The sequence below is a fragment of the Miniopterus natalensis genome, chromosome 4 (assembly GCF_054644295.1).
Source record: "Miniopterus natalensis isolate mMinNat1 chromosome 4, mMinNat1.hap1, whole genome shotgun sequence".
NCBI lineage: Eukaryota > Metazoa > Chordata > Mammalia > Chiroptera > Miniopteridae > Miniopterus > Miniopterus natalensis.
This window is the reverse complement of record NC_142084.1, coordinates 57,261,815-57,504,964: the sequence shown is the minus strand read 5'-3', so window position 1 is coordinate 57,504,964 and position 243,150 is coordinate 57,261,815. Positions and strand designations below refer to the sequence as shown.

General features: G+C 36.2%; 2 protein-coding genes across 3 annotated transcripts; one reads left to right on the top strand and one right to left on the bottom strand.

The window, feature by feature from the left end:
- Window positions 1–46,257: 46,257 nt before the first annotated feature.
- On the bottom strand, window positions 46,258–48,768 carry ADAM29 (ADAM metallopeptidase domain 29). Its single transcript, XM_016200250.2, has one exon. It carries the CDS (start codon window positions 48,766–48,768, stop codon window positions 46,258–46,260), a length of 2,511 nt encoding a protein of 836 aa, XP_016055736.2.
- A 55,331-nt stretch (window positions 48,769–104,099) lies between these two features.
- On the top strand, window positions 104,100–211,253 carry GLRA3 (glycine receptor alpha 3). 2 transcript variants are annotated; one of them, XM_016200261.2, is made up of 10 exons: window positions 104,100–104,218; window positions 126,732–126,859; window positions 135,752–135,819; window positions 150,529–150,752; window positions 161,166–161,248; window positions 180,379–180,516; window positions 183,464–183,678; window positions 193,329–193,472; window positions 197,260–197,304; window positions 210,981–211,253. In XM_016200261.2, exons 1-10 carry the CDS (start codon window positions 104,148–104,150, stop codon window positions 211,251–211,253), a joined length of 1,389 nt encoding a protein of 462 aa, XP_016055747.1. In that variant the 5' UTR covers window positions 104,100–104,147. The 2 variants fall into 2 exon arrangements, with proteins under 2 accessions (XP_016055747.1, XP_016055749.1); XM_016200263.2 differs by lacking the exon at window positions 197,260–197,304 and having other exon boundaries at window positions 104,148–104,218.
- Window positions 211,254–243,150: the final 31,897 nt, after the last annotated feature.

The window sequence follows — 243,150 nt, the reverse complement described above, 5'->3', positions numbered from 1 at the left end:
TATGGATGTGAATTTTTCCTGTTAAATCTGAAGTCCATTAAATCAAGGTCCACGAAATCGACCGTTTACTGTACAAGAATGAACTCTGTTTCACACTCACATCTGTAAACCTACTTTTGCCCACAAAAAATAATAATATATGAAGCACTTTCAAATATTTTTCTTGAGAAATATGAGCAAATAATTTATTACTTAAAATGGGAAGAAGAGCCAACCCCACAGATGAGCACAGAAGCCAAGGATTCCCGTCAGGATGGCAGCACAGGTAAATGCAGCACAGGAAACCCTCCATTTTTTTCAGTTCATTGGCTTTCTCCTTCCTACGGTGAGTCAAATTGTCAACCTTGCCAACTAAATATTGTTTTCCTTGTAAAGCTAAAGAAAGTATTGACAACACTGTTACTTATCTCTGTATCACTTATCTGTGTCAAATTTATTCTCCAAAAATCATTCTTTTGTCCTTCCTTTAAATAACATTAGAGATACTCCCAGTCGCTCTGATTTTATATGTCAGAATATTGCATGGGTTGGGGGTGCATATTAGTTTGTATCTTTTTTGTATGTCTGCAGATTGAAGAATTCATATTACTATGTTTGAGAAGAATAGAAAAATACTTAATCTTGCATTATTGATCCAGAAGGAGTGACCAGTGAAGTAAGGAGGAAACAAAATCATCTTTGCATCCCTAGTTACATATACCAGGACTCTCACCCACCACGAGGCATTGCCAAAATCTGACAAGAGTAACTATGATATTTTGAACAAGAATCTTAATGAATCAGGCAATTAGATAGCTGGTATTAATTACACAAAAATAAATCAAAGATGCTTTTTATAAAATAATATTAAGAAGCAAAACTCACCAATACCACCCAAACCACAAAATGTTTCTGTTATAGAAAGAAGGAAGGAAGGAAGGAAGGAAGGAAGGAAGGAAGGAAGGAAGGAAGGAAGGAAGGAAGGAAGGAAGGAAGGAAGGAAGGAAGAAAGAGAGAGAGAGAGAGAGAGAATCTTACAATACAATTTAACCCACCTGAGATACAAATATCTATCTAAGCAGGAATAGACTATTTAAAAAGGATGCCTTGTAATTTTGTGAAATGGCAGAAGGGAAATCTCTTTACAGCTGATTCAAAGGACATTAGACATTTGAGCTCAACTTCAGTGGGGGCAAAAAATCAAATTGTATTTAGATTTTCTGAGATTTGGTTTTTGATGCATGTTCAGTTACTGCAATGATCTCCTTTAGAGAAATGATTTCCAAGGACTGCTGCAATTATAAACTTCCATCATAATTAAGATGTAGTATCCATAGTGGAAGAGGTGTGATCTACAAAACGATGAATAATTTAGAGTAAAGGCTCATAAATTCCATTCCAGAAGTCATCACCAAATGCTTTTTAAGTAAATTTATATAAAACAAAAACATATTGGATTTTAAATCATGCCAGTTGGAACTCATAATCTAGCTGTAATTGCATTTCCTGCAAGATCTGTAAGTACAGTACAAAATGATTGGAAAAATCCAAAAGTAATTTTTTAAAATTATGAATAAAGACATCTTTTGGACACCCAACCTAGTCCTGTACCTATTGGAAATAATGGGCTGCCTGACTCTTTAGTGTAGCCATTTTCTCCTCCCGTTGGGTAGAACAGAGAGAGAGAGACCCAGAGAAGTGTGTGTTCAGTTCTGCTTTGTATTTCAGTCCTAGTTGTACAGAAATTGGCTAAGTATTTAAGAAGTGGGTGTCCCTAAATGTTCAGCTTCATGATCTCTTAAAGCCAATATCTCAAAGCATAAGTAGGAATTACATTGGGCATCAAAATCTGTGGAGTGTTTTATCCAACTAGGTGCTACTTGGAGGTTGAATGGATAAAAATAAGGCTAATCATAACCCATGGACACAGACTATAGTGTGGTGGAGGCCTCAGGTGGGGAGTGGGTGCAGGCTGGAAGGGGTCAATGGGGGAAAAAGAGGACATCTGTAATATTTTGAACAATTAAAAAATGCAAAAAAAAAGAAAGGCTAAGATATTCAGATAAAAGTAATGGGACACTTTGAAATAAGTGACTGTCACTTGTACTAAAATATTGCTTAGAATTATGCTCATCACAAGGTGAATGCTCAAGAAATGTTTATTAGCAACGTATCTTTTTTAAAAAAATTAATTTTATTTTATTTTTGTTTAAAATATTACAAATGTCCTTTTTTCTCCCTAATGACCCATTCCACCCCGTCCCCTTCCCCTCCCCAGTCCCTCTCCCCACTATTGTCCGTGTCCTTGGGTTGTGCATATATGCATATAAATTCTTTGGTTACCCTCTCCTCCACCCACCCACCCTCCTCCAGCCCTCTGATATTCATCAGTCTGATCTATGCTTCCATGTCATTGAATCATTTCTGTTCATCAGTTTATTAAGTTCTTTAGATTCCACAAATAAGTGAGATCATGTGATGTTTGTCTTTCTCTGCCTGGCTTATTTTGCTTAGCATAATTTTCTCCAGGTCCATCCATGCTGTTCCAAAGGGTACAAGATCCTTCTTCTTTACAGCTGCGTAGTATCCCACAGCTTTTTTATCCACTCATCTACTGATGGGCACTTGGGCTGTTTCCAGATCTTAGCTATTGTAAATTGTGCTGCTAAACATAGGGGTGCATATGTTCTTTCTGATTAGTGTGTCAGGATTCTTAGGATATATAAGGATATTCACTACGCAAGTGAAACAAAATTATGAGGTAAGTTCTCTTTTGTTGCACTATTTATTTACAACATTTGCAAAAGGTGATTCTCCTTGTCATACAGTGCAATTAATTTTCCTACATGTGCTAAGTCTATTACCCTGGCATTTAAAAATTTTTTCAGTATCATTGATCTATAGAGAAAACAGCTTAAACATGTTTTATGTGTGTGGGGTGGGTGTGAAGGAAGGAAAAATAGCTTTACCCAACATGGAAAGATACAGTGGACTTTCATATTTGGCATGCTGATTTGTAAAGTATTATGTTACAGACATGGAAAAATGAATTTTAGAAAGTATATAATTTATTTGCTAAGCAATTTTCATATCAAGGTTACTGTGTAATTAATTTAATAAAATCTAGCTTTTCTGGAGAGCTGATAGTGTGATAAAAATGTAATATGGCCCCCGCCTGGTGTGGCTCAGTTGGTTGGAGGATTTTCCCATGCAAAGGAAGGTCACATGTTCCATTCCTGGTCAGGGCACATGACTAGATAGTGGGTTTCATCCTTTGTTGGGGCAACTATAGGGGGTAACCAATGGATGTGTCTCTCTTGAATCCATGTTTCTCCCTCTCTTTTTCTCTCTCCCCCTCTCTAATATAAAAAATAAAATAAAATCTCATTCCATATTTTCTGGGGTAATTACCTAAAATCTGTGTGCAGCAAAGTTTTCATCCAATTAACAAAGATCATGTAAGTAGTAAGAGTCATGCCTGGTACAGTGGTTAGAAAAAGTAAGTAAGTGTTAACTATTGTCATAGCTTCTGCTGCTACCACCAAGACCACTACAGTCATGTGTCACATAATATGTTTCAGACCATGAAAGACTGCATATGACTATGGTTCTACAAGATTATGATAGAGCTGAAAAATTCCTAGTGATGTTATAGCCACATAGCATTGTTGCACAACACATTACCCACATGTTTCTGGTGATGTGTTGTTAACAAACCTACTACACTTCCACTCCTATGAAAGTATAGCAAAACAATTTTGCACAGGACACAATACTTGATTAAAGCTACCAATTGAAGATATAAAGAAAGAAAATATTTTTGTACAGCTGTACAATGTTTGTATTTCACGCTAAGTGGTTTTACAAAAGAGTCAAAAACATTTTAAAAATTAAAAAGTTTACAAAGTAGGAATTTACACTAAGCTAAGGTTAATTTATTGCTGAAGAAAAAATATTTTTTATAAATGTAATGTAGCCTAAGGCTATAGTGTTTATAACGTCTACAGTAGGGTACAGTAATGTCCTTGGCCTCCACATCTACTCACTCACCCAGAGCAACTTGAAATCCAATCCACTCTATTCATGGTGAAGTATAATAAATGCTGGTTGACATGTACAATAAACTGACGATGACCGCAATGTTGATTTTCTCAAAGGGGAGTGTAAATCTTACTACAAGGACACATAGCACAAAATAAAATCAAGTTTCCACTTATACTGCAACTGTATACCAGAACATCCCCTTGTACTAAAGCAGTAAACAGAATCTAGTCTTTCTTTTGTACACACACTTTCATTTCTCACCTCCTAACAATATATAACACTAGTTATTCTAGTTTAGCTATTGAGGGGGTTTGTCCTACTTCCTGAGAAGGCAATTCATGGTTTGATAAATCACATGTTTGACACATGTAGTTAAAAGGAATACCATGTCCTGTCACTTCACACCCCCTTCCTGGATTTATGATGCACTAAATACAGCAATGATACACTTGATTAGGAAGATAATTGGTGTGTATTGTGTTAGAATTTCAGATATCATATCTGGAGAGGCATAGCCTCAAATATTTCATTACCATATATTTTATTAGCTTTCTTTTATTTTATTTTTTACTTTTAATATTTTTCAGTAGCTATTCTTTACCAATAAATTTTTAGAATGGTTTTAAGAGGTCTAATATAAATAATATAGAAGGCACATTGTACCTAGCTCAGTTTCACACACTGGCACTCCTCCCACTTTTTAAACATGGATTTGGAGAGATTTATCTATGGGCATACTTTTCTAGTCGTGACTCATATGCCACAATAAATAAAATATATCCTTAGTGCTTGGAAATAAATATTTATGAACATTATTAAACAAAACAAGTAAATATGCATTCATAAGATCAAATTGATTACTGAATGCAGTTTGTACAGATGTTGCTGAAGCAATAGTCAAGTAGCTGCAGAGAAGTGGGAAAGGTGTTGGCTTACTTTTGATTGAGAAGGAGGCTCTCTGAAGAATGAGCACTCATGGAATATCAATAGGGATTGGCTAGAAGAGAGCTTTTGGGTCAGAGGAATGACTATAAAGTACTAAGGGCATGCTGAGGAGAATGCTAAAGGCTATTGTAGAGATTATTAGCTGTACATTGGGAGGCTAGATTATGATGTGTTTTAAGATACGGCCTAAAGCATGTTTGTTTTGTCCTGACCAAAATAGGAAAAAAATATAATGCTTCTAAATAGGAAGTGTCATAAAGAAAATGTTTTTAAATGCAGCTCAGTTTGGCAAAAACATCCAGTTTTTATTGAAGAATGTTGAAAGTGAAAAGAAGTGCATCATAAAGTTGATGGTAGAACAATCAACATGTGACCCTAAGCTAGCTTCTTCGAGTGTTTTTTAAAGACATTGTGTATGGATAGGCTCCAAAGTAAGAACTAGTAAAGGCTTATGGTGAATAAATTTTTACCTTTAGGGCTTGAGTTTGTACACTTGACATGTGTATTAGATCTTTGCTCTCTTCATAAAATGTGTGGAAAATAAAATTGGTCTCAGATTTTTATAGGAATGCAATGATAAAACAGGACAATTTACATTTGATATCTACTGTTGAAGTCTTATGCAGCTGAAACATTTAGTATCAGTGTATTTCTACTTTTAGCTTTATTTTACTTCTGTTCATATATTTCTCTTAATAGTTTAAAAATACTTAAATAGCCTGGCCGGGCGTGGCTCAGAGGTTGAGCGTCGACCTAGGATCCAGGAGATCAGGGTTCGATTCCCGGTCAGGGCACATGCCTGGGTTGTGGGCTCGATCAATGACTCTCTCATTATTGATGTTTCTGTCTCTCTCTCTTCCTCTCTCTGAAATCAATAAAGATATAAAAAAAATTTTTAAAAATACTTAAATATATTTGTGCAAGTATAACAATTGCTTGTCCACATGTGCAAAAAGTGACAATGACCGCAATGTTGAATTTTCCAAAGGGGAGTGTAAATCTTTCTTCAAGAACACATAACACAAAATAAAATCAAGTTTCCATTTATACTGCAACTGTATACCAGAACATCCCCTTGTACTAAAGCAGTAAACAGAATCTAGTCTTTCTTTTGTACACACACTTTCATTTCTCACCTCCTAACAATATATAACACTAGTTATTCTAGTTTAGCTATTGAGGGGGTTTGTACTACTTCCTGAGAAGGCAATTCATGGTTTGATAAATCACATGTTTGACACATGTGGTTAAAAGGAATACCATGTCCTGTCACTTCACACTGCCTTCCTAGATTCATGATGCACTAAATACAGCAGTGATACACTTGATTAGGAAGATAATTGGTGTGTATCATGTTAGAATTTCAGATATATCTGGAGGGGCATAGCCTCAAATATTTCATTACCATATATTTTATTAGCTTTCTTTTATTTTACTTTTTAATCTTTTTCAGTAGCTAATCTTTATTAATAAATTTTTACAATGTTTTTAACAGAGATCTAATATAAATATCTACTGTCTTATATTGAATTATTATAAAATAGCATAAATTTTAAAATAAAATTGAATAGTTTAAATACGTATTAGAAATATAGCATTCTTTAATAAATAGACTGAAAAGAAAACAGTAACATTTATAGAACAGTCATATATTAAATGTGTAATCTACTAAAGGTGGATAAACATCTCAATATTTGGAGACAAACCACACACTTCTTTCTATATCACACCATGAATCAAAGAAGAATTAAGAAGGGGTATCAAAAGATTTTGATCTGGGAGAATTTAAAAATTGAAAACCAGCATACAAGTTTCATGAAATTCACCCAAAGCAGTGCTCAGTGGAAAATCGATTGTGCCAGTAATCTATATAGGGAAAAGCAAGCTAAGCGTAAGCAATTGAAGAAAGAATACAATAAAGATATAAGCACGAATCAGTGCAACAGAAGGCATAAACAATGAGCACAATCAACTGTGAAATGTAGATGTTGAAGAAACTGAAACCATCATACATTACTTGTGGGAATGCAATGTGTTACACTTTGGGAAATAGTGTGATAATTACTTTCAAAGTTACACATAAACTTGCCATATGACCTAAGAGAAATAAGAGCGTATGTTCGCACAAAGACATATACTTGAAAATGATGGAGAAATTACCCAGGCTAGCCCAAAGCTGAAAATAATGTATTGTTTATGAACCGGTGCATAGACATTGAACAAACAAAAAAAGAGTCCAGGGGTTTTGAGTAGAAATAAATGATAAAGATTTATTTAAGGGTCTAGGGATTTCCAAATAAAAAACTACAACACAGGCAATATCCAGAGTATTCCAAAGAAGAAGGAAAAAACTAAGAGTTCTTATAGTAAAAGTACATTCTTAAGAAGCATCAGTTCTGCATTCTGAGCCTTTAGATGAACAGCAGCCTGGTTAATGGATGTCAGGCTGTCTGGATAATGGAACATTGTTTCCTTAGTCCTTCAGCAGGTAATCAGAGGGTTAACTGGAGGTCTGATGTATATCCAGGTATTGAAAGAGGACTGGAAAGTTAAAAAGTTTAAGATCCCAGGCTAGTTAAAACAAGAATTGAATCCTTCCCTCATGCCTCAACCTACTTGACTTTAGTAATTTAGCAGCTTGACTGCAGTGACTCTACATCATTTCTTCACTCTATTAACCAAAATATGGTACAAACATACAATGGAATATGATACACCATAAAAAAGGAATTGATTACTAATACATAAGACAATATGAACCTCAAAAGACATTATTCTAAATGAAGAAACCAGAAACAAAGGTCTATGTAATGTGCTTCCATAATATGAAATGATAAGCAAAGGCGAATTATTAGCCAGTGGTTCCCTAGGGTTGAGGTCAGTGTACGATAAACTTAACATGGGCATGGGAGAACTTTTTCAGGTGATGGGACTGTTCTAAAACTCATTGTCATCATTTAACAACTCCATAAATTTACTACAAATAAAAATATATACTTACAATGAGGGAACTGTATGGTATGTAAATTGTATTCAAGAAAAAGTTAAATAAAAAAATACTTTAATAAAAGCGAGCATTCCAGCAGTTTCTAGAGTACTACAATGGGGTATCTAATGTAGAATTCAGGGTGATGGTTCTCAATTGTTTAGTTTTTAAAGTTCTGGTTCTCAGTCTTGTTTTTCAAGCACGTCCACTTGTTCACAATATTAATGCTAATGGAGGAAAGGTGGGATCCTTCATTTGCAAATGGCAAATGCCCTGCTGGTGTTTCTGTTAGTCCTTGGTGGATGCCTGTGGTAAATGGCAGGAATGCATCTATAGTTCCTTGTTAGAAGGTGCTTTCTCAAATTGATGGTGAGGTACAGAATATGCCATTTTTGTCTTACTATTATGCTGGTCATTGTTCCATATATCTGATTTAGGAGCTCAATTTTAAAATGTACACTTAATAAGTCATTTGATTTACATTGATGGGTGTCTGAATTTGTACTATGCTCCCTTGGACCACTTATGTAGGGAGAAACAGGTGGTCCATCAACTTATTCTTTCTTGAATGGTTTGAACATGTCAATTTTACATGCATTTTTCTCAGCATCAATTTTATTTAATTTCCTGTTGTTAATTTAAACGTGAAAGTGGAATACTTAGAAGAGGTTACAAAATAAGAGACTTTTAAAAGACCATATTTAAGTAATAATTAATTTTCCAGTTTTTGAAATTTCCAACTTAAATAGACCAAATTTTTAAGAATGAAGAAGACCTAAATTAGCTGCAATATAATTCATTAACTTACTGGGCCTTATTGGGAATATATATATTTCTGAATTATGTTTACAGTATATATATTTCCATATAATATAAACATATAATATATATATTTTTAGAAAGAATTAGGAAAAGCAATCTTCACTTTTCCTCCTTGGTTATGAGGGTTCTCTCCAGTTGTATTCAGTTGCAGTTGGTTATTCAGGATGGTTTTTCTATGTTTTAGTTGTAATTCCAGTTTGGTCCCCGGAGAGTGTCAGTCTAGCTTCCACTCAGTCCTCTGCCATCTTTAATTTCTGCTGTTCTCTTTCTAAATCTTTAAGTTGTAGTGGTAGTTTATTAGCAACTTTTCTTCTTTCTTGAGGTAGGTCTGTAGTGCTATGATCTTTCTTCTAAGGACTGCTTTTGCCTTGTCCCATAGATTTTGGGCTGTTGTGTGCTATGTTTGTTAGTTTCCAGGAAGTTTTTTATTCCTTTCTTGATTTCATTGGTAACTCATTCATTGTTTAATAACATGTTATTTAGCCTCCAAGTGTATGAATGTTTTTGAGTGTTTTATTGTTATTGATTTCTAGTTTCATTCCATTGTGATCCAAGAAGATGCTTGATATGATTTCAATCCTCTTGAACTTGTAGAGACTTATTCTGTGTTCTAACATGTACTGTCTTTGAGAATGTCCCTTGTGCACTTGAGAAGAATGTATATTCTGCACCTTTGGTGTGGAATGCTCTGTAAATGTCAATTAAATTCATCTGATCTAGTGTGTTGTTTTTGGTCTTGGTTTCCTTGTTAATTTTTTGTCTGGAAGATCCATCCAGTGATGTCAGTGGGGTGCTAAATTCCCCTACTATGACTGTATTGCTGTTGATCTCTCCCTTGATGTCCTCCAAGAACGTTTTTATACATTTAAGTGCTTCTATATGGGTGCATATATGTTTACCTGAGTTATATCCTCTTGCTGTATTGATCCCTTTAGTATATGTAGTAGCCTTGTCTCTTTTTTATGGCCTTTGTTTAGAAATCTACTCTGTCAAATATAAGTATTCCTACCCCTGCTTTTTTTTCGTTTCCATTTGCATGGAAAAATTTTTTCCATCCCTTTGCTTTCAGTCTTTGTGAATCTTTTGTTCTGAGGTGGGTCACTTGGAGATAGTGTATATATGGGTCATGTTTTCTTATCCATTCGGCTACTCTATGTCTTTTGATTTGAGCACTTGAATCCATTTACAGCTAAGGTTATTATTGATAGGTATTTATCTACTGCCATTTTCTTTATATCTATGTTCCCCCCCCCTCTCAATTTCTTCTTCTTCTTAGTCTTTTTTTTTTTTTTTTTTTTGGTCTGGGAAGCTCTATATTTCCTCTTCAAATTTAAATGATGGCCTTGCTGGATAGAATAGTCTTGGGTTCAGGTCCTTGTTTTTCATTACTTTGAATACCTCATGCCAACCCCTTCTGGCCTGAAGTGTTTCTGTTGAGGAATCAGCTGACATTCTAATGGTTAGTCCTTTGTAGGTCACTTTCTGTCTCTCTCTTGCTGCCTTTAAGATTCTTTCTTCATCTTTAATGTTTGTCATTTTGATTATGATGTGTCTTGGAGTGGGTCTCTTTTGGTTCATCTTGATTGGAACTCTCTGTGCTTCCTGAACTTGTGTTACTTTTTCCTTCACCAGGTTAGGGAAGCTGTCTGTCATTATTTCTTTAAACAGGTTCTCTATTCCATGCTCACTTTCTTCTCCTTCTTGAACCCCTATTATGCAGTTGTTATGTTTCATGTTGTCCCAAAGTTCCGGTAAACTACCCTCCTGCTCTTTTTTCTGCTCTAATTGGGTGTTTTTCCCTACCTCATTTCCAAGCCACTGATTCGATCTTCTCCCTCATTTAATCTACTTTTGTTGCCTTTCAGTGTGTTCTTGATGTCAGATATGTTATTCTTTATTTCCAATTGATTTTTATTTATGGTTTCTATTTCTTGGTTTATGCTGTTTTAGTTCCCACTAAGTTTCTTGAAATCCTCAGTAAGTCCTTTGAGCATCCTTATAACCATTACTTTGAACCCTATATCTGATAAATTGTTTGACTCCATTTTGTTTAGCTCTCTTTCTGGAGTGTCTTCCTTTTCTTTCATTTGGGGGTTGTTTCTCTGTCTCCCCATATTTGCTTTCCTTTTGTATTTGTTTCTATGTATTAGAGCAAATTTCTATGCCTTCCAGTCTTTGTGGAATGGCCTTAGGTAGTAAGTGTTTTGTGGGGCCCGGTGGTGCAGTCTCTTAGATCTGAGCTTGGTGCTCTAGGAATGTCCTTTGTGTGAGTTATTTGGGCTCTCCTGTTTTAATTGGGTCTTGAATGCTGTTGTCCTGTCATTGGAGGAATCTCCTCTCAGGCTGACTGTGAGTCTAACCCCCCAACCATGTTGTCCCAGTGGTGTGCAGGTCCTAACAGAACAAAACAAAACACAGATGCACACACAAAAAACACACACAGAAAAGAAAAAAAACATACACAAGACCCCTCCAACAACAACAAAAGCAGCCACAAAAGAAGAGTCAAATAGGGAGGAGACAAGAGAATAATAATAGAAGAAAAGAAAATATAAGGAGAAATAAAAGGGGAAGGAAAAGGAATATGAATGTGCAGAGATGAAAGAAAGAAAATAAGAATAAAGGATAGGAGAAGGGAAATGGTATAAAAGAAAAGAGGAAGAAAATAATTATGAAAAAGAAAATGGAGGAGAAACCAGATAGATAAAAAAAATAAGAAAAGGAAAAACAAAGAGAAAGAAGAAAAAAATCGGTAAGAAAACAGGAGGGAAAAATTAGATCTATGAAAGAAAAAGAGACTAAAATAATCACAAATCAAAAGCCTACCTTTGCTTGCCAGCCAGCTATCAATCATAATCACTCCAAAGTGTGTTTCTGAAAGGGCTTTGGGAGGAATCAGGAGTCTAGACCGCTGGGGTTCCCATTAGGGAGATGTGCCGTTTAGACTTCAGGGAAAATGTGTTTCCCTGTCACAGAGCTACTCCTCTGAGAGTGTCCCAGAATATTTCCCTACCCTCAGCTGTGCATAGCTCCTATGCAGTTCAGTGATACAGCTGGAAACCTGGAATTTTTATCAGCTCTCCCACGAGGGGCTAGCACCAGTCAGGTTCCCAGGATAGTGGGGTGGTTGGCCACACACCCAAGCCAGTGATTGATGCTTCCTGAGACTGTTCAAACCAGTAAGCTTGGCCTCTGCTGCTGTCTCCTCCGCAAAGGTCAAGATGCAGGGTGTAGCAGGCAAGGCTCCTGAGGGTGCCATTGGGGTATATAACCTAGGGTGGGTTTTTCCCTTTTCCTGAGACATGGCCTCTGGAAGCGGGTAGAGCCTCTCAGGAAAAATAGCCATTTCAGTTTGTTGGGCTGCGACCGAATGCAGGTCTCTCGGCCACCTCTTTTCCACATCTCCCTTCAATGCTTCCTACACCAGGCACCTTCAGTCCACAGCACCCTCCTTCCACTGAAGCCTTGGGTCAGTCACTGCAAAGGAGAATCCTGTGCTCTGGATTTTTTTTTTTTTTAAACAAGAAAAACACACCACTGCCACCACCATCACAACAAAAACTGCAGCTTTATCTCCAACAGACTCCCAACTCCCCAGTGTCCAGAAGCCCTGCCACCTTTCACAGCTGGATGTTACATGGGTCACTGGTCTCCGTTCTGCTGCTCCATTCTGCTGCTCCAGGCTGTGGAGCCCAGGCTGGGTTCTAGTCCTGGATCTTCTCAGGGAAATAACCCCCCAGTAGCAGAGAGATTCCTCTTCACTCTCGGTGTGCTGCCCCTGGAAGTTGAGTCAGCCCTTCTTTCAACCTCGCCCTTCCTACCTGTCTCCAGGTGTTTTCTGTCCTTCCTTGATATATGTCTCCTCCTCTGCTGGGCCTCAGTTGATAATCCTCGGTGAGTGTTTAGCTGGATTTCCAGTCTAGCCCTGGCAGGAAGTGCAAGAAAGTTCTGCCTATTTGGCCACCATCTTCTCCCTCTTGTTCGGAAAACCTACTTTATTATGTAATGGATTTTCCTTTTTAATGGACACCCCCTCACCCAAATTAGTCCATTGTATGGAGGTTTTACTGTATTATTAGTTATTATTGAATTATTATTATTATTAACATACTTTGCTCACCCCTGTATATATCCATGCAACAAACTATTACTTGTCCTAACTCTTTTCCTGTATTCCTTTTTACATCTAATTCTACCCAACCGCAAGGGTCAAAGTATCAATTGGGCTTCATATTGTTGACAGGTAGGTTTAGTACGATTAAGTACGAAAAAAGAGCTTTCCATGAAAAAGTGTGAACATAGAAAGCAAGACTTTATAAGTAACAGGAAAAATGATTCCAGAGAAGACGTCAAGGTACATGAAATCAAGATATATTTTTTTAAAAAATCAAGCAGAAATGAGTACATAATCCAGGAGATGAAAGTTTCTTAATTAGGTGTTTTTCATTTTTATATTATCTACTATGGGAAGTGTATTTGATCTCTCATAGATCTCTCATAGAAGACTTTGCTTTCCTGTTTTTTTCAATTTTTACAGGGGTTGTTGATGTTCTTTCTTTAAGCACTCTCAGTACTTACTCATCTGATGACGACTGTAGATATTCACACTATAAATAAAAGTTGGCATGTATATGTAAATTACTGAATGCAGTTTTACAAATTTCTAATATGTATCTTTGCCCCAACCACTCTGTTCAAGTTTGTGCTCAAGACCATTAATTTATTTAGGTCTGTATTATTCATTTATGTTTCCCAAGCGTGTAGCCCAGTGTTTACACATTATGTAGTTTTATTAATATTTTATTCAAGGAAGAAAGTAACAAATCTATTGTCACAAAGGCATTGTGCTTGTACCAGATTTCTCATTTTCACAACAATGTGTTAATATGTTTGTATTATCAAGGCAAATATTTTTGTATTTGTATTTTTCATACAAGATATGTATATATATTTTTGCTTATGACATAAATACATCTACCTGAAGACTGAAATCAAGAATTACCTTGCAATCCTAAAACTGTGAGAATTCAGATGTTTGTGCCCTATGAGAAAATATTATCTCCCCCAAAAGCTTTCTGCCATCTTTTTGGGATTATTGGGAGTATTGATTTCCTTCGCATTTCTAAAGATATTTTATTTTGTCTTCAGTACACTCCCATCTCCAACTGCTACCCTTCTAGTTTGATTTTATTCTATTTTACATGGTGCTAAAAAATGTTCTTCTTCTTAAGAATATAATAAAATATAAACATATTTAAGTAACATCCATGTAGCCAGGCCGGGCGTGGCTCAGCGGTTGAGCGTCGACCTAGGATTTAGGCGATCGGGGTTCAGTTCCCAGTCAGGGCACATGTCCCGGTTGCGGGCTCAGTCCCCAGTTGGGGGAATGCAGGAGGCGGCCGATCAGACTCTCTCTCATCATTGACATTTCTATCTTTCTATCCCTCTCCTTTCCTCTCTCTGAAATCAATAAAGATATATATTTAAAAAAAAAAAGTAACATCCATCTAACCCATGGTATTTCTCCCTTCTAGTACCACCATTGCCTATTGTTGACTGAACATTATGGTACATACTAATATATGTATAAGACAATTGATAAATTCTTTTTTATATCCCCACAGTTTTGTCAAATTGATCAATCTCTGTACCTTAATTACCACCTCCCTTCTCACTCTTATTTATAGCCTAAGTCACAGTTTTCCAACATATGAATAATAATGCATTAAAGCACAATTTTGTACCTCTCAACCAAGTAAAAGATACTAAAATAGGAAATAATAAATGTCATAGATCCCGCCCTCAGGATGTGAATACTTGGTAAAGACTCTGTGTGTGTGTGTGTGTGTGTGTGTGTGTGTTCATGCATACACAAATCCTGCTACTTCTTTCCTTTACATGAAATTTTTGAGTGACTTACCAGCAGGATTAATGGTTTCCCCCGTGGTCCTTTCTAGCTATAGTCATATTCATTGATGGTTTGTATTTTCATCTGAGATCTGAGATGATGCAGAGAAATATAAATACCACCCCTTTTTGTCTCTGAATTGATTACATTCTAGGTGCAGTTACCTAGTGGCAAGACTCCCAGTTCTACAGACCATGGCAACTGGTTAAAGTTCCTCCTCATTGTGACTTCATCATCTCCATCAAACTTTAATTCTAACTACTCTTCAATATGAATTCAACTTATTCCCACACTATGTGCTTCCTGTATACAGTATAAACACTTTAACTTCAGTAATCTTGATTAAACTGTTGCTTTGGTCCCAGATTATTTCTTCAATAATGAACCATATTGTGGAACACTTAAAGTATGTCAAGACCCAGAAAAAGGTTTAACCCAATTTAAAATATTTTATAAGGAATCCAGACATCAGTAATCATCAGTAACTTTCTTTATAAAGTCAATGAAATAACACGAGACATCTCATATCTGCACATAAATATATTTCCTTTGTCAAGAAAACCATTGTCAGTAAGAAAAGGAAAATGAAATTTAAAAGAAGGGAGAGATGAGTAAAAAATAGAGTGGGAATAAATTTAATTTGTAAATTGACTAGCTGGCAGTTTAAAATTGCCAATATGGGCACACCTGTATTTAGCAAGTTGGCTGAGATAAACCAAGGAAGCAAGTTATTTATTATCCTTGAGAGTTTACCTGTGGGACAGAAACGTTGGCAATGTCTTCCAGCTGGATACCTGCCTGTGTCTTTCTGTTTCCCCTACAGTTTAGTAAGTCCATTCCAGATCTGTGTTTTTTCCTCATTAGAATTTTTCTCTTTCTCTCTGGCTTTCATCATAACTAGTTTCTAAAGAACCTAATTAGAACAATGACTGTGTTAATCTCTCTATTAGTTCTTTAGGGCTACTATAATAAAGCACCACAAAATGAGTGATTTCACAGAGATTTATTATGTAACAATTCTAGAGGATAGAATTCCAAAATCAGTGTCCACAATGCCTTACTCTCTCTGAAGATACTAGGGAAGGATTTATTCTAGGCTTCTCTTCTGGCTTCAGGTAGTCCTTGCCCTGTGCATCGTGATTCAGTGTTCACATGATTCTCTGCCCCTACTCAAATTTGCCACTTTAAATAGGACACCAGTCATATTGAATTTGGGACCCACCCAATTCCAGTATCACCTAATCCTAACTAATTATGTCTGCAATGACCTTATTCCCAAATAAGAACATTTTCTGAGGTACTTGGAATTAGACTTCAACATACGAGTTTTAGGGGACATAGTTGAAACATGACAAATCTCTTTGACTTAATTTGATGGCTGGATAGCAACATTTAATTATCTTGTTATTAGACAGGGGAGGAGAGATAAATTTAAGAAAATATTGATATTTAATATAAAAGATTTCAGATCCTAGAAATTTTCTATATGCTCTAAACTGAAAAAGAATTTGTTTGGTTAACTTTTGTTAACTAAGTGGCTTTCTTTTTATCATCATAATTGATTATTTATTTCATCTTTTTTCATGTTTTATCCTGGCTTAAAAGATGGTATATATATATATATATATTAGATTTATGCATAATAATTTCATTTTTGAGGTGTTAATGTAAATGGTATTGTTTTTTAAATTTCAAATTCCAGTAGTTTAAAGCCACCTACTCTTTTATATTAACCTTGTAGCCTTCAACTGTGCATAATCGCTGATTTGTTTTAGGAGTTGCTTCTTTCAGATTTTCTACATAGAACATCAAGTCATCTGTAAGCAGAATCAGCCTTATTTCTTCATTTCTAATATGTATAACTTTTAATACCTTTTAAAGTTTGTATCATGTTAACAAACTCTTGAAACCTCTTACAACAACATGTTAAAAAGCAGTGGTAAAAGGAGACATTATTGCCTTGTTCCTGACCTCATAGTGAAAGCTTTGTTTCTCATCATTAAGTGTAATGTTAGTTATAGATTTTTGTAAAGATTCTTTATCAAGCTACAGAAATGCCTGTCTCTTCCTAGTTTACTAATAGATTTTGTTATGCATGTATGTTGGATTTTGTCAGAAGCATTTTCTGAACCTATTATTATGGTCATATAATTTTCCTCTTTAGGCTGTTGATATGAAGGATCACATTAATTAATTTTCAAATGTTGAACCAGTCTTGCATTCTTGGGATATATCACAAAACTTGGGCATGGTGTATAATTCTTTTATACACTGTTGGATTCAATTCCCTAATATTTTGTTGAAGATTTTTGCATCTAGGTTCATGAGAGATATTGGTCTATGGCTTTCGTTTCTGGTCATATCTATGTCTGGTTTTGAATTAGGTAATGCTTGTATTATATAATAAATTAGGAAGTAGTGTCTATGCTTCTTCCTTCTAAAAAGTTGATATAGCTCTGGCTGGTGTGACTCAGTTGGTTGGAGCATCATCCAGCACACCAAACTGTGGCGGGTTTGATTCCTGGTCAGGACGCGTGTGGGAGGCAACTGATCGATGTTTCTCTCTCTCCATCTTTCCCTTCCTCTCTCTAAAAATCAATAAAATAAAATTTTCAAAAAGTTGATATAATTTTTTGCCCCTCAAATATTAATAGAGTTCACCAGGGAGCCCATCTAAGCCCAGTGGTTCCTGTTTTCTAAGGTTATTAATTATTGAGTCAAAATTTCTTTACTAAATATAGACTTATTCATGTTGGCTATTTCTTCTTGTGTGAAATTTAGCAGATTCAAAGAATTGGTCCATTTCATTTAGCTTATCAAATTTTTTTTGGCATTGAGTTGTTCATTGTATCCCTTTATTATCCTTTTAATGTCCATAGGATCTACAGTGATGTCCTGTCTTTCATATCTGTTATTAATAATTTGTGTCCTCTCCTTTTTTTGTTGGTTATTCTGGTTAGAGACTTATTATTTTATCAATCTCTTAAAAGTACCAGCTTTTGGCTATGTTAAGGTTCTCTATTGAATTTTTGTTTTCGATTTTAATGATTTCTGCTCTATTTCTTATTTTTTTCTTTTGCTAATTTGGGTACAGTTTATTCTTCTTTTTCTAATTCCATAAGATGGAAGTTTAGGTATCTACATTACACACAAATGTAGTGTTTCTTGAAGGTGTGCTAAGATTATTTAACTATATACTGTAAAAACTAGTTTAACTACTAGAAATGTAAACAATAAAGTTTAACTGACTACACCAAATAAAATGCAACCATATAAAATGCTTGATTAAAACCAGATGAGGTTGAAAAATATGTGGAAAAAGTAATGAAGAGCAAATATAATGAAGATTGTTACACATGTGGTAACCCATAATCCAACTACATCAATAATCACTTAAATATGACCAGTCTAATGGTAGCAATAAGAAGGCAGATATTATCAGTCTGGATAAAAATACACACACCAAATATATCCTGTCTATAAGAAATCCACTTTAAATTACAAAGATTTTGATGAGTTAAAATGAAAGGCTTGAAGAAATAAACTATGGCAACACTGATAAAAAGCTGGAGTAGCCATATTTTAGATAAAGCAGAGTTTAGAACAAAGTCTGTATAAAGAGGGACACTACATAATGATACAGAGGTCAATTCTCCAAGAGAATGCAATCCTAAATAGTATGCACTTTACAAAAAATAATAAAATACTTGAGGCAAAAAATGATAGAACCAAAATTAGAAAGAAATAAATCCACTGTTAGAGTTGAAGAATTCAACACTCTCCTTTCATGTAATTGATAGATCAAGTAGGCATAAAATTAAGATTATTGTTGACCTGAAAAGAAGTAACAATCAACTTGATCTAACTGACATTTGTAGAGCACTCCATACATAAATAGCTGAACACATACTTGACTCACATGGAATACCATTAATATAGACCATATTCTGAACCATAAAATGCACCTTAGCAAGTTAAAAAGAATAAAAATCATACCAAACTTTTTCTTAGACTACAATAGGCTTAATCTAAAAATAGTAAGAACAAGACCTAGAAACCCCAAAGATTGGAAAACTAAGCAACTCACTTCCAAATAACACAGGGTCAAAGAAGAGGGTCCAAAAAGGATTTAAAAATATTGTGAATTACATGAAAATAAAAATAAACTTGAAAATTTTTTTGAATGCAGCAAGGAGCAGTACTTTGGGAGAAATTTTTATCATTAAGCACATATATTAGAAAAAAGTTAAAATTAATAACATAACTTTCCACCTTTGGAAACTAAATAAATAATAGTATATAAAACTTAAGCAGAATAAAGGAAATAGTACAAATAGAGCAGAACCAACCAGGAAATTATAGAGAAATTATTAAAACTAAAAACTAATCTTTAAAATTTTCATAAACCTCTAACCAAGCTCACCAGGGAAAAAGTAACATACAAATTAACAACATAAACAAAGAGGTTTTATCATTACAGATACCATCAACAGTAAAAGATTTTAAGTAAATACTGTGAACAACTGAATGCCCATAAACTTGATTACTTAGATGGTACTAATATCATGGAAGGTCCAAAACTCAAGAATATATAAATAACCTGAATAGTCTTGTATCTATTAAAGATGTTGAATTAGTAGTTAAAAACTTCCCAGGAAATAAAACACAATCAGATGGTTTTACTAGTGACTTCTACCAAACATTTAAAAAATGTAATACTGATTCTATACAACACTTTACAGAAAGTAAAAGAAGAGGGGTAAACAAGATTAATAAACCTTTAGCCAGACTCATCAAGAAACAAAGAGAGAGAACCCAAATAAACAAAATCAGAAACAAAAGAGGTGAAGTAACAACTGACCCAACAGAAACACAAAGGATTTTAAGAAAATACTATGAACAAATATATATCACCAAGCTGGACAACCTGGACAAAATGGACAAATTCTTAGAAAAATACAACCTCCAGCCAGCCAGTGTGGCTCAGCGTTTGAGCATTGACCTATGATCTAGGAGATCTCGGTTTGATTCCTGGTCAGGGCACATGCCCAGGTTTCCAGCTCAATCCCCAGCAGGGGGCATTCAGGAGGCAGGTGATCAATGATCCTCTCTCATAATTGATGTTTCTATCTCTTTCTCCCTCTCCCTTCCTCTTTTTGAAATCAATAAAAACATATTTTTTTAAAAAAGAGAAAAGAAAAAAAAAGAAAAATACAACCTCCCAAAACTCAATCTGGAAGAGTGAGAAAACCTGAATAGGCTGATAACTACTGATGAAGTTGAAGCAATAAACAGAAAACTCCCAGCATACAAAGGCTGGTCCGGATGGCTTCATAGGGGTTTTACCAAACAATCAAAGAAGAACTAACACCTATCCTCCTCAAACTATTCCAAAAAATCCAAGAGGAAGGAACACTTCCAGGCTCTTTTTATGAGGCCAGCATTAGCCTAATTCCAAAACCAGATAAAGACACTACAAAGAAAGAGAATTATAAGCCAATATCCCTGATAAACATAGATGCTAAAATCCTCAATAAAATATTAGCAAATAAGATCCAGCAATATATTCAAAAGATCATAAACCATGACCAAGTGGGATTTATTCCAGGGATATAAGGTTGGTACAATATTCACAAATCAATATGTGTGATATGTCACATAAACAAATTGAAAGACAGAACTCACAGGATCATATTGATAGACACAGAAAAAGCATTCCACAAAATCCAACACCCATTTTTCATAAAAACTCTCTGCAAAGTAGGACTTCCAAGTGAGAGATCATACCTCAACATAATAAAGGCCAAGTATGACAAACCTACAGCCAACATCATGGGCAAAAACTCAATGGGCAAAAACTAAAACCATTTCTCCTAAGAACAGGAACAAGATAGGGATGTCCACTCTTAATTCAATGTAGTACTGGAAGTCTAGCCACAGCGATCAGACAAGAAGAAACAATAAAAGACATTAAATTGGAAAAGAGGAAGTGACACTGTCATTATTCATAGATGACATGATGTTGTACATAGCAACTCTGAAGACTCCATAAAAAAATTACTACATTTAATAAATGAATTCGGCAAGGTAGTAGGATACAAAATTAACACCCAGAAATTGATGGTATTTTTATATATCAATAGTGAACTCATAGAAAGGGAAACTAACAAATCAATCCCATTTTCCATTGAACCAAAAAAATGAAGATACTTAGGAATAAACCTAACCAAGGAGGTAAAACACCTATATTCAGAAAACCACAGGATGTTGCAAAAAGAGATAGAGAAAGATATAAACAAATGGAAGAATATACTGTGTTCATGCATTGGTAGAATTAACATCATTAAAATGTCTATACTACCCAAATCAATCTATAAATTCAATGCTATCCCTATTAAAATACCAATGGCATATTTCACAGATCTAGGGAAAAAAACCACTCCAAAAATTTATATGGAACCAAAAAAGACCCAGAATAACCACAGCAATCTTGAGAAAAAATAAAGTTGGAGGGATCACAATACCAGATATCAAGTTATACTACAAAGCCACCGTAATCAAAACAGCTTGGTACTGACAAAATTACAGGCATATAGAGCAATGGAACAGAACAGAGAACCCAGAAATTCATCCACACCATTATGGTCAATTAATATTTGACAAAGGAGGCAAGAACATACAATGGAGTAAAGACAGTCTCTTCAATAAATGGTGTTGGGAAAATTGGACAGGTACATGCAAAAAAATGAAACTAATTCACCAACTTACTACACACACAAGAATAAATTCAAAATGGATAAAAGACTTATGGGTAAGTCATGAAACCATAAAAATTCTAGAAGAAAACATAGGCAGCAAAATCTCAGACATCTCTCGTAGCTATATGTTTGCCGATACATCCCCAGGGCAAGGGAAACAAGGGAGAAAATAAACAAATGGGACTACATCAAAATAAAAAGCTTCTGCACAGCAAAAGAAATCATCAACAAAATGAAAAAGGAGCCCACTGTATGCAAGAAGATATTTGCCAAAGACACATCTGATAAAGGGTTAATTTCCAAAACATATAAGGAACACACACAACTTAACAAAAAGTAGACAAACAACCCAATTAAAAAATAGGCAAAGGACCTAAATAGACACTTCTCCAAAGTGGACACACAAATGGCCAAAAGTCAGTAATGATCAGAGAGATGCAAATTAAAACGACAAAGAAATACCATCTCACACCTGTTAGAATGGCAAGTGCTGATGAGGATTGGAGAAAAGGGAACCCTAGTACACTGCTGGTGGGAATGCAAACTGGTGCAGCCACTATGGAAAAGAGCATGGAATTTCCTCAAAAAATTAAAAATGGAACTGCCATTTGACCCAGTGATCCCACTTCTAGGAATATATCCTAAGAAACCTGAAACACCATTGAGAAATAATTTACACACCCCTGTGTTCATAGCAGTGCAATTTACAATAGCTAAGATCCGGAAACAGCCCAAGAGCCCATGAGTAGATGAATGGATAAAAAAGCTGTGGACATTGACACCATGGAATACTATGCAGCTGTTAAAAAGAAGGATCTCGATGGAACTGGAGAGTATTATGCTAAGTGAAATAAGCTAGTCAGAGAAAGGCAAGTATCACATGATCTCACTCATATGTGTAATCTAATGAACAAAATAAACTAATGAACAAAATAGATACAGAAACATAGAAGCATGGAACAGACTGAGGAATCTCAGAGGGAAGGAGGGGTGAATGGAGGGGGAGAGAGATTAATCAAAGGATTTATATGTATATATGCATAATCCATGGACACAGACACTAGTGTAGAGAAGGCCTGAGGGGAGGGGGTGTAGGGGGTGGATGCTGGGTAGAGGGGATCAATGGGGGGAAAAAGGGAACATCTGTAATCCTTCGACAATAAAGATAAATTTAAAAACAATCAGATAGAACTGCAAAAAAAAGTGATTTTCAAATATCAAAAAAAAAGTGGAGGGAACACCTGAACAAATCTTATGAAGACACTATGACTCTCCATAAAACCAGATATAGCTGTTACATGAAAATTATAGAACATTCTATCTCAGATATAGACAAAAAAGATCTTAACAAAATATTAGTAGATTAAATCCATCATATGTATAAATGATAATAGAACATCACCAGATGGGATTCATTCCAGTATGCAAGACTGATTTAATATATATATAAATCACTGTGTTTTATCATATTAAAAACCATAATTATTTCAATAAATGTATAACATGCATTAAAATATATTCAACATCCCTTTGTGATAAAAAACACACACTAAAAATATGTCAGTAAAGGAAAATTCCTTAACCCAATAAAAGATGTATATGAAAAATTTGTAGCTACCTTCATACTTAATGGTTAAAGATAGAACACTTTCCCCTTAAAATCAAGAGCTAGACAAGATGTCCTCTCTCACCATGCCTCTTTAACATTACATTGAAAGTCTTGGCTTACACATTAAGACAGATCAGTTAAATATTATTAAACTAAATATGATTAAATTAAACTGAATATGACAGATGGGAATGAAATAAAACTCTGAATTTGCAGTTGACCTGATGTCTATATAGATAATGTCAAAGGGTATTTGAAAAAAGTTCCTGGAACTAATAAACAAACATATCCAGATCACAAGTAATAAGATCAATACACAAAAGTCAATTTTCTCCATATACCAGCAGTGTACAAATGGAGTTTTAAAATTATATTGTTTTCGATAGTACAGAAAAAATTGAAGTACTTGGGTATAAAGTTTATAAAATTTGTGCAGGATCTGTATGTGGGAATGTATAATACACTGATAAAAAAAAATCAAAGCTCTAAATAAATGAAGAGATAGTCTATGTGGATGGATCAGAAGACAAAATATTTTTAAGATGCCAGATTTTCTCAGCATGGTCTACACATTCAATGCAATCCCAGTCAAAACCCCAGTAAGATTTTTAGAGCTATCAACAAACTTGTTTGTAAGTGGGTACAGAAAGTAACAAACCTGAAATAGCCAACACAATTCTGAAAAGGAAGAGCAAAAATGGGAGATTCACATGACTCAATTTTAAGACTTACTATAAAGCTACCTCCATTAAAGACAGAGTAATTTGGTAAAGGAATACAAACCAATCAATGGAACAGAACAGAGACATCAGAAACAGAAGTAAACCCTCTGAAATATAATCAAATGATTCTGACAAAGTCACCATGACATTGAAAGTAGCAGTATATGTCACCCCAATTATAACACTTTGGCATATTGGTTATTTTTAATGAAAGGCACCTACAAGACAGCTGGTGCGAGGACACTCTGACCTTCCTTTGCCTTCCCGAAAGTAAGAGATAAACCTCTCATGTGAAAAGTATCCTCCTTGCCCCAAGAGGAGACATTCTTATCACCAGAGACAGGGAATTGGGGGGTGACCTGTTAACCTAACCCTTATCTATCTAGTTACTTCTTCACCATTTACTACTCCTAGCCCAAGTTCCTTTGTCTTGTCAATTCCTCACACATTTATTGTCTAAAAAGTAACTCTGATCACTACTTTGAGTCTTCATTCCCTTGTGAAAGTTTCCATATCCATGTAAAAAGTTAATAATTTGTATGCTTTTATACTGTTAATCTGCTTTTATCAGCTTAACTTTCAAACCCAGGCAGGGACCTAAGAGAGTTGAAGAAAACTTTTACTCTCTTACACCATTTGATGAAAAAAAGAATGAAAGAATGGTCAAAAATAATACAGGAGTGTTTGGAACATTTAGATGTCTTATATGCAATATATATTTACATATATGCAATATGTATATGTGCAATACGTATACATACATAGACAAAGACGTTTCATTATGCAAATATTATCTCCACATGAGGCATAAATATCAAGTAAATGAAAAATTATATAAAACATCTAGGTGAAAACAGGAAAACCAATTTGTGGGCATGGATTTAGTGATGATTAGCTACAACACCAAAATTACCATCTATAAATGAGGCATTAATAATTGAACTTTATTTGAATTGAAAACTTTGTTCTAAGAAATACATTAAAGGAATAAAAACATGAGTTTCAAACTTTCAAAGAAGACATAGATCTCATATTTGTTAAAAGACATATCAAGCATATACAAAGGACCCTGAAAACTCAACAATAAGGGAAAAAAACACCTTACTCAGTTAAAAAAGAAAGGTGTGAATAGATACCTTTCTAAAGAAGATATACAGATTGCAAACAAGCATGTGAAAAAAGTGCACATATCATTTGTTATTAACAAATGAAAGTTAAAAATGGTGATTTTGGAGAAACAAGATGGCAGCGTAAGTAACAGCTGCACCCGCCGCCTCCCGCAACCACATCAAAATTACAACTAAAATACAGAACCACCGTCACTCAGAGCCTCCTGAGATCTGGCTGCACAGAAGCCCCACAACCAGGGAGCTGAGGAAGCACCGAGACCGGGAGGAGGGGCGGAGATGCGGGCGGATCGGGGCTGAATCGTGGAGACGCGGCCGCGGGCCCACACCCGGGAGGGCATCTCGGCGGTGGGGTTTCCCGGAGGAGGGAGGGGTTCCAGCCCCACCGCAGGCCCCCAGCCAAGGCTCCAGGGCCAGGAAGAGACGTCCCCACAACTCCGGGCTGTGAAACCAGTGGGGAGAGTGGCTGAGGGTTTTGGAGGCAGCTGGAGCCCAGGCTTTCATCTTAAAGGGCCCAGGAATGGACTCACTCAGATGCGCTCCCTCTGAGCCCAGCACCGGGCGGCAGCCTGAAAGGACCCGGGACACTCGGGGAGGAACTAACCTGCCTGAGATCCGGGCGAGAGCTGGAGGGCGGCTTCCTCCCAGGCAGAAGGGCAGGCAGAGGCCATGGCTCCTTTGGCCAGTCCTCCCTGCACACAGCAGGCAGGCAGGCGCCATGTTTGAATCGCCAGCACCTGACTCACGCCTTTGGCCCCGCCCCGTGATTCCCGGAGGCCCCGCCCCTCCCCACCTGCAGCTCATCCAGGCCATTCCAGGGGCTTTTCTGTGCAAGTGGCCTCTCTAGCCCCATGCTTAGGACTTTCCTAAAATCTCTCAAACAAGCAGCAGCAGGCCCCATACGGCTTGATAAGTGGCCCCAGGCCTGGCACTAGCAGCAGCTGCATTGGCTCATAGCTTGGCCTCTCCTGGACACCTCCAAGCCCAGCACAAGTAGCAGCCAACTACGGTTTGCTGTGTGGCTCATGCTGGGTGGCCCTGGGCAAGGCACTGGCACAGGCCGACTTTGCACCTCCCGGGAGGCCCCAGAGACAGTGCACCTGGAGGTCAGACTTGGCCATGCTAGATTACCACATCCATGAGTGACACTCAAGGGGCACACTTGGTGAACACCAAAGCCCCACTGGAGTAAATCCTGCTCCATAGGGGTGTCTCCAGCACAGCAACTCTTTGGTTATAGTTGCAGCTGGTCCTCACATGTGATTGGCCTGGGGGGTCAATTCCTCCCAGTGATGCCAACAGCAACCAAGGCTCAACTACAACAGGACAGTGCACACAGCCCACACAGGGGAGCACCTAGAAGGCCCAGCTCAGGTGACTGGGGAGGCTGAGCCACTGGACCCTACAGGAAACCTACTACACAAAGCCACTCTACAAATTCCAGGAGACATAGCAGCTCTACCTAATTCATAGAAACAAACACCTGGAAGAAGCCAAAATGTGGAGGCAAAGAAACATGTTACAAAGGAAAGAACAGAAGGGATCTCTAGAAGAGGAACTAAATAAAATAGATCCAAGCAAGCTAATAGATACAGAGTTCAGAATTTTGTTTATAAGCATGTTTAAGCATATTATTATGGAAATAACAGAAAATCAATGACATAATAAAGTACCAATTTGAAATGAAGGCTACAGGAAGTGAAATGAAGAATAATTTACAGGGAATCAACAATAAAGTAGAGGACACTGAGAATCAAATCAGTCATTTGGAACATGAGGAAACAAAAAATACCCGACTAGAAGAGCAAAAAGAAAAAAAAGAATCCAGAAATATGAAGATAGTATAAGGAGCCTCTGGGACAACTTCAAGAGGCCCAACATTCGTATTATTGGGGTAACAGAAGGAGAGAAAAGAGAGCAAGAAATTGAAACGCTTTTGAAAAATAATTACAGAAAACTTCCCCTACCTGGGGAAAGAAATAGACTTACAAGTCCAGGAAGCACAGAGGGTTCCAAACAAGAGGATCCCAAAGAGGCCCACACCAAGACACATCATCATTAAAATGCCAAAGGTTAAAGACAAAGAGAGAATCTTAGAAGCAGTAAGAGAAAAGCAGTTAGTTACCTACAAGTGTGCACCCATATGACTGTCAGCTGATTTCTCAACAGGAAACTTGAAGGCCAGAAGGGAGTGGCAAGAAATATTCGAAGTGATGAAAAACATGGAACTACAACCAAGATTGTTCAACCCAGCAAAGCTATGTTTTAGAACTGAAAGTCAGACAAAGAGCTTTACTGGTAAGAAAAAGCTAAAGGAGTTCATCACCACCAAACCAGCACTTCAGGAAAAGTTGAAGGGTCTTTAAGAAGCAGCTAATGAACAAAAGAATCTGAGGAACTAAATAGATCCAGAGACATTGACACATGCAACGAACGATCATATTTCAGAGGAAAGAGGGAAGGGGGGTGGAGGGTGGGAAGAGATTAAGCAAAGAAGTTATATGCATATATGCATAACCCATGGACATAGTCAATAATGGGGTGAAGGCCTGGGGAGGGGGTGGGAGCGAGGTGTAGGGGGTCAATTGGGGGGGAAAATGGGACACCTGTAATACTCTCAACAATAAAGATAAATTTTTTAAAAATGGTGATTTTATTCGTTTTAGTGGCTCAATAATATTCTACTGTGTATATATACCACATTTTCTTTTAAAAGTTAAATCTTGCCATTTCAGACAACATAGGTGCACCTCAAGGATATTATGCTAAGTGAAACAATAGGTCATGTACCATTCACATGATCTTACTTAAAGATAAAATCTAAAGAAAAAAAAAACTTATATATAAAGAAAACAGATTGGTGGTCGCTAGAGTGGTGTTTGGGAGAAGTGGGTGAAAGGTACAAATATCCAGTTATAAAATAAATAAGTTACAGGGATCTAATGTACAGCATGGTGATTATAGTTAGTAATCCTGTACTGTATACTTGAAAGTTGCTAAAAGAGAAAATCTTAAAAGTTCTCATCACAAGGAAAAACATTTGTAGCCATGTATGGTAACAGATGATAACTAGACTTATTGTGATGATCACTCACAATGTTTATAAATATTGAATCACATCAAATAAAAAAGAATGACTACACATTGTTAAATAAAAATGTAAGCATCAGAGGAGCAAAGAAGAAGGAGAAAAAGAAGAAAGAGGAGGAGAAGGAGGAGGAGGAGCAGGAGGAGAAGGAGGAGGAGGAAGGAGGAGGAGGAGCCGGAGGAGGAGGAGGAAGGAGGAGGAAGGAGGAGGAGGGGGAGGAAGAGGAGGAGGAAGGAGGAGGAGGAGGAGGGGGAGGAGTCATCTGATAGTAATCATCTGGGTGTTTCCAGAGGAACTTTACATCCTCAGGGTGTAGCAAGGTAAATGGCACATAGCAGAACCTTCTAAACTATAAAATTCTGGGGAGGAAAATGACATGTATCATATTATCCTTAAGATACAGATAATGTCTGGTTCTCAATTAATATTCAATATATAAAAGCGAGAGTGGGAGAATGAAGTTTGGGGAGTCCCATTGCTAGAAGGGAAAAACAGAGCAGAGGCAGATTTTATTTGAAGTGGTGAAAGCAGCAGAAAAAGGTACAAATTCACGGGCCTGAGTCTACACTGATGTGAATAAATGGTTAGATGAACAAATAAATGAGGGAGGGCGATTAAAGATGGCAGCGGCTGAGTGGAAGCCACACTGACACTCTCCTGGGACCAAACTGGAATTACAACTAAAATATAGAAAAAACACCCTGAATAATCAACTGCAACTGAAGCTTAGCTGGAGAGCACCCCCTTAACCAAGGAGACCAAAATAGAGACTGGTAGTAAGTGGGGAGGCAGAAGACGGCTGGCTGGGCTCCCACAGGCAGCAGCTGAAGGTCCGGAAGGAGGTCTCAGCTGGGGGGGGGGTTCCCATTGAGGGCTCTCGGGCCTAAACCCAGCCTGGGCTCCCCAGCCCAGGGCACCATAACTGAGAAAGGTGCCCACATAACATCTGGCTGTGAAAAGCAGCTGGGTTTCTGTCTGCCAGGGAGAGCCGGCTAGAAATGCAGGCGCCCTCTTACGGAGCCAACGCACAAAGTTTCAGGTGCAGCCACTCACCTTGGGCTCCAGCAGAGGGAGAGCAGAGTGGCCTGGAGCTGTGTGAGGAGAATCTAGGGTTGTGGGCTCTGGAGACAGAGATCAGAAGGCACCCATCTGGATTCCTGTGCGGAGACATTCCCCATACTGCAGAAGACATCTCTCTCAGGCAGACATTTTGCTGCTTTTGCCTGGGGTGGTGGGGGGAAGCAACTGCCCCACCCTGCTGGAAAACTTGTCACCCTACCCAGAGTAGTTTCTACAGCCTGAGGCTCATTAAGAGACTGATATCAACTATCCCACCCTGCGGAGTTTCTATAGTCTGAGGCTCGTTAAGAGAATCAGATTAATAAGCCTACAGGCAGAGGCAGACCTCAGAGTGCTTTGAGTCTTTGACTCATCTGCTTCTGGACCCACATCTTGGAAAAGCAGACTTTGCTGTGCAACTTGGCCCTGTCCAACTACACCCAGGCCCAGCAAGGAGACTTCAAGCGGAGGGTTGTTGATAGCTCCAAACAGGGCACTCAAGGCCAGTCACAAACAGCGTCTGACATTGTCCTGAACCAGAGACCCTCCAAAAAGACTGAGAGTCCTAGCAGATCTTCCTAATACATAGAAACAAACACAAATAGGCAGTCAAAATGGGGAGACAGAGAACAAGCCCCAAATGAAAGAACAAAAGAAGTCTCCAGAAAAGGAGCTAAATGAAATGGAGATAAGCAATCTGTTAGATATAGAGTTCAGAATATTGATTGTAAGGATGCTCAACAGCATGAAAAAAGATATAGAAACTATGAAGGAGCCTGGCCGGGTGTGGCTCAGCGGTTGAGTATCTACCTAGGATCCAGGCAATCAGGGTTGAATTCCCGTCAGGGCACATGCCCAGGTTGCGGGTTCGATCCCCAGTTGGGGGCGTGCAGGAGGCAGCCGATCAATGACTCTCTCATCATTGATGTTTCTATCTCTCTCTCTCCCTCTCCTTTCCTCTCTCTGAAATCAATGATAAAAATAAAAAAAAGAAATAGAGAGAGAGAGAGAAATATAAGCATAAAGAATTAAAATGGCAATAAATAAGTATCGATAATAACCTTAAATATAAAACAAGTCTCTGCAAGTTCAAGAAGATTGAAATCATATCGAACATCTCAGCTCACAATGCCATGAAATTAGAAATCAACTGCAGTAAAAACACTCAAAAACATTCAAACACATGGAGGCTAAATAGCAGGTTATTAAACAATGAATAGATTACCAATAAGATCAAGAAAGAAATCAAAAACATCCTGAAAACAAATGAAAATGAACACACAACAGCCAAAAATCTATGGGACACAGCAAAAGCAGTCCTAAGAGGAAAGTTCACAGCACTACAGGACTACCTCAAAAAGCAAGAAAACTTTTTTGAGTAAACTATCTAACCCTACAACTTAAAGAATTAAAAAGCTCCCCTGTGAAGCCATTCTGACTAGGGCTTTTGTTTGCTGGGAGTTTTTTGATTGCTGCTTCGATTTCATCAGTTGTTACTAGCCTATTCACGTTTTCTGATTTTTCCTGATTGTTTTACATGATCTTACTCATATGTGGAATCTAATAAACAAAACAGACTGAGGAACAAAATAGATACAGAGACATGGAAGCATGGAACAGACTGACGAATCTTAGTGGGAAGGTCGGGGGTGGGAAAGTGCGTTGGGGGAGATTAATCAAAGAACTTATATGCATATATGCATAACCCATGGACACAGACAATAGTGTGGTGAAGGCCTGGGGGTTAGGGGGCAGATGCAGGGTGGAGGGGATCAATAGGAAAAAAAGAGGAGATATCTGTAATACTTTCAACAATAAAGATAAAAAATAGAAATGGGGGAGGGGAGAAATGTGGGAGAAGAGACAAATCTTTGCAGAAATATTTTTAAAACTATTTGTAAACGTTCCTCTTCCCTTGAGTGTAAAAAGAAATAATGAAATTACAAGATTAATGCTTGTGAAAACAATACAAAATTTATTAATGAAGTTACTAAATCATACACCAATATTACAGTATTAAAGGCAATGCACACACCCCTTTTACAGACACTGACAAAAAGAAAAATAAGAATTTACAACTTTTAAAATAATATTATTAGTATAATGAACCCTCACATGATCTCACTCATATGTGGAATCTAATGAACAAAATAAACTGATGAGCAAAATAGATCCAGAGACATAGAAGGATGGAACAGACTGAGGGATCTCAGAGGGAAGGCGGGGGTGAGTGGGCGGGGAGAGATTAACCAAAGAATTTACATGCATAAATTCATAACCCATGGACACCGACAAAAGTATGGAGAAGACCTGGGGGTGGGTCGGATGCAGGGTGGAGGGGATAAATGGGGGGGGGACATTTGTAATACTTTCAACAATAAAAATTTAAAAATAAGTTTAGATTAATATATTGGTTAGGCAGCTGTGATTTGAGGTAAGCATATTCATAAGTCAAATAATGAGAAGATTGTTGAATTCTTATTTCACATTTTGCTTAGTGGTCTCATGCTTGATTATAATCATTTCAAGTACTAAGCCTTCCACTTCCTTCTAATTTTCCTCATAAAATTCCCATTATATAACTACATTACTAAGTCATCTGAATGTTAATCACACTGATAATATTATTCACATTGTTAATATTATTGAATGTTAATCACACTGAATTTAGAGTGAATAGGGTTTGTTAATTGTTGGAGTATTATATAATGGTTAGTTTCCTCTATTTAAATAAAACAAAGGTGATCTTAAAGCCATTTGAAAAATTACATTTTATAAAGAACCATTTTCTCAGGTCAATCTTTATTGTATTTGAAAACATCAGTGCTATTAATTAGCTTTAAATCCTGCTAACCTCCAAAAGTTCTCTCCTCTGCACTCTCAACAGCAATTTCAAACTATATGTCTAAATTTAGATTCAATTTCACGCTATAAAAGGACTTTTCTTATTGACTTTACTATTTTTTCTTAGTTCTTCCATTTGTTTCTTAAAACCTTTTATTTTAATATTTAAAATAATGTATACACAATGGAATAAAACAAACAAAAGTTCCTGCCTACCCTAATGAAACATATTTTTGTATTAAAACTTTTGTATTAAGTTTTGTATTAAGTTTGTGTTTTATTTGTAACTAACCCAAACTAGGAAAAGAGGTTGGAGCAGTCAAGCTTGGCCATGAAACACACAGGGAAAAGGTTTCAGGAGATTTTGCAGAATATGACTAGTTAACCAATATTGAGATTAAGCAGGAACCCTTGTACACTGTTGTTAAGAATGTAAATTGGTGCAGACTCTATGGAAAGCAGAATGGAGGTTCCTCAAGAATTTAAGACTAGAACTACCATGTCCTGGACCCTTTATCTGTTTCTGCTTACTCTTTCTTCTACCTTCATTCAGCATTCCTTGACCTCTTCTCTCTCTGGAATCTTTTTTCTGTTACTTCCTTTCATGAAAAGCAACAATTGCCTTTCTATTTACCTTTCTTCATGGAGAGTTCCTTGTTCCTACTTATTTCTACTAAAACTTATATCTCAACAATGTGAAAGCCGGCAGAGGGGAAGATTTCCATTCTCAAAATCCCCATGAGCCATACAGACCAAATATCTGGTCCCAATTTGCCTTGATTACCAAGGCCACTTCTGAATCACTAAACTGGTGGCCATCTCATTAAACCACTATGTACCTTTCTTTCTTACTCGTAAACCAACTCCCAAAGCAATCCTGCACAAACCTCAAATTATTTGTAGTTTGATTTATAAATTTCTTCTCTACCATCTTATCCACACTCTGGCTGCATTTAGCAAGTATGTGAACCACCTATACAACATTTAGTTTTTTTGACCTTTACAACTTTGATAAGCCATCAAACTGTGGCTATGTCTTGTATTATATTATTACTCTCAACCATCCCAGCTCTTACATCTTATATAGTTTACCACAACTTTTATTCTTTATCTAAACTTATTCATCAAATTCATAGAGGACTCAAATACCTTCTTGCCGTTCATTCCACTTTTTTTTTAAGTAACACACTATTTTCCCCTTCCATTCTTATGTAACCTTCCTCTAGAGTCCATTAATTCAAGCACTATTTGCCCAACCCCTCAACCCAAACTGAACTGATCCTTTCACTGCTACAACAAACTGCCTGCATTACTGGGAAAACTATCAGACTATGTTTAGGAGGGTGCTTAAAAAGGAGAAATAATCAGAATTAGAATAAGACACTCTGGCATCCCAATCTGAAGGTTGAAGTTATGAACAGATATTTATTTCAAACACTGTTTGTCCACAAGTTTCTTAACTTTCTGAATTTTTAATTTCTTCATGAATGCACAGAGCACTAGGCTGAAATTCTCTGTTGTTTTTGTTTTCACAAGTTGTTATTGCTGACTTTAAATCATGATAGTTTAAATGATTAAAGCAAGAATCCCTCATTGGCCTTGTTTAATACAGAATTTTATATTTACATTAAGCTTTGCTATCAGGTTGCAGGTAGGCAAAAAGGACTTGTTTTGATCTAAACATTCTCCTCATCTTTAAGGTGACAAGAGCACCAGGTTTACTTGGGTACTTTCCGAGTCCTAAAGCGCAGGTACTGTATTTCACAAAATGCCAAGAACACAGATATAAATCATGATGACTAGATATCTTTGAGGACAAGCATCTCTAAATTGTGAGTAAAATCTTAATATTTTAATTTGGTCTTTATGTCTCTATTGGTATATATTTGCTCTTTACTTGCTATAAGGTGTTGAGTATTATTGTGATGGAAAGGGATTGTTAATGAATAATATTGCACTGTTGAGAATTAACCCATGTAAGTCTTTGACAGAATTTATTCCTTAGACTTCAGTTTGGGATCAGGTAATAAGAGGAAAATAGACACCAAAAAAAATTGAGCTGTCATATGTTTGTCCTCATTACATTATTGTGTTTGATAACCCCTGAAAGAATACAACATTCTTAATGTAATAATGCCAGTAATAGTAGAGTAACTTCAAATTACACTCAGACTGTCTACACATCTTGTATAAATACTTTCTTCTTCTAACAGCATCTTCAAATCCAGCAGTAGCTGTGTCCTAATTACCACCCCTCCCTCACTCTCATTCATGGCCTAAATCAGTGATTTCTCAACTGTAACAACCTATTAAAAACACATTTTAATGGATCTTAATGAAATAAAATAGAACAGGATAGGATAGGATATATTATAGGGAGTGGATCCTCAACAAGATACGAACTCTTAGCAAGAAAAAAATCCTGGTGTGTGTGTGTGCTCATGCACAAACACAAGGTGCTTCTCTGCTTTACAGCTAATCTTCTTGAATGACTTATTAGCAGAAAAATTAGTGGTTTTCACGATCTTTTCTGACTATGGACTGACCTATTTATAGTTTGTATCACCCATCTTCATGAACAAAGATTTTTGGGACCTCATATGGCAAAAGGAAATATAAATCCCTTCCCCTTTGTCTCTCATTTAATGAAGTTTTAGGTTTAGCTAGTTAGCAAAAAGACTTTCTCAGTTCTATACACCACGCAACTGGTTAAAGTTCCTCCCCACTGTGGCTTCGCCATCTCCATCCAAGCTTCTTCTTTTTTTTTTTTAATATATCTTTATTGATTTCAGAGAAAAGAAAGGAGAGGGAGAGAGAGAGATAGAAACATCAATGATGAGAGAGTCATTGATCAAGCCCGCAATCCAGGCATGTGCCCTGACCGGGAATTGAACCCCGATCGCCTGGACCCTAGGTCGATGCTCAACCGCTGAGCCACGCCCGGCTGGGCGACCCACGCTTATTTCTGACCTCTCTTCATTATAAGAATAAATCCAACTAGCTCCTTATCCCCATCCTGTGTACTCCCTACACACAGTTGAAACACTTGTTTCAGTACTTTCACTCATCCTCCTGCTTCCACATTATTTCTTTAACATCGAATCATATTACAGAACACTCGAAGATCCAGGAAAAAAATTGTCTCCCCTATAAAACCTTCTCAAAAGAAACCAGACATCAATAATCATCTGTAAATATCTTTTGAATAGGAAAGAATATCTCAGTCATTAAATATCTGCACACAAACCTGCTTCATATCTAAGGGAGAACAGTATTAAATTGTCAGCAAGAGAAGACAAATACAAAATTTAGAAGAAGAGAGAGGTTAACAAAACCAATAGTGTGGGAATAAATGTAATTGGTAAATTGACTAGCTAGCAGATAAAAATACTAATCAGGGCAGTCTACATTTAGCAGGTTGGCTGGGACAAACCATGGAAACGAGTTTAGTTATTTAGTATCCTTGAGAGTTTAGGTGTGGGGCAGAGAGGAGGTTTTCTCTGGTATTGTCTGCCAGTTTGATCTGCCAGTGTCTTTCCATTACCTTTCCTTTTTAGTAAGTACAGGCCTGTACTTTTTCACTCATTGGACTCATTGTTTTCCTCATTGGATTTGCTCATTTTTCCACAGCTTTGGTTACAACTAGATCCTAAAGAACAAAAATTTGACCATGAGGGTTTTAATCTCTTTGGTTTAATTTAATTTAGTAATATTCATTTACCTAGATATTAGATGGGTAGGAGGGGTAAATATATGAGACCATCATATGCATTTTTTAAACTAACTATATTTGTTCTCCTCATGTTTTAGGTTGGATAATTCTTATCAACGTATCTTCACATTCAGTAATACTTTATTTTCTAATGTTCATCCAATTTATTATGACACTCATCCAGTATATTTTGAAATCATATTGTATTTTTCAGTTTTAATATATCCATATTATAGAGTTTCTATTTTTCTCCTGAAATTCTCTTAACCTTTTCCTGTGTATTTTTAAAAATAAATTTATAATAGTTATTTTAAATCCTATCTAATGATTCTAATATTTGATTCAACTATGTGTCAGCTTCTATTGGCCTTTTTTCATTATGGGTTATATCTTCTGCATTCTGGCATGTTTCATAATTTTTAATTTTATTTTCTACATTGTGAAGAAAAGAAAAATGAAAAGTTGAATGAGGAACTGATCATTCATATTCTTTCATAAATTGAGTTGAGCTGGTGTTGGGCTGCAGCCTTTATTAGATTGAGTCCACCTGCAGTTAGCCCAACTGTCCTATGAAAGACTGAACTCTTTGATCTTGTCAACATGAGTTAGAGGAAGATGGGCTATTGTTTCAGAAAATTTTGGTTTGCCTTTGAATATAATAATGTAGGGCCCAGGAATCCAAGCACTATGACAATATGCAGGACTTAATAAATTCTCTCTACTTACTAAAAGTGTTTCCTCTGCTGCTGATTTCTTAACAATCTTGGGGGTGGAATGTAGGCCTAAGTCATTTATGTTTGTGATTTTGAGGTCCTTGCAGACCCAAGTCTACCCCAGTAACATATTGTTGGCAAAATCTCACCTGCTTTCTTTCTTTTTTTATTGAGATATAATTGACATATAACATTATATTAGTTTCAGGTATACATCATACTAATTTGATATATGTATGTATTGTGAAATGTTTTGTTTGATGCTATTATAAATAAAATTAATTTTTAACTTCCTGTCTACCTGCTTGTTGATGGTAGTTAAAAATTAGCATGAGAAACCTTGCTCCATTAACTTAATTCTAATAACTTGCATTTCCTAGGTATAATATGCCACCTGTGAACAAGTTTTATTACTTCCATTCTCATCCTTATACCATTTCATTTCTTTTCTTTTTCATATTATTCTGTCTACCACATCCAGTAACATGTTCAGAAGTGGTGAGGGAGTGCCATCTTTGTTTCTTTATTGATATCCTTAGAAAATGTCTTATAATTCACCATTATATATAATGTTTCCTGTAAGTATTTTGGGTTCATTTTTTTCTAGGTAGAATAAAAAGGCCCCTCAATTCTCTGTAGATTCAGAGATTTTATAAATGAGTGTTCACTTTGATAAAAAAATTTTTATGCATCTATTGAGATTTGGTTTTCTCAGTTAATCTTTTAATGTGAATTATAGAGATTGGTCTGTAGAACATTAGAAATACCACAACATAAACCATTTGATCATAATGAGGCGTTATTGTTTACAAAAAATGCTGAAATTTGATTTATAAACATTTTAAGAATAGTATATTTGCTCTCATAGAAATTTGCTTGAAAATTTTTTGATATGTAATGCCCTTGTCAGGTTTGAGAATTAAGATAACCCAAAATTCATAGAGTATTGAGATATTCCTTTTTTTTCCTCTATCAGTTAAAGTTCTTGCAAAAATTAATGGTATATATATTTTATATTTTTAGAAGATGTTACTGAAAAAGTAATCTGGGACTGGCCAATTCTTTGGAACACTGATTCAATCTCTTTAATATTTATTTCAAATGTTGTCTTGATAACTTTCATTGTTTAATAAATTTGTTATCCAAATTGTGAAATGCATTGGTAACAAAACTGTTCATATTTTTTTGTTATGCTTTTTTTGCAATATCCCCTTTGCATTTTTGCTCATGGTAACCTGTTTTTTTCTTTTATTTTCTTCATGAGTCATGCTAGGGTTTTATGATATTTTAAATCTTTTTTTAAAAATTTCTTGCCTGGGATATGTCCACTGACTTTTTTAGAGAAAGAAAGAGAAACATTGATGTGAGAGAGAAACATGGATCACTTGCCCCCCTATCTACCCCCCCCCACACACACACCCAGACCAGGGAATGAGTCCATAACCCAGGAACATGCCAACTGGGAATGGAACCCGAAACCCTCCAGTGCATGGGACCACACTCCAACCAACTGAGCCGCTTGGCCAGGGCTTAGGATATTTTAAAAGTTCATTCATTGAGCCCTGGCTGGTGTGACTTGGTTGGACATCATCCTGTGCACTGAAAGGTTGCTGGTTGGATTCCCAGTCAAGAGCACAAGCCTGGGTTTTGGGCTCGATCTCCAGGAGGGGGCATGCAGGAGGCAGCCAATCGATGTTATACTCTCACATGTTTTCTCTCTCTCTCTCTCTCTCTCTCTCTCTCTCTCTCTCTCTCTCTCTCTCTTCCTTCCTCCTTCTCTAAAAATCAATAAACTATTTTTTAAAAAATAAATAAAAGTTCATTCAATGAAATCTTTCAGTATAATTTCTCTGCTGATTTTCTTCATTGTGCATCTGTTTTCATTTCATTGACTCCTTTTCCTTGTTTTATTATGACTCTCTCTGACTTAGATCTAATGTGTTATTTTTCTAATTTCTTAACATGAAACGTTAAATCAATGTATTTTCAGTCTTTCCCTTTCTTAAAAATATAGGTACATATGACTATACATTTCCCTCCAAACACTGTTTAGTTGAATATTATATAATTTATATGTATTGTCATTATTTATATTTCAGTTCAAAAAAGTTTCTAATTTCCATCTTGATTGCTCCTTGACATATAGAATATTTATTTAGAAATATATTCTTTTATTTCCAATTTTAATGTTATGATATTATGATTTATAATAAGAAATATATATTTGGTTTTCATCCCAGTTTCTGGCACAGAGCTTCTAAAACCCTTAGAATTTTCTAACTGATGAGAACAATAAGGTTGTCTTTTGTTAATTTGGTGACTGGGAAACAACTTAAGGACGGGGACTGGCTGCCAGTGGAGCTAACCATGTGATTATAGGGTTGGAACTTTCAGTCTCACCCCTCCCCCACCTCCATGGAGGAGAAAGGGGCTGTAGATTGAGTGCAGTCACCAATGGCCAATGATTTAATGTCATTTCTAGGTAATTAAGTCTTCATAATACTCCAAAAGGATGGGTTTGGAGAGTTTCTGGGTTGATGAACATGTGGAGATGCAGGGAGAGTGATATGCCTGGAGAGAGCATGGAAGCTCTGTGCCCCTTCCCACAAACCTTGCCCTATGCATCTCTTCTGTCTGGCTGTTCCAGAGTTATATCTTTGTATTATAAACTGGTAATCTAGTAAGTAAAATATTTCTCTATATTCTGTGAGTTGCTTTAGCAAGTTAATCAAACCCAAGAAGACAGGGTCATTGGAACCTCTAATCTATAGCCAGTTGGTCAGAAGCACAGGTGACAGACTGGATTGGCATCTGAAATGGGGGGAGCAGTCTTGTAGGGCTGAGCCCTTAACCTGTGGGATCTGATGCTATCTCCAGATTGTGTTAGAATTGAGCTGAACTGTGGGACACCCATCTTGTGTAAAAGAATTGCTTGGTAGTATGGGGAAATCCCACCACCACCACCTCCACCACCCCACACACATTAGAATTGGGTGCAGAATCAGAAATGGTATCAGAGTCAGAATCATATCAGGCAGTTGGGAGTTTTTCTAGTTATCTTTAATGCTATTGACTTCTAGTTTAATTATATAGGATTTAGAGAATATACTCTTCTTGATTAAAATCATCTGAATTTTTCTGAGACTTTCTTTTGCCCTACTATAAGGGGGATTTTGGTAATAGTCCATAAGCAGAACCAAGTGAATTTCATCACTTTTGGGTTTAGTATTCCCTCTTGTTATATATCTATTAGATCAAGTTTCTTAATTATGTATTGAAAATCTCATGCTGTAGGATTTATTCTCTATTCTTTCTATTACTATTAAGAGAAGTGTGTTAAAATTCTCCCTTTTAGTGATTGTGGATTTGTCTATTTTCATATTTTTCTCTATATATTTGAAGTTACATTAGTGAATGCATACACATTTAGGATGGTCCTATCTTCCTGATATTTGCCTTTTATCATGACAAAACATTCCTCATTATTTCTAGTAAATGCTTCATGTCTTAAAGTTTATTATTAAAATAATTATTTTATTATTCCTTTATTAAAAGAATTATACTAACTTAATTTGGTTAATAAGTGCATGGAAAAATTGTTTTTCAAGTTTTTACATCTCTTTTAAGTGGCGTTTCCAAAAGAAAACAACAAAAACAAAAACAAAAAAATAAGTTGAGTCTCCAATAAATAGCATAATGCTAGGTTTTACAATTTATTCACTCTGAAATACATCAGTCTTTTACTAGGTTAATGTGATCCATTTCACATAGGCCTTATATCTACCATTGTCCTTTTTTTTTCATTAACAAAATTTTATTGAGTCCTACAGAGGTGAAGCATGCTGAAAATGATGGGTTCTGCAAACAGAAATGACATATTTAGGTTTATGTGCAAAGAAAAGCACATTATAAGGCCAGTTTATAAGACTTTACCTGATCTGATGTCTCCATCCACCTTTTACAAATACCTATTTTATGAGTTGGGTTGGAAAACTCTAGAAATTGGTCTCTGGTTCTACACACAAAGGACTTTCTCAGACAAGACTAACTTTATAACATGCCCTGATAACTTGAGGCTAAATAATATCTTTTGTCACAACTGGTTACTCAAAGAAATGACATCCTCATTCCACAGGCCTCCTGCTGACAGAAGAACTGAAGGAATATACAAACAATTAGGCTCTTTTGCTGCATGAATGGCATCTGTTCAGAGGTGCTGTCAAGCCTTCCACTCCTCTAACGAAATCATATTTACTTTCTTCATCTAAATAATTTGCCTTGTTTGCTTTCTGTATGGAATTGTCTTGCACTGTTTTTCGTTGACTGATTTTTATGATAGCATATCATTTTCTGTGCATCCATATGGCACACTGCTAAGAACAGAATGGCTTCTTATTAAGGGATTTTAATTATTATCTTTGTAGAGTTTTGGAGTCACTGGGTTTTTTCAAAATGTCCAGCTTTTTATCCACAGTTTCTTGACTGCCCAACCACACTCCCCAAAAAATTAAAAGGGAAAGAATGTTGAAAATAAGTATAAGCAATAATTAGAATTAATTTTTCAAAAAACGACATAATCTATATTCCATTCCCAACATGTGTCTCTCTGTTTGGGCAATTATAGAAAATGGAATCCATTGAAAAAGGCTATATGTATTTTTTCAGACTATTTTTTGAAGCGGTTTTAAGTTTACAACAAAATTGAGAGAAAGGCACAGAGATTTCTCATATACCCCTGCCCCCACACCTGCATATCCTCCCCCATTATCAACATTATTCACTAGAATGGTACATTTTTTACTAAGGATGAACACATCACAATCACCCCATATTTATAGTTTACCTTAGGGTTCACTCTTTGTGTTGTAAATCTTATGAGTATGGACAAAAATATAATGAAATATATCAACAATTATAATATTATACAAAGTATTTTACTGCTCCTCATTTTCACGTTTGCATTATATTTGTTTTCCACACTTGCCTATATTTATAATAATCAAATATCATTTATTATGCCTTTTCCCCCTTCAATTTTTTATATTTACAATAATCTTATTTTTTATTTATCTTTATAGTTGAAAGTATTACAGATGTTCCCTTTTCCCCCATTGACCCCTTCTACCCCACACTCGCCTCACACCCCAGGCCTTCACCACAATATTGCCTGTGTTTATGGGTTATGCATATATATATATATATATATATATATATACACACACACACACACATATATATATATATATATATATATATATATATATATATATATATATATATATATATATATAAATCTTTTGGTTAATCTCTCCCCACCCATCCCTGCCTTCCCCCTGAGATTCCTCAGTCTGTTCCATGCTTCTATGTCATTGAATCTATACCAACAGCATATTTCACAGAGCTAGAACAAATATTGAAAAAATTTATATGGAAACAAAAAGGACCCAAATAGCTGCAGCAATCTTGAGAAAGAAGAACAGATTTGGAAGGATAACTTTACTGGATATCAAACTATACTACAAAGCCATTGTAATCCAAACAGCCTGATATTGGTACAAGAGACATATAGGTCAAAGGAACAAACAGAAACCCCAGAAATCCACTCACGCTATTATGGTCAATTAATATTTAACAAAGGAGGCAAAAGCATACAATGGAGGAAAGACAGTCTCTTCAATAAATGGTGTTGGGAAAATTGGAAAGGTACATACAAAAAAATGAAACTAAATCACCAACTTATTCTGTACACAAGAATAAATTCAAAATGGATAAAAGACTTAAATTTAAGTCACAAAACCATAAAAATCTTGGAAGAAAACATAGGCAGTAAAGTCACAGACATCTCACATAGTGGAATTTTCACTGATACATCTCCTAGGGCAAGAGAAACAAAGGAAAAAAATAAACAAATGGGACTACATCAAACTAAAAAGCTTCTGCACATCAAAAGAAGTCATTCTCAAAATACAAAGGAACACCATGGTATGGGAGAACATATTTGCCAAGGATCAGATAAGGGGCTAATTTCCAAAGTGTACAAAGAACTCATACTACTCAGCAAGAGGAAGACAAACAATCCAATTAAAAAATGGGCAAAGGACCCAAATAGACACTTCTCCAAAGAGGACACACAGATGGCCAAGAGAAACATGATAAAATGCTCAACGTCACTACTCATCAGAGAGATGCAAATTAAAACCACAATGAGGTATTGCTTCTCGAATGTCAGAATGGCTACCATCAACAAATCAATAAACGACATGTGCCGGAGACGGTGTGGAGAAAAGCGAACCCTAGTACACTGCTGGTGGGAATGCAGACTGGTGCAGCCTCTATGGAAGACAGTTTGGAGGTTCCTCAAAGAATTAAAAATGGAGCTGCCGTTTGACCCCAGTGATCCCTCTTCTAGGAATATATCCTAAGAATCCTGAAACACTAACCAGAAAGAATATATGCACCCCTATGTTCATAGCAGCACAATTTACAATAGCTGAGATCTGGAAACAGCCCAAGTGCCCATCAGTAGATGAGGGGATAAAAAAGCTGTGGGACATTTACACCATGGAATACTACGCAGCTGTAAAGAAGAAGGATCTTGTACCCTTTGGGACAGTATGGATGGACCTGGAGAGTATTATGCTAAGCAAAACAAGCCAGGCAGAGAAAGACAAAAATCAATGATCTCACTTATACATGGAATCTAAAGAACATAATAAGCTGATGAACAAAATAATCTTATTATTTTAATAGCTACTCTAGAGATTGTAACATGCACCTTGGACATCATATATTATAATCCATGTCATTAATTTATTTCTCTTTCCAATGCTGTTAGGAGCTTAGTCATTTTTGTCTCTCTGATTTCCCAGAGAGTTTAGGGGAGAGAGAGAGAGAGAAACATCAATGATGAATCATTGATTGGCTGCCTCTTGCAAGTCCACCACTGGGGATTAAGCCTGCAACCCAGGCTTGTGCCCTGATCAGGAATCCATCCAGAATCTCCTGGATCATAGGTCGATGCTCAACCACTGACCCACACCAGCCAGGCAGAGCTTAGACATTTTAACTCTATTTACATTCTTCCCAGCTTTTGTAATAAATGTTTGCATTTTGTTCTGCATATATTTATAATCCATAATATACTATTAGTATTATTATGAAGAATTTCAGTTATCTTACCCATATATTTACTTTTTCTTGTGTACTTCACATCCACCAGCACATTCATTTCTCTTTTTGATAGCATGTTTCTTCTGATTGAAAGTGTTTTTTTGAGTGTTGACCTGCTGGCAATGAATTTTTTTTTTCTCCCTCAAGAAAGTTTTGTTCTCCGTCATTTTTGAAAGTAATTTTCACAAACTAAAGAATTCTAGGCTGGCAATTATATTTATCAAGTAAATATGTGATTCCATTGTCTTCTGTGTTCAATTATTTTATTGAGGTCAATCATCTATTTTATTTCATTCTTTTTAAGATATATTTTATCTCTGACTGCTCTTCAGACCTCAGTGTCTCTGGTTTTCAACAGTTTTATTATATATTATTAGGTGTGTGTCTGTGTGTTTCTCCTGCTAGAAATTCATTTCTTAAAGCAATAGGATAATGTTTATATACTTTTGGGAAATCTTAGCCATTATGTTTTTTATTACTTCTTTTTCTTTTTCTCCTCTTCTAATGGGATTTTATTTTAATGATTTTAGGTTTATCGATATGTTCCACATATAATATTCTTCTTTTAACATTTCTCTAATGTGTGTCAGTAACTGATTTTTGTCACTGACTCTTCTTCTAATTAACTAATCTAGGTAATTGCACAATGCAGTTTATAATTCAAAATGTTTACTGTTTTCCTGAATTTAACTATTTTATTTTTAAGCTGTAGGGTATGTATTTGATAACTTTGCATAAATGTTAAAAAGAATCTACCTTCTTTTATATAGCTTCATTTTTCTTTCAGTTTTTCTAAAAGAGTAATCATAGTGATTTTTGTCTTTTATCTTCTTTTACACTCTCTGGATCACCTTTTAGGTGGCTTCTAGCTTCTCTTTTACTATCTTTGTTGTTGCTGTTTTCTTATTACTGGCCATACATTTTTTCCTCTTGATATGTGTGATAAGTTTTTATTGTTCGATAGATGTTCTAAATAAAGAATCATAAGAATTCTTATGATTAAGGGTAGAATGACCTTTGACTTAAGAACTTTCTGTTTTTCTTCTGAAAAACTGAATGAAAACTTCAGTACAATTAGGAATTGAGTTTGGTCAGAAAATAGTGTACTTTTAGTAAAACACATATACCTAAATGGACTTTCTATTGAGAGCCCATGTACCTCTATTTTCTGAGCTCTGAAAGCAATGAATGATTACATACTGACACTCAAATTTTGAAAAATTCAATTCTCTAGCATATATTACAAGCTCCTTCAAAATCAGGCAAGTGTTTTAAATGGAAGACAATATATATATTTGAGGCAAGCCCCTTTCCACTAGGTCTTTGCTTCCTAAGTGCAACAGATTGTAGATATTTCTGCTTTTTAAGCTTTATACCTATCTTACCAGTCTCCCACAGAAGATCTAAACAAATGTGTAGGGAAAACTAATTTAGAATTTGATGCCCTTATGTGTCAATATAGTCTCTTCGACACACTAAGAGATTTTCAGGGTTCTCTTTCTTTAACAGAGGTGCTCTGGATAGGCCAAGCCTGATCCTTAATTTATATTCAGAATTAACATGTCCCAGGGAGCAATCATTTTTGTTCTAGGGGGTAAAAGTACTAATAATTCAGATTGTTTTCCCTTCTCTATAATTCTTAAGTCTTCAAATCTTCATGTCTTCCACAGCCCTCTGTATTTTTAAAAATATAAATTTAAAAAATTTATTTGATATAGTTGTGGTTTTCAGAAAAATTAGTTATCTACCAAGACCTACGTAGAATTGGAATTATCTTTATCTCATTTTATAACCAAAGCAACCCAGAAAATAAGAGACAACTGCTGTTGCCATCCTGTCTTTTATTTTGTTGGAAACTTGCTATAAATTCAAGTAACTTTCCTAAGATAGTAAAGGGCAGTGGTAAGGAGAAACTCAAACAAACAAAAGCTTTTTATACTTCCTCATTCTTGTGTGTGGTTTTTTTTTTCATTATACTAAGATCAGCACATTAGTTTAGTGGGTTTAGAGGGATAGAATTAAAAATAAGGAATTGGGTAAACAGCTATTGAAGAACAAAACAAGTTAAGGGAGACCGTGTTACTAACTGGTTAGTAACCATGAAATAGTAAGTGTAAGAGGGTGATTTCAGTCATGGAGCTGAGAAGCAAAAGAAAAGGTTAGGGTTATATGGATCTATAGGACTGTAGGGCTGGCCCCATGGATCTGAGACTCAGAACTCTGAAAGTAACACATCAGACAACTATGCTGAGACCTCTCAGGCTGACAATGAGGTTGGTCTGGAGTAAATTTTTAAAAAAGGGTATTGAATTTAAGTATAACTTCCAGTGTAATATCTCTTATTGAGGTAACATTGACATACAGGAGGCAAACAGATCTCCCAGATTTCCAAACTCCCATTCATTCTCCCTATTGCAGATCCATTTAGAAAGAGTGGTGGTACAACAGAAATGTGGTTCCAAAAATGCAGAGTACAAAATGGGAAGGGGCTTTGGAACTGAGAAGTAGTAACTCAAAAACTGGTACACCATCCATGTGCCACACCATTTCCAGAATACATGAAGAAATAAATTTTAGGTAAAATAAACCTAACTGTTTAAAATAATGAAGATTAAGTAGAAACATACTAGGAATTACCTTTTTTAATGAATACCTATTTGGATACATTTTTTGGTACTGGTTGCTTTTGTTTCCCATGTTGACTCTGGGAAAATGACAATTTAGGTCAGCTAAGATTTTGGCCCTGGTCTTGTAGGTTGAGTCATAACAGGTTATGAGGGTCTCCATTGTGGAGGTGGAATATTTGGTGGGGGTTTCTGTTGTGGAGGTGGAATATTTGGTGGGGGTTTCTGTTGTGGAGGTGGAATATTTGGTGGGGGTTTCTGTTGTTGAATCGGAATATTTGGTGGGGGTTTCTGTTGTTGAATCGGAATATTTGGTGGGGGTTTCTGTTGTTGAATCGGAATATTTGGTGGGGGTTTCTGTTGTTGAATCGGAATATTTGGTGGGGCTTTCTGTTGTTGAATTGGAATATTTGGTGGGGGTTTCTGTTGTTGAATCGGAATATTCGGTGGGGGTTTCACTTCTTGGGCTGGAATATTTGGTGTTGCTTTTGATTCTGGTGTCTCAGCTACATTCATGTTAGGGGGAGGCTCAACAATTTGCTCTTTTACCTTAGTTCTTTTCTTCATACAAAGACACAAAAGACAACATAATAAAACTAACAACCAAAACAGTGAAAACAATAACACATAAATCTTCTGAATCTTCTTTCTTCTAGGGGGTGGACCACTGTCAATACTACCTCCATGGCCTTTTATTAGGCAGTTGGGAGGGTCCCACATATAGTTGCAATGGCAGTGATGTTTATTGTTGCAGATCCCCCTCTGATTACAGAATGAAGGTGAACAATTACTATGCAAGTGAGATATATGGACACACTTCTTATGGATGCAGACATGTTCTTCACCGCACTCTGTGCCATCTTTCACTGCACCTATATCAGGTATGGTCATCCCAATGTGGTAGTCAGTACCCCAGCAGTTAACACCATTGTACTCAATCCAATGCACAGTAGAATGATCTGTTAGAAGAGGAATTTTAGTTACACCCTCACACTGAATTCTCCCACACAAGATATCTGAGATATTACACTTTATATATGAAAAGTTTCGGGTACCACAGTTACCAAAACGGTCACCTAGGGTGTTTATTTTTTTGTAGCAATTGTGGTTTGCATTCTTTGCCTGTTGGCCAAAAATCTGCTTACACTGTGAATTGCGGTCATTGCATCTTTTTTCGTAGCAGTAGGCACTATCATTACAGGGAATTCCATCTTCCACATATACATCATCTGGGCACATATGAGACGTTCCATTGCACCATTCTGGAAGATCACATTCATTGATTTCCTTTCTACACATTTTCCCTGATGGTAAGAACTTGCAGTCCTGGCAACAAAGCCCATAAGCACATTTAGACCCAAAACTCAGGGTGCAGTTTGACAGACAACAGGCATCTTTTACGCATTGCTGCAAAGTTCCACAGTCACACTCCTCTTCTCCTTCAACAATACCATTCCCACAGCGTTTTCGGTTAAATATGTCACTTGTGTATATATTATAGAACAAGCATTTTGCCTGAGCCACAGCATAATTCCATAAAGCAGCATAACTACAATTGCTAAATTTAGTTACTGGTGGATTATCAAAATGCATGATACATTTATGTTTTCCACATGTACACAAAAATCTATCATGCATTAAACCCAAACCATGCCCTATATGATGAGCCATTGCAATTCCATTAACAGTGAAGGGTTTTCTTGTAAGAGTGATGACTGAACAACTATAGGGTGGTCTACACGTTCCTGAAGTATAGGATAAACCACTCATTCCTCTTAATGTCTTATATATTAAAAGATGTGCAGAATCATGTGGCATGCGGGAAACAAGGTTTTCAACCTTCCAATTGCAAAAAATTGCCAGAGATCTCTTTACATCATCTACTTCAATGTAGTTTGCTTGAGTCCACACCTCCATGCCAAACAATAAAACCTTAAGACCTGTTATCTCATAAATGGAATCCACTATATTTACCATAACATATATATCTTCCTGCACTGCTGAGACATTTTTTTTACTTTGAAGATAGAGACTATTGTCAACCACCACTACTATTTCAATAAAGTACCTGTGGGGCCACCAGCCCTCATAAGAACTTTGCTTCAGAGTAGAATTACCAATCTCTTGAAACTCAAATTGCTGTACAATTTCCTCTTGCATAAAGCCAGATATCATGGTTTTGAATTGAGTCTCCTCTCTATCCATTTTATATATCAGATGTTCAAACTTGGTAGACAAAATCATGGGCTTAATTTCATAAGCAATGTCATTTATCTGTAATAATCCTCGAAAGCCACCAAAACAGGTACTGAGGGCAACCAGGGATTCTGGGTCCCCCTCCACATAACCATGATAGTAGCAGTCATTCTGAACAAAAGGCTGATCCTCAAGGAGAGCACCTTGGTCACTGTAGGTGAACACTGGGAAGTGTCTGGACAGCAAATGCTTCTTGACCTTCATGTAGACAATGTGTCTCTCACCTCCGAAATGAAGACCATAACAGAGCCAGCCTGGAAACTTCATATTGAGGCTAGCGCCTGTTACCTTCAAGGGAATCACCACTTCTGGAGCACTGTGATATTGGGGGTACTCAGCCCGAGTGTGTCCAGAAAAGGACAGAAACACCCCAAGCCAGCGTAGTAGAAGCATGATCATCATGTACACAGGGCTTCAATTATAGTAATTATGAAGCCATCGTTATGGAAACATTGGTCCAGAGAAAAAGGCAAACAGGGCAAGATCACAGGTGGTCTGGATCCTTATTCTGAGACGGGCAATGCGCAGGGCTAATCATTAAGTATTGGTCTTCTGGAAAAGTTGAACCATTAGAGCAATCAGCCTTATAAGTAAAACAAAAAGCCTGTGGATGGGTGGTTATAATGGCCTGGTGAAGAGAAAGGAAAAGGCATGCAATAAAAGTGATTAGTATTTTGATCAAGGGATGACTCAAGAAACTACCTAGAATTTGCTCTTAAATATTGGAAGTGTATAGAAGAATGAAAACTGGCCAGAGATTTATAGTTACTAAACCTAGATGATGGATAAATAAGGATTCATTATACTATTCTCTAAGTACATGCATGTGTGAACATTTCTGCAATAGTTAAAACAGAAGAGTCTTATGGGTAAGGTGGTCATATATCTCAGGTTGCTGGAATTGTCCCAATTTACACGTTAAATTGGCATAAATAATAATACCCCTTTTTCATCCTCAAGTGATAAATTATTTGATAACATTACCTAAGATATATATATATAGTATAGATATATATAATATACATATAAACATATATTAAAATTATTTTATAACATTGCCTATGCATAATATATGCATATGTATATAAACATAAAATACTCATGTATATATAAAACTTTCATGTTATTTTTAAATCTCTTTTATGGTACCTACCATACACCTCCCTAGAGCAAAGTGTTTATTTTTCTCTTTTCTACATTACTTTCCTCACTAGACTTGTCAGACTGGAGTACTCAAGAGCACTATTTATGTCCTTATACTGGAGTATTACTCAAAAAGTATTTATACTTGGTTTTGTTTTTTATAATCCTCCCCTGACAATTCCCCCCCCCTCCATTGCTTTTCAGAGAGAGTGGAAGGAAGAGGGAGAGAAACATAGATGTGTCGATTGCTTGCCTCCTGTAGGGAATCCAGCCCGCAACCCAGGCACATGCCCTTGGCCGAATTTGAACCTGGGACCCTTCAATCTCCCTAACTGTGGTTTTGATTTGCAAAATTGTTATCAATTTTATTTATTAAAAAAACACAGTTTCTAGTTTCATTAATTCAAGTTTTTGATTTTTTTTAATGTAAGCATTGAGAATGAAGTCTACCTATCCTTGGTGAAGTTGGTATTGTATTGTAATGTTTGTTTGGTTTTTATTTTTTTATTGTTCAAATTATTACAGATGTCCTCCTTTTTCCCCATTGACTCCTTCCGCCCCTCACCCACTCCCTCCCCAGACCTTCACCACACTACTCTCTGTGTCCATGGGCTATGCATATATGCATATAGATCCTTTGGTTAGTCTCTGCCCACCCACCCAAAGTCCCCTACCTTACCTCTGAGATTCATCAGTTTGATCCATACTTCCATGTCACTGAATCTGTTTTGTTAACCAGTTTATTAAGTCCTTTAGATTCCACATGTAAGTGAGATCATGTGATATTTGTCTTTCTCTGCCTGGCTTGTTTTGCTTAGCATAATACTCTCCAGGTCCTTCCATACTGTCCCAAAAGGTACAAGATCCTTCTTCTTTACAGCTGCATAGTATTCCATGGTGTAAATGCCCCACAGCTTTTTTATCTACTCATCTACTGATGGGCACTTGGGCTGTTTCTGGATCTTAGCTATTGTAAATTGCGCTGCTATGAACATAGGGGTGCAAATATTCTTTCTGGTTAGTGTTTCAGGATTCTTAGAATATATTTCTAGAAGACGGATCACTGAGTCAAACGGAAGCTCCATTTTTAATTTTTTGAGGAACCTCCAAACTGTCTTCCATAGAGGCTGCACCAGTCTGCATTCCCACCAGCAGTGTACCAGGGTTCCCCTTTCTCCAAATCTTCACCAGCATGTTTCCTTTGTTGATTTGTTAATGGCAGCCATTCTGACAGGTGTGAAGTGATACCTCATTGTCATTTTAATTTGCGTGTCTCTGATGAATAGGGACACTGAGTATTTTTTCATATGTCTCTTGGCCATCTGTATGTCCTCTTTGGAGAAGTGTCTATTCAGGTCCTTTGCCCATTTTTAAATTGGATTGTTTGTCTTCCCCTTGTTGAGTTGTATGAGTTCTTTATACACTTTGGAAATTAGCCTCTCATCAGAAGCATCCTTGGCAAATATGTTCTCCCATATCATGGTGTTCCTTTGTATTTTGAGAATGACTTCTTCTGATGTGCAGAAGCTTTTGAGTTTGATGTAGTCCCATTTGTTTATTTTTTCCTTTGATTCTCTTGTCCCAGGAGATGTACTGGTAAAAATTCCACTGCATGAGGTGTCTGCGACTTTACTGCCTATGTGTCCTTCCAGGAGTTTTATGGTTTCACGACTTAAATGACATTTAAATCTTTTATTCATTTTGAAATTATTCTTGTGTGTGGAGTAAGTAGTGATCTAGGTTCTTTTTTTTTTTTTTTTTTTTTTCCGCATGTCCTTGTCCAGTTTTCCCAACAACTTTTATTGAAGAGACTATCTTTACTCAGTTGTATGCACTTGCCTCCTTTGTCAAATGTTAACTGACCAAATGGCATGGGTCAATTTCTGGGGTCTCTGTTCTGTTCCACTGAACTATATGTCTGTTGTTGTACCAACACCAGGCTGTTTTGATTACAGTGGCTTTGAAGTATAGTTTGATATCCAGTAAGGTGATTCTTCCCACTCTGTTCTTCTTTGTCAAGGTTGTTGCGGCTATTTGGGGTCTTTTTTGTTCCATACAAATTTTTAGATTATTTGTTCTAGTTCTGTGAAATGTGCTGTTGGTATTTTAATAGAAAATGCATTGAATCTATAAATTGCTTCGAGTAGTATGAACATTTTAATGATATTAATTCTTCCAACACATGAACACAGTATATTCTTCAGCTTGTTTATATCTTCCTCTATTTCTTTTTTTTCAGTGTCCTGTAGTTTTCTGAGTAGAGGTCTTTTATATCCTTGGTTAAGTTTATTCCTAGGTACCTTATTTTTTTAGTTGCAATGGTAAATGGTATTGTTTTTTTAGTTTCTCTTTCTGAGAGTTCATTGTTAGTGTATAAAAATGCTGCCGATTTCTGAATGTTAATTTTGTATCCAGCTACCTTGCTGAATTCGTTTATCAAATCTAGTAGTACTTTGGTGGAGTCTTTAGGTTTTACTATGTACAATATCATGTCATCTGCAAATAATGACAGTTTTACTTCCTCCATTACAATTTGGATACCTTTTATGTTTTCTCCCTGTCTGATGGCTATGGCAAGGGACTTCCAGTACTATGTTGAATAAGAGTGGTGAAAGCGGACACCCCTGTCTTGTTCCTGTTTTTAAGGGAAATGCTTTTAGTTTTTGACCATTGAGTATGATGTTGGCTGTAGGTTTGTCATATATGGCCTTTATTATGGTGAAGTATGTTCCCTCTATTCCCACCTTGCTGAGAGTTTTTATCAAAAATAGGTGCTGTATTTTTTCTAATGTTTTTTCTGCATCTATAGATATGAGCATGTGATTTTTGTCCTTCATTTCGTTCATGTGATGTATCACATTTATTGATTGGCAGATGTTATACCAGCCTTGCATCCCTGGAATAAACCTCCCTTTGTAATGGTGTATGATCTTTTTAATGTATTGCTGGATCCGGTTTCCTAGTATTTTGTTGAGGATTTTAGCATCTATGCTTATCAGGGACATTGGTCTGTAATTTTCTTTCTTCATAGTGTTTTTATCTAGTTTTGGAATTAGGATGATGCTGGCCTCATAAAAAGAGTTTGGGAGTTTTCTCTCCTCTTGAATTTTCTGGAATAGTTTGAGGAGAATAGGTGTTAACTCTTCTTTGAATGTTTGGTAAAACTCACCTGTAAATCCATCCGGTCCAGGACTTTTGTTGGCTGGGAGTTTTTTGATTACTGCTTCAATTTCATTAGTTGTTATTGGCTTATTCAGGCTTTCTGCTTCTTCCTGATTCAGCTTTGGGAGATTGTATTCTTCTAGTAATTTGTTCATTTCACCCATGTTGTCCAGTTTGTTGGAACATAGTGACTCATAGTATTTTCTTATGATCCTCTGTATTTCTGTTGGGTCAGTTGTTATATCGCCTCTTTCATTTCCGATTTTATTTATTTGGGTCCTCTATTTCTTGGTGAGTCTGGCTAAGGGTGCATCAATCTTATTTATCTTTTCAAAAAATCAGCTCTTGATTTCATTGATATTTTTGTATTTTTTTAGTCTCTATGTCATTAATTTCTGTTCTGATCTTTATTATTTCCTTCCTTCTACTTCCTCGGGACTTTTCTTGCTGTTCCCTTTCTAATTCTTTTAGTTGTTGTGTTAGATGGTTTAATAAAGTTTTTTGTTGTTTCTTGAAGTAGGCCTGTACTGCTATGAACTTTCCTCTCAGGACTTCTTTCACTGTGTCCCATAGATTTTGGGTTGTTGTCTGTTCATTTTCATTTTTTTCCAGGAGGTGTTTTATTTCTTCCGTGATCTCATTGGTAACCCATTCATTGTTTAATAACGTGCTACTTAGCCTCCATGTGCTTAAATATTTTTGAGGGTTTTTTTAGTGGTTGATTTCTAGTTTCATGACATTGTGACACAAGAAGACACTTGAAATGATTTCAATCTTCTTGAACTTTTAGAGACTTGCTTTGTGCCCTTTCATGTGGTCTGTTTTTGAGAATGTTCCATGTGCACTTGAGAAGAATGTGTATTCTGCTGCTTTGGGATATAATGTTCTATAAATGACAATCAAATCCATTAGATCTAGTGTGTCATTTAAGGTCTGTGTTTCCCTATTGATTTTTTGTCTTGATGATCAGTGCTGACAGTGGGGTGTTAAAGTCCCCCACTATGATTGTGTTGCTTTTGATCTCCCCTTTAAAGTCTACCAAGAAACTTTTTATATATTTAAGTACTCCTTTATTGGGTGCCTATATATTTATAAGGGTTATTACCTCCTGTTGGATTGATCCCTTTAGTATTATGTAGTCACCTTCTTTGTATCTTTTTATGGTCCTTATTTTGAGATTTAATGTGTCAGAAATAAGTATTGCTACTCCAGTTTTTTTTTTTCACTTCCATTTGCATGGGATACTTTTTTCCATCCCTTCACTTTCAGCCTGTGTGAATCTTTTGCTTTCAGGTGGGTCTCTTGTAGACAACATATATTTGGGTCCTGTTTTCTTATCCGTTCAGCTACCCTATGTCTTTTGATTGGAGCATTTATTCCATTTACATTTAAGGTTATTATTGATATACACTTAACTCCATTTTTTCCCTTTATGCCAATGTACTTTCTCTCAGTATTTCTTATTCTTCTTAGAGAAGTCCTTTTAGCATTTCTTGCAATGCTGGTTTGGTGGTACTGAACTCCTTTAGCCTTTTTTTTTTTTTTTTTTTTTTGTCTAGAGAGCTCTTTACTTCACCTTCAATTTTATTTTATTTTTTTAAATTTACCTTTATTGTTGAAAGTATTATAGGTGTCCAATTCTCCCCCCCCAGTTGACCCCCTCCACCTTGCTCCTACCCCCTCCCTAGGCCTTCACCCCATTATTGACTGTGTCCATGGGTTATGCATATATGCATATAACTTCTTTGGTTAATCTCTTCCCACCCTCCATCCCCCTTCTCTCTTCCCTCTGAAATATGATTGTCTGTTGCATGTGTCAATGTCTCTGGATCCATTTAGTTCATCAGATTCTTTGTTCATTAGCTTCTTCTTAAAGAAGACCCTTCAACTTTTCCTGTAGTGCTATTCTGGTGGTGATGAACTCTAGCTTTTTCTTATCTGTGAAGTTCTTTGTCTGACCTTCAGTTCTAAAACATAGCTTTGCTGGGTAGAGCAATCTTGGTTGTAGTTCCATGTTTTTCACCACTTTGAATATTTCTTGCCACTCCCTTCTGACCTGCAGGGTTTCTGTTGAGAAATCAGCTGACAGTCGTATGGGTGCACCCTTGTAGGTAACTAATTGCATTTCTCTTTCTGCTTTTAAGATTCTCATGTTGTCTTTAACCTTTGGCATTTTAATTATGATATGTCTTGGTGTGGGCTTCTTTGGGTTCCTCTTGCTTAGGACCCTCTGTGCTTCCTGGACTTGTAAGTCTATTTCTTTCTCTGGGTAGGGGAAGTTTTCTGTAATTATTTTTTTCAAATAGGTTTTCAATTTCTTGGTCTCTTTATTCCCCTTCTGGCATCCCAATAATACGAATGTTGGGCCCCTTGAAGTTGTCCCAGAGGCTCCTTATACTATCTTCATATTTCTGGATTCTTTTTTCTCTTTGCTCTTCTGGTCGGGTGTTTTTTGTTTCCTCATGTTCCAAATGGCTGATTTGATTCTCAGCATTCTCTACTCTACTGTTGATTCCCTGTAAATTATTCTTCATTTCAGTTCATGTAGCCATTTCAAATTGGTAGTTTATTATGTCATCGATTTTCTCAGTTGTTTTCATAATACTCTTACTAATATGGTTGTGAATCCTTATAAATAAAATTCTGAACTCTATATCTGTTAGCTTGCTTGGATCTATTTCATTTAGTTTCTCTTGTAGAGATTTCTTCTGTTCTTTACTTTGTGACATGTTTCTTTGCCTCCACATTTTGGCTGCTTCCAGGTGTTTGTTTCTATGTATTAAGCAGAGCTGCTATGTCTCCTGGAATTTGTACAGTGGTTTTGTGTAGAGGGTGTCCTGGAGGGTCCAGGGGCTCAGCCTCCCCATTCACCTGAGCTGGGCCTTTTAGGTGCTTTCCTATGTGGGCTGTGTGCACTGTCCTATTGTAGTTGAGCCTTGGTTGTTGTTGGCATCACTGGGAGGAATTGACCCCCAGGCCAATCAGCTGTGAGGACCAGCTGCAACTACAGCTAGAGAGCTGCTGTGCTGGAGATACCCCTGTGGAACAGTAGTTACTTCAGTGGGTCTTTGGTGTTCACCAAGTGCACCCCTTGAGTGTGTCGCTTGTGGATGTAGTAGGGTTGTAATCCAGCGTGGTCGAGTCTGATCACCAGCTGCACTGGGAGATGCAAAGTCAGCCTCTGCCAGTGCCTTGCCCAGGGCCACCCAGCATGAGCTACACACAAACTATATTTGGCTGCTACTTATGCTGGGCTTGACGTTGTCCAGGAGAATCCAAGCTATGAACCAATGCAGGCTGCCACTAGTGCCAGGCCTGGGGCCACTTATCAAGCATTATGAGGCACACTGCTGCTTGTTTGAGAGATTTTAGGAAAGTCCTAAGCATGGGGCCACTTGCACAGAAAAGCCCCTGGAAATGGCTTGGATGAGCTTACAGTAGGGGAAGGGTGGGGTCTCTGTGAATCACCTGGGTGGGGCCAAAGCTGTGAGTCAGATGCTGGTGATTCAAATATGGCGCCCGCCTGCCTGCTGTTTGGGGGAAGGACTTGCCAAAGGAACAATGGCCTCTACCAGCTCTTCTGCCTGGGATAAAGCTGCCCCTCCACCTCTCTCCCTGATTCCAGGCAGGTTAGTTCCTCTTCAAGTGTCCCAGGTTCCTTTTAAGCTGCTGTTAGGCACTGGGGTTCATAGGGAGCACATCCGATTCTGTGCACGGGCACTTTAAGAGGAGCTGCCTGGGACTCCCGTACCCTCCACGACCCTCAGCCACAGTCCCCGCTGGTTTTCACAGCCTGAAGTTGTGGGGACTTCTCTTCCTGGCGGTGGAACCCTGGGCTGGGGGCCCTGATGTGCGACTGGGACACTTCGCTCTTCCAGGATACCTCCACTGCTGCGATATCCCTCCTGGGTTTAGACCGGGGCACCGAGTGTGGGCCTGTGACCAAGTCTCCGCAATTCAGCCTTTATCCACCTTCAATTTTAAATGATTGACTTGCTAGATAAAGCAGTCTTGGTCGCAGGTTTCTGCTTTTCCTTACTTTGAGAACTTCATGCCACTTCCTTCTGGCCTGAAGTGTTTCTGTTGAGAAATCTGCTGTCAGCCTTATGGGGATTCCCTTGTAGGTCATTGCTTGTCTCTCTCTTGCAGCCCTTAATATTCTCTCTTTGTTCTTAACATTTGCTATTTTAATTCTGATGTGTCTTGGGGTGGGTCTCTTTGGGTTCTTCTTGTTTGGAACCCTGTGTGCTTCCTGAACTTGTGTGGCTTTCTCGTTCACCAACTTAGGAAAGTTTCCTGTCATTATTTCCTCCACCAGTTTCTCTATGCCTTGCTCACTTTCCTCCCCCTCTGGTATCACTATAATGTGAATGTTGTTTCACTTCACGTTGTCCCAAAGTTCCCTTAAACTCTCCTCATTCTTTTTAAGTGTTTTTTCTTTTTGCTGCTCTGATTGAATGTTTTTTTCTACCTTGTCTTCTAATTCACTTATTCTATCCTCTGCTTCATTGAGCCTGCTTTTAATTCCTTCCAGTGTATTCTTAATATCAGATATAATATTCTTTATTTCTGCCTTGTTCTTGTAATAGTTAGCTCTTTTTTCATGTTTTCACTAAGTTCCTCGACCTTACCATTAAGTGCCTTGTGGTTCTCATTAACTGCCTTGAGCATCTGTATAACCATTCCTCTGAACTCTATTTCTGATAACTTGCTTAACTCCCTATCATTGAGGTCTTTTTCCGACAATTTTTCCTTTTCTTTAGTTTGGGGATTATTTCTTTGTCTCCCCATTTTAGTGACTCGGTGTTTGTATCTGTATATTAGATATATTTGTTGTCTCCCAGTCTTGTGTGGTGGGGTTTTGCAGTGTATGTCCAGTGGGACCCATAGGTGTGTTTTCCTTATACTTTTGAGCTATTTGCTCCAGGTATGTTCTTTTTGTGGCTGTCCATTTGTGGGTTCTTTGGGGTCTCCTTTTGTGATTGGGTCTAGATTGTTGTTGACCCATTCTTGGGAGGACTCTCCTCTCAAGTTGACTAACTGTGAGGCTCAGGGACAATGACATTGTGTGAGCTGTTGTACAGGTGCTGATAGGGCAAAACAAAATACAACCAAAATGCCAGGAAACAAACAGTAACTTACAAAATATCCTGAGAATCACAATGAAAACAACCCTACAGAAAGTAGAATGGGAGTGTGAAGCGAGAACACAAATGCTAAAGCAAACAAAAAAAAGAGACAGAAAAGTATATTGTTGCTAATAATAAAAAGATAAATAAATAAAATAATAAAATAAACAGTAAAAAATAGAGAAGCTACTGAGAAATAAAAGGGGCAGAGAAAAGATTCTTAACGGAAAGAAGGGTGAGCAAAAAAATAAGGGTAGAGAATAAGAATAGGAAAATGGTTGAAAAATAAAAATAAAATAAAGAGACAAATACAAATAAACAAAAAGATAGGAAGATAGAGAATAAAAGAGGAGAAAAAGGAAAGAGAAAAAATGTTGTGCCAATGGCTCTAGAAGAGAGAGAGAGGTAAAGCAAGTGCAGGGAAGGACACCAATAAGAGAAAAGGAGGAAACAATAGAGAAAAGTGATGAACTTATTGGTTATAATGATAATACTCCAGCAATAAAGCTTAGAATATCAAGAAAATATTAATAATAGAACAAAAAACAAAACAAAACAAAGCAAGACAAAACAAATTTTTAAAAATTAGTTTAAAAATTGAATTAAAAACAATTTAAAAATTTAAAAAGAAAATTTGTTTCTTTTCCTTTTTTTCTAAAAAAAATAATAAATAAAATTTAAGCAGGTGAGTTCCATCTGGATAGTTTATGTTGTCCAAGGCTCACTGCTTTGTATGTTAATTTTGGGTCTCCTGGGAGGTACTTGTGTGTCAGCAAATGTTAGGAGTTGTCTACATTTGGCTCTGGTATCCTTACATAGTTGGCTGGTCTGAGGCTCTCTATGAGCCACCTCCACCTGTCAGCTATTTTGTCTTCCCTTTGTGGTTGCCTAGTCTTCCTCCAGAGTCTTTTGAAGAGAGTCTTTAGGGTACAGGCTGGCTTGTGTAGCTCAAGATATTGCTCCCCTTACTTAGAGGTTTCTCTGTCAGGCACTCACTGTGAGGAAGTTAGTCTCTGCTTCAAAGCCAGCTCCTCAGTCTCTACCATATCCTCCAATTCTAGTTCCCCATACAATGGCCTGCTGCAGTTTCAGATTGAATTTAGTCTGTTGCTTATTCTGTATGTGCAGTTTCAGTGGCCTGGGTTCAGTGGATTTGACTTAAAAAGACTCTGGTGAGCACTTTGCCTGCCTAGCCCCCAGCAGGGGTTTTAAGCTTTTCCTCCAGTTGCCAAACAATAGTCTCCCTGAGAGTCTTACTCTTGTATTGTGGTCCTGTGAGCTGTCTTCCCTTCCCCCTCAGGACTGTGCCCAGTGAGGGATATCTGGGGCTTCAGTGAGCTGAACCAGCCCTTTTCTTATTGAGGTGGTGCTCCTAGCCTGTGAGAGAGGTAAGCATGTTTTGTACCTCTTTTCCCAGATCTGGTTGACTGATCTCACAGGGAGCTCAGTTCAAACTCTCCACAATGCAGACACAAGTCACAGATTTCCCTGGTCTGTCTCTCTAACATAAGCCAGGAAGGTGGATGCCCCTTCAGCAATCAAAAACATAAAATTACAGACAGGCACCCCAAAGCTTCGGAACCAAGCAGGAGGGGTCACAAAGTCAGCCCCACGTAGGTCTCCTGCACAGCTGATCTCAGCAAAACTGGCGCAATTCCTTGCACACTGTCCTGTTTCCCCTCAGAGGAGGTAAAAACTCTCCAATTCACCCTACCAGCAGCTCTGAAGGCTGGAGTTCCAATTCACCCCACTGGCAGCTCTGACCCCTCTCTGGGGCAGGAGGGCATTCTTCCCCATTTCTGTATCACACAGTTCAAATGTTGTCTGTGGTTCTACATAGTGCCTTACAGGAAGGCAGAGGGTTCCTGTAGGTTACTGCTGAGTGCAGCACTGTGGACCCTTTCTATTCAGAAGCCACACCCTGAGGGGCAGCCTTTCCTGCTGGCTGCACACGGGGTGAAACTCTCCTGTCCCAATTATCTCCATTAGGCACTTGTTTCACTGGAAAGGTATTGTCCCCTCCTCACAAGAAAACTGTTCCCCTGACTCCCTTTGCCTGTCATGCACAGGCTCTCCTTCCCTTTTCCTCCACCCCAGGTTTGAGATCCCAGCTTTTGGATGCTAGTCCACACTCCCAAGAGGAGGGAGCTTGCAGCCTCTAACCCTTGGGCCTTGCAGCTGGTCAGCGGCTTCAGGGAGGACTCCCCCCTTCCTCACCTCCTTCTCTTATTAGGCTCTATGATGTTTCTTCAGTGCTCCTTACTTGAAATATATCCACTCAGGTATACTTCTCTTGTTTTTCCAGCTGGCTACACAGTACTTTATCTGTAAATCCAGCCCATGACTGGAAGTATGGGTGATCTGCTTCTTGTCAGAATGCCACCATCTTCCCTTCTCTCATTAATTCAATTTCTTAGTTGTAGGCATTTATCACTATGAATTCCCCCCTTAGAATTGCTTTATCTGAATGCCATAAATTTTGATATGTTGTATTCCATTTTTATTTGTCTCAATAGTTTTTTATTTCTCTTTCGATATCTTCTTTTACCAATTGTTTGATCAGTAGTATGTTATTTAATTACATATTTGTAAAATTTCTAGTTTTCTTCTTATAACTGATTCCTGGCTTCATACCATTGAGGTTGGAATAAATATGATTTCAGTCTTCTTAAGCTTATTAATACTTGTTTTGTGGCTTAACATATAATCTACCCTGAAGAATGTTCCATGGGCACTTAAGAAGAATTCTGCTGCTTTTGGATGAAATGTTTTGTGAATGTTGATTTAGTCTATCTGGCTTAATGTGTCATTTAAGTCTAATGTGTTCTTATTGATTCTTCTGTCTGGCTTATCTATCTATTGGTAAAAGTGTGGTATTGAAGTCTCCTACTATATATGTATGCCCATCCTTTTATCTTGTTAGTCTGTTAATATAATATTTGCTTTATATATTTAAGTTGGTGCATAACTGCTTACAAATGTTATATCTTCTTTGGAGTGAGAAAAGTTTCTGTTGACTAAGTAGTCTTGATTACCTATGGCTAGAAGCCAATGTTACAAATGGGCATCAGTCTGAAACATTATTGCTGCATTCAAATACCAAAACTGATGAGTTAATTAAATTTGCATAGACTTTTTAATGGAAATAAAGTAGTAATTTCTACCTCTTAGAGTGATTTTGGTATTTAAAGGAAATAATCCATATTAAGTATTTAAGGAAATGCCTAGCATATGATATGTATTTAATAAATAATTTTTATTATTTTAAAATACAACAAATGGTTCCTTAAATTTCTAGTTTATTCTGTTTAATGATCAATGAAATATGCTTTTTTAAAAAACACTGAACAGGAGATACTTTTCTACACAAATGCATTAATTGTCACTGGAGAGCTTATTTGAAGCAGCGTTTCTATTGTGATTCCAAATCATTAGAAACATCTTTACCTAAATACTTTGCTTCCATTTCTCTTTTAGCAAGCAAGAAAAATAGAAACTACTATGAATTTCTAGCTTTTTTTCTCTAAGCTTATTATTATTATTTTGGTTTCTCTTTTTCTGATTTTACTTTTATGGGTTATTTCTTTTAACTTTATTTTTACTGTTGACACTATTACAGAAGTCCCCATCACTCCCTTTGCCCACCTCTACTCAGCCCCCACCCCCTTATCCCCTAGTCTTCACCACATTGTTTTCAGGTGTCCATGGGCTGTGCATGTATGTTCTTTGGCTAATCCCTTCACCTTCTTTCATCCAATGCCCTCTTCCTCCTCCCCTCTGCCAGCTATCAGTCATATGAGTAGAATACGGGAGGGGATTACTATGATTATGTCAATATTTGCAGAAAAAGCTTTTCATGAAAGTCATGTTATAAAATGTTTATGATTTAAGGGGAAAAAAATCACCTCTCACATAAATCGAAATAGAAGTAATCACCCTTAATCTGATAACAGGCATCTATGAAAGATAAAGCTAACAGTATACCTAACTGTGAAAGACTGTACGCTTTCAAGAACAAAGCAAAGGTGTCCTCTCTAAAGATTCTACTCATCATTGTACTGGGGCTATTTGGTTGTATGATAAAGCAAGAAAAGGAATTAAAAATCATACCAATTGGGAAACAAAAGGAAAGCCAATGTCAAGGAATCATTTAAGAATCTATCTTATCCTGGGGTGATGGAGGCAGGAAAAAAAAGAGAAAAGGAATGATTGAAGTATATGATGTCAATCAGTTGCCATTTGTTCCAGACTTTGAAGACTGGTACACCAGAATTTTGGATAAGAGGACCACTTATAACAAAGAAGAAGTAGGAGAAAAGCAAGAGTGCAGAAGATGCAACAACTTTGATGCTGGCAGCTCCAGCTAATACTCTTAGCTCAAGCAGAAGAATTCTCATCCTGAGACACTACTTATCAGGGAAGTGTCTGTGTGGTGGTGATGTTTTCCATTGGCAGAGAAATATGATATACCTGGGAGAAAAGTTGTACATGGTAGACAGCAGTGAAAATTCATAGAATACGTGAAAATGAATTCCTAGGAACTCCCAGAGTTAATCTTAAGAAATTTGAAAGGGCCTGAAATTCCTATAGAAAGAGTGTATATGAAGGCAGAAATAACTAGTTTGTGAATATTATTAAGAAATAATTTCCATACCAGGCTACTATGGCCTGAAAAAGAAAGTTAAAAAGAGATTAAAAGAAAGAAAAAAGTGATCAAGATAGAAACTCAATTACACATCTTAATTTGTTTATGTGTGCTTAATTGTTTCCTATTGTTGATGTTGCTTTTATTTTTTTATTTTTAAAATTTATCTTTATTGTTGAAAGTATTACAGATGTTCCCATTTTCCCCATTAACCCTTTCTACCCACTCCATGCACCAGGCCTTGACCACACTATTGTCTGGTGTCCATGGGTTATGCATATAAATTCTTTGGTTAATCTCTCCCCACCCACTTACCGCCACCTTTCCTCTGACATTCCTCAATCTGTTCCATGCTTCTGTGTCACCGAATCTATTTTCTGGTGCAGCCACTACAGAAACCAGTATGGAGGTTCCTCAAAAAATTAAAAATGGAACTGCCTTTTCACTCAGTGATCCTACTTCTAGGAATATATCCTAAGAATTCTAATATACTAATCAGAAAAAATATATGCACCCCTATGTTCATAGCAGCACAATTTATAGTAGCTAAGATCTGGAAACAGCCCAAGTGCCCATCAGTAGATGAGGGGATAAAAAAGCTGTGAGATGTTTACACCATGGAATACTATGCAGCTGTAAAGAAGAAGGATCTCTTGCCCTTTGGGACAGTATGGATGGACCTGGAGAGTATTATGCTAAGCAAAATAAGCCAGGCAGAGCAAGACAAACATCACATGATCTCACTTATATGTGGAATCTAAAGAACATAATAAACTGATGAACAAAATAGATTGATGTTGCTTTTAGATAAAAAGAGACCTTGACCTGTTATTGGGGGAAAGGAAGACATCAGTTGTGAGCAAGAAGCTGAAGAAAAAGGGGGAAGATAATTGAAGACACAAGACCTAATAGGGATGATAATTAAAAGAACTGTGAGCTCGGAAAAGAGCTAACTTTAAGAAATAAAAAGGAAAACCAGTTAGACCTCAGATATGAAAGTAAAAAAGAGGCACTGAGGGTACAAATGAAGAGGGAAAACTCTGATCAATCTTGTATTCTATGTTGGAAGCAAGTTTATCAAATAAGAGTGGGCAGTTGAGTTAAATGTTGCATAGAGTAAATAAATTTTTAGAATGCTGGTTGTGGTATTTACAGTAAGACATAAAAAAGTAATTCAGTTAAGCACTTGTGAGGCCACAAGTGAAATGAGTAGATGTATAGATAATAGATTGAATTACTGAACTTTGTTACTGGTGTTATTGTTACTACTACTATTGATTCAAAGTTAGGCAGACCAAAAGAGAAAGCAGATTAAGCTCAGAAACGTCAAGATAGACGCTGTAAGAGTTAAAAGAAAGTAAGATATTTATATTGGTGCTAAGAACTTTGCTGAAATAGCTGACTAAAATTATGTTTCCAAAAGAAGCCTATATTAGTAATTAATCTTTAGCTTAAAATAAGAGCTACTTCCAAAGCTGCATTTCTACTTAATACATCACTCTTACTAATTTTTACTTTAATCTATATAGTATGGATGTTTCCATACAAGCTGATTTTTTTTTAAATCTATTTTTATTTCTTTATTATGTTTTTATTGATTTCAGAGAGAGGAAGGGAGAGGGAGAGAGAGAGAAACATCAGTGATGAGAGTCACTGATCAGTTACCTCCTGCACACTCCCTGCTGGGGGTTGAGCCTGAAACCCAGGCATGTACCCTGACTGAGAATTGAACCTTGATTTCCTGGATCATAGGTTGATGCTCAACTGCTGAGCCACTCTGGCTGGGCCATACAAGCTGATTTTCAACTGAACTTACATATACTCACTGGTGTTTTAGTATTCAGCATGTATAAGGATTGTTGCTGTAAATAAAAATAAATAGCTCATAATATTGTTCTGAGCTTTTACTCTGTTAAGATATAAAAAGTTTAACAGAGATTCTGTTACCTATTTAGGTTTAATATACATACACATACACTAGATATATATCTTTTAGATGTATGCCTATGCTATATATACATATCTATACAGATACACACACATTAAATAATCTACAATATATATGTATATATGTGTTTCAAAAAAGAAAAGTTAATTGCTATGAGAATTCAAAAAATCTGTGTTAATAAACTACTTAGCAACAAGTTAAGCTGCCTAAGGTGCAATGGTCATGCTTTCAGGTTTCATATTACACTCAAAACAACCTCAATTTGCATTTTTTTGCTCAGGTGTCTTAATGGAACAAACTGGTGAGCGCTTAACACTGTTAAGAATGACTTTCATATGGAGAAATATGATGACTTGTTTATACATTTACAGATGAAGCTAATTTGTATCCTACCATGCCATTACCCTGTGCCGTGACTTTGAATGAATGTGCTGCTACCCATCAATAAATATTTAATATTGGCTCTGATGTTTTTGTCTGTATGCTTTGTTTTCCAGTAGTTGAGTTCTAATTGGACTCATCCATGTAGACCCATTTACCCAGCACAGTTGCTGCACATCATGATATGCACATTGCTATATTAAGGGGGTGTGTTCAGGTACATTCAATATTATTGACCCATATGTGGGTTGATTCCCCTATATCAACTTCATTACCACTTTGTGATAAGCATTTGGATTAACACACATGCATGCAAAGACAAAAAAATTCTAATCATGTACGTATGCAGAATACACTTTCAGATTATGTGTTGATACGTATTTTTATATTTTTTTATATAAAGTATGCACCTGTGTGTGTAATTATAGATGAATTGTGACAGAATTGGACTGAAATTTATGTACCTAATTCTTATTCTGAGAGTGGAAACTGATGGGCCAAATGGATGCTAGGTGATGTCTTTGGCTACTATCCTTAAAGCAAGGATACATTTAGCAAGGTAACAACACATCCCTGTCCAATTTTTGGATAATGGCCAGTAGGACTTTGTGCTGCCAACTGAATACCAGTTGTCGAGAAACATGCAATTTTGGTTAAAATGCCATCATAAGTTTTTCAAATAGAGTTATAAATTTTTGGCATCAGTCATCAACCACAGTCAATAAAATTTGTTTCCTCACTGATGCTGATTACAGTGGCCAACTTGTCCTAGATGTGTGGGTATTATCATGTAAAATTTTTCAAGATTTTCTTTGAGACCACAAGCAGCGACTCTAAGTGTGGAAAATATTATTTCCATATAATAAATGCCTTTTTATGATTCTGGAATCAAAAGCTGGCATTGTATAGTATTCCATAATATTCTCTTTGAACTTTTTCAGAGACTGATGTTACTGGTGTCTATCAATATCATGAGGATTGAGATATTGGTGAGGACAGCCTTCTTGGAACAAAGATCATCCAGAGCTTTTCCTTTTGCTTTGACATCTTTGAATGGGCTTCCATCTTGAAAATAGCGAACTCTAACAACTATTAGAGTTATTAAAATGCCTCTCATCTGTAGATAATTTCAAATTAGGGGTCCTGTTTGGTTAAGTAACTAGATTTTCTCTAAAGCTTTCAAAGATGATAGATATCCCACTATTACTGTATGTGTAAACCCTCTTCTTTTTATTTAGACAGGAAACTATTGGGATCACAAAAAATTTTACAACCTGAGTAGATGTTTGCCTCTGGAAAGGGGTCAAATTCTAATGGTGAGTTGAGATCTGTTATAATGTATCCTGCATGATTTTTTCTGGTTTCAAACTTAAAATATGACCTATAAGCAGACAAGATTAAGTCTAGATTTCTGGGCATGTTTTAATAAAATTAGGGGTATTTTAATGAATCTATTGGATTTTTTAACAAATGGCAGTTAGGGAGTCATGAGTTTCCCTTCTTCTAAGGAAGAAGAGAGTAGGATTTAAAGTATTACAACAATGAATAGAAATGCAGGAGGGAGAAAGAAATACGACTTCATAGGAAGTAAGCCTTCTGACTGGAAAATATTGCATATTTTCAGTAGTCAACAAAAATTGGCAACATCAAGGACCATTAAGTTCAAGAAAGACCCTAAAAGAAATCATGTTAGTAGAAGTCTCCACCAGTTGGCAACTGCTGCTGTCAGCTTTAGAACTGTGATACTGGGCCAATAAAAAAATAGTTGCATGATAATGATCTGTGATGATTCCCTAAAGTTGAGTCAAAACACCAAGGGCATGTTCAGATCTCTTATATATGAATACACAGAGGGCTTTATGATGAGGTAGGACCATGGTGAGAGATTGCTAAGGAGCTAATTTTTAAAGCACCAAATTCTTATTTTTAAAACTTAAATTCCCAGGTAAGAGATTTGGTTAACAAAGACCAAGTCAAGTCATACAGTTTTGGGCCAATTTCTGAAAATCAGTATGATAGGCAAAATGCTAAAATCAGTCCCTAAATTCCCTGATGCACATACCCTTGTATAATCTCCTCCCCTTCTGTGTAGTTAGGATCTGTGAACATAATGAATGTCACTTGTGTGATTAGATTTTTGATACATTACAAAGGTGAAAATATTTTGCAGATGTAATTGAGGTCCTTAATCAGTTGACTTTAAAGGATTCAAAAGGGACATATTCTGGGTGGGGCTAGCCTAGTATGATGCAAACCATAAAAGCAAGAGTCTCTTCTGCTGACTTCATAGAGAAAGAAAGAGCTACACTGAAAGCTGCCAGTGGAGAGCGGCAGCCTCCAGAAGCTGAGGAGCTCAATGCTATAACCACAAGGAACTAAATTCTATCAATAAACTAATGAGCTTGGAAGAGGACCTTGAGCTCCTGAAGAAACCATCGGTGTGGCTAATACCTTGATATCAGTTTGTAAGACCCGGGCAGATGGCTTATCTGAGCTGTGCCTGAACTCCTGACCCATGAACGTTGTGACATAATAAATGGATGCTGTTTTAAGCACCTAATTTTTTGCTAATTTGTTGTGTAGCAAATGGAAATAAATATATTTGGGAACCCGTTTTCTGCTATTGCCAATGAGACCCAGGAATCATCTGTGCGATCTCTTAGTTACTAACCTAGGAAAATTCTGAATCATTATAATTTTTCAGGAGTGTAAAATTTACCAACTTGGGATAAATTATGTCCCAAGAAATCACTTTAATTGGACATTTTTACTTCTATTCAGAAAGTATTAGAGATAAAACAATAAGTAGATAGATGGAGTCAGTTAAGAGTTCAAATGAAATTTAGTGTAGAACAAATGATCAATGTATAAGATACAAATAAAATATAGGGAAATGTAAAAGTCTTGAGGGATCCTAGTTAAGGACTTTATTGATTTTCCCAGGAGAAAGCAAAGAAATTACTCTTTGTATATGAAAGATGCAAAAAGAACAGAAAACAGATTTATAACTGTAAAACATTCAGCATCATGGTATACCAAAGTTAAAAGAGTATTTGGATTTGGTACTAGAGGGAAGTAGAAAATAGTTATTAGATTTCTACTCCTGAGATTCTGAACAAATTTCTATCCTTGGCTTTGAATAGCTTTTCTTTTTTTAACTTGCAGAATAAAAGCATTATAATAGTACATTTCTCTATTAGATTTTCATCTTATTGATTTTAGTACTTATTTTGGTTCTGGTTTTAGTGGTGCAAGTTGGAGTAGATATTTGGAGGATTCAGTATTAAACTGATAGGTTCAAGCTCTGGCCTGAACGTTGGTTAGAGCATCATCCCAACATTCCAACGTTGCGGGTTCGATCCCTGGTCAAGGCACATACAAGAAGCAGCCAATGAATGGATAAAAAGGTGGAACAACAAACTGATGTGTCTCTTTCTCTTTTCCCTGTCTCTCTCTAAAATCAATAAATAAAAATTTTAAACTGATAGGTTCAGCCCAAATAATATTTGAAAATCTGCATAATTTATGTCTAGAAATATGATTACTTCTTAGACCTTCAACTTCTATTAAGAGTATACAGGTAAATAATGTTTAAATTATCTAAGACCTGATTATGACCAAGGCATCCTCAGGAAAATCCAGGAACAGGCCATCAGGAGAGCATATTTTAAACTAAATTCCCCACACTACCCCATTTAGTTAGTGGATGTGATGTCACAAAGAGGAAAGAATGTTTCTCAGTTAAAAGTCTGAGGGTGACAGTGGTCTGGGACATACAAAGTGTTTGAAGGTTATTGAAGGCACAGGACAGTTGTTGGCTCCCAGAGAGAGGTTAGAGTATTAGGAGATATGAGAGATGTCATAGGGCCTATTAATAAAAAACTTACAAGACTTTTATTTAATATTTAGAGAAATTAGCCCTTTATTAATTTTAGAGAAAATCATAAAAGGAAATTGGTCATTTGGTTCTCCCTCAGGGAAATTTTGTTAATTTTCCTGTTTTATTGTTTCCCCTTTTGTTTCTCAGTTAAAACAGTGCAGCTGTTTTTCTAATGCTCTTTCTGTTCAATGTGTGACATTGAGGAATTAAGGAAGAGTCTATGAGAAAGATTTCGCAAGAACAGTCTCCTGTTTTGGCTAAGGAAGATTCAATGTAGCTTTACTAGCAAGGTCGGTTTCAGCTTTGATCTTTTTCTATATGAAATTTCATATTTTGTCCTTCGCTTCTTGCTCACTAGAAGGGATCTCTCTCCCATCTCTCCCAGCTATATTTCACTTTTATTTTTACTCAAATCCCGTGAATACTGTGTTTGGAAGCTAGAGAGGAGGGCTCATTCTCTGAGGTTCTGGTTAAGCTGCAATCCTAGGCAGGTGCTGTCAACACAGGTCCCAGATGTGAGGCCTTCAGTAATGTCCCTGCACTTTCCCCACAGGCAATGCTGGTCTTCGCAAGCATTCTGCCCTCTCTAAGGGGTGGGTTTTTGTTTTTCTTCTTATTCTCTCACAACTGCAGTGGGTTCCCATCTGTACCAGGTTTTAAGGACGTTGCATATTAAGGGTTTGTTTTTATGGGGCAAATAGAGAAGATGAGACTGGGTGGATATTAGGCAGTGGGCAATGTTTCACTCCCCAGAGAGCACCATGGGAGAAGCTTTCTTAGGAGTTTTCTTCAATCTTTCCTGGAGGAAAAGCTGGTAAAAGGGTGCAAACTTACATTTTCCCATGTCTCCATGTGGCTTCCAGCTTCCATGCTCACCTATACCCAGACTTTAGCAATTAATTAAAATCTTCTAGTTGATTCTTCTTACCAGCTTATATGCCACTCAGCATCTTCTATCTCAAGGAGCAAATTCTTGGACCTGTTTCTACCTGAATGTGCTTTTCACATTCTTAATTTTATTTTAATTTTTACCCATTGCAACATTCACTGTCTAATTGGATTAATTATTAATTTGCATAAAAATATTTTCTTCTAAGGGAGGGGAAACACTCTCTAGTTCTCCACATCTCTGAGATAAGATCAGAACTCAGCAGCTGGTTTTTATGCAATTCCCCTACCATTTTGGTTGAAGTAAATCTAAAGTATTTTCCAATACTCTGTCTTAAACAGAGCCAAATCATAGAATAAATCAGAAAGTAATGCTGGATTCTAAGATTCTGTTTCCATTTTTGCATGATATTGTAATCAATTTTTGTGAACAAGAATGCTTATAAATCAAAATAATAACCCACATCTATTTATTAATTATATGGCTTATAACCTAATTTCAAAAACAGTTTGTTTACATGAAATCAGCAATAATAGTTTTATACTTTACATTTTATATTTGGTAGTAGGTAATTTGTCAATAATGATTCTATTTATGAGAGTATTAAACCATATAATAAATCAACTTTTAAAATTAATAACACTATAAAACTCAGAGTTTGACTAAGATTCCAACCTCAATAACATACGTTCATATCAGAGGGAAATGTCATTTTGGGTTGAAATTATTTGCAACACACTGAGAAATATTCCCACTGAATTACATTTATATATTCATTTGTACATATATAAATATCTATAGATCTATATGTCAACCTCTATCTATCTGGTCAATTTTTGTGTTATTCTCAGGTTAAACACATAGTAATCCAAATAGGTTTATATTTCCCTTTTCTTAAATAATTCAAAGGAAAAAACTATATAATTTTACTTCTCAAATTTGAATAGCAAACAAGCTTATCTAAAAAAATCAAAGGCAAACAGAAAGTGTGTGTGTGTGTGTGTATGTATATCTTTCTTAAATTATCAAGTCACGTTCAGTGTTGGTTTGTGAAGTTGGAGAATGTTTAAGTGGACAAATATCATTGGTTACAATCAGAGAACTGCCAAGTCTTGAGCATATTTATTATTGGAGATAAATGTGAATATGGTGGCCAACACTCTGTTCTTACAGACTCTTCTTGGGCAATCAAAGCATGCACTGTTTTGTTTAGGCAGGGCAACTATATATGGGTTATTCTTCCATTTTAGCTTAAAGTATAGGTTTTCTAAGAACAACTTTCTGCATATTGACCATAATAGTAACAACTTTCACTTCTATATTATGTTGACAACACAGGGATAGCTGAAATAATAAATCTCATGGCCTCTAGGTAACAGAGAATCGGGCCTTGATTACAGAGGATTAAGTGGGAGATAGGATAAGGGTCTCAAGGTATGGGCAGTTCAAAATGTTTTCTTCCTAATGATAAAATGTAGCACAGTGTTTTGTACATGCAGCTGTAAAGAGGATGAGCTGACAGGAACTCCACTGGATAAATGTGGCCAACTGCAGAGAAGAGATCAACATGTAATTGACCAGATTATATAAGTATAAGCAATGGCTAAGCCTCCTTTTGAGGAGGCAGAGCTTTGGATATGAACCCCCGTCTCCTTTACTTTCTGTAAGTAAATAAAAATGCCTTGCAACAACCACATCACATTCCTTAATTATTGTTAACCCTCACTCGAGGATATTTTTTCTATTGATTTTTTTAGAGAGAGTGGAAGGGGGGAGAACAGGAAAGAGAGAAACATCCACATGAGAGAGACACATCCATGTGCTGGAGACACATCAATTGATTGCCTCCTGCAAGTGCCCTGACAAGAGCCAAGGATCAAACCTGCAACCCAGGTACATGCCCTTGACTGGGAATCAAACCTGCAACCCTTTGGTACTTGGAAAGACACTCTAACCACTTAGCCACGCCAGCCAAGGCCATGTCTTGTTCTTGAATACAGCACCCCAAGCAGTTAACACCTTACGTTAGGTAATAGGATTAAGGAGCTATGCCCCAATACAACTTGATAGTACTAACCTGGCCTATTATTTGTGACTAAGTCAACATGTTGGCAATTATTATACATATATATGTATATATATTTGCAATTCTTAATCAAACTATAAATTTAAAGTTAAGAACACACTGAAATAGCAAAACTATTGTGGCCCTTATAATTGAGGGTCCCAATAAGTATTTCATGAACATAACCAAAATTTTGCTCTCATGGAAATTGTAGCAGTCATTATTACAGAAAAGAGTTTCATTTATACTTGTAAGAGACAAAGTTACAAAAGTTAATTAAATGTTTTTATGAAGTTGAATAATTATAAATTTACAATATGAAAGAGTAGCATCTATTGACACTTAATTTTCTTCTTACTTTTAATTTCTTAACTGTAGCCATTCAATAGCTTGTGAAGTATTGCAGAATAAAAACTTTATGTCATTTAGAATAATTTTAAAGTTTAAAAATATGTTTAAATTTTAAAAAAATATGTTTTTCTCCACTTATATTTTATTAAAAAATGATAGCTCAAATATCAAAGTACAAAATACCTATTATGAGAAAAATATAATGCCCTTTATCTGTACTTTTGTGTTATTTATTTTTATTAATATATAAAAAAGAAGTGCACCCTAACACAGTGATCAATGATTTTTAGATACAAGATAATCAATACTATTAACATGATGCAGTATCTTATTTAATTGCTATCTATTGAATTTGTGGGTTTTTTGTCTAACATCTTGTACCACAAAGTATTTTATTCATAAGCCATGTAATCACTGTTTCACTGAGAAGATTAACAATACCAGGATTTAGAAAGATTTCTTTTTTAAACAAAAACTTTAGAAAGATAATGATTTTAATCAAATTATTTGACTCTAGCAAAATTCCTCCCTTTGAAGAAATGTTCCATTAGCATACTTGCAACCAAAATATTTAATATTGAACACTGTTTGGTGTTCAATGACATTAAGTCTGTGATGACTTTGTTTATTTCTCAATTTGTTTTTTTATAGACTTTCATAGGAACAAGGGAAATGGTTGAGTGTAGTTGTTTCAACTCTTCAATGAGGTTTTGTCTAAACAAATGCCTTGATATCCAAGTCATGTAACTGAAGGAAAGCACTGAAAGATTACCAACCAAAATATTTTCTAATCTAACCAAAATAAAAAGCAGTTCTGAAAATGCAAAAATTGTTTCAATTATGATATCCAATATTGTTTTGTAGTTACATTATATAATAATAGCAGATGCAGTATGGGGTTTCTAAAATTAATAAAAATGTTTTTAATTAAAATTATAAAATATAAATAATATATATCACATACAAACAGAAAATTGCATTGTATAAAGAGAACACAAATCAAGTAACTACATAAACAATAAAAGTATTAAAAATACTTCAGTGTTTTAAAAAGATATTATCTCAGAATGAAATCCATAAAATTCACAAAAGATAGCAAACCAACCAATTAGTTATAGTTTTAAAAAGTTAAAATTTCCTGAGTTTTTAAATTCCAGTGAATATACAAAACTGTTAAGAAACAAAAATTAAAAAATCATCAGATTCCTTTAACCTTTTATCACTATGTGTAATGCTTGGAGATGTTATAATGTAGTCTGTGTTCTTATAGGAAAAAAGTCATCAGAAATACACAGAATTAAACACACTAGGCTCCAAATACATAGTGAATGCTCACTAGATGGCACATGATAATCACCACAAATAACGATCATATTGAATAATAACTCAGCCTGATACATGTTTATAGGATACATTTAAATGCTAATTTAAATAAATTTAAATTTGAAACCAGAACTTTCCTGTTTTCATAGTGAAATACTGCCTTAGCAGTTGCTCATTAATGGAGCTTTAATGAAAATAATGGGGTTAGGCTATAATTAAATCTTTGTTTTGCACTGAGTATAGCTTAGTGTTGATACCAAACAATTGTTACTTGTAATAACAACACTTTCAGAAATTAACAGCCAGTACTTGTAAATTTGCAAAGCTCTCAATGTTTGTCTCTATAGCTTGTCAAAAACAATGTCACGGGAAAAAGACCAGGCCTGGTGTGGGTGTGCCTCAGGTGAGCTGGTAGTATGCGGGTTCTTGACTTCCTGCAGGAAAGATTTCATAATACAAGTCCAGGTGATCTTGAGAGCACGCTTATTAAAGCTGGGGACAGTTTAATAAGGAAGGGCCTAAGGCAGAAGAAGCTACAGGAAAGACACTAGATGGGGCTGCTTTGGCTCTCTAGAAACTTACGGGAAATAAGTGAATAAAGGCAGGCTGCAGTCGGCTCACTGGAGAATCAGAAAAATGCAGGCCTTGGAGACAGGCTCAGGGAGTTAGCCCAGGGGGAGTTGCTGCTGCCCACTGCAGGTCTCATGGGGACCCTTAGAGTGTACTGGAAAAGGTGGAGCTTTCAGGGGAGGTCTCAGGGGAAGGATCTCAACTGAATATTCATCAGCATTTTTCAGGTGTATCCTTTCAGGGTTCTGTTCTCCAATGATTGGTCAGCACCAGGGCAGATAGGCCCAATGTAGTTACAAGGGTCCTCAAAAGTGGAAGAGTGAAGAGAGAGAGAAATAGAGATGGCAGTGTACGAAGGACTTGGCTCAACATTGCTGGCTTTAAATATTGAGGGAGGGTACCATGTGTCAAGGAAAGTGGGCAGAATCTAGACACTGAAAAGGACAAGGTAAACCAGCCTCTTCTAGTACCTCCAGAAAAAAATGCTCTTACATCTTAATCTTAGCTCAGCGAGATCTCTGTTATACAGAACTGTTTTTTGTTTCAAGCCACTAAATTTGTGGTAATTAGTCACAGCAGCAATAGAAAATTAATATGCTCATTATTAAACTTAGTGAATGCATTCCATTTCATTCCCCATCAGGAAAGAAACTCAAAGGCATTCACTGGGATGGACAATAAGTAGTGTGCAATCTTGCCCTAAGACTGTTAACTCTGTTACATTCTGCCATAGTATGTTCTAAAGCAGTCTTGATTATCTGGAAATTCTATGAAACACTTCTTTGATTTTTGCTGTTGTTGAGAATTTAGTAAGCAAGAGGTAGCAAATACTCTGCATACCTTATTAACCTGACAGCATGCTAGAGCAAAGGGCCTGCCTTTCATGAGGCTTAATGATATGGTGCATGCCAGGATACTAGAACTTTTTGCCAGCAAGAAGGAGGCACAGTGCTTGGTACATTTTTGGATTTTTGAAAGAACATATCCCATAATGAGGAATATTGCTCTGATTCATTCATCAGGCGACTTAGAAGGCTGCCAATTACCAATAGCATCCAGAACAGAAGGCTCAGCATCAGGTACAGGCTGAGTACAAATAGCGCTGCCACTTGGATTATATAATCGAGCAGAACCAATGAAGTTTTCGAGCAGGAGTCAGCAAACTCTTTCTGCAAATGGCCAAATGGTATATATTTTAGGCTTTGAGGGCCATAGGGTCTCCATTGCAACTACCAAACTCTGCTGATGGAGTGCAGCTGTTCAACGCTGCCATTATAGCAGAACTACTTAAATCCATGGTTGTAGTGCAAACACAGTCATACACAATAATAAGTGAGTGAGTATGCCTGAGTTACAACAACATCGTAATTATAAAGAGAGGCCCTGAGTCAGATTTGGTCCATATATAGTACACTAACCTTGCTATAGAAAAGAAAATTGTGTAGAGTCCAGGGCATACTCCAATAAGAGAGTCACAGCACAGACCACTAGGGTTTTGGAATAAGACCTTTCCATCGTCAGCAGAGAACTGTAGGCCACTGCAGTATAATGTCTGGCTTTGGGGCCTTAGTGGAGACTGAGCGATTGTGAAATATCAAATGACTATGCAGACTGAAATTGTCTGGCAAGTGTTGGTTACTGTTAGACCCATCATGTCATAAGTTCCTGCCACATTAGCAGCAAACCACCATAAGTTGTGAAGGGTAGCAGAATATGACATCTCAAAAAAATGCCTCTTTGATATCTGAGTGGACATACTTCGAGTAGGGAGCACTGAAGAAGCACCATAGAGTCGGGGAAAGGGGAGTTCCCACTGAAGCCTGTGCTGGGCTCTGAGCCCCGAGGCTTAGAGGCTGCAAAGCTCCCTCCCCCTGAGAGTGTGGGCTGGCATCCAAAAGTGGGGGTCTCAAACCCCAAGTGGAGGAGAAGGAAAGGAGTGCCCCGGGCAGAGGGCAGAGGGACCAGGGGAACAGTGTGCCTGCAAGGAGGGGACCTCGCCTTCCTAGAAAAACAAAGCTGCTAAAGGTGGCTATGACCTGGGTCTTATGCACAGGGTGCTGACCATAGGAAAGGCGGTCCCAAAGTATGTGGCACCGGAGTAGAAAGGGACCAGAGGTGTGCACTGAGCAGCCACATGCAGGGACCCTCTGCCTTCCTGTAAGGCATTGTGTTGAGCCCCAGAAAGCATTTAATCTGTGTAGTGCTGGGAAGGGAAAGAGAGCCCTCCCACCTCCAGAGACAGACTAGAACTACCAGGGAAGGAGGTTTCCTTCAGCTGCCTGAGCGCTCCCTGAGGTGATACTGGGATTTTTGACCATCCCTTAAGGGCGCCATGGTGGTGCACATGGAGCCGCCCCAGCTTTACTGAGATCAGCGGTGCAGGGAAGCTCCGTGGGGCTGACTTTGTAACCCCTCCTGCTTGGTGACTAGGCACAGGGGCAGCGGGACCTTGAAGGGTGGATCCTCTGCTTGTGTGTTGCTTTGTGCTTTTATTTTTTTTTTTAATTTTATTCTTGTTTAAAATATTACAGATGTCTCTTTTTCTTCCCAATGACCCGTTCCACACCATCTCATCCCCCTCCCCAGTCCCTCTCCCCACCATTGTCCATGTCCTTGGGTTGTGCATATATGCATATAAATTCTTTGGTTACTCTCTTCTCCTCCACCCACCCACCCTTCTCCATCCGTCTGACATTCGTCAGTCTCATCTATGCTTCCATGTCATTGAATCTATTCTGTTCATCAGTTTATTAAGTTCTTTAGATTCCACGTATAAGCGAGATCATGTGATGTTTGTCTTTCTCTGCCTGGCTTATTTCACTTAGCATAATTTTCTCCAGGTCCATCCATACTGTCCCAAAGGGTATGAGATTCTTCTTCTTTACAGCTGCGTAGTATTCCATGGTGTAAATGTCCCACAGCTTTTTTATCCACTCATCTACTGATGGGCACTTAGACTGTTTCCAGATCTTAGTTATTGTAAACTGTGCTTCTGTGAACATCGAGGTCCGTATATTCTTTCTGATTAGTGTTTCAGGATCCTTAGGATACATTCCTAGGAGTGGAATCACTGGGTCAAAAGGCAGCTAGTTTATGATTGCTGAATGGGCATCCACCTTCCTGCCTTGCATTGGGCAGGCAGACCAGTGGAAGCTGGGATTTGTGTCTGCTTTGTGGAGAGTTTGAAATATGCACCCTGTGCAACCAGCCAACCAGATCTGGGAAAAGAAGGGCGGAGCACGCCTACCTCTCCTGCAGGCTAGGAGCACCAACCCCAATAGGAAAGGGGCTGGTTCAGCTCACTGAAGCCTCAGATATCCCCTGATGGGCATAGTACTCAGGGGGAAGGGAGAACAGCTCACAGGAATACATTACAAGAATAAGACTCTCAGGGACTATTGTTAGGGAACTGGAGGAAAAGCTTAAAACCCCAGCTGGGGCCTGGCAGGCAAAGTCCTCACTGGAATGTTTTTTAATCATTTCCTTTGAGCCCAGACTGCTGAAAATGCCCATACAGAAAAGGCAACAGACTGAATTCAATCTGAAACTGCAGCAGGCCATTGCCTGGGGAACTAGAATTGGATGATAGGGTAGAGGCTGAGGAACTGGTTTTGAAGCAGAGACTAACTTCCCCACAGTGAGTGCCTGACAGCAAAACTTTTAATTAAAGGGAGAAATATCCTGAGCTACACTAGCTGGCCTGTACCCAAAAGCCTCTTCAGAAGACACTGAAGTTAGATCAGGCTATCACAAGGGGGAGGAAAATAGCTGACAAGTGGAGGTGGGCCACAGAGAGCCTCCCATCAGCCAACTACCTAAGGACACCAGAGCCAAACCTGGACAGCTCCTTACATTGGCTGATAAACAAGTACCTCCCAGGAGAACTGAAATCAGCACACAAAACAGTGAGCCTCAGACAACATAAACTGCCCAGATGAAACTCACCTGATTAATTTTTTTTTCTTAGGAAAAAGAGAGAGGGGAAAAAAAAATTCTTTTTAAATTTCTAATTTTTAAAAAAAATTTTAATGAATTTTTAAAAATTTGTTTTGCTTTGTTTTTGTTTTGTTTTGTATTTTCTTTTTCTTCTTTTTTCTGCTTTGTTTTATCTTTTGTTCTACTATCAAGATTTTCTTGATAGTCTCTGCTTAATTGCTGGGACATTATCATTATAACCAATAAGTTTACTGTTTTTCTCTATAGATTCTTCCAAATCTCTTATTGATCTACCCCTCTGCCCTTGCTTTATCTCTCTCTCTTCTTGTTCCATTGGAATAACTTTCTTTTCTATTTTTTCTTTTTCTCCCTTCTGTCTTCCTGTCTTTTTGTTTGATTGTTAGTTTCTATATGTCTCTGTATTGTACTTTTATTTTTTCACTTTCAACTATTATTCTATTCTTACACTACCTTTAATTTTTTTGCTCGCCCTTCTTTCAGAATCTTTTCTCTGCCTCTTTTATCTCCTAGTAGCTTCTCTATTTTTTACATTTTATTTTAGTTTATTATTTTTTTGTTCTTATTAGCAATAATATCCTTTCCTCTCTCTCTCTTTTTCTCTCTCTTTTTTTTTTTTCTTTAGCATTTGTGTTCTCACTTCATTCTCCCAGTTTTATTTCCACTTAGGAAGTTTTCACTGTGATTGTCAAAATATTTTGTAAGATACCCCTTGTTTCCTGGCAGTTTGGTTGTGTATTGTCTTGCCTTGCCAACGCCTGTACAACAGCTCACACAACATAGTTTGGGCTGAGACACACAGATAGCCAACCTCAAAGGAGACACCTCGTAAGAATGGGTCAACAACAGTCTAGACCCAATCACAACAGAAGAGCCCAAAGAACCTACAAAAGGGTCACCCACAAAAAGGACATGCCTAGAGCAAAGAGCTCAGAAGTATAAGGAAAACACACCTCTGGGCTCCACTGGACACACACTACAAAATCCCACCCCACAAGACTGGGAGACAACAAATATATCTAATATGTAGATACAAACACTAAGAGCCACCAAAATGGGGAGACAAAGAAACAAACCCCAAACTAAAAAAAAAAGGAGAAATCACCAGAAAAAGACCTTGATGAGATGGAGTTAAGCAAGTTATTAGAAATAGAGTTCAGAGTAATGGTTATAAAGATGCTCAAGGAAATTAATGAGAACAACAAGACAATGGTAAGGTCGAGGAATTTAGTGAGAACACGGAAAAAGAGATAAATATAAATAAGAATCAGGCAGAAATGAAGAATATGATATCTGATATCAAGAATACACTGGAAGGAATTAAAAGCAGGCTCAATGAAGTAGAGAATAGAATAAGTGACTAGAAGACAAGGCAGAAAAAAACAATCAGAGCAGCAAAAAGAAAAAACACTTAAAAAGCATAAGGAAAGTTTAAGGGAGCTTTGGCACAACATGAACTGAAACAACATTCACATTATAGTAATACCGTGGGGGGAGGAAAGTGAGCAAAGGATAGAGAAATTGGTGGAAAAAAGAATGACAAAAAACTTCCCAAAACTGGTGAGAAAGAAAGCCACACAAATTCAGGAAGCATAGAGGGTTCCAAGCCCCAGGAAGACCCACTCCAAGACACATCATAATTAAAATGGCAAATATTAAGGACAAAAAGAGAATATTAAGGGCTGAAAGAGAGAGACAAGCAGTGACCTACAAGGGAACCCCCCATAAGGCTGAGATCAGATCTCTCAACAGAAACTCTTCAGGGCAGAAGGGAGTAGCATGAAGTTCTCAAAGTAATGAAAAGCAAGAACATGCAACCAAGACTGTTTTATCCAGCAAGGCTATCATTTTAAATTGAAGGTGAAGTAAAGAGCTTCCTAGACAAAAAAAAAAAAAAAAAAAAGGCTGAAGGAGTTTAGTACCACCAAACTAGCATTGCAAGAAATGCTAAAAGAACTGCCCTCAAATAAACAAGAAATATTGAGAGAAATAGACATCAACATAAAGGTGGAAAGTGGCATTAAATAAGTATATATCAATAGTAACCTTAAATGTAAATGGAATAAATGCTCCAATTAAAAGACATAAGGTAGCTGAATGGATAAGAAAACAGGACCCAAATATAAGCTATCTACAAGAGACCCACTTGAGAGCAAAAGTCTCACACAGGCTAAAAGTGAAGGGATGGAAAAAAATATTCCATGCAAATGGAAATGAAAAAAAGGCTGGAGTAGCAATACTTATTTCTGAAAAAATAGACTTCAAAATAAAGACCATAACAAGAGACAAAGATGGTCACTACATAATACTAAAGGGATCAATCCAACAGGAGGAAATAACCCTTATAAATATATATGCACACAATATAAGAGCAAATAAATATATAAAAATTTCTTGTTGGACTCTAAGGGGGAGATTGACAGCAACATAATCATGGTGGGGGACTTTAACACCCCACTGTCAGCATAGGACAGATCATCAAAACAAAAAATCAATAGGGAAACAGAGACCTTAAATGACTCACTAGATCTAATGGATTTAATTGACATTTACAGAACATTTCATCCCAAAGCAACAGAATACACAATCTTCTCAAGTGCACATGGAACACTCTCAAAAACAAACCACATGTTAGGGCACAAGGCAAGTCTCTACAAATATAAGAAGATTGAAATCATATCAAGCATCTTCTCGGATCACAATGCCATGAAACTAGAAATCAACCACTATAAAAAAACTCAAAAATATTCAAACACATGGAGGCTAAATAGCATGTTATTAAACAATGAATGGGTTGCCAAGGAGATCAAGGAAGAAATCAAACACTTCATGGAAAGTAATGAAAATGAACAGACAACAATCCAAAACCTATGGGACACGGCGAAAGCAGTCCTGAGAGGAAAATTCATAGCATTACAGGCCTATCTCAAGAAACAAAAAAAAGATCTAATGAACCATCTAACACAACAACTAAAAGAACTAGAACAAGAACAGCAAGAAAAGCCCCAAGGAAGTAGAAGGAAGGAGGGGAAGAGATTAACCAAAGAATTTATATGCATGTATGCATAACCCAAGGACATGGTCCAATGGGGAGGAATGGATCAATGGGGAGAAAAAGAGACATATGTAATATTTTGAACAATAATAATAATAATAATAAATGCCTCTGGCACAAGAATTATTTTGAGCTGATCATTTTTGATAATCTGCTGACACAAGAAAAGCTCCAAAAACAAAAGTAGAAGTTATTCTTTTTTGCAAGGGAAATTCACATTTATAAATGAAATCTCGATTGGTAAGGGTGTCTCTTTCTCTGTACCTGGAGGAGAGGGATGACTCTGAAACTCTTTATCAATGAATGGAGAAAGCACAGACTTATTTGCATTAAAAAGCTTATCCTTGTTTACCTCGCTTTTCCTGGTAACCTCCCATAACTGCCCCTTTCACACACCTTTCTTTTGTCTTTTGAGGCAGGAGAAATGAGCAGGAATGTCATTTAGGGCACTGATTTTCAACCAGTGTGCTGCAAAAATTTTTAAAACATGCAATACCTGACTAGGGGAACTGACCTCTTTTCCCTTAGACTGTCAAATAAAAAAATGACAACAGCCAGCACAGCAATAGTGGTCTGGTGTGAATGAATCTAAACCATAATTATTGTTTGTCAGATCGGCAAGAAATATGTTTTTTGGTGTACTATAGAATTTTAGTAATTATGAAAACTGCTGTTTAGGGCATGCATGCATTCTCAAGTGGAGCAACAGTGCCCCCAAGGGGACAAAATTGATTCTGGGATGGGAAGAAAGGTGAATATGTATAAAGCACAGATGTACATATAGAACATAAACAGGTACAGGTTATCTCTATGGTATTACAATTTAATTGGAGGGGAGCAATTAGGAAAAAATATCTCAAAACGGCTTTTTAGGGGCTAAAAATGAATATAAGTTTGAGAATTACCAATTTAGGGTTACAATACTCCAGTAGGAAATTTCCAATTTCAGTGCCTTAAAATAATAGAATTATGTTTCTCATTAATTGTCTATATGTGGATCTTGCTTTCCTTCACTTGATGATTCAGACACTCGAACTGCTTCTAAACTTTGGCTCAGACAGTCCCCAAGGCCTCAGAGACCTCTGCTCTGGGCTCAATATCTGAAAACTTGCTGTCCTATGGTTCATTGTCAAAGTCCTGTGTCCTATTAACTGAAAGATGATTATATGCCCTTAACCCTTCATTCGTCCATTGTACAGTTATGGAGCAGAGCAAGATATCCATAATAAATTACACCTGAATATTCAAAGAAAGGAATGGGAAAGAAAACATCAAAAGTGCAATCCTGTGGGAGGGCACTATGAAGATCTGCTTGGCAGCAGTGGGAATTACTTGACTAGACCCTGATTCTGGTCTCTGAAACTAGTGACCCAGACCATTGCTCTCTATGAACCTTGACTGTGCTCCCAATAGTTTTCCCTAGCTCATGTTCCTGTACAGTCACAGGTGAGGGATGTTAGTGCTATACACTCCCTGATGGCTGAGAAGCTTTGGCAGCCTGCTTTCCATTTAGGCAAGTTTTGGGATCTGACTGCGGTGACAGGAATGAAAGTCAAAGGTTTTCTGTGCCAGGGATTTGGTTTCTTTGGCAATAAAATTCCTTACAACTTGGGAAGGTTTTTGCTTCTAGCCAGTGCTAGGTACCAGGAAGCACACCAAAGTCCTTTTTTAGAAATAGTTCTCAAGTCTGTCTTATCTCTTGGTTCATCTCCCCTACGCCCTTCACTCTCAATTTGATGGTGCCTATCTTGAGGTCACCTAAAATAATAGACTTAAAAAGGAAAGTTAACCCTTATCTTAATTTGGCTTTATGACTGAGTCACTTATATTAACTGAAAAATCTTAATAGGTATTTGTTGCCTAGTCTTGTCTTTGTTATCTGTAGATTTTCCCAATCTTATCGAACTGTAAAATTTCTCTATTCTCTCCCCTTTTAGCTATCAAAACAGATAATTCCTTCACTAACTAAGTTATTTCTTAGAGTCCTATTCTAAAGGCAGAAAAAATAAAGCCAATGACACTAAGACTTTTAATTTTTAGAATCAATTTCCCCAAGAACTACAAGTCGAGTAGAACCTTGGTCTGTTTTTCCATGTTATGACAGGTGATGATTTTACTAAATATTTAGTCAGTGACTAAATCTTTGTCACATAATAACACAGTTATCCAACAATTCTATTCTGAAACATTCTTAGCCTGTTGCTCACCACTGATAAATTCCTGCATATGTCTATAATTGGTTGCTGTAGCACTCCTCACCCAGTACTATTTCTATGTTGAATAGAGTAATTCTAAAGATGCATTAAGTAATAAATGAACAAAGGCGAATGCCTACATACCACATAGACTAGACCAGCAGGAATAGCATTTTCTAGGGGAAGCACAAACTATAATAGATAAGCAAGCCCTTCATTGCTCATCATGTTTTAGAATAATGCTCAGCGACCTAGCAAGGGAGAGATGCCAAACTCCAGGAGAAAATTGGGGCCTGTGGGACTTTTAGGCCTTGAAATTGCACTTATAACTTGGCAGATGAGTAAAAGGAACTACCCCTCTGCCGCCTATTAAGATGGACTGCCTGAAGAGCTCATCTATAGCTGGTTTCCACAAATATTTTCAGAAGGGCTCATGTGTGTGCTGTCTGGCCACTTGCATTTGTTAGTATGTCATTCTTGGTTAAATTATGCATACCTCCCACTACTGTAACAAATAAACTCCAACATTTCAACGAGTTAGCATACTACAAAATTACCTGTCTCTCTTATCAATAGAACAGGGCTGTCTTCCATGAAGTGATTCAGAGAAATTTCAGCTCCTTTCATTGCTGATAGAAATTAAAAAGCGGGTAGGGCAACAGAGCATGCATATAATTTTCTCTTGTCTTGGCCCAGAAGTAACACATATCACCTTGTCATGAAAGGTCTGAGAATTTACTCTACTTGCAAGTTAACAAGTTAGACTACCACGACTTTATGGATGTTAGCAGAAGACATGAGACTTCTGAATCAGGAACAAAGGACTGTTTATTACCTACCCCAGTAGCAGTCATTGGAGTATCGCAGATATTTCATTCCTGTTCTCTGAGTCCTCATTCCTATATGGTGACACCAAGAGGGCCAGATGGTACCTGAGCACATAGTGGGTTGTATTCCACAGGAGAGAAACCCTGAGTTTAAGGAACCTGAATCTTAATTGGCAGCAAGTATGCATACTCTTTGCTCCAGTGGTGGATATTATCTCTATGTAAACACCCCTGAAAACATAGTCCAGAACAACATCAGCAGTCAGTAACTCTGCTGATAAGACATGGAGACCTGAGAGATTCATCGAGAACTGTCTTCCCAAACATCCACTCCTCCTTTCAACCTCATCTTGGTTTCTAGAAAATTTTCCCATTAAAATATGCCACTCCCCCTCTACTCTGAAAAAAATCTGAACAAAACCCTTCGTCTTTCTTATATAGCATTTAATAAAGGTTACTATCAATAAGACTCCAAGACTAGATATGGTCAGCCTGCAATATTAACATCAATCATGCCTTTCAAGGTCCCAGTAGAACAAATCTCATAAGCCAATACAGTCTACCATAGAAAGCCAGGTGATTTTCTCAAGTTTCTGCATTGAAATTGGCCCAGTGCATTAATTTAGTAAGATTAATATACTTTCAATTATACAGACTACTCCTTGGCTCTTAAGGATAAAGTCTAAGGCAATCCCACCCAGTGAGCTGAGGCTGACCTGAATGCCTTCCAAGGCCCAGATGACTTGATTAATGACTTAAACTAAGTGGGCACATATTTTGTATCACCTTTTCTAAATGGATAATTCAAAATTGTAGAGAAACTGCCCAAAAGGCGTGCCTAATTAATAAGGTAGTTACACATCCAGGAAATTCCCCTGAGTAAACAAGAACAGCCACATTTGGGAGAGATCTCTGCAGTTGTCTTATGGGTATTTGATCTCCTGGTAATGTTCCCCCAAACACTTTGAAGTTCCCTAATATTCACGATTTAAGTACAAGTAAACATACGTTTGGGTGGAAAGCAAGTTAACAGCCAACTTCCATACAAAAAGTGCAGTCATAGGCACAAATTATGACCCTAGGATTAGAGAGTTTTTAACAACTGTTGGGATTCCTCTCTTATGCGGGATCTAGATCTTTCAGGGGTGCTGGCTTGACAGGACCTCAGACATGGCTTCTATTGCTAATAGGCTTTAGGATTTACTATTTATTTTGAATACTTGAGTCTAGTTGTTGATTTTGAAGGGACTACTTGAGAGCAGTCAGTTCAACCTGCTCTGTTGTTAGTGCCACTAGCTATGTGCAATCATCTGTCTCATGGAATTACTGAGTTCCAACTGTGATAATAAGGTTTGGAAAGACATTCAGAGGTGATGACAAATCCTTTGCATGGGAGGTAGAGAAGCTAGAGCCATCTTCTGCTATTTCAATAGAATTATCAATGTGATTGGTGATCAAATTATGTTTGAGCCATCTGGCATTAAATTGTAGACCCAGCAGTCAATACAATTTAAGATGCTTGCAACATTCTGTGAGAGCATATATTAGTATTCTCCAAAGAAACAGAACATGTAAGAAGAGATTTATTATGAGAGATTGGCTTACATAATTATGGAGGCTGATAAGTCCCACAATCTGCCATCTCCAACCTGGAAGTCCACGAAAGCCAGAGGTATAGTTCCAGTTCAAGCTGAAAGGCCTGAGAACCAGGGGAGCCAATGGTGTAAGTCCCAGTTCAGGTCCAAAACTGAAGAACCAGGATCACTGATGTCCAATGTCTTAGCTCAAGCAGAGAGAGTGACTTTGGCCTTCCTGAGACTTTTGTGCTACTCAGACCCTCAAAAGATTGGATGATAACCACCTGCATTTGTGATGGTAATCTTCTATATTCAAATAATTCTAACAATTCAAATAATATCTTCCAGAGATACCCTCACAGACACACCCAAAAATAATGTTTTATGCTACCTAAGCATCTCTTAGCCCAGTTAAGTTGACACATAAAATTAACCATCACACAGTATATCAGGGCATTTTTCTCCATGAGGAAGGCTCATTGGGTAGTTAGAAAAATGTCCTGCCTGGCCAGGAGTGGCTCAGCGGTTGAGCGTCGACCTAGGATCCGGGCAATTGGGGTTCAATTCCCCGTCAGGGCACATACCCGGGTTGTGGGCTCGATCAATGACTCATCATTGATATTTCTATCTCTCTCTCTCTCCCTCTCCTTTCCTCTCTCTGAAATCAATAAAGATATATATATATATTTTAAAAAGTCCTTTCTTCTCCTTACGTCCTGGGGTCTAAGATGTTCCTTTCAAAGTGCTGAGGCCCTCCTCCTTCCACTACCCCCGTATTAGATTTCTATGCTGTGTAATACATTATCACAAACTTAGCAGCTTAAAACAACTATAGTGTATTATTTCACAGTTTCTGTAGGTCAGAAGGTGAGGCGTGACTTAACTGGATCTTCTGCTCAGGGCTTCATCAGCTGAAATCAGATGTTGGTCAGGGTTGTGGTCTTATCAGAGGCTAGACTAGGGAAAAATCTGCATCCAAGATTCCTCAGATTATTGTCAGAGTTTATTTCCTTGCAACTGCAGAAATAAGACTTCAGTTTCTTACTGGAGACTACCTCAGCAACTAGAAGCCATCCACAGTTCTTGAAATCACCATTTCTTGCTCCACAGTAGCTTGCTTCTTCAAGGCCAGCAATAAGTGCATATTATAATATAATTACAATAGTGACATTCCATCACCTTTGCTATATAAGGCTACAAGATAATTATGAGAGTGACATCACCTTTGCTGTCATAGGTGATGCCCACAATTAATGGAATGGAAATATACCATGGAGTTTACACCAGGAGGAAGGAATTATGAAGAATTACCTATAGTTTGTCCCCATAGTCTGTTCTCTGGCCCCCAGTGCTTCAGGTTGTTCCTGCATGCAACATACATTCACTGCCTCCCAAGATTCTCAGGGTTTCATTCATTCATCAAGCCCAAAGTCCAAAATCTCATTATCTAAATAAGGTCCAGTGAAGATGGACTGGTTGTAATCTGTTAAGTGCAGTTCCTAGGACACAATTCTTTACCTGTGTACCTGCAAAGCTAAAGAGAAAGCTATCAATATCCAGAACAATTTAAAATGGTGACACTAACATACGATAACAGCTATAGACTGAGTAAAAGAGAAAAATAATTTTTCCTTTCCCCTTTTTATCTCTTCACTATTTTCACCTGTAATAAAAGACAGATTAACAAGAGAAAAAACAAATACATTTCGTTAGCATGTATGCCTCATATATACATGGGAGATACCCAAGAAAGCCAAGTAACTGTCTGAAATGGCCCAAACTACCACCTTAAATGTCATCTTCAGCTAAAGACAAAAGAAAGATGCTGAGGGGAAAGGAGAAAATTCAAGGGAAGATGAGTGGAGGAAATGCTTGGTGAACAAAGGTTGCCTTGCCACTCAGATAAATTTCTCAGGTGAAGAACTTCTCTCTGATAATAGATCTCTTCCTGGTACAGGCTCCCTTTCTAAGGTAAATATCTTTTATAAATGTAGATTTCCTTTATATAAGGGTAACTTCTACTGTTTTTAGAGTTTCTCCTGTATCCGTAGTTTTTCAAAATAATCAGTTAAAAGTGGTCTTTACGCTAAGGAGATATATTTTGGAGTGGCATATTCTGCCACCCTTCAACAATACCAGTCAGAAAAGGAGGGGAAATGGAAGGTACAGAGTAGTCAGTGGTTCAGTAGATCTGAAATGCAGTTGGGCAAATGTTGATCATTTCTTGATTAGTTTTCAAGATCTGGGAACAACCCTCTATGTCACTGAGCTCCACCCTCTGGGTTCTTTGTTCTGTAAGGAAGGTAGCACACTTCTGAAGCTCAATAATTTTATTAGTCTGATTTCTACCAGTAAATTTTGAAGATCTCATACTTCCTTTCATTTTTACTATCTGTCCCTTTCACTCCAATGAACAGTGGGGTTTTTTGTTTGTTTGTTTGTTTGTTTTTAAGTAAACTTCCCCTAAATTTCGTAGGTTTCCCTTGGGTTTCAATGGGGTTAACTCCACTTGACAAAATCCAACTTCACAGATCTTTCAAAATTAATCCTTTCTGTTTTAGCTCCATGCTGAGCTGGATAAGGGTCAATGCCACCAAGCACCCTGGAGGCTCTATGGTTTGATTAACAAGATCTTTGAGGCACACACTTATTCTCTTCAAAGAGTCCTTTGTGTGAATGAATACTCTGGTTGCGTGTTTTTTGTTGTTGTTTTTCTGAAATTTTAGCAAAGTTGTGCGTTCAGCTTTTTCCTCTATGCTGAAATTTCAGAAGTGATGTGTGAATTTCAGCATCTTTTGCCACCTTAATATGGTGAGAATTTCCAAAAGCCTTGGTTCCCTTTTGTTTACCAGTCTACGCTCAATTTCTCTCATATTTTGCTATAATGCAGAAGAAAGATATCAGGGGGTACCTTCAACACTTTGCTTTGAAATCTTTTTAGCTAAAGAAAAAAGTTCATCTCATAAATTCTGCTTTCCACTAACATCAGGAAGCAATATTGCTAAGCTTTTTGCCACCATATACATAAAGCATGGACATCCTGGAAAGTCACCTTATGATTGTCTGCTACAAGTCCCAAATTCCTTTCTAGTAGCTACACTCACCTCTGTCCCTCCTTCTCCCTGACCTCTATCATCTTCTACTCATACCCAAACCTTTTGTCTGAAAAATCCAGGTATAATAGGTAGAAGAAAATTTTTTAAAAAAATATATCTTTATTGATTTCAGAGAGAGGAAAGGAGAGGGAGAGAGAGAGATAGAAACCTCGATGATGAGAGAGTCATTGATTGACTGCAGCCCGCAACCCGGGCATATGCCCTGACCTGGAATCGAGCCCCGATCGCCTGGATCCTAGGCCGATGCTCAACAACTGAGCCACGCCGGGCCGGGCTAGAAGGAAATTTTTATAAAACTTACAGAAACCCACAACACCCAAAATGGCACATGAGTCACCATAAAAGCACTCAGCAAACAAGTAGTCATTTTATTATGACCTATGTAAGGGAGGAAGAAACTTTTGTCTACCCTCAAGGTTCTTTCAGCTAGTCTAGTAATCAAATAGACATGAGACAGATTAGCAAGAGAAAATAACCAAATTTAATTACGTACTTATATATATGGGAACCCCACATACCTGAGAGCGTCAGAGACCTCAGACACACAAGGGATTCAAAGATAGAAAGGGAAAATTGGTATATATGACATTCTGAGCTGGGAATGAGGTAAGGCACCTTGGGGCTTCAGAAGGTAATTTCAGGGAGAGTACATGCTCAGTCATTATTAGTTTTCCCTGCCATATAGATAGATAAAGTCACTTCTAGTTATAACTCTTATCACGGGCCAGGCTCCTAATTTAAATTTTTCTAGATAGTTAAGAGGGAGCAAAAGTTCTGTTGAGCCTGCCAAGTCTTGGTTGCCTATAGCTCAAAATAACCTGCATACAACTGAGGCCCATCTTGGGATGGCTCATTCTGAACACCTACATCTATGATCATGTTAATCCAATAAGACAACCTAAGTGGCTAAATCAGAATTAAGTTTGAATTCCTTAGGTCCTCTTTTCACTGCACTGCCACCAAGAAGATACACCAACCAGGCCAGACTGGGTTTACTGCTTAGGGAAAAAAAGAAGCATAATGCCCAAGGATGGTCAGGGACGAATCCTGTATTTTCAAAATAGGTCTATATAACCCCCACCATTTTCATCCTGATCATTACCCAGGAAGTTCCCAAGGGGAAATGATGCTTTTCTGGAGTGAGCTGCATTCCTTGGCTAACGTGCTTTTCTAATGTATGTGGATCAGGGGGAAGTAAAGGATATAGAGTCAGAAATTTTTTGAGTCATTTTTGGAGAGATTGTTCCAATATTCATTAATATCAGATGCTTGTGGATAGTAGAGAGTATGAAAGATCCATCAAATACTTGTCCATAAGCCCATTGTTGATTCTAGTTGGCATTATTAGAAAACAATTCCTTACTACTAACATTTACATGGGTGAACTAAGAAGTCTAAATAGCAGCTGCACTTTATTTTATTAACCTAAATTGTCAGGAGGCAATAATATAGCAAAGAGAAGCATTTATTTGGGATCAAAGAATTGTAATTCAGGGCATACAGATTTGGGTAGCAACCTAAAGTCTCCCACCGGGATGCAAAAGTTAGGGGTTTTTAAAAGGCAAAAAGAGAACTTTGCATAGGTCATTCACAAATAATTTTAGTTGGCACTGGGCAGCAGAAAGCTAACCTTGGCTAAACATGATTGATTGCTAAGCCTGTCTCTAAAGTTCATCACTGTAATAGTTTGCAGGTGTTCTTGCAGTATTCTCAGGATATTGATGGTTTGGCCCAGCTCAAAAGTTCATGTTCTGTCATATGAGGACATGCATAAGAACCATTCTTAATAGCCTCCTAGCTCTATTTTGTTGTTTTTTTCCCCTTCTATTTTTGGTGATGGACTCAAACTAATTCTCAGAGCTCTTTAAAGCCAGTCAAATGTGTCTATGATCGGTTAGCCAAGGCTAGCAAAACACCCACTTGAAATTAAAATTTATTAACAGCATAGTTCTTATAGCTTGACTAACTAGCTATAGGCTACCATAAACATTGAATATAATTTTAAAACAGAAATAAAAATTAAACCTAAGTTGAACTATAAAATATATTCAGATGTAAGACAATATACCGTGTCCAAAGCAACAAGAAATCCGGTTATGTTCTTCACCCCACTATTCAGAGATGGGAAAGATTTAATTAACATTCCATACAAAAAAAAATCAGTGTGTTAGCCCTAGACAGTTTGGATCAGTGGTTAGAGCATCATCCCACAGACTGAAGGGTCCTGGGTTCGATTCCTGCCAAGGGCACATCCCTTGGTTGCAGGCTCAATTCCTGGCCCCCGTTGGGGCGAGTGCAGGAGGCAACCAATCGATGTGTCTCTCCCACATCTATGTTTCTCTCTCTCTCTCTCTCTCTCTCTCTCTCTCTTTTCTCCCTTCCAGTCTCTCTGAAATGCAATGGAAAGCATATCCTCTGGTGAGGATTAAAAAAAAAATTTCAGTGTGTTATGAGAATATGGCTTTTGGAGTCAGACAGGCACAAGACTGAGTCAGATCTGCTCTCTGCTTTTGACCATAAACAAGTTATATAATTTCTCTGTTAAAAACAAAATTCAACTGAATAATTTTAAAGATCTTATGGACTTTTTTCAATGATTCGTGAATTGCGCAGCATCCAATCCAGCTTATAAAAAAGAGCTCCAAGGAGCTATACAAAATGGAAGACTTTTAGTCAGAAGGGAGTGGGAATAGGAAAGTTATATTTGGCAAAAGAGAGGGTTGGTTACTTTCCTTTAGGGGGTGGCCAGGGTCTTTTAGAAAGACTGCCTAACTAATGCTGATTAGGTGATCCCTGATTGACTGCTTTAAGTTTCCATTAAAGCCCAAACAGTAATTAATTCTCAGTTTGGTGACTTGGAGTTTAGCATAAATGACTCCATTTTGGTCCTGTTGTCTTATTTTTAACATCTCTAAGTTTCAGTTTCCTCTGTATATCATGGAGATAATATTGGCGACTCCCTCATGGGTTTTTAACAGAATAACATGAGATAAGGTATGTGAAAATTTAACTTGGTGCCTGAAACATGGTACACAATGTTTTCTCTTATTTTTATAGCTTACCTAGTACCATGTTAAGATTACGGTGCTTCCTACCATGATATAAATGCCCTAACTTTATGTTATCTAGGTGCATATGTCTTTCAAAACTAAAAACTATAGTTTTCTTATTTTTTAAAAAAACCTAGAGAAAAAAATTTGAAGTCAGTCATATAGGGCACAAGTGGATTAAACTACTAGGATTCAAAGGTAGTTCTAATCTAGGTATCCTAAATGAAGATGCATGCAAAAAATATTGGAGGGACATATGAACACATTATACATTTGTCTGCTTAAACTGCTATAACAAAATAGTATAGATTAGGTGGCTTAAAAAATTTATTTCTCACCCTAGCCAGTTTGGGTCAGTGGTTAGAGAGTTGGCCTGCAGGCTGAAGGGTCCTGGGTTTGATTCTGGCCAAGGACACCTACCTTGGTTGCAGGCTGATCCCTGGTGGGGGCAAGTGCAGGAGGCAACCAATTGATGTGTCTCTCTCACATCTATATTTCTCTATCTCTCTTTTTCTCTCCCTCTTCCACTTTCTCTGAAAAGCAATGGAAAAAATATTCTTAGGTGAGGATTAAAAAAAGAAGAAAAGAAAAATATTTTATTTCTCACAGTTCTGAAGACTGAGAAGTTCAAAAATAAGGTGCTGGCAAATTCAGCTCCTGCTGAGGCCCCTCTTCCTGACTTGTAGATGGCCTCCTTCTTGCGGTGCCCTTATATGGTGGAAGAAGCGAGCTCTGGCCTGTCTTCCTCTTCTTATAAGGGCCTTAATCCCATCAAGGGCGTCCCATCCGGAAAACTTCATCTAAACCCAATTACCTCCCAAAGGCCCCACCTCTAAAATCACAACAGAGGTTAGGGGGCTTCAACATATAAGTTTGGGTGGTAGTTGGGGGTGGGGGGAGTGAGACAAGCATTCAGTTTGTAGCTTACAATGCTCTTGTAGCATACATTGTCTGTTTAACAAATTGTTGTGAATATTTTTCCATGTTGGTAATTGTTCTCTGAATACATGAAAAAAAATATCTGGAAAAAGGCATGACTCAGGAAGTAGAGTAAAAGTCTGGAAGTGTCTAATCAAATTTGTTGTGGGGGGTACATTTCAAGAGGTTTGAAGCAATTCAACCAGTTTGAAATTTGTGATCAAGTTGTTTTGACAGCACTGGGAGCCAAAATCAAGAGGCTCAGGCAAAAAGCTTATCAAGTAGGCAGGGCACCTACTGTATAGCTTCGGTACAGCAACAAAAATCCAGTGCTTAAGTGAACACATTTTTGGGCTAAAATTATCCCAGACACTGAGCATGGGAGTGGTAGACTTTTATCAGCAAGGGACCATCAAGGGGAAGGATACCCTGGCTTGCTGCCATGCAGCCTTCTGTGTAGTTTGAGGACTGGGTGTGCTGAAACCTCCACTTGAGTCAAGCACTCTCAGGCTGATGATACTCTTACTATGAAAATAGGGTCTATCCAAGCTTCCAGCTCCTGAAGCAAGGCATATAGGTCACATTTTCCAATTTGTGTTTCATATTTCTTTTCAGATCCATCACTTTTCATTGATTGAAGAGAAAAAATATAACACTTCTTTCAGATTGTTAAGGAAGCAGTTGTTATTGTCAATTCACATATGTCACAATCCTCAGGCTAAAACAGCTCTGAAATAGAATATGATCACTTATTTAAATGTGTATCGTGACTATTCTGTTATCCTAAAAGATGTGGCTGTGCACATGAACAGCAATTCACTTATTTTTTTTGATAGTTATGCTGTCTTGTCCTCATATTCATAATATTATGCTATATTTGCTCTAAAAGTTGAAAGCATTTATATGTTAATATCTTTTACTAAAGATTTTGAGGAAAAGTTGAAGATTAAAGATTCATATTTTAATGTGAGTATAGTTGCAAAGAAAGTAAATAAATATTGAAGTGTCTGCTATATATAATTTATGACATCTTTTGAATAAAAATATTAGTTTTTAGGTCCTCTTTATAGATTTATAAATATTATTCTTATTTTCTAGTTATAGAAAAACCTATTCTTACAGTATTATAAGAATATAAAATACATAATGTTACAAATTAGAGAGAACCCAATAATAATAATAATATGCACTTATTTTACCCAGAACAGCAATGGAGAAAAAGAAAATGACTGAAAAATATTTTAAAAATCACCTTTGTTTTTAGCCCTCAAATTTCATTTCTAATTTCAGAAATGCCCTTTAGCTATTTCTAAACTGAAGTAGCTCTTTGATAAATGTCAAGATTTAACAATAAATTTGATTTTAATATTATTCATCTATAAACATAAAGTAAAATTATACTAGAAAATTTTTAAAGGTTTTGTCAGCCTCTAAGTGTTCTAAAAGATTATGAAATTTTAATACAACCTAGGTGCAAGCTATAAGACTTAGTTGAAAAGTTATGGTTCAATTTCATGGGATCCTTGGCCTTACAGGTAATATAGATGAACTTCAAGTGCTATTGAAGTAATTAATTGTAGAGACAAGTGGTAAATCAAACTAACTATATTATAGTTATTGTGAGATGGAATATCTTTTATATGCTATAGATTAGAATGAGACACAAGAACACTCTTCACATCATTACTCACACAAGTATTTATATAAAATAAGGAGTAAAAAATCAAGAGCAATGACTAAGATAGGCCTAATGGGCATTTATTTTTGAACGTCTGTGACCAAGTTGAGACTCTTTTCTCACAAGTATGAAAAACCGGTGTAAAAAAACCTAAGTAGCCACCAGTGGTCTATTGTTTAGGGGAGGAGACAATAAAAGCAATATGGAAATTCACACCAAGGCTGAGTTTTGGATTGCTACAAATTTCACTCTATGCTGCAGAAAAGTTAAGACACTCAAATAAAGTGTTTGTATGTGCTTTCCATTGGGGGAAAAATTATGTAACATGATTGGGATATGGTGATATTTGGAAAAGTGAGAGAATAATATTTTCCATGATTTTTTTTCTGCATTAAGCACTGGAGAACATAGCTTTGAACTGAAGGTGCTTGGAAAAATAAATTAAGTATTCTAAAATCTATATTAGTTTTTCTAAATTATATGGCTAAAGAAAGAGAACGACTTGCTTTGATTTTTCTACTCTCTCGTGTACAGAAAATCCTAGATACAGGTCATGATTTTTGTTGTTATTGTTTTCTGAATTCTCTCTCAAAGGAGCAAAGAAAATTAATTATATGCTGAAATAAACTTTTGTTTCATAGGCCTCATTAGTCTGGAAATGAAAGAAGATTAAAAACAAGTGAACAAAGTAAAAATTCTCAGGCAATCCATGATTTTATTTATTCTTCAGGAAATCCAGCCTCTCTGAATTTCTTCTTAGTTAATTTTGTGAGATTCCTGGAAGTGTCATACCAATGCTCCGAAGCTAGTTGTCTCCATGACTACAGCATGCATTTTAGCACTTTCTCTTTCTTCTTTTGCTCACTGAATATCCCAATTATGGCTATTCCCAAACAGCAACTGTGTTGCCAGTACCCGCTAGAGACACAGATGCATGTGCTGCGGCCACAGATTCTAACATCTGGCCCAGGGGCTGAACTTGGTGCTGTCATTTGCCCCAGTTATTGCTGACTGATAATGTTGAGCACCCCACCAACTATGCCAGGAATGCTGCCAAATTTGCCATCCTTGTCTCCATCAATCAGCACAAATATTGTCTCTGATCTGTGCTGTCCAATTTTCAATATCCCACATTATAGAAAAACACCTATTTCCTCTCTCTCTCTGTCTCCCTCCTTCTTCCCTCCCTCCCTCCCTCCCTCCCTCCCTCCCTCCCTCCCTCCCTCCCTCCCTCCCTCTCATCTCTGTATTTTTCACTCTGTCTTTCTTGTATTTTAGGACACAGGGAAGTGCAAATGGAAAGCCAAAGGGGGTACTTATCTCTTGACCTTACCTTAAGGGAGGAGAGACAGAAAATAAATAAATAAATAAATAAATAAATAAATAAATAAATAATCATTACCCATGAAGTAAATAAAGCGGATGATATGATAGAAAGCAATAGGTATGGTGGCTGCTTTACATGAGATGAGTCAGGGAAGCCTTCTCTGGGGAATTTTTAACCTAAGACATAAAAGAATAGGGGACTTAACCATGTAGAGAGTCAAATATGCCATTTAGAGGCAAGAAGCAAATTTTAATTTTTTAAGCAAGAGAGAGCTAAGTATTATTTAAGTATATTAAGGAACTGAAATAAAGTTAGTTTATCATTTAACTTACAGCACTTGACTCTAAAGTAAGTTTTTTTCTTTGTGTATATATACACACACACACACATACACACACACACACACACACACACACATACACACAGAGAGATAGACCCTGCTGTCTTCTTGAAATGCCTTAAATATCTTAAATATGCCTACATCTTAAAACAAGTATGATTTAGGCTCAAGCAACATCCTCTTTACAGATCAAAAATTGCAGTAATTATAAAGGTCAAGAAATTCTCAAAGGTATGAAAATCCTCCAAATCTAAGATCAGGTTAGGCTTTTAAAATACTTTAAAACGGAACTATAAGAAACTTCAGGTTTTTGGTCCAGCAGGTAAGAAGGTTGGAAGTTGCCACTCCATCTTAACAACAAGTAAAAAGCTGAGCAACAGAAAAATCAACTCTTCTTAGGTCCAGGAAGAGAGAAGTGAGGTCAAAGGGCAAATCGATGCCCACCAAATTGAAGAGACCAAAAGGCAAATACAGACCATCACAGCCTACTAGAGCAGAAACCCACCAGCAGAAACATCACGAGACCAGCACCAGAGAAGGGAAAACTAAACTGTAAATGATGAATTGCTGGAGGCCCTGAGTAGATACGTCTGAGAGACTGAAACTCCAGGGGACCCAGAGTCATAAGAAGGGCCACACTCTTCTGTGAGTTTTACATCCTGGAGCTATACCAGGTTCTTATGGTGAATGTTAGAGAAAAATCCCCTGTGCTTCCAGCAGGAGAAGAGAATAAAAGAACTGTTTTTGAAATACACCAGAACATTCTATTCTTCTTAACAAGGTCTTCCCTCAGGAGAAACCATTTAACCAGAGCCTAAGCTTCTGGGGTTTTAGCAAAATTTAACTGACCTGGGAAAAGAAAAATACCCAACTCCAGCCCATTCCAGCCATCCTGTACCACCTAAGGGGTGAACCCCCCCACACACACACACACAAAACAAGACACACTTGTTAAGTTCACAGTCCAAAGGCTCAGGCTCATTAAAAGACTGAGACCTAATCATAGTGCTATGAAATGCTTCCCTACCTCCCACACCTCACCACCACATTACCAAAGGTCTATTTATAGCAGTTTCACTGTTACAACTGAATGCACTATTATAATTGGAGACTTCAACACACTTCTATTAAAAATGGATAGATTCAGCAGGGAGAAAATTAGTAAGGACACTACTGAACTCAATAATACCATAAATCAACTGGATATAATGGACATCGATAGTCTACTTTATTCAACATTAAGCAGTTCACATGGAAGAATCCCTAAGATAGACCATTCTGGGCCATAAAACACACCTTAACAAATTTAAAATAATAGAAATTGTACAACACCTGCTCTCATACCACAGTGGAATTAAACTAAAAATCAATGATAGAAAGATAGCTGGAAAATCCCCAATACATGGAAATTAAACAACGTAATTCTTTTTTCTTTTTTTTTAAATATATCTTTATTGACTTCAGAGAGAGGAAGGGAGAGAGAGAGAGGTAGAAACATCAATGATGAGAGAGAGTCATTGATCGGCTGCCTCCTGCATGGCCCCCACTGGGGATCGAACCTGCAACCCAGGCATGTGCCTGACCAGGAATTGAACCATGATCTTCTGGATCTTAGGTCGATGCTCAGCCACTGAGCCACATCCAGCTGGGCTAACCAACGTAATTCTAAATAGCATATGGATCAAAGAAGAAATCTCAAGAAAAGTTAAAAATATTTTAAACTAAATGAATAAACATAATTTTAAAAAGCAGTGTTTATGGGAAAAATTATAGCATTGAATTAATATATTAAAAACAAGAAAGATGTAAAATCAATACTCTAAGCTTCCTGTTTAGAAAACTAGAAAAATAAGAGCAAATTAAATCAAAGTAAGCAAAACAAAAGCAATAATAAAAATATCAATGGAATTGAAATGTTAGGTGAATGGATAAATAAACTATGGTACATCCAGACAATGGAATAGTATTCAGTACTAAGAAGAAATGAGCTTACTTTCTCTGACTGGCTTATTTCACTTAGCATAAGTGCTGTCAGAGAAAGACAAGTACCACATGATCACACTTATATGAGCAATATAATAAACAAAATAAACTGATGAACAAAATGGATCCAGAGACATAGAAGCATGGAACAGACTGAGGGATCTCAGAGGGAAGGGAGGACTGGGGAGTGGGTGGGGAGAGAGTAATCAAAGAGCTTTTATGTCTATAAGCATAACCCGTGGACACAGACACTGGTTGGGGAAGGCCTGGGGGTGGGATGGATGCGAGGTGGAGGGGATCAATGGGGGTCAAAAGGGGACATCTGTAATATTTTCAACAATAAAAATAAAGAAACTTTAAAAAAAAGAAGAAATGAACTATCAAGCCATAGAAACACATGGAATAACCTTAAATGCATTTTACTGAGTGAAAGACGCCGATCTGAAAAGGCCTCATACTGTAGGATTCTAACCACACGGTATCCTGCAAAAGGAAAAACTATGGACAGTCCACGGTTGCCAAGGATGTGGAGGCAGGAAAGGAGGGGTGAACAGGGAGAGCACAGAGGATTTCTAGGGCAGTGAAATGATTCCGTAATGGTGCAATCATGTCCTTATACACTTACCCGGACCCAGAAAACGTAGACAGAAAGTGAACCCCAATGTAAACTATGGACTTCGGATGATAATGGTGTTGAAATGTAGGCTTATCAATTGCAACAATGTACCAGTCTGGAAATGTTAATAGCAGGGGAGGCTGTGCATGTGTAAGCGAAGGGGGGATATAGGAAATCTCTGTGCCTTCTGCTCAATTTTGCTGTGAACCTAAAGCTGCTCTAAAAAATACAGTTTGTTAAAATTTGTAAAAGTTAGCACTTACGTTTGCTAGACATCAAACTAATTTAAGAAGTCAGGGTCAAAGCACTAAACCAAAACTAAAAAACATGCTAACAAAAAATTAGATTCAAAAGCTCACATATTGTATGATTCCATTTATACAAAATGTCAAGAATAGTCCAATTCATGGAGACAGAATATAAATTAGTGGTTCCCAGGGACTGAAGACAGGAGAAAACGGAAAGTGACTATAAATGAGTATGGGTTGTGTGTGTGTGTGTGTGTGTGTTTAAAATGTTCTAAAATCATATACTGGTAATGGTTGCTCGTTTATATGAATATACCTTAAAAACCACTAAAATGTACATTTTTACAGGGTACATTTTTATGGTACAAATGCAAATCACATATCAATAAAGCTACTGTGTTAAAGGTAAATAAAGTATAAGCATCTTTAAACATTAAAATGTTTTATAAGTGAGTAAAATCACATAGTAATAAATAGAATTACAAGATTTTCAGTTAATAACAATGAAAATGTCAAGAGGAATTCTAAAGAAGCCAGGCATTTTTTGGAGAAATTGAAGAGCTAAAGAAAAATATATGAAAACAGATCTTAACTTTTATTTTATAGAGAAGTAACTAAAGCTAAGTTAGAAGCAGCACTTTGCCCAAGGTAGCAAGGAGGTTAAGTGCCAATGTGAGGACCTAAATTCAGGCCAGTTATATCCAATGTTAAAAATCTTTTTTTGGTCTTAAAGTTATTTAAAAAATTCTGGCTCAGCAAGTAAATATATTTCTAATATGAATCATATTTCTAGAACACAAATAATAAAAATCTATAAGGTGTTAAAAATTCATTCTTTAAAAATATTTACACTTCTAACATTTTTCCTTTGGGACATTAGAAAGGGAAAATGCATATTAAATATTCCAGATAATTAGAATTTCAAAAACATCCAGAAAATGACTAATAAAAAATGCTTTGCCAACAAAGAGAATACTGAACGTTTTAACCACAGATTTCAAAACTGCTACTGTGAAATAATTGTTTGCATATTCCATTTGTTTTGGGCATCTAATTCAGAAACATCTGTTTCAATAGTTTCTGTTTACTGTGAAAAATAATCTTTGGTTTGAAAACAGGCTGAATTGATATGTAGACCATTCATCAGTTCTGCCACTATTAAATGAAGGCAAATTCATTACCTTGGGTAAAAATTAACTACAAAAATATAACCGCTCAATTCCTCACTTTTTTCTGCTTCTATGCTTTTGAAGATTTTTTACCTTCTTCCTCCTACAAAGTTTTCTGCTATAATTTCCGCAGCATCAAATTCTACAAATGAACTGCGAACTGGTTTCAAAGCTTTGTTAAATACCCCCTACTCTATGAACATTTTCAAACCTTCTCATGCTTTCCATTTTGAAGTAATGCATCTGAATCCCCATTGCATTTCTCTTTGTTTCCTTCAATATTTATATTCTATGAAATACTATGAATATTCATGTACAACTTACATATTATATAGATTGTAGTTCTTCTAGGACAAGATTTGTTTCTCACTCACATGTGTATCCCAAGAAGTGCATAAGGTGTTGCATATTATAAACTCTATATTTGTTGATGAATAAACTGAGAAAATAATTTGGAGGTACTTTTACAATTTGTGACAACTTGATTTGAAACTTTCAGAGAAATAATGAAATAGTCAATTAAGTGCTTCAAATATTCCACTGTTGAGGAAATTATGGGAAATTATTCCTACAATTTGGAGAAAAAAAGAGAGTCTAAGAGTTAAAATGGCAAAAATCATAATATAGTAGATGATATTAATCTTATTTATAAATAAGTTATTCTCCAGGTGAACTAAGAACAAACATATAAACTCAAAGGTTACTTTTAGATGGGCAAGGAATATGTTTGACCTGGAAAGAACATTATAATCTAGAGATCTTAAATAATTTTATGAAGAATGGGTTAAAAGAGATTAGTAAGGATGGGATCTAGAAAAGGGAGAACTAAAGAGCAGAGAATGTTTATGCATTCATTCATTTATTCAACAAATATTTCCTGATTATTATGTGCCAGGCACTGTGCTAAGCATACAGATGCACATTGCCTCTGCCTAACAGGAGTATTCAAACAGAGGCAAACATCAAGTTATAGCTTAATCTATGAAAGGAATAAATACTGATTTAAAGGTAAAATTTTGTTAGAGAGAGGGAGAAGAAAAAAAAAAGGAAGGAAAAGAGAGATATATTTATAATGCTGGAAAGAGTCTAGACATTGGAAGCCCAAGGAGGAGAGCAGAGAAATCATGAAATAAGAAACAGCTCGTGTGACTGGCACATGGTGGGAAAAAGAGGGACTAGTCAGCAATGAGGCTGAGCAGATTGTCAATGGAAAATCAGAGCCTTCTCAGTTGTGAAGAGGAATGTGAATTTTAATCTGTTGCAAGGGAAAGGCATTGAAGGGTTTTAGGAATAGAAGTGGCACCATCTGTTTTCCATAGTAGCTGAATCAGTTTCCATTTCCACCAGCAGTGATTGAGGGCTCCTTTTTCCCCACAACCTCTCCAACCCATGTTATTACTTGTCTTGTTGATAATAGCCATTCTAACAGGTGTGAGGTGGTATCTCATGGTAGTTTTGATTTGCATTTCCTTAATAGCTAGTGAAGTTGAGCGTCTTGTTTAATATGAAATATAATCCATTAGTGCAAGAAAGAAGTAATAAAGGACACAGAGAGAAGAGTAGAGATTTGGCCATGTCAGAATCCAACTTAATTTGACATGAATGAGCTAGCCAGTTACACATCACCCATAGAACAGCCTTTTCCCCCCAAACACATTCATTCGCCTACTCATCCAATCAGGACTTTTATTCTCAAAACCGTAAAATTTACAAGAATAGATACCACAAATAAGTAGATGCATGAAATTTCATTTTGACCTTATATGCTGTTCTATGTTAAGTAATGGCCATTATCTTCATTGTAGTGAAGTCAAACAAGTAAATGAGGAGGATGATAGCTTGTCACAAGTAATTTGAAGAAAATAATCATGGAGCTATGAAAAATTAGTAACACAGAGATTCTAGTAATCTTCTTATGCCTAACAAAGTGATTGACTAGATATATCTTAATTTGATAAAGTATAATGTTCCTATGCTATCATGTTAATGAAAAGAAATAGCTAAAATCATCCTGCCTGTTAAGCTATCAAATAACACAACTCTCCAGATTAATGTAAACATAGGTCTTTAAATATTATCCATAAATTTGTTTACTTAAATATATTCATTGTTTGGTTGTCTCTTTTGGGTCAGAAAATGAATCTCAGAGGTCATTTAACTCAATTCCCTCAATAAATGTATATTTTAAAGATATATTAAGTAAAAATATTTTTAAAAGTAGATTACTTTTCCAAAAATACCCAATTAGTTAGTGGCAAAACGAGGCAGGTAATCCAGGCCTTCTTGAAATAGAGTAAGTTTTGTTTTTTGATTATCTGTGGTTTTTAAAACAATGCTATTCAAGAATGATCAACTAAAAAGCATTTGTACTTTGTCAGTTTTCAAAAGACTCACTGAAAAACTGAGTTAATTAAAATTGTATGAACTTTCTCAAGGTGCAAACATTCATGGGCAGAATCAATGATATTTCTTATGGGCTTCTGGAAGTTTGTGATTCAAATCAGAAATTGAAGATGTGAAGAGACAGATATAGTAATAAATATATGGAAATACATCCAAAAATTCTTTATTTTCACTGAATGTAAATAAGTTTGTCTGCTAAAGAGTAAAGAGAAGAGATTTTTTCCCCCCACTGTTCTCATTTGAGAGGGTTGGAAGGTAATGACTTCTGCTCTTCCAGTTAAATAGAGATTTACAGGATAATTGATATGTTAATTGCTGTTGGAATTTAATTAAAAAGAAAATGTGAGAAAGAGTAAGAAGACATTCTTGGCGTCTCTTTAGTCACTGAGGAAGTTAAGAGATTAAAGTAGAGCTTTCAGAATAAATATTTGTGGGAGTTTTGGGAAAAAGTTAAGATTCAAGGAGTGAACAAGGAGTGGGCATTCTGACCCTTGTTGATAGTAATAAAGCCACTATAAAGATCTAACAGAATAGGTTTTAATTTCTTTTTAATTCCATTATTTTGAGAGACATGAGTAAGCACACACACGTCCACACACACACATAATTTTCCTTTCCAGTCTTCCAATCCACATCCCCACATAAACGGTCATGGGTGGCTGGGGGATGGAGAGAGAGAGCAGACGGAGAGATGGATGACAGAAGAAAAAGTGTAACAAATGACTAGTCCTTCGTACTTGAACTTTCTGTCAAGAGATGGAAAATGTGTAAGATGGAATGGTGGGTAGCTTGTGACCCTAAGTAGCCATCTCTTTACATTTCCCGCCTCCGCCTGCTCAGGACCCTGGCTGTGCGGGGAGGAGCTCAGCTCACCCAGTCCGCAGCCCTGCGGGGTTCGGGCGGGGCTCCAGCAGCAGCTCTTCTCGCGGCTCCGCCCACGCGCCGCCCTGCGCTTCCCTGGCCCTTTCCACCCGCGGCAGGCTCACTCTTAATTTCCATGCAAGGTCAAAGACACGGGGCCCCATCCGAAAAGACCTTTCGTTACTAAATTGTACCTTTCCCCGGAAGGGAACAATGGAGGGGCCCCCCTCCAGAGCGACTCCGCTCTCTCACCCTCAAAAGCCGCTGACTCTCCCGGGTTGAGCCCTGGAGCGTCCTTCGCCCAACTCACTCCAGTCGCCCTTTAGGCTCCGCACCAGTGACTAGCTGCTTTTTTAAAAGGGTGAAGCGCTAAGCACCGCCTACCGGCCTGAGTGGCCTGTCACTCTGTCCCGCTGTGCGGTGGTGATTCGCAGGCAGGACGGTGTCGCCGGGCCCCGCCCCCTTGCCTTGGCCGCGCTCCCGGTCTCGGGTTTCCCCCAAAAAGGTGCAGAGCGGGGTTGGGGCCCGCGGCGCCTGGAGCAGGTGAAGAAGCATCTTCGTTCAGGCTGTTGCTGCCGTTTTCTCCGGACGCGGGGCTGAGTCCGGAAAGGACTAGCATTCCCCCTTGGCCGGCAGAGCGCCAGTGAACTGTTGCCCAGACCTAGGCGCTTCATACATTTTATCTCACCAGTTATCCCTCTTTCACTGTGTGAATCACCTGCACATTTGTATCCTGTGACTGTCCCTCTGCTCACTGCTCAGAGAAGGGGTCGAAAGGGACTTTCAAGGGCCCGAAAGGCAAGCAGGCCCTCCGCCGACCGCGGGGAGCTGTCTGTGGTGCTGAAGCTTTTTCCAGGCGTTTGTCTCCCCACCACCGCCGCAAGGATAAGTTAGACTGCACATTTTCATCCCGGGCTTTCTTGTTCCCTCATGCCTTGGATGAGACTAATTTCAAGATCGTGAATATTCCTCTGTATCATGGCCCACGTGAGACACTTTCGGACATTAGTTTCGGGATTTTATTTTTGGGAAGCGGCACTACTACTCAGGTGAGTCCACTCGTATTTAACAGTTGGACAACTCATTCAAGCCTGTGTACTAGGATGCAACCACCTGTTATTGATGAGACCAAGAATGCAATTAGAGACTGACTTGTTGAAAGCATCCCTTAAATTGTATTGTTTTATGTCTAAAGTATTTAGCAGTCTATCTATTGAGACCTCTGAAAACATGTAACTTTGCTCTATTTTCAGAAATTAATGCATTTTAGTAACTGGCATCTTTATTAATAGCAGCTGAGATTACCCTGGAAAAGTTATTTCAAAAGTCAAGTTTTTTTCTTCTCAAATTGCTATTAGAGTTTCCTTTTTCTAAGTATAAATCATAAGCTGTGATGTTACTCTCTTTCGGGCAGTTAAAAATATTTAGTAATTAGATATGGAGCATTACTAACTTTTTAAAAGGCAAAAAATTAGAGCATAAACATTTACTAATCAGAAAAATTCTGAACATTGGTTGATATATCTAAAGGTTAAGTTAAATGAATAAAAAATAAATGCAAAAGTACTGTATATAATGAGCTTAGTTCAGGTAATACATGGAGGAAAATCATAAATAAATTATTAGATATGTTATACGTCAAGAATAATCTTTTTGGAGAAAGTAATATAATAAAAAACCTATAGAACAATAATATTGTTTTATGACATGTCATTTTCTTATCATGTCCAGTCATATTTGGTAGGCCTCATTTTTTCTTTTTAATGATTTTAAAGAGGAAAAGAGACTAGGCAAAAGGTCAGATAATTCAATCACTATTCTTAATTAAATAATGTATAAGCAAGATAGTGCTCATAGAGATTTTTGAACCATCAATATATTCATTTTATTATTATAATTTCCATTTTATGGCTCACAAGCTTTTCAAGAGGATTGAAATAAAATAATTAGCATAAGTTATGTGTATACTGATTTCTATTTGAAGTATGTAAATATTCTTTTCTGGGTTGCTAGGTCAAGTTTTCATCTTCAAGCACCTTAGAAAAACATAGCGTATTTCAAAAAAACTACCTACAGAAAGTTATATTATTTTTATAAGCCTGTAATAACAAGAACTAGTTGTGAAGGTTATTATATTTCTGAAATTATTGACATTTTCCTTAAGGGGTTGAACCACTGTAAACCAGAATATTTTCAGTGAAACTATTTTAATAAGACTTAGTAAATTTCTTAACTTTACAATTGTCACAGATTTTATATGCAGTGATCAAAACAAAGAGTGTAGAGCTCTTTTACATTTATGGAAATTTCATGGAAAGGAGTTCATGACATGCATATTTATTTTTTCAAAGAAATCATAATAGCTTAGTTGATAGATATTCAGATTTAGGAAGCTTAATGTCAGTAATTAAAATGTCAGTTTTGGTCACTGTGGTAAAATTTGTATAAAGGCAATTCACCGTATTTGTTATAACATATTCTTAGATAGGTAATCTTCATCACTAGAGACTCTGATTTTTGTCTAGTTTTATTGAAATTCACAAAAATTGTATTTCAAACTCACAATCATGATTATAAGATTTATCTTTATTAATATTAAATACTTTTAGTTAAAAATGTTTTTATGAATAATCCAAAAATGTAATCCCTTGAAACAGACATACTCAATATAGTAGTTTATGTGATACATGTATTTTTTATCAAGTTTTTCTTTCTTCTTTCATAAATTGAATAAAATTTTTCTCTATATTAGACTAGGCTTAGATGAGAGTAGCTCATTCCTCCATGAAGAACTTTAATCATATTTAAAGCAATTGAATATTTTATTTTCACTGATGACCCTTGAAAGAAAATTTTCTATAGTAAAGAAAATGAAGCTCCCTCTACTGGAAATATATTATAAAATAAATATCTTTATGGAAACTATTCTTTGTTCATTAAGTCTATTTGTGATGTATTGAGCAAAAGGAAACATGTAAAGGAAAAAAAGAATTTACTATTAATTCATAAATATATCTTTTTAATTTAATTTAACATATTCTTTCCAGGGCAGCTTGGAGGCAAAACATCTAGAAGCCATTGACATTTATAGTTACATAATTTATGAGTACAAGTTTTTTTTCATAGATTTAAAAATATTTTAAAGTTTTTTATTGAGATACAACATATATGCAGAAAAGTGTACAAATGACAAGTTCCATATAAATTTTCACAAAAGTGACATACTCATGTAAGGAGACCATGATCAGTAGCATTGTCAATATCACAGAAGCCCTCACTCTGCCCCCTCTCACCACCATATTCTTTCCCAGGCACTACTTTGCCCAAAGATAATCACTATCCTGACTTATGCAACAATAAAATGTTTTTCTTGCTTTTGAACTTTATGTAGATACTCATCAGAGTCTGCTTTATTTTTATGAACATTATGTCTATGTGATTTATCCATATTGTTGCATGTAGCAATAGCTTGTTCACTCTCTCTGCTACATGGTAGTCCACTATATGAAGACATCACAACTTACCTACTGTTCTATTATGGAACATTTGGGTATTTTTTAGGTTTTGGCTAGTGCTGAAATGAACATCCTTGAACATGTCTTTTTGTGAATACATCATTTTGGGGACTGTATGGGTTGAGTCCAAGTCTTTCTCTAGAACAAGAATGGTTGGGTCAAGGGGTGGTTTAGTAGGCACTGCATAGGTTTAGCTTTAGTAGGTACTGCAAGTTTTCTATAGTTGTACCTATTTATACTCCTATCAGCAATGTTTGAGAGTTCCTGTTGCTACTACTACTACAAAACTTGATCAGTGCAATATTATAATAAAAATTTCTAGCATTTTCTTAGAGCATTATTGCAAGCCCACAGATGATATTTTAGTGTGTGTGGTTTTTTAAAAAAATCTGGGCATAATTTCTGCTTTTTAGTAAATAAGTTTTATTAAGACAAAACATCAGAAAAAATATTTACTACTATAATACAATTAGAAGTATTTATTACCAGAATAAGTGTTGTATAAGAAATATAATTTTAAAGGGGACTTATTAAAGACAATAGTTCTTTTAATAAAAATAAGTGAGAAAATTCCATAAACAGACACAAGAAATCTGAATTTATTAGTGAAGTTTTTTAAAGTTTCACGTTTGCTCAGACATTGCTCTTTTTTGAAGCAATTCTTCTATGGCTTTTGGATTCTAGTTCTCATATTAATAAAATAAAGAACAAAACACCAGTGTTCAGCTTTCTTTGAAATGTAGATAAGTGATGATTATAAAGAGCTTGAGGAACAAATTCCAAAAGTAGGGGAACTGCCCAAAATTTTTTGTTTAACTATTTTCATCACATACAATTTTGTTTTTCATCTTTACAGTTTGATATCAACATAGACTTGCTATATGAATAAATTATGGTACATTGTGTCAAAAGCTGAATGTGTGAATTTTGGACTTTATGATAATCACAAATAAAATGTTTTCTTGTTTACTTCGAAGCCTAAAAAATGATATATTTGGCTTAGAATGTCTTGTTGTTTTTTTGCTTTTGCTATGTTTTACAGGATGGGAAAAACCCTACTTTTAATGTTGCTTCTATTTTCTTATATAAGATATTAAAGAAAAATATACTTCAAGGAATAAACTTTTACTATTATGATGATTTTTTTTATATTCAGGTACAGTAGCTGGATTCTATACAGTTTTTTAATATTATACTACACGTAATATATGCTCCCTTTGTGTCTCTAAATAGTGATGAATTTTCCCAAGTATGAAAGGATAGTGGCCCAGTTTTCTAGTCAATGTCTCAAGCAGTTTGCCCTGCAGATTCAAAAACAGCTTATAAAATATTTCCTCTTGTATATAATTTTTCTTTCCTTTGACAACACAAGTATGTACTGAGGAAATCCAATTAACAAATGTGTACTTCATATGTAATGTTAAGCAATTCAAAAAGATTTAGTTACCAATTCCTTGCACAAATATTTGTGCTGGGTACAATTTGGCCATGAATGATTGGGAAACTACCATCTTTAGTGACATGAAACTGAGAGTCTAACGGGAGAAAATACAAAGGGCCAAGTGACAAAAAAACAACAATACACAACACACAGCAATGTTTAGGGAATGAGAGATCGGGAAGCTATCCATAAGGCTTGGTACTTGTGGTGGATCTTTTAAGATGCTTGTTCCCAGGGCAGAAATAAGATATAGAGAAAATATTCTATGCGAAGGAATGATATAGGCTTATAGTATGCTTAGGGAATGGTGATGGTCAAATCCAGATGAAGGAATCTCAATTTATGGTTTAAAATTGTATTCTAATGGCAACAACTATTGAGCTGGCTACGATAATAAACTTCCAGAAATATGAGAGTCACCACTTCCTTTCACTGTGGAATGTGGGTAAAATTTAGAAGCAAATAATTTAACTATAACTGGATAGTTGTAATTACAGAAATGGTCTTATAATTTGGCTCAAAATATTTTTATGAACTCCTCTCTTTCAGAAGTATAATTTACCTCAAAATTACAATTAATCATAAGATAGCTAATAATAATTAGTAATAGTAAGAACCACGTAAACAAACAACGACAAAACTACAGAAGAAATAATAATCTGATTGTTTTATAATTTGGAGACCATGTTTGCATCTTTCATCAAAATATTATCTTTTTATTTTATTATATTTAGTTTTCCTTTCCCTGTTCCTTTAAGCTTATTATATAGATCTTATTTTCTAACAATTTTGCAAAACTTTAAACAACATAGTTGGTGGACTACCCAAAGGGGGCCTTCGTGACCTTTTAGAAGAATTATTAGATCAACTAATTTGTTATGTTTTTATTTATTTTTCAATATCAGTTTACAGTCAACATTATTTTGTAGGAGTTTCAGGTGTACAGTACCCACCTGGCACCATACATAGTTATTACGATATTATTGACTATATTCCTTATACTGTAATTTATACCTCAGTGACTATTCTGTAACTATCAATTTGTACTTCTTAATCCTTTCACCTTTTTTCACCTAGCTCCCCAGTCCCCCTCCCCTCTGGCAACTGTCTGTTTTTATTTTGTTTGTTTATTTTGGTCTTTAGATTCCACACATAACTGAAATCATACGGTATTTGTCTTTCTGTCTAACTTATTTCATTTAGCATAATACCTTCTAAGTCCATCAATGCTGTTGCAAAAAGTAAGGTTTCATTCTCTTTTATGGCCAAATAGTATTCCATTGTGTATATGTACCACATATTCTTTATCTACTCATCTATTGATGGCACTTGGGTTGGTTCCATATCTTGGCTACTGTAAATAATGCTTCAGTAAACATAGGGGTGCATATATTCTTTTGAATGAGTGTTTTGGGTTTCTTGAGATATATACCCAGAAGTGGAATCACTGAGTCATAAGGCAGTTCCATTTTTAAATTTTTGAGGAAATTTCATAATATTTTCCATAGTGGCTGCACCAATCTACATTGCCACCAACAGTGCACGAGAGTTTCCTTTTCTCCACATTCTCCCCAAAATTTGTTTGTTGATTTATTGATGGTAGCCATTCTGACAGGTATGAGGTAATATCTCATTGTGGCTTTAATTTGCATTCCTCTGATGACTAGTGACATTGAGCATCTTTTCATATGTCTATCAGACATTTGAATGTCCTCTTTGGAGAGTGTTGATTTGGGTCCTTTGCCCATTTTTTAATTGGATTTTTTTTTTGGTGTTGAGTTGTATGACTTTATATATTTTGGAAATCAACCCCTTATCAGATATATCATTGGCAAATATCTTCTTCCTTTCAGTTGGTTGTCTTTTTGTTTTGTTGATGGTTTTCTTTACTGTGCAAAAACTTTTTAGTTTCATGTAGAAAATATGATCTTTTTAAAGAAAGAACATCAGAGGACTTGGATTGTGTGAAGAAAAGAGGACACAAACCTTGGTCTGTGGTGTTTTGAGTTTGAGAAGCTAGCAGCAGATCTTGATATCCTGCTATCAGCTAGGAATGCATAAAGAATGCTTCACCTGTAGATTTAACAGTCACAGTGTTTTGAAGGTGATCATGCTTGTGCAAAGAAAAAAGAACACAGAAAATATTAACATGTAATTAAGATAAAACATTTAGAGCAGGGCACAGAGTACTCAAAGAGCTCCTAACTAAACTGTGGAGGTGAGAATGATCCTAACAAAATGACAGTCACAGATTTATCAATTTTATCCTGTTTGATCCCAAGGACCTGCTCTTATTCAATGACATGTATCTTTCTATCACTTTTCTAAATCTCTGTATTAGAAATACTTTTAAAAGAAAGTACTACCAGCACCTCTCAGACAATTTAATGCACAGTATTAACATTAGTGGTACAAATAGGAATAACATCTTCACTTAAAATGACCCTTCTGCTTGTGGAATGTGTGTTTTTATTTGAGCATGATTTGAATTGATAACTTTACCATATAGCTGCTCCATGCATGAAGCTTGAATGCTCCAGTTTCAGAGAACCTGCAGCATTCTACCTGAATTTCTCTATAAAAAAATGACTACATACAGGCAGGGTGAGAAGTATATTGGGGAAACAGACCTCAACTTTTTAAAACAATAAACCACTGTAGAAGGGAGACTGTGTGACATCACTTTCAAATGTGTATTTTAGATTTCCATGCAAATCTTCTCTCTTTCACTTAACTGTCTCATGAGAATAAGATTGTTTCTGATGTTTGTTTTACCCTATAATATTTAATTCAATGTCATGCAAGGAATATCTATCTATCTATCTATCATCTATCTATCTATCTATCTATCTATCTATCTATCTATCTATCTATCTATCTATCTATCTATCATCTATCTATCTATCTATCTATATCTATCATCTGTCTAATCTATCTATCTATCATCTATCTAATCTATCATCTGTCTATATCTATCTATCATCTATTATCATCTATCATCTATATATCATCATCTATCTATCATCTATCATCTGTCTATCATCTATCTATCTATCATCATCTATCATCTGTCTATCATCATCATCTATCACCTATCATCTATCTATATCTGTGTTTCATAATTGAGAAGATTTTTCACCCCAAGATAAGATAAAAATGTTTCCCCTGTTGAGAATACATGGTATAATGGCTGCTACTTTTTCATGATACTGTCTAGACTAGAGTTGTATAGTCTTACCATTTGGGGTCATGACCTAGAAATAAAGTATTTACTTGTTTTGGATTTTATTAGACCTTTGCAACTTCGTAAAATAAACAAACAGTTGGCATCATTTATCTATTGATATCTTTAAGTTAAGCTAATCCTAAAAGAATTGGAGAACATTTGTAACATGTTTTTTCATAAATATGTATGGCTCCCAGAAGCCACTAAACTTTCCATTAATAAATTTCAAGTCACTACTGCCCCTACTAACATCAGTTTTAGATGACTTTCATACTTTTATTTATCTATTTTTTTCATTTAAAAATGATCTTTATTTAAATAGGTTTTTGATTCAGCACATGTATGAAAGATTAATCAACATAAAGGAGTAAATAAGATATTAATTGGGAGTCTTACATCTCTCTAAACTCTGACCAAGAATGTCAAGATTGCCACTATTACCAGAACTCCGACCTAGTCAATTTGTAGACAAGCTATCATGAACATACAGTGTGCACAGATACGCAGAAGCAAAGACATGCTAGCACTTGGCTCTCCTCTCTTTCTTGTTAATGTCTTTCTATTTGACATTTCACTTTTGCTTTCCATGCTCAGTTCCAAGTAAAGTCCAAAGCAGCCTCAGGGTCAACCTGATCAAATACTGTCCCAAAAGAATGCGTTCTTTAACTGTTGTGCCTGCAACTTTGTTTTTGCCTGCAACTTTGTTTTTGCCGGGATAAAGTTCAGATTGAGAAGTACAATACAATCTAGATGATGGTGCAGACTAGAAGATAACTTTCATAATTTTATACAAGTATTTTAAAAAAGAATCTTGGAGATATTATCATTACAGTTTATTTATTTTCTATGATGTTTGCCTTGTTTTTATTTTATTTTGGTTTGGTTCAGATTGGTCATACAATACTTAAGGTGGAGGTCTGGGAGAAAACAAGTGATTTGAACCTCAGTGAAATGACCTCTCAAATGCTTTCTATCAAATGGCTGGGAGGAAAATGTGAATTCCCACTGTCTGGTTAATTTTTACTCAACTCACTTTACCTCCTCTAAGAATTCTTCTCTGATCCTCCCCCAAGTCTAGGTGGGGATACTTCCTCTATGTTTCCAGGCACCTTGTGCCTTTATTGTTGCACATATTCAAGGAGTGTGGTAATTGCCAAAGTACTATCTCTAGTTCAAACTGTGACATCCTTGAGGGCAAGGGCAGTAACATATTTCTAGTTCTGTTTCCAGGGCTTAAAAGAGTGTCTAGCACACTGAAAGGGCTCACTAATTTTGGAATGAAGCATTGTTATTTTTTTCCCCAAAAGCAGAAGAGCAATTTCTAATAAGTAACTCTCTCTAGGCATAACTAGAAACCAAGTCTGAAATGGGAGTTTACCAATACTTTCATCTTTTTTTTAATTTAAAGAACCTATTTTTTAAGTTGATTTTTTTTTTTTTTTTTTTTTTGAGAGAGAGAGAGTTGTTGTTCCACTTATTGATGCATTCATTGGTTGATTCTTGTATGTGCCCTGGTGGAGATCCAACCCACAACCTTGGCATATCAGGATGACGCCCTAACCAACTGGGCTACCCGACCAGTGCACCAATCCTTCCATCTTATTGTTTTGCCATCCTTAACTTTGTGATCCAAGGTAGATGCTTGGATTCTAGTCAGTACAGCTGCCTTCCAAACATAAGAAAAGGGGAAAAGCCTTCTGTCTTTGAAAGCACTTAAAAGACGTTAAAGATTTCCCAGTTTCCCTGGCAGCTTTGTGTGTCTATGTGGCCAAGTTCCGGCTACTACGTGGTAAACAGAAGTCGCAAGTAGAACTGTTTGAAGTGCCTTCAGAGGGGGGTCCAGAAGCTCCAGGTCATGTGATGTATTCCGTGCCATGGAACCCAGTCTAAGGAACCCTGCAGCGAAAGGGGACTATCCTCAGTAGGAAAAGAGCATGAGCAGGTTTTCAGAAATATCACTAAAGAAGTAATATGGGGAACGTAGAAGTATGCTGATGGTGGGGACGGAAAACAGGCATCAGGGAATGCAATAGGACATAGCAAAACTAGAGATAAGGGAGCAGATATGAGAAACGAAACAAAATAAATATAAAACTTGTCCTTTAATTGGAGGTGAGACAAAGAGAGAATTGTCTAGGATATTCCTCATACTTATACCTTTAGTGGCTGGGTGAACACTAGGACCACGACAAGAATAGAACATAAAAGAAGAGGAACAACCATGTAGAAAGTATCATAAGTTAAGTGCCAGGTATGTGTAGTGAAGGTGAAGCCTATGAAGTATATAGTTAATGGAAAACTTTAATATAGAGATGGGAAGACAAGACCTGGGGATAGATGAGATTGGATGGCTCAAATTCTGGGGCAGGGCTTTCCAACATTTTTTAACACTTGAGCATATAGATGGATATTTCATCTGCCTGGGGTAACGAAAAAAGCCTGGTGACTCAGAGAGTCACCAAGCCTGACTTTAAGCTGCCTCAGGCCCCATCTCACTGTTAGCTGAGCTATGGATAATTCAGCATACCTATAATCAATCACTGAGGTCTGTAGATGTGGAAAGACCTTCCCCCCTCCCCCCCTCCAGGGCATTGCTACTCAAAATGTGGTCCTTTAACCAGCAAATAACCATCACCTGGGGGTGATTAGAAATGCCCAGTAAATTCAATGAAACTTAAAAACAAAAGAAATGTAGACTCCAAATTCCACCACAGACTTCCTGAACCTGAATCTGCATTTTATCAAACTCTGCAGATAATTCATAAGCACATTTAGATTTGAAAGCACTGTTTTAAGAACATTGACCTCTAAGGGATAGGCAGAATAAGAGGTACTGGATAAAAAGAGAGAGAAATAATGAGAGAAAAAGGAGGACACAGAGTAAGTATGTCACAGAACCTAAATGATCAGTAATGTCAAATGCCATAAAAACAAAAAGAAATATGGCAGATTATTAAGTAGCCTCCTCAAGTGCATTTTTGGTATGAAAGTACACGTACAAATATGTTAGCATAACATTGAATTCTGAGTTAAAGAAAAAGGTAAAATATAGGTTCCTTTTTTTCAAGAGGCTGTTAGAAGGGAAAGGAATGGTGGACACAGTCAAGATAGGCAGTTCTTGATTTGTTTGTTTAGTTTAGTTTTTAAAATGGAAGAGGATTTAAGCTTGTTGATAGCCTAGAGGAAAGAAGTTAACAAATTAGGAAATGCTTAGGAAGAGACAAGAGGCAACAGCCATGTAGAAAGTAAGAAGAGAAAGAGCAAAGTCACTGTAAGACTTAAAGAGCAGTAATTGAAGGGTAGCTTTTGAACCATAATAGTGTGCTCAGTCTTTCTCTGGGACTAGGTAGAAGGTTAGAATAGATGCAGAAAATGGCAAGCTGTAGATATGGAAGTAGCAATTTCAGAATTTCAGTTAAGTAATCAATTATCTCTTTGAAGAAGGAGGCAAGTCATCAACTGAGATAAAGATAACAATGAAGCAAAAGAGTTTAGTCTGAATCAAGTTACAAAGCACAGAATAGCACCATAGCTGGGCTGTGCTCCTAGTCCCTTAGGGGATTCAGTCTAGTCCCCACTGCAACAGATGCTCACATCACTCTGCCTGGGGAGAGAATGAAGCCTGGAGACCTGATCTTTATTTAGGTTGCACTAATTCAGGCCGCAAAGCCAGAGGTAGAACCATATCACCTAATTCAAATCAACTGCTTAGTTTTCCAAACAAGCACTGAAATTGAAACTGGACAACAATGGGTCTGGGCTGCCTGCCACCACTTGAGCCAATTAAGCAGAGACAGGGTTGAATCATATATGAGCTTTTATTCCAATATTGCTGGCAATATGGGAAAGCAGGGGGTCATCCACAAAAATCTGCTCTGCCACCCCTCCCTTCCCTCCAAGCCAGTTGTTTATATTGGATAGAAGCACAAAGATCACATGGGAAAGTAGGAAGTAGGAATTACAGGAATGGGGAAATAGTCAAGGTGTAATGGTCAATGTCAACTCCCATGTCCTGGGGCGTACAAATCCCAGTCAGGTTAGAAAGTATTTTTTCTAACTGGAACAGAAAAATCACAGTTAACAGAACATAATTAATATTTCTTATAACTATAGCTAACAATCATGGTCAACAGAGCATGATCAACATCTCTGCCCCCAACAAAATTAGGCTATTCTAAAGCAGAAAATGATATGATCACATCACTCTTTAAAAGGTGAAATGTGGCCCAGGCGGGCATGGCTCAGCAGTTGAGCGTCGACCTAGGATCCAGGTGATCTGGGTTCCATTCCGGGTCAGGGCACGTGCCTGGGTTGCGGGTTCGATCCCCAGTCGGGGGGCGTGCAGGAGGCAGCCGATCAATGACTCTCATGTTGTGCTCTCAGGACGTGAAGAAAACTCGAGACACTGAGAATGCAGAATTTAGGTGGAGATGCAGAGGGTTGGGGCTCTGGAGGCGCTGCAACAACCCTCCCACCATCCAGCGATTTTTATTGTGAGTTACAGAAAGGCAGGTGTGAGAGATAGTGATCAGCAGAAACCATAAAATGCGCAAGAGCAAGTGGCTTTGTTCTGAGCTATATGCTTCACATTTTTCCTTAAGGCCATAACTCTCCTGGGGGCAAGCTTCCCAGATCGATAAGGATCTGTTTTCAGTTCCTGGCAGAAATGTCTTCCTCGTTTTCAAGGGGATTTCTGTGATTCTGGGAAACTTGCTACCCAACCCCTTCAGAGTTTGTTGCTTGCTGGCCTTTTCCTACATTCTCATCATTGATGTTTCAATCTCTCTCCCTCTCCTTTCCTCTCTCTGAAATCAATAAAGATATATTTTAAAATAATAATAAAATAAAATAAAAGATGAAATGTGATCCATTCCATTAGAATCACAATAAGAATATTTTATTAATATTTTTATCAAAAAGATAAAAATGAGGCCCACTTTCAAAATGTCACTTTTTGTTTTCATTCATGAGTACCAAGTTTGGCAACATTGGCAGCTATCTTGTACCTCTGAACCCTTTTCTTTTACATTTTGAAAATGGCTAGCTTTTTGTTATGTGTGATAAAAGGAAAACATGTACTCTTACTGCCACAGGAAATAACTTATATAATCTAGAGGATTTTAAAATCTTTTTGCCGTGGCTGGCATGGCTCAGTTGGTTGAGCATGGTCCCATGCACCAAAGGGTCTCCTGTTCTCCTATTCGATATTTCTCTTTCACATCGATGTTTCTCCCTTTCCCTCTTTCTCTCTAAAAAATCAATAAAAATATATTTTAAAAAATCCTTTTGCTTACTGGGAAACTGTAAACATTTTCCTCAAAGTAGTTTAGGCATATACAATAAAGGAAGGTGGAAAGGGGGGAAAAAAGGAAACAGGTCAAGCAGAGGGAGAAGGGTCAGTGAGTAACCTCAGCAGAATAGTAGCTTTAAGCATAATGTTGCTATCAGGGAATGCATTTTGCTGACTTCTCTCTCTTAATTTTAAAAAATAATATAGTCCAATAAATACCTTGATGTATAGTCTAATTTTCACTACAAGGAAACCGAGTAACACCATACTCATTACTATATTTACCTTTCCTCACCACTTCCAATTATAAACTCTATTCTTGCTTTAATGTTTGATTCCTCCCTTTGTTCTGCTTCATTTCTCCCTCCTCAAAGAAATATAATGGTCAGGCAAATGTGGAACTTCCTGCACCACAAGAAGAAAAGGGCTTAATCTGTTCTGAGTACACTTACGCCAGAACATTGAAAGGTAACATTAACATAAACATCTGTAGTCACACAAATGGGAATATTAACCATAATCTGAATGGATCAGTGCTCTGCACGTTCAATATTTTCTAGAAAAAAATCTTAGTATGACTCCATTTTAATATTCTGTGTTCAGAGACTCCAGAGATTGGTGCTTTAAAATACTATGCTTTTATATCCTGAGTCTTATTGATCGTGAGATGTCTACAAATGCATTTCATTAGCAAGCATTGATGCAGGTACAATTAATTGAAAATAGAAAGTAGAGTGTTCAGAATAAGGTAATACTACTTCTGCTGTAGTGTTGTTGTTGTTTTTTGTAAAAATATCTATAACAGTTAAAATAGTAAGTGAAAGGATGATTTCTGTATCACTCATCTCTGGGTGGTGGATTAAAATGCTTTTCCCCTTAATTTTACTTTATTTTTATTATTTCTTTTGTACAATGCACATATATTAGGTTAAAATAAATGTGTTTTAAAACAGGCTTTGTGCATATTTAAATGGTCTATGAGGTGTTTTTTGCTTTAAATATTATGCAATAATTGAGTTCTGAAAGACCAAATGTCCTGAATAGAAGTTATTTAAGGACGAGCAGTGAACAAGTAAGGCCCCTACAACCACACATTTGCAATGTGAGTTTAAACCTCTCTTGCTAAAGTGGTTTCAACAACAAGTTGAATCCACTAACTGGGATGGGTCAATCAGATTTTTCTTCTTCTTCTGTGGTGTTTAGTCTTTCTTGATGCTTGTCTGTATTTTCTACACTTGGGTTTCATGAGATACTACTATAACTGTCCAGGGCCCAGCTACATAAGTTAACTTGAGTGAACTTCTTTTTATTTCACTTAAAAATGTCCCTGATCAACAGAATCATGGTAATAAATGCAAAATCCCAATTCTGGCATAAGAGCGTGACATTTTTTGAAACATATGTATAGATTGTCATTTGGTTTATTAAACTTACCTGTTGCAAATGTGTGCCACTTAAAATCTCCGTTTCTATATTGGCAAAAGAATTTATGGCCTTCCCAAGGTAAAACAACTGGTTGATGACCGAACTGGAATAAACTGTAAACCTGCTGACTGTCCAACTGAAGCCTCAACCACGGTACCATGATTACTTCCATTTAATTATCTCGTGCACTCAACAAACAAAAGGATCCATTAAGTCTATTGTAATTTTCAACGTAACTGAAATACTTAGTTTTCTTTAAAAGAAATGTCATTAAGAAGCTACAAATCAAAGAGTTAATTAGCTATGTTATGACCTTTCAGTTCTTTCAGTTGAAATAAGTTGATGCCCAAACTATAAACTATTACCCATGAGAATAGACAGTTTGAATAGAAGTTAAGAAAAGACTTTATAGAAGTTATAACAATTACCATGAATTTTGAGCATAGCATTTTGAAAGTGTTTAGTAAAACTGAATGATTTTATGATAAAAACATATTTTGTAGATTAGACAGTTGCAATTGTTACAAGTGCTACCAAAGAGATAACACAAACCTGATAAATATTTTAGCAGGATTTTACAAAATCAGAGAGACTAGCTATGACTTCCTGAGGAAATGATGCTCAAACCTAGGTAACAAAGATAAGTAAAAATTAAGTAGATGAATATAGGACCAACGAGCATTCCAGGCAAAGGTGATGGCTATGTTACCAGACAGACCCCTGAGTCACAGGAGGGGCTGTCCCCTCCTTGGCTCTTGTCAATCTTGCAAGAAAGATTTCAGAGGAGTGAACAGACAACAGGGTTGAAACAAGGCAAGTGAATTTATTAAGAATAACACTTCGTATACAGCACAAGTGGGCAACTCAGCTAGTCTGAGTGCACCACCTGGTAGGGGTTCAAGGGGTTTTATACCCTTCTCCCCATAGGTTTCAAAGCTCTCCTGCCAGATATTTTGGGTAGCAGACTAGGTTTCAAAGTCCTCATCTACATTGTTGTGGCTTATCTTAGAATGTTTGTACATACATTCGGTCATCTTGTTTGGCAAGTCCTACGGTAGCTGATTTCTTTGGTTAGTGGGTGAGATAAACTCCCTCTCTTTCCCTCTAACCCCCTTTCCTGCCCTAACATCCCCTGAGGGATATTTGTCCTTGGGTCTACCTGGCACAAATGGTATTAATTGGGTCTTTGCGCTCTATTTTCCCAGGCCAGGGTGATTTAAGCTATGTATTCTCTGGTTAGGGAGGAGAGGTATAAACCATTTGCTCTCAAGTGTCCTTGGTTGGGGAAAAATAAGATCTTGAGATTCACAAGCTGGCTGCAAGCTGCCCAAACAGTTTGCCTTATTTAATTTTCATGTCTCAGTTTCTCCATTCCACTTGCCCAGGAGTTTTCTTAGCTTCTTACTGTCCTGCCACAGCTAGGTTGTACCAGAGACGCTGAAGAGGACATGATAAGATGTGGTTGGATTATGGATCCAAATTAGAAGGTAGGGCCAACAGGATGAATATAATATGTAAAATAAAAAGAGGAGTCAAAGGTCATCAAAGATTGTCATCCTGAGAAACAGAAAGATGGAGCTGCCATTATCCAAGTTCAAAAAGAATGGAGAAGGAACCAGGTTTGTTTGGTAATAGCAGGAGTTTGATTTATGTTTGCTTTTAGTGGAGCACTAGGTTGCTAGCAATCTGTGATTATTTTATTCTAGTTTCAAAAACTGAGATGATTCCAAGCTATGCTTAGCTTTCTCTTAAGGCTTTTATATTTCCGATTCATTCTTACTCAAAAATTGTAATTAGTAGTGATCTCAAACCAGCTCAGAGGAGTTCACCCCTTTGATGAGTTCTTGATTACAATTTTTATCTCCTTAAATTCATAAAGCTTTCAAAACTTGTACACAGATTGTTAACCACTCACCTACTATAAAGTTTATTATCACCCCTAAGGGAAATGCGGATCTGAATACTTGGCTCACTTCTGTGAGGTTTTTTTTCCTTTGGTTTTCAGCCACATGATTTTTCACTGTTTTTAGTTCTCCAATGCACAGCTTTTTTTTTTTTTTGAAACTTGTCTAGTTGTTTTCAGTGGAAAGTTTAATTCAATTTAAAATTCAGCCTTACACATTTAGTATTTTAATGGCCTGGCAAAACCCCCTCTATACCTTAGTTTCTTCATCTGTAATGCATAAGTAATTATATCTAACTAGCAAGGTTGTTATGACTAATAAATTATATCATGTATATAAGTCCTGTGCCAGAGATATCATGAAGAAATTACCATTTTTATGGTTAGGTTAATTAGAATAGCCCAGTCTTTGAGTTTCGTGTTTCTTGCAGGTCTCAGTCTATTCATAGTAATTCTGTCAGCAAGAAATGCCTGGGGGCACTCACCTGGGCCCCAGGTGCCCTTCCACAGACGTCTTCCTTTACCTTAAAACAATGTTACAACTGGACCAACACTTTTGGTTCTTACTGTGATTGCAAGATGCCCTTCAATAACCATCAGGAAACTGAAAAAATATAGGTTTGTCACTTATGAGATCTGGAAATTAAACAGCACACCTGGGGCCACAAAGAGAAGTCACAGGTAGAGAGAGAGAGAGGGAAGTGGCCGGGCTTCTGCTTTTATTAGGGTGGAGGGTGAGGTTTGGTAGGCTCACTATTTATTGCTGAATTTAAAATATGCACCTGGCCCGTCATGGCTCAGTGGTTGAGCATGACGTAGGATCCAGGAGATTGAGGTTGGATTCCCTGTCATGGCACATGCCCCGGTTGTGGGCTCAATCCCGGGCCCGGGGGGGGGGGCGGGGGGGGGGGTGTTGGTGCAGGAGGCAGCCAATCAATGACTCTCTCATCATTGATGTTTCTCTCTCTCTTTCTCCCTTTCCCTTCCTCTCTCTGAAATCAATAAAGATATATTTAAAAAAAAATAAATAAAACGTAAGAGGAGAATTTTAAAGCAAGGAAGAGAAAACAAACAAGTAGCCCAAATGGTCAGTTATTCAAACCAAGTAAGGTTTCTAAAACAAAGGAGCCTCTTTATCTAGTTGTGTCCTGGCAACGTGTTTATTCTAGATAGTGTTTGAAGTGGCTTCCCCTTTGAAGTGGATGCCTCAGCAATCAAAGCTTAAGTCAGGCACTTGCATTACAAAAAGGAAAAGTCATGGTTTACACCACATCCCGTCAAAACACAGGTAGAAATGAGATCACTCTATACAATGAGAGTCATATTTCACAGGTACACTGCTCACAGTGGCGAGAATCAAATCCTAGTACCCTGAGGATTTTTAGTTATTTCTGAGTCTCCAGAGATATTCTAGAATAGTCTTTTTATAATCTTCTACTTTGCACCCCCTTTAAAATAATTAATATCACACAATCAATTTAAAGCCTGTTTCACTGTCCCTGCCTTCATGGCCAATATGCCAAGGCAGTGTGCTTTCACATGAAACGTTCAAAACTTCACCTATTCCCAGATATTCCAGTTTCTTTCTCTTTAGTTTTTTTTAAAGAGCCTGAAGCCATAAAGAAAATGGGGGGAAATGCTCATTTTTTTCCATCTTGTGTTTTATTTTTCAAGCTGGGGCTAGAAATATCAATTGCTGGAGTTCCTACAGCTCAAAAAGTTCTAAATAATAATAGCTGTGAATTATTTTTCACAAGGAACTGTAACCCTGCAACCGGGCTGGTTTTGGAGCTACAGAATACATGGTACAATTGTCTTTTCTCCAAAATACCCCAAACATTCTCTGCCTCAGGAGTCTGAGCACTGACTACCTACAGGTCACCCTTCCTTCTGCGCAAATCAACTCATGAAAATAGCTGCATGGAGATTTGTGGTCCCATGTGCCAAGACTTTTCTCAAAGTCACATTATGTTTTCCAGCTACAACTTTCACATTTTCTCTCAATTTCAAGGTACATTTAGCAGAGGTAAGTAGGTACTGACAATTATATTAAATTTACCTTAAAAGCATCTATATTTGGTGGTTATTTCTGTCCTCCAAAAGTGGCTTTATTTTACCTCCTTGACTCACTGAAGAAGAAGGGAGGAAAGAGAAGTGAGGAAGGGACTTATTTTTTTGGTGAGTTTTGATATTTGATTTCATTGCTTAAGAAAATAGATTTTTGCCAGTCTCTCAGAAATGGAAGTCTCTGAACTTTCAAGTAGCATGTCTTTATAAAAATAAGAATATATAAAATACTTAAATAAAAAAAATGTTCATTGATGGGAATGTGTTTAAGCCCACACACAGTCCCCCCCCCCCCAAAAAAAAAGTTAATAGTAAATTCAGTACTTGGTACAGCATAGAAAACAAGAGCCAAGTGTGGGAGGCAGGCAAATTATCACAGATTTTGAGATTTTCATAAATAAAATACTTTTTAAAAATTCAAATCTGCTTCTTGCAAAAGTAACTTGCTACAAATATGACAGTTTTGTTAAAACTAGGAGGTTTAGATTTAAAAAATGGGCTTAACGGTAAAGTTTCTTATCCAAAATCCATTCTAAATTAATCTTACATTTCTTCCCACTGTCTCCTCCTACCTTGAATTTTAACAACTTCACACACAGTACAGTGTACCGATGATGTGTTGTGGAATTGTGCACATGAAACATGTTAACTTTGTTAACCAATGTCACCCCAATAAATTCAATAAAAAGGAAGAAAATAAAATGATATGCTTGAATATATTTGTGTAGACAATGTGGACTATTTAAAAAGATTGATCATACATAGAGCCTTGTATTATGTATTAATTACTCTTAAATCACTACGGTTCTCTGAAGACTGTCTAGTGATGTTCACTTGGTATAAATCTCAGATAATACAGTAACAGGAAGAAAGTTCTAGGAGAAACATACCAGAGCAAGAGTTGTAGGTGATGGGAAGTTTTTCATATGCCCAGCTTCTACCCACCCCTTTCAGAAAAAGAAGGGATAGACTATGTAGTAATGCTTTTTAGCTAGTTAATTACTCAGTGTTGTTTGCTGACAATAAGTCTTTTTGTGCCAAAATTGTGAATCTTTAGAAATTAAATCAATTGTCCAGAAGCAGCTGGATGGCTCGTGTGTCATAGAAGGGAACATAACTAGTAAAGAATATTGGAATATTTCTCTGCTCAGAATTTTCTTATTTTTAAGATTTGTCTTTATTGTTGAAAGTATTACAGGTTTCCCCCTTATTTTCCCCATTGGGAGAGTCTGCTTCACTTCCCTAAGCAAAACACTGTGGATGAAAAGAGTCATTTCACAGTAGCAATAAGTCCCAGACCTTTTGTGGACCAACCTAGATAAATTAGGAGCTGGATAGAAGTGCAAATACACTATGGGCTCCAAGAATCAGCAGCTGCATAAAAAGAAAAATGTTTGAATGAAAACCTATAGTAACCCTTTACCTCTTGTGGCCACAGGTTCTCATTGTATAATATCCAGGTGCATATACCACATTTATGGTCACTCCTCAATCTTGATGAACAAATGTTAGATCTGAACAAAATGTACTGTAGATGAGTAATGACACAAAGTGAACACAGGATAAATTTAACAGGGTATGTTACTAATATAGGAGGTGCTCTAATTGAAGGAAAGAACATGATTGTTTAATCTATCAGACAGAAGTTTTATTACTGTTTTAAAAAATTCACAGAACCTGAAGATAATGTTTTCCCCTCAATAAAAGCAATAAGAATTGTATTTCATAGCTGAATTTTTATATTTTCTTATGTTTAAATCCTTAAGGATACTTTCAGCTAAAAACTGCAATCAGAAGTCAAGTCTGGGTACATGCAGATTCTGAATGCCTAATAATTTGTCTTTGTTTCTAGATTTAAAAGAAAATAATATCATGTCTTACCTTTGGGCTAAAAACTTATGAAACCTTATAAATACTGATATAAACCTATAAATGCCTGTAATTATGATTACATTCACTATACAGTATGTAAAGCTTTTATTTTATTTTATTTTTTAAATGTATCTTTATTGTTGAAAGTATTACAGGTGTCCAATTTCCCCCCCAATTGACCCCCTCCACCTCGCTCCCACCCCCTCCCCAGGCTTTTACCCCATTATTGTCTGTGTCCATGGGTTATGCATATATGCATATAACTTATTTGGTTAATCTCTTCCCACCCTCCACCCTCCTTTCCTCTTTCCTCTGAAATATTGTCTGTTGCATGTGTCAATATTTCTGTGTCTATTTTGCATGTGTCTATTTCATTTGTCAGGTTCTTCTGTTCTTTACCTTGTTCTTAAAGAAGACCCTTCAACATTTCATGTAGCACTGGTCTGGTGGTGATGAAACCCTTTAGCCTTTTCTTATCTGTGAAGCTCTTTATCTGACCTTCAGTTCTAAATGATAGCTTTGCTAGGTAGAGTAATCTTGGTTGTAGGTTCTTGTTTTTCATCACTTTGAATATTTCTTGCCACTCCCTTCTGGCCTGCAAAGTTTCTGTTGAGAAATCAGCTGACAGTCTTATGGGTGCTCCCTTGTAGGTAACTAACTGCTTTTCTCTTGCTGCTTTTAAGATTCTCATTTTGTCTTTAACCTTTGGCATTTTAATTATGATGTGTCTTGCTATGGGCCTCTTTGGGTTCCTTTTGTTTGGGATTCTGTGCTTCCTGGGCTTGTAAGTCTATTTCTTTCCCCAGGTAGGGGAAGTTTTCTGTAATTATTTTTTCAAGTAGGCTTTCAATTTCTTGGTCTCTGTCTTCCCCTTGTGTTACCCCAATAATACGAATGTTGGGCCTCTTGAAGTTGTCCCAGAGGCTCCTTACACTATCTTCATATTTCTGGATTCTTTTTTCTTTTTGCTCTTTTGGTTGGGTGTTTTTTGTTTCCTCATGTTCCAAATTGCTGATTTGATTCTCAGCATCCTCTTCTCAACTGTTGATTCTCTGTAAATTATTCTTCATTTCATTTCATGTAGCCTTCATATCTGATTGTTACTTTATTATGTCATTGATGGTCTCGTTTGTTTTCATAATAGTCTTACTAATATCCTTGAGTATCCTTATAACCATAATTCTGAACTCTATATCTAGTAGCTTGCTTGGTTCTATTTCATTTAGTTCCTATTCTGGAGATTTCTTCTGTTCTTTCCTTTGTGACATATTTCTTTGCCTCCACATTTTGGCTGCTTCCAGGTGTTTGTTTCTATGTATTAGGTAGAGCTGCTATGTCTCCTGGAATTTGTAGAGTGGCTTTGTGTAGTAGGTGTGCTGTAGGGTCCAGTGGCTCAGCCTCCCCAGTCACCTGAGCCGGTCCTTCTAGGTGCTCCCCTGTGTGGGCTGTGTGCACTGTCCTGTTGTAGTTGAGCCTTGGTTGCTGTTGGCATCACTGGGAGGAATTGACCCCCAGGCCAATCAGCTGTGAGGACCAGCTGCAACTACAGCCAAAGAGCTGCTGTGCTGGAGACACCCCACGGAGCAGGATTTACTTCAGTGGAGCTTTGGTGTTCACCAAGTGCGCCCCTTGAGTGTCACTCGTGGATGTGGTGGGGTTGTAATCCAGCATGGCTGAGTCTGACCACCAGGTGCACTGTCTCTGGGGCCTCCCGGGAGGTGCAAAGTCAGCCTGTGCCAGTGCCTTGCCCAGGGCCACCCAGCATGAGCCACACAGCAAACCGTAGTTGGCTGCTACTTGTGCTGGGCTTGGAGGTGTCCAGTAGAGGTGAAGCTATGAGCCAATGCCAGCTGCCGCTAGTGCCAGGCCCGGGGGCACTTATCAAGCCCTATGGGGCCCGCTGCTGCTTGTTTGAGAGATTTTAGGAAAGTCCTAAGAATGGGGCTGGAAAGGCCACTTGCACAGAAAGGCCCCTGGAAATGGCCTGGACGAGCCTGCAGGTGGGGAGGGGCGGGGCCTCCGGGAATCACGGGGCGGGGCCAAAGGCGTGAGTCAGGTGCTGGCGATTCAAACATGGCGCCTGCCTGCCGGCTGTGTGCGGGGAGGACTCGCCAAAGGAGCCATGGCCTCTGCCAGCCCTTCTGCCCGGGAGGAAGCTGCCCCTCCAGCTCTCGCCCAGATCTCAGGCAGGTTAGTTCCTCCCCGAGTGTCCCGGGTCCTTTCCGGCTGCTGCCCGGCGCTGGGCTCAGAGGGAGCGTCCGAGTGAGTCCGTGCGCGGGCCCTTTAGAGGAGCTGCTGGGGCTCCCGCAGCCTCCGCAACCCTCAGGGACAGTCCCAGCTGGTTTCACAGCCCGGAGTTGTGGGGACGTCTCTTCCCGGCCTGGAGCCCTGGGCTGGGGGCCTGCTGTGGGGCTGGGACCCCTCCCTCCTCTGGTAAACCTCCGCCACCAAGATGCCCTCCTGGCTTAAACCGTGGCACCAGTTGTGGGCTCGAGCCGGTGTCTCCGCGATTCAACCCCGACCCGCCCGCGTCTCCGCCCCTCCTCCCGGTCTCGATGCTTCTTCAGCTCCCTGGTTCTGGGGCTTCTGTTCAGCCAGGTCTCAGGGGGCTCTGAGTGATGGTGGTTCTGGATTTTAGTTGTAATTTTGATGTGGTTGTGGGAGGCGGCGGGTGCAGCTATTACTTACACTACCATCTTGTTTCTCCTCAAGCTTTTTGTTTTGTTTTCAGAGGTATTTTTGCTTAGCATATTAATTTTATATTTCTAGGTGACAGTTAGGAAAAATTTTTTTGGTAACATCTATGTTTTTTCTCATTCATAGTTTGGTTGCAACAAAGGAAACAGATAGTGCAAGATCTCGAAGTGCTCCAATGTCACCGTCTGACTTTCTGGATAAGTTAATGGGGAGGACATCAGGGTATGATGCAAGAATCAGACCCAATTTTAAAGGTAATTGTTCTGCTTTCTACTATATATAAAATGTGTTTAAAATATGATTAAACATGATACATTTAAAAAAATTGATTCCACCAACAATTCTGATGCTTATTTCAGAATATATTCTCAGTAACTGGAATAAAAGCTTCCTTGGAGCTGACAATAAACCTCCCCATATTTTAAATCCTCCATAGCAGGATTTCCTGTATTGTGTTGAATTTATGTACTGGGGAAAGGTTTGGATAACTAAAAGCCACTGATAACATTTAAGAAATTATTCTACCTACCAACTGTTTTACTTAAATTTATAGGAAAGAGTGTAATTATCAACTTGAGTACTCTTTACCAGTTTTCTGTTTAGTATAGGGATAACATATTTATACAAGTTATATGTGGATAATCCAGAACAATAATACGTCCTGTAACTTAATCTATGGTAAAAGATTAGAAAGCTGTTTTCATGCCCCCACTTATTTAATGTCTCTTGAATATTATTTTATTTAATTAAAAATAATTAAGTTATAAGAATAAACACCTTTGCGATGGGATTCAGTTATTTTCACTCCTAAAGGTGAAAACAACAAAAACCCAAACCAAACCAAACCAAAAAAAAGACAAAAATATTTTCTACAATAATGCTTTTTTCTTTTTTATTGAATTTATTCTTATGGGATAAAAAAATGATTGTTTAACAATGTTATAAGAATTAGAGAGAACTAATAAATACCAATAATGGGTAGCAGGAGAAAAAAGAAGAGTAAAATTTGTTGATAATATAGGGGTAGAAAATTATGAATTGCTTCATTTTAAAAGTGAGTTTAACATTTAAATTGTGAATTTCATTTATTCATTTGTTTTTAAGCATTTTGACCCCTAACATTTTTAACTGCAAAGGAAGAAAACACTAAATGCAAGCTGTAAAAAAAAAAAACCAGTACAGTTTCAAGGGGTATCATATTCAAATAAAAATGAGAAATTTCAGCATTACAAGGATCTTTTACAAATTGAGGAAAAGCAGTACCCTCCTACAAACATTTATCCTTAATAAAATTATTGCTTATGCTGGCATTGTGCCATTCTCCAAAACAATTCTCCTTCTCTTTTAAAAATATCTGATTTCTTCTATAATCTATATCTAACACACTCCCACTCATACCCTTCACTCTTGTTTGTTCTCTCTAGATTTAAGATTGTTCAGGTTGTCCTCTTTCACCTTTGAACATCATGTAGTATTATCTGTATACTTTTAAAATGTTTAGGAGCATTTTAATTCTGTAATAGTATTATGATCTCTTCACAGTCCTCTTTATCCTAAACCATTTTCCTTGAATGTGAAGTCACAGAGGTGGTATCACAGGTTGCTATTTTGTATGTTTAGCTATTTGTTTTATTTATAACAATAGTAAAAAACACATACCTGAACTTGGCAAACATTAAATTGTCAATATTAGTGATGAAAAGCAGCAGCTCCTTGCCTTGACAATCTTTATGCACAGTTCTACTTCTTTAAGGCAAACACTCCAAAAGTAAAATTGGTTACTTCTGGTGAAATCTTTTTGGTCACTTTCTAGGCCTCTTACAAACAGACACTATGAGATTCCTTTGCACTGCCAATTTAATGTCTCCATTCTTACATTCCACTTCTTCTGTTTCCCCTTTCTGAGCAATCATTTCTCTTTTTTTCCTGCAGGAACAATTATGTTAATTCTTCTTATCTCTCTTTAAGCCTCCAGTTTTCTTATATGTGAGAAAAACAGTCTACAGTTCAGGAAGGATTGAGTTGATTTGCCTGGGCGCCGAGATTGGTGTAGTCTTGTGTGTGTGTGTGTGTGTGTGTGTGTGTGTGTGTGTGTGTGTGTGTGTGGTTTTCTGCTATTTCTCTCTCTGGAAAGGAAAATCTGACAGAGCCATCATTGCCTTGGCCAGAACACTGTTTTCAGTGAGTGGTGAGTGTTGACTAGGCTTTTGTTAGAGGTCCTCCAGGTGCCCAAACAGAGAAGGATTTAGTTTTGAGGTACTGTCAGGGACCCTGTTTTTCCCAATCAAAAAAGTTATTTCCCTTGCTTTTTTTTAACTTCTTGCAAACAGAAGATGAGCAAGTTCTGAGAATCTAATGCACAGCACTGTGACTACAGTTAACGATACTTTATTATATGCCTGCAAGTTGCTAAAAGTGGAGATTAAATGTTCTCACTGCAAAAAAGAAATAGTGAGCATGTGCTGTGATGGAGGTGTTGGCTGATGCTTTGGTGCAATCATATCGTGATGCATAAGTGTATCAAATCAACATGTTGTGCACCTTAAACTTGCACAATCTGATATGTCAACTGTATCTCAATACAGTTAGAAAAAGAAGACAAAAGTCAGCATTGATGAACAGAACCATACTGTTTCCAGTCACCTTGACCAACTGTGTGTGCAAAACTAAAAACAAAAAATTATTTCCATTCATTCAAAAATTCTACAGGGCTATCCCCAGGTTGCCCTTGCTCTACAGGAATATAGACGGGAATCAGGGAGCTTTCTGAGGCAGGTGCCTGTGTTTCTCTCGACAGGCCCTTCCAACTGCCCACCTCCTTCCTATAGATGACCTTAAGCTTTGTGCTTCCCTGAGTCATTTTTTTTTTTATTATTAAATTTATTAGTGTGATAATGGTTAATAAAATTATATAGGTTTCAAGTGTGCAATTCTATGATACATCATCTGTATATTGCATTATGTGCCTACAACCCAAAGTCAAATCTTCTTCTGTCACCATATGTTTGGCTCCCTTTCCCCTTTATTACTCTCCCCCCCTTCACTCTGGTCACCACCACACTGTTGTCTGTGTCTATGAGTTTTTGTTTGTTGATTTGTCTTGTTTGTTCATTTGTTGCTTTCAGGCATATCCCACACAGAAATGAAATCGAAAGTGCCTATTTCTACCTGAAAAATTTGAAAACATTTATGCACAAAGATATGTACACCCCTATGTTCACTGCCATAGCAGATAAGATATGGAAGCAACCTAAGTGCCCATCAAAGATGATTGGATCAACACGAAGTGGCACATATATACAATGGAATATTCCTCAGCCATAAGAAGAGATGAAATACTGCCATTTGTGACAACATGGGTGGATCTTGGGAATATCAGGCTAAGCAAAATAAATCAGACAAAAATGTCAAGATCCCTGGGTCATTCCTAGCATATTAGCTCCCTTCTCCAAGTAGCCCCAACCTACGTTTGTTTTAGGCTTTGCTCTGTTTTCTTCTTCCTTTTATATTTTGTCATTAATCTGATGATGAATTTCCTCCCACTCTCTTTAGTGTGAGATGTTTGGTTTCACTTTTATTTGGTAACATCATTTTTATGTCTTTAGAGAGAAAGAAAACTGTTCAGTCCCCTTCTTGAAATAGAAGCTTCCGGAGTCATTTGGTATTAGAAGCCTGCAAAGTACATCTATAGACGATAAAATATTTCACCAGACTACTTTACCAGCTTTTTCTGGATTTTACTTCTTTCCTTTGACCCTATTGTTTGGGCCCTCAGTTGGCCTTTGATAACCCTTGAGTCTAATTTGGATCCAGGCAGAAAGTACTCTCTTAGCAATTACCTGATTATGTCTTTCTCCCAAACACTGATTGCATTTTTTTCCCCATTCTGTCTCCAGTGGCCTTTATCTAGAAATAACATTGTTTGCCTTGCAGTGTCTTTGTGGTTTCTGTCTTTTCATCTGTAATAGTTTCCTATATTAATCCCTTTCTCCCGCATCACACATTCAGTTTTTAAATAGCCATTTCTGCTAAACCACATTCTATCCCCAGAATGGCAAGTGCACTTAATACTCATTTTCTGCCTGTGTTGGTTTTTTATTTTCAGGGAAAGTGTTAGCATTTCCTTAATCCATTTTAATTATTCCTATCCATCCAGACACTGTTGTTCTTGAATAAAATTCACAATTATTTTTTAAAGGTATATCTTCTTCTTGAATTTTTACATAATACAAGGTCATTTTACCAAGAAGAATCTCTTCATTTAATAAGACTTTCTAAAATTATAGATGTTCACCTGAAATATTCACAGACTTAGATTCTGCTTTCTGTATTTTTAGGTTTTCTTTGATTTTTATTTTTAGTGTATTGTTCCTGTAGTAGTTATTTCTTTTTCATTTCAAAACAGTCTCAAACTAGCAGAAGATTTGCAAGTATAGCAGTTAGCAATTTCCCCCCCAAAGTCCTTGAAAGTAAGTTGTTCACTTGATGCTCCCATACTTGAGTGTATCATACAAATAAGAACATTCTCCTAAATAACCAGCACCTAACTATTGAAATAAGCAAATTAACGTGGTTATATTGCTACCATCTAATGTGTGGACCCCTATTCAAATGTTATCAATTTTCTGAATAATGGCCTCATAGTAAAATGATGCAGTTTACAAATACAATACATCTTGTGTTGTATTTGTCATTTATTATTGTCTCCTTCTGTCTGAATCAGAAGATCATTCTTTCTATGACTGTCATGATCTAGGCATTTAAAGAATATTATTATCCATTTATTTAACAGAATATACCTCAATTTGCATTGATCTAATGTTTCCTCATGATTCAGTTTAGGTAATACATCTTGACAGATATATCACAGAAGTGATGCTGTGTTCGGATTGCATCTTACCAGATGGTGTACCATCTTAATTTTTGCCATTCTGGTGATACTTACTTTGATTAATTGGTTAAGTTGGTGTTTGCCAAGATATATCTTTATTATATACATAAACACACACACATATATATACAAACAAGCACATATATGTGTGTATTCATATATATTATTTACATCTAGATATTTACTTCTCTATCTGTTGAAAACCATGAACTCACATTGATATTTTCAATTCCATAGGTTTATCCTTTTTTTCTTTCTTTCTTTCTTTCTTTTATATATCTTTATTGATTTCAGAGAGAGGAAAGGAGAGGGAGAGATAGAAACATCAATGATGAGAGAGTCATTGATCGGCTGTAGCCCGCAACCCGGGCATGTGCCCTGACCAGGAATCGAACCCTGATTGCCTGGATCCTAGGTCGATGCTTAACAGCTGAGCCACGCCCGGCCAGGCTCCGTAGGTTTATTCTAATTTCTGACCTTCTATATTTTAACTTCCTCATCTGACAGTAAAAAACATGGCTCCCATTATATTTTATATAATTCTATATTGATCAATATGTAATGAATGTCCCTTGTCTGCTGCTGCTACCTCTCCGGCACAAGGGCCCTTTTCAGCCTGACTCCCCAGGCCAAGATGCCCCATGTAAACACTTTCCTCACTCTTCTCTGTTCCAATAACCAACACCAGGCTGCCCTCCTCTGGCAGCATTCTTCTCACTCGCTGGCCCCGACACCCTGTGCCATGTAACCCTTCTCCACGGATGGCCTCATCCTGCCGTAGGTTATCACGCACGCCCTGCTGTAGCCACCCCAGCATGGAAGACTTATTTACACTGCTCGACCGAATGGCTTTGGGACTCAGAAGGGGAAGAGAAAGGGGAAAAATGAACTGAATCCTATTTTTATGACATAATTTTTAAACCTTTTCCAAGTATCTAACAAGTAATTTAAAATCTGGATATAAATCATCAAATATGCTTTTGTTAATTAAAAAAAAAATCTTTCTTTGTGACATGATTACATAAAATATATACTTACCCCAAATAAAAACAACTCACTAAACATTTTTTGAGAGTTCATCTTTCAATTTCGGCTCTGTTTTTAAAAAGGGTGTAGCTTTAATACATTATGTTAAAAATTACTTGGGGTCATTTTCATAAACGCTTGGGTTATTGTTTGTCCCTGTTTCCTCTCGATCTGCCTGGTGAACAGTTTCCCCAGTAGGAAGAGCAATAATATAATTACCAAGGTTTTGCATTCTCTTTTGCCATTTTGTCTTTATCCATCTTTGAACTTAAGAGTCATGTTCTATTTCTTTAAGAAACATCCAAAAGAAAACATGCTGCTAAAAACATCTGCAACTAATGTTATTTGCTTTTCAGGCCAACGGTGGCTAATGTAATGAACACTTTAAAAGCACAATTTGCCATATGGATGTTATAGCAGTTATTTGCTCTGTTGCTAAACAGAGCAGTGTATTAGATGAATCTAACAGCTTTGGCACTGGCATGGGAGAAGTAGCAGATTGGTTAAGGACTGCTGAGACAGGTGCTCTCTGTAGTGGCAATAGAAGATTTACAATCTTCTCAGAGCTTTATTCTCTACATAATTTGGGGGTTATACATATCAATAGCTAGGGTAGAAAGACTACTCCAAGATTTGCTGCCCTGATCTGACACAGACCAGAGCTTCCAGTGTAGAATACAGTGCTTTATAAACATGATAGTATTATATCCATTTCATTCCTTGTAATATCTATCCACTGCCCCTGTTCTTGGCCATGGCCATTCTATTTCCCATCTTTACTATTACAATAAATTCCTAACCATTTTCTCTGTTTCTAAGCTTTTGTCATCCATTTCACCATTCACCATGCTGTCTTGGTTCACCACACTCCCATGATCAAGAATCTGCAATGGCTCCCTCATGTTCATTAAGTAAATTTCAAATACCTTGGTGTCACATTGAAAAGATTCCATGATCTGGGCCAAGACTATTTTAAAAACAATGGCTTTTATTTCCAAATTGCTTCATACTCTAATGTCTTTTTAAAATGATTTCTATATATGTGAAATATCTATATATCAATATTGATATGAATACAAATGTATATATCTTTCAAGTAAGCATCTGCTCTATTTTTAAACTTTGGAATTAAGGTTTGTGCCTGAATCCACTCATCTTTCTTTCTGCTGAAGAAGAGACTATATATGAAATAAGTAGTCAAATGGGGACCAAATAGCACTTATGTAAGTTCTAAGAACCAGGTGAGGAACACATCTGGTAATGATGAATTAAACAATAAAGCTCAGACTTGAGATTTTACTACCACATGAAATTTAGATTTGGAAACCGAGCCAACTTTCTGCTTTTAAGACCATTTTGCATCTGATTGAAGGCATGTTGGAGGGGCAAGGACTGCAATTTTTCATATAACATGAGGCATTAAGTTCCCAAATACTGGTGGAAGCCTTGACTGGCCACTTCTTTGACCATTACTTGTCTGTAGATACATGTTATTTTCCTTATTTTATTCATTGCCTTACTATTCAAGCCCTTAGTCAATGTGAGATGCCAGCTCCACATTTTAGGAAGAATACAAACATATCAGAGGAGTCCTCTTAGCATAGGACTTAATACTGCTGCTTTCACTCTCAACGCTTCATGGATTAAGTGATACCTATGAATCAGACAGCACAGTATGTGGTAACAAGTAGTAGTCAATAATTTACTGATTCTTATTAATTTCTACCCTGCTAGATAATAATTTCTTTGTGTCCTCTTCAATGTTGTGTGCACAGGTTTTAGATATTCAGTAAAAAAATGAATTAATAGGTCTAATAAAACAAAATTTTTGGTTTTATGATGAATGTTAAATCAGGCACTGCAGGGGAAGTCTAGCATGGTGGAGTGAGGATCTTTGTAAATTCACTTCAAAATAAAGCAACAAAACCACTGGCAAAACTGTCATAATTGACCTTTAGAACTCTGAAAAATTACCAAAAGCCTGCAATGTAAATAAGATGCTAATGAAAGGACAACTGATGAGTTTCTCCTAAAGACAAAGGGCATTTAAATATGGCCCCACTCCCCAGGTTCCCAGTAGCCTTGAAAACCAGCCACATCGCCACCACAGAAACTGTAAAATCCAGCAGTTTAGCAGCTACTAGAGGGGAGACCAGGTTTGGAGTTTCTCACAAAGTCCATCCCCAGAGCTTTGTCACTGTTTGACCTGTCTGGCTGTTCCCTAAAAGAGTACCATTCAGAGGGACTTGTAGTTTGACTGGGAACTCCCTCAGTGGGAAAGTTATATCACCAGGGCATTTGTGAAAAATAATCGCAGGAAATCACCACTTGGGCAAAAAAGAGCCCGAACAAAAATTTAGAAGTTCTGGGGAATGAGATGCCTGTAGGCAGCTTTGTAAAACTCTGATATGTTCTTGTGGATCTAGAGGTTACACGTACATGTAGGGCTGTATGCATTTCCAGGAAAGTCTTAGGAGGGCCCCAGTCTCTTACCCCTGGCTGACCTGAGACCCTGTGCAAGCAGGAAGTGAAGGGTAAAGCAGGAACATCAAAGACACTCCTCCAAACAAACACGAAGTCCCTTGGCAAAAGGTGGAAGTCTTACTGGTTCAAGTCATTAAGGAAATCTCTGACAATCATTTGTTGACCAGGACACTCGGAGCAGAGACCTCAATGGTTGCACACTCTAGGGAAATACAGACTTTACAACGTTAGTCCAGGCAAGTAATTAAACAAGAAATAACAATAAGAAACACCAGCAATGACAAAACACTGGAGGTTGGAAGCGGGAGGTCAGGTTTCCAGAGTTGACACATATTTTCTAAAGTACACAATTAAAAAAAAAAAAGTATCTGACATGCAAAGAAACAGGAAAACAGGGCCCATAAGTGGAGGAAAACAATAGAAACACCCTAAAGAGGCTCAGATGTTGGACTTACTAAATCTACTTACTAAATTTACAGAGCCATTACAGATCTCTACATAATGGAAACAGACCACAAGACATTAATGACTGACCACCATCAGCGTTCAAGAGGAGACCATGAATTTGTGATTTGCAATCCAGATTATTTCACAGAATGATTGCCTTCAATTTTAAGAATTTGTGTGTATACATACATTAAAAAAATATTCTTCTTTAAAAAACTGTTAATGAGAAGCATGAAATTATTTGAAAATATTTTAGATAAGTATCTAAATATCCCTTATGTTGTAATCTCTTTTTCAGGCCCTCCAGTTAATGTCACATGCAACATATTCATAAACAGCTTTGGCTCTATTGCTGAGACAACCATGGTAGGCATGTTTCCTTTGTAACAACTTTCGTACCAAAGTAACTGATAGTCACATTAATGGCAGTTTTTCTGCTAATGTTATTTAATTGAAAACCAAAATTAATAGAATGATATTTTAAAGAATAAAATTAATGATATAATTAAATTGCCATCAACTGCAAGTAATAATGTGTCATTTAGAGATGGAATATTATAGAATAAATGTAAGTGAAAACAAGATTGGTTTTTCATACTTCAGTATTTAAATACTAAATCTCAAAATAAAACTAAAATTCTATCATATAAATTACTTATTCCTTTTCAGTGCTTTTTAATAACCAGACATAAGCATAGAAGTAAACAATTTCATGTTCAATTATTTTATATACTTATGTGTTCATAATATTGTTTTAAGTATTTTATTTGATTACTTTTTCAAATGAGTACAGTATTTGTTCAAACACCATAAATACTTTGCAAATTATAGTGTATAACTTAGTTTAACTAAACTTGCTGAGCGGATTTCATTACTATGTAATTGAGAACATTTTACATAATTATTAAAGTAAAAAATTATAATTACAGACCAGATTTATTCCGTTTTGAATTTTATAACTTTCTCTAGAGATCATGTATCTCATCTTTGCCTGTAGCTCTTATTGTGTACTTTGGCTAAAATAAAATGCAGACACAGGCATATGAACCACTGAATATCTGTAAAATTGTCTAACGGGCAACTTTTTAAAATTGAAAGTATGTATGGTGGTTCTTAAATTACCTAGAATTATACTCCATTCGCAAATTTAACAAGTATAATTTGCATTAATTTTCAAAGTTGATTTTAGCTAAAATAGGATATGAAATACTTCAAGATTTATTAGCTTCCAAAACCATTAAGTAGAAAGAATTATGCTCATTTTCTGTATCTCAGAATGATTTGATAGCAAATTTCTAAGGAAAAGTAATCTAATATGCAAATTATTTTGTGGGAGTGTGTGTAGAGTTGTGTGTGTGTAGACGATCTCTCTTAACAGTGAGACTCTTCAGGCACCATTTAAAAAATGGTCTTTTCATCATGTATGCGATATTTAGTCATTTAGCAACATCTCTGTGGTTCTATTCAAACATTGAAAGCATCAGTGGAGAAAAACTGACTTCACATATTTAGGCATTATATAGAAATGTTTTAACTATAGTATATAACTTAACATGAATGTGTGTGTGTTTGTGTAAACACAGAGAAAATGCATATATTTGCTTGTATAAGCCCCATGTAGTTCTGGTGCAATTCTGACCCTAAAGTAACTATAGTTCTGTTTCGGATCTTGACATCTTCTGGATTCTGGTTGAATATCTGGTGGATTTATATCCTGCATTTGTACATACCCACTCCAAATCATACTAAAGATAAAGGAATCTCTGCTAGCCCCCCCCCCCCCCCCCCCCGAGCCATAGACTCTCCAAATTGTATTTCTAGCCCTGGCAACTTTCTCATTTTAATTGCTACTATATACACTGTAAAATCCTGATAACCTGGAAATATGTTTATCCTTTCTCTGTTGCAAGATCGTTTCCACAAAATACTCTGAACAGCAATAGTCAGGAAGGTTTAAAGCCTTACTTATGCTGGTAGAGTGGAGGAAGGGACTTGGAAACAAGAGAAGACATAGCCAGATTCCTTATTAAAATCTGAAAGATGGTCAGATCCCTGAAGGTCTCTGCTTTTTATGGCATATTCATTAGTCTACCACTAAACGATTATAACCACTAAGTGATCATAGCACACGATCTATGGGATGACGATCCCAGCTAAATTCTTACCTGTAATCATTTTGGACAGTCTTCCTTTACAGAACAATATCACACAGAAAGCTAGCAGAATATTGCAAACATGCTCTCAGTTTTATTTCTTCCCTTCTCTTGTGTAGAAATTCTTTCCAGTCTAGTGTAGCAATGCATTCCATTGTAATGCATTTCCTTTGACATCAATTTAGAACCTATTAATCTCCTTTTCAGAGTTGCAAGCAGCATCAATGAACATTAATCAAACACTCCAGAGGTTAATTATGATAAAATAAACCAAGTATTATAAAATTAACTATGTGCACCTTGGTATCTTTCTTTTTAGTTTTCCAAACTGCTAAACATGCAACATTACTTCTATTCTCATAATCAGAATCAATATTTGTAAAAAATTTTAATGGTATCATAGATTAGCCACAATATGGTATTCCTCTATATAGGAAGAGAACTTGTTATTATATTTCCATCTTAAGAATCACAAAATATTTTGCTACCACTTGATTAAGACTATGTAATTTAATTATAGTTCCGACCATCACTGCTCTGCAAGCTAAACTTTGTTATTGTTTCATTTGCTATAATATTGCTTTTTTATAAAAGCATTAATATATTTTGAAACATTCTCATTCTTATGCAAATATAGTTTACTTTTGTTTTTATAATACAAATAAAGTAACTCATCTAAGGTAATGTCTTAAAATTAAGGGGATAGAATTTCAAATTATCTGAAATCATTAACGAATACCTTTATATCTGAGAACTTATGTCTCAAGTAAAACAAAATAATTCTCCATATATATATATATGTTAGGCATATATATATATGCCTAACAAAGTTCTCAAGTGTCTTCAATTCCTTTACTGACCAAATATATTAAGCTCCCTCTGCTGGTCTAGTCTCTAAGCTATTATATCTCTCCCCATTTTAAAATCCAGCTTTAGTCCCATTTGAGGTAATTATTTGATTCTTGAGAAAGTTCCTCTAGTAGATATTTTTTCTTTAGCTATTGTTTTGAAAATTAAATAATTTAAATTTTAACGTATTTTGTATCTTCTTACACCAAATTTAAAATATATTTATATGCATTTTTTAATAGTACAAACTCAAACTTCTTAACTGTTAAACTCATCCTTTCCCAATGTTTCCTAACTGAACATAGTGCCAACCATTCTCACTTGAGTACAGATTTATTATTCTTTACATATTGTCATCAAATTTTTTCCTATAAATATTATAGAAATTCTAAACTTCCCTATTTCCCTTACATTTGAATTGTATGCCATTATATATAATGAGATTCTCTAAGAACTTGTTCAGGTTCCATTCCAAGTTTACATTCTTCTTAAACAGGCAATGATTTAACAACTATTGGAAACCATAGTTCTTGTGGTTTCTTGAAACAATGAAATAAAATTGGGTTACCAACACAGCCTTGGCGATAGAGGTGCATCCATCCTGCCATTTAAACCTGTGGTGACCAATGGAGCTCAGGAGTGTTTTTATTGCTTAAGATCTCCACATTAGGTGACACTTAAGTGAAACACTCCTGCAAACATGTGCTGAGTTGTGGATAAGGCTTATATGCTAGGATGAAAGCATTTGTAAGTTGGACTATTTTTTTAAAGCTCATATATACAATATGTATGTGGTAGTTTGGATGTGTATATATAGCGGTATTTAAAAATGGGAAAATTGGCTGGATTTCCTATCTTCAGAGAACAGATGGCTCTCCATCTTGTTACAAGTAAGAGCTAGAGAATTGCTCTGCTATGTGCCTTAAGTCAATATTTGCTCATCGAGCCATTACTTTGCACCAGTTCTTTTTGAATAAAGTATTTTTCCAAAATAAAAACAGCAAAAAAATAGGCGAGCTATTTTGGTATAAGAGTTTTTCAGGTGCCTGAATACAGAGATGTACTGTGGGGTTGGGCAAGAGTATTTGAGTGTCTGCTTTGAGCTCACAGAATTGTCAAACTCTACAGTTTTTCAATTTTTCACACAAATGGTGTTTTCTTTTAAACACTTCAATGATGACAAGGTTTTTTTAATGCTAGTTTATTTTGCTGTTAGAATGACATTTACCTCCTTGAAGTGATTTATCAAATAGATTTCATTGACATTCTATAATTTTAATCCAATTTACCTTCAAATTCTGTCTTTTCAAAAATATTTTGTTTAAATCAGTGGGCATTTAAAGTTTTTTGATTATAGGATCCATAGAGCAGCTATCCACTCTAATATGTTTATCATTAAACATTAACAAGTAGGATAATTCTCAGCACAGAATTGCTCTTAAGTGTATGTTGTGTAATACACACACATACATACACATACACATATTCTGGGTAAGAAAGAGGATTTTTTCCAAGAAGAGAACTTTGATATCATGTCCTTGACACAAGTGGGTAAACTCTGTTCTTCCTACTTTGTTATATGATCTGGTTTTGCAGTTCTGAGTCCTGGTCACTGTCTTAAATTGGTGCTACAGTCTCTAAAATATGAGCTAAATATCTAATTGTACAATCTTATTAATGTTGGCTAATATTGCCCAAATGAACTTGGCTTTTTTATTCAAATCTTCACATGCAATTTTATATTTTTCCTCAAGAAACACTTGGTTTTTCAGCTGTATTGATAGATAAATTCATAAAAATGCTAAAATTTTGTATGGAGAGTTCTCTATGATAAGAAATCAGAGCTCCTATTGTATAATGCTTATGATGCTTGAAGGATAATTGTTTAAAAATAAAAATATTAAGATGCAATTATTTCAGGCATCAACTAGGTTTCATAGTAATTTTTTTTCATGATAATTGGAAGGAAATGTGTATAATTTAAAGGAAAATCCATCTTTTCTGTCCTTTTGTAACCTTTCCCCAAAATAAGTTGGTCCATTGTATCGATTACCAACAAGTTGAGTTCTTGTAAAGGTAAATTCACTTAATGAGGGCCATAATATTATTCAGGGACTATTCCTGCGTAATTCATATCTCTAGGTTCAATAATGTTAATGTAGCATATGATTAGATAGATGCTATTCTTCTTCCTTTTAGAATAGCCTGAATGCATCTGCTCTCCTTTTAACATTAAGGTTATGTCTGTTAAGATCTTTGCTTCTCTGTCTTATTTTTCTTACTTTGAGTAAAAGGTAAAGCCTAGACAAAATAGTGATGACATTGGTCTGAAAGATTTTTTAATTTCAAGCATGAGTAACTGGTGACCGACTGAATGTGTTCTGAACTATCCTTTATAAACATGAATCAGAAACAGGGCATGTTTATGGGAAGGTTGCAGAAAGATAGGTATGCATGAAGGTTACTCATCCTGGAGACCCCATCAAAAAGATGAATACATCTCTGCCTGGCACGATTGTCCACAGGACCATCCTTACAATCCCTGGCTCTCAAAAAGACACTGCAGATCCTGTTCATACAGGCACAATTTCTTATCAAGAATATCACAAAGAATACAATTGTTTACTTATGCTGTGATGTCGTTAAAACAAACATGATGTGTAAAAGCGTATTTCCAATTCTCTGAGACACAAGTGCCAAGGAGAAACTGATGCTAATGACAACAGGGAGAAAAGTGTATGTGAAGGAGGGAATTGTCAGGCACACACTTCTGCATCTCCTTTATTGGACCTCATATCTATGTAAAATTTTCTTTCATTCTAGCTAAGTTGATTGAAAGGTTAATTGTATTTTGTTTAAGTATTTGAAATATTTGAGTTGGGAATAAATGAGGAAGGAAGATTATAGGGGTAATTATAGTGTCACAGACATATGTCAATTTAACCGTCCTCTCTCTGACTTCTGTAAAGCTAATGTGTAATGCCAATTGACTATTATATGCACATGGTCCTCTCAAGAGGAAGGCAGGGTATAGCATTCACTGTTATCAGACCAATTAAACACTTTTGTTAGCCACCGAACATGACATAGAAATGATCTGATTCTTGTGAATGGTTCCTAGCAATGGTGTTTATCTTCATGGTATTTATCATTCTGCACCTTTCTCTCAGAGAATTTAATTTTCTGAAAGAATACACTCCAAAATGTCATTTCAAGCTCTAAAGATAAAATGGGCAGCAGGATGGGAAATTGTGTTCTTTAAAATGATTGGCATTAGTCATAATTTTTTATTTTGTCATGAATTTAACACATCAATTAGTGTTAAGTACATGGCAATCTATTAAAATTGCAAATAGCTCTTCAGCTGTGCTGCTGAATCTCTGACAGATAAATGAGTGAAAGTTAATGCTGACATTATCTAGACCAGTTAGAGGACACATTTCTGTCTGTGGGATAAAACTAGAAGCCTATCTACAAAACAAGCCGCCCTAACTATGCTTCAGATGGGCTCAAACAAGCCAGACTAATGGGGACCTGGGGCTGTGCCACAAGTGCCCTGTCAAACAAAACAGATGCAGGCAAAGGAGTTTAGCAGTTCTTGTTGCTTAGGGGGTCAGTTAGAAAGTGGGAAATTCCTACTTGACAATGATATACATATATATATGCATATGCACACACACACACACACACACAAATATACACATATGTAAAAGGGTTTACTACTTCAAGATTTGGTTTTAAAAATATAAGAAAAATTATTTTTCTCTCAATCTCATCAGGGAGGCTTGATAACAAACTCCTCTTTGTTTAATGGGAGAGCATGAGGAAACAGACTTATTAGCACATATGTAAATTACTATAAGCTGCACCATTTTCTTAAAATTCTCCTTAGGACTTTCTTGGAATATTGCCAGCACCCCAGAGTCTAGCTAAAGCCTAAAACAAATAATCCAACCACAAAGGTCTATTTAGGTTTAATTAACAAAAATGAGCTTATAACATATAACATTAAGCAGATAAACTACAAATATTCACAGCTAAGTCCTGAGCAACGTTTATCTGTGAAACCCATTTAATTTTTCTACAGATGATAATGAAGTCTTATTTTTCTTCTCAGGGCAGGGAAGACATTTGGGAGTTCTTGCTTCTTCAATCCCTTACTGGGATTCTTCTCTCTACAGACTTTTGGAATTGGTAAAGAATTCCTCCCTCCTTTCCCCTCACAGAATCCTCACCTCCTCATTCCAAGGGAGCTGCCTCCATCCCCCAGTGGTGTCAGGCAGTGATGTCCGTCACTTTCAGACTTCCAGAAATCAGTCCTGGGGCCTGGCACATGACTCTGCCCCAGAGGTGATAAAACAGCCAGATCTCTCAGCTGATAAAATTTAACACTTTTCTTTGGTGGGAGTCATTTTGTTTGCTTTAAGTTGTTCTTTCACTGTTTTTCCCTTTTCCAGAGTCATTTCATATCCTCATTAGGGCTTCCTGGGGTTTCTGCTCACTCAGTCTTCCGATGATCATTTGCCATTTTAATATACCCTGTATTACATGCTTGTTGCATACTCATCCCAGCAGCAGCTTCTGAAAAGGCTAAAAAATCTTTTTCTTTTTTATTGCATTCATTGGGGTGACATTAGTTAATAACATTATATAGGTCTCAGGTGTACAATCCTCTCATACACCATCTGTGTATTACACTGTGTTCGCCACCCAAAGTCAAGTCTCCTTCCATCACCGTTTCCCCCCTACGCCCTCCCCCCCACCTCCCACCCCCCCTTTCCCTCTGGTAATCACCATGCTTTTGTCTGTGTCTATAATTTTTTTTTGCCTAATCCCTTCACCTTTTTCACCCAGCCCCAAAGGCTAAAAACTTTTATTCTAAATATATTTTACTCTTTATTATATTTTAACTTCCTCTAAAGAGAATTGCTATTCCTCACCCATGCACTATAAAATGTAATATGATTAATCAAAACGACAGCAGAAATGAATGTGCTATGCATTCCTTTTTCGCTTTAGTTTTCTCCGAGGCAGTGTTTCTCAACCAGTTTTATCTCATTATGCCTCACTAAGGAGTCTCTTTAGACATCTTTTTCCTTAATTGCCCTCCCCATGAAATTTTAATACTTCCTCTGTAATGTATATCTGTTTAGATTCTCTATGCATATCTCTGAATTATACATAAAAGGCATATGATTATTTTTTCACCCACCAAGAACCAATTATTGCTCTCTTCAGAACAATATTGTTCTCGCTGAGAACGTGTTCTCTAAAGTACATATTTATAGGGGTGCTCCTGAGTACAGTTGCCCAAGGCTAATATTTCTATCCTCAGGGCTTGGTAGCATATGGGACAACAGGAGAAAATGGGTCAGAAGCAGGGGGTATTCTTAGGAAAAGGAATACATTTTTTTGTGCCCCGTAGCTATTTGCAAAACTATTAATACATGTGGACTGGAGACTAAGCTATATTCCCTCTTTATTAATATATGAGCATTTCCTTTTTTTATAAGATGTTATTTTTCAAACTTTGTGTGAGCCTACACACACACCACATGCACCTATACTAACTGCAAATACATTCAGATGTGTTTCAAATTTATTTTCCATGTTTGATACGAGGACTAGATTTGTTTCCTTTTCTGCTTCTGTGATAATGTTAATGTTTTCATTTTACTCATAGAGCAACCATTGCATATCTTTCACTATTTGATAAAATAATTCTTAAAATATTTCCCATGGAGTTCATTCCTCAAGCCTGGCCTAGTGGCAACAAACTTTTATGAAATACACATAATGCATGTGACATTACTATCATGGCTTAGCCAGAGGAATGTTCTATAAAGGTGTAGTTTACTAAAAAACAGATTGATAGATGAGATAGATAATAGATAGATGATAGAAAGATAGATAGATAGATAGATAGATAGATAGATAGATAGATAGATAGATAGACAGACGATAGGTAGATGATAGACGAGCATCGACCTAGGATCCAGGAGATCACGGTTTGATTCCTGGTCATATGCTCGGGTTGTGGGCTCAATCCACAGTCAGGAGCCTGCAGGAGGCAGCTGATCAATGACTCTCTTATCTTGATGTTTCTATCTCTCTCTCTCCCTTCCTCTCTCTGAAATCAATAAAGATATATTTTTAAAAAATTATATCACCTTGCATATATAATTCTCTCAGTGAGACCTTTCAAATTCTTGTAAATTAAACAGATGATCTCTATGTGCCTAAATGTACTTTAAAAACACATGTAAAATAAACTTTGGAAATATAATGCTAAGTACAAGAAGCCAGACACAAAAAGCCACATATTATGATTTCATTAATATAAAATATTCAGAGTAGGCAAATATATAGAGATAGAAAGCACATGAGAGATTGCCAGGGGCTGGAGGGAAGGGGGGATGGGGAGTGACAGTTTACTAGGCACAGGGTTTCCTTTTTTTTTTTTTTTTATTGTTCAAAATATTACACATGTCCCCTTTTTTCCCCATTGACCCCTTCCACCCCACACCCATCCCCCTCCCCAGGCCTTCACCACACTATTGTCTGTGTTCATGGGTTATGCATACATGCATATAAATTCTTTGGTTAATCTCTCCCACCAACTCCCCCACCTTCCCTCTGAGATTCAGTAGTCTGATCCATGCTTCCATGTCACTTAATCTATTTTGTTCATCAGTTTATTGAATTCTTTGGATTCTACATATAAGTGAGATCATGTGATGTTTGTCTTTTTCTGCCAGCTTACTTAGCTTAGCATAATATTCTCCAGGTCCATCCATACAGTCCAAAAGGTCATGAGATCCTTCTTTATAGCTGCATAGTATTCCATGGTGTAGATGTCCCACAGCTTTTTTATCCACTCATCTACTGATGGGCACTTGGGCTGTTTCCAAATCTTAGCTATTGTAAACTGTGCTGCTATGAACATAGGGGTGCATATATTCTTTCTGATTAGTGTTTCAGGTTTCTTAGGATACATTCCTAGAAGTGGGATCACTGGGTCAAATAGCAGCTCCATTTTTAATTTTTTGAGGGACCTCCAAACTGTTTTCCATAGTGGCTGCCCCAGTCTGCATTCCCACCAGCAGTGTATGAGGGCTCCCTTTTCTCCACATCCTCTCCAGCACGTGTCATTTATTGATGGTAGCCATTCTGACAGGTATGAAGTGATACCTCATTGTCATTTTAATTTGCATCTCTCTGATGAGTAGTGACCTTGAGCAATTTTTCATATGTCTCTTGGCCATCTGTATGTCCTCTTTGGAGAAGTGTCTATTCAAATCCTTTGCCCATTTTTTAACTGGATTGTTTTTCTTCTTGTTGAGTTGTATGAGTTCTTTGTGCACTTTGGAAATTAGCCCCTCATCAGATGCATCCTTGGCAATATGTTCTCCCATACTGTGGGGTTCCTTCTTTATTTGAGGCCAGAGTTTCCTTTTGAGGTGATGAAATGATCTGGAAACTAGATAGTGGTGATGGTTACACAATATTGTGAATGTGCTAAATGTCACTAATAGTAAATGTTATATGATTATATTTGACCAAATTTAAAGTAAAGGAAAAAACCACATACGATAACATATAACAGTGTTTATATCAGGCACTTAAGGAAACACACTAATTGGAAGATCTTTAAAAAATTATTTTATGGTACTATTATCCAGCCTTTAAAATGTGAAGTGTCTCTCCGCTATCCTCAGAAAAGTTTGCTTTTTAATATTGGGTTCTTAGAATTTCTTGTTTGATTTGAAGAGCTTTGATAATGTTGACTGAAAATAGTTTCATTTTCCAAAAGACTTTTTCTCCTTTTATGATCCAAGTCATACATTCCAGTAAGGAACAATAATTGCTTAGTGGAAGTTTCCAAAATAAATAATAATAAGTGGATTATTAACCACATGTCATTAAATATACACATTGCAAATTAATAAGTGCTATCTAAGCCTGGCCAGGCGTGGCTCAGCGGTTGAGCGTCAGCCTAGGGTCCAGGAGATCACGGTTCGTTTCCTGGTCAGGGCACATGCCGGGTTGTGGGCTCGATCCCTAGTCAAGAGCGTGCAGGAGGCAGCCGATCAATGACTCATCATTGATGTTTCTATCTCTCTTTCCCTCTTCCTTCCTCTCTCTGAAATCAATAAAGATGTATTTAAGAAAAAAAATAAGTGCTATATGTAAACAAATGGTTATGTTCATTTTAACATACAAATTCAAACAAGTGAGCTCATTCTATGCTGGATATAAATGTTGATATAAATTTTGGTTCATGAATATAAGTAGTAGTAACATGAATATAAGTAGTAGTAACAGAATTTCCAAGTCTCTGTTATCTAAACCAGAAGAAACAGATGATCATATTTCAGAGGGAAGAGGGAAGAGGGAAGAGGGAAGAGGGAAGAGGGAAGAGGGAAGAGGGAAGAGGGAAGAGGGAAGAGGGAAGAGGGAAGAGGGAAGAGGGAAGAGGGGTGGAGGGTAGGAAGAGATTAACCAAAGAAGTTATATGCATGTATGCATACCCATGGACACAGTCAATAACAGGGTGAAGGCCTGTAGAGGGGGTGGGAGTGAAGTGGAGGGGGTCAATTTGGGGGGGAAATGGGACACCTGTAATACTCTCAACAATAAAGATAAATTTTAAAAAATCTTCATAATTTTAAAATGATTCTGCCCTTTTCTAGAGAATATGTAAACATATGGATAATGAATAAGTCAGGGAGAGTTTTGAAATAACCTTTCTAAGCTTCTAAATAGTTCTTATAAAATGACTTTTTCCCCTGTTGGCTTAGTAACTGAGAACTGAAAAGCACTTTCCCAATGGGCCATTATTTCAGTCAGTGGCCCCAGGCGACCACCCTCCCTGTGGCTGGGATCATAGAGCAGATGGTACTGGCAACATGGGGGATACTGTGGAGACGACGTTAGGAGCAATTATTCCACCACTGAGTACTAGTACTCTGCACTTTGCGATGCATGGTAACCTATGTTGTGCAGTACTTCAGAATTAGAAAATCTTCAAAACGAAACCAGCAAAATCATTGTCAGGGAGTTTGCCCTCTGTCCTTTATTTCTTTGCAGAAAGAAAGTTATTTTTCTGATCATCTTAAAATTAACCAGTATCTCTGATTAGGATTCCTAAAAACAGGAAGAACTTTGAATGACTGCCATTTGGCTGGGAATCCAGGGATGTTTGCCTTAAACGTTCTACCCTCTAGAATGACTGACAAAAAAAAGAATGAATTGTTCTAGGGACTTCATCAAAAAATGAGAATGATAATGTACTCAAATCCATTCAAAAAGACAAATGTATCTGTTTCCTATTGCTGCTATAGCAAATTGCTACAGATTTGAATTCAGTGGCTTAAAAACAACACAAATGTATATCTCATGATTTTGGAGGTCATTAATATCTCTGTCCTAAGATGTTATGATTCCATATAAGCATCAATGCAACTGCCTTATAAAACTTATGGATGAATTCAAGGACTTCTTTTAAGGTGGTATTATTTTACTATGTCATTTTATTTACCCTTTGCACATTTTCACAAACAATCAGGCTTCAAAAATAATTACTATAATTGGTTGCTGGGTATAAATGGGATACGTTGGCTATAAGGAATCAGCCTTAGAAGTTATTTTTAAAATGCTGAATTTGGCTGTGTGATAGGGAAACTTCTCAGCACAATGTTCATTTGCAAGCAGGTTAAAACCCAAACTGTGAGGAGTGTTAAAACTTAACTTTCTAGGTTTTCAGGAGATGGTTATTTTTGAGTTTTGCTTTGGACCCTGACCCTAAACCAAATACTTAAATGTGTTAGGAAACAAAGATATTTCTGGTTATTGACAGAAAGCACAATGGATGTAGGTTAACATTTGGCCTTGGTTGACAGGTGACAGTTGATTTTTTTCTTGTGTGATTTAGAAACAGAAACTGAAGGATACTTGATGTCTTTTTTAGCTCACTCTTAGAGCAAACAGTATTCCCAGGAAATCTGAGATTGTGCTTATAAAGTTTTCACTAAATGAATAACAAAGAATAAAGAGATTGAACCAAATTTTATTACACATACTGAAGCTTAAAAATGCTTTTATTTTAGCCTCATAGTGGGGATGGCTACAGAGTGTTATCAATAAATTAGTTACAGCATAAAAATACTTTATATATATATATGTATATACACACACACACACATATATTTATCTTAACATATATGTTTAATTTATTTATATATATTTAATTTCTTTATATATATATTTAATATATATATATTTATCTTAAGAATCAGTCCAAAAGGAAAGTCTTCGCTAGTCAATTACTTTTTTTCCTGGCAGGTATCACTATAACATGTCTTGCATTATTGTTCTCCTATAGGTAAGGCAGAGAGAAACCGACTTTAGTTTAATCATCAGTTCTTTCGGTTGTGGTTAGGACCCAGGCACAGACAGAGTGGTGAGGGACACAAGCACTGGCCACCATGGAGGCGTGCTTCATGGTACTCTGAACTCTAAGCTAGGAGAGGATGACCTGTCCTTGTCTGGTAGAACCTGGTTTATACATTTCCATTTACAGGTTCTACAGATCCTTATGGCTGGTGAGATTTCCACATTATCATAAGTTTGAGGTAAAGAAGCCAAAGTGAACCCTGCTGCATTGGCACTTTTGAAGATATGTGGGGCACCTAGCAGGCAGGAAATATATTATCTTGTGTGCAACCTCAGTTACAGTTACAGTGCACAAAAAGTGATTAAGGGAATATAGGGTTTTATTACATTCACTACACACTCTGACCTGCCTGCAAGATTAGCCATCTACTTTTTGCTTGTTTACTATTTTCTGAAAACTGATACTTTCGTATTCAAGGAATAAAAAAATAGATAAAAACTGGTGTTCAGTTTCTCTGAATATCTTCAGCCTATTTTCCATGCAAATGAAGCTTTCTAAAAATGTTTATTTACATTTGTTATGCTTGTAATGAAATTTACACGTTTATTTTCTCATTTCAAAAAATCTAAGGAGAAAATTTCTTCTATAATGTTATAGATAATGCTTATATCCATATACTGTGTACAAATACCACACATGCACCCAGCTATCAGTCTTATCATTTTATACATTAGTCTAGAATTTGTGAACAAGAATTTGGCTGAAATTGGTGACTCTTCCCCTTTTTAACTTAACTATGAAAGTCTAATTCAGAAATCTCATTAGGTAAGTCTTCTTCTTTTTTTAATCCTCACCTGAGAATTTTTTTCCCATTGCTTCTTCAGACAGTGGAAGGGAGAGAGAGAGAGAAACATCAATGTGAGAGAGACACACTGACTTGTTGCCTCTTGCACTCACCCCCACCGTGGCCGGAGATCGAGCCTGTAACTGAGGTAGGTGCCTTTGGTCAGAATCCAACCTAGGACCCTTCAGTCCGCAGGCCGACGCTCTAGCCACTGAGCCAAACCAGCCAGGGCTAGCTAACTCTTCTTAAGAATTACTGGTAGCAATGTTCCTTTATTATTCTTTATTATTCCAAAATCATCTGTTATTTTTTCCAAGTCACCTATTTTATGGAATTTACATGCTATATTAAACATAAGAATATGTGTCTTCGTTATCAAAAAGTATATATGGTCATTTTTATAAAAATAGAGAGCTTTCAAGAAAATTTCGCTAAAAGCATTCCAGGTGCTCTTAGATACCTGCTAAAAGAAATGGTTCTAGAAAAGAAATGCAAAGCTGAAAATATTTTACTCCAGGTGTCTAATAGCAATCCAGTGTTTTATTCTGACAAACCAGGAGAGTAAAACTGAATAGGACCACAGAATATAAGCATGATAAAATCATGCGCTTCTGTGGCCTTCTCCTTGGAGGCGTATAGATCACGGGAAACACAGGGAAAGCCTCAGAAATAAACACTCTGGTCAGTAGTAATGACTGATGATTGTGTGGGATGGAAAGCTCACAAGGATGTCAGTGGCTTTTGTTATAATTCAGAGAAGCCCCCCAAATAGCACATAAGATTCTAAACTCTTTAAAGCAGAATTTTTTTCCCCTTTCCTTCTTTCATTGTAGGATTACAGAGTGAATATCTTTCTTCGTCAGAAATGGAATGATCCTCGCCTTGCATATAGTGAATATCCTGATGACTCCTTAGACCTAGACCCTTCCATGTTGGACTCCATTTGGAAACCTGATCTATTTTTTGCCAATGAAAAGGGTGCCAACTTCCACGAAGTTACTACAGACAACAAATTATTAAGAATTTTCAAGAATGGAAATGTCCTTTATTCAATAAGGTGAGTCACAGACTTAAATTCCTGATTTTAGCGAAAAAGTATTTTGTTTTATTTTTAGTGAATGTTTTGAAATTTTTGATTAACTGCTTTTATTGTTCCACTTAAATTCCTTTAATATGCCGTTTCCAAATATGTCTAATCAACAGTAGCAGACCCAAGTTTTAGATCCAAAAACTGTATGAATAATTCTTGGAAATCTGCTTTTTAAGCAAGCAACCTAGGTTATTAATCAGCCAGATTGGTGGGTTATTTAAAGGCAAATGGAGTGGTAGCCGAATCATACATTGTGATTATATTTTTATGTATGCATACTCCTTGTAATATTTATAGGTGATGAAATATTGAGTTATGCTTGTCTGAGATCCATTTTTTATAGATTATTTTTTGGGTATATGTATTTTTTTTAGATTTCCTGAGCTTCTCTGACTGTACTTTAGAAAAGATCTTATTTACATTTTAGTCATTTATTCTACATTTCTTAGAAGATTGTGTAGCCTTTTAAAACTAATACCAAAACATAACAATAATTAATACCAAAACACAAACATCATGGTAATATATTATGTTTTTTATATATTCCTATTTCATGTGAATAAATTTCCTTTCAATACATATATCACTTGCTTTGAGTAACAAGGTGACATCACTCTACTGTGAACTGACACATTCATCAAATTGCTGAAAACTGACTAATATATGTTAATATAATCCTGAATAATTCATTGCTACATAAGACATAAAGGAAGATTTCAGGTCTCATCAGTAACTTAGCCCTGTGCTCCCACATGGATGAATAACTTAATGGTGAATTTCAGGTCTAAACAAGAGAATTTTGAACCTTTTTGGAAAATTACTAAAAAATATAAAAATCAAAAGATAGTGGGAAGATGGAACAGACATATGTTCACTATTCCTTCTGCTAAGTACAACTGAAAACTCTAGACATATGACAAACTTAAGGAGACTTCCCCATGGTAGACATAAGAAAACTAAGGACTTGGAACCTGAGAAACAACATGTGAATTCACATAGTATAATAAAAGACCTAACACTCATGTCATCAGAGTCTCAGATGGAGAGGGAGAACAGGATATAGAGTGAAAAAAAAATTAGAGCAATTAAGGGCTGAAATATTTATAAATTCTACAAAAGGCATAAACCTACAGATTCAAGAAATTGAATCACTCCCAAAGATGTTTATACTAAGTCACATTATAAACAAACTTTTGAAAACTAAATAAAAATTTTGAAAGCATTTGGAGAATAACAACACTTTACCGATACGGGAAAAACAATTAGAGGAATAGTAGGTTTCTCATCAGAAATCATGGAGGCCCGAAAGGATTAACACATTTTTTTTAAGTGCTGAAAGAAAAGAACTGTCATACTAGAATCTTGTACCCAGTGAAAATATCCTTCAGGAATGAAGGGGAAATCACGATATTCTTAAATAAAGGAAAACTAAGAATTTGTCACAAATAGCCCTATCCTAAAAGTCTAACTATGGAGCTTGCTAAACAGAAAGGAAACAATAAAAGAAGGAACACTGGGAAGAGGGTATGGGGGGATAAATAGTGATGGGGGAAAAAAGAAAAAGAAAAGAAGGAACATTGGGACACAAGAAGGTAGAAAGGAAACAGTAAGCAAAAATACGAGTAAATACAATGATAGACTTTTCTTCTCATCTTGAGTTTTCTTCATATTTGACACTTGAAGCAAAAAATTATAACATTGATATAGGGGAGAATGAAAAGCAATAAATAAAACTTAAAAAAAATAAATGTGTTGTCAGAAATTAACATTAAGACATAATATTTAGACGTAATATTAAAACATAATATTTAGTGTTGTCTAATGCCATTTTTGTGGCATATGACTTGATATTAACTCTTTGGAAAGATGGTTTGTTATGATATGTAAAAATATAAAATTCATTTATTCTTCAACTAAGCAATTTACTTCTAGGAATTTACATTACTTACATGTTTATGTACACATAAGATACATTTACAAAGATGTCCACTTCACCACAGAAATGGCAACAGCAACAAAAGTCCCCCAAATATTCATTAATAAGAACAAAGTAGAACATAATGGTAGTCCCACATCATGAAATATTCTGCATGAGATAGACCTAAATTATTTCATAAGAGAAGGCCTCCAAAATATATTTAAGTTCAAGGTAAACATTTTATGCTTATTTGTACTTAAAACACTCTATATATGTAAGCATAATATATGTATGTAAAATGTGTATGTAAGAATACACATTTATGTAAATCCATGCAAGAGTTCAGAAGGATGCCCAACAACTGGTAGAAAATAACCAGCTATGGAAATGAGTGGTTGAAATTGGCCAGGAATAAATGTGGCTGCAAAAATATATCACCAGATAGCATGGAATAATCATTTTGCTGTTATAATATCTAGAATATTTCCAATGACAAAATTGAAATACAATGTGTGTGTGTCCTAATGATTATGGATATTTAGTTTTTTATTAAGTTTTACTGGAATTGGAAAATGATGATATCCATTATTAAAGGCTCACATTTCTTCTAATATTTTGAGGAAAATTACAGAATATTGCAGAATTGCATTTTTATCTTTTCAGTATGAATTCAGATGAAATGGGATGATGTCTCTCAGCTCCTAGTTTTTGTTTGCTATATCCTGGCTCACACGATCAAAGGCTAAATTCATTTTTTATGAGTTGTTTTTGGAAATCTCACAGTACTTTGAAATCTTCAATTGGCAAACAGTTTCTTTGTTAACAAAAGTTGTGCTAAAAAAAAATCTCATTCAATTTACAAACGGAGCATCTGTGATGTTTCATGAGAGATCTGGCTTTCCTACTTGTTTAAAGAAAGAAGCAGAATGTCCTGGCAAACCCGACCTATTTAACTTAATCATTTATCTCTACTTTCTCCTTCAACCCATTAAAACAAAGAAATAAACTAAATAAGGAATAAAATGTCATTAACCCACAGAAGGGTGAAAGTGATGGAAAAGAAGACTGTGAAGATGAATGATGACAACATACTTTAGGAAGCTTGAAAATGAATGCACTTGTGAAAACTGACTTAACAGACAGAGATAGCTGAAACCTAAGCCAAAGTGAGGGAACCCAAAAGGAAGAAATAATATCCTCAAACTTTTAGAAATTTGAGGCAACTAGGACTTCAGAAAGTAGGACCTAGAAAAGAGATCAAAGAAAAAGAATCAATTTAAACTCTATAGGAATAGCAGTGAACTTTCTATTCCTAATTTTCTCATCTATATCCTTTAGATGAGAGGCTGCATTTTTTTGCCTCCTGAACTGAGCAGAAAGCAAGACAGAAAACCTCAGAGAGCTTGTGCCAAGAACTTCAGAAGTAGGGACTTCAGGAACAGCTGGATATCTCATGAGGCATCATATCAAGGAAATGAGGATTACATGGGGTACAGTAAATTATGATACCCTTGTTTTCCCTAAAATGCTGAAAGCCAGACAAAAACTTCCTCTAACTGTAGTCAGAAGAATACACCTCTGGAGAAACTAACTCGCCCAACAGAAAAAATATACAGATATTGACAATTGGGGAACCACCAATGAAATATCTGGGCAGCCATGCTATCAATCTACAGATAAGACCATTACTCAATGAACCATCCACTACTAATTGAGCTCCAAATAGTTTTTAGTGCTTTGTTCTTATATGTAAACAGGCATTTGAGGACATCTTATAATATTAACAGGAATACTAAAGAAGCAGACGTCAGAAAAAACATGCAAAGAAAATTAAGAGAAAAGAGAACAAAATTAAAGAAACAAAGAGAAGAATGATTTAAAGGAAAGTGCAGGGAGCAAAAGAGACCATAAAAAATGTCTGGATAGATGAGACAATTGGGTACATGAAATAAGATACTTCTAGGAAAGGAAAAAGGAATCATTCAGAGCATAATAAGGTCAAATAGTAACCCAAAGTGTGGGGGGGAAATAGTAGAATACTTGGAATGATGAAGTGAAGAAATCTCCCAAGAAGTAGAATCAAGATACAAAGAAGTAGAAAATAGGAGAGAAATACATGAAAATCAGAACATCAGTACAAGTCCAATATATGACGAGGAAGAAAAACAGAGAGAGAGAGAGAGAGATTTCTATGTAAAACAAGAAATTGATAAATTACCTGCTGTGTTTGACCTTTGAGAGGGAACTTGTAGCTTTGACAGGGAGTTTACAAAATTTGAAGTAATAGGGAACAAAAACTGAAGTGATTGTTAAAATGAGACAATTATTAACCCCAGGAAAAACAAAATATTGTACAGAAGCTATAATTACAGCAAACTACTAAGCTTAACCATAAACTATATTTACATATTCATAACATGTAAAAACCAAATATTAATTTAACTATAAATGTTCATATAACAAAATTTTGAGTTTAGCTGGAGAGTTCAGTGTAAATGGAATGTGGTATAAAGAGAAATAAATTCTAATTTTCTCTTGTAGGAAATTAATAGACAATTACACACATTTTAAGAACTAAGAATAATATAGCAATTTAGATATATGAACATAAATCTTAGGCAAATATCTAAGGAAAGGCTGCCTCTAAGGAGCTAGAACTGAGAGTGAAGGATGGGTGGGACAAAGGTAAACAACTGTTTTTTTATATGCTTTATACAACTGTTTAAACTTTTAAATGATATATATGAATGATATTGATAATTTTCAAATGAGGTACTTTTTAAGTGAGGGCTTTGGAGCCAGACTCCAGATTGTGAAGTTTGGTATTGATTTTACTTTGCTTATAAAGTTAGCCTATTACTTATTTAATGGGCTGACCGAGGAGGAAAGACTCCTGCGTCATAGACAAAGGAATTTATTAATCACTGCCAGCAAGCAGCACAAGCATCCCCATATTTGCCTTATTTGTCCTTTGTTTTCATGTCTCACTGAAACCATGCAACAGGTCCAGAGGGATATAACACACACACCATGGGTCTGTGTCACAGCTATGAAACACGGAGATTGGGGAATCCACTGCTTTTATAGCAAGATACAAGCAAGACTTCTCTTTGTCCTCGGGAACAACATTATCATATCCCTCAAAATTAGCAGCTGCATTAACAACTCTGAGAAATGACAAAGGTAAAAAAATAGTCAAGGCCTTGTGGTCTTGGTACACCTAGCAAGATATCTTCCAACCCAGATCAAGCCTCTGCAATTTACTAGCTGTGGTTTGGCACAGGTCTCTTTACTTGAGAAAGATTTGTTTTTGTTTTTCTTTTTTTTTTTCTAATTTAAAAATCAGCTTTACTGAAGTATAACTGAAGTATAATAAACTAAAAAATATTTAAAGTGTACAATCTGTTAAATTTCAACATGTGTATTATACATTCATGAAACCACCAGCACAATCAAGATAGTGAACATATGTTTCACCCTCAAAATTTTGCTCATGCCCTTTATAACCCCTGCCCCTCAAACTCTGTCCTACTCCCCCATCTCAGAGCCACCACCAATCTGCTTTCTGTCACTATAGATGTGTGCCTGAAATAACATAAGTATGTAAAACATCCAGCATAGTACCAGGCATATAATAGGCACCAAAGTTAATTTTATCTTTCTAAAAAGAAAACAAAAAAACTAAACCAAACAAAAAATTGAAACACAAAACCAAAAATAAAAAAGGCTTAAACTCTGATACTTTCCAGAATTTCAAAATTAGCCCTGTGTAGTGGCTTGCAAGTTATTGATCTATCTAAGCCTCAGTTTTATCCCATAAAATGGGGATGGTAATATCCTCATCACAAGATAATGGAAGCACATCATAGACAGTTAAATTTTATCTACTGCTTACTTTACTAATACTAGTAATACATAGTAATACCACCAACTCTACTACTTACATGATAGAAGTATTATTACATTAAAAATCAAAACACAGGAATAAATTTTATATCAAAACTGCTATGCACAGTGACTTATCATAATGCAATTTCAATTTTTATTTAAGCTAAAGATAATCACTCCTTTGAAATTCAGTTGTGAAAAGAATTGAAGTTTACTTGTATGATATATGTTTATATTTTGAACATTGGCAGGCATTAACTTTTAAATATAAAAAGCAAACTTCTTTCTTTTTTTCCCTTTTTTTTTTTGGTCCCCCTGTCTACTGTCTACAACTCCTTGAACCTTCCTCCTGCTCTCTTACCCTCTGACAATCCTAACTCTGGCTTCCCAGACACTTCTGTAGCTGCTTCTGCCTTGGTTCTCAGTCTTGCCTTGTCGTAATCTCAATCCATGTTGTAGTGACTGTGACAGATGTGACATTTCATGTGGTGAAGTACACTTTTATTTCTAAAAAGTACTTTGCTCAGTGTCTTGGATTTTCAAAAACATTTCTGAGTTGCAATTTACTTCAATTTCATTTCACATTATGCAATGTTACTGTTTTAACCCTAAGGTTTAATTACTTTAATACACTAAAGAAAGAGGGTAAGAGGATGGTAGTAGTGTCCTCAAAGCTGATCACGTGCTGCATCATTGTATAAATTCTGTTCCTACGTGGCACGTATCTAGACTTTACATTTCTGCTCTATCAAGTTTCATTTTTCAAATCTGGAACACCTCTATTTAAAAAAAAACCCAAAAACTGAAACACCGCCATTTATAACACTCATAACCTGTCTTCTCACATGTAAAACAGATATAATTTCTATACTACCTAATTCAAGACATTTTGAGGATCAAATGAAATGCAAGGACAATCTTTGCACTATATATAAAGCACACACGCAAAAAGACAAAAGAAAGCTTTCACAAATTAATGCAAAAGGAAAATGTGAACGCTTAGCATTGTATTGGAAATTGTATGAAATGTCCACTTTTAATAGATGCTTTTTAAGATGCTGTTTATTCAAGGGAAATCAGTTTATAATACCATGAAATTTATGTGATAAGGAGAATTTTGCTTTTGTATGATTCTGTATGTTTTTATGAAGATGTCATAATTTATATCCGATTCCTAAAGGGAGCATCGACAATGCCAAAGTTGCATTGGTGATGGGTTGATAAGCTTTACGATCTACAATCAGATGACCACAAAACTCAAAATTAGAACGCCAGCTCTAATCTACCTTCCTGTGTTCCCACAATCTAATCTCTGCTGAGGGCACTCATAATAAAACACCAAATAGCTCGAGTATATATATAAAAAACACAAGGAAATTCCTTATATTTTCTAAAAAGTTTCATTACATTTCTCTCATTTCTTTTAGAAGACTTGTGTTTATCATACCCGAAATTTAATAACTAATAGTGTATGAAATGTTTATTTATTGTGTTATAAAAACATAAAATTTAAGAAGTTGCATTAATTACAAAACAAATTTTCATGAAAAATGCCCCAGTGCCTTTGAAAGCAATATACTTAAAGTTTAGGGGCCTGGGATTGAGAGCTAGACCCCAGGGTTGTAAATTCAGCTCTACCAATTTCTGCTTTGTAATGTCAGGTGAGTTAACCTCTCAGTTTCCTCATCTCTAAAATAGAGATAATATAGTTTACTTGTCTTATAAATTTTTAGTAATAAATATATATTACATATATTATATATATAGTATTTAAAATTGTGCCTACTACAGAGTAAGCACAATAGATGTATTAGCTATTATGATATTACAGATATCATAATATCTGTAATCTATCTAACATTGTAATCTATTACAGATTATAATAGATGTATTAGCTATTAAGATAACATCATAATATTAGCTAATATGATATTAGCTATTATGATAGTTCAAAGATGAAAATTAAGAAGCAATTGTCCTTATACCACTAAATTTAGAAATGCTAGGAACTACTGACAATACTTATTTTCATAAAGAGCATAAAATGGAGTGAGAAAACATTTTTTTTAATACTTCAATTAATGGCTGAGAGAGACACCATACTCTAGGCAATGCTTGCTCAAAAAATGGGTAATACTTCAATTTTAATGAGGTCAGTTATCACAGATTATAGTCATATTTTTTAAAACGTTATTACTTTACTAAGCCAAGACTTCTTAGGACAAAATTAAAAACGCCATATCCTGTTTATGTGTCTTGTCCCAGAAAGAGAACTTAGTGTCCTCTCTTAACACAACGAAGATACTCATTTCCAAAACAGTAGAACGTGATTAATTATCTTTTGATTTCATTTTCTTTTGATGTGGTCAGGGCAAATTACAATTTATATGTAATGTTTTGATGAAGAAATTCAATATCACACCCACCACACTGAAGCATATTTTTCATTCATATGCTGTTAAAGAAGCAATTGTGTCCTGCCTTAAACAAAAAGAATGTCAATAAGTAAATGTTTTTCAGGATATGATTTATGACAAGTTCTAGTGTTTTTCTTTCCCAAATAATTCCTTTCAAGGACCTTCTTTTTTTTTTAGAATTATGTAATGCCTCTCATTTTATGCCAGAAAAAGAGCCAGGATATGAATTTGACATCACACGCATGGTGAGAGCCTGGACAAGTTCTCAGAATGCTATTTGCTTCCGTACAAAAGGTCACAGAGTTCATTCTTCAAGCCAACATTTGGAACTCGCTGGCCAGAGGGCCTTGGATGTCTGGAAAATTAATGTACCTACACTCAAAACGTACTTGTGCACATATTCCTAATAAACCCTTCCACAAGACAGAGAACATCATGTCCAACTGATTTTACAATTGCCTTTTTAAGACAGAACTTTGCAAATCCACATCATGCTTACAGGCTCACTTTACCCCACTGAGCCAGGAGAAAATTGCTTTTGAAGTGTGAACTCTATGAATTATTTTTCTGTATTATGGACTCTGACTTGAATGTATTATCAAATGATCCTCCTTGGACTCTTAAACATTTAGCAGCCTTACTTTGTCTGTTCATTTATGTCTCTCAAACTATGTTCATTGGATCTCACCAAGAGTATTCACTGTAGAATACACACCAGTGTAACTTCAAGTGCATGGTCCATATAATGCCATTTTGGAGAATGTGGTTACATTTACTAGAGCTGAGGATTATTATTTGTTAATTTAGTCATCTTTGTGCCCATCCTACATAATTTTGGGGAGGGAAAGATGAATAAGTCTGAGAGTGGTAAAATGTATTATTAATCTTAAATAACTGGTATTTATTGAGTGTTTACTGCTTGTCAAGCACTTACCCAAGCACTTTACATGTATTAACTAAGGTATTGCTCTCCAGAGCAGATGCTGTTATTTCCTCATTTTAGAGATGTGAAAACCAAAACATAGGTGAAGTAATCTATCTACAGTCACAAAATTTAAGTAAACAAATCCACTCAGGGTGGTCATTAATAACTGAATTTCACTGGGAACACTTGCAGTGAAAGGGGCTGGCCAGGGTTCTCAGAAAAGTACTTTGTTTGAATAAACTTGGATTTGTTTAGATCTGGGCCTATTTTTCTCAGGTCCAACAACTACAAAGACTTGGTAATCCCTGAAGATATCTTGGTAGTAAACTTTTCCAATAAAAAAAGTATTCAAGAGTGATGAATGGTTTGGAATACCAACATTCAAATACTTTCTGGAAGGGGGAAAGTGCTGATGTACACCATCCAAGTCACTTTGTGTGAAGCCAAGTCAGAAGTTTGGTTGGTGAGCATGGAACGATGTCACACGTATTCTAGAGGGCTGTTACTTGACCCTGATAAGATCTGGTGACATGCCCTAGTCTTCCAGTGGGAAACCCCACTCTACTACCTACAATTGTCAAGTCCTCCAGATTCAGTGTTGATTCTTCTGCTGAATACTGTTGGATGTTCACTGACAACTTCTTTCATGCAGTCACAAAGATGACTGACAGTTGTCACACAGGATTGCTTCTCTGCCCCCACCTTACCACATTTAGAACTCCAATTCCCGAGATATACTTGCCTCCTCAAATATGCTGTCCATGTGATTTTGGGGAAGTGTGTCCTTTAACATTTTTTAGTAATTTTATAGGTCTCACTCTCAAATTTGTTTTTTGAAGGTCTCTTCTGGGAATAAAGACTTCTTTTAGACATCTACAGCTTTGTCTAAAGGGGGGGAGAAGACAGATAGATGATGATAGATAGATGATAGATAGATAGATAGATAGATAGATAGATAGATAGATAGATAGATAGATAGATAGGTAGATAGATGATAGATAGATAGATAAATAAATAAAAAATAAATGTGATTGGATGTTTAAATATACAGCTCTTCTCCCTTCCCCCCAGAACAGATTTACATATAAAGACACAGCTGTTTCAGGGTAAATAACATACCCAAGTTAGAGCAAATTTTATTTGAATAGACGTTAGTCAGTACCAACAGCAACATTGCTTTCCAATTGTATGCTGAACAATATAACATTAATAATTGCTTTGAATTCCTTCAGATTGACATTAATACTTTCCTGTCCAATGGATCTCAAGAATTTTCCGATGGATGTGCAAACATGCATAATGCAACTGGAGAGCTGTAAGTATGAACAACTTACTTTTTCTGAATACTTAAAAAAAAATGGCAGATATAAATGGTTTTTAATGTACTCTGTAGATAATTTATTTTGTAATTGTTTTTCTCAGATATTTACTAAATAAGCATGGTATCTTTCACCAGGTATTGAGAGTCATGATGTCTATCAACATGTGCACTGTATACTATGATAGAGAAATAAATTGAGGACCTAGGAATAATAGTTTTTAAGCCTGAAAACAGCTTTATGTCTCTAGACAAATTACCAAAGGTAAAAGGATAGCAATCGTTAAAAGCAAACTATCATTTTTTACTGAGTACCTGCTATAGACCAAATATTTTACATATATTATTTCCCCCAGTACAATGAAGATATTGTTATTGCCATGTTTCCAGATGTGAAATGGACATTTTGAGCAATTGAATGTTGTGCTCCAATGCTGGAGGTTGTCACAGCAAACCATCTGGCTCCAGAATCGATGCTATTCTGAAACATTTTGCATCTCTTCTGCTAATATTTATTCAGAGTATACCCTGCTGGGAGTGTTATATATGTTATCTTAGAGAAAAAGAAATTCCTCACACTTTATCACAGATTCATCTAATCTGACAGACATTTCTTTAAATTTCTTCTTTCTAAGTGGATCCAAACGCATCACTGATTAATGTCAGCACATAAAATCTTTAGGTTCCTCTGTTTCTCTGAACTTATCTGTATATCCTCTAAATTAATTGGTTTGCATGTTTAACTTTAATGCCATATAAAAAGTAAGTATTATTTTCAATATTTTTCCTTATGGTACTATGTTATGTCTGAGGGAAAATAAAGTTTTGTTTTGATATATTTGTTGAGGAAAATTTAAGGGTGGATCTCCAGGCTTGCAGGCCTGAGGCAAGGTTTGTAGCGTGGTGGAGCTGTCACTAGATGGCATGCCGACTTCATGGGGGAATGTGGCCATCCCTGTACTTTGGGTTCTCTTAAAGTAAGGAAGTGGAAATATCTATTTCTCTGATAATAATGCCTTTCTTGTTAAATTTAAATGCATTACTTTATAAGTAGCCCTTAAATATTAAGCATATCCATGGATAAATTGCTAAATTCAATGAAAGGAAAGTAAAATAATCTAGTTTTAGTTGGGGAATCTATTTAGCAATAAAAATGGGGAGGGATAACAAAAGATTCCCAGCAATGTAGATTTTTAACCCATATTATGAAGGCATTTTGAGGACAGACTGATTCTGTATCTTGGTTGCAAAATTAGGTGCATGGGAAGATATTGAGATAAAAATTATATGCAAAATAGTCTAAGGCAAACTAGTGCCTTAATTACTAAACCAAGGATGTTGGATATTATCCAACAGGCAGTGAGGAGTGGTTCAAGATTTAGGAGCAAGAATATGATTTGGTCAATATTATGTTCTTAAAGATTCTTTTCGGCAAATGAACCAAGGTTATCTGAGAAGGCTTCATAAGGCAGTTCTATTTTTAATTTTTTGAGGAAACTCCATACTTTTTTCCTTAGTGGCTGCACCAATCTGCATTCCCACCAGCAGTGCACAAGGGTTCCCTTTTCTCCACACCCTCACCAGCACTTGCTGTTTGTTGAATTATTGATAATAACCATTTGGACAGGTGTGAAGTGATATCTCACTGTAGTTTTAATTTGCATTTCTCTGATTGTTAGTGATGTTGAGCAGCAATTCTACTTCTGGGTATATAGCTGAATAAGCCCAAAACACTAATTCAAAAGAATGTATGCATGTCTATGTTCACTGCAGAGTTATTTACAATAGCTAAGATATGGAAGCAATTCAAGTGCCCATCAGCAGATGAGTGGGTAAAAAAGTGGGGGTTCATACAATGGAATACTACTCGGCCATAAAAAAGAATGAAATCTAACCATTTGCAACAGTGCGGAAGGACCTAGAGGGTATTCTGCAAAGTGAAATACATCAGTCAGAGAAAGAAAATATTATATGATTTCACTTATATGTGGAATCTAAAGACCCAAATAAACAAACAAACAAACAAAATAGAAACAGACTCATAGAAAAAGAGACCAGACTGACAGTTGCCAGAGGGGAAAGGGATTGGGATGGTGGGTGAAAAAGGTGAAGAGATTAAGAAGTACAAATTGATAGTTACAAAATAACCATGGGAATGTAAAGTACAGCATAGGAAATATAGTCAGTAATATTATAATAGCTCTGTATGGTGCCAGGTGGGTACTAGAAATATCGGGGGGAATATATTCCAAAGTATATGATTTTCTAACCATTATGCTATACACCTGAAACCACTACAAAATAATACTGAATGTAAACTGTAATAAAAAAAATTAAAAAAATAAAAAGGCTTTATAATATGCCAACCAAAAATAATAGAAATAGGGACAAATCAGAATAATGTAGAAGGTAGAAACATTTGAGGTTGATACTGTAGGGGAGGCAAGATTTTATCTTTACCTTCTTAAACATTTTTGGCTGGGCCTGAAAATGAAACAGACAAGACAAATTAGCAGGAGGAAAAGATACAATTTTATGTAATATAAGTTTTTATGTAACATGGGATCCCTCATAAAGAAATGAAGACACAAAGAAGTGGCTTCATACTAGGCTGAACAAAGAGAGGCAGCTGTGGAAAAGTAACTAAACTGTGTGTGGAGGCTAAGGGAAGATAAGAGTTATTTTAGCAAGGTCTGTATGTACACAGTCCTCTCGACTTCGATTCCCCATTGAAGAGTGTTTCTTTTGTCTTGGTCCAAGGAGCACATCTTTCACATGGGAGTTTTTATCTCCTATTTTCAGGAAGAAGGGGGGGGATTAGAATGCCCTTCTTGCATCTGCTGCTTTTTAAGTGCCTTTATCTCAAAATAGTCCTTAGGCTAGGGTGGCATATTTTGGGGCGGCATATTCCGCCTTCCTTCATTCACTTCCATACAAAGTGGACGTAAAGGCGCTGGAAATACTGCTTAGGGTGAGAAGTGAATGCTGAAGAGAATGTTGATGAATGAAATTTAGGTATAAAGTCAGAGGAAGGAGTTAGAACTGGGGATATACTATTTGAAGCCGTATAGAAAGTGGTTCAAATAATAAGATAAGAGTCCTGGAGGATAGAATGTAGAGAGGAAAACAGACACAGAAAAAAGATTTGTAAGAAATGTCTACATTTAGAAGGCGTTGGAAGGAATTTCAGCTACAGGGTGTCATAGACGGCAAATTAAAATCAGTAGCATTCAATCTCAAAAGAGAAGAGAATGTGGAGGAGATCTGTTTAGCCATATCAAATGCTGTGAAATGTTTTTTAAAAAGGGATTGAAAAAGAGTACAGCATAGGGCATGTCGGTAATAATATTGTAACGACAATATATGGGGCCAGGTGGGTACTAGACGTACTGGAAGGTCACTTCATCAGTAATATAAATGTCTAACTACTAGGCTGTCCACCTGAGACTGATATAATATTGCATGTCAAGTGTAATTAAAATAAAATTAAAATTAAAAAGCCATTGTTATTGATGACAAAGACAAATGTTATTTAAATGATGAGGTCAAATCTGGATTTCAAAAAGTTTTTTAAAAAGTGCATGATGAGAAAGCGAGAGCAGTGAGTAAAATCTGTTATTTCACGAACGTCAGTTATTAAAGAAAAATGAGAAAGAAAACAGCACCTGAGAGATAGCTGGGTCACTGGCCTTTTTTTGAGTAAGGAAAGGGCTAATTTGCAGGACGCAGTGTTGACATCACAAGACCTTTCATTGTTTCTGCCTTCCCCAGAGCTTTTCCAAAGCAATCAAAAACTCAACTAGGGAAAACAGAGCCTCTTGCCCTTGTCTCTTAATTCCTTTATCAGGAATGAGTAGATTGCCTCAAGTGTCCCTTTCATATCCCAGTCATTAAACACTTCCTGCTCTTATTAGAAATTAATTTAGCTCGCAATAGAGGTAGTGTTTATTAAACTCCTTTAGTGGATGTTAAAATTCTGTCAAAGTAGAAGCTACTGAGATTCTTCAAGGTGTTTTTCTTAAAAATCAGAGTAATTACCCACTTTTATTTTTTTTTATAATAATGGCTTAAAATCACAAGTTAAAAGATTTAAAAGAGTTTAACCTACTGGGAAAAAGAGCTGTAAGGAACACAATGTTGATTGCTGAATGAATTCTGACTGCAAAAGGACAAAAAGAACACAAACTGGATTGAGAGGCATGGAAAACAAGCAAACAAACAAGCAAACCCCACATACTTTAAAGGCAAAAGTTTTAATAGCTTGTGATGACCCAATTTTCTTTAATTCAATAAATATTCAATAAGTGTCTTTCAATGGTCAGGACTGTTCTAAGTGACCTGGAAGATGTTCATTCATTTAAGCATCAACTGAAAAATATCAAATACCTAAACAATAAAGCCCCAAAGTCCCTGTTTTGAAGGACCTTGGGGACTAGTTGAGGAATTATTTATGCAAATATAATAATTCCGTTAAAGATGATAAGCATGTGTTAGTGCCATACTGTTGCCAAAGGAGTGACTGAGAGAACAACACCGAGTGAATAAGCTTAGCAATTTACTTAGAAAATTATTTTTTATTTTTTTTTTATTTTTAAACATATCTTTATTGATTTCAGAGAGAGGAAAGGAGAGGGAGAGAGAGAGATAGAAACATCAATGATGAGAGAGTCACTGATCGAGCCCGCAACCCGGGCATGTGCCCTGACCGGGAATCGAACCCCGATCTCCTGGATCCTACGTCGATGCTCAACCACTGAGCCACTCCCGGCTGGGCAGAAAATTATTTAGTTTAAACTAGCAATAACTCTACACCCCTAAAAGGGTACATTCATGACTTAGATTTAAAACCCTGGATGATACAAATTCCTAGTACAGGAAAAAGAAAGTTACTGAGGAGAGGCTTGCAGGGAGACTAAGAGAAGGAGAAGTTCTGTGTCAGAAACTGATGAGTGAAACAAGAACTATGAGCTAAGGATAACATCAAAGAACAAAAGTAAATAACTTTCAAACCGAGCTAAAAAATACTGATTCATCAAATGGAATGTGAGAAAGTAGAACCATAAAATAAATAAAAATATAGTATATATAAAGCACAGGAAGAGGGCAAAAATATCTCTCAATATTGTCATAATTAAAATCAGTGCAAAGGTTAAATCCAAGCAGCAAAACAAAGAGAATCTCAAGCTAGATGTTAAAATATTAAAATGCAACAATATATTGTCAACTAAGCACTTTTTAAAAACACCATGCAAAAGAGGAAAAAGATAGAAAAATGCACATCAGAGAAATGTGTCTTTAAAAAATCCAGGATAATAATTTCTATATTAGAAAAAACAAACACTTGGGTAACATGCTTTTAAAGAAATAATACATAAATAAGGTATAATGATTATGAAAATGTCTTCCATATGCTTCCAAATATATAAAACAAAAGCAGACAGAATTATGATTAAAAAATGGATAACTCAATAACTTGTACTTGAAGTACAGGTACAAATATTTGAACAGAATAACTCATTAAGTTGTAGATAGAAAGATCAGTTTCATTTGTTTTTAGCAAACAAGAACATTTACAAAGATTATGTAGTAAGTCATGTAAGATGCTTCAATAAATTCCTAAGCATCAACACGATTGAATGTGATCTCTGATTAAAATGCAATGTAATCAATAACAATATAAAATTACTATAAATTACTAGATGTTAACATAAATTATTATACATTACTATACAATAATGTGCCTGGAAGCGAACACCATAGACTAAATCACTATTTACAAAAGAAATAACGAAGAACTTGGTACTAAATGACAATGAAAGCACTAAGTATCAACATTTTTTAGACATTGCTAAAGCAGTATTTTGTACTAAAAAATTACTCAGTTAGGCATTCTATTCAAGAAGACTGAAAAGGCATAACAGAACATTCAAAGAATCACTTCAAAACACAAAGCTGATGCCCTGGTCTGTGTGGCTCAGTTGGCTGAGCGTCGTCCTGTGCACTGAAAGGTCACTGGTTCAATTCCCAACTGGGGTGTGTATGGGAGGCAATGGATTGATGTTTCTCTCTCTCTCTCTCCCTCTCTCTTTCTCTCTCTTCCCCCCCTCCTGTCTCCCTTCCTCTCTCTCTAAAATCAATAAAAACAAACTTTAAAAAATGCACAAAGCTGGTACTTTGAAAAGTCTAAGAAGCTAAACACCCTTCCGGAGAAACTCTTTAAGGAAAAAAAAAAAATAAGTTCATATAAAAAATACAAAATGAAGAGAAGGAAATAATAGTAGATATGTTAGATTAAAAATAAAAGTAAAATTTTGAGCAACCCTCTCTTCCAGTCATATCCACTGATCTGGCATAAGAAAAAAACCTCAGGCAAAAGCTTTATTTGATTAAGAGAATGAGAAGAAATCCATCTAGATAGCTAAATTCATCATAAAAAAATGAAAAATTACAAGAACTAAGACAATAATGGGGAAAACAAGAAACATTGAGAAAGCGTTTTCAATGATTTGCATAAGAATTAAGCATAATGATGAATCTCCCTTGCCCTGGTTGGGTAGCTCAGTTGATTAGAGCATGGTCCCCAAATACCAAGGTTGCGGGGTTCAATTCTTAGTCAGGGTACATATAAGAGTCAACCAATAAATGCATAAATAAGTGGAATGACAAATTGATATCTCTTTCTCTCTGTCTCCCTTCTTCTCTCTCTAAAGTCAATAAAATAATTTTTAAAAAAGATGAGTCTCCCAAGATTTCTCTCAATCATGAATATTGAATATTTGCTTCATTTACATGAATTAGAAGAGAGCAGGTGATTCATGGAAAAAGTAGTGCAGAAACTGACTTCTGTGTAAAAATGCTGTGATTTTTATGAAAATGCATAGTTAATTAGAAATTTACTTTAGATTATGGGATGTTTTGGAATAGAGTTTGAATCAGGAATAGTTGTGTAAATATAGAGAAATAAGGTTAGAAATATTGCTTGGAGACATAAAGATAAATGAGATTTCTGAAGATAGTGTTTAAAATCAAGACCAAAGAAAGCAAAAGAAAGACAGCATCACTGAGTTTAAGAAAAATTAGGGAACAGGAAGAAAGAGTAAAACAGAGGAAGACAATAAAAAAACTTGGTAACATTTTAACAATATGAATAATCTAGTTTACTCATGGAGTGTAGAGTCATAGAGCACTTGCAATAAACTTCAAAAAAATTAGAAAACTAAATTACTTTTTTTCAATATTTAAGTGTAAGTAAAAAATTATTAACTTCAATTCAAATGGTGTTTAGCATAATGATTTATTCTGTTGTCATTTAAAATCAAAATGAAATTAGCATAGTAAAACTGAAACTTAAACTAGAAAGCTAAATCTCACCACAGAGAATTCCACTGAAGCCATAAGAAAGAGTGTGGCCCCATTTATGTTTCAGTTTCAGACATTTCCCTTATCAAATCTAACGGTCTGCTTCATAATGTGTTTTATCGTCAAATCTCAACAAAATCTTACCCGACCACTTTTATAAAAGTTAGAGGTTCAACGCACCATTTATTCCTCTGGTCTGGAACAGTCTTCACTCAACCTCTCAAAAGAATTCTGGAATAAATACAAGGAATGCCAGGTTTTGGGTGTACAGAAATCATCTTAGTTTCATTTATTTTTCTTTCCTTCTAATACTTATTTTTTACCCTCAAGTTCAGCCAGAAAATACAGGCCAGTTACCATGACAACTTGCATCCTCAAAATTCTCATCACCTAATAAAATACCAATAAAAATATTAACTCATATGCTACAGAGAGAATTCTGCAATGAAGCCATGCTTTTCACAAAATGCTTTATTTAATCTAAAAAAAACACCAGTGTGTAATTTGTAAAATTGAGTGATGTGTCCAGTGAAGATGAGTTAAATATTGAAGTTATCAGTAAACGTCCTTCTCAGGAGTAGATTGTTATTAGTTTACTTAAGTTCAGGATCCACTGTATGATTTTTTTTCAATTGACTGAATGAAATAAAACAGAAGGCTATCTTTTTAGAAGACAAATTTTCATTAACACCACACTTTTATTTATAAATACATCTTGTTTGGTTGCTTTATAAAGAGCTAATCTATGAGGGAAGGAAACAGCTATATTATGACTTAGACTATGCCCCTAAGGAATTTACAGTGCAAATCAATGTGCAGGAATAGAAGTAAGAAAAATATAAAGATGTATTTTCAGCCTTTAATTTGTGCTGTAAGGGAAATTTCTAAATGAGCAGTTTTTCCTCCAAGTGATAAAAAGAAATACATCTTTATTGACTTCAGAGAGAGGAAGGGAGAGGGAGAGAGAGAGATAGAAACACCAATGATGAGAGAGTCATTGATCGAGCCCGCAACCCGGGCATGTGCCCTGACCGGGAATCGAACCCCAATCTCCTGGATCCTAGGTCGATGTTCAACTTTTGAGCCATGCCTGGCCTGGCCGGAGGATATTTTTAATGATGGAAGAACATTGCATAATAATTTTTAGAGCCATAATAAAGCTTGTTGCTTATTACAAGACAAGTATGACATAGGACATACATAAATTATCACTGTCTTCATAAAGGATCTGATGATATATTTCTTATCTAAAGAGGAATGTAGGTAACAAAAAAGGAAAACATCACCAGTGTGAGAAAGTTAAAGGAAATTTAATTATCCAGATTGGAAAAGAAAATATCAGAAAACAATTCGGTGTAGAAAGAACTGTTTTTCAACAAAGAATAGCCTAAATCTTTAAAATTATAGAAAAAATATTTTTAAGGGTCAGTTTGAAGAAAAACAGTTCTGACAAAAATTGAAAGAATCTTTCAAAATATGCTTCAATGAGATTTTGGACAAAAATATCTGAAGATAGATGGGAGGTTTCTGCTTTTTAATTTTTCAGATTCATTTCAAAACCATATTTGATTTGACTCAGACTGGTTACTCTGAAATTCACAAAAACACTAGTTAAGGCAAAAGATAGACATGAGCAATGATTATTTCCTAATCATCTCTACTGTTATTCAAACTCTTTCATAATTTAAACAGTGTAGATATTATTCAAAATAATACTATGTTTTTTGCTTGGCTAGTCAGAGATATAGACAATTCTTGTTTTCCGAGTACATATTACTTAAGCCTTTGCAGTAACAATATTGATTAGAAAGCAAGTTTTCCCCAAACAAAAATATTCACTAGTGCACTAGTTACTATAAAATTAGTCTCCACTTAAATATTAAATATTCCATCCTACTTAACACCATGCCCATTCTCTCCCAATCTGTTCACATCTTTGCAGGCTGAATTTTTGCCTCTTATGAAATATTCTAATCATATGACAATATAATAAAAACATAATGTAGTTACAAGTCTTATAAAAAGATGATGTCACCATGGTTCTATATCTATTACACATAGTACCTGATTTAATCATAACTACAACTTAATGAGATAGGTCTTATTGCAGCAAATTATCAGCAAATTAAGAAAGGTTAAGTGCCTTTCCCAAAGTCGCACAACTAAGAAGTGGACAGAGGAAACCCTATGAATTAATCATTCATAATCTTAGAACAGGCTTTGGCTATTTTGAAACCTATCTAATGATTTCCAAATATTTATAAATTGTGACTCTGGTATTCTTAAGTAAGCTCTACAAGTTATACACACCCAGTGATTTCATTTGTTTTCTCATATAAAAAGACTTAGAGTTCCCTCCTCTGCCTATTTCCTCCCCCCAGATGTCTTTCCATGTATTGGCCTAAACCAAGACATGCAAAATAGGTCACCTCCTTCTGGTGACAGTGCCAATCATTCTGTGACTTGCAGCCGAAGATCACTCATTAGAGGTAGCTGCAAAACACTCTTGACTGAAGCCATATCTACAGTTAGCTAAGTACTACAAGTAAGTTCTATGTATCCCACTCTTTGTTTACCCAGTTGGTTCACTTCACTAAATGCAAAGTATTTTGTCTTTGCCTCACTTAAATATCATCTTGCAAGATTCATTCCATAATTCTAACTTGATGATCCATACCATTCCTAATTATCCAGAGAATTGAACAACATACCTTTATGTACTCCCAAAAGGGAAGGCCTGAGAAAAATCTGCAACATGCAGTAGAGGTGTACTCCTTTTGATTAAATATTCCTGAAAAAAATTAACAATTGCTCTTTAAATCAGTTATAAATCACTTAAACATATTATCATTAATGATATTTTGAAATCATTGTTCCTAAGCATAACATTAGAATTCCTCAAATATCTTGCTAAAAGCACCTTAATAGTCCAATGTACTTGGTAGTAAGATTATGGTTTTTTTCTGTGATCTTTCCATTTGCTATTTACTGCTCAGAGCTGTCATTGTTTTTTTTCTTCCTTAATTAATCCCCAAATAACCCCAGTTTCTCCAGCCCTCATATTTGCATCCCACTCCAAAGGATCTTTCCAGGGAATGCTCTTTCAAAAATTGGGTAGCTCCTTTTCCAGAGATGGCCTCAGCGTGCAATCTCAATAATTCCTTAAACTACGTGCTCCCTTGCCGTTCCCTATGTAAGAAAGCAAATTCAGGAAAATGCGTTATAACTTTAAATTCTTCATTATAAACTATGCAAACTATGTAAATCCATTAATTTCCCAGAGACTCAGTTTTCTCTTTTGTAAAACAAGTGAGCTACGTTACATAATAGCAGATGTTCCCTCAACTCTAGGATTCAAGAAATTTTCTAAATATACAAGACCACACATCTGACACATAAAATTAAAAACATAACATCTAGAAACCATGGTGTATTTATGAAAAGGGTCAAGAGGGAAACAAAATCAAACAAGTAAGCAAAAACAATGTGGCGAATTATCTGTAATGAAGATTGAGAAGAAAGCAAACCAACTAGAAAACAAGAAAATTAAAATAAAAAAAATAATTAATAAAAATTTGGAGAAAATATCTATTTTTTAAAGGTACATAAGAGTATGATCAAAGAGCTAACATCAATTGGTGAGATGGACTTTAAAAGTATTTTAATACAATACTTGGGAACTAAGAATAGTGATGACGATGGCCATGGATGCTAAATTTATACCTTTTCCCCTGTGGCAGCTATGGTCACAGATTCCTCCCAATGGACTCTTGCTTGTGTGGTATGTATCCTGCTCACAGTCCAGGAGATTTTAAAGTCTCTAACTTATTTATAGAATGCCTAGTCAAGCTGCCAGGATCTCAGAAGTCTCAAGTGACCTGTTTCTTCACAATATACCTACCTGTAGTTGCTGGTTCCTAGCAATTTGTTGATTTCTCTGAGTCTGAATCAGGGTAGAAGGAAAAGTACAGATGCAGACCTGAAAAAAAAGGAAGAAAAAAAAGGACCAAATTGTTAGCACTTGGCAGTGGTAAGGAGGACTTCCACCATTTCCGGTCTGCAGGCCTGCTAGACAACTGTTGATTTAAGATACTGATTATAATAATTATAATGAATCTATAAATGGGAGGATTTTCTGAAATCTTCCCTTTATATGTTCATATGATACAAACAGGCATCAATAGAAGTTACGATATTTTCTAGAAAGAGTGACTTTTTTTCCTAAGTCACCAGTAGTTTCATACATTTTCCGAACATTGCTACTTTGGAACTGATGGACTATATCTGTGAGTACTCTGCACACAATGATAAAAACAGCTCTGGATATAGTTAACATTCTCACTTGTGATCAGATCTTCATCCTCAGCCTTATTACAATCACTGTTTCTGTCATTTCTATTAAAATTTTAGCCATGATATATCTTTGGAATGCAAGAACTTCCTGTTCTCGTTAGTTTTCCACTTTTACCTGAAATAATCGGCATTTAGTTAGTAAGCTGTGAATTAGAACACAAAGAAAATATCTCAATAATGGAAATTAAAACACACTGAATTGTTTAATAAATAATTTTGTGAAATATTGAACAAATATTAATTTTCTACAATAATATAGAAATAATTCAAACTGAGTTGTTTTCTCTCTGAACTAATTGCCTTCTCTTAATGAATGTATTGCAGTGATAGACATTTTATAATATTTCACCTTGAAGAGAAATTTATAATTTAATTCTCTAGTATTTATTTAGTCATGTTAAAATTCCAGCTGTTTCATAATGATATTTTTAAATGCCTCTGGAAAAAAGAATCTAAAGTGGATCTTCTCACTAATATTATGCAGGACTTTCTTCCCAAGGATTAGTGTAGTTTTGGTTCTTGGAAATGATTAGTAGTCCTGAAATCAGGCAACAAAAAACCCTGAGAACAGTAAAAAAAAAATGTTATAGTGCCTTCCTATTCTCTACTCAAAAGATTACACAACTTCTAGATGTTGCCAAACTGATGTTGGCTCTGTTTGTTGTAGTTTAAGTTTAGGAATTAAACTATTTCATAAATATGAGCAGATTAGAACCTCTAGCCTTCTCATAGCAGACAGTGTTTTTCAACAAGCTGGAGTTTACTCTGAAGAGGTACGCAGACAAGCCTGCTTATAACCTCTCCTGGGGCAGAAACCCATCCATTCCTCATTAAAATGGGCTCTTTATCAGGTTTTCTTTTGATTTTAGTTGAGATTTCTCATAAGAACTTTAAAACACTGGATGTTCAATGTGTGGTAATTTTGTGAAGTTTTGAGAAATGTGAACAAATTTTTCAGTGTAATTGCCATTTAAGAAAAGCAGTTAAGCCCTGCCGGGCGTGGCTCAGCGGTTGAGCGTTGACCTAGGATCCAGGCGATTAGGGTTCGATTCCCGGTCAGGGCACATGCCCGGGCTGCGGGCTCGATCAATGACCCTCTCACCATTGATGTGTCTATCTCTCTCTCCCTCTCCTTTCCTCTCTCTCAAATCAATAAAGATATATTTAAAAAAAAAAAAAGAAAGAAAAGCAGTTAAGAGTTTAACCAAAGAACATAAATGCATATATGCATAGTCCATGGACACAGACAATAGTGAGGTGAAGGGCTGGGGTGGGGCAGGGGATGGGTGGAGTAGGGTAAAGGGGAGAAAATGGGGGACATCTTCACTACTGTCAACAATAAAGAGAAAGACATGGTAGGATGTGGGGGGGGGGGGAAGAAGAGCAGTTAAGCCACAAATTATATTTCCACCATTGTCCTAAGAGAAAGAGGGAGGAAGGTTAAATCTGTGGTCTATAATAAAATGTTTTAGGTCTTCAAAGAGAATTGTACCCAAAGTACTAGCAGAATAATGGTTATAGGTTAGTTACTCCAGAGAGTTTTCGAGAAAATGCAATCACTAGGAAGGTAATTTAGAAGGCCTATAACTTAAACCATATATAACAACCTGGATTAAGGTAATATTATTCAAATTAAATGGATAAATTATGAATAGAAATGTTATACTTAAATACATTTTGACATATCAGTTGTTTCTTGTCAGGTCAATAACATTGACTTGAGTAATACTTCTCCTGGCAATAGCCAGCAGGCCTGATCCAAGTTTGAGCATTTTCTTCTTTTTGCTTTTAAAATTCCAGATGCTAGTTAAAAAGATAAGAATTTGCAAACTGGGTCAAACCAGGAAATCTCAGTCTCTCTCTCTCTCTCTCTTTCCCTCACTTTCTCTTTCAATTGAATAAACTGGGTCGAAGATGGTTCTAGTTCACTTTTAAAACTAAATGTGAATCTATAATTCATTAATAAATCCCCAAACCCATTTTAAACTTAAATAATTTCTCAGCCTTTGTTCTTCCTTTGAATGAATATTTATTTTAGAGCATACCACTCATGGCATAAAGTACTTAACAATAACCTCCTTTTTCCTTTTGTAATCTTTTAAGCTATTTTTTAGATGACCAAGGATCATTTGATTTTTTTAAAAGGATAATATACTGCCCGGCTGGGCGTAGCTCAGCGGTTGAGTATCAACCTAGGATCTAGGAGATCACAGTTCGATTCCCAGTCCAATTCCCAGTCAGGGCACATGCCAGGTTGTGGGCTGGATCCCCAGTCGGGGGCGTGCAGGAGGCAGCCGAACAATGACTCTCTCAGCACTGATGTTTCTATCTCCCTCTCCCCCTCTCCCTTCCTCTCTCTGAAACCAATAAAGAGATATTTTAAATAAATAAATAAATAAATAGATAATATAATACATTTGAATGATGTCTTCAAAAATCAGCATGCTTGTGCTAGAAAATTTGAACACTAGAAACTGAAACACAAAAGTATGTTAGCCTCAACTCAAAATCCTCTTCACTCTTAGCCACATTCAAATTCGCGTCACGACCCCTTCTTTTAGTCTCTCTGTGCATATACACACACGCACTATATATATATGTATATATGATTATAAATATAAAAGACCTTCAAACATAGAAATACAGAAAGTTTAAAAACAATATTTTGTACAAAACATACTGACATTGCCATTTTGCTTCAGATTTAAGGTTTCTTTTTTAATCTGATGAATGTCACTTCTCTTCCATGGTGTCTTGATCTCCCTGAGGTTGTTTTCTTTGTTCTGCATACTTAGTGACCATTACTGTTTTTTCAGTCTGTTTTCTGTTTAAACTTTCTCTGGTTTTACATGAGGTTATATTTCATTTTTATTTATATGTGTTATTTTGTATATGCCCTTGAAATTTTAACTTTATGGTACCTTTCAAACTACAGAGGGTTGTAAATATATATATAAATCTCTTTCTTAATCAATTATGCCCCCCATATACCAAAAATACAAGAATATGTGTTTAAACCAGGAATTTTATAGCATAGGCTGTGCTTACATTTTGAATACAAGTAGACTGTATTTTTGTGTAACCCTTTTTCTAAGTGAGGGGAAATTTTCCTCATTATCATTTATTAAAAATATTCCCATATTGATTTGAAATGTCATTTTTACCTTAAATTTCCATTTATGGGTCTGATTCTGGACTCTGTTTTGTACCATTTATCTAATTGGTGCAGAGGCTCCATACCTGAAGCTGTTTAAACACCGCGGCTTTATTTGTATATTTTGCCCTCTGTTAGGTAGGTGTGCTTCTTGATTTTTTTTTCTTTTTTATTGAATTTATTGGGGAGACATTGCTTAATAAAACTATATAGATCTCAGGTTTACAATTCTATAACACATCACCTGTATATTGTATTGTGTGTTCACCACCCCGAGTCAAGTCTCCTTCCATCACCATTTATCTCCCTTTTGCCCCCTGCTTGCCTTTTTATTTTGCAAAACTGCCATTGTGGGGCCTATACTTTTATACTTAAGATCCATTTACAGTTGAAAATGATGTATTTTAAAACAATGATTAACAATAATACTGGCCCACCAGTGTGGCTCAGAGGTTGAGCATCAACCTAGGATCCAGGAGATCGTGGTTCTATTCCTGGTCAGGGCAGATGCCCGGGTTGCAGGCTCGATCCCCAGTAAGGGGCGTGCAGGAGGCAGCTGATCAATGACTCTCTTATCACTGATGTTTCTCTCTCTCTCTGTCTCCCTTCCTCTCTCTGAAATCAATAAAGATATATTTAAAAAAAGAAAGAAAAAAAAAGAAAACAATAGCTTACTGAGTTATTCATATTTTCCAAACATTGACACATTTCATCATACCATATTGAAAGGTCACACTTATTAATGTCACCATGAAGTTAATCAAAACAATCTTTAAGTATTGGGATAATAGCTTTTTCAACATTCTAATTATGACTTGAAAGTGCAAAATCTATCATCGATGACAAATATTGTCAGTCGTTACCCTGGGCATGATAGATTCACTCACTTCCTTTATTTTTAAGAAAATGGTCTGTCTTATACCTAATTATAATAACCACAGTTTGCCAGACATTTTTTTTCAAGTAAAAATGGTGTTTCAAGAGAAGCCAACTGGTTTAACCTGCAAATCAATCATGCCAGTGCTTTTCCTTAAAATAATTATAGTATACAGCTGACATGCTTGATATGGACTTCCCATTTTGACACACAGAATAGTAAAAGTTATTTATATAAGGGCCAAAATTTGATAAAATTATCCATCAAGAATCAAGAACATTCTTAAATAAAGGTGCATTGTTCTTGCTGTGATATATGGTAGCAAAGAACACAATAACCGCCAGCAGTTTGGTGCCAGTGCCTTTAATTATGCTAAAGCACTAGAACTTTTACCCACCATTGTTTTTTACCATCTGGGCAAATGTCAACACAGTGAAAAAGGTAAATTATGTGTTATGATTATAAAAGCAGCTTGGACCTTGTGAATTCCTTGAAAGGATCCTGCTGGAATAATGTTCCCAAAGCTCAGTTTTTGTCATGGCCCTCCCCTGCGCCAGAGATTCCATTGTGTATCGTTGCCCAGAGGGAATTTTAAGAATAGAACTTTTCAACCTAGAATTTAAACTTTATACAATCTTACATTAAGTTATCTCTTCATTCCATATGCTTCTTTGTGCCAACTGGCTCTAGAAAAATGAAGTTATTGCTAGACCTGTTATAAACTGTGAGAGTTCACAGTTTCTTTCAGTGGATGATCCTATTTCCTTTGCCTGAGGGCCTCACCTTCTCTCACATTCTTTATATTTAGGTCCTGCTTTTTCTCAAGGTGCAACTCAAATGAGGCCTAAAGAGGTCTCATAGATCTCTCTTCTGAAGGCACACACCACTTTGTATCTCTCCCATGTCACTTATTTTCTAGCTGGTTATAACCTCATATTCCCAGAAGCCCCACAGGATACCTTGCATTCAGTCAGTGCTCAATAAATACTTGTTGAAGAAACAAGTGTTTGGTTGCATTGAGCGATTCTTTTACATGTTTCACTGCAGCTGCCATATGAGATTTCTGGCTGAAGTTAGGGTTAATGTTCCCTGAATAAAGTTCTTTTTGCTCTGAAGCTCATTACAGTACAAGGCAATTCAGTGCCCAACATTGATCCCATTAGCCAGGCTGTTCTCCTTAACATTCTCAGACTTGTGTGAAAGTCTGCCAACCAAAGTGTAAGGATGCTAAAACACTTTGAACTGTGTAGGAGAGTATTGATTTTTTTTAAAAAAAGTTACGTTTGAAGTTTTATTGAGGCAAAATTCCCACTTAGTTATTTTCCTTGGATATCTAGTAAGTTACTCAGCATAAAAGAATTATCCCTTAAACATGTGATCTTATTATTTTTCTTCTGATTTAAAACTTAGATATTTTATGGACAATAATGAAGCATAGTTTGATTATGGAATGCCTGTACCTAAATCATTTCCAGTTGATGATTGTTTAGAACAAGAGCAAGCTAAATATGCTGCCTGTAAATTGCATTAGAGACTAACGAAAGCTTGTCTTTGAAGGAATTTCAGAGAGCTAGTTATTTTTCACAGAAAACCCTAAAAAGATTTAGAATGTAAAAACAAAATGAGGTGTCAGTTTATGTCTCCATTTATCTGTCTAAATTGGGACAAACCTTCCCATATTTTGTCTTCAGTGATTTCAGGTATGGAAGGATAAGGTACATGTCTTACCTGGAAGCAAATAAGAATTGGTGCTTATTTTACTATAATTTGATCCTTGAGAAATGTGCATATATTTTCTCTCTAGGTAAAATAGTATTTATAATGGATACATCAAAGGACTTATAAGGAAAAGGAAAAGCCTTCTATTATTAGCAACCAAATCATTAATCGAAGGGTTCAATGAAATGTATTCCAGTATCAGTAACTCCAGCATAAGTTCTTGCTGTGCTAAGTGTAGTGGGCTAGAGGATACTCGTGCAGATCCTATATCTTCCATATCTGTCTGGAACCAAAATTCAGATATGCCCCTGTAGTCTGGATGACTACAAACTACCAACTAGTGCTTGCTCCACGATGAGCCACTGTGCTGATGGTGCTGCTGCTGTTACCTGGAGAGCAGAATCACAGACAGTCTAAGGAGACCCTCTAATCACGGACCCCTTGCTACCACGATCCCCTTTGCCAGTGGGGTGGCTGCTGCTAGGTGTTCCCAAGAGTCAGGCGGGTCTCTGAGTTCAGTCACTCCCCCACCGCTAGATAGACTGGGCTCCTTCAGGAGGTTCTTTTCCAGACCTTGCGGAGGGGGAAGGGGGATCAGTTTCCTTCCCCACCCATGGTTCTGTGCGGCCTAATGTGCTCCACGCCAGCTGATTCTAGTAACTCTCACACTCTCTCCCTTACAGTATAAGCTACAGGAAAATTTGTTGGGGACAGTTTCCCTCATTTGTTGCACCTTGGACCTAGCACTTCTGCTTCCTTTACCTGACCACTTCGTTCAGAGAGCAGACCTGCTTTCTCTCTCTTTCTGCATCCACGGTGGTTGTGCATTGTAACAAGTCTCCCCTACCGGTTCCATTCTCTCTTGGCTCTCTTCCTGCAGCAGCTTTCAAGTGTACATTTCAACAGTTTCTCACTCAGAAGGAAGAAAAATATAAAATTCTGCTTTTTCTTGACTACTTCTCTGATAGAAATAAGATTTTAATTTGCTAAAACATGGCGACTTATTACAAAACACATTACTTAATCGTCTCCTGAACTCACTCATATTAAGTGCAAGAGTTTCCTCCTCCACAAACAATATATTCTCTGTGGATTTTCTTTGTACTCTGATTTTTTTCCTGAATAGCACACATTTCTATTTAAAATATTATTTTGTTCATTTTGGGACTTGGGAAATAGAAGCAGATACCATAAACTAAAAGAGTTAATTATTAAATCAAGAAAGATATCAGCTCTGGTACTTCCCCCCACAGATGTTAGAGTTGAGGTCATTCCCTAACCAGTGACAATTTCAGATTTGTTGAAAAAATCCTGAATAATTTGAGAGAAGATGAGAGGAAATCCAATGGAGCAGAACCACAATGAATTGTTGAATTAATCCAGTAGTTGCCTATACCAAGGAAAGAATGTATATGCATATCCTTTAAGATTTCTACATGCATGTTATACTTAGTAGCTTAATATATTTTATTATATTACTTGATGAATATTACATATGAATAGATTTCAATAGATTTTTGTGAGATGGAACAGTTCAATCGATAGAGTTAAGATGACTGTTTGGTCTTCCCATCCCATGTAAGCTGTACAAGTGCTGTGTGTGTGTGCTCTTTTATTTCTTTGAATGACCTTTAATGCTATATATATTTATTATGTTTTGCCTAGTTGGATACACAATGAATGATCTCATTTTTGAATGGCAAGATGAGGCACCTGTACAAGTGGCAGAAGGACTCACTCTGCCCCAGTTTCTGTTGAAAGAAGAGAAAGATTTACGGTATTGCACTAAACATTATAACACAGGTAGGGGTTGGCTATTCTTTATTACACTTACAATTTGTGGTTTTATGGTAGTCAGATGTTTCTTAATTGTAGTGTTAGGTTAATTATTTTCACTATTTATAGCTCAATGTTTTTCATAGTAGTAGAGCAGGAAATGGAAAGTTACAGATGCCTTGACTCATTGCATATTGTTACTTAATTTGTTTGTATGGGACCAAAGAAATTTGCTTGGTGTTTAATTATATTTAAATATGTTTTTGTGTGAAAAGCCCAGAATTACATAGTAATGATGTTTCAAAAAAAAAAAAAAGTTCCTTTAATTTCTGTGTGAGCAACAAGATGTACTTTTTAACCCTGCTTTGGGAGTAGAAATTGTGTTTGCTAATAAAATGAAAGAAACTGCTTTTTTTTTTTTAGACATCAGCTGCTTAAACTTTTGGCCACAATTTCATGCATTTTTAAGGTATTGTTACATAAGTGCCTACTATTTACACTGACACAATATCCTTTTGCCTTTGAGGATAGATGTCAAATATAGTTACCCACATTAAGGGTGGAGAGATTCAAAGTGGTAGCTGTATATTCATGAGATCTGAGCTGTATATTCATGAAATCTGTTTACCTCTCTCAACTGACATGGGCTATTCCCCTAGTATTTATACTTACTGTCTAACCTATTCCTACAAATTCTGTTACACTGTCCTCAGAGGAAGCATCCCTTCAATGTGGTTAGTGCATGGCCTCCCACTAGCATCAGCTGCTGCGTTATCATTTTATTACAGTAACTGATTGCTCTTCGGCCCTGCATTTCCCAGAACTGATCTGACCTTTTACCATACAAGGTTTCTAATTTTGTTTAATCTCCTTAAGCAATTCATAGTCTCCGGTGAAAACATCACAGCCATTGTTTCACCCCTTACCACATTTCTTCAGGGCTGAGGCTGATATTAATTTAGTGAGAGTTCGAGTTTAACATCTCAACAAAACGATAAAGAGCCGACAGGTCAATACCAGTGTCCTTGCTCAGCTCTCTAGGGGCAGATGTAATGACAAAGAACTTTCAGAGAAAGGTTAAAACGTCTCTAGAGTTGTTTTCGAGTGGGGGGAACAAAGTGCCACCAACTTGGCGGTGTCTCTTGCCCATCTCTCCAAACCCCTCTTCTACTACTTCTCTCTGCCTTGCTCTGTTATCTGGCCACAGCGGCTCACTTTCTCCTGTTCACACACTCACTCCTGCTTCAGGTCCTTTGAACTTCCTCTTTCTTCTACACATAAGCCTCTTTCCCCAAATTATCCCAACCCTAATACTCTCACGTACTTCAGGGCTGCTCAAGCATCGACTCCTCAAGCGACTCTACAAGCACATGTTAGACACCCTGATCCACTCCTCTTCCTGTTTTCACTGTCTGAAATTATATCTCCAGTTGACATGTTGACTTACCTATTGTGTTTCTCTCATTACCATAAGTTCATCAAACTAAGTTGTTGTAGCTGCTCTTTTCATTTCTGTATTTCTGGGGTCTGCTGAAGTGCACAGATACTCAATAAATGTTTATTGAGTAAAATAATAGAGTGGATTTGAACGTGGAAAATTGGTCTGTACGTGTGAGAATATTAAAGCCTGCTCCCCCTAGGAGGATGAGGGGGAGGAACAGTCTTGCTCTAAACAGGACATTTTTCCTTTAGATCTATATCAGCCAGAATGCTTCCCTTCTAATTTTATTGATGGATAATTGACATAAAATTGTAAGATAATTAGTATACAATGTGATGTTTTGATATATGTGTACACTGAGGTGATTTCCCCCATAGAGGTCATTAACATATTCATCACCTCGCATGTTTACCTTATGTGCACATGAGAACATTTAAGCTCTAGACTCCTCGAAAATCCCAGTTACACAGTGCAGTGTTATCAACTCTTGTCACCATGCTGAGCATTATATCCTCAATCTCATTCACCTGATCACTAAAGGATGCTTTTTAAAAAATTAACTTTCCTGAGATATAACTTACATACTATAAAATTCACTCATTTAAAGAATATAGCTCAGTGATTTTTAGTATATTTACAGATATGCAACCATCACTATAATTTTGGAACATTTTATCAACGGAAAGAAAAAAAACCCTTACCTTTATTAGCAGTCTTACCCGCCCAGCAACCGTAGGCAACCACTAATCAAGTTTCTGTCTCTATGGCTTTATATTTTCTGGGTGTTCCATATGAATAGAATTATATATGGTCTTTGTGGCTGGTTTTTTTCACTTTGCATAATGTTTTTGAGGTTCTTCAATGTGATAGCATGTTTTAACACTTGGTGAATTCTTAAGGATTTTTTTTATATGCAAGGTAATGTCATCTGCTTATAAAGATAGCTTTACTACTTCTTTTTCAATCTAAAAGTCTTTTAGACTTTTATATTAAAAGTCTTTTCAATCTAAAAGACACCAATCAATGTGTCTCTCACATCAATGTTTCTCTCTCTCTTTCTCTCTCTGAAAAAACAATGGGAAAAATATCCTCAGATGAGGATTAATAAAAATAATAATAAAGTAAATGTAAAGGCTTCTGGAACAAATAGTACCTGGCTCTAAATAAATACTTAAAAGCACCAGAAACAGTCAATGAACAAGAAAAAAAAAGTAATTCCTATCAATCTCAGAGGTAGTTGTTAGAATCAAGTGAAATAATAGGTCTTTGTGTAGTTTGACAAGTATGAAGTGCTAATCAAGTGTGAAGTAATATGAATACACACTATTTCCTGAAACAGTACATTCTCATGTTATGTTGCTTCTAGATGCTAGCAGAAAACTATTTTCAGAAACAGATTTGCATATATAATTTAGGATCCCTTTTCATTGTAATGGAAAATTTTAGGACAAAATTATGAAAACAAACTGACAGTTGATGCCATAACAAAGACCTGCATTTACCAATTGCTGCATTTACTTTACAACCAATCAGGAAAGTTTACGTGTATAGAAGTGCGATTCCACCTTGAACGACAAATGGGCTACTACCTGATCCAGATGTACATTCCCAGTCTCCTGATTGTTATTCTGTCGTGGGTTTCATTCTGGATCAATATGGATGCTGCTCCAGCCAGGGTAGCTTTGGGAATAACTACTGTGCTGACAATGACCACACAGAGTTCAGGATCACGAGCTTCCTTACCAAAGGTAAGTGCGCACAATGGACATAGCCATATATTTGCACAAATATTTATAAATACATAACTTATATGCACATATAGTAGTGTTAGCTTTTGTCAGTCTTTTTCAATAGTATTTATTATTCATTACTGATCTGTAAGTAATATATAACCAAGGCAGAAAAAATTGTAAAACACAAAAGTAGATTAAAAAAAAATTCTGCAAACCAGTCACATCTTCTACTCACAGTTTGTGTTATGACCCCCAATTGTTTGAACATCAATAATACTGTTATACATTATAGAATTTTTTATCTGTAGATTTTTATACATTTAGAAATCTATCAAATATGTGTGTAAAATAAATCTATACAGTAACTTTAAATGGTGGCACAATACTCCATTGTATGGATGTACTATAATAATATACTTACTATTAGAACTAACACAATAGTGACATTTATATAATGAATATTATACATATGAATATACATACATACCTTTGTATATATGTGCATATATATACACATACACACATATATACAGACACACATATGGTTTTACATATATTTTGTATTATTTTCTTAATGTAAGTTCTTAGAACTGAAATTGCTGCTCTGATAACTGGAAGCATTGATATGTATTGCCAAATTTCCCATCAGAAAAATTTATAACAATTACACTTTCACAAGTACTGTATGAGAGTGCCAATATTGCTTCACACTGAGTTAAATGTATTATTTTGGGGGGTGTTTTCCCCCCCTCTATCCTTGAAGTAGTCACAGGTCAATAAAAAAAGAAAGCTTATCTAATACCACAATTTTAGTCCATTTTGAGCTGCCAGAATTAACATAAACAGTTCCCTTTATGAGGTTTGTAAAATAACTCATATTTTTCACAAGATATGCTGAAATAAAACATAGTAGCTCTTTTTATCCATTTAGCAATGTAACAATAGAAAATTAGTTTCTTCTTCCCAATGAACTCTAAGAAAGAAATTTCTATTATTTAATTAGATAATCCTAACTTCCAACAAGCTTCACTATTTCCATTGTAATGATAGAGATATGATAACATTATATTCACTTTTCTTGCACATTTGATGCAATTTAATTGCCATGCGAACTAAATTATAAATAAATGCACAGTTATGGCTCCCTTAACCCTTACTACAAATAGCATTCTGCGTTTCCATTTGTTAGATTAAAATGCCCAAATAAATAAAAGTTGATGACAGGACATTTTATTACTAAAATGTTATTTAATGTAAGAAGAGCTTTATATTTAACAATGCTCACTCTGCCTTGGTAAGATTTAATGGCTGTCCATCAAAATAAGGTTTATTTTTGAAACACTGAATTGTATTTTCAAAATGATGCATATCAACTAGTGTGTTAGAAAATATTGTACATGTGAAAATTATAAATATACACATAAGATTAAATAAATTCATCTCAAAGCTTACTTATACACATATGTCTAAATGTCTCAAGGGCTTTCTGAGTAATAAAGTTCTATAGTTAATTTGTAAAGGAAATTGCCAGCTTACTCACTGATTTTCTTCATGAGCTAAACAGAAGTCAAAGCTCATTTATTATGTAAGTTGTCAACCAGAAAGAAGAGCACATAATGCTGTATATTAGGAAATTTCAGCATCAAAGAGGCACAACATAAAGGCATTTAGACACAGAGATTAAGGCAGAGTTGGGAGATCATAGAGGTTTGAGTGGAGGAAGCAGAAATAAAGCAATAAATTATAAAAAATAAATGAAGACATAAGTTTGTTTGTTTAAAAAAAAAAAAAAAGGAGCCCAGCGGGGCATGGCTCGGCTGTTGAGCGTTGACCTGGGATCCAGGCGATTGGGGTTCAATTCCCGGTCAGGGCACATGCCCAGGTTGTGGGCTCGATCAATGACTCTCTCGTCATTGATGTTTCTATCTCTCTCTCTCCCTCTCCTTTCCTCTCTCTGAAATCAATAAAGATATATTTAAAAAAAAAAAAAAGGAAAGAAAGGTTTGGGATGACTTCAAACTTTTTAGCAAAAAATAAGGAAGATGTTTTAAAAGGCATTTATTTCACCATGATCTCAGGGAAAGAATGAATTTTTAACTATGAATTCCATTATATACATAAATGTGCAGGAAACTTCTACATCTCTCAAATCATAGAGACAATGACCACTGGAAATGTGATAACATTTCATTCTGAGCCACACAAAAAGAATTGATGTACTAGCATCATCTCAGTTTGGCTCAGTGGTTAAAGCGTTGGCCCTAAGACTGACGGGTCTCGGGTTGAATTCCATTGCAGGCTCGGTGCCCGGCCTGGGTTGGGGCGCATGCTGGAGGCAACCCATCAATGTGTCTCTCTCACATTGATGTCTCTCTCTCTTTCTCTCTCTCTCTCTGAAAAGTAATGGAGAAAAAAAAAGAACTGATTAGCAAGGTGATATCTTAAGAGAAGGTGACCATGTCATTTTAGGCTTTGTGATAGTTAAGGAATGGAAGGTTGAGCATGTTAGGTTATGTGCATTAGAATTCAGGGAAGGCAGATGGCGAATAGCCAGAATAAACAAAAATTAACCTATTGGAATGAAATCATTGGGGGAGGTACTAGAAAGGCAAGAGGCAAGGGTCTCATATTTGCATTCAAGAACAGATGTCTGAAACCATGGACCTTAAGATCTGCTATTCTCAACCTCACAAAAGAACTCTCGGATGCCTGAAAGACTTGCCACTAAAACAATCACCATTATCCTACTGACAAAATCTATAAGTAGGAAAACAAATTAAATTCAAGAAAACAATAGGGATTATTAGGCATAGGAGGAAGAAACAATAAATCATTAATTTATAACTACTTAGTGTTTTGTCCAGGTTCCGTGCCAATACATCTCCTGTAGAATATGAAGAACTCAGAGTAGAAAAATCTCAAAGAACACACGTTAGCCAGCACCTTGAAAACTACAGAGCTGAGAGTCCTCTTTAATAACGGTCTTTACAGTGTCATAATGAAGTAAGCATGTAATAGCCCAGAGCAAGAAGACTCCTGTGATTCATTTCTTGGAACTTGAAACTATTTGGCATTTCTGCACTGCCTTCATCAGTGGCCTGATGAGGGTGACAATGCATTCTCTTGCGAGCTACTTTTCAAAGTTGTATATTTTGATGAACACTTCTTAACACTGTGCCTGGAGGAGAGTGAATGAGAAAAAATGGTGGTGATTGTGAAGCCATGTCATAGAGGTTTTATAGAACTTGGTAAGGATTGGGTTTATTTGGGGTGGATTTTGAAAATATTTTAATTAGAAGTGTGATCTCTCTGACTTCCATTTGGAGGTCAGATAGAGGGATAGAAGTGGAAACAGAGTAAACTATTGTAGTCCAGAGCAGAGGATGGTCTGGCTACATTGGTAGCAGTAGAGGTAGACAGTAGCAGGTGGATTTAGAAATAGGTAGATTTTTTTGAGAAGGTGTTTTTGGAGGTGCAATAGACATGATTTACTTATGAACTGGACATTGAGGACTGCTGAAAATGCAGGAGTGGAGAGAGGCATTTGGGTGAGTAACTGGGCAAGCAGTTGTGATAGTTACTGATGAGGAAGTTGGTGAAGGAAACGGATCTGTGGTCAAACATGCTAATTTTGAGATGTTTATAAGATAACCAGACAGAACTGTCAAAAAGTCAAAACTTCCAAACTTCTGACCAGGGATATGTAGGCCTCAGACTTCAGGGAGTAAACTGTAGTTGGATAGAGAAGTAGACCAGAGACAATTTTCCCAGGTATAAAAGAAAGCCCAGAAAGAGGAAGAAAATATATATTTGTGGTTGACCCTCCTCCTGTAGTTGGGAATAGACCTGAATATTCAAAGTCACCTCTCTCCTTTCTTTCCCCATGGCCATATCTCCCCCATATACAGAATAAGTTATTCGGTTTAGTTAAAGGTAAGAACCACTCACCCCAAAACTTTTCTCTCAGACCCTGAGATCTCAACATTGTGAGGAATTTTTAAGATGTGCAAAGGCAATCTTTCCTGGGAGGATTAAGTTTTAATCAGAGTAAAAGAGGGATAGTAATAATCATTTAATTATATTTTAGTATAAACTTATTATACTAATACCTTGTTAAACCCCTTGGAACTGGGGGAATCATATTCTTTATTAAGTATGGGGGTGGGTAGAAATAAAATAAAGAGAAGGGACAAAATATAATTTTAATTTAGAAACTATGGTTTCTAGAAAAAACTCACAATAGAGAACTCTGGTATAATCATAGGTATTCTGCAATAGTGCATACACCTTACCATTTTTTATCTGCTTTCAAAGATCAGTTATTTCCTTTTAGAGACCTACTCCCATTCCTTTTTTTGTTCTGTTTCATAGGGACCAGCTAAAGTCTAGCTTTTTGCCTGTTTTCTGTTTTGTCTCATTTGCAGAAATACATGAGTATCACCATGTATACACTAGTTTAGTCTTTGAGAAATGAGCTTCAAACCTATTATCATTATCAGAGACCCTTGAACTTAGGAAGTCAGACAGATACATGTGCATGAACACACACTCACACAAACACCCAGACACAAACTTGACAGAGGTGGGGGAAATCTCTAGATTCCACATTCATTCAAACCCTAGCTCTGATCACAATATATTATGAGATTCATGGGGCTATAGGCGCTGTTTCAATGCAGTTATATTGCAGTTATTCTGCATAACAATCTCCAAATGTCAATGGCTTATCACATTCTTTCTTGCTCAGAGGCCTGCGCCTCTTCTGGGTTTGTCTGAGATTGGCTGCTTTAAGATAGGCTTGGATATAGGTGTGAAGTGGGTTCAGATCTGCTCCCTGGGTCTTCCCATTTTGGGACCTCAGGTACCAGTAGCATTCTTTTTCCACGGAGGAGTGCAGGAAAGCAAGAATAGGCATAGTTACTTCTGTTCTCATTCCCTAAGTAATACCAGGGTAGGGGACTATACTCCTCCCATGGGGAACCCTACGAGAGAAAGGGAGGAAAAGTGGGATTGTCAACAAATAATCTTATCTACCTCGGAGATTATGATTTGCTAAAACTTTCTATCTCCTTTCTTAGACCAGGCTCTCTCATATCAACAAATAGTTAAGAAAACAGGAGGGGAAGAAGGGATAGAGAAAGGAAAGGGGGAAGATCATATGGGATTTCTCCCATTCTGCCCAACCACTATAGCCATCTCATTCAGCATAGAGCTAGTAATCACTGAAAAATAAGAGACACCTGAAATTTCAAAGGTGGTGAATCAACTCAATTAAATATTTCACAGAAGCCAGTAGCTGATGAAAATTGCAAATTCTGCACCAAAAGCTGTTTACCTTAAATGATTTCCTCTCACTTTTACCCCCATTTAGTTTGTGTGTAAAACCCACAAGGAGTAGCTTTTTGAAAGGACAAACTGTCTTGTACTTATTTCTATCCTCAGGGCCTAACTCAGTACACAGTGTGTGTCTATTGAGTAAATATCATGCAGATATTTAAAGACAATGTGAGCTTTTAAACATTTACTCAGTACTGAGCTTTTAAACATTTACTTGAAAAACAAGAGTATGTCATTTTATTCACCTCTCTAAAGAGAATGTGAAAGTTTAAATTACTCTTTACTTATGGAGAGCCCCATTTTCCCCGAGAATCACCAAATTGATAGAAAAGCATTTTAAATATTACGTATATGTACTTTACAGCATAATAAAAACATTGGTTCTTAGAAAACATAAAGGTAGGTTTCATATTGTTTTTATTTTCTATAAAGATGCCAACTATGGAAGTGATTACGACTGTTAGAAAACATAAATTGAACTATTATTTTTATTTGAATAGCATGATTATGTGGGTGCACAGAGGTCTATGTATGACATTATGTTGAAAAAACAAGAAGAAAATGAAGAATTTCTATTCATTATTGTGTTCTTATCTAATTAGTTCTCAAAATATATATTATTCTTCTCAAATAAATACCCTGCAGTTTTAAAGAAGAGGAAATTGTAAATATGAGCAATGATGTAAATGGGGGTAGGGTGGAGAGAGGGGCTGCAGAGTAATCAGGTTTTCCTATTAACATAGCAATTAGTGACTGTTGCTCTTAGTAATGTTTTGGCCCTCACCATTTAAATACAAGATTCTAATACCTATTCAAAATATAGTTAACTAAAATTACTTCAATCAAGTTTAGTACAAATGTGATACAAGTGGGTTCGTTTTAGATTTATTAATGTGATTACTTAATGCTTGTAAATGCATTTTACATTTCTATTTCTTGATTGATTAATAGTCTGGATTATAATTTATAATTTAGTAAGTATAATTTACTATAACTTTATGGTCTGGGTGATAGTAAAATAACTATTTACTCATCAATGCTTTGTCATCTATGAGCTGGATGGAGTAGGGCAAAAGCATGCCTTTTGGCAGGCCTCTCAACTATAGCATTTGGTTCCATTCTTCTAATACAGCTCACCCAATGTGCTTGTAAGGGAATATAGTCTACTAGGTTTCAACATCTGAATTTTGAAAGGGCATATTCAGCCTCTAATGGTAGCTATGTGACAAGTTATTTTACTTAAGGAAGTTATTTTACTGTGCCTCAGTCTCTACATCTCTAAAATGGGAATAATGTCCTCAGTGGTTGTGAGGATTAAAAGTCTTACTTTTGGACAACTATGAAAAAACATTTAGTAGTTCTATGGACATTACTAAGAACATTCCTCGCCATGTTAGCTATTAGAACTAATTCTCTAATAATAAATGGCCGGTCATTATAACTCACTCCACATGGTTCAATCAAATCAACATTATCCAAGAGCCTGTATTATAATGAGCACCAAACGAGGTCCTAGAAAGGCAAAGAAGAATAAGATCTGACCCTTGTTTTAGCTCAGGGGATATATTAGCCAAAAGGAGAAAGTTACACAAATGAATAACATCAGTACAGTGGGTTAAGGTCAATAACTTAAAATGGATCTTGTCTGCCTGACTTGTCTCTGTAACTACAACACTAAGAACAAAATTTGGGTACATTAATGGTGTTCAGTAAATGTTGAATGTAAAAAAAGTGAATGAATGCATGTAGTAAGAAAGGTAAGTTGGAAGCCAATCATGAAGGAATTTATATACCATAAAACAAATTTTGGACATGTATCTAATGGGTAACACTGAGGAGAGATTGTTGCTTAAAATAGAATTAGGGTTCCAACAGCACAGTGGATGATGGAACTGTTGGCAAGGTGGTCCAGAAGGATGGACCAAATTGGACTGAAACTGCCCCAAAGGACAGACAGCAGGCAGGAGGGGATGGAAAGAAGGTGATCATTCTGAAGCACATAAGGAGTATGCTATAAGGTCATGAGCATGTTACAAATATGTTGGAGTAAGAGCTGCTATCTTTATTTAAAGTTACTAAGCCAATATTCTTTCTGATTGGTGTTGCAGTCTTCTTAGGATATATTCCTAGAAGTGGGATCACTGGGTCAAATGGCAGTTCCATTTTTAAGTTTTTGAGGAACCTCCATACTGTTTTCCATAGTGGCTGCCCCAGTCTGCATTCCCACCAGCAGTGTACTAGGGTTCCCTTTTCTCCACACCCTCGCCAGCACTTACTGTTTGTTGATTTGTTGATGGTAACCATTCTGGCAGGTGTGAGGTGGTACCTCACTGTCATTTTAATTTGCATCTCTCTGATAATTAGTGACGTTGAACATTTTTTCATATGTCTCTTGGCCATTTGCATGTGCTCTTTGGAGAAGTGTCTATTCAGGTCCTCTGCCCATTTTTAATTGGATTATTTGTCTTTGTTTTGTTGAGTTGTCTGAATACTTAATATATTTTGGAAATTAAACCCTTATCAAATATATCATTGACAAATATGTTCTCCCATATAGTAGGTTCCCTTTTCATTTTGCTGCTGGTTTCTTTTGCTGTGCAGAAGTTTTTTAGTTTGATATAGTTCCATTTGTTTATTTTTTCCTTTGTTCCTCCTCTAGAATATATGCACCCCTATGTTCATAGCAGCCTTATTTACAATAGCTAAGATCTGGAAACAGCCTAAGTGTCCATCAGTAGATGGATGGATTAAAAACTGTGGTACATTTACACAATGGAATACTATGCAGTTGTAAAAAAAATGACCTCTTACTCTTTGAGACAGTATGGATGGACCTGGAGAGTATTATGCTAAGTGAAATAAGCCAGGCAGAGAAAGACAAGTATCCCATGATCCCACTTATATGTGGAATCTAATGAACAAAATAAACTGATGAACAAAATAGATCCAGAGACATTGAAGCATGCAACAGACTGACATATTTCAGAAAGAAGGGGGGGGGGGATTACCAAAGAACTTATATGCATATATGCATAGCCCATGGACAGACAATAGTTCAGGGAAGGCCTGGGGAGGGGATGGGAGGGGGGTGGAGGGAGTCAATGGGGGGGGGGGGGGAAAGGGAACATCTGTAAAACTTTCAACAATAAAGCTAAATTTAAAAATAAAATAAAATTACATGATAGTAAATTAAAAAAAAAAAAATTAAAAAAAAATAAAGTTACTAAACCAAGAGTCCAGAGTTTTCTGTACTTGTCGGGACAGTGAGGGTGCAGGAGGAAGAGTTAAAACAGGTGAATGGGGTAAGGCAAGAATGAGGAAAGCATGCTTTTAAGCCTCAACAATTGGGAGCTCTTTGAAATGAGCAGAACTCTGGCAGACACAAAGGATGTTTGCAAATATCTGTTGTCATTGAAAACATTGCTTGGATTAACTTGGAAATTAAATTTCTGATTTAATCTCTTTCTTTCATGACGTTATACATTCAGGTTGGTAAAGAACGCGCACGTACTTTATAACTCATATCCTTCCAGGAATTGTAGAGCTTGAGACAGGGCCTTTGAAAGCAGAATTACATCTTCCAGGAATATATGTATTTGAAGGCAACCAGAAATGCCTGGCATAACTGCAGAACTTATGATATTTAAATGTATACTTTACAAACAAATGGGCATTTAGCATAGCACTCGAATAAAATGAGGGCATACTTCTCTTTGCTCAGTAGAGGTCATTCGGATCAGCAGAAATCATGCTTAAGATACAGGCGACAATGCAGAGAGCTCTTTTGTTAGCATTTTTCATATGTAAATTGATGCCATTGGAAGTGTCAAGAAATGACCTCTTTTTGAAAGGAAATTGATCCAATCCAAGGTTTTAAAAAAGCATTACTCCAGAAAGTGAATCTTCAGATGAATCATCACCTATGATTTATTCTTCTCCTGAATTTTAACATTTTATGCCTTCATTTATCTGTCCATTCACTCAGCAAATATGCAGACACATGCCAAATACTCTTGTCATGGCAAACAAAACCGACATGCCATCTACCCTCAAAGAATTTACAGTTTAAATAGAAATAGAATAAGAAATAAGCAATTACAACGCAATGTATTTAGGTAAGCTCAGGTGCCATGGGATTTTGAACAGTCTTGGGCAAAATCTAGCCTGAAACCTGAAGAGCCAGCTGGGAAAGGTGGCAAAGAGGTGTTCCTTTACTGGATTTGCTTCTCTCTCCACCATAAGTTTCCCACAAATAGTGAGCCACTCAATTTTATTCTCAATGAAAGAACAATACAAGTCAATATGCTCTCTCTTTCTCTCTTGGTTAGGTATCATACGTCAAAGCTATTGACATTTGGATGGCAGTATGCCTCCTTTTTGTGTTTTCAGCACTTCTGGAATATGCAGCTGTAAATTTTGTTTCAAGACAACACAAAGAACTTCTGAGATTTCGACGAAAGAGAAAGAATAAGGTAAGCAATTAAATGCATCAGGTTCACTGGGAAACCGACTTTCATTAAAAAGTGACTTTGTTATATTTAATAGGAGGTGCAAAGAAGGGGCTGGGGACTAAATGATATGATATTCCTTTGGTTTTGTCCAACTGAAACTCAAATTGTCAAAAATAGCTTCAGGAAGAAATTGGAGACATCTTAGCTATACTGCTGACATGAGCGCTTTCTCAACATCTTTCTTGTGTATTTCCTAGAATGACACAATTTTTGCTTTCATTAACAAAAATGATCATTTTTTATTTGTAATGTTAGAATGTTTTTGATGTTTTACTTGATATAGTCACCAAATATAGCTACTAAAGTTGTTCCTTTTTCTGAACTAATTCCTTTGTTTACATCAAATGTTACTTTTTTATTAACACTTTGATGTTCATGTGAAACTAAGTGGGGTTTTTTGGTGCATACTCTCATGTTTTAAAGACATTTCTTCTCCAGGTCCATCCATGCTGTTCCGAAGAGCATGAGATCCTTCTTCTTTATAGCTGCGTAGTATTCCACGGTGTAAATGTCCCACAGCTTTTTTATCCCCTCATCTACTGATGGGCACTTGGGCTGTTTCCAAATCTTAGCTATTGTAAATAGTGATGCTATGAACATAGGGGTGCATATATTCTTTTTGATTGGTGTTTTGGGGTTCTTAGGATATATACTCCTAGGAGTGGAATCACTGGGTCAAAGGCAGTTCCATTTTTAAGTTTTTGAGGAACTTCCATACTGTTTTCCATAGTGGCTGCCCCAGTCTGCACTCCCACCAGCAGTGTACTAGGGTTCCCCTTCTCCACACCCTTGCCAGCACGAGTTGTTTGTGGATTTGTTGATGGAGCCATTCTGACAGGTGTGAAGTGATACCTCGTTGTGGTTTTAATTTGCATCTCTCTGATGATTAGCAACGAGCAGTTTTTCATATGTCTCTTGGCCACCTGCATGTCCTCTTTGGAGAAGTGCTTATTCAGGTCCTTTGACCATTTCTTTTCTTATTTATTTATTTATTTATTTATTTATTTATTTAATTTATTTATTTCTATTTAAAATATTACAAATGTCCCTTTATCTCCCCAATGGCCCATTCCACCCCATCCTACCCCCCTCCCCAGTCCCTCTCCCTACCATTGTCCATGTCCTTGGGTTGTGCATATCTGCATATAAGTTCTTTGGTTGCTCTCTCCCCCTCCACCCACCCGCCCTTCTCCATCCCTCTTACATTCGTCAGTCTGATCCATGTTTCCATGTCATTGAATCTATTCTGTTCGTCAGTTTATTAAGTTCTTTAGATTCCATGGAGAGCCTCAGATTGAACATTTTTAAATTGGGTTGTTTGTCTTCCTCTTGTTGAGTTATATGATTTCTTTGTATATATTGGAATTAGCCCCTTATCAGATGTATCCTAGGCAAATATATTCACGCATATTGTGTGGGGTCCCTTTGTATTTTGAGGCTGATTTCTTTTGCTGTGCAGAAACTTTTTAGTTTGATGTACTCCCATTTGTTTATTTTTTCCTTTGTTTCTCTTGTCCTAGGAGATGTATTGGTGAAAATTCCACTACATGAGATGTCTGTGACTAGTATTACTGCCTATATTTTATTCCAGGATTTTTATGGTTTTGTGACTTACATTTAAGTTTTTTATCCATTTTGAATTTATTCTTGTATATGGAGTAAGTTGGTGGTCTAGTTTCACTTTTTTTCTGCATGTACCTGTCCAATTTTCCCAAAACTATTTATTGAAGATACTGTCTTTACTCCATTGTATGTTCGTGCCTCCTTTGTCAAATATTAATTGACCATAATGGCGTGGCTTGATTTCTGGGGTTCTCTGTTCTGTTCCATTGACCTGTATGTCTGTTGTACTAATACCAGGCTGTTTTGATTACAGAGTATAGTTTGATATCTGGTAAGGTGATCCCTCCAACTCTGTTCTTTCTCAAGACTGCTGTGGCTAGTCAGGGTCTTTTTTGGTTCCATTTTAATGTTTGGAATATTTGTTCTAGTTCTGTGAAATATGCTGTTGGTATTTTAATAGGAATTTCATTCAATCTATAGATTGCTTTTGGTAATATGAACATTTTAATGATGTTAAAAATTCCCATGGAAAACACAATAAGGTGTTATTTTTATTTATCACTTGATAGATGAAACCCAGAAGAAGTGTTATGTAGAACACCTTTGGGAGACCACAGGAAGTTGTAGAAGTTATCTCTTAATTGGATTTGTATGTACAGAATGGGATTGTTCCTCTCTATTAAGACTTGTTATGCCATCTTTTTACATGTGCAGAGTTTTAATCAACCCCTTTCCTTTTCTGTAAGGAAGAGTTTCTATTGACCAGCATATCTATGACTTTACTTCTTTTAATATGAATGTGCCAGCTGATATTTTGAAAGAAATGAATTCTTAAACTATAGAAAAATATCAAAGTTCATATAATGTGCATTTTTAAGGATTTGATTTTTTTAAGGATTCCTTCTGGTTTCTGAATTATTGACTATGATTTATAGATTCATAAAACCTTTTTAAAGCACTAAGCCATGATCTCTCAGTGCTGAGCCTACTCTGTATTAATAATTTTCTAAAGCAATAACTTACTCAGTCATGTCTAATTGACTCCCCAGAATCATCACCTGCTCCAGTAAATACCCAGTACAGTGTAGCATGGAGAAACATCAGCATTGAGATACTCTGGGTAATGCATCAGATAAAAAACAATGCTAGATCTTGTATTTGATCAAAATTTTTATGAAAAGAATATAATTTGTACATTAAAACATATTAGGATGGGAGATTAATTTTTTTTAATCTCCTTCCCCTGACCTCACCCTGTCAGCTTGTTTTCTTATACTTTTCTTGTTCTTCCTCACTCTCCCTTTTTCTCTTTTCCTCTCCTTCTTTCTGCTTCCTTTGCTACCTGTTTGCTCCCCCTTTCTCTCTTGAGACCTGGGATTGGCTGAAACACTATAACAGGTCAAAAAAATTCTGCATCACAAGGCTGAAGCTCTTGTCTTTCCCCTTAATGACTGATGAAGACAATTTTTCCTTCTAATCTCATTAATCATAAGTAAGGCAATGCTTATTTCCCCCTCTCATTTTGGTTTGCTTTTTCACATTTACTTTCCCTTTCCCTACCTTTCTCCTTTCTACAATTTAAAATTTATCAACCATGTGCTGCAAACACTAGAAATGAGAGGTGTTACACATGTAGTGTCCAAAATGGGGGCTGAGAGCTCAAACATTTTCTATTCCCACCGCACATCCAACAGTCACTGTATCCAGTGGATAACATAACAGACTACAGGTTTACTTACTCAATTCTGGTTTCTCCTTTAAAAAGAAATTATCCTTACTAAAGCAACTCTGTTCAGTTTTACGACCTGTAAGAATATCGGGATACAAATGTTTGACACTCCTTCGTTAGCTCACCGAAAGACAGCAAGAGTAATTTTTCTAGTGATTGGCACTCTAGGAAAATGCAGAAATGCAAAAATAGTAATATCTTATTATTTTCTAATCACTATTTGAAATATACATGGAGCAAATATTGTAATTAAGTTTTAGTGCAAGAAAAAAATGCTAAAATATATGGGTGTTTTTTTTAGTTCATTTCATACTTTGGGGAGTGGATACTCTGCATATGTGAAAATCTATTAATTGATACATGATTGTTAAAATGGTATATGCAATTATATTTAATCATGTATGCCTTGATTCTTTGGTTTCTCAATTCCTCTTGGTCTACTTTACCTTCCCACAGACAGAAGCTTTTGCATTGGAGAAGTTTTACCGTTTCTCAGACACGGTAAATTCACTTTCTTAACTCTAAGTAGAGGAATGTGGTCATCAGTGAAAAAGCAGAGAGCATATTTTGCACCCAGACAGTGTTTGGTGGGGAAATACAGCTCCTTGCATATATAAAGTCAAACAAGTACTATCTCCCTTCAGCTAAGAATACTGTCTTTTTCTAACAACTCTGTTTTTCTTCCCTCACTCAGTAAAATGATATTTAAATATTCTCCTTCATTTTATTAGCCAAGTTATTTGATCAGTCAAAAAATATTTTAATATCTATTAAACCAGAATATTACATATACCTTATAGTCTCCGTAGAAGAGTGATTTGAAAAAATTAGTTTCAAAATAAGTGGGAAATTTATTTATACAAAAAGTCCTAAAAGCAGCCCCTCTTGCCAGAAAATAGAAATCTAAAAATAAGGCAAAAATAAAAAGCTTTGTCCAGCCTATGTATCTTTAGGACCTGTTCTGAATGTTAAGATTCTTTATAGTAAATGAGTAATTTTGTTTTTGATAGTGTAATCCTTTGAAATGTTTGATTAGAAAGAGATCACAAGGACATATGTCTGAATTCAGTGATTGAATTTAAACCTACTAAAGTCAAGAATTTAGCTTAGGAAATCATATGCAAATCGTCCAGTCTACTAAGCTAAAATTTCTGGGAAAAAGTATATTTAAAAAATTTCCACAGGTGATTCTACCGCATGCCTCAGTTAAGAATAGATGTGATGTTAGATGAATAGACAAGAGATATAATATAATATTAGATGAATATTAAAGTTATCTCAATTTTATAGCAGATATCTAGACCTGGTATTATTTTAAAGCACTTAAGTTTTCTTATAAAATCACTCAGCTCTTTCTCTTTCCTACTAGAATTGCATATTTGTTCTCCACATAGCTAACCCCTTCTGTTTCATTTTTTATCCCTAAAAATAAAGTTTCACATGATCCAGTTACCTTTACTTTATTATCTTAACTGTAAATTTGAAACATTTTTAGTTGCATTGAATTTGAGTAATCACATATGGTAGCCTCTTTGGAAGAGGTATATATTTAAATTTCCAGTAACTAAACAGTTAATGCTTATAGAAACTTTAGTAGAAAAGATAAATATTGCTTTACAAAACAGTGCAAAAAGAACTCTGATGAAAAATCAGAGTAACAGTCAATACCGACTTATTTAAAAAAACAAACCAAAATGATTTGCAAATACATTTATTGTAAATTAAATGCAGAGCATTTATTTTTATAATAATCATGGTGAAATCATCGGGTTAATCATTTTAACTTTTTAAAGACTATTTTCCTCAATCTAATAACTCTCTGGGTTGACCGATTTTGTCATTTTAAAAACACAACGCCTATGTTTAAAAACAGTCTGATCAATCTAAATCTTTAAATCAACATAATAAAAATATGTCTAAAAGTTGACCCTGTCCCCTTTCTTTTCATGAGTACTACTTGTTTACCTGAATTTTTTTTGGAACTCTAATTTGACAGAATATGCAACATATTATCATGGAAAGTTTGTCACAACACGGCACCTTGTACTGGTGTAAATATTATTCCTAGAAAAGATTTAACTTGCTTCAGCATTGGCTTAGGCCTTGTAGAAACCTTTGATACCTTACTTTTTTCTCCGGGAAGGTTCAGGCGAACCTTCTGTCTGCCGTGAGGGAATAGCATTCGCCGTCCTGGGCAGGCTTCCCCACCGCACACTGTCGCAGGCCGCGGGGCACACGCGCTGCACCTGGTCACGGCCGCCTCGCCCCGTGCTGGGTGCGCGTGGGTGGGCGCATGGCATGAAAGCGTTTTGATCGAAAGTTGCTTTTCCCGTGTACGATGTCATTGCCTTAGTCCTGGAAGGTTATGAAGACATACCGAAATATTCCTGAACGTATGTGATTTGTTGAGAGAGATGGATGATACGGGGTTGCTTTAATGCATTTCATGTGCCTTCTTCTGCATTGCAATGTAATGTAACGATGCAGTGGCTTGCATGCACAGTATTCTAGTATCTCCATTTTCTTACTTATTGTGATATATTAACTGTTATTTATATACACAAGTGAAATAAGCATGGACCATTGGTTCTAGATTTTGAAAATAATTACCAAGTTTATATTTTGCTAGACATGATAATTATCTTTTTAAACTAAAGATACCATTGACTGTATTTTGACTATCTGTACTAAAACATCATTATTTTATTTACTTATGTGTTTATATGTTGTCTTACTTCAAAAATAACTCAAGGTACCTTCTAAGAACAAATAATTGATTTTTTTTTGCCTTGTACATTTTGTCAGGTCTACAGTCTTAGGGAAAATACAGATGTACACTATTTTGGTTGGATGGATAAGGCTTCACAGTTGAAACAATGTGGCACCCACATACACTAAATTATTTAATACAGTTTTCATTCTAGATCAGTTTATGCTGTTTTCCAGAGTATAAGGTAAATACTTCCTACAAATTTCTTTGATACATATCTGAAGACAAGTAGTTTCCAAATAATTTCAAACAAATTCTATTTCAATGATTCTGATATACAAGGGTTAGAAATCCCATCCTCTGGAGTAAAACAAAAATTGTAAGAATTTAATTATTTTCTGCAAACAAATATTTAGAGTTTAGGTCCAACATAGCTATTTTTTAGAGCTATAGTGCCTCTAAAATGCCTATTTAGGAAAATAATAGTCAATAAAGTAATATAATTTTTATTTAATCTAATTTCACAGGCACTGCAGGGACTTCCTTCTCAAAGTTAACTAAAACAGATTTACAGTACTGCCTTTTACACATGCTGTCTACTGTATTATATTCTGTCATCCATAATTATGAGTTGGCACTGAAATAATCTAGCACATTATGCTAGAAATAGATATGTAGATCATTTAAAATTATTTCATTGATTTCTCATCGATCCCCTAAAACATATGCATTGAATTTTCATAATATGTCATCTAAAACATTCATCTTTAAGCTGGCATTCTACCATTCAACAATCTCCAAACCATTTTTTAATCTAAATTCAATATGCCAAGCATAAACTTTGTGAATTCATAACTAATTCATATGTCATCTATAATAAATGCAAGGTTTTCCAAGGAGCTAGATTTTAAAGAATTTTATACTGACAATTGACTTGCAACTATAAGGTATTTTTAACCTTACTTATAATTGCATCCTTTTAACCCTTGCATTTAAAAATAATATAGAAATGTATATAGATGTATTACATTGAATATTTTATTTAGGCTAATACTTTAGAAAATCAATTTTTTTAAATCATTCATGCTTTTCATCTTACCTTAGAATTTTCTAAGTGATGGTGACACACCCCCAAATAAGCCATTATTTTATTAGTAATTTTTTTTCAAAATCCACATGCTTTGAAATCATGTAACTGAAAATTAATAGCAATTCATATTTTCTCCATCGGTCACTTTCCTATTTGGAATTAAAAGTTACAGAAAATTATTTAAACAATAAAACCTTTGAGATAATTTAGTTAACATCATCATTGTATAAAAACACCCTAAAGATACTCACTAGGGAAGAAACATTAGGATAAAAATAACATATTTAGTGCTGCTGTATCTCACAGTAATTCACATAATCATTACCTAACACTCTTAAATGCTTAATGCTTTGTTATCATTCACTGACAGTTCTCATGCCTTTACCACTCCCACACCCACAAAAGATTTTGTTGTTGTTGAGGACTAAGAATAGGAGAGGAAATTTGTATCTCATTTGTATAATATTAGGTGATAGAGGTGAATAAAGCAACTCAACCGAATGACTATATTTATACTTGGATTTTCAACCTATCTCTAATGTTTCTAGTTATAATATGCATGTTATGTGAATCAGTCTTTGGAATTATTCTCTAAATAAAAGGAAAAGCAGTTAGAATATGGTATTTATGCTTAATAACGGAAACATTTCAAAATTTAGTGAAAACAGGCCCTCTTGTAGAAAGAACTGTGCACTAAATAAATGACTTTTTACCTTCTTCATTGCCTACCCTTCTAATTGATTGAAGCATATTAAGAAGATTTACTTATGGATAAATTAACTATTTCTTCAGGTTTACCTTTTTAATCAGCCATGTTCTTGAGCTCACTTTTAGTTTATTCTATTTAATTTTTATTAATACCTATATTTTGAGAGGTAAAGTTCCTTAATTTTATAAACATTAAATATTGGCTAACATATAGTTTCAAAAGTTTTAGATGTTTGTTAAGTACCTTGCTTTTTGGGCCTTCAGTTCATTAGAAACTTAAGCTGAAAATATATCCAGAAAATGGAATTATTTCAAAGAAATATTTGAGTGCTACAGGAAATAAAGAACATCACTATACATGGCAACACACATAAACATAGGATAATTTTGTCACTGAGTTTACAAAACAAATTAGTCACAAAATAATTTAATATACTTTTTAATATAGTAATGTAATATTAATGATGAGCTATTAGAAAAGTTTCAACCATGCTTAAAATTAATACTTTAAGTGGAACCTTTCAAAAGGAACCAAATAGGCCAGTCATTTTTTAAAAAAAGTCACATGACCTTTTTGAGGCCTAGTTGTCCTTACTCTCTCTCATCCTCTGACTGCCTGGGGTCAAATTGAAGTCTGGTCTAACAAAGCTGAGATCCTATTTCTGAAGCTATACGATGATGCCACATGCCTCATCTAATGGGCACACCTAAAATATCTGTACTGTTTCATGGAACATATTGACAATGCTAAAGACTCCTTGATTGTAGAAATTAGATTTGCAAAGAATCTTAACAGTCACATAGCAAACCCCATCTATTGTGACAATAATAGAGTGAGGCCTAGAGGGGAAATGTGCTGTTTTCAGTTTTCTGCTGTTGGCTAATTTTTAAGTGAAACACAAGTGCAAGGCCACTGCAGAGGGAGCCACTGCAGAGGGAGCCACTGGGTAGGCCTATTTTGCACAGCACTTTAGTGCTAGTGTAGTTTCTGTGGATTTAAAATATCTAATAGTAAAATTATTCAAGTTGGTATTCACGTTTTTATTTTATGTTGTGTAATTATGAAATCTCCATAATAATACAATTATAATGATACAATAGCAGCAATTTGAGTACCTTATCAGGTGTTTTGTATATTTTCTCTCACCCTAAAATAAAACAACCCTGCTAGATAATGCTATAATCTTCTTTTTTAGAACTAGAAACCAAGAATCTGAGAGCTTAGTAGACTATCCAGACTCCTGGCAATAAATGATGAAGCCACAGAATCACTTAACTATAATAAAACATTTTCATTTTGAATATCAATCTTGACTCAGATTTTAAATTTGGACCATCTAATAAATTTATGACTATATAAAGTATTTGAAAATTATTTGCTATAGCACACAGATATTTTAATAATGTAGATAGCTAATTTATTTCTATTTTTTTAAGAACATAAGTGTTCCTCAACATCTTGTTTTCTATTACCATTGCCAGGAAATAAATATTTGAACAAGACATTTTAATGTGGGAAGTGTTTTTATTGAAACTAAAGGTTTCTGTTTCTTCAAATCCAAAATTAATGGGAAAGCCATTGGTGATGAACTTGTAAGTGATGCTTTTTGAAAACAATAATGCATTAAATCACATTATATAACATAATTATTCAAAGTCTCCTTCCTAACATATGCCTATGCCTTATAGTAAATTTTAAGGTGGATAGAGATGCAGGTTGTATAGCCTTACATATAGTCTTACCAAGACGCAGCCTTAGTTAAAAACAATAATTATTAAAACATAACAAATAGTTCAATACTGCTAACACAAAAGTCATCACAAGGGTATGTTTTCATAAACTACCTCTTAAAATGTAAATTAGAAAGTGTTAGAGGAATTCAAAAAATGTTGCATCTTTACAAATTTAAACTGACTAGGATAGCTGCATTGTGCCTCCAGGAAACTTCTGTTTCTACAACTTGACTGTGCATTGTAATCACCTGCACACCTTGCTGGAAATGCAGATAACTGGGACAGTCTAAGTGCTAATGAGTAGGAATCTCTGCAATGGAGAGCTAGAAAACTGAGTCTCAGAAATCCTTCCCAGTGACTGATTCCAAGACAGGTGTTATGTAGACCACAGTGCGAGAAACACTGGCCTTGCCAAGACAATCATTACTGCATGCACATAGAATGATGGTAATTTTACAAATTGTTGCCAGTTTTTATGACAGACCAATGCTATATAAAGATGGGTAAGTTTAAATTGTTCAAGTGTGTCATTTTCTATTAAAACCAATTGCAAATGTGAAGTAGCTTTGTTCAGTACAGCACCATAGCTCTGATTACAGGCTTAAGGAGACAATCATACTTGCAAGACAGAAATAAGCTTTAACGTCATACGTCATTGACTTAACTTTTTAGAAGGATAAAAAGCAAAAAAAGCAACAGCAAATAAAGTATCTTCATTTAACGTGGAGGCCTTGCAGCTACTTAAGCACACAGGACTTTTTCCTCCCTCACCTGCACAGGGCATGAACGGCTTCCTAGTTTAAAGATATAGATGTCGTGTCATAAGCAGCAATGATCCCTACAGCTAAAAAATGCAGATGCGATCGTGGACCCAGAACATTACATCAGGTAACACCAAAGAAAAACTCATGTGGTGGGAAAGACTGAGTTGTGTCACAGCACTGCTCCCCACTCCGCACGCTTCCACCACAAGAAGCCAGACATCTTTCTAAAGGCATTCCTGCTTAGACTCACTCATCCCACTCTCACACCCACTCATCTAGTGAACTAGCCAACTGTCATGTCCTTGTCATCCTGTCTTTAGTAATAAATGTTTTAACTGCTCATTCCAATTTCTATTTAAACCACTGCTCTGTGGGCTGATGAAATATATATGATATGCCCTTCCTACATTGTGTTCTTGGGCCATTTTATATACTGGTCATGTTTAAATGCAATTCTTTGTCCAATGAGATCTATTTCAGGAGCCCAAACTGATATAAAATGCCTTGTTCCAGCCATTAATAGTATTTTCAGCTGTGGCTTTTGTTAAACAGTGTAAACAAAGCCTGAGATGGACTAGCTGTCTATTTCTGCCAACATCCATTAAATCTTTCAGGAGCCATGGGCAAAGGCCCTAAGTATTCCATCTGCCAGCTGTGTGTTAGCGCTTGTCATTGGGAGCTTTAACCCAAAGGCAATTTTCAAGCAATTTTTTCTTCTGTTAATATTCAAGACAAATTCTCACCACACTGATGGCTTCATCAGGCAACAGAGGGATATGTCACAGTTTTGTCCATTGCTGGATACCACCATGGCTACATCCATGGCCAGTCCAAGACATCTGCCTTGGCACTCTCATCTCCTTCTGAGCTAGCAACTTAGTGGGTAATAAGTGACCTCATTTAATTCCACCCTGGGATTTCTATAAGGAATTATATCTCCCACCCTGGGAGCCTTTGAACATCCAGATATTGCTCTGAGAGCAAGAACCAGTTCTTTTGATGCTGCCACATATACTCTTCTCAAGTCAGCTCATATATAGACTCACCACGCTCTCTTCAGCTAGTTATTCACTCCACCGAGGTACGGTTTGAGTCCTGGCCCTCCATATGGGAGTTTCCATTGGTGAAACAGGTGGCTTGTTTTGCCTCAGTGGAAAGAGAATCATGATGTTTAGACCACTCATGATTGGTAGCTCAACTGGAGGCTACATCACTGGTTCATTGTCAAATAGACTACCTTTTAATGAACCTTGCCCAAGGTTTCCCCTTAACTCGTTTCTGAATATACCATTTTCATTCTATTAGGGATCTTAGATTGGAATGCTTTTTTGGCATCACCTATAACATGGTAGAAACCTTAGGCCTAACTATTGCCTGATGCCCTTCAGATTCCTTCAGTTTGGGGGACTGTTTCTACCAGAGCAAAAGAGAATGTCAGTAGCCATCATTTAAATAGATTATGCCTGCTCACAGCACCAGAGAGTTTTCTAGTCTAGAATCCTAGCAGCTACCTTAGGGATCCTCTGTTGAGGTTTTTCCAGAAACTCCAGTCCACGTGTATTTTGGTAGCAGGTACCTCTGCAGTGGATGAATTTTAAGGCCTTTGAGAGCAGCTTGGGTTATTGCCTGCCTCAAATGTCTCACAATTTGCTCTCGTTCCTCTTTCAAATCCAGTCTGCTTCTAGTCCCTTTATACAGTGTGGCCAACAGAATTCCAAAACCTATCTGTCAGATTTAAAATAGTGCTATAAGCTATTTTTCTCATAGTGGGATCCAGGAGGAACAGGTTTGCCCTTCATTATTTATGAATTGTCTCTGGTAGTTTGCTCAGGTTATTTCCAGAAACTGGACTGGTGGAACCGGGTCCTGGATTTTTTTCTGGGTTGGTTAGCCACGTTTTCCTAACCACTGCAATTTCCAAACCCTCCCTTGACTTTCTCCTTGGAGAGGGAAACTTATCATTTGCCATTAACCAGCTTACTTTTGATAGTGATCTGGACCAAACTGTTTTAACCAGGTTATGGCAATATGTTGGAGAATTCGGGTTTCCTTAAGGGGTGACAGTAAGGTTATAGTTGGGCCTACCTCACAAGATGGTACACTGTGTTGGACTTTTTTAAGATTCAGATTAAGAGGAAAACTTTAATCAAGTTTTTTAAATCAAGCTTTAATCAAAGCATACCAGCCTCCTTTGTCCTTCTGAAACTTAAATGGTTTTAACCATGTCCATCATGGCGAGGCTGTGGGGGGTATGTCTTAAGGAAACCCAAGAAGTCAACCTTAGGACACATTTAGTTTTACATAGGCTAGACTGGAATGTTCTAGAGAAAACTAATGAGAGATTAGGACCCCTGCTGCCACCATTCCCTTAGTCAAAGCTGAGAGCTTCCTTTATTTGCCTGGAATCTGGTACTGTTGAATAGTTACTACAGAGGAAGGTTTAGGCAATTCCAAGGGCTCTCATTTTAATATCCAATTACATCTGGGCTAAGGAACAACTGCCCACAATCAGGCTCAAGCCAGAAATGGCAAGATCATTCTTTCACATGTCATGTCCTTTCTGATTATATATTTAGCCAAAGGCAACGCCACCTACTGGATATATCTTAGTCTCTTATTTTCCTATTTGCAGTTTTTACTATGACCATGATGCCTCCTACCACAGCATCACTTGCCTCCTTGTCTGTCCCACCAGCTTCCCTTTTGCTCTTCTCATTGCCTTCTTGTTCCCCAGCAACATTGCCGTACATTGTGCACCGGCATCCAGTAATTGTAATCCCCAAAAGCTGTGTTCACCACCCTCAGACATTCGACTTTAACCATAGCGTAGCCTTGGAGCCCCATTCAGAATGAGGCAAGGAGATCCTGGCCTTCAAGTGAGTGTTCTTTGTTTCAACTGCCTTAACGGATGGAGTAAATTCAGCAACCATGTAAGTGCCTTTTGTTTCCATTCCCACTAGCATCATTGGATTTAACTTCTGAGATGAAAGCAGCAGATTTAACAGGGGTCCTTAAGGGAAGCAGCTGCCGGAATTGGAACAGATTTCCTTCCTCCCAGCCGGCAATAATGTGCCAGGAAACCTTTCTTAGGAATCCTGTCAATTTTCTTCTGTGTCTTAAAAGCCACCTAAAGAGAGCTAATAGAGTCACCTCTGGCCATGACCTTCTGAATAGCCCAGGTATTTTTTTCTTCCATCAGTAAAACCCAGCACGGCAGCTGCAAAAGCAGATGTACCCCATGAATTATATATACCCTCCTGCCTTCCCCAAAGGAGAGCCACATGGGGAACCAATGCCCGAGGCGCTCTCCTAATCACAGTATCTACTAGAATGTAGGTCAGAGGGTCTGGTTAGGTAGGCTCATTTTTTTATTATTATTATTGGATGGCCAGCTGAGGTTTGCTGTTCTCTTAAAGGGCCGTTCCATTTCACAGCAGTGAAACAGGCATCTACCTACCCTAGGATAGCTTCATACCACCCAGGGCTTCACCCACTCCAAAACGGTCATTGATTATGCTCCTGCCAATAATTCCCAAATGGCAACACTGCAGCAGATTAGGAGTTAGCATTCACACCAAACATTGCTTTTCATTCTGCAGCATGCAAAACAACCAATCAGCTCCTAGGTCAATTAACTTAAAGATCCTGGAAAGCATGGAGACCCAGCTTCTTTATATTAGAATTGCTTCTTCAATATGGTAGCTATAAGCCACAGGTGGCTAGTGAGCACTAGAAATACAGAGCCTGAATTGAGGCACTTTAAAATATACACTGATGTCAAAGACTTAGTATGAAATAAAGAATGTAAAATATCTCTTTAATTTTTACTTTCAGTACATGTTTAAAGAATATATAGGACATATTGAATTAAAGAACATGCATTACCAAAAGTAATTGTGCCTGTTTCTTTTAACTGATTAAACTGTAGTTAATATAAATCTAAAATTTAAAATTGCACATATGGCTTCTATCTGTGGCTTAAATGATATTGGACAGGGCTGCATGAGAGTTACTTGTTTCGAGGGCCACTTGTCTGGGCTTCCAGAGATGTGGCATCAAAGTTAAGTGCAATGTCCTTTTAAGTCCCAATTGCACCCGTGTCTGCATTTTGAGCTCAGGCCATGAACCTGCTTGCCTCCCTTGCTCTAGTTTCTTTCCCCCAAGTGGTTTCAGTTTCACAGATAATGAATAGGAGACAAGGAATTCATTGTATCTGGTGCCATTCTCCCCTCAGTTTCATCACCCTGGTTCCTTTCAGCTTTATTTTACTGATCACCCTATCTGCCGACTCAAGAAGGGATCAGACTATGTCACCCACATTCTGATAGTAAGATTTATCCCCAGTTATTTTTCACAGAGCTTTGCTACCTCAAACCCGGGTGGATCAGAATCACATGCCCATCAGAATTCCCTCCCGTCCTTTGGGGTCTGAAACGACCTGAGAGCTTCTGACACCACTGCTGAAATCTGGGGGTCAGATTGGGAAGCAGACCCTGCAGGCGCAGTGGGCTTTCACCTAACACAACGTTCAGTCATTCCCTCAGGAGCATGTGTCCCTTCGGACACAGCATCTTCCTCAAATCCGGAGGCCCGGGAGTTACTAAGAGCATGGCCTCTTCTGCCCCTCACCCACATGGACACGTCGCTGCGGCTGCCACAGACACAGTCAAGGCGTGTGGACGTGGGCACCTTGCCACCGAGCAGCGCAGCCTTTCTTCCCGCCAAGCCTGTACACCGCCTGGTCACGCAGGCCCCGCACAGCTTGCCCAGGGCAGGTGGCTCCTTCGCTGCGCATGAAGCCAGCCCTGCGTCCCCCATTTAGCTTCACTCCATTGTTTTCAAGGAAGCGGGGCTGGAAGCCCAGGGCTGGCGTTAACCCTTTCCTCCCGGGCAGTGACGCGGGAACATGAAGCTGTTCACTAAATACGGCCAATCTTGTTTCTATTTTGAGGTATGGGGGTCTACAAAGGTTTGAAAATAATAAATTCTCCAGGACAGAGGGTTTGAAAGATAGTCAATGGAGGAAGGTGGTTAAAGTGACAGACTTCCAGTGATAAGATTTTTAAAAAGGGTAAATAAGCATTAGGCACGTAAAGCACAACATGACGCCTGCAGCTAACACTAGTGTGTGGCATAAGGAGGTGGTTAAGAGAGCGGATCCTAAGAGTTTTCATCACAAGCAGAATTATTTTTCTTTTCTTATCTATAAGAGACAGTAGATGTTAAGCAAATCTATTACAATCATTTCAAATATATGTAAGCCAAACCATCAGGTTGTACATCCTAAACTTATAAAGTGATGAATATCAATATTTCTCAATAAAACTGGAAAAAAGGACAGTCACTAGATCCTACTTTACGAAACACAGCAGCTAGAATCTTAAAATCTTAGCATTTTTGTAATCAGTCTCTCAATTGATTTAACTAATATGTCAACACCTCATATAAAAACTCATTGAGAAATTATATTTTGTCCTATTTTGAGATGGAATTTTTAAACACATAGGTTGATGTGGTTTAAAAGGCTATTTTATTACTTCAGCATCCAGCTGGTTTGCACACAAAATTGTACATATTACCCAAGTGACCTAAGTTTTATTGCATTCTGGAATGCAACACCACCTTAATTTACTAAATTGTAAGGATACTATTTCAGCACTTACATAAGAACAGTTTAATTCTTAGTATATCCACTTTTTTAAAGATATAAAAAATGCAAAACAAACAATAATTTAGCCTTAAAATTTCCATGTAAGCTAAAAAAAAAAAAAATTGCCAGTATGAATGAACACTCTTTTTGAAGACTACTGGAAAATCAATTTCCAGTTTTTGGCAAGATTACAACAGTAGTTACATGTGATTTGGATCATCAGCTTTTATGCCATACTTGTTTCCTCAAAATTCAATTGCTTATACATCTTACAGTTGAGATAGTTTCCAACAACTACATTTTTGCTTTCAGATGGAATTGCCTTACTTCATAACTCACCAGGAACCTATTGTATACATTATTACATCAACTTTGATCAGCTTCTTATTTTTAAAATTCATTTTAACTTTTTACTTTTATATTTTGTAACATACTGTTCACTGAGCTTCTACTTTCACAAACCCAAAATAATTTTTCAAGAGTTTGAGCACTTGTTTTTATCTCATATTACCATCAAAATTACTTCCATAAGAGATGAGGTATAACAAATTTACAAAATATCTTTTAAACTTTCAATTTTTTGTAGCAAAAAATTCAATTAATTGGCAGCCATCTACTGTTACATTCTAAATAAATTTATTAAATTAAATTATTCATTAATGAAATTTATTATAAAGTATTAAGTACCATATTTTCCCATCACAAATGCTTTTATTTATCATAATTTTATTAATATGTTTTCTTTGAATTTTGGTTTTCTTTTCATGTACATACATAGAGAATTCTCTTCAATTTGCAACATTTAAGAGAAAAGTAACAGCACTTTTTAGGACAAAATAGCTTACAATTTTCTTTAACATGAAATAAACTTCTGCCAAATTTCATTCATAATTTCAACTAAAGCAATGCACTTGAAAAGTAATTGTATATAAACCAGAATATACGACTATCTCATAGTCTCCCAAATGGGTTAGTATAAAACATAGAAGTAGCATTAAGTGAGGGTAACAATAACCAAGCAGCGTTGTTGAGCTAAACCGTATTTTCCAACAAAGTAACATAAAATTGTAGGAAACAAGCATTTAAAAATTTGTCTCCATGAAAAAGTCAGTCAATGATCCTGGTATTTCATCCTCTGACATCACATATTTACCCATTTTTACCTTTACTGTAGAAGTTTTAGCTCATGAACATATGTAACATAATATCTCAACAGAGTTTTTTCTTGCTCAACCTATTTAGATATTCTAGCAATATGCAGACAACACCAGAATGGTTAGTTTTCCCATTAAAACATATCATTTGCCAGTTCCATATCCTTAATGGACATATCTGTGTGATATACATTCAATCGGTGAAACTTGAGTAGGGAAAAGAGCAACTCATCTTTATAGGGCTTAAGGCACCTTTTCATTATAACAATGCTAACTTCATCATGATAAAGCTTGCTATGATTCTGAAGTGCCTGTTATTTATGTTCTATTTCCAGACTAAAATGTTTCCTCGTTTTATTTATGGCAGGATGATGAGGTAAGGGAAAGTAGGTTCAGCTTCACAGCCTATGGAATGGGACCGTGTCTGCAAGCAAAAGACAGTGGAACTCCCAAGGGCCCAAACCACCCCGCCCAGGGCCCGCCGAAAAGCGCCGAGGAAATGAGGAAGGTCTTTATTGACCGGGCCAAGAAGATTGACACCGTCTCCCGAGCCTGCTTCCCGTTAGCCTTTTTGATTTTTAATATTTTCTACTGGGTTATCTACAAAATTCTTAGGCATGAGGATATTCATCAGCAATAAGATACAGCCTCTGGGGTCATGCAAGTGCAAACAGTCAATTCAAAAGGAAGCGTCTTCACCATGGGGGGGGGAGGTGGTGTGTGTGTGTGTGTGTGTGTGTGTGTGTGTGTGTGTGTGTGTGTACACATGAAGGCCATTGTATTAAAATGCATAAGGGGAGGTATTATTAGGATTTGCTATGCAAAGTTGTGAGGCAAATTAAGATTCTTTTAATGGATACTACATATATATTTATATATTACAGACATTCTATTTCATATTAATACATCTGCTCTTTCGTAGTAAATCACATAAGTGGAAGTATCACTGCCAATGTGTTTGTATGTTATATAATACACATAATGGTACATGTGAGAACTACTTTGGATTCCTTGATTTTTAATTCAATAATAATAAATGACAAAACTAAGATTTGCACAATAAACTTTATAAAAAGAAAAAGGAGAAATGTTGAAGATAAAAAAAGTAGCTTGAGGCTTTAAAATATTTTCTTACAAATAGAAAAATAATCAGTTAATTCAGTGAAAAACTTGTTTAGTAGTAATAGAAAATTGTATGTACAAATACTATCAGACCAACTTATGTAATAACAAAAAATTCAAATTAGATAAAAATAAAGAACTTTTATTATTTAGATGCTAACTTTAATTGTTTAGAATATTAAATTTCTCTCTTTGGAAATTTAAAATGAATGGCTTAAGAGATCATATTCTATAAACTATCAACTTTTCTTAACTTTATATGTCTATGAATGAAGGTAAAAATACTCAAAGCAGCATTATTGTTTTTAAACAAGTGTTTTAGCTATGTATCAACATATTTTTAATTATTGATAAACACTGAAAAATTCAAGCCAGTGCCCTTGTTTCATTAGATTTTTAATAGCTACTTAATTGTCTGTATGTAATTATGTTTAATGTTTTGATATAATTGAACAAAGTTCAGTAAGACTTTTATATTTTAACTTAGAATGAGACTTTAAAATTCATTGGGATTATAGTATTTACATTTTGATAAAAATGACTTTAATGAACACAAAATTGGATTTATGAAAGATATTTTTAATAATAAAAGTTTTCCCATCAAAGTTATATGATTTCAAACTCCTAGCTCCAAATGTAAGGAGGGAAGATTTTAATTTTAAATTATTAAAATATGTCATTTCTATAAAGTGCAGATTGACTGTTTTCATACTTGTCAATCAATGATTTCAATATGTGTCATTCACTAGATGTGAATAATTTTGAATAAAATTTTTACTTAAAATTTGTCAGCGACCCCATGGAATTATTTCAACTACAATGGGGCATTAACTCATTTTGTGCAGTATAATTAAGTGCAACTATGTGATAGAGTTCTTGGTTAAAATGAACCAGACTCTGTTTCTTTTCAGTTTTGCTCTTTTTTGCATCATTTTTATCATAAATGTTGTATTTTTAAAGAGCCCTAGAATACTTTTTAGATATATGTGATTATTGGTCAGATTCACTAAATGGAAACTCCGTGTACCAAATTAACAGAGAAAGAATTAAACATTAAGAAAATGATGAACTCAGATTTAAGAGGAAAGCATAAGCCAGTTCTTGAACCAGGTGGTAATCTCTTCTGACTAACCATCTCAAACCAAAAGCAAGAACTGCCATTTAAAGCTAAAATTTTCTCAATGTTTTTGAACTTTGGTCTATCCAGTTGTAGTTTTTAAAAATAACTTTTTAAAAAATAACATATGTTCAGCAATTTTGCTAGTAAAAGACCAAATTCCCCTCCTTTATAAAAATTTAAAACACTATTAGAAAAAAAAATCATCATGTTTGCCATTTGATGTAAATGCCACAGCTGAAAGACGTTAGTGCTATGGACTTTAGTTATTTTGAGGACTGTGCACCTAAGAGTTAAGCATACACTTCATTTGGTATGTATGAACCAAAAGCACAGAACTTTAGTCTTGTACTAAAGATAGATTAGAGCAAAATGCGTTGTTTGTATTCTCTGAGGATAAGCGGGGTGGTTCAAAGTAATGATAAACTGCATTTTCTTAATATGTCTCTGAAATAGTTGAATACATTTTTCTATACCTTACACATCTTATTTCAAAAGTTCTCTATCATTACTTAAATTAAATGAATTCTGTAAGGAGCAAACAGAGATATAATGAATTTATGGCCCAAAAGAAATTCATGGATATCACTTGTTTTTATATTGAGAATATTAAAAAATGTCTTTTTTTTTAACCTAAAACTTGAAATGTGAAAATACTGGCCATGAGACAACTTGTCAGTAGGGGTCTTGGTATGCTAGGGAACTATTTTGAAAGTATTATACTTTGCAGACTTATCGTTGTCTTACCACACTAAGAAAATACTGTGACAACCTTCATTCATGTGGCAACAATGATAAGACTGAATCCAAATTTTTGAAAGAATGTGTCCCTTCTAATGTGTAGATCCTTCCAAACTGGAAAACGACATTGTAATTAGCATCCTGAGATTGCATGCACCTCAATAATCCCTGTGTCAAACCCTAATATTTCAAATTAAACCAATGAGAAAACTATTAATATTGAGAAAATCAAAGTGTGTGCATATGCACTAACTAGTCACACATAAGTTGCAGTTCTAATATGAATAGTCTGAAGTATTTTTAAATAGCCACATTTGAAAGTTTCTAATTTTTGTATAGTACATGAAGTTCACTACACTTTTTAAAATTATTGTATATTTCAACCATTGAAATATGCAGTTCCATAGTATATGAATTTTTACGAAACCTTATACCTTAGCATATATATATGACACCCTTCTGTCTTTCTCAATCATTAGAATTGGAGTTCAACTCTAGTGGGGACCTAGACCTTTTTTTATTACTTAAAATAGACTCCAGGAAGAAACTGTGGAAGCAAGAAGGCCAGGGTCTTTGAGACTTCTTCAACCTTTCTGGATGTTTTTCCATGACAATTACTCACCTGGAGAGCCCTTCCAACTCCTAGCTCCTGTATCTAAGGAATCATTATGACTATTCTATTATCAATTCCTATTCCTGTTCTGTGAATATATTATAATAATCTTTACCTGAATTTTGAATTATAACTGCTTTAAAAATCTATATATTTCTAAAATATGAGTACATATATTGGGTTTATGAATTTCCAAGATCTTATGGAAGATAATGGAAATTTTAGAAAAATAAAGGGAAAAAATAAACCAACATGTTTTGCAGAAGAAAACAAGTTTGTTAACTACTCTATCATTCTGTGCAATGTAAGTAGTTATGATTTTAAGAGAAAAATAGGGATATCTTTCATACCATCATCCCATCTAACTGCGTTTCATCCCATTTTTAAAATTATACTTTTGTTTCTAACATGGTAGACCTCAACCTGCTAGTCACTTTGGAGAACTGAATATTATATTGGCAGCTCAATTTTCCTTTCATCTATAAAATACATGTTCTATGAAATGGACTCGAAGGAATGTGGGATTGACCAATACTAAATAAAAAAAAAAACTCTCAATATTACAAGTAGGAAACTGGCAATACTTAATTCACAGGGGTCCCCTAACCACAGCTTGGAGCGAGCACCCTAAGAGAGAAACTCTGAGAATGAAAATGTGCCGCAGTCCTAGACCAATCAATCATTAACCATTGTGGAGGTCATACCTCCTACTCCAAAAGAGATCCCACCTACTTTGCAACATAGATAAGAAAGCTAAAGCTTTCAAAATTTATCAGCATACGTCATCTGTATGTCTCATCTAGTTGATGATGAACTAGTAAAGAAAAGCAGCCATTCCAAGTATACAGCCTAAACTTCTCCTAGTCTGTCAGTGTTCATTAATGCCGACCAGGCAAAGACTACAAAATCATGGACTTGATTAAAACACATTCAGAAAATAAGTATAGTTTCCTCCCACAAGACACTTTCATTATAACAGTCTATTCAAGGCAACTATAATCGATGGAAATAGAACCTATATTAGTTAGAAATGGACTTAGTGACCCAGAGAATATTTTTGCATCTTTATAATTACAAACTTGTCCTTTGAGTTTTACCCACCTGTTAAGCACGGTTATGATAGCTACATTGTGCTTGTTAATTTGGTTGTTCAATTTTTGAACTAGAAGCCTGTGTTTGGCTTCTGGACTGAGTTACATGCTATTAGAGAGGTATGGAAACTTTTAGCACCATTAGCTCTGGCAAACTTAACTTGCATTGTCAGTTGCTGGATTCATGTGCATTTCAGAGAAGAATTTAGTTGCAAAAACTGCACAATTCTTTTAAGTGACAAATTTTGATATTTCTTAAAAATGTGCCCCAAATTGTCTGTTCTGCTCAAGAAATATTGAAGGACTTTCTAGTGCCGTTTTTCAAACTATCTTGACAAGGCCACTTTCTGTAACTGAACCTGTCTCAAAAACTGGCAGTGGAAAGGTATGGCCATGAAGATGAGAATTCTAGAAAAGGCTGACATTTGGAATATAATGCCAGCCAAGTCTGTTCTCCATGGTTCCTTCATAAGTCCTTACTGCCTCCTCTGTCTGGGGGCACAATGCCATTCATAGCACTGCAGGGATAATCATGTTTATCTCAGTGATCACTGTGTAATAGAGCCTTTAACTGAACACAGCCATTCTCTTGTTTCCATGTCATATTTTAGAACCTGAAGTCTATCTGCTCATCACTTTGACATTTAAAAGGGATGCTAAAAGTGATAAGAAGAATTACAGCTTGTAGCTATAAGACAGTCAGGTGCTTTTTAATACAATATTTTAGAAAATACAGTGTTTATAGATAAACATGCAGGTTCCTTCTTGGTTTGAGTGCAAATGAAATACTTGTAATACCAGTTGCACTTTTATTCCTTCCTGGGCAGATACTCTGATTTTTATTTTCTTGTCCATGTGCTACAAAGAGTGGTAAATTATTACCCTCCCATTTTATGTTCATTGTTTCATAAACTCTTCAGAATAAATAAGCAGCATACGCTAAGAATTGTATTACTTTAAAATTAAACTTTATCTCAGCCCCATTCCACTCAAAAAACGTACTGATACTAAAAAGGAAACTTCCATGGGGAGACAGCTGCTATTCTAAACACTTAAAAAGTAAAGGTGCAAATATTCTTCATGATAAAAATGCAGGCAGCCCATGCATAAAATATAACTCTCTAGGATTTGAAAATAACGGGGGCATGAAAATACTCTGGAGAATCTTCTCCCAGAAATCAGGCCAAAAGAAACAGAAATCTCCAGCTAGGAGCTAGGATTGTCTCGCTTTTTCCCTTTACACTTTCCAGCTTAGTCCTGCTCTCATCTCTTTCCTTTTTCCTTTCTTACAGACGCGCGCGCACACACACACACACACATTATTAATGGAATAAATTCCTTCAAATTGAAAATGCAAAAGAATTCACCTTTGCTGGACAAAGGTCAATAATTCTGTGATACATTTTGCAATTTAAATGGGAAATAATGAGCAGTGCAGTCATCTGATTGGCCATCTCTTAATTACAAAGCCATATTTTGCCTCAACAATCCATGAACAAAGCTACATGGATCAAATCTTTTTCCAAGTATTAACAAAAGAATTCTAAAACACTGCTTGGACTGTCTTTGAAGAATGACTAAACACTGGTCAGACAGTTCTTCCAAAAGGCAGCTACTAATAACTAGTAATACTGGATGACTTTGTAGAGTCGTAGGCAGTTTTCTCAGTACTTTTTATGGTTTATACATAAGCAAATAAGAGGAGAATTTTAAAGGAGGTGGAATATAATTTTTAAAATAGTGGTTCTGGATCCTGACTGTACATCAGAATCCTGAATGCATTGTTTAAAATATATACATGCTGTGTTTAATGTAGGAGATTATGATTCAACCATCGGTTAACCAAATGTTTGTGGAGAACCTTCTACATACCTGGCACTGTTCTAAATGCTGGACTTAGTACATTTGGAATTAAGACACAAAATTCTGGATTATCAACAAAGTCCTTCAAGAGGGAACAATTGACGTGAACATATGTAAACTTATGTTCTGATAAGACTCGATTTAACTCTGAAAGTTTTATAATTTTTCTTTCTTCTAATTCATTTTAACTATCTTTCATTTATATCCCTAGAATTTAAGATAAATCTTTCAGTTCAGTGTCAGAATCTTCACCATTACATTCCTGGTAAAAATTATCCACATTCTCCTAAAACTGAGAGAAACAGGTCTCTCCTTACTCTGATGGCAACCTGTTCCATTGTGACAGAGCTCTAAATGATTTTTTTAAAGTTCCTCGTCATCAAGAAATGTCTTTTACTTCATAAATTCCAAATAACTCCACTCCCTTAAGACAGCACATTATATATTTATTCATATCTGCTGCTTATGTTTAGGCTCAATCAATACCCTTTTCAATCCCTTATCACTAGGTTTATTCTTCTTTAAGTCATTCATTAATGCCCTTTAAGTGTTAAACAATGATGAAATGTTTTCAGGTTGATAAAATAATGAAATATAAAATTGTCTATAAGGTAAATAGAAGTTGATAAAAGTTTCTATGTACATTATTTGCAGTGCATAACTTTAAATGTCTTCCTATAACATAGCAATAATTTTAAATTAAGTATTTAAAAATATATTTCACAATATGAAGATATATAAAACCCTACAAAATAATATGAATTTAAAAAAATTCTTCGGCCAAACATAATTTATATTTATAGGATAAAACTAATAAAAAATAATGATTTAAATTGTTTTATTTTAATAGTTGATTTCTCTCCAGGGTAGTTTTGGCAAAGGTGCCTTTAGGAACCCCACGTACATACACATTGTCCAGTGGGGCTGGCTACTGTGAAGGAAGAGGTAAGGAGCTGTGGGTTAAAGGCCAGGAAAGGGTTTGGATGTAAGACTGTGTTTGCACATGTTTGATTAATTTTGCACTCCTTCACCTTCAGCTCTATGTATTATGCAGTGGCCATTCCTTAAAATTATATTTTAATATGTGATACATGATGACACTGGGGGAAAAATACTGTGAAGTAGTCTGTTATTCTATGAACAAAATATAATATGTTGTGGAAAACAAAATGAAAAGAAAATGCACCATATATTTTTAATGTACTACCATCTTCATAGTGAGCCAAGATATTTAAAAGACTACCAAAAGTATTGCTATTTTATGGTGTTATTTTTCTGTAGATTTAAACCATATCTTCCTGACTCAGCCGCCTGTATGTCTTCCTGTCCAGATGATGTCATATTTTTTTAGGAAATTATGCTGAAAGTATACTTAAAAATTGTGCATGATTTTAACAACTTGTTTCTCCTATTATCTTTAGTTCAGTTCTGAAGCTAACAAACTCTCTAATCAGAGTCATTAAATCATGGGCAGCATATGGCATTTATCATGAAACTGTAGATAATTTGATCAAAACAATAAAAACATTTTTCAATAATATGGATACCTCTCTTGTCTCATTTTTTATAAAGAGGAGATTTTATCAAAGGGTCATGTTGTTTTCTTGGCGAAAGTCATACTACATTTCTGTTTGAATGGAAACAATTACATCTAGATTATAAACTAGCCTTAATATGTGCATTCGGTTATAGGAAAGGTACAATAGGGTACTTTTCTACTTGTATAGAATGAGAGAAGATGTGTTACTATTTAGAAAAATGACTTGGCACTATTGTATTTATACTTTTTTAAAATTTTATCTTTATTGTTGAAAATATTACAGATGCCCTCCTTCCCCCCCCCCATTGATCCCCTCCACCCCGAATTGCCCCCCCCCCACCTTCTCCACACTATTGTCTGTGTCCATGGGTTATGCATATAAGTTCTTTGATTAATCTTTGTTTGTTTAAAAGCCTTTTCCTTAAAACCTGTTTATTGAATAAACCACTTTTACTTAACTTGCCCATAGAGACCATTTCAAAATGGAATGTGGGTTGCTTTGTTTTTTCATGTGTGTGTTTTTTTTTAATCTGAAATTTCAGTTTGCTTTTTTCCTCTACACAGTTAGGGTGGAGTTTAATGGTAGTATAATAGGAAAGATTAAGGGAAAATTTAATATATAAAAAGTTCAAGAAACTGTATCAGTATGGTTTATGATGACTTGTCTATCATTTTTGGAATACCTGTAATTAATTGTCTTTTTATATTTATTGGCTGCATAAGGTTCAGAAAAATTGATAGACTAAGAATTCCTTGCTAAGTTGGCATTATGATTTTCCTTAATGAGCTGGCCCTTCACTAACTGGTTAAGTTGTACTTGAATGGTTCATATGTCAGTGAAAACTCTTGACTGAAATTCTGGCATAGAATCAGGAAAGTTCATCTGTAAGTACAAGAGCTAGAGGTGTCTATAGATGACATGTGCTTAAACAAAATGTATATAAATAATCATGTAATTATTGCTTATTGGTAAGCTATGATTTTTAAAAATCAATTTTTACTACTATGGTTTAAAATATTTATTTTCTCATTATATTTATCATTTTCTTTTTTTTCCTCTTTAAAATTAATAGACTTTATTTTTAGAGCAGTTTTAGATTTATAGAAAAAAATGAACAGAAATGATAAAGAATTCTCATATATCTCTTTCGCTCACACTTCCCCACCATCCCCCCAACCACACAGCTTCTCCTATTATATACATCTTACATTAATGTGGCACATTTGTTATAACAGATGAATGGTGATAGATTATTATTAACTAAAGCTCATAGTTTACATTAGGGTTCACTCTTTGTGTTGTACATTGGTTTTGTTCAGACAAATGTATAATGTCATGTATCCATACAAAATAGTTTCACTGCCTAAAAACCCCCTATATTCCACCTAATCATTCATCCCTTCCTCTTCTCAAACCCCTGTCAACCACTGATTTTTTACTGTCTCTACAATTTTGGCTTTTCCAGAATGTCATATAGTTAGAATCATATGGTACATAGCCTTTTCAGACTAGCTTTTCTCATTTAGCAGTATGCATTTAAGATTTATCCATGTCTTTCAGGGCTTGATAGATTTTTTTTTTAGTTTCTTTATCTTTATTGTTGAAAATATTACAGATGTCCTCTTTTTACCCCTATTGATCACCTCAACCTCGTATCCACCCCATTCCCTGGCCATCCCTATACCAATGTCTGTGTCCATGGGTTATGCTTATAGACATATAAGTTCTTTGATTAATTTCTCCCCACCCACTCCCTCATCCCCACCTTCCCTCTGAGATCTCTCAGTCTCTTTCATGCTTCTGTGTCTTTGGATCCATTTTGTTCATCAGTTTAATGTTTGTTACATTCCACATATAAGTGAGATCCTGTGGTACTTGTCTTTCTCTGACTGGCTTATTTCACTTAGCATAATACTTTCTATTTCCCTCCGTGCTGTCCCAAAGGATAAAAGAGCTTTCTTTTTGACAGCTGTATAGTATTCCATGGGGTAAATGTCCCACAGGTTTTTTATCCACTCATCTACTGGTGGGCACCTGGGCTATTTCCAGATCCTAGCTATTGTAAATTGTGCTGCTATGAACATAGGGGTGCATAGTTTTTGTGTGATTGGTGTTTTGGGTTTCTTAGGATATATTCCTAAAAGTGGGATCACTGGGTCAAATGGCAGGTCCATTTTTAAGTTTTTGAGGAACCTCCATACTGCTTTCCATAGTGGCTGCACCAGTCTGCATTCCCACCAGCAGTGCACTAGGGCTCCATTTTCTACACACCCTCGCCAGCACTTGTCATTCATTGATTTGCTGATGGTAGCCAGTCTGACAGGTGTGAAGTGATACCTCACTGGGGTTTTAATTTGCATCTCTCTGATGATTAGTGACTTTGAGCATTTTTTGTGTCTCATGGCCATCTGTATTTCCTCTTTGGAGAAGTGTCTATTTGGGTCCTTTGCCCATTTTTTAATTGGATTGTTTGTCTTCCTTTGTTAAGTTGTCTGAGTTCCTTATATATTTTGGATATTAACCCTTTATCAGATGTGTCTTTGGCAAATATGTTCTCCCATACGGTGGGCTCCATTTTTGTTTTGTTGATGGTTCCTTTTTTGTGCAGAAGCTTTTTATTTTGATGTAGTCCCATTTATTTATTTTCTCCTTTGTTTCTCTTGCCCTAAGAGATGTATCAGCAAACATATTGCTATGAGAGATGTCTGAGATTTTGCTGCCTATGTTTTCCTCTAGGATTTTTATGGTTTCATGTCTTACATTTAAGTCTTTTATCCATTTTGAGCTTACTTTTGTGTATGGTGTAAGTTGGTGGTCTAATTTCATTTTTTTGCATGTACCTGTCCAATTTTCCAAACACCATTGATTGAAGAGACTGCCTTTACTCCATTGTATGCTCTTCCCTCCTTTGTCAAATATTAATTGACCAAATGGTGTGGGTCAATTTCTGGGTTTTCTGTTCTGTTCCACTGATCTATATATCTGTTCTTGTGCCAGTAACAGGCTATTTTGATTACAGTGACTTTGTAGTATAACTTGATATCTGGCATTGTGATCCCTCCAACTTCGTTCTTTTTTCTCAAGATTGCTGTGGCTATTTGGGGTCTCTTTTGGTTCCATATAAATTTTTGAAGCCTTTGTTCTTGGTCTGTGAAATATGCTGTTGGTATTTTACTAGGGATTGTATTGAATTTATAGATTGCTTTGGGTAGGATGCACATTTTAATGATGTTAATTCTTCCAATCCATGAACATGGTATATTTTCCCATTTGTTTATATCTTCCTCTATTTCTCTTTTCAGTGTCCTCCAGTTTCCGAGCACAGGTGTTTTAGATCTTTGGTTAAGTTTATTCCTAGGTACCTTATTTTTTTTAGCTGCAATGGTAAATGGGATTTTTTTTTAGTTTCTCTTTCTGAGAGTTCATTGTTGGTGTACAAAAATGCCATTGATTTCTAGGTGTTACTTTTGTATCCTGGTGCCTTGCTGAATTCATTTATTAAATCTAGTAGTTTTTTGGTGGAGTCTTTAGGATTCTCTATGTACAATATCATGTCATCTGCAAATAATGACAGTTTTGTTTCCTCCTTTCCAATTTGGATCCCTTTTATGTTTTCTTCTTGTCTGATCACTTTGGCTAAAACTTCCAGTACTATTATGTTGAATAAGAGTGGTGAAAGTGAACACCCCTCTCTTGCTCCTGTTCTTAGGGGAAATGCTTTTAGTTTTTCCCATTAAGTATGATGTTGGCTATAGGTTTGTCATATATGGCCTTTGTTATGTTGAGGTACGATCCCTCTATTTTCACTTTGCTGAGAGCTTTTATCAACAATGGGTGTTGGATTTTGTTGAATGCTTTTTCTGCATCTATTGATATGATCATATAATTTTTATCTTTCAATTTGTTTATATGATGTATCACTTTTATTGATTTGGGAATATTGTACCAGCCTTGCATCCCTGGAATAAATCCCACTTGGTCATGGTGTATGATCTTTTTAATATATTGCTGGATCTGATTTGCTAATATTTTGTTGAAGATTTTAGAATCTATGTTCATCAGGAATATTGGCCTGTAATTCTCTTTGTTTGTAGTGTCTTTATCTGGTTTTGGAATTTGGCTAATGCTGGCCTCATAAAAAGAGCTGGAAGTGTTCCTTCCCCCTTGGATTTTTAAAAATAGTTTGAAGAGGTGTTAATTATTTGAATGTTTGGTAAAACTCCCCTGTGAAGCCACCCGGGCCAGGGCTTTTGTGTGCTGGGAGCCATTTGATTACTGCTTCAACTTCATCAGCAATTATTGGCCTAGTCAGGTTTTCTCACTCTTCCTGATTGAGTTTTGGAAGGTTGTATTTTTCTAGAAGTTTGTCCATTTCATCCAGGTTGTCCAGCTTGGTGGCATATAGTTGTTCATAGTATTTTCTTACAATCCTCTGTATTTCTGCTGGGTCAGTTGTTATTTTACCTCTTTCATTTCTGATTTTGTTTATTTGAGTTCTCTCTCTCTGTTTCTAGGTGAGTCTGGCTAAAGGATCATCAATATTGTTTATCTTTTCAAAGAACCAGCTCTTGGTTTCATTGATCTTTTGTATTTTTTTTTTTTTTTCGGTCTCTATGTCATTAATTTTTGCTCTGGTCTTTATTATTTCCTTCCTTCTACTTCCCCTGGGCTTTTCTTGTTGTTCTCTTTCTAAGTTTTTAAGTTGTAGTGTTAGAAAGTCTATTAGAAGTTTTTCTTGTTTTTTGAGGTAGGCCTGTAGTGTTATGAACTTCTCTCTCAGGACTGCTTTCATTGTGTCCCATAGATTTGGAGTTGTTGTATGTTCATTTTCATTTATTTCCAGGAAGTTTTTGATTTCTTTCTTGATCTCTTTGGTAACCCATTCATTGTTTAAAAATATGCTATTTAGCCTCCATGTGTTTGAATATTTTTTAGTGTTTTTATTGTGGTTGATTTCTAACTTCTTGCCATTGTGGTCTGAGAAGATGCTTGATATGATTTCAGTCTTCTTGAACTTGTAGAGACTTGTTTTGTATCCTAACATGTGGTCTATCTTTGATTATGCCCTGTGTGCACTTGAGACATGGGATATACATTCTTCAGGTTTGGGGTGGAATGTTCTGTGAATGTCAATTAAATCCATCTGATCCAGTGTGTCATTTAGGTTCACTGTTTCCTTGTTGATTTTTTGTCTCGAAGACCTATCCAGTGAAGTCAGTGGGGTGTTAAATTACCCTAGTATGACTGTATTACTGTCCATCTCTCCCTTAGAGTCCTCTAGAATTTAAAAAATAAATTTAGGTGCTCCTATATTGGGTGCATATATATTTATCAGGGTTATATCCTCATATTGGATTGATCCCTTTAGTATTATGTAATGACCTTTCTTGTCTCTCATTATGGTCTTCATTTTGAAGTACATTTTGTCCCATATGAATATTGCTACCCCAGCTGTTTTTTCATTTCCATTTGCATGGCAAATTTTTTTTTAAACCTTCACTCTCATCCTGTGTGAATATTTGTTCTGAGGTGGGTCTCTTGTAGACAGCATATATTTGGGTCATGTTTTCTTATCCATCCAGGCACCATATGTCTTTTTATTGGGGCATTTAATCCATTTACATTTAAGGTTATTATTGAAAGATACTTATCTACTGCCATTTTCTTTCTTTATGTCTATGTTTCTCATTCTCTCTATTTCTACTTCTAATTACAGTAGTTTTTTTAACATTTCCTGTAATGCTGACTTTGTGGTGAAAACTCCTTTAGCCTTTTTTTTTTTTTTTGTCTGGGAAGCTCTTTATTTCACTATCTTGAATGATAATCTTGCTGGATAGTGTAGTCTTGGTTTCAGATCCTTGTTTTCCATTACCTTGAATACTTCATGCTATTTCTTTCTGGTCTGCAGAGTTTCTGATGAGAAGTCAGCTGTCAGCCTTATGGGGGCTCCTTTGTAGGTAATACATTGCTTTTCTCTAGCTTCCTTTAAGATTCCCTCGTTGTCTTGAATTCTTGGCATTTTAATTTTGATGTGCTTGGGTGTGGGCCTCTTTGGATTCTTCTTGCTTGGGACTCTCTGTGCCTCCTGAACTTGTGTGACTTTTTCCTTGACCAGGTTAAAAAGTTTTCTACCATTATTTCATCAAACAGGTTCTCTAACCCTTGGTTACTTTCAACCTCCTCTGGTACTCCTAGGATGCAAATATTGTTACATTTCTTGTTGTCCCACAGCTCCCTTAGACTTCCCTCCTGTTTCTTGTTTTTTGTTTTTGGGTCTCTGATTGAGTGACTTTTATCTTGTCTTCTAATTCACTGATCTGATCCTCAGCTTCCTCTAATCTGCTGTTTATTCCTTCCAATGTACTCTCTATTTCTGCTATGTCATTCTTAATTTCCTTCATAGTTTTGATATCCTTTTTCATGCTGTTGAGCATCCTTACAATAAGTATTCTGAAGTCTATATCTGATAGATTGCTTATCTCCATTTCATTCAGCTCTTTTTCTGGAGGCTTCTCTTGTTCTTTCATTTGAGGCTTGTTTTTTGGTCTCCCCATTTTGGATGCCTTTTTGGGTTTGTTTCTAAATATTAGGTAGATCTGCTAGGACTCTCAGTCTTTTTGCAGGATCTCTGGCACAGGCCAATGTCAGACGCAGTTTGTGACTGGCCCTGAATACCCTGTTTGGAGCTATCAGCAACCCTCTGCTTGAGGTCTCCTCTGCTGGGGCTGGGTGTGTTTGGACAGGACCAAGAAGCACACCAAAGTCTGCTTTTCCAAGGCCTGGATCCTGAAGCAGATCAGGCAAAGACTCCAAGTGCTCTGAGGTCTGCCTCTGCCTACAGGCAGATTAATCTGATTCTCTTAATGAGCTGCTCAGTCTGCGGAAGCTCCATAGGGTGAGGCAGCTGGTTATTATCAGTCCCTTAACAAACCTCAGGCTGTAAAAACTCCTCTGGATTGGGCAAGAGGTTTTCCAGCAGGGTCGGGCAATTGCTTCCCCCCTCAGACAAAAGCCGAAAACTGTCTGCCTGAGAGAGATGTCCTCTGTAGTCTGGGAGAACGACTTGGCAGAGGAATCCAGATGGGTGGTGTCTGACCTCATTCTCCAGAGCCCACAACCCCAGACTCTCCCCACACAGCTCCAGTCCATTCTGCACCCCCCACCCTTGCCGGAGCCCAAGGTGAGTGGCTGCACACGAAACTTTGTGAGTTGGCTCTTTAAGATGGTGCCTGCCTTTCGAGCCATCTCTCCCTGGCAAACAGAAACCCAGCTGCTTTTCACAGCCAGATGTTATGTGGGCACCTTTCTCAGTTCTGGTGCTCTTGGCTGGGAAGCCCAGGCTGGGGCTCAGGCCCCAGAGTCCTCAGTGGGAACCCTCCACAGCTGAGATCTCCCTCGGGACCTTCAGCTTCTGCCTGTGAGGGCCCAGACAACACTCCGCACTTCCTACCAGTCTCTATGTGGTCTCCACTTTTCTTCCTTGGTTATGAGGGTGTCCCCCAGCTAGTCTTCAGTTGGTTTTCAGGATGGTTTTATTATGTTTTAGTTGTAAATCCAGATTGGTCCTGGGAGAATGTCAGTGTAGCTCCGACTCAGTCCACTGCCATCTTGGATTCTACTATATTCATCATTTTCAATACCACTAAATTGCTTGGCTTTTAAAAAAGGCATTTTATCGCAGTTTACTCTTGTTGACATCTTTCTTCTTGATAATCTGATTTTCTGTACCCTCCTTGTTTGTAATTTTGCACATTTACATTGTTAATTACGTGGGAATATTAAACTGGAAAGAGGGATAGTTATTGAACTATAGTATACTATAAATATTCAGATATTTCTGTTTTTCTGTTTCCTTAAATTTGACCCCATACGTTGTCTTATCAAGTTATCTCAATAGACATTTTTTACCCAACAGTGTACTGCTCTAAAAAGTTCACCCAGTCCCACTGTGAACCAGAAGCTGGGCTGTGAAAGAAGGCTCACTCAGAAAGTTCATCCTGTGACATGAGGAATGATTGTCTGAAATTTTTTTCTCAAAACAATGAATACTAGATAAAAATCAAATGACAACATTTACTTGTGTAGTCTAATGGTTCTTGGTCATCCAAACAGGTCCCTGTTTTTAAGCCATCCATAAAAAATTATTCTTTCAATCTTTTGAGTTGATGTCAGATTCTGTTTCCTTTGGGGGTTGGGGGTTGACAGGACTAGACTCTTCTAAATGGTCAGTTACAGAAATAATTGTCTTTATAGATTATAGGGTCTTCTCTTTTTGAAACTAGTACTTCCACCCAAAAAGGTAATTTTGTACAGATTGACCATGCTTGAAATACTTATTCTATGAAAGATCATTCTTGTGAGTGTAACCTTATGTTCCCTAAGTGACTAATTTAAAAAGGAATAAAATATAAATAGGAAACAGGTGAATTTATTCAAATTCCCAAATTATTTAAAAGAGTGGAAAGTCCAAAGGCATGGTTTATTTTTTTTGAGTTGCCAGAGTTGCTGATATAAGATTAATGGATTATTAAATCCCTTGAAGGAAATATAGTTTTATTCTGCTACACTGCATTTAGAAAGTACCAGAATGGACAGTAGAAGTCTACCTAGTGATAATACTGTTATCTCTGGGTGCTTTCTTTGTTTTTCTCATTATCATCAACAAATCTTTTTGAGTCCCTACTGATTAGGCCATGAAAATCTCAAGGAGAGCAAACAGGAAGGCTTCCTCCACATTCAAGAGCAAAGCAAGGAAGGAAATAACATCTGCAGGAACCATATGTCATGGACAAGAGGCTTATTTTATGCACACTTTATGTTAGTGCTATTGTTAGGTAATCAATAATTTCTAAACAATATTCAATATTTTCTAAAATTATGAGATTTAAATTGATGTGTGGCACATAGTAAATTAAAATATTTTTTCAATTCAGGTTATTGATTCATTTTTCCCCTTTTTGAATTAAATAATAATGAAAAATAAATGCAGATAATACATTCTTATAATTTACTTTGAATCTAGAAAATTAATACCCAATTGCTAATGCTCATTGCTTAGGTTGAAATATTGTTTTCATATTATCTGTGAGAAACTTAACTAATAAAAATGTTAGGATAAATAAAAAAAGATGTTATTTTATATTATTAAAAAATACATGTAGATAAAATATGTTCATATGACTTATTTACCTACTGGACAATATAGTTTAGTTTCTAAAAGGAAACTTTAAAAAGTACTATTAACATGACATTATTAAATATAGTTAGTGTATTTTTATTGACTGCTACATAGGTATTATGCTAAACATAGGTACTTTTTAATATGTTATATATTGTATTCTTACACAGCAGCATATGATAAACTCACATGTCATTATTAACATGTTTAAACTCCTAATTGATTAAAAAGTTTGATTCTTATGACTCAGAAATATAACTACAGAATATAAAAGATAACATCCAATTGTCTATTTCATTATTATTATTCTGTCCTCTGAGTTATTTCTTAAGATTCCCCAACTTTTTGGTATCCTCAGTTAGTATTACAACTACTACCTCAGTACATACTGAAATATTTCCATCAAGTAAGAAAATAAATCACAGACAATAGTGTGCTATGTGCTGTACACCCTTAATTTCAAATAAGTCCCCAGAACTGTCTAAAGAACAATTACTCATACTAAGAACTGGAGTTTTTCTTAAATTATCTGTAAGTTAAACATTTAGATCACATTCATAACATATATAAGACTATTATATTTTCACAAATTACACAATCTCTAATCTTATAATGTAAGTCACTCTGGGCCTAAACCACAAGATGGCTCTCTCTTATTGGTTTGGGAATTGTAAATGTCATCCAGAAGGATGAGGCTACTTTCACTATTGATTGAGAGCAATATTTTGGCATGAGTGTATAAAAGAAAAAAACAGTCAATATAATCTCACTCTTTAACAGCTTTATTAAATAGAGTTTTCAGAGAAAACCTACTTAAAACTTTTATTTTACAAGTAATGAAATGGAATCTAAAGATATAAGGCCACTTCACTCAACACTACTTACTGATCCTAAGAACTATTCAAGCCAGAGCTCCACTCGCAGTTGGCCCTTGTTCTTGTTCTTCAAATGGAAGTAAGAGGGCCCTGGTTTGCTGAGATCAGAAGTAACAAGATAAACATTGACAACTTCTTGGAGTTACAATTTTACTGTCAAGTTTGAGAAAATGATATCATGAAAGAAATGCAAAGTTAAAATGAGTGCAGTGTTTGAAACAGAAATAAAAAGAAATTTTAGTGTTGTAGAAGAAAATCTGCTATGGGTATCCATTTTATTGTCCAATTCCATTAAAATTTCATTAAGGGTTCTTGGTTGCAATGCAATATCTTTTGAGCTTACTTAAGAAGTATAAATACGGGTTTGGCACTGCTGAGGACATATATTAATTTTGAAATCAAGAAAATATTGCAGAGGTCTCATCATCATTTATATTCTCACATTAAGTTCATGTTCCACTTCACTGAGAGTGGAAGAGAGTCTGGATCACAGTGTAACACTAAGTTTTTTTAGTAAACACTAAATGTGGTTTAAAAGTCATTTAAAAACATAAAATGCCCTTTTATTCCAGAAAATGGTAATAAGGGAAACTTTAACTTTGATCTCTAATCTGTTAATCTTAAAATTTTTGACACTCAAATTTGCAATTATTTAGATTATTTATTAAAATTTAGTTTAAATATTGTTACCATTATAGTGGCTGGACTTGTTTTTCTGTTTAGTTTTCTCCAATTTCCCTCCAACCCCATCGCTTCAGATTTTTTAAATCAGTAAAACTTTCAAATTTTTTAAACAACTGAATTTATTGGGGTGACAATGGTTAGCAAAGCCATACAGGTTTCAAATGTACAACTCAATAAAATATTATCTGCACACTGCATCATGTACCCATCAACCCCAAATCTCTTTCCATCCCCATTTTCCTCCCCTTTACCTACCCCCACCTACCCCCAACCCCCTTTTCCTCTGGCTGTCACCACACTGTTGTCTGTGTCCATGGGATATGCATATGACTTTTGCTTAATCCCTTCATCTTCTTTCATAAAGTTCCCCAACCCCCCTTCCCTCTGACAGCTATTACTCTGTTCCCTGTGTCCATGACTCTGTTTCTATTTTGTGCGTCAGTTTATTTTGTTCATTAGATTCCACTTATAAATGAGATCATGTGGTATTTGTCTTTCTCTGAATGACTTATTTCACCTAGCATAATAATCTCTAGGTCCATTCATGCTGTTGCAAAAGGTAAAATTCCCCTTTTTATGGCTGAGTAGTATTCTATTGTGTAAATGTCCCACAGCTTTTTTTTTTCCACTCATCTACTGATGGGCACTTGAGCTGTTTCCAGATCTTGGTTATTGTAAATAATGCTGCAATGAACATAGGGGTGCACATATTCTTTCAAATTGGTGTTTTGGGTTTCTTAGGATATATTCCCAGAAGTGGGATTGCAGGATCAAAAGACAGTTCCATTTTTAATTTTTTGGGGAAACTCCATACTGCTTTCCACAGTGACTGTACCAATCTGCACTCCACCGACAGTGCAGAAGGGTTCCCTTGTCTCTGCATCTTTGTTAGCACTTGTTTGTTGACTTATTGATGGTAGCCATTCTGACAGGTGTGAAGTGACATCTCACTGTGGTTTTAATTTTCATCTCTTTGATGATTAGTGATGTTGAACATCTTTTTGTATGTCTATTGGCCATCTGTATGTCCTCTTTGGAAAAGTCCTTTGCCTAGTTTTCAATTGGGTTGTTTGTCTTTCTGGTGTTGAGTTGTATAAGTTCTTTATAAATTTTGTAAATTAACGTCTTATCAGATTTATCATTGGCAAATATGTTCTCCTGTGCTGTGGGCTGCCTTTTCATTTTGTTGATTGTTTCTTCTCTGATCAATATACTTTCTCATTTATGCTTTCTCACAATAAGAAAACCAGAAGAATTACTGCAGTACTCAGAGGCTAGTATTGTTATGTCAATTTACCTCTGTGACTCAGAGCTTATGACATATAAAAGATATGTTAATATGTACATCCCTCTGAGAGTTACTGTGATTCATGATGTTACTGTACACAGTAATACATGATTCTATAGTGATGAATTGAAGATATCAAGGAAGAACTCTTCTGATATACCTTCTGATATAATTGGTAACCACAGTAACCAGCAGCATTACCATTTCATCATCCTGTTCTATTTATAGTCCCTTAGCTATCTAGACCAGTGATGATATATATTAAACACTGAGTAGAAACCCTGCCCTCAAGAACAGTAAAATTAATTAGGAGATGCAAGATGAGTTCTAGCAATTACACAGAACACAAAGGGAATTCTGCAAGTGTCTTAAAAGGCAGCAAAGTGGTGAAAAAACATGAACATAGAAGCTAGACTACCTGAATTAAAAACTGCCGGCACTGTCTATTTTAGGCAATTTTTAAAAATCTTTTTTTTTTTTACTTCATTTCTTGTTCTGTAAAATTTAGATACTTTGGCCCTGGTAGTCCAGCTCAGTTGGTCATCCTGATATGCCAAGGTTGTGGGTTCAATCCCCAGTTAGGGCACATACAAGAATCAACTAATGAACACATGGATGAGTGGAAGAACAAATCTCTCTCTCTCTCTCAAATCAGTAGATACTTTTAGAATTGTCATAAAAAATTACTGAATTGATATTTGTAAAAAAGAAAAAAAACTTTAAAATAATGCCTGTGAAATGAAATGGAAACAGCATTTTTATTAGTTAGATTCTCAGGATGCAAGGAGCAAAGGCACACATATTCATTCAAGTGGTAAAGGTCTACTATAAAGGTAAGGAGAAAATTATAAAAATAATCTTGGCCACTGGACTATAAATTCCACAAGGGTAAGAACTCTTCTATTCATTAACAATTCTCCACTTAGAGTATGCACTTGGCACACAGGCGCTTGATGAGTGTTTGTGGAATGAGTAGTGAATGAAGCACTGCAAAGCCAGTATTACTAAACATTGGGAAGTCATTCAAAATATGCACCATAACTCTTACCTGGCCACACCCTCACAGCAGGCATACACTGCTTTCTACTCTCAGTGGCTCACTATTTCAAGGCTAAAGACCTCAGAAGTACTCTGTCTTTACCTCAACTGCTATTGTGAATAACTACTGAGTGTTCCCTATGTATAATGTATAATGTTTCTCTATGAATAATGGCTTCTCTGGACTTGTAATTTCTCTACAGTCTTTCAGCTTCTGCTCCCATTACCAACTACTAACCTCCTCAGTAGATCACCTAGTCAAATCCCTCAAAAGCAAGAATTTAATTGGTTCAGTCAGTCATATTCTAATATAGTCTGCTTCTATTGGGCAAAGTTTTGCATCTAGGTTAACTTTTAATCTGTTAACTACTTCATAAATTGGTTTAGTTTAGGTAACTGCTCTTGGTTCCCATCAGCTGTGGCCAAGATTAGAAAGTCCTCTAGTATAAAGATAGTATAGATAGGTCATGTAATCTGTGTGTAAGAAAACTTGGAAAAGATTGTAAGAATAGTATCAATTTGGAGGCTTCCTAGAAAGGGACTATATAAATGGTAAGAAGTTGAATAGTCCTATCCAAGACAAACTAAAAAATAACATTATGGTTTCATTTGGGAAAGAGGGAAAACCCCAAAGTATACTAAATAATAAACATCATTAGTGAGATGCAACCACTTGTATATAAAGGAATGGTTTATAAATAGTTCAACCACCAGGAGTAGTTGTAAGAGGGATGAAACATCCATTTAGGGGGACTTATCCCATTATTCACCAGTCTGTCCCCAAAATAAAATGGGGTCAGGTAGAAACTTATGGAAGTAGCATCAGATGCGAGGGGTTGCCTGTCCCTTTGCTGTCCATTCTACCTCCTCAGTAGATCCCCTAGTCAAATCCCTCAAAAGCAAGAATTTAATTGGTAGAATTTAATTTAGTAGATCCTTCTAGCAGAGCCAATTACAGTATGTGGAGCTGTATTTCCATAGACATGGAATACAAACTAAGCCCCCCTATGGTACACATCAGTCTATTAAAACTCCTCCTTCGATCACTTAACTATGGCACTTCTATTTTATTTTGCATGTGCACATAAATTATCAACCATACATCACATCTTTATTAACATTTATTGAAACAGATCGTCATAACTCAAAACAACCAACCAGCATCATTCCTCAGGTAAATCTGAAATTCAATGTTTTTCTCAAACTGCTTTAATTACAACCTGTTTAAATGGTTTCCTCTTCATACCAATTTAGTACAATGATCAGCCCAAGAAAAACATATTTTAAAATGTGCCATGGATATATATTTTTTTAGCAGAGAAGTTCTCAGATGAGAAAAGATATTTGTGTTCTAATAACTAAGATGGCATTTTAGGAGCATAGAAGAAACCCTAACATAACCTTTATATTTCCTTCATATTGGTTTTCACTAGGCTGTTTACGTCATTCATCTGTACTTGACCAGTTCACTCTTCTCCAGCTGCAGTTCTCTAAGCCTCTCGTTTTCCTTTTGTCTTACTAGATTTTTTTCTGCAGCTATTGAGGTCTAATTCACAAATAAAATGGTAATAATTTAAAGAGTACAATGTGATAATTTGCTATATGTATACATTATGAGGAGATTCCCACCATCAAGTTAACACATCACCTCACCTAGTTACCTTTAAGAAAAACACATTCTTAAGAACAAACTTCAAAAGAGATAAAAATTGAATTAATCAATACTTAATAGTCAAAAGGTAAAGACTGATAGCCCTAGCTAATTTTTATAACATCTTTAGTTGAGATATCATTCACATACTATAATTAAAAGATACTTGATTTTAATATATTTACCAAGTTATGTAAGCATCATCACTATCTAATTCCAGACCATTTTGTCATCAAAAAAGGAACCTCATACCCATTACCAGTTATTCCCCCCATTTCCTCCCACCCCCTCCCTACCCATTGGCACCACTGATCTATGTTTTGTCTCTAAAAATTTGCCTATTCTGAACATTTCATATAAATTAAATCCTATGATATGTGGCCTTTTGGGTCTAGCTTATTTCACTTAGCATACTGTTTCCAAGGTTCATGTTATAACGTGAATCAATTGTTTACTGTTTATGGTAGAATAATATCTCATTCTATGAATATAACAACTCTTGTTGATTTTTTTTATAACATTTAAAAATATAATAAACAGAATTGCTGAGACCACATTGTGCAGAGCACTCTTCTGGGCAAAAATAGGTAAAAATGCCAGCTACAAGCAAATGTGATTCAACAGTATGGGCCACAGCAATCAATTCACTTAACAAGACTCAAAACTAAACGCTTATCTCAGAAAAACATTCAATATGGGTATAAAGTGTTCAAAAGGTAAAATCTGCAATAATAGTTGATTCTTCATTTCATAGTTTTGAGAATTATGTCTTATTTTGTTTTCCTTGTTACACAGAGCCTTTTAATTGATCAAAATATAATGCAAGATATTGTGGATTGCACAAGTGTTTCCAACTTTAATTTGGAAACAATCTAGGCATCATGCTCCTCAGATTCTTTGGGATTAATGTAGTCATATCTGCATTATTAGTCAAATTACCAAATTGTAATACATTCAACTATTTTAAGACATATTTACTGAATCCTTGGGATGTACTAAGCATTGTCCCTGCTATAAATATAACCAGACATACTATTCTAAGGTAGTAACATGTTATTGATATATGTTAAAATTGTTACCTAATTTACTAAGCAAGTGCTTTATAAACATGACATAAACTGCAATCAACCTATATGCGTCAAGAATGGGTGTGTTTTTTAAATAGAATACTAACATAAGAAACTTCTTAATTTGAGTCCTACTATTTAAATGTTTTTAAAAACTTGGTACTTTTCTCCTGTAATAAGTATAATCCAGTAAGAGTGTAGAATTATGTTGTTTGAATAGATGAGAATTTAAATGCCAAAGGGCAATAATTCTAAATACAGCTTCTATTTTGTGGAAATAGAGATACAGAAGTATACAGGCAGCAAATATAAATGCTTAGTTCACTTTTTGTCATTAATATTATATCCAAAAAGTAAATCCATTTATATACCATTAATCAAGGTTTCTTATTACTTGGTTACAGGTTAATTTAGGTTTTAATGTATTTATGAACTTTACAAATTAAGTGTTTTGAAATCAATCTTTAAATTTATTTTTAATCTTGCCCTTTCTTGCCATACTACTCATGTTATGGTGACTACAAAGGTTGTTTTCTGTGAGAGATGTTTCTTGCATCTGCTCAGGAATAATGTCTAAACTCAGAAAAGGCAGAATAAGTAAATGATGGACGATTCTAAGTATATTGGACATTGGATAAGAAAATAAAAATTTACATGAAATCAGCATGCTAAAGTCAGCTAAGAAAATATATCTTGGTACAAAAGGATTTTTAAAATCAGGAAGAAAATAAATGACATAAATTAAAGGCTTCCAACATAGTTATTGTTCTCAGGTAGATGTTTCATGAAGAGAAACAAGAGCTGAACTCAACAAGAAATACAACCAGCAACTCCAATCAAATTCTACGACTGGGGGGAAAAAATCTTGAAAGAATGGTAATCTCCTGTTCTTTCTGCCATTGTTACAGTTCAGATGTTGATATTTTCTCATATGGATTCCAAGCTGTTTCCATACTGCAGGTTTTAGTCACCCTACAGTCATTCCAAAGAGTCAATTCTAAAAAGACAGACACTTTAATCCTGTCACATCACTGCTCGAAACTCTGCAGTGGAACTCGATCACTGACAAAGTCTTTAGAAAGCCTTTTATGGTCTGGAAATCCTACTACCCCAGCCCTGTCTCTTACCTGAGAGCTATTAATATCTTTTGCTTCAAATATATTAAATTACTTACAAATTTCTAAACCTTATCATATTCCAGGGGACTTTTGTACGTGGCATTCTCTCTGACTAATACATGTGATTAACATCATGTATCATCTTTACAATACTTGTTCCCCTTAGAAAACATTATCAAATAGATTTTGGAAACATACTGAATATTATAAAACCAGGCTTCTCTTCGAGGCTCTTTTTCCTTCAAATATAGTCTTTGTATACATCTATCATAATAGCGATTCCCTTTGCTATCATTGTTTTTTTCTTTTTAAAAAAATATTTTTATTGATTTCAGAGAGAGGGAGAGAGTGATAGAAACATCAATGATGAGAGAGTCATTGATTGACTACCTCCTGCATGCCCCCTGCTGAGGTTTGAGCCCACAACCCAGGCATGTGCCCTGACTGGGAATTGAACCGAGATCTCCTGGATCCTAGGTCGATGCTCAGCCACTGAGCCACACCAGCTGGGCTATTGTTTTTTTCTTGACTGTCTCCCCAAATTTACTGTGAGTTCCTTGAAATTATTTTTTAAAATTCCTATACATATATGACTAACTCATAATGATTAATATTTAATGATTATTTGTTACATGTAACAATATTTAATAATATCCAATAATCCTCTGAGATATATATATATACACACACACACATATATATATGAGAGAAGAAAAATTTTTTACTTGTTTTAAACAATGTGCTTTGTTCTTTGATTTGACTCAGCATTTAAAAACATTAAGCAGGCTACCAATGAGTATATAGATTTTGCTTACCTTTCTAACAGAATGAAAAACAAATTTAAAGAGAACATAATAGCAGAATGAATTCTAAAACCAGTCTCCCAGTGATGGTACCTCCACAACACACAACCTCTATTGGTAGATATTTATTTTACTTCCATAAGGTTTTTGTTGACATTCGGACATGCCCAGTTGGGTGTAAGCCTCCAGAAACTCATTACTTTAATCATGCTGACAAATTATTGTAAAATTAATTGTGATCCTGTCTTAAATGTAAAGTAGGAACATTTTGTACCAAGTTGAGAAAGCCTTAGGCAAACTCTGATGTATGCCTTAGAGGAACTATGACACACTTGTTTTCAATATTTAAAATTAAATGTGATGTTCAGCAGCATAATATTCCATGTTACTTTTTTGTTTTTGAGATAAAAGATTTTTTCATAAACACCATAATACATTGAATGAACATTAGGCCATTTGAATTTTAATGTATAAACATGATAAAAATTTCCATCTACTACAATCCCAATGGTTACAAAGGGAGACTAGAAGTCTGCAACTGGAGACAGTTGAGAGAGCAAATGATAAGAACTCAAGTGCTAAAGTCCACCAGGATTGATGCAGGTCTCAGCAGCACCATTTAGTTAACAGCTATATGACTGACCACTCCACGCCTTAGTTTCCTCAGCTATAAAAGAGGGTTGTGAAGTATAAATAAGATTATGTACATACTGAACTTAGTCCAGTGTCCAAATGGTGGTGTTGTTTTTGTTTGTTTTAGCAGAGAGATTATAGAGAAAAACTAAATATATGTAATAGAAAAATATTTTTTTTATTTTAAAATTTTATTAACTTATTTGTTCATTCTTTTTAAAACAAACATTTCTGGGAGCCTGTTTTATGTCTTTCCTTTGTCAGGTACTACTGAAAATTGGATGACAAGACAGTTCCTGTCCCCAGGTAGTTTATGACTAATGTGGAATGTAAATCACAAATACGGAGATTGCACTACAGCTGTGACTACTTGAGCACACAGGCCATGTATTTTTACACAATATCTGGCACAGAGTCCACACTCCAAAAATATTTGTTGAAAGAAAGAAGGGAAAGGAAGAGAAGGAGAAGAGAGGATGGGAACAACTATTAAAGAAGATATTTTTTAAAATGAATCAAGTGAAAACGTGAGGCAGGGCAGGAACCAGGTGGAGGTAGGCAATGGGAGGAAAAGAGGGGGGCATCTATAATACTCTCAACAATAAAGATACAAAAAAATGAGTGAACATCTCAAATAGCCTGGGAAGGAGAGATGATATTTGAAAGTGAGTTTGAAAGATGAGGTGAAGAATGAAAGAAATGCAACGCTGTAAAATCATAAAGTAACGCACACAAAAATTGAGGAACTACTGCTGGAATGGATTATAGGTTCATGGGGGAAAAAGAAGAGTAATGGATAGTGGGCAGTGAGGTTGGAAGGATGGTGTTGGTGGAAAATTGTGAAGACCCTCCTAGTCAAGCTCAGACTTCATAGGGATAAGAGGGTTTTCTCTTGGGTAGTAGGCAGATATATGTGTGGTGGGGCAAAAGTAGGTTTACAGTAGTTCCTATGGAAAATAATGCAATAAGTAATAAATAATAATATAAGAATAAACTGTTTCCTATACTCACAACTGTAAACCTACTTTTGCTCCACTCTGTATGTGTATATGTGTGTGTGTGTATATTTATATAAAGGAGCACCATATTTACATATATATATTAAAGGAGTAGAACTGTTGTGAGAACAGTGATTGTGAGCCCCAGTTTTGACACCCAGAGTATTACAGAATTCTTTAAAAAATGAATTTTAATTGACTTCAATGAAAAAAATCACACCCTATAACTTGCTGCAAAGATAAAACAATGGGTGTTTAAAATAACAAAAAGGCTGGGAATCACTGTTTTAGGTTATAAGTTAATTTTTGTTAAAAATGACAAAAATAGTGACCATTTGTTAATTCTTACTATTGCAAAGTATTGTACTAGTTTTTAAAAGCACATTATCTCATTTAATCTTCATGATACTCTGTGAGGTAGATATTAAGACTCCAATGTTACAGACAAGAAAATGAAGGTAATCCCACAAAGATGGGACCTTCCTCCTTGTGAAAGTGTCAGATTCTGACTGTCTGGGCTTGTGTTATGTGCTCATCCTCACATCAGTCAGTTACAGGGGGAAGTAACCCCACTCTTATCTTTATGGTGGGTAGAGTAGGCTCCTTGGACAACTGTCTGTCCAAAATTTCTCAGCATGGAGAATAAATTGTTCACAAGTCAGTGAGATGCAGGCTGGATGGACCAAAACAACATCTGAAGTCCTTTAAACTTGCTCAGAGATATCTTTCCTGACACCTCATCCTTTTATTTTCTATCTAAGCCCTTTGTAACCTTTATATCACTGATCCTGATTTGGAATTATTTCATTTATCTGTTCCCTGAACTCGAATGCAAGCTCCATGACAGAGGGGACACTGCTTCCTTGTGCACTATTGCATCTCCAGGACATAGGATGATGTGTGCCACATGGAAGGATTCAATAAATATTTGGTTTAAAAGAATAAATAAACTTAACTAGAATCAATAATTGTGAAAGATAACATTCTGATACTTATGAGATCACGATATTCAATATTATAGTCTGAACATTGGCTTTTTAGGCCTCTCTTTTGAGAAAGTGTATTGCAAGTTAGGCCCTACTCACAGCGAAGCAGATCTATGAATCTTGCCATAAACTTAATGAATGAAATCTTTGGGGTGATCTAAACTCACAATTTTAAATTCTCTTTTTTATTACTACACCTTGCCTTTTACACATATGGATTATCAACGTATTTTCATATATGTTCTTGCAGTGTTATCTGAAGCATTTTAGGTAACTTCTTTGAAAGCCATGGCATGAAGAGACCGAGAAGGAAACAACGGCATCTGTGTGGCCCTTGACTTCCATATAGTATAAAAGGGAGCTAGGCCACCCATGAGGGAAAGCAGAAAGGTGGAGAGTGGAGAGGAGTCACAGTGGTGAGCAGTGAGGTGACCTTGCAAGAGCCCGTGAGGTCTAGGTCGCACATGAAGGAATGTGGATAATAAAATAAACACGATGGAAGCCATTCAACTGTTTTTCAACAAAATAACATGGTTACGTTTTGATGTAGCTTCCCAGAGTCTCCAATTCCAGTTTGCTGCTCCATCACCCACATCCTATGCTCTAGTCACTGTTACAATTTTCGAATTGCCGTCCTCTTCATGTCACCTTGTTATATGTATGTTTTTCCGTTTCCTAAAAATTCACTTCCTTTCTCAACTAGCCAGGCATTCTAATTCTTTAAACTCAGCTCAGATACCAACTCCTATCAGATGTCTGCTGTGACCCACCCTCTCCCAGTCACCACATTCTCCACCTGGGGACCACGGTTCTCTCATCTGGGTTCCCCAAATCCTTGCAATTATACTCAATTTATCTTCTAGCACAGTAATGCATTGTAATTGCATGTTTTCTTGCCTGTCTGCCCTGGATTGATCTCCCCGAAGGCAGTAGTTCTCTTTTATCTCTTGTTAAGCAATTCAATGCCAACAGAAATCCCCACTTTGGGGTGTGGTGAAGAAGAAAACTTTATAGAGTGCAAAACAGTTCAATAGTGATATAGCACAGCCGTGAGAACAGCATGGCTGTGCAGTGGCCCTGGGGCCAGACCCCTCCGCAGCGAGACAGCTCTGCTCTGCTGTCTGGTCTGCTCCTGGCTGGTCTGCTTTGCCCTGTGTTGGTCTGTTCTGCTCTGCGCCAGTGAGACCTCTTCACTGTTTTAGTTCCAGACAGGGAAATGCAGTCTTCAGTGAAAAGGGAAAGTGAGCTTCTAGAGCCCAAGGGAGCTGACCTATATAGACAGAAGTCCCACCTGTTCCCTGACTGGTCTTTCCTCATAAATGGGGGCTCCAAATCCTCAAAACTTGATTGGTCCAAAAGGCATTGTTCTGATTAGTCAGAATAGAGCCACTCTGATTGGTCAGCGAAGAAACTGATGAGGATATAGCTGTGCAGCTCCAACTGGATAAAAAAAAGTCTCAGTCTTACTGGTTGAAATAGGATTTCAGGAACTCCTTTGTAAGGGCTGGCTCCGGGGGCGGAAACAACAGAATAATGTCTTAACTTTGAAGCCTCATTTCAAGGCTCTTCATGAATAACCTTAAGTAATACCTCTCTTTACCCCACCTCCAAAACCACCCTGAAAACAAGTCAGGCCAGGGGACTTTATACCTTGCCAAAATATCCTACAAAAATTTGCTCATATTGTTTTTTCCACCTAGGAGAGTATTCACTTACCAAGATTTATTGAAATTTTAGCTATCTTTTAAAGCCCAGTTCAAATATAGCCTCTTTGCCTTAGTCAATCTGAGTTAAAAATTAATCTCGCTTTATCTTCTGCTTTTTATATCTGCCTCCTCAAACAGATAGTAAGTTTTTCTGTAAGTGAATTGGTAAAGACATTGACAGGGCACTTATAATTTCCAAAGATTGAGTGCCTGAATAAATTTGAAATATAATTATATTACTTATAAAACTGTAGAACACATGTACTTATGTAAGCAGGGATTTATGTGTTTTTTTCTTAAGCTTCTTTCTCCTAGGCCTTTGCATCCTGCACTCTCCTTGATCCTGGACTGAAGCAATTAAGGAGGTGGCGCACTGTGAACAGTGGGTTAAGAAGTCACTTTATTGAGACATTGCCAGGCGATCGAGATCAAAAGAATGACCTCCAGGACTGCAGGTAGCTGCATTCCATTCCCAGCCTCAGTTTGTCCCCTATAACCCGATCCCTCAGGCCACTCCTGAAGACAGGTTTTGGATGCTCCTAGGCTCCCTGTCTTCTTGGTTGGCCGGCCTTCTCCATAGACGCCTTATATGATTCAACCCTGCCTCCACTGAATTGGGTACAGCGACAGGCAGCCCCAAGCCCCACTGGGGTTTCCTGGTAACAACATGACAAGATTGAAGGTCAGATTTTGAAGGTTCATAAAGACCCCAATTAGGTGTCTAGGTACTTGCCTCCTACATAGTAACTTGATATGACTGAAGTGTATTCTTTGTGAAGCTGTATTTAGATGAAATAAGAAACCTTATAAAATCAAATATGTCTCATTAAAAAAAATCTAAAAATAAGTAATGGAAAAATAAGAACTAAAATATATATCAGCAGAAACCTGATATAACACAGCAGAAATAAATTACATCATTCCTCAGAGTCTGAGAAAGAAGAAATAAGCTAAAAATGTCAAAATCAATAGAATTCTAATAAACTCTTCAGACTCTTGAACTCCACATAATGTCTTCCCCTCAAAACTTGATTTAAACCTAATCACTCATCAATGCTCTCCTTTCCCTCTCCCTCTCATCTCTAACTACTTTCAATGTTCTGGTAAGTATAAGAAAGCACAGCCTGAAATGGATAGACTAGGAATTGAGTAGTGCAAATTCCCATGGAAACCCAATAGAAGGGAAAGGAGTATGGTTCCTCATACTCTGTCAAATTTGTCCCTCTGGGGATATATAGAGTCCTTACTATAGATTCTAAATTTAATCTGATCCATAAGATTACACCCTCTCTAGCAGTAATTTAGAAGCCTTCAGAGATATAAAATCCAGTTCCTGATTTGGAAAAAATGCTATGTCACTGTGAGCCTTATAGACTATACAGTAAACTCTGATACAGTACATATTAAATGTTAGTGCAGTTTAACTACAGATAGTTGGAAGTCACAGCAGAGGCAAAAATAAGTAATAACACACTGGGGGGGGGGAGGGGGAGCAGTTATTTCCACCCTAGCAGTAAATCTGATTAAGAGATAAATAAAAACAAGTTACAAACCATAAACGTTATAATTTGACAAGTTTGAATATTAAACTTGTATTTATGGAGGGTATTTTTGTTTTTATTATATTTTCCTGCCAGTTTCCTTTCGTGCAGCTGTCTTTCCTTTGTTTATCTAATTTTATTTTATTGTACCTCCCAGGAAAGTTCTTTACATTAAAAAATAATATGCAATGTATTCATTCTAAATGTGCAAAACAGACATATTTTCATCTTTCTATACAGTCCCTTGGTGTAATTTATTAAATTTGGAGTAAACAATGCCATCTTAGAACCTAGTTAAATTATTTTTGAAATTATTTTGACTGTAGTTGTTAAGCGACAGTACATAAATTCTCACTTTTCTTGTCTCTAAATTTGAGTTGGAGATTTTCCTGTACATTTTGCAGTGTTGTTGATTCTGTCTGACAATTTGTGAGAACAGTTCAGCAAAAACATTTTTCTTTCCCAAACTGTCAACTGTACATGTGTTTGGAGGGGACGTGGTATAGTAGAAAGAGCACAGATTTGGGAATGACACAGACTTAGGTTTAAATTCCACATTACAAAGCCTCTTGGAGTCTCATTTCCTTCATTTTGAAATTAGAAATATATTGCCTACCTTGCAGTTTTGTAGTAAGGATTAAATAACATACATAAAGTTCCTGACACATATCAGGTAAATAATAAATAGACCTGTTATATTAAATCCCAACACTTAACAGGTTCTTTTCTGCTTACCTTCATGCCAAAATAAAATGCATTCAAACATATATACCTACCTAACACTACATAAATATTCTCCTGGGTCATGTTATTAAATATTGCAAAATGCATGTATTTATGTTGGCAAAACAAATCTAAGTTTATTACATTTAGAAATAGTGTT

Coding starts and splice junctions, on each gene's coding strand:
- ADAM29 (XM_016200250.2), bottom strand. CDS start 48,768: ATGATGATCATGCTTCTACTACGCTGGCTTGGGGTGTTTCTGTCCTTT.
- GLRA3 (XM_016200261.2), top strand. CDS start 104,148: ATGGCCCACGTGAGACACTTTCGGACATTAGTTTCGGGATTTTATTTT. Junction 150,753..161,165: donor AATGTCCTTTATTCAATAAG/GTGAGTCACAGA, acceptor GAATTCCTTCAG/ATTGACATTAATACTTTCCT. Junction 183,679..193,328: donor CACGAGCTTCCTTACCAAAG/GTAAGTGCGCAC, acceptor TCTCTTGGTTAG/GTATCATACGTCAAAGCTAT.